This window comes from Macaca fascicularis, chromosome 4, assembly GCF_037993035.2.
Source record: "Macaca fascicularis isolate 582-1 chromosome 4, T2T-MFA8v1.1".
NCBI lineage: Eukaryota > Metazoa > Chordata > Mammalia > Primates > Cercopithecidae > Macaca > Macaca fascicularis.
Genome location: NC_088378.1, coordinates 139,196,785 through 139,440,577, shown reverse-complemented (window position 1 = coordinate 139,440,577; position 243,793 = coordinate 139,196,785). Strand labels below are relative to the sequence as shown.

Genomic DNA, 243,793 nt, shown 5'->3' with positions numbered 1-243,793 from the left:
TACAGGCGTGAGCCACCACGCCTGGCCACCTAACTCCTTCTTATACAGATTTTCAATAAGTCCACCTTTTTCAGGTTTAACCTCTTACCCTAGACTTTCTTAGTTTTTAGCTTTCCGTTTCTAGAGATTTAGGGCTCTGTCTCAACAGTGGTTTTCATTCTCTGGGTGCACAATAGGTTCCACTTTCATCAGCTTTGCTTTTCACCAATTTGCCAGAAAAGCATTACAGTCTATTGCTGTTCCCTGTTCCCCTTGTCTGGCTGATTATTTCTTTTTAGAGTCATTTTAGCAGTGTTTGGGGCGGGGGTTATACCTTTTATTCCTCGGGTATAACCACTCTTCTCCCAGAGCACAGTGAAAGGGAGGAGACCGAGGGCAGGGAGAGGGAGGGGGGTGTGATGGGGTGGGGAAGTCAGGAAGAAGAGGGGGAAGAGCTACTGGGGAGGTGGAAGATGGGGGAGGAAGAGGACGATGGGGTGGGGTGGTTCAGGGAGTGAATAGGCCGGGATGGGTGAGATGAGGCTGGGTTGTACGTGCTTGAGAAGTCGGGGAGTGCAGAGGGGCAGAAAGGTAGACGGTGCGTGCGGGAAGAGGGGATGAGGGGTCGGGGCGCGGGGCGGTCAGTGGGTTGAGGGGAGTGGGGAGGATTTAGGGTGAGAGAGGTGCCATCGTGCTGGGGAAGGCGGGACTAGGAGAGGTAGAAGAATGGGGAGAGAAATGGGAGGGAGAGAAGGAACCTGGGGCAGATCTGAGGGGAGAAGGCGCTCGAGGGGGAACGAGGAGGGTAGAAGGCGTGTGAGAGGGAAGTGTGAGAGGAGAAGGGGCGCGAGGGGGAACGACGAGGGGAGAAGTGGCGCGAGGGGGAACCGCGAGGAGAGAAGAGGTCCCGCCCCCCGGCCGCGCTGCCTTCGGTGTCGCCGCCTGGCGGTTACAAGGAGGCCGCCTCCCGGTTGCCGGCCTGGCGGTCCTACTCGCCACCGAAAGATTTCAAAAGGGAAATTAAATTCCTCCAGGGCTGAGTCACAAGGAAGAAAGCGATTTCCTCCGCCTCTTCCAAAGCGGTAGGTTTCCTTTCTCCACCCGCCTCTTAAATAACGTGGTATCTCGCAGTTTGGCTGAAACCTGAACTAAATGCAATGCTGTTTTGACTTTACTTTCTCCCAGAGCAACAGGTGTGATATAATCTGTTTTGAGGCCCTTCCTGTGCTCCTCCCTGGGCCAGAGTATGGAAAGCTCGTGGGTCTCTGTGTGTGCCGGAGCAGCTGCTCTGCTTGGGTCTGTGTGTCGGACCCAAGGCCTTAGTGGCATGGGCTCATGAGGGAATCTCCTGATCTACCAGTCGCAAAGATCCATGGGAGAAGCATGGTTTCCTGAGGTCGCACAATCACTCACTGCTTCCCTTGGCTGGAACTCTGTGTCGCTCCTGGGGGGCTATCGCCCCATCCTGCTTTTCTTTGTTCTCTGTGGGTCGAGTTGTTTTCCTGATCAGTCCCAATGCAAGTACTTGGATATTTCAGTTGAAGGTGCTATATTCACTTGCCTCTTTTATGCGAGAGCTGTGGACTACAGCTGTTTCTAATCAGCCATCTTGGCCTGGCAATCTACAGTAGTAAATCTTATCATTGGGTAGTGTGATTCTTCCTACTTTACTATTCTTTTTTAATATTGTTTTTTTTTTTTTTTTTTTTGAGACGGAGTCTCACGCTGTTGCCCAGGCTGGAGTGCAGTGGCGCGATCTCGGCTCACTGCAAGCTCCGCCTCCTGGGTTCACGCCATTCTCCTGCCTCAGCCTCCTGAGTAGCTGGGACTACAGGCGCCCGCCACCGCGCCCGGCTAATTTTTTTTTTGTATTTTTAGTAGAGACGGGGTTTCACTGTGGTCTCGATCTCCTGACCTTGTGATCCGCCCGCCTCGGCCTCCCAAAGTGCTGGGATTACAGGCGTGAGCCACCGCGCCCGGCCCTTTTTTTAATATTGTTTTAGCAATGTTTGTTCTTTTGACTTTCCATATAGATTTTAGGACCAGCTTGTCTATATCTACAAAAGGAAGCTTTTGATAGGAAATATGTTAAACCTATAGACCGATTTGAAGAGAATTGACATCTTTGTTGTCTTCCAGTTAACTGACACTGCATGTCTCTCCGTCTGTTTAGATCTATTTTTATTTTTTCATCAGCATTTTGTAGTTTTCAGCCTGCTGATTCTGTACATATTTTGTTAGATTTATACTTAAGTATTTAATTTTCTTTGGAGTGGTTGTAAATAGTATTGTGCTTCAATTTTGGCTTCCTATTTTTTATTGCTAGCATAGAGGAATACAATTGATTACTATTCTGTAATATTGCTAAAAATGTTTTTGAAGATTCCTTCGATTATTATCTCTGGATATAAGCTTCTGGGCTGATAGGTCTTATCTTTTAGCACTTGAAAAATGTTGTGCTACTTTCTTCCCGTTTTGTGTTTTTTGGTGAGAAATCCACTGTAATTCTAATTGTTGTTCTCCTATAAATAATGCTTTTTCTTTCTGAATGTTTTCAAGATTTTTTTAAGTTTTCAGAAATTTGATTATGATGTATCTGAGCATGGATTTCTTTGGGTTTATTATATTAGAAGTTGTTTTAGCTTTTTGAATTACACATTTATGTCTTTCATTAAGTTTGAGAAGTCTTCAATCATTATTTTGTTAAGAAGTTTTTTCAGACCAGCCTGGGCAACATGACAAAACACTGCCTCTATAAAAAAATAAAAAAAGTTAGCTGGATATGGTGGCATGTGTCAGTGGTCCCAGCTACTCGGGAGGCTAAGGCAGGAGGATCGCCTAAGCCTGTGAGTTTGAGGCTGCAGTGAGCTGTGATCATTCCACCACACTCCAGCCTGTGTAACAGAGTGAGAGCCTGTCTCTTTTTTTTTGTTTTTTTAGCATCCTATGCCCTCTCCTTCTGTAATTCCAGTCATAGGAATGTTAGAGACTTTGTTATTGTCCCACAGATATTTGTTGCTCTGTTCATTTTTTCTTTTCTTTCTTTCTTTCTTTTTTTTTTTTAAGTATACTTTAAGTTCTGGGTTACATGTGCTGAACGTGCAGTTTTGTTACATAGGTATACATGTGCCCTGGTGGTTATCAACCTGTCACCTATATTAGGTATTTCTCCTAATGTTATCCCTCCCCTAACCCCCCACCCTCTGACAGGCCCCATGTTCCCCTCCCTGTGTCCATGTGTTCTTAGTGTTCAACTCTCACTTATGAGCAAGAACATGCGGTGTTTGGTTTTCTGAACTTGTGATAGTTTGCTGAGAATGATGGTTTCTAGGTTTATCCATGTCCCTGCGAAGAACATGAACTCATCCTTTTTTATGGCTGCATAGTATTCCATGATATATATGTGCCACATTTTCTTAATCCAGTCTATCATTGATGGACATTTGGGTTGGTTCCAAGACTTTACTACTGTAAATAGTGCTGCAATAAACATATGTGTGCCTGTGTCTTTATCATTGCATGATTTATAATCCTTTGGGTATATGCCCAGTAATGGGATTCCTGGGCCAAATGGTATTTCCAGTTCTAGATCCTTGAGGAATCACCACACTGTCTTCCACAATGGTTGAACTAATTTACACTCCCACCGACAGTGTAAAAGCATTCCTATTTTTCCACAACTTCTCCAGCATCTGTTGTTTCCTGACTTTTTAATGATTGCCATTGTAACTGGTGTGAGATGGAATCTCACTGTGGTTTTGATTTGCATTTCTCTAATGACCAGTGATGATGAGCATTTTTTCATATGTCTGTTGGCTGCATAAATGTCTTCTTTTGAGAAGTATCTGTTCATATCCTTTGCCCACTTTTTGATGGGGTTGTTTTCTTCTTGTAAATTTGTTTAAGTTCTTTGTAGATTCTGGATATTAGCCCTTTGTCAGATGGATAGATTGCAAAAATTTTCTCCCATTCTGTAGGTTGCCTGTTAACTCTGATGATAGTTTCTTTTGCTGTGCAGAAGCTCTTTAATTAGATTCCGTTTGTCAATTTTGGCTTTTGTTGCCATTCCTTTTGGTGTTTTCGACATGAAGTCTTTGCCCATGCCTCTGTCCTGAATGGTCTTGCCCAGGTTTTCTTCTAGGAGTTTTATGGTCTGAAGTCTTATGTTTAAGTTTTTGATCCATTTTGAGTTGATTTTTTGTAAAAGGTGTAAGAAAGGGGTCCAGTTTCAGTTTTCTGCATGTGGCTAGCTAGTTTCCCCAACACCATTTACTAAATCTGGAATCTTTTCCCCATTGCTTCTGTGTGTCATGTTTGTCAAAGATCAGATGGTTGTAGCTGTGTGGTGTTATTTCTGATGCCTCTGTTCTGTTCCATTGGTCTATATATCTTTTTTGGTACCAGTACCATGCTGTTTTGGGTACTGTAGCCTTGTAGTATAGTTTGAAATCAGGTAGCATGATACCTCCAGCTTTGTTCTTCTTGCCCAGGATTGTCTTGGCTATGCAGGCTCTTTTTTGGTTCCATATGAAGTTTAAAGTAGTTTTTTTCTAATTCTGTGAAGAAAGTCAGTGGTAGCTTCATGGGAATAGCATTGTATGTATAAATTACTTTGGGCCCTATGGCCATTTTCATGATATTGATTCTTCCTATCCATGAGCATGGAATGTTTTTCTATTTGTTTGTGTCCTCTCTGATTTCCTTGAGCAGTGGTTTGTAGTTCTCCTTGAGCAGGTCCTTCACATCCCTTGTAAGTTGTATTCCTAGGTATTTTATTATCTTAGTAGCAATTGTGAATGGGAGTTCACTAATGATTTGGCTCTCTATTATTGGTGTATAGGAATGCTTGTGATTTTTGCACATTGATTTTGTATCCTGAGACTTTGCTGAAGTTGCTTACCAGCTTAAGGAGGTTTTGGGCTGAGATGATGGGGTTTTCTAAATATACAATCATGTCATCTGCAAACAGATAATTTGATTTTCTCTCTTCCTATTCGAATACTCTTTATTGCTTTCTCTTGCCTGATTGCCCTGGTCAGAACTTCCAATACTATGTTGAATAGGAGTGGTGATAGAGGGTGTCTTTGTCTTGTGCTGGTTTTCAAAGGGAATGCTTCCAGTTTTTTTGCCCATTCATTATGATACTGGCTGTGGTTTTGCCATAAATAGCTCTTATTGTTTTGAGATACATTCCATCAATACCTAGTTTATTGAGAGTTTTTAGGGGTGTTGAATTTTATCAAAGGCCTTTTCTGTATCTATTGAGATAATCATATGGTTTTTGTCATTGGTTCTGTTTATGGGATGGATTATGTTTATTAATTTGCATATGTTGATTCAGCCTTGCATCCCAAGGATGAAGCCAACTTGATCATGGTGGTTAAGCTTTTTTATGTGCTGCTGGATTCGGTTTGCCAGTATGTTATTGAGGATTTTCGCACTGATATTCATCAGAGATATTGGCCTGAAATTTTTTTGTGTGTGTCTCTGCCAGATTTTGGTATCAGGATGATGCTGGCCTCATAAAATGAGTTAGGGAGGAGTCCCTATTTTTCTATTGTTTGGAATAATTTTAGAAGGAATGGTACCAGCTCCTCTTTGTATCTCTGGTAGAATTCGGCTGTGAATCCGTCTGGTCCTGAACTTTTTTGGTTGGTAGGCTATTAATTCCTGCCTCAATTTCAGAAATTGTTATTGGTCTATTCAGGGATTCAACTTCTTCCTGGCTTAGACTTGGGAGGGTGTATGTGTCCACAAATTTATCCATTTCTTCAAGATTTTCTCTTTTATTTGTGTAAAGGTGTTTATAGTATTCTCTGATGGTGGTTTGTATTTCTGTGGGATCAGTGGTGATATCCCCTGTATTATTTTTTATTGCATCTATTTGATTCTTCTCTCTTTTCTTCTTTATTAGTCTGGCTAGTGGTCTATCTATTTTGTTGATTTTTTTCAAAAAACCAGCTCCTGGATTCATTGATTTTTTGAAGAGTTTTTTGTGTCTCTATCTCCTCCAGTTCTTCTCTTTAGTTATTTCATGTCTTCTGCTAGCTTTTGAATTTGTTTGCTGTTGCTTCTCTAGTTCTTTTAATTTCGATGTTAAGGTGTCAATTTTAGAACTTTCCTGCTTTCTCTTGTGGCCATTTAGTGCTATAAATTTCCCTCTAAACACTGCTTTAAATGTGTCCCAGAGATTCTGGTACGTTGTGTCTTGTTTCTCATTGACTTCAAAGAACATCTTTATTTCTGCCTTCATTTCATTATTTACCTAGTAGTCACAAGCAGGTTGTTCAGTTTCCATTTATTTGTGTGGTTTTGAGTGAGTTTGTTAATCCTGAATTCTAATTTGGTTGCACTATGTTCTGAGAGACTGTTTGTTATGATTTCCATTCTTTTGCATTTGCTGAGAAGTGTTTTACTTCCAATTATGTGATCAATTTTAGAATAAGTGCAATGAGGTGCTGAGAAGAATGTATATTCTGTTGATTTGGGGTGGAGAGTTCTGTAGATGTCTATTAGGTCCGCCTGTCCAGAGCTGAGTTCAAGTCCTGAATATCTTTGTTTATTTTCTGTCTCATTGATCTGTCTAACATTGACAGTGGGGTGTTGAAGTCTCCCACTATTATTGTTTGGGAGTCTAGGTCTCTAAGAACTTGCTTTATGAATCTGGGTGCTCCTGTATTGGGTGCATATATATTTAGGATAGTTAGCTCTTCCTGCTGCATTGTTCCCTGTACCATTCTGTAAAGCCCCTCTTTGTCTCTTTTGATCTTTATTGATTTAAAGTCTGTTTTATCAGAAATTAGGATTGCAACTCCTGCTTTTTTTTTTTTTTTTGCTTTCCATTTGCTTGGTAAATATTCCTCCATCCCTTTATTTTGAGCCTATATGTGTCTTTGCACATGAGATGGCTCTCCTGAATACAGCACACTGATGGGTCTTGATTCTTTATCCAATTTGCCAGTCTGTGTCTTTTAATTGGGGCATTTAGCCTGTTTACATTTAAGGTTAATATTGTTATGTGTGAATTTGATCTTGTCATTATGATGCTAGCTGGTTGTTTTGCCCATTAGTTAATGCAGTTTCTTCATAGTGTCAAGGTTCTTTACAATTTCATATGTTTTTGCAGTGGCTGGTACTAGTTGTTCCTTTCCAGATTTAGTGCTTCCCTCAGGAGCTCTTGTAAGGCAGGTCTGGTGGTGAAAAAATCCCTCAGCATTTGCTTGTCTGTAAAGGATTTTATTTCTTCTTCCCTTATGAAGCTTAGTGTGGCTGGATATGAAATTCTGGGTTTAAAATTCTTTTCTTTCAGAACGTTGAATATTGGCCCCCACTCTCCTCTGGCTTGTAGGGTTTCTGCAGAGATCCCTTGTTAGTCTGATGGGCTTCCCTTTGTGGGTAACTCGACCTTTCTCTCTGGCTGCCCTTAACATTTTCTCCTTCATTTCAACCTTGGTGAATCTGACAATTATGTGTCTTGGGGTTGCTCTTCTTGAGGATTATCTTTGTGGCATTCTCTGTATTTCCTGAATTTGAATGTTGGCCTGTGTTGCTAGGTTAGAGAAGTTTTCCTGGATAATATCCTGAAGAGTGTTTTCCAACTTGGTTCCATTCTCCCCATCACTGGTTTCAGGTACACCAATCAAACGTAGATTTGGTCTTTTCACATAGTCCCATAGTTCTTGGAGGCTTTGTTCGTTTCTTTTTATTCTTTTTTCTCTAATCTTGTCTTCTCTCTTTATTTCATTAAGTTGATCTTCAATAATTGATATCCTTTCTTCTGCTTCATCAATTTGGCTATTGATACTTGTGTATTCTTCATGAAGTTCTCGTGCTGTGTTTTTCAGCTCCATCAGGTCATTTGTGTTCTTCTCTACATTGGTTATTCTAGTTAACAATTTGACTAACCTTTTTTAAAGGTTTTTAGCTTCCTTGCATTGGGTTAGAACATGCTTCTTGAGCTTGGAGTTGTTTGTTATTACCCACCTTCTGAAGCCTACTTCTGTCAGTTTGTCAAACTCATTCTCTGTCCAGTTTTGTTCCCTTGCTGGCAAGGAGTTGTGATCCTTTGGAGGAGAGAGGCGTTCTGGTTTTTGGAATTTTCAGCCTTTTCGTACTAGTTTTTCCTCCATCTTTGTGGATTTATTTACCTTTGGTCTTTGATGTTGGTGACCTTCGGATGGGGTCTTTGAGTGGATGTGCTAATCATTTCTGTGTGTTTCTTTTCCTTCTAACAGGTTCCTTTGGTGCTAGTCTACTGGAGTTTGCTGGAGGTCCACTCCCAACCCTGTTTGCCTGGGTATCACCAGGGGAGGCTGCAGAGCAGCAAAGATTGCTGCCTGTTCTTTCCTCTGGAAGCTTGACCCAGCGGAGCACCTGCCAGATGCCAGCCAGAGCTCTCCTGTATCAGGTGTCTGTTAGTCCCTACTAGGAGATGTCTCCCAGTCAGTATACACAGGGGCCAGGGACCCATTTGAGGAGGCAGACTGATCCTTATCAGGGCTCGAATGCTGTGCTGAGAGGTCCACTGCTCTTTTCAGAGCTGCCAGGCAGGGACGTTTAAGTCTACTATAAGCCCCTGACTGGGGCTGCTGTGTTTTTTGCAGAGATGCCCTGTCCAGAGAGGAGCAATCTGGCAGTCTGGCCACAGAAGCCTTGCTGAGCTGCAGTGGGCTCTGCCCAGTTTGAACTGCCCAGCAGATTTATTTATACCGTGGCCATAAAACCGCCTACTCAAGCCTCAGCAATGGCAGACGCCTCTTCCACCACCAAGCTCAACCGTCCCAGGCAGATCTCAGATTGCTGCTGTGCTGGCAGCGAGAATTTCAAGTCAGTGGATCTTAGTTTCCTGGGCTCTGTGCGGGTGGGACCGGCCAAGCCAGACCACTTGGCTCCCTGGGTTCAGCCCCACTTTCCAAGGGAGTGAACAGTTCTGTCTCGCTGGCATTCCAGGCGCCACTGGGGTATGGAAAAATAAAGAAAAATTTCCTATAATGTAAATCTTAAACTATGAACTTTGGGTGATAATAACACATACTCATAGATGAAACTATGAACAAATATTAGGAGAAGAAACTCGAACTTTTAGAAAGAATAAATATTAGTAATTGACTAAAACTCAATAGGCTAATCAGGACATTAGACACTGAAGAGAAAATCAGTGAATTGGAAGGTAGACCTGAGGAAGATGTCTATACTGCATTGCAGAGAGACTTAAAAATACATAAAAACAAGGTTAACAGAAATAGAGACTAGAATGAGAAGATCCAAAATGCATTTGAATTCCAGAAAGAGAATATAGAAAGCATGGAGGAAAAGTAAAGTTCAAAGAAAGAATGCTTAAGAATTTTTCAAAATTAATGAAAGACATTACTCTAAAAATTTAAGATGCACACTCCTAAAGCAGGAATAATGAAAATGTACTGGACACGTAGTAGTGAAACTGTGCAACACCAAGACAAAACAAAATTCTCAATGTTACCAGACAGAAAAAGACAATATAACCTGCAAACTAGGTATTAAGCAGACTTCTTAAGAGCAAAAACAAAGGCCAAAAGGCAATGGATAACATCTTCAATTAGCTGAGAAAATACATTGAGTTCCTTATTCAGCAAAACTATTATTTTATAATGAAGATGAAGCTAATTTTTCTGGCAAAAATCCAAGCGTTTATTATTCACAGATCCTCGTTTAAAAATGAAACCACAGGTGGGGTGCGGTGGCTCATGCTAGTAATCTCAGCACTTTGGGAGGCCAAGGCAGGCAGATCACTTGAGGTCAGGAATTCGAGACCAGCCTGGCCAACATAGTGAAACGCTGTTTCTATTAAAAATACAAAAATTGGCCGGGTGCGGTGGCTCAAGCCTGTAATCCCAGCACTTTGGGAGGCCGAGACGGGCGGATCACGAGGTCAGGAGATCGAGACCATTCTGGCTAACACGATGAAACCCCGTCTCTAAAAAATACAAAAAAAAAAAAAGCTAGCCGGGTGAGGTGGCGGGTGCCTGTAGTCCCAGCTACTCGGGAGGCTGAGGCAGGAGAATGGCGTGAACCCGGGAGGCGGAGCTTGCAGTGAGCCCGGGCGACAGAGAGAGACTCCATCTCAAAACAACAACAACAACAAAAAAAACAAATAAAAATACAAAAATTAGCTGGGCGTGGTGGCACATATCTGTAGTCCCAGATACTTGGGAGGCTGAGGTGGGAGAATTGCTTGAACTCGGGAGGTGGAGGTTGCAGTAAGCCAAGATCGCACTACTGCACTCTTATCTTGGGTGACAGAATGAGACCCTGTCTCACACAAAAAAACTAAAAAACAAACCACAAAGCAAGGATTAAGATACAAAGAGAAATAGCAAGCAATATTGGTAAATACATGAATATATCTGAAAAACATAGATTGTAAAAATAATTTTATCACGACTAATTTTAGGGTGCATAAATGTAGCAGAATGAAAATATCAGACAACAATAGCAAAGACAGTGGCATAGTACTGTAAAAATTATGCACTATGGAAAGCACTAGGTGAGGTGTCATAAACAAAACTGAATAAATCAGTAATCGTCATAAATATAAATGGTTTAAACGTGCCACTTAAAAGACCTATACTCTAAGACAGGGAAAAAGGATCCAGTTATTTTCTATTCACAAGACATATTGGAATCTGAAAAGTAAAACAATAGGGAAAGATAAAGCAGAAGAAAATATTAACCAACAAAAGCTATTATTTAAAATAGAATTTAAATCAGAAATTATTATTTCAAATAAAGAATATCAGAGGTTCCTGGGAAATATGGCTGAATAGGAACAGCTCTGGTCTGCAGCTCCCAGGGAGACCAATGCAGAAGGCAGGTGATTTCTGCATTTCCAACTGAGGTACCGGATTCATCTCATTGGGACTGGTTAGAAAGTAGGTGCAGCTAGGCCGGGTGCAGTGGCTCAAGCCTGTAATCCCAGCACTTTGGGAGGCTGAGACGGGCAGATCATGAGGTCAGGAGATCGAGGCCATCCTGGCTAACACAGTGAAACCCCGTCTCTACTAAAAAATAAAAAAAACTAGCCAGGCGAGGTGGCGGGCGCCTGTAGTCCCAGCTACTCGGGAGGCTGAGGCAGGAGAATGGCGTAAACCCGGGAGGCGGAGCTTGCAGTGAGCTGAGATCCGACCACTGCACTCCAGCCTGGGCGACAGAGCGAGACTCCCTCTCAAAAAAAAAGAAAAAGAAAGTAGGTGCAGCTCATGGAGGGTAGGCAGAAGCAGGGTGGGGTGTTGCTTCACCTAGGAAGTGCAAGGGACCTGGGACCTCCCTTGCCTAGGCAAGGGAAGCTGTGAGGGACTGTGCTATCCGGACCAGGAACTATGCTATCTCGACCAGATACTATGCTTTTCCTGTGGTTTTTGCAACCTACAGACCAGGAGATTCCCTTGTGTGCCTACGCCACCAGGGCACTGGGTTTCAAGCACAAAACTGGGCAGCTGTTTGGGCAGACACCGAGCTAGCTGCAGGAGTTTTTGTTTGTTCATTTTGTTTTTTCATACTCCAGTGGCACCTGGAACCCCAGCAAGAACAATTCACTCTCCTGGAAAGGGGGCTGAAGCTAGGGAGCCAAGTGGTCTCTCTCAGCGGGTCCCACTCCCATGCACCCAGCAAGCTAATAACCACTGGCTTGAAATTCTCGCTGCCAGCACAGCAGTCTGAAGTTGACCTGGGACGATCCAGCTTGGTGGGGGGAGGGGCGCCCACCATTACTGAGGCTTGTGTAGGCAGTTTTCCCCTCACGGTGTTAAGGAAGCCACTGGGAAGTTCGGACTGTGTGGAATTCACTGTGGTGCGGCAAAGCAGCTGTGGCCAGACTGCCTCTCTAGATTCCTCCTCACTGGTCAGGGCATCTCTGAAAGAAAGGCAGCCCCAGTCAGGGGCTTGTAGATAAAACTCCCATCTTCCTGGGACAGAACACCTGGGGGAAGGGGCAACTGTGGGAGCAGCTTCAGCAGACTTAAATATTCCTGTCTGCCAGCTCTGAAGAGAGCAGCAGATCTCCTAGCACAGTTCTCAAGCTCTGCTAAGGGACAGACTGCCTCCTCAGGTGGGTCCTTAACTCCCATGCCACCTGACTTAGAGACACCTCCCAGCAGTGGTCAACAGACACCTCATACAGGAGAGCTTTGGCTGGCATTAGACTGGTGCCCTCTGGGATGAAGCTTCCAGAGGAAGGAGCAGGCAGCAATCTTTGCTGTTCTGCAGCCTCCACTAGTGATATCCTGGCAAATAGGGTGTGTAGTGGACCTCCAGCAAACTCCAGCAGATCTGCAGAAGAGGGGCCCAACTGTTAGAAGGAAAACCAACAAACAGAAAGCAATAACATTGGCTGGGCATGGTGGTTCACGCCTGTAATCCCAGAATTTTGGGAGGCTGAGGCGGGCAAATCACAAGGTCAGGAGTTTGAGACCAGCCTGGCTAATATGGTGAAACCCCGTTTCTACTAAAAATATGAAAAGTAGCTGGACATGGTGGTGTGCACCTGTAGTCCCAGCTACTTGGGAGGCTGAGGTGGGAAAATCACTTGAACCTGGAAGGTGGAGGTTGCAGTGAGCTGAGATCATGTGCCACTGCACTCCAGCCTGGGCAACAGAGCAAGACTGTCTCAAAAAAAAAAAAAAAAAAAAGAGAAAACAATAACATCAACATCAACAAAAAGGACGCCCACACAAAAACCGCATCCAAGGTCATCAACATCAAAGATCAAAGGTAGATAAATTTACAAAGATGAGGAAAAACCAACATAAAAATGCGGAAAATTCCAAAAACCAGAATGCCTCTGCTCCTCCAAATGATTGCAACTCCTCTCCAGCAAGGGCACAAAACTGGACAGAGAATGAGTTTGATGAATTGACAGAAGTAGACTTCAGAAAGTGGGTAATAGCAAACTGCTCTGAGCTAATGCAAGGAAACTAAGAACTTTTGATAAAAGGTTACAGGAACTGCTAACTAGAATAACCAGTTCAGAGAAGAATATAAATGACCTGATGGAGCTGAAAAACACAGCACAAGAACTTTGTGAAGCGTACACAAGTATCAATAGCAAGATCAATCAAGCAGAAGAAAGGGGATCAGAAATTGAAGATCAATTTAATGAAATAAAGTGTGAAGACAAGATTAGAGAAAAAAGAATGAAAAGGAATGAACAAAGCCTCCAAGAAGTATGGGACTATGTGAAAAGACCAAACCTACGAGTGATCGGTGTACCTAAAAGTGACAGGAAGAATGGAACCAAGTTGGAAAACAAGCTTCAGGATATTATCCAGGAGAACTTCCCCAGCCTAGCAAGACAGGCCAGCATTCAAATTCAGGAAATATAGAGAATACCACAAAGATATTCCCTGAGAAGTGCAACCCCAAGACACATAATCATCAGATTCTCCAAGGCTGAAATGAAGGAGAAAATGTTAAGGGCAACCAGAGAGAAAGGTCAGGTTACCTACACAGGGAAGCCCATCAGACTTAACAGTGGCTCTCTCTGCAGCAACCCTACAAGCCAGAAGAGAGTAGGGGCCAATACTTAATATTCTTAAAGAAAAGAATTTTCCACCCAGAATTTCATATCCAGCTACACTAAGCTTCATAAAGGAAGAAGAAATAAAATCCTTTACAGACAAGCAAATGCTGAGGGATTTTGTCACCACCAGACCTATCTTAAAAGAGCTCCTGAAGGAAGCACTATATATGGAAAGGAAAAACCAGTACCAGCCACTGCAAAAACACACCAAAATATAAAGACCAATGGCACTATGAAGAAACTGCATCAACTAATGTGCAAAATAACTAGCATCATGGGGACAGGATCAAATTCACAAATAACAATATATTATTATTATTATTTTTATTATACTTTAAGTTCTTGGGTACATGTGCACAACATGCAGGTTTGTTACATATGTATACATATGCCATGTTGGTGTGCTGCACCCATTAATTCATCATTTACTTTAGGTATTCCTCCTAAGGCTATCCCTCCTCCCTGCCCCCCCCACGACAGGCCCCAGTGTGTGATGTTCCCCACCCTGTGTCCAAGTGCACACATAACAATATTAACCTTAAATGTAAATGGGCTAAATGCCCCAATTAAAAGACACAGACTGGCAAATTGGATAAAGAGTCAAGACCCATCAGTGTGCTGTATTCAGGAGGCCCATCTCACTTGCAAAGACATGCATAGGCTCAAAATAAAGGGATGGAAGAATATTTACCAAGCAAATGGAAAGAAAAAAAATGCATGGGTTGCAATCCTAGTCTCTGATAAAACAGATTTTAAACCAACAAAGATCAAAAGAGACAAAGAAGGGCATCACATAATGGTAAAGGGATCAATGCAACAAGAAGAGCTAACTATCCTAAATACATGTGCATCCAATACAAGAGCACCCAGATTCATAAAGCAAATTCTTAGAGACCTATAAAGAGACTTAGACTCCACACAATAATAGTGGGAGATTTTAATACCCCACTGTCAATATTAGACAGATCAATGAGACAGAAAATTAACAATGATATTCAAGACTTGAACTCAGCTCTGGACCAAGCAGACCTAGCAGACATCTACAGAACTCTCCACCCCAAATCAGCAAAATATACATTCTCCTCAGCACCACATAGCACTTATTCTAAACTACGTAATTGGAAGTTAAACACTCCTCAGCAAATGCAAAAGAATGAAAATCATAACAAACAGTATCTCAGACCACAGTGCAATCAAATTAGAACTCAGGATTAAGAACTCCCTCAAAACCACACAGCTACATGGAAACTGAACAATCTGCTCCTGAATGACTACTGGGTAAATAATGAAATTAAGGCAGAAATAAGTTCTTTGAAACCAATCGGAACAAAGATCCAATGCACTAGAATCTCTGAGACACCACTAAAGCAGTGTTTAGAGGGAAACTTATAGCACTAAATGCCCACATCAGAAAATGGGAAAGATCTAAAATAGACACCCTATCATCACAATGAAAAGAACTAGAGAAGCAAGAGCAAACACATTCAAAAGCCAGCAGAAGATGAGGAATAACTAAGATCAGAGCAGAACTGAAAGAGATACAGACACAAAAATCTCTTCAAAAGATCAAGGAATACAGGAGCTGGATTTTTGAAAAGATTAATAGATAGACCTCTAGTCAGGCTAATGAAGAAAAGAGAGAAGAATCAAATAGACGCAATAAAAAATGATATAGGGGATATCACCACTGATCCCACAGAAATACAAAATAACTAAGATCAGAGCAGAACTGAAATAGATACAGACACAAAAAACCCTTCAAAAGATCAATGAATCCAGGAGCTGGATTTTTGAAAAGATTAATAGATAGACCTCTAGCCAGGCTAATGAAGAAAAGAGAGAAGAATCAAATAGATGCAATAAAAAATGATATAGGGGATATCACCACTGATCCCACAGAAATACAGACTACCATCAGAGAATACTATAAACACCTCTATGCAAATAAACTAGAAAATATAGAAGAAATGGATAAATTCCTGGACACATACACCCTCTCAAGACTAAATCAGGAAGTTGAGTCCCTGAATAGACCAGTAACAAGTTCTGAAATTGAGGCAGTAATTAATAGCCTACCACCCCCGCATCCCCCCCCCCAAAAAAAAGTCCAGGACCAGATGGATTCACAGCCGAATTCTACCAGAGGTACAAAGAGAAGCTGCTGCCATTCCTTCTGAAACTATTCCAAACAATAAAAAAAGAGGGACTCCTCCGTAACTCATTTTATGAGGCCAGCATCATCCTGATATCAAAACCTGGCAGAGACACAACAAAAAAGAAAATTTCAGGCCAATATCTCTGATGAAGATTGATGCAAAAATCCTCAGTAAAATACATGCAAACTGAATCCAGCAGCACATCAGAAAGCTTATCCACCATGATCAAGTCGACTTCATCCCTGGGATGCAAGGCTGGTTCAACATATGCAACTCAATAAACGTAATCCATCACATGAACAGAACCAATGGCAAAAACCACATTTATTATCTCAATAGATGCAGAAAAGGCCTTTGATACAATTTGATACCCCTTCATGCTAAAAACACTCAATAAACTAGGTATTGTTGAAACATATCTCAAACTAATAAGAGCTATTTATGACAAACCCACAGCCAATTTCATACTGACTGGGCAAAAGCTGGAAGCATTCCCTTTGAAAACTGGCACAAGTCAAGGATGCTCTCTCTCACCACTCCTGTTCAACATAGTATTGGAAATTCTGGCCAGGGCAGTCAGGCAAGAGAAAGCAATAAAGCATATTCAAATAGGAAGAGAGGAAGTCAAATTATCTCTGTTTGCAGATGACATGATTGTATATTTAGAAAACCCCATTGTCTCAGCCCAAAAACTTCTTAAGCTGATAGGCAACTTCAGCAAAGTCTCCGGATACAAAATCAATGTGCAAAAATCACAAGCATTCTATACACCAATAATAGACAAACAGAGAGCCAAATCATGAATGAACTCCCAGTTGCTACAAAGAGAATAAAATACCTAGAAATACAACTTATAAGGGACATGAAGGACCTGTTCAAGGAGAACTACACACCACTGTTCAAGGAAATAAGACAGGACACAAACAAATGGAAAAACATTCCATGCTTATGGATCGGAAGAATCAATATTGTGAAAATGGCCATACGGCCCAAAGTAATTTGTAGATTCAATGTTATTCCCATCAGGCTACCATTGACTTTCTTCACAGAATTAGAAAAAACTACTTCAGATTTCATATAGAACAGAAAAGGGCCCGTATAGCCGAGACAATCCAAAGCAAAAAGAACAAAGGTGGAGGCATCATGCTACCTGACTTCAAACTATACTACAAGGCTACAGTAACTAAAAGAGCATGGTACTGGTACCAAAAACTATATATAGACCAAGAGAACAGAACAGAGGCTTCAGAAATATCACCACACATCTACAACCATCTGATCTTTGACAAACCTGACAAAAACAAGCAATGGGGAAGGGATTTCCTATTTAATAAATGGTTTTGGGAAAACTGGCTAGCCATATGCAGAAAACTGAAACTAGACCCCTTCCTTACACCTTATACAAAAATTACCTCATTAAACAATTAAACAGAAAATCTAAAACCATCAAAACCCTAGAAAAAAACCTAGGCAATACCATTCAGGAAATAGGCATGGGCAAAAAAGACTTTATGACTAAAACACCAAAAGCAATGGCAACAAAAGCCAAAATTGATAAATGGGATCTAATTAAACTAAAGAACTTCTGCTCAGCGAAATAAGCTATCATCAGAGTGAACAGGCAACCTACAGAATGGGAGAAAATTTTTGCAATCTATCCATCTGACAAAGGTCTACTATCCAGAACCTACAAGGAACTTAAACAAATGTATAAGAAAACAAAACAACCTCATCAAAACGTGGGCGAAGGACATGAACAGACAGACACTTTCCAAAAGAAGACATTTATGTGGCCAAGAAACATATGAAAAAAGCTCATAATCACTGGTCATTAGAGAAATGCAAATCAAAACCACAGTGAGATTCCATCTCATGCCAGTTACAATGGCAGTCATTAAAAAGTCAGGAAACAACAGATGTGGAGAGGCTGTGGAGAAACAGGAACACTTTTACACTGTTGGTGGGAGTGTAAATTAGTTCAACCATTGTGGAAGACAGTGTGGTGATTCCTCAAGGATCTAGAACCAGCATTCCCATTACTGGGTATGTCCCCAAAAGGATTATAAATCATTTTACTATAAAGACACATGCACACGTATGTTTATTGCAGCACTATTTACAATAGAAAAGACTTGGAACCAGCCCAAATGCCCATCAATGATAGACTGGATAAAGAAAATGTGGCACATATATACCATGGAATACTATGCAGTCATAAAAAAGAATGAGTTCATGTTCTTTGCAGGGACATGGATGAAGCTGTAAACCATCATTCTTAGCAAACTAACACAGGAACAGAAAACTAAACACTGCATGTTCTTGCTCGTAAGAGTGAGTTGAACAATGACAACACCTGGACACAGGAAGGGAGATATCACACACCGGAGCCTGTCAAGAGGAGAGAGAGCATTAGGACAAATACCTAATGCATGTGGGGCTTAAAACCTACATGACAGATTGATAGGTGCAGCAAACCACCACAGCACATGAATACCTATGTAACAAACCTGCACGTTCTGCATATGTATCCCAGAACTTAAAGTATAATAATAAAAAAAGAAAGAATATCATTAAAATTGATAAAAAATTATTCTCCTGGAAAAATCTGGATTCTATATACACAGAACACATACTAAGAATGTGTAAATGTAAATTGTATAAAGCAAAATTGTATCTCTTTCCACAGTATACTAAAAAGTTCAAGAAATGGCCAGAAAACTATTAGTAATAATATGAGAGTCTGAAAATATAAAAAATGAATTACTTTTCTCTATACTTGTTAAAATTAATTTTAAAAATGTAAAAATCCCACTTACAATGACAACAAAACATTACAGGTACGTAGGAGTAAATATAACAAGAACTAATATGAAGAAATCTAAACTTTTGAGAAAGCACCAACTGTAAAGTCTTGTGAAAACACCAATATGAAGACCTAAACCAATGAAGACTCATACAACATTTCTGCATGGAGTGACTTCAGTAATAACAATAATGTCAAATAGCTCCAAATAGATAACTCATTTTCAGTCAGAATGCTATTTTTTTTTTGAGGGGAGTGAGGTAAAATTAAAGTTCATATGGCAGAACATATTCCAAAAGAGCCAAGAAAACAATGAAAAAAGAGTAGAATAAGACATGTTTAATAGATACTCAAACTTTTCATATACCCTGTATGATCAAAACAGTATGATATGACATTTTTATCCTAATTGCCTCACTTTACAAAACTGTAATATTACCAATATACTGTGTGTCTGCTTGTGTATTTTATTGTCTATATATGTGTTTATGTACTTTATACATAAGCTGATAAGCAACTTCGGCAAAGTCTCAGGTTACTGAACATCTGTGATTTATACCTGAAAAGAATAAATCACAATAAATCACTGGATTTCTTGATCCACCTGGAACTCGTTTTGGACCCTTGGAGGGCAATGTTACCCCTGTTGAGAATGCACAATTTAGTGGAAAAAGAATAGTTGATTCTACAAATATTGCTGATATAATTTGGTATCTGTCAGGAAGGAAAAAAAGTGAAACCTCTGTTCATAACAAAATGGATTAAATATTTAATTATAAAAAAGAAATAGAAAATAAAAATGGTAAAATAGAAAAAATTAAATGAATATAAATATGTGTACCACAGTAGTCAAGAAGACTATTTATTTATTCAACTTTCTTTAAGATTCAGCAAATACATGTGCAGGTTTGTTACCCGTGTATATTGTGTAATGCTGAGGTTTGGAATATGAATGATCCTGTCACCCAGGTAGTGAGCACAGTAGCCAATACGTAGATTTTCAGCCCTTGTCCTCCTCCCTTCTTCCCCTCTCTTCTTGTCTCCAGTATCTATTGTTTCCATCTTTATGTTCATGTGTACCCAATGTTTAGCTCCCACTTGTGAGAACATGCCATATTTGGTTTTGTTTCTGTGTTAATTAGCATAGGATAATGGCCTCCAGCTGCATCCGTGTGACTGTAAAGGACATTTCATTCTATTTAATGGCTGAGTAGTATTCCATGGTATATATGTACCACATTTCTTTATCTAGTCCACTACTGATGGGCACCTAAGTTGATTCCATGTCTTTGCTATAGTGAATAGCACTGCGATGGACATATGAATGCATGTGTCTTTTTGGTAGAATAATTTTTGAGTATACACGCATATGGTAATGGGATTCCTGGGCCAAATGGTAGTTCTACCTTTAGTTCTTTGAGAAATATCCAAACTGCTTTCCACAGTGGCTGGACTAACTTACATTCTCACTAATTGTGTATATGCATTCCAAAGAGACCCTTTAGAAAGCCCAGAAGTTACCGAGGATAAGGCAGACACATTTGACTAGATGAAATACATTTTTGTATAGTAAAATGTACCTTCATTTAATTTACTTCATTTCAGTTAACAAATCTTTGATGAGCATCTACTATGTGTGACGCACTTTTCTAAGCACTGGAGATTCTGCAGTGAACAGAGTTCCTTAGAGTTTACATTCGTGTGGGGGAGAAAGTCAGTAAACAAAAATAAATATATGATGTCAGGTGATAAATGCTAGGAATAAAGATACACCAGGGCAAAGAGATAGAGAATGGGTGGTACTGTTTTAGTTAGGGTAGTCAAATTTAAGCATATTTCTTAAAATAATCAAGTAGTGCATATGTTTGAGGGGGAGTGTTCAGGCTGATTCTGAAGCAAGAACATGCTTGGCAGGCATGAGGAGAAATGAGGAGGCCAGTGTGGCTGCAGCAATGGAAGGGAGATGGAGAGTGGGTGATGAGGCTAGAGGAGAAATCAGAAGCTAGATACTGTAAGGCCTTGAAGGCCATGATAAGAACTTTCATGAAGCTGGACGTGGTGACTCAGCCTAATCCCAGCACTTTGGGAGGCTGAGGCGGGAGGGTTGCTTGAGCCCAGGAGTTTGAGACCAGCCTGGGCAACATAAGACCTCATCTCTACCAAACCTAAAAAATAAAAATTAGTTGGGCATGGTGGCATGCATTTGTAGTCCCAACTACTCAGGAGGCCAAATGGAAGGATTGCTTGAACCCGGGAGGTTGAGGTTGCAGTGAGCTGTGATCTTGCCAGTGCACTCGAGCCTGGGCAACAGCTCGAGACCCTGTCTCAAACAAACAAACAAAAAACAATTTTCAACTTTTACACTGATGGGGGTTGGTCTTTGGAGAGTTTTGAGTAGAGAAGTCACCTCATCTGATTTACATTTTGAAAGCGCGTTTCTGTTGGGAGTGGGGAGTGAGATTGAGAAGCTCAGTTTGGAAGCAGGCACAGCGATGCAGGTGAGATATGACAATGGTTTGGACTTCTTGATGAAGGAAATGAGTAGTAGTCAGATTCAAGATATAATTTTAGGGTACAGGTTGATGAATTGGATGTAGAGAAAGAATGAGTAGATTGGGAAAACATATTTTCAGCACAAATGGCAGATAACAACTTAATATGCAAAATGCATAAAACTGAGTAAGACAAAGGGCAAACCACCAGTCTGAAAAGCAATTAAATCACAGGAGAGAAAATTCAAAATACCGTTAAACTTATGAAAAAATGTTCAGTCTCACTAGTAGTCAGGAAAATATAATTAAAGGAACAGTTAGATATCACTTTTCTCAATAGACAAAGATTAAAAATAGCTACCGCTTGCAGCACCAGTGCAAGTATGGGGAAGATAGGATTCTCATATATTCCTGTAGGAATGTGAATTATTACAAATTTTGGGAAAAGTAATTAGGTAATATCCATTAACATTAAAATACACATTTCTTTTGATCTGGCAGTTCTACTTCTGGAAATCTATCCTAGAGAGATAAATTCTGATCATATATAGAGATGTTTATTGCAGTATCATCTGGCAATGGCAGAATCATTTAGCCAAAGGCAAAAGGCTGGAAACAAGCTAAATGTCTATCTTTAAGGAAATGGTTGAATAAGCAGCAATTCATACACACTACTGGATGCTATGCTATTAAAATGTTAGATTGATGTGTTGTTGTCCATGATGTATTGTTAGTTGAAGAAAACAAGTTGCAGAATTATGTATATAGTTTGACCCCATTTTTAGAAAAAAATTCCTACATATACTCATATTTGCATACATTTTTATATAAACATGGATTAAGATGTGGAGAGATTTATAGAAAGTGAATACTGTGAGTTTTTAATTTTTGAAGAGAGAAACTTAATAAAGATTTAAACAGAAAATTTATTGAGACCTAGCTTACAATGTGTATAATCTGTGGTACGGCATCTCAAGTTTGACTTCCCCGTCTTGGCAAGTGCTCAAGCTTCTGGATGATGATAGATAAGAGTGTCTTTATTCCTGAAACACTAGGATTACAGGCTTGGATTTCTTCAAAACCACAATTGGAACTTCTCAAGTAGAGTGTAGGAACACTAGTTGTTTTTTTTTCTATTCCTGATTGTTTTTAAGGGGGAAAGTAAAGGAATCTCATCAAATATAAAACTGAATATTTTGATCAATTTTTCAGCTTATTCTTTTGTTCCTTTGGATCCTGTTTTTCCTTTTATATCTTGTCCCCTTTCCCAGCTCCCTGTATTCACTTCCTTGATATGTCAGTTATAACCTAGGGTGAGAGATATTTAGGGGAAAATGGGAAATTGCATTTTTTTATTTTTATTTTTTGAGATGGAGTCTCACTCTGTTGCCCAGGCTGGAGTGCAGTGGCACGATCTCAGCTCACTGTAACCTCTGCCTCCCGGGTTCAAGCAATTCTCCTGCCTCAGCCTCCTGAGCAGCAGGGACTACAGGTGTGCGCCACCACGCCTGGCTAATTTTTGTATTTTTAGTAGAGACAGGGTTTCTCCATGTTGGCCAGGCTGGTCTTGAACTCCTGACCTCATGATCCACCTGCTTTGGCCTCTCAAAGTGCTGGGATTACAGGCATGAGCCACCACGCCTGGTCAGGAAATTGCATTTTTAATGCAATACTAACTCAGGGAGTCTTTAATTGGGATAGGAGCTGCATTAACTGATTTTACAAAAATTGTTTGTTTCCTAATATTTTGTGTTTCTCATTCAGTTTCATTATCTCTAAACTCACCTTTCTGCTTTTCTTTCCTATGTTCTGCTCCTAAATGAAAAACGACTAATTGAATTGACTTCCATTCCATTCTTGTGAACAGGACATTTGACATTTGTATTAGTTTATTTGCAAAACAAAATTTATTATTGATTTCTTAAGGTAAGTTTCACATTCCTACTTTTATATTGCCACTATCTTAGAAGTACATATTTATGTATTTTCTTAAAATTTTCATCATTTTGTTAAACGGTGTCATTTTGATAGCTTGTCCTTTTTCCTTTCTTTTTTTGGGGTCCTTTAAGATTTCCACATCTGTATCTTTACAGGAGGGTTAACAATTGCTTTAAATTTGTCAGTTTTTCAGTGGCCTTTAGAAAATGGTCCACAAATTTTTTTTTTTTTGAGACGGAGTCTCGTTCTGTCACCCAGGCTGGAGTGCAGTGGCCGGATCTCGGCTCACTGCAAGCTCCGCCTCCCGAGTTTACACCATTCTCCTGCCTCAGCCTCCCGAGTAGTTGGGACTACAGGCGCCCGCCACTTTGCCCGGCTAGTTTTTTTTTGTATTTTTTAGTAGAGACGGGGTTTCACTGTGTTAGCCAGGATGGTCTCGATCTCCTGACCTCGTGATCCACCCGTCTCGGCCTCCCAAAGTGCTGGGATTACAGGCTTGAGCCACCGCGCCCGGCCACAAAATTTTTATAGTTGGAGTATTCTATTGTATGATTTACTTGCCTTCAAAGACCTAGTGGGAGCACAAATGTTTTGACCCTAAGTTAGAAGTTATGGAGAAGATACAGGAAGGTTTCTTTTTTTTTTTTTTTTTTTTTTTTTTTGAGACGGAGTCTTGCTCTGTCGCCCAGGCTAGAGTGCAGTGGCCGGATCTCAGCTCACTGCAAGCTCTGCCTCCCGGATTTACGCCATTCTCCTGCCTCAGCCTCCCGAGTAGCTGGGACTACAGGCGCCCGCCACCTCGCCCGGCTAATTTTTTGTATTTTTTAGTAGAGACGGGGTTTCACCGGGTTAGCCAGGATGGTCTCGATCTCCTGACCTCGTGATCCACCCGTCTCGGCCTCCCAAAGTGCTGGGATTACAGGCTTGAGCCACCGCGCCCAGCCAGGAAGGTTTCTATAGATCTATCTCTTCTGAATTCTTGCTTCAGTGGGACATACACACAGATATGGAGTCAGCTGAGCTGGGTTGCTGAAGCCTATCTATTGTTTTTTAGTAATTGCCTTGACAGGGTCCCTGCTTCTTACCAGAAATCTGAGAGAAGTCGCATTAGTCATACCCTTCTAAAACCTAGTAGTGGCGGGGCACAGTGGCTCACGCCTGTAATCCCAGCACTTTGGGAGGCTGAGGCGGTGGATCACCTGAGGTCAGGAGTTTGAGACCAGCCTGGCCAACATGGTGAAACCCCGTCTCTACTAAAAATACACAAATTAGCTGGACTTGGTGATGCACCCCTGTAATCCCAGGTACTCAGGAGGCTGAGGCACGAGAATCGCTTGAACGCAGGAGGAGGAAGTTGCAGTGAGCCAAGATCATGGCACTGCACTCCAGCCTGGGTAAAGAGTGAGGAAAAACAAACAAACAAACAAACAAACAAACAAAACAACCTACTAGTTAGCTGTCAGATGGACCACAGAGGCTGAAAAAAATGACATGAGTATGATGAAAATCTAATATTTTTAACTATGAAAATCTTTCTGGTCAAAAATTTTCACTGATAACAGCATAATGTGTGTAAAAGATATGCCAGCTAAGGCTGGTAAAATCTCTAAATGTGTATTTTCCGCAGATGACAAAAGCAATTTACAATATTAAAATCCATGTTCAATATCTGTCTTCCATCCTCTTCTCTCTCACTCCCTCTCTCTGGCAACTTGGTTTTGCTAAACCTATGCAGCTCATCAAAGACCTGAGGATTCTGTGACTTTTAAAATTAACATAGGCTTCCATACCTGGGGCAGGGCTGTGAGAACACAGTAGACAGCCATACAGTGGATTAGATTGTGCTAGAAATTGTGGAGATACTCTTTTAAGGTTGTGGTTGGGTAGCCTGAAATATTTATGAAACATTTTACACTTTGGGCAGAGACTAATGTCTGATTTCTCTCCTTTTTTCATCAAACATCTCTGAAGAATAGCATATCAGTATGGAAAGATTCCTTGGAAGACATTTAGTTAGTCCAAAGAATTCGATAACTAGAATTATAGACTCTCAGGAAGTCTATTTGGAAGGGACCATAAAGATAATTTATTCCAATTACTCAGCTGTTTCCTGAGTCTCCTCTGTGGCATTCTCACTGAATGAGCCTTAAACTCTTGCTTAAACTCTTTGGGCCTCTGCTTCTCCTTATTACAAAGATAAAATTTGTTACTTTGTACCTTCCATTCACTGATCTCATTTCTTTGGCGCTATACAAAATATTCTAATCCCTTATGAACTTTCACCTATTTGAACGTAATTCTCTTTGTTTCCTCATATTTGACTTCCCAGGGGAATTCTGCAACTTCCTGCTCACTTGAGTCTTTCTCTCCTGAAGGCATTTAGTTTATCCACATCCCATGATTGAGCTGAATGTAATATTCAGGGTGTGGGCTAACCAGCACAGAATTGAACAGTAAAAAGTAAAATTTCTAAAAATGAGTATTTTAAAATAGACTAAAATAAATTAACTCTTTTGGTTGTTTGAAAGGCACATCTCACAGCTACTTACTTGTATCTCTATATTCTTCCTGCTTACCTTCCTTCTCCTAGCTACCTTCTTTGGAAAGTACTCTTGAGAAGTTCATTAGTCATCTCCAAATACCAACTACAGTGTTCTTTCAGTCCTTATTTTCCTTGAAGTTTCAGCTATCCTTTAATCATTCATTTTTTCTCAAAACTCTAATCTTCCTTAATTATGGGAACATTCCACTATACAGGTTTTCCTTATGTCTTCCTATCCCTTAGTTAAATTTCTTCAATATGTTACATATAACAAACTCAGTCCTTGGACTTCTGCTTTTGTTAGTCCTGTACTTTCTGCTTTGAAGAACTCACTCTTATTGCTTGTATTCATCTAATTCCAGATATCTCTTGAATGACAAATGTTATTGCTTTTCCCCTTAAAACAACAATTTGTTATTCCCTCCCTGTCCCCCAAACTATTTCCTAGTTTGTTACCTAGTTTCAAAAGTTTTGAAACTATCTTTTTTTTTTTTTTTTTTTTTTTTTTTACTTTTCCTTACTCCTATGCAGGCATCATGAAGTAGTGATTCTTTGAATTTTCTTCTATTTATTCTCTTTCCATTACTTACTCCAAGTACTTCTTAATTAGATTTACTACCTATGATGTTTCTTTTTTTAATCTTATTTTTCACAATCACAAGAGTAACTATTTTTAAAATGATACAACCTTATTCATTTCACTCTGTGTCTCAAACTTTGTGGAAAGCTTCCAGCTGCCTGAAGAGGAAAATATAAATTCCTGGCTTGTTTTTCAAATCCATTTATATTCTCCTTTTCAAACTGCCGTAACAGCAAAATTGCCTACTGCACCTGGAGCATGGCATGACAGCCTTTAACCCTTTGCCTTTCTTTTACTTGTAATTCACTCAGCATATCAACATCTTATCCATCTGCTGTGACATATCATATACCACTACTCCCTTCCCCAGGAAGTTATCACCTCTACTTTCTCATCCCACGATGGATTATGCTGTCCATCTAAACTATTTTTTGTAACTTAGATTTTACTTAAAAAATTGCCATGTATACATATATCACTATATATATTGTAAGCTACTTGATTGCAGGAGCTCTGACTTGTGTTTTTCTGTACACCCCTTATTGCTAGACCAGCGCCTTGCAAACATTAGGCCTGCCATGAGGAGTTACTGTTTGATTGGTTGGAGAGGCTATCATAGACATACTTGTCAAAGGATATTACTATATATTTCTTTAATTAAAATGTTTTACTTCAGAAAGTATCCAGTCTTTCTTGACGGAATCATATACATATTAACTTATAAAACAAATATTTGGAAACTGAGGTTTGTGACTGAGAGATTAAAAAGGGTGACACTTCTGAAGAGCAGAATCTGGGATATGAAGATGAAAGGGATTTTATAATTATAATCTGTTTAGGCAATGGCTGGGATATGTTTTGTATCTGGAGGATGGGAATCATAATAATCACTTGTCTTAGGGGCCTTTAAAAAACATATCCTTACTCTTCCGCTTTTTTGTTGTACTTCTTTCCTTTACTTGCCTTCGCCCTTTTTGAGGCTTTTGGTTTTTCACCACTGATTTCTGATTCTCGCTTTCCTTTAACTTTGTCCTTTCCTTTGTCACCTTTTGTGTTTTTATCACCTTTTTCTTCTTTACCTGGATCTTTCTCTGCATCTCTCTCCTTTTCTTTATCATTATTTCCTTTATCCTCAGAACTCTCCTTCTTTTCTTGGGCTTCCTGTCCTTTTAGTATGCCTGACTCACGCTTCTTTAGTTGGGATTCTGGTGTTTCTGGTACGCTCGCTTCAGTGTTCTTTACTTGGGATTCTGGTCCTTTCAGTACACCTGCCTCACTCTTCTTTTCTTGGACCTCCTGTTCCTTTGGCACATCTGCCTCACTGTTCTCTCTTTGGCCTTCTTGTCCTTTTGGTACCTTCAACTCACTCTTCTCTACCTGGGCTTCCTGTCCTTTCAGTACAACTGACTCACTCTTCTTTACCTGGGCTTCTTGTCCCTTTGGGACACCCAACTCACTCTTCTTTACTTGGGATTCCTGTCCTCTTGGCACACGCATCTCATTCTTCTCTCCCTGCGCTCCCTGTCCTTTCAGTACAACCAACCCACTCTTCTCTACCTGGGCTTCCTGTCCTTTCAGTACAACCAACCCACTCTTCTCTACATGGGCTTCTTGTCCTTTTGGTACACTCGACTCACTCTTTACTTGAGATTCCTGTCTTCTTGGCACGCCCATCTCACTCTTCTCTACCTGGGCTTCTTGTCCTTTCAGTACAACCAACTCACTCTTCTCTACTTGGGCTTCCTGTCCTTTCAGTACAACCAACCCACCCTTAGTTACCTGGGCTTCTTGTCCTTTTGGTACACCTGACTCACTCTTCTTTACTTGGGACTCCTGTCCTCTTGGAACACCTGACAGACTCTTCTTTATTTGGGCTCCCTGTCCTTTTGGTACACTCATCTCACTGATTTTTAGTTGGGTTTCCTGTCTTTTTGGTATTCTAGCGTCACTGTCTATCTTGATCTCCATTCCTATCTTGTCTTTCTCTAAATCAGTGCCTTTTCCTTCTCTTTCTGGCTCCTTTATGTGTGTTGATTTCAAGGATTCAACAGAATTTGTAAATATGATGTCATTCTTTAGTGCTTCCTTGTTTTCTTCTCGGCTATTCTGAGACCTTGCAGTGCCTCCACTTTTTAGAATCTGGATTTTGGAACAAGATTTTTTTGCAGGTTCTTCATCCATGTAACCTGTTAATATAACTGAGCATACAACAAAAGGGCATGATTTAGATAGCAAGTATTTTCTCTTTATTTCTATTTTTTTCCCCCTTGATACTGGTTCCTTTTTTTGTCTTAAAACTGACAAACTGAAATTTTTCTGAATCTCAAGTTATCTAAAATGATGGCTCTCTATACATAAAATAATAAAAGTATCTATACAATTCTGGATTCTTTTCTTTTTTTTTTTTTTTTTTGAGACGGAGTCTTGCTCCGTTGTCCAGGCAGGAGTGCAGTGGTGCATCTGCGCTCACTGCAAGCTCCGCCTCCCGGGTTCACACCATTCTCCTGCCTCAGCCTCCTGAGTAGCTGGGACTACAGGCGCCCGCCACCAAGCCTGGCTAATTTTTTTTTTTCTATTTTTAGTAGAGACGGGGTTTCACCATGTTTGCCAGGATGGTCTCGATCTCCTGACCTCGTGATCTGCCCACCTCGACCTCCCAAAGTGCTGGGATTACAGGCGTGAGCCACTGTGCCCAGCCAAATTCTGGACTATTTTCAATAATTTGGAAGACTAATGAGAGAAAAGGAAATGTATTGTAAATGAACTGACATTTGTTCAGTGGATTATGGCTAATGAATGCTTAGTGGCTAACAGAGGATGTATTCTGAAAAGAAATAGAATTTATTTTAAGGAAAAATTGTGGGAGGAAGCAATAATTATATTTCTCAAGATAGAAAAAGGAAACTCAAATATGCTTTCCATATTGAATAAAAGCATATCTTATTATGCAGTACTAGCTGATAATTACTAAGTGCTTATCACACACCAAGTACTCACTGTTCTAAGCACTTTATGTATTAAATCATTTGATACTCACAACAACCAGGTAGGGTATTATTAACCTCATTTTACAGATGAAGAAACTGAGGCACAGAATGCTTAAAGGAATGTGAATAAGGTTATGTAATCAGTAGGTAGTGGAGCTGGGATTTGAACCTGAGTGGTCAGACTCCAGAGTTTGATTTTGATCATTACCATAGACTGCTTCTTGCAATATCTGCAAACTCTGCAAAAATTTCAGGTCCTTTGATCGTGTTCGGGTAAATTAGCTGTTATGTCTCAATTCCTGTGTGATTTAACAAACTTGAATTTATTAGCTTCTGCTAGGTATTTTTTATTTGCTTTTTTTTTTTTTTTTTAAGTAATATGGTTCCTTAAATTAGGTAAAAGAAATATCTGAGCCACCAAGGAGTTGTGTGAGTTCTTGCCATGGAGCAGAGGCATGTCTTGCTTTGAGGAAATCTAATATTTAATATTTAGTATGGTAGAAATAATACTTATTATAAAAGCTGAATCAGAAGACTTAGGCTGGGAGCGGTGGCTCACACCTGTAATCCCAGTACCTCGGAAGGCCGAAGTAGGTGGATCACTTGAGGTCAGGAGTTGGAGACCAGCCAGGCCAACATGGTGAAACCCTATCTCTACTAAAAATACAAAAATTAGCCAGGCATGGTGGCGCACACCTGTAACCCCAGCTACTCGGGAGGCTGAGGCAGGAGAATCACTTGAACCCGGAAGGCGCAGATTGCAGTGAGCTGGGATCGCACCACTGCACTCCAGTCTGGGTGACAGAGCGAGACTCCATCTCAAAAAAAAAAAAAAAAAAAAAAGAAAAGAAGAAGACCTAGGTTTACTATTTCTGCTATCTGGGTTTAATGGGTTTATTAAGGTAAATCGGTTAATCCTCAAAGACTCACTGTTTTTATATTTAGTTTGATCTGCTCACTTTGTAGAGTTTTAAAATATTATAGACAAATGTTAAAGGAACATAGCCTTTGGAGACAGACTGGTTCAAATCCTGCCTCCCACACCTGCCTAGCTGGGTGACCTTTGGCAAACTTTACTTTCTGTCTGTAAAATGGGGGCAATAGTAGTAGCTACCTCAAAGAGGTGTTATGAGATTAAATAATGTTATCTAAATAAAAGCACTCAGTGCAGTGCATGGGACATAATAAGCAGTCAATAAATATTGGCCGTTACTACTTCCCAATGAGATAGTACAGGAAAAAACTCTCTAATTCAATCAAGACAAGGCATTCTTACTTTCCAACAAATAATTTACATGAGTGGTTGATTGTATTACAGGAACATTTCTTTTTTTTCTTTCTTTTTTTGTTTTGAGACGGAGTTTCGCTCTTATTGCCCACACTGGAGTGCAATGGCGCGATCTTGGCTCACTGCAACCTCCGCCTCCCGAATTCAAGCGATTCTCCTGCCTCAGCCTCCCCAGTAGCTGGGATTACAGGCATGCGCCACCACACTCGGCTAATTTTGTATTTTTAGTAGAGATGGGGTTTCTCCATGTTGGTCAGGCTGGTCTTGAACTCCTGACCTCAGGTGATCCACCTGCCTTGGCCTCCCAAAGTGCTGGGATTACAGGCGTGAGCCACCACCCCTGGCCAATTACAGGAAAATTTTCTTGCTTAAAAATGAATTATGGGACTTTTTCGTTTTTTACATTTAGGGTTTGACATTTGAAAAATTGGCATACACATAACTTCAGAATTTTATCAATTATAAAAATGAGGCACACCTGTATTAGGTAAGAAACTATAAATCAAAAGGGTTGTTGTAGTTCAGTGTTTTATTATTTTCAGCTGTTGACATCTAAATAAAAATAACATTAGGAAAATTGCTGTAATGTTTTCTGAACCTTTTTGTATATTTCCCCCCTTACAGTCCTTCATTAAAATATGGTACTGACATTTTATTCTAGACAATCAATTTTCAATTTCCTAATGAAAATCAGTGGTAATATATTTCAAGCATTGCTAAATTGAGAAAAATAGTTCAGAATATTTTGATCTTCGACAGTGCTACCAGTGGACACTGTTTTGTTTTGTTTAGGGGTATGGTGGTGTGGAATGGTAAGATCATGCTTTTCCATGGAAGCTTCTAACCTTAAGAATTTCATGGAATGTAATCCTCACATAAGCTGATTTTTCTTAAGTTATGAATATTTTTAGTTTTACTATCTCTTGGGGGTGATTATTTGCTATTGTGTGTAATACTTCACGACTCATTTTAACCTAAATTTACCTTCTAAATTATATAGGTTTTGTAAACCAAAATTAAGTATTATAGGATTTCCTGAAGCACCCAGTGTTTATTCTAGCTGCACCTTTCCTAATTTCACAGAATTAAAAAAAAATTGTTCTTTCTCCCACTACACTGAAAAATATCTCTAGTTACTTCTAATAGAATCTTCATACCCTTATTTTAATATATTTGCTGTCATCTTTTAAATCTTGTATTTAATTAACATAGATTAGATTTACAGGATTTATTTTTGAGGAATCCAGCTATCCCATAAAGTGAGGTTCACTTTTATTTCAAGTTTGCATTGCAAAAGTAAGCCACAAATCATTATTCCACCACATTCTAAGTTCTTTTCTTCCTTCTCCCAGATTTCAAGATAGTTTATACATGTTTTCCTTCTCTTGGACCTCATAATCATCCTACACTTACAGTGTAAATCTTCATAATGTAAAGACTTGGAAGCCCTGGCTGCAAGTACATTTATTGCAGGCAGTAGCCCATACTACAAAATTTTAATACAATCCAAAGATTTAATCAAGACTTTGGGGATCATCATAATACATTCAAACTGATTAAAAAGTAATTATTACAATTTTTAAATTGGATTAATTTTTGTTAAAGCTAAAAAATATCATGAAATAGCTATCACATTAACAATTCTATCTAAATGATACTTAATGTAGAAAATAGAATGTGGGCTTTATTAGGAAACTAATCTTAGGTTCTTAATCCAGTGGTTAGCAGGGAGAGCACAATTGGATCTAGACCGTAAAAGATCTCTTCAGTATCAGAGGGATGAATCATTATAGTTCTCAGGCTATGAATTACATTTTAAAATATCATATACGTATTAGTTGAATGAGGAAGTGAGAAATAAGAGACTCAGTTTGCTGGGATGATGATGTTTGTTGGTTTAATCTGTCTTAAACCTTTCTTTGAACACTGAATTAAACCTTAACCTCTTTTTTCTAAAAATATCAATTGGGGCCAGATGCAGTGGCTCACACCTGTAATCCCAGCACTTTGGGAGGCTGAAATGGGAGGATCACTTGAGGCTGGGAGTTCGAGGCCAGCCTGGGCAACATAGTGAGACCCCCATCTCTATTTTTTAAAAGAAATAGAAAAAAAAATCAATTGGGAAGAATGTGTTTGAAAGATTATATCAATAAGAATGTATCTTTTACAAAAAATTTTTTAAAAAGATTAAATGGATTTTTCTCTGGCAACTTAAAAAATTAGTATTCATTAAAAATTTATTACCTCTGGGAAGAAACTTGGCCTGTGATCCCTTCTCAGAGCCCTTGTATTAGTCAGGGTTCTTCTGAGTCAAGTTGACATATAACATCAATCGTCAGAGCTCACGTTTTCCTTTTTTTTTTTTCTTTTTTTTGGTAAGAGAAACTCACAAGATCACAGTCCTATCACTTTTTCTATGTGAGGAGAGCATTTGAGGGATGTTGACACATTATGATTATTCTGAATGCCTACTGTTTCTTGTACCATGAGTCAAAAGAAATTAATTTCCCCGGCTGGGCACGGTGGCTTGCGCCTGTAATCCCAGCACTTTGGGAGGCCGAGGCGGGTGGATCACCTGAGGTCAGGAGTTCGAGACCAGCCTGCCCAACACAGTGAAGCCCTGTCTCTATTAAAAATACAAAATTAGCCAGGCATAGTGACACACGCCTGTAACCCCAGCTACTTGGGAGACTGAGGCAGTGGAATCACTTGAACCCATGAGGCAGAGGTTGCAGTGAGCCAAGATCGCACCATTGCACTCCAGCCTGGGTGACAAGAATGAAATTTGTAAAAAAAAAAAAAAAGAAATTAATTGCCCCTTTCAACTTCATCTCTCTGCCTTCCTCTCCCTCCAAACCCACTCTCTTTCTAGTGTGAACTGAGAAAGAAGAATGAGGCTTAAACATGATTAAATATAAGGACGTATTTTGTGTTCGTGTCAATGTTTGGAATGTTTGAAATCTTGAAACGTGTCTCACTAGGTTTAAGTCTTATTTGCTTCTTTTGATCATGTATTTACAGAATTTAAAGTTATTATTCTGCTTTGTTTTGTATGGTTTCCTTGCTTGAAGAGCTGAGCCATATATTAAATAATCCCAATAGAGAGAAATCTGAATCCAGAAAACAGTTAAAAAAGTCAAACACATTGATTTAAATGTGGTCTTCTATTTTTAAAAGGATCCTTTTGTGTACATTTAATTATCCAGCTTTTCTGTAGATGTATATTTGTATTTACAAACATTCCATCAAGTTTCATGACTAATCACAAAAAATGCATTTATGATTCAGTGTAGGAGGCAATGTGTTAGTATGGGAAGGGTGTGTATTTTGGAGATAGGACATCTTGGGTTTAAATCCTGACACCAATGTTTACCAAGTCTTTAACCTTGGGTAAATATCTGAGTTAGTTTCCTAATCTGTAAAATGGGGAATAATAATAGCTACCAGGCAGGGATATGGTAAGAATAAGAGATGCTACTTTTGTAAGTGCCTAGCACAGTGTACAATACATAGTCAATACTCAATACCTACTGTCTTTCAAAGGTAAAGTTATTTAGAAGGCAATAGAAAGTAGATGGGATTTTGTTTTTAACTAGTTTTTTTTCCCCTATTAATATGATTCAGAGGGACTTCACCTATAACTAAAAAAGAGTTCTAAATTCCCAGCAAAGAACTAATGGAATTCAGAAACCAATCTTCCTTTCATTATGTTTTGCTGAGAATCAGGGAGGAGATTCTTTTTCAGAGCCTAGAAGATGGCCAGAGATTGTGGCACCCTTTCATATGAACTTCATCTCTTCTACAGCAATCTCTTAAAAAGTAGTTCTTTAAAAACTTGGGGCCTGGCACAGTTGCTCACACCTGCAATCCCAGCACTTTGGGAGGCCGAGGCAGGAGGATCACTTGAGCCCAGGAGTTCAAGATCAACCTGGGCAACATAGAGAGATCCTGTCTCAAAAAGAAAGGGGGGGAGAAAAACCTTGGAAGTTTCTGGAAGATAGGAACATTCAAATTAGCCTTAGAAGCACAGGTCTCTATTTTGGGAGTAGAAACAGACAGGTCACAAAAGAATTATAATAAGCAATGTAAAATATCAGAGTTGAGAAGAGATATGGAACTTACCCACAGGAGTCAGTGCTAAAAACAAAACACAAAAGAAAGATCAGTGGGGATTTTCTAACTCAAGAAGAACCCACCTTCCAATAGTATCCTTCCTAGGTGAATTTAGAAACAGGACTTGGAGGGAACATAAAACTCTCTGTTTCATCCTCAGGAGTGTTGCTGGCCAATGCTCCACAACCCGCTCCACACAGAGGATTGTCTTTAGGATGCCATTTAGTTAATATAGGGATTTGAAATTTTGGGTAGGTAATATCAATTCTACTGAAATTCAAACTATTGCATTTCCTTCCTTTCTTTGTTCTTTCATAAGTCTTTCACATGTCTTCTGCAAAACAGTTTTTTGCTCACTGTTCTGGTCAGTTTGAAAAATGTGTATTGTTGGTCAATTACCAAAATCACCTCTCATCCTGACACATACTCTTTTTGTCAACCTTAGAGGATTTTCTTTTTTATTAAAAATTATTAGTTGCCAGATTATAGCACAGAGGAACTAGGCTCTGTTGTGATAGATTAGCTGGGAATATATGCTACCAAAAATCTTTGGTAGTAAATAAGTAGAATCAAACACAAGGCCATTATACTTTGTTACAAAAGGAAAATAGATAAGAAGAATTAAAACTGAAATATGAGGAAATCACTTATTGAAGAAATTTTGACTGCTCTAAGGTAGAACATTTGGGAAAAAGAATGTAAAGGTCCTAGGCATAGAAATAGGTAAGGCAAGGAAATGATCCAAACTTACTGATTTTTCCAGAACTGTCCACTGAAAGAGACAAAGGCAAACACATCAGTAGGTACTGGGCTTTCCTGTCTTCCCAGTCCCTAAGCTTCTGCATTGAGTGGGATCATCTGCGTCATTAACAACTAAATTTCATTTATTTAAATGTGAAGAAACTTCATTTCCCCTCCCCCTTCTCTTTGCCCAGTGTAGTTTACAAAGACCTTGTGATAAGCTACTTTAAATCACCTTTACTTATCATTGACCATTAGCAATTTTGTCTAGAATGTCAAGATTACAATTTATAAAATATAGGACATATAATGGTCTTGCTTAGAAGATGTGTGCTAACATTATTTTTTGACATTGTTTGATACGAGTTTTTTTAAAAATATATTTCTTTGAGACAGGGTCTCAGTCTTCCAGGCTACAGTGCAGTGGCACGAACATGGCTCACTGCAGCTTCCACTTCCGGGGCTCAAGCGATCCTCCAGTTTCAGCCTCCTGAGTAGCTGGGACTACAGGTGAATGCTACCACACCCAGCTAATTTTTAAATATTTTTTTTGTAGAGACAGAGTTTCACCATGTTGCCCAGGCTGGTCTGGAACCCTGCGCTCAAGTGATCCACCTGCCTTGGCTTCCCAAAGTACTGGGATTACATGTGTAAGCCACCATGCCTGGCCTGGTGTGAAATATTTAAGGTAAAGTTGTTACCAAGTACTGAAATATAGGTATATCTTTTTTGTTGATGTTATTTGATAAACCTACATAGAAAGCACAAAATAGGCTGGCACAGTGGCTCATGCCTGTAATCCCAGCACTTTGAAAGGCTGTGAGGCAAGCGGACGGCTTGAGCCTAGGAGTTCAAGACCAGCCTGGGCAACATAGTGAGACCCCCGTCTCTGCAAAAAAAATAGAAAATAATTAGCTGAGTGTGGTGGCATGTGCCTGTAGTCCCAGCTGCTCAGAAAGCTGAGGTGGGAGGATTGCTTAGGAAGTCAAGGCTGCAGTGGGCCATGATCACACCAGGGCACTCTAACCTGGGTGAGTGAAACTCTGTCTTTAAAAAAAAAAGCACAAAATAATAAGAAAGCATGACATTGTAAGAAGCATAATACCAGGATTGTTTACCAGAGATAAATATGTGGAGTTAGGGTATTTAAACCATAGAGTGGGAGTTGGCAAAATATAGCCCATGGAATAAATCTAGTATGTTGGCTATTTTTGCATGTCCTGTGAGGTAAGAATGGATTTTACATATTTAAATAGTTGAAATAATAATAATAATAATAATAATATTTTGTGGCACATGAAAATTGTATGAAACTCAGTGTCTAAAATAGTATTTTATTGGGACATATCCATTGCCATTCTTTTATATATTGTCTATGACTGTTTTTGTGCTACAACAGCAGAGTTGAGTAGTTGTGACAGAGACTTTATGGCTTATAAAATTTAAAATATTTGGCTGGGCATGGTGGCTTATGCCTGTAATCCCAGCACTTTAGGAGGCTAAGGCAGGAGGATTGTTTGAGGCCAGGACTTTGAGACCAGCCTAGGCAACACAGCAAGACTCAGTTTCTACAAAAAGTAAAAAAAAGTTAGCCAAGCATGGTGGTACACATCTGTAGTCCCCGCTACTCAGGAGGCTGAGGCAGGACAATTGCTTGAGCCCAGGAGAGGAGGTTGTAGTGAGCTATGATCACACTACTGCACTCCAGGGTAGGTGACAGAGCAAGACCCTGTCTCAAAACAAAACAAAGCCAAAAACAACAAACAAACCAAAAAACCACAAAAACCCAACAAACAAAAACAAACACAAAACATTAAAAATATTTATAGAAAAGATTTGCTCACCCCAGCCCTACAAGAAACTAATGTACTAAAAATACATTAGAAACTTACTAGTGTGAACTTGAGGTATTCCTGAAAATCAAAACAAGAAAATAGGTTAATGGTAACACTTTTGAACAGAAATACAGTTCTTTCCCACTCCCAATTTCCTAGTTCTTTTTTCTAGAGTACCATAACGACTTCTAGCAGAATACAATGAAATATGATGAGACAACAGATCCCTTAGTGTGTTAGAAGAACCTGACACTTTTTACCACCTTTATGACTCTCACTGTGGTCCAACTTATTGTTGTCTCTCTAATTGAGCTCTCTGCTTTCACCCTTGCCTCCCAGTCAATTCCTAGTAGAGCAGTTAGCGGGACCCTTTTAAAGTGTCAGCAAGACTCTGGCTTAAGATCCACCAATGGTTCCCCATCTTGATTTAACAAAAGTCAAAATCACAACACTGGCTTTCAAAGGTGGCCCTGGAAGATCTGTCCCTCCAAATCTCTCTTATAGCTTCTTTTATGTCACTTTTCATTCTGTTCCAGCTATATGGTTCTTGCTTTCTTGCTTTTCCTCAAATAGTCTGGAAATGTTCCTACCCTAGGGTGGTTTACTTGTTGTCTTCTCTGATTGAAATAGTCCCCCCTCAGATATTGCCTGGCTAATTCTCTCACCTATTTCATGTTCCATCTAGTAGTTCTAGCAATTGCTGAGAATGAGGCATTAAACTTTCCAACTGTAGTTGTGGGGTTTTCTGTTTCTCTTCAGTTCTAGTAGGTGTTTTTTTTTTTCCAGTGTGTTTCAAAGCACTGTTGTTTGGTGCATACATATATAGGGTTTCTATGTCTTCTTGATGCATTGATATTTTTATCATGATATAATGTCCCTCTTTCATCCCTGGTAAATTTCTTTGCATTCAGGTCCACTTTACCTGGTATTAATGTAGCCACTTCTGCCATTTTTCTTTGAAAAAATTAATGTTTCATGGCATTTATTTTTCATTTTTAAAAACTTTTATTGTTAAATTTGAAGTGACTTTCTTGTAGATAGGATATAGTTAGGTCATGTTTTTAATGTACTTTGGTAATCTTTAAAAAAAATTGGTGTATTTAGACCTACACAAAATAAATTCATGTGATTTGCCTGATTGTTATGAGAGGCAAGTCCCAATTCTTTCAAGGAAGGGAAGTCAAAAAAGGCTTAATCTCTGCAGCAGTAGTGGTCCAAGTTTAGATATAATAAACTTTATGGAGGAAAAGACGAAGATCAATCTTTCCTTTTTATCTTGAATTCTATTTTAGTGTTTTCTTTGTTTGCATTTTGCAGTCTGTCCCTTCTTCGGCTCCCATTTGCTACGTCTTCTCATTTTTATTATTTCTACCTTTTATCTTTTGGAGTTTTGTTTTGTGACCCCTGTGACTTCAGATTGTGATATAAACTTCTTAGTGTATTTTTCCCGTGGTCTTCCCAGCATATTTTGCCAGCATTATTTCTTCTTGCTTCTCTTTTGCAACTTAACTCTCTAACCAGAAGAACAACTTGTTTTTGGTCCTTTCTATGTGGTTTCTTGTTTCTGTGGGCCTTTTATTTATTTAAAAGACAGAAAGACAGAAAGAAAGGAAGAAGAAAGAACAAGCGAACGAACAAAAGAAAGAAAGAAAGACCCAAACTAAACCAAAATAGAAACCAAAAACAAAAAAGTGTCAGTACAAATAAAGGAATCGAGATGCTACCAGAGACCAGAGGAGACTGAGAAAGACAGTAGGAGCTTACCGGTTGCTATTGGACCATTTGCTAAAAATAAAATAAATTACTTTTAAAAAAATTATGTACTGAGTTCCTATTGAAAATCCACTTGGAACACCAGAAAATAGACCTTTGGGAAACATTAAATCTTCTAGGAATATGCTATCTCTTATTAAGTCAATTTTAACTCCACTTTAATAACTTAAATATCCAGGCCATTTTGAATGGCCCGTATGATGGGTTATGTGAGTGAAGGCCACTTTTTCCTAATGAAATAAAATATTTTTTTAAACATTCTTAATCTAGGTCACATTCTTTCAGGAGACTGGTTAATAGTTAAAGGTTACTAATTTACGTTATCTCTTCATCGTCTTTTTTTTAAAAAATATTTTATCTTCCTTTCAAATCTCTACCATTATACCAGCTCTCACTGTATTTTTTTTTTACAGTACAGAAAGTTTATTTGTAATTATGTTTTAAAATGTTTGTAATGATAATTTTTCTGTGCTTTTTCTTTCTGATAATCTCAAATTTAATCAGAATTTTAAAGCTGGCTTGGGAAATAACATATGTTAGAAGAAACCCTTCAGATATTTTAGGATACTGAAGAGCAGTAGAATTAAAAGAAAAGGAATTTATATGTTAGGCTTACATCTTGCTATGACTGAATGTTTATGTCCCCCTCAAATCTGTATATTGAAGCCCTAATCTCTAATGTGATGGCATTTGAGGTGGCGCCTTTGGGAGGTAATTAGGTTATGAAGGTAGCGTCCTCATGATTGGGAGTAGCGCCCTTATAAGAAGAGACATGAGAGAGGTTGTTTCTGACATGTGAGGACACAACAAGGCAACTGTCTGTAGGCCAGGAAAACCTCCCTCACCAGGAACAAAATCAGCTAGCACTTTGATCTTAGAATTCCCAGCCTCTAGACAGTGAGAAATAAATGTTTGTTGTTTATCAGTTTATTGTATTCTGTTATAGCAGCCTGAATGGACTAAGACACACCCTTTGCTAAAATACCAACAAAAAATAATGTGATTTTCTTTGGACATGGAGACAAAGGTTCTTACTAGCACATTTCCCAGAGGTATTAGAATAGGGCAGAGCAAGGATATTATAACGACAAACAAGAAATCCTAAGAGCTTACATTATCCGATCCTCTTCTATAGTCCTACATCTTTCATGGTGAATATCTTTAGAGTGCGAAAAATGTAGTTGAGTTTAGCACCTTTTCCTTTTCTTTTCAGTTTTATGAGAATTTAAAACTCTTCAAGAGTTAGTAATACTTATTTTAAGTTTTGCCTCTTTTACTTTTTTTCCTATTTCAGTCTTAGTCTCAAAATATCTGTTCTATTCTTCACGGTTCATTATATTCTTCTTCTAGATTTCCATTACTAAGTTTACTTATTCCTTGCCTTACTGTGGCAGGGCAGGTCTCACTAACACAGGCCTCCATAACAACAGTTTCAGCACTGACTTAGGGGTTAAGTTAAATATTAAAAGCTGATAGAGCCAGGCTGGAATGTAACAAGCCCACCAAGAGTTGGCCTAGGCCTTTCCTGGGCCTTGAAGCATGACAAGATTACGAAGGAATTCTTAGCAGGACCCGTTTAGGATTAAAACAAGTTTATTGGGGGGTCTGAAGAAAATCCCCAGGCCTCCACAAACAAGTTTATTGGGGGTCTGAAGGAACTCCATAAACCTCCATGATTTAGCAGGAGACAAGATAAGGGTAATCACCCCAGCACCTGGACCCATTTAGATTAAGTAAATTTACTGAAGCTCCAGAGGAAGGTCTTCAGGACTCACTTCTTAGTCATAGATTAGAAGAAGTTAATCACTTATGTCTTTAGACGAATGCACACTTACACGTAGACATATAGCTTAGAAGGTATATCAGCTCTGGAAAACTTTGTAATTTTGAGTTGGTCTGGCAAAAATTTCTAGGCCTTCTCTCTGTACCCAGTTACATAAATAAAAACTGTCTTCTTTCCCAGTTCATCTGCATCTCGTTATTGGGCCATGAAGAAAAGCAGCCTGATTCTCCTACCTCAGCCTCCCAAGTAGCTGGGATTACAGGTGTGTGCCATCCAGCTAATTTTTGTATTTTTAGTAGAGACGGGATTTTGCCATGTTGGCCAGGCTGGTCTCAAACTCCTGACCTCAGGTGATCTGCCTGCCTCGGCCTCCCAAAGTGCTGGGATTACAGGCATGAGCTACGGCGCCTCGCCAGGTCATATGTTTTTTTAAAGATCTGTATTGTCAATAAAAACTGGAGGCAAATTGGAACTGAGAAACATTTTTTTCTTTTTTAAGTTGCAGTGCTTGCAAGCTAGTCCTGTCTTCAGAAGAACTGGCTCACTTAATCAGAGACATAGCAGGAGTTTAAAGGGCATAATCTATAAAGTTAGTTTGCTGATTATTCTCATTGGTGGAAAAATAATTCTCCATCATGATTATATATTGGCAAGGGTCACAACACATTTGTATGACAGTGAAACAGCAAAATAACTAACATGAACTCTTTTTTTGTTTAAGGGACCTTTACCCATTCCTGCATGTAGGCTGGGACAATTTTAGAACACTGAGATAAAATGCAGAAACAGCAATCATGTAATTTTTGAAACTAACTGTGTGACTAAGGGGGAATTATGTAAACATTAATTATGTTTTGCTAAAGATTTATGGGAGCATTGTGACATGACCAAGGACAAAGACATTCCCAACCTCCTGTGACTCTTGCTGGCACTCAGATCTCCGTGTTCCTCAGTCATCTCTTGATTTTAACTCCTGCGCATAGTTTCCCCATATCCCGCCTCCCATAGAAACCCTCCAGCCAGCCTGAAAGACATTAGAAGGATGGTACTTTAGAATGCTGGTTCTCCATCTTCTCTGTTTGCTGACTTTCCAATTCAATCTGCTTTTCATCCCAACAACCCTTGTCTCTCATGTCTGGCTTTTCAGCCGCAAGTAGTCAGACCTGGGTTTGGTTACTTAGATTTATATGTATCAATATTGTAAAAATCAGCACTAAAATTGTTTCCATTAGGAAGCCAGCAATGTAAAGCATATTAACTTAAGCCTTTATTTTAGGTTCCAGTGCTAAATGGAGCTATTATTAAATTTAAGAACATATAAGGCTTGTTGTCTGTCCCTCCCTCCTCCTCTCCCTCCTTCTCTCTCTGCCTTCCTTCTGGTTTTCTTTCCTTCTTTTTTCACCTGCTGCCATCTTCAGTTTATCTCATGATACAAGGTTTTTCTGACTGTCATGAGTAGTGTCAAATGCTCAGGCAAAATGGATGATTTGGCTAGGCTAACAAAGTGTTCATTTTGTAGTATTTGCATTTTTTTAGTGCATTTTCTTATGATTTTGAGGAAATTTTGCTGTCTCCCTACATTTCTATTTTGTTCCTTGTATTGTTAGTGCTTTTTCTTTTCTTTATTTAATTTTGTTTCAAAAAATCAAAATTGTTTTGTTGATTATTTTTAAATACTTTTAATTTCATTAATTTTTGCCTAATAAAAGTAGGACTTTTTATTATTGTTCCCTACTTTTGAGATTTTTCTCAATCATCTTGAGCTCATGTTTAGTTCATCTATCTTTATTAATGAATAGTTTCTATTAAAACCATTTACCCTAATAATTTCTCTCTAAATGATATTTTGGCTATATCCTAAGTGCTTTAAGTAATGATTTTATATTCACTTATTTCTCTATATTTGGTAATTTCTCTCACAATTTTGTTTGTAACCTGTGGATTACTTGGATGTATGCTTTTTTGTTTCTAAATATATATATGTTAATATTTTTTGTTATTTATTTCTCTTTTGTTGCCTTGCGCTCAGAAAATGTGATTTCTGTTATGTTGAAGTGTACTTTGAAATTAGTTGAGGCTTGCTCTAGTTGAAGGAATTGGTGGTCAAGTTAATAACTTTTCCATCTGTGCTTGCTTGGTGGAATGTTCAGTGTATACTACTAGATAAAGCTTTCAAAAATATGTCAAAGCCTCTCTAGCCTTACTAATTTTTGTCTGTTTTATTTATTTATTTTATGAGAGAAATGTTATTGAAATATCTTTCTTTAGTTACAGGTATCTTTGTTATTTTGTCAGTTTTTGTTTTATGTATTTAGAAAGTTATGCTATAAGCTCACAGCTTTCACTTATATTTTATCTGATATTTGCACAATTATATCAAGTTTTGTTTTGTTGTTAATTGCCTTTTTTTTTTTTTGAGACAGAATTTCGCTCTTGTCACTCAGGCTAGAGTGCAATGGTGCAATCTCAGCTCACCGCAACCTCTGCCTCCTAGGTTCAAGTGACTCTTTGGCTTCAGCCTACCAAGTAGCTGGGATGACAGGCATGTGCCACCACGCCTGGCTAATTTTGTATTTTTAGTAGAGAGGGGTTTCACCATGTTGGCCAGGCTGGTCTTGAACTTCTGACCTCAAGTGATCTACCTGCATTGGTCTCCCAAAGTGCTGGAATTACAGGTGTGAGCCACTGCACCCGGCCAATTGCCTGGTATGTTTTAAAATTCCTTCATTAAATTTTTCTGTGTGTCACCTTATTTTAGGTATATTTCTTAATAGAGTTTAGCTATTTTTCTTATTTTTTTTTACAGGAAAATAAAAAAATTAAAAAAGTTTAACTCTTTTAATTACATCTGAGAGTTTCTAGCTTTTAATCTGTGAGTTTAATCTACTATTGTATAATATTGTGTTAAGTGACATATTTAGACTTTTTTGACCCTCATTTAAAAAAAATTTGCTTTTTATTTGCTTTCTCTTTTTCTTTTTTCTTGCTTTCTTGTGGATTAATATAGTGTTCTTTCTTATTTTTATTTTCCCTATGGGTTCAGAAGGTGTATGTCACATTTCTATTATATTAATAGTTGTCTTTTATTTTTGCCCTATTCAAATGTATATATTTAATAAGATGAAAAGTTAATCAGTACATCTGACCTTTTGTCAAATAATCTTAGTTCATAATCACTAGCCTTGTCTCTAAGGTTTTTTTTCCTAATGCTTTAGGTCTACTCATTTTAAAGCACACTAATATATTTCTCCTTCACTCTCTCCTTCTCCTTCTTTTCTTCCTGCATTTTTTTTTTTTTTTTCAGACAGAGTCTTGCTCCTAGACTGGAGTGCAGTGGCACGATCACGGCTCACTGCCGCTTTGACCTCCCAGGCTTGAGCAATCCTCCCACCTCAGCCTACTGAGTAGCTGGGACTACAGGCATGCACTCAGCTGATGTTTGTATTTTTTGTAGAGACAGGATTTCGCCATGGTGCCCAGCTTGGTCTCCAACTCCTGTGCTCAAGCAATCCACCTGCCTTGGCCTCCCAAAGTGCAGGGCTTGTAGGCGTGAGCCACTGTGCTCAGCCTCTTTCTGCTTCTTTTCCTTCTCCTTCTCTTCCTTCTCTTTTTCTTCTTTATAGTCAACATTTTAGATTTACTATCATGTTTTGTTGATTTGTTTTCTTACATATGTTTCTTGGTTCTAACTTCTTTTTGAGTTTTTATTCAAAAGTAAACTCCCTGAAGTATGTCCCTTTGGGGGACATACTTTCTTTGGGGACCTGTGTTTAATGAGTTTCTATGCTCTTGAATATATGAAAATGACTTCATTTCATTCTCACTCATAAATGATAATTTGGCTGACTATTATCATATAGGTTTATAGTAATTTTCCTTCAGTTTTCTGATGATATTGTTCTGTTGTATTATTTTTAAAAAATTTTAATTTTTAATTTGTATGGGTACATAGTAGGTGCAAGTAGGTACATGAAATATTTTGGTACACTCATACAATGTGTAATAATTTGTAGTAATCACATCAGGGTTAATTGAATATCGCCTTAAGCATTTATCATTTCTTTGTGTTACAAACATTGCAATTATATTCTTTTAGTTGTTTTAAAATGTACAATAAATTTCTTTTGACTATAGTCACCCTGTTGTGCTATCAAATATTAGATCTTATCCATTCTCTAACTATTTTTGTACCTATTAACCATTCTCAATTTTCCTCTTTCCTGACTACCCTCCCCAGGCTCTGGTAACTATCATTCTACTCTCTATCTCCATGAGTTCAGTGTTTTAATTTTTAGTTCCCACAGATGAGTATGGACATGTGAAGTTTGTCTTTCTATGCCTGGCTATTTCACTTAACATAATGACCTTCATTTCCATCCAGGTTGTTGCAAACGATAGGGTCTCATTCTTATTTGGATCTCATTCTTATTCTGTTATATTCTGGCACATATTATTACTAATGAGATGTCTAGTGTTAACATGATTTTTTGCAGGTGATCTGCTTCTCTGGTTGTCTTTATGATTTGCTTTTTAATGTCTGTTTGTCAGTTTATTACATTGAGTTTTGGCACGTGTGTGTGTGTGTGTGTGTGTGTGTGTGTGTGTATCTGTCTGTGTGTTTTACAGTTATCTAATTTCAGCTTTCAGTGGACCATTTTGATCTGAGGACTGATGTCTCTTGTCTTCTGGAATATTATTAATTATTATGTTTAAAAATATTACCTGACATTTATTCTTTTAATTCTCTCTTATCAAATTCCTATTACACTTGACTGTATTCTATTTACACCTCTTCTTTTTTCATATTTTTAATATCTTCTGTGTACTATTTTGAACTGAGATTTTCAATATCTTCCATGTACTATTTCGAACTGAGATTTCTTTAGTTCTGTTTTCCAGTTTACTTTTTAAAACTGTGATTAATAATATTTAAATATTATTTACATATAGTTATATTAGTATTTATATATTATCTAACAATTGTTTCAATTTTAATAGCTTTTTTATTTTCAAGATTTCAGCTTGGTTCTTTTTTAAATCTGCCTGTTCTTTCTTCAAGCTATCTCTCAAATACATATATATTTTATATATATATAATATATATACACATTTCTTTTTTTATCTTTTTAGAAAGGATAGTCTTTCTTTTATCCCCCAATAGGTAAGCCACAACCTATCAGAACTCCAGCCTTTCGTGGCCTTTTCATGCTATACTAGCTGCCATATGCCCTATCAGCTGCCTTACCGTTTAAAATTTTACTATCTCCTTCACCTCCTCCATTTAGGCATTTCTTCCCTCCTATGTTATCAAGGTTACTCAAGACATTCATTTTGCAAAATTCCTTATCAGTTCTTACTCCAAAAATTTATTGCTTAGCTGTTTTTGATACTGTTCATTCTTTCCATATTGAAATACTATCTTCTCTTGAGTGCCGTGAGACTCCCCCTCCTTTGCTGGTTCTCCTTCTATCTCCCTGCTCACAACTTCTCTATATGCTCAGTTAGATTTTTCTCTTATTCTAAACTTCTAAAACTGATTAATCCTTACCCCTTCATTTTCACATATACCTTTGGTTATCTAATTTAGTCCAATGGTCTTAAATGTTATCTATATGCTGATTACTGTCTAATTTATTTCCCACCCAATCTCTCCCTAAATCTTCAGACTCAAATGTTTAATTGCCTTTTAATATGGAGTATATGCTTGGATGGGGAACAGAATGTTTAGTGGGATTTTTCTTGTTACCCCCAAATTGACAAGTAGGATCACAAAGCTGAGGAAGAAGAGGCTATAACTTCCCATTCCCCTCCTCAGCAAACTGGGGTGAGACAAGCCCTCAGGAGGGATTGCAGCATTGCCAACTTCATAATTCAAAGAGAAAGGATTCCTGAGGCTGTGCACTGCAGAAGTGCTGCTCGCCGGCCTTGACAGATGATGGCCAAATTAGCTCTCCTATCTCAAGTGTCACCCTTTTTCCAAGCCAACGTAAGCAAACAACTGTAAAGGGTAGGAGATTTAAGAGTCTTTGGAGTTGTGAGTAGTTAACAAAGGAATGCTGTTGTAGGGGAGGAAGGAATTGTGCTTTCTTTTTCTGAAGGCAAATGGGAAGCACTTTGAGATTTGCTTACAGTGATTGGGGATATCTGTGAGAAAGGATGTGTGGCAACCCATCTCCTGGTGAAATAGTGGATTTGTTGATTTGTTTTGTGCCTATCTGAATAGAAGGAAAATAAAATTGGAGAGAGACAGTAGTGCAGAGTGTCCTTGTTCTGTGACAAGGATGCTTGAGCTTCCTGAGGGTTCACTGGGCAGTGCAAAATACATCCCGGCTTGAGTCTTCTTGCTAGTATGTCACTCAAGTGGGTGGCCTAAATGGTAAGGACATCTCTGCAGTACGGGCTATGAAGTATATTGCTGGGGAGGGAGCTGAGGGGCTCTGCAATAGGCAAGACTAGAGTCAGTACTCCCACATCAGGGACTATGCAGTGGAACCTCAGAGCTGGTTGAGTTCTTATAGGTTCCTCCAAAGAACTCAAATATGTATTCTGCAAGACATTTGGGTGTCTGCTCTAGATGACATCAAAGGACAGTCAGTCTCAGGTTCTCAGAGGAAAGAACCTACAACTAATAGAGGAAGGAGATTGCATGCCCCAAATCCATCCTCTCAGCCTCAACAGCGGTAATTATAAGAACAGTGGGAATTATAGCAACAAGGAGAGTGGGCAGGAAGGGGAAGAACGTTGTATTTCTCCTCCCTATTCTGAGTCAGTGTGCCTGAGACTGACCATTAGGAGAGGAAAGGGTTTTAAAGCGGGTGACTTGAGCATTTTAAATAATTTAGCATAACTAGAAAATTATGGGTTCTAAGACATCACTAAGTGACAGGAAGGAGATATATAGCAGAGAACATGCTTGAAGCCTGCTAAGGTATTAGTCCTAAATGTCCCAGGCATCTAGAACCTAACATATGCAAAACTGAACTCACAATAGCATGCTATAAATCTGCTCTTCTTCCACGCTACCGAAATCAATAAATAGTCTCATTCGTCAAGTTACTTAGACCCCAAATCTAGGAGTAACCCTTGGTGTCTTCTTTTTCCCTTAAAATCACATTCAGTTGAACAGCAGGCCCTGTTTCCTTTTCCCGCCAAATAAATAAAATCTGAAGACTTTCTTCCCACTTCCACTCTGGTCACTCTTCTCCTTGCCACACTCACCTTTAGTTTCAGGCCTCTTAACTGGTCTTCCTGCTTCCTCTCTTGAGCCCTCACTCTCACCCCAGTTAATCCTCCACAATAACAGAATGATCTTTTAACATTATAAAGTAGACCCTATCATTACCCTGTTCCAGCCCTTCAGTTGCTTCTCATGATACCTAGAATGAAATCTGCAATTTTGATTAAGGACTGCAGGGCCTGACATAATCTGGCTCTTGTCACTCTGGCCCTACCTCCTGCTGCCTCCTTCTTTCTAGCCTGGCTGGCTGTTTTGCATCCCCATAGCAGGCCTGTGCATGTTGTACTTGTTCCTTTTGCCTGAAGCACAGTCCCCCTTCTGTACCATCTTTCTTTAGTCTGTTACTCTTCTTATTTTTCTACATGAATTTGTCTGCCCGACATTTACTGTATGTTTACTTGCCGTTATTTGCCTGTTTTATCTCAACATATAAACTCCTTAAGTGCAAGGACTTTGTCTTGCTCATGGCCATATTTCCAGTGCTTAGGATAATGCCTGGCCTAGAATAGGCCAATACATATTTGTTGAATACATATATTTATTAAATGCATTAATATCTTTGAAGACTTTTTCTTTTTTTTCTTTTAGTGTTTGACTTGTTCAATGCTGTTAGGTTTCCTATTTTAGTCTTCTTCAGATTGCTCTAGTTCTATTTCTCTGGGTTGGAATTCTCCAATTTGTTGGGGGCTTGTGAGGTATCACTCACATGGTGCTGGATTTCCTCATAGATTTCATAACTTTTAGTGGTTACTTATTCCTTGGGGGCTAGCTTTCATGGATATTCTATGATATAAATATCCTGGATTGTGGATCTCTTCTTGTTGACTATCATCCTAACTTCCTGGGTACACTGTCACTGAACCAGATCTCAGTTGTATTGACTCGGAATATTATGCACACTGCATGGGTAGCACACCTCCAGCAGGGCTCTGCACCCTGGACAGATCTAACTCTGGACCTGTGTGGGTGGCTCTGTTTTCATTCTTGGGGTATTTTGACTTCTCTTCATGGGGAGGTAGTGTATTTTCTGCTCCTGGCTTTACTCCGAGTGGTGTAATTCCAGTTTTCTACATGTTGTGTCTTGAGGCTTTGTCCACCATCCTGGAGCAGGTGTTGAAACCCTCCCTTTGCTCCTGAGCTGCTACCTCTGTTTCCTCATCCCCTCGCCATTCCTCCCAAGAGCTTAACTTTAGCTTTCCTTTCTTTATATGTGTTCCTATATTCAATTTCTGCTCCTTGGAAATCACTCTTACCCTCCTTCTTTATGCGTAGGTGTGGTTGTGTATTTTTCATTTAAAACTATTTCTAGCCAAGACATAGCCAGCCCAAAATTAGGTGTTATAACCCATAGTTACTTTGGCATTCCTTTTTTCTTTCTCCCTACCCCTTGGGTCTTGGATTTTTACATTATTTCCCTGCCTATCCTCTTTGATGACTCCTCTGAAAAGGACACTATGCGTTTAATTTGGATTCTGGCTTGTAATTTCTAGCTGTGAGACCAATAATCCCTTCTCCTGAACTTTGGTGGGCCTTGGTCTCTGTTCCCAATTATAGGGCCCATGTGCAAACATAGATATCTGGAATTTCCAGCTTCATTCCTGGGTCTCAGCCACTGAGTATGTATTTTCATCGGTGCAGTGAGAATACTTAGCTGATCAGCCTGTTTGCTCAGGCTTCAGAAAGGTGTGTGGATGGGGATTTTGGAGAGACACTCACTAATAATTCTTTGCTGACAGTTCCAATTCTCTTCACTCAAATACCAATGCCTTTGTCCTAACATTATTGAAATTAGTAAAATGTTGTTGTTATGAAAACTATATCCAGAGTGTGTTTAGAAGGAACTGGAGGAGGATATATAAGCATGTTTGCAATCTGTTAGAATAACATAGATGTCTTTCATGTTTAAAAATTGGAAAATTTTACCTACTCTCTGGATTAAGTGAGATGCTTTGACAACTCTAGATGTGAATTCTTGCATGAAGAGGTTGGCTGGAGCAGGGCAGCAGCTACCTTCTTCAGACTATGCGTGTCCTCCCAGTTTTACACAGTTCCCAGGAGACGCACCTCATCTTGCTCATTTACTGACCTGCCTGGGCTCTTTTGGTATCTGTGTTTTTAACCTTGACAGGAACTTTGGGTTTTAATATTAATGTGATTTAATTTGAGGCTGAGGAATCTCAGCTGGTATTGAGTTTGCTTAAATCATTTGTAACTGAGATATGTGAACCAGATTTACATTTTGGAAGACTAGGACATAGTGTGAAAGACGGTTTCACGAATTCTGTATTAAATATTATCATTGTCAGTGCTTGATCTGGTTTAAATATTGAGTCACTGTTGGTATGTGTTACCTTGGAGGTTGAGTTTATAACTAAAATAATGGAGCTGGGCGTGGTGGCTCATACCTGTAAACCCAGCACTTTGGGATGCTGAGGTGGGCGGATTACTTGAGGTCAGGAGTTCGAGAACAGCCTGGCCAAATGAGGAAACTCTGTCTCTACTAAAAATACAATAATTAGCTGGGCATGGTGGCTTGCACCTGTATTGCCAGCCACTTGGGAGGCTCAGGCAGGAGAATCACCTGGACCCAGCAGGTGGAGGTTGCAGTGAGCCGAGATGGTACCACTGCACTCCAGCCTGGGTGACAGGTGAGACTCTGTCTCAAAACAAAACAAAACAAAACAACTAAAATAATGGGAAATATTACAGTTATGAATCAAAAAGGTTGTCTTGCAGTCCTAATCTGGAGGACTTTGGGTAATGTAGAAGCAAATGAATATGAGAAATATGAGTCTCAATCTTTTGGATATTTAGATGAGTCTCAATCTTTTAGATACTTAGAAGTAGAAACGTCTAAGATAAATCTCCACATATGACCAGCTGAAAAATAAAGAACTTACTTGCAGTTCTCCGCGAGATTACTAAAAAATAAGCAAAAAGAAATCCATTTAATTTTTCTTAAATGGAAAAACATAGTACTATCTAACATATTTTGTTGGAGTCTGTGAGGGGAGGACTTGTGTAGGCAAAGAAGGAAGCATTCCAAACCACCCTATAGATTAGTTTTAGATTAGTTTTACAATGCCAAACTAGATGTAAGATTAAGCAGTGATGATGTAACAAAGTCAAAGGTAGGGTTTCCTTAAAGGCCCTCTTCATTTACTGGACCTGACAGCTTTGGGTCTAGTCTTAGGTAAAGACTGCTGTATCTTTCTGTTTCCTTTGAATAGCATTATAATGTTTGAGAGAACACTGAAAGCCTCTCTCCATTTAAACTTCATTATGGATTTCATCTCTCAATAATTCCACCTACCTGTTATTTCATAATATTGTTCAGTTTACTATTGATGAATCATAGCTTAGTCCTCTTTTAATTAGTATTTAAGAAGATTCTCTGTAATATAGACCATATAGGGTAATAAGGAAGCAAGGGAAGAATGGGAACCGCAAATCACTTTGACGGAAGTGAAGTGAAGGGGACCAAAGAGAACCAAGTAGAAAAAGACATATAGTACTTACTTATAGGTGCTGCCAGCTGACCTAAAACAATGAGATATCAGTGAAGATTTGTTTGAAAGGAACAAATTTCCTTCTAGGGAGAGATATTTGTGTAGGGGAGAATCTTGGTAGTCACACAGCTCTGGGTGACAATGGCTAATTCTCTGTTAACAGCTCCAATTCTTTATGACCATGCATTCTTGGGTAAGTATTTGGGTCAGTTTCTTATCTCTTACAAAGCGGTTAGTGGAGTGATTCTAAGGATTAAATGGGGTAATGTAATTAAAGCACCTACATAATTCTATAGGAGGTGCAAAGTAAATATGTGTTTGAAATCACCTAAATGTAAGCTTCCTTCTCAGAGAGAAACTAGATAAGCAGAGGGCAGAAGAAACTGGGAGCTTTGAGTCAGGTAGCTGCACAGAGAGGCATATGAGCAGGGTAGGCTGGATGCCGTGGCTCACGCCTGTAATCCTAGCACTTTGGGAGGCCAAGGCAGGCGGATCACAAGGTCAGGAGATCGAGACCATCCTGGCGAAAATACTCTACTAAAAATACAAAAAAATTAGCCAGGCGTGGTGGCAGGCCCCTGTAGTCCCAGCTACTCGGGAGGCTGAGGCAGGAGAATGGCATGAACCCCAGGGGTGGAGCTTGCAAGTGAGTGAAGATCATGCCACTGCACTCCAGCCTGAGCAACAGGGGAGACTCCATCTCAAAAAAAAAAAAAAAAAAAAAAAAAGAAGTGAGCAGTATAGGGACAGGTCTCTAAGCTTTGTATAGAACAAGAACAACAACAGAAAACAGTAGAAAAAGAAACTGAACTTACGGCGGGGTGTTGGTGTTGAAGATGGACCAGCTGAAAAACAAAGAGGTATCTTAGGAACCATTTTTTCTTCCATGATATTTTCCTTTCTATGTAGAGAGTTTCTTCTTGGTAGGTCATTAAAACAATAGGGAAAACTTTCCCTTTGGTATTCATTTACTTTTAATATGAATCAGCAGAATGTGAACTTTCAAAAAATCACTAATAACTTCATGGAATTTTGATGACGGAAAGGTTAAAGTGTTAGAAAAGTATGCACCCCAACCACAGAAATCTTAACACTTACAGGGAAGGGAGAGATTTTAGGACCCTACAGTTGTGAAAATATGGACTTACTGATGGCAAGTGGAATGGATCCAGCTGGTGAATAAAAGAGAGAAAATTATCTTTTACTTTACTTGCTTGTTCAAATTGTTTTTCAATTTGTGATTTCCCTCATAATGCTGCATTTTAAACTACTGAGAAACTTTCCCCTCTGCTCTTTATTTTTTAATTAAATAGTAAAGTTTTGTTTTTTCCATATGATGTGAGTTGGCTCTGTGTCATCGCCCAAATCTCACCTTGAATCGTAATCCCCATAATCCCCACATGTCAGGGGCGGGACCAGGTAGAGGTAATTGAATCACCGGGGTGGTTTCCTTCATGCTGTTCCTGTGATAATGAGTGAGTCTCACGAAATCTGATGGTTTTGTAAGTGTCTGGCATTTCCCCTGCTTGCACTCATTCTCTCTCCTGCTGCCCTGTGAAGAGGTGCCTTTCACCATGATTGTAAATTTCCTGAGGTCTCCCCAGCCATGTGGAACTGTGAGTCAATTAAGCCTCTTTTCTTTATAAATTGCCCAGTCTCAGATATTTCTTCATAGCAGCCTAAGAATGGACTAATACACCATATAATTATTTAAAAATTGAGATAATGGTGGGTCACGTGAAAGCAAGACATCAAGGAAATAGCAACTTCAAGCCACTAAAATCCTTAAATGGTCAGGGAAATTTTCCTCAGATATCTTTGCAAAAATCATTATCAATTCTTACTCCAAAAATTTAATGCTTGGCTGTTTTTGATGCTGTTGTTCATTCTTTCCATATTGAAGTACATCTTCTCTTGAGTTCTCTGAGACCCTACCTTTACTTGTTCTCCTTTCTCCCTGTTCACCCCTTTTCTATATGCTTAGTTAGATTTTTCCCTTATTCTAAACTTCTAAAACGGATTAATCCTTACCCCTTCATTTTTACATACATCTTTAGTTATCTAATTTAGTCCAGTGTTCTTAAATATTATCTATATGCTGATTACTGTCTAATTTATTTCCCACCCAATCTCTCCCTGAATCTTCAGACTCAATTATTTAATTGCTTTTGAATACAGAGTATATGCTTGGATGGGGGGCAGAATGTCGAGTGGGACTTTTCTTGTTATTCCCAAATTGACAAGTAGGATCACAAAGCTGAGGAAAAGGAGGCTATAACTTCCCATTCCCCTCCTCAGCAAACTGGGGTGAGACAAGCCCTCAGGAGGGATTGCAGCATTGCCAACTCCATAATTCAAAGGGAAAGGATTCCTGAGGCTGTGCACTGCAGAGGTGCTGTTCGCAGGCCTTGACAGATGATGGCCAAATTAGCTCTCCTATCTCAAATGTCACCCTTTTTCCAAGCCAACGTAAGCAAACAACTGTAAAGGGTAAGAGATTTAAGAGTCTTTGGAGTTGTGAGTAGTTAACAAAGGAATGATGTTGTAGGGGACGAAGGAATTGTGCTTTCTTTTTCTGAAGGCAAATGGGAAGCACTTTGAGATTTGCTAACAGTGATTGGGGATATCTGTGAGAAAGGATGTGTGGCAACCCATCTCCTGGTTGAATAGTAGATTTGTTGATTTGTTTTGTGCCTATCTGAATAGATGTAAAATTGGAGAGAGACAGTAGTGCAGAGTGTCCTTGTTCTGTGGCAAGGATGCTTGAGCTTCCTGAGGGTTCAGTGGGCAGTGCAAAATACATCCAGGTCACAGGAGTGCTGGGAAGGGAAGAACTTGGTCTCTTTAAATAATACAGGAATTGGGGAAGTGCTGGGTAGAGAAAGGTGGCTCCCTGGCTGAGGTTCCACCTCCACGGACCTAGGTGAGGACAGGCACTCCCGCTCTCGCGCCCAAATGTTGCATTTCCCAAGACCACCCTAGCTCACCACACCCCCATCCTGGGCCTGTAAAAACCCAAGACCTTAGGGGGCACACACACAAGCAGCTGAATGTCATGAGAAACAGTTCCATGGAAGAAGACACAAGCCATTGGTCGTCAAGAGCATGCCAGCGAAAGAGCATACTAGTAGGCACCAGGACACTGGCAGGCCATCCACCAGCAGGATCATGGGGCATCTCTCCAGAGCGGTTGGAGGAGTCGGGTGACAGAGCAACTGGACTCTGGGGGTAAACCATCTCCCTTCTGGCTTCTCCATCTGCTGAGAGCTACTTCTACTCAATAAAATCTTGCATTCTCCAAGCCCATGTGTGATCTGATTCCTCCGGTACACCAAGGCAACCCTGGGATACAGAAATCCCTCTGTCCTTGTGATAAGGAAGGGAGCCTAATTGAGCTGGTTAACATAAGCCACCTTTAGATGGCAAAATTAAAAGAGCAAAACTAAAAGAGCACCCTGTAACACATGCACACTGGGGCTTCAGGAGATATAAAAGCTCCCCTCCCAGACACTGCCATGGGGTCGGAGCCCCACATCCTGCCCATCTGCATGCTCCCCTAGAGGTTTGAGCCGTGGGGCACTGAAGAAGAGAGCCACTCCCCATCACATGCACTGCAAGGGGGACAAAGGAACCTTTCCCATTTCACAGACTTGAGCCTTCTTGCTAGTATGTCACTCAGGTGGGTGACCTACTTGGTAAGGGCATCTTTGTAGTACAGGCTATGAAGTATATTGCTGGAGAGGGAGCTGAGGGGCTCTGGAATAGGCAAGACTAGAGTCAGTACCGCCATATCAGGGACTGTGCAGTGGAATCTCAGAACTTGGTCAAGTTTTTGTAGGTTCCTCCAAAGAACTCAAATATGTATCTCTGCAAGACATTTGGGTGTCTGCCTTAGATAACATCAAAGCACAGTCAGTCTCAGGTTCTCAGAGAAAAAAATCTGCAACTGACAGAGGAAGGAGATTGCATGCCCCAAATCCATTCTCTCAACCTCAACACAGTGGGAATTATAACAGGGAGAGCGGGCAGGAAGGGGAAGCACATTGCATTTCTCCTCCCTATTCTGAGTCAGTATGCCTGAGACTGGCCACTAGGAGAGGAGAGGGTTTTAAGAGGGGTTGGCCTGAGTGTTTTTAATAATTTATCATTACTAGAAAATTATGGTATGTTACCAGGCTACATTAAGCAAAACAGTATGACACTGGTAGGAAACAGACACATAGATCAATGCAACAGAATAGAGAGCCCAGAAATTAGGCCACATGACTACAACTATCTGATCTTTGGCAAAGCCGGAAAGAACAAGCAATGGGGAAAGGGCTTCTTATTCAACAAATGATGCTGGGGTAACTGGCCAGCCATATACAGAAGATTGAAGCTGGACTCCTTCTTTATACCACATATGAAAATTAACTCAAGATGGTTTAAAGATTTAAGTGTAAAATCCAAAGCTATACAAACCTAGGCAATATCATTCTGGACATAGGAATGAGCAAAGATTTCATAATGAAGACAACAAAAGCAATTGTAACAAAAGCAAAAATTGACAAATGGGATCTAATTGAACTAAAGAGCTTCTGCCCAGCAAAAGAAACTGTCAACAGAGTAAACAGGCAACCTACAGAATGGGAGAAAATTTTTGCAAACTATGCATCTGGCAAAGGTCTAATATCTAGCGCTTGTAAGGAACTTAAACAAATTTACAAGACAAAAACAACCCCATTAAAAAGTTGGCAAAAAAAGGGAATAGACACTTTTCAAAAGAAGACATACATGCAGCTAACAAACATATGCCGAAAAGCTCAACATCACTGATTATTAGAGAAATGCAAGTCAAAACACAATGAGATACCATCTCACACCAGGCAGAATGGCCATTATCAAAATGTCAGAAAATAGCAGATACTGGGAGGCTGTGGAGAAAAAGGAACAATTTTACATTGTTGGTGGCAACGTAAATTAGTTCAACCATTGTGGGAAACAGTGTGGCAATTCCTCAAAGACCCCAGAGCAGAACTACCATTCGACCCAGCAATGCCATTACGGGGTATATGCCCAAAGTAATAAAAATTGTCCTATCATAAAGAAACACATGTGTGTTTATTGCAGCACTATTCACAGTAACGACGACATGGAATCAACCTAAATGCTAGTTCAACCATTGCGGAAAACAATGTGGTGATTCCTCAAGGATCTAGAACTAGAAATACCATTTGACCCAGCCATCCCATTACTGGGGATATACCCAAAGGATTATAATTCATGCTGTTATAAAGACACATGCACACGTATGTTTATTGTGGCACTATTCACAATAGCAAAGACTTGGAATCAACCTAAATGTCCATCAGTGACAGACTGGATTAAGAAAATGTGGCACATATACACCACGGAATACTATGCAGCCATAAAAAAGGATGAGTTTGTGTCCTTTGTAGGGACATGGATGCAGCTGGAAACCATCATTCTCAGCAAATATTGCAAGAACAGAAAATCAAACACCGCATGTTCTCACTCATAGGTGGGAATTGAACAATGAGATCACTTGGGCACAGGAAGGGGAACATCACACACCAGGGCCTATTGCGGGGGGAGGGGGAGGGGATTGCATTAGGAGATATACCTAATATAAATGATGAGTTAATGAGTGCAGCACACCAACATAGCACATGTTTACATATGTAACAAACTTGCACGTTGTGCACATATACCCTAGAACTTAAAGTATAATAATAAAAAAAATGCCCATCAACGATAGACTGGATAAAGAAAATGTACATATACACAATATAATACCATGCAGCCATAAAAAAGAACAAGATCATGTCCTTTGCAGGAACATGGATGGAGCTGGAGGGTGTTATCCTTAGCAAACTAATGCGGGAAGAAAAAACCAAATACCACATGTTCTCACTTACAAATGGGAGATAAATGATGAGAACACATGGACACAGAAGGAAACAACAGGCACTGGGGCTTATTGAAGGCTGAAGGGTGAGAGGAGGGAGATGGTCAGGAAAAATAATTAATGCATTCTAGGCTTAATACCTGGATGATGAAATAATCTGTACAACAAACCCGCATGACACAAGTTTACCTATATAACAAAACTGCACATGTACCCCTGAACTTAAAACTTAAATAAAAATAAAGAAAGCAAGTTGATACTATTTATCATAATATTTCCTACAAGTAAATAAAGGAAAAGCTAAAAAAGGCCAACCAAAGATATAATGAAATATTATTTGGCCATAAAAAGAACTGAATTACTGCTGCATGTTACCATGGGGATGAACCTGTTAAACCTTACGCTAAATGGAAGAAGCCAGTCACAAAAGACCTCCTACTGTTTGATTCTATTTATATGAAATGTCCAGAACAGCTGAATCTATAGAGACAGAAAGAAGATTAGTTGTTGCCTGGGGCCATGGTGTGGAGAGGGTTTTGGGTTGGGGGACAGTGGGAAGTGATTGCTAAACAGAGTTTTTCTGGGGGGGTGATGAGAATGTTCTAAAATTGATTCTGGTGATGGTTGCACAACCCAGTGAATATACTAAAGAGCACTGAATTCCACACTTTAAATGAGTGAATTGTGTCATATGTGAATGTCATCTCAATAAAGCTGTTATTTACAAAGATAAAAAAGATAAAACTATGGGTTCTAAGACATCATTAAGGGACAGAGAGGAGATACTTGCCAGAAAACATGCTTGAAGCCCGCTAAGGTCAGACTAATTAATTCGTCCTAAATGTCCCAGGCATCTAGAACCTAACATATGCGAAGCTGAACTCACAATAGCACGCTATAAATCTGCTCTTCTTCCACGCTACTGAAATCAACAAATAGTCTCATTCGTCAAGTTACTTAGACCCCAAATCTAGGAGTAACCCTTGGTGTCTTCTTTTTCCCTTAAAATCACATTCAGTCGAACAGCAGGCCTGTTGGCTTTGCCCCCAAAATAAATAAAATCTGAAGACTTTCTTCCCACTTATACTCTGATCACTCTTCTCCTTACCACGCTCACCTTTAGTTTCAGGCCTCTTAACTGGTCTTCCTGCTTCCTCTCTTGAGCCCTCACTCTCACCCCAGTTAATCCTCCACAATAACAGAGTGATCTTTTTAAAATTATAAAGTAGACCCTATCATTACCCTGTTCCAGCCCTTCAGTTGCTTCTCATGATACCTAGAATGAAATCTGCAATTTTGATTAAGGACTGCAGGGCCCGACATAATCTGGCTCTTGTCACTGTGGCCCTACCTCCTGCTCTGCCTCCTTCTTTCTAGCCTGGCTGGCTGTTTTGCATCCCCATAGCAGGCCTGTACATGTTGTACTTGTTCCTTTTGCCTGAAGCACAGTCCCCCTTCTGTACCATCTTTCTTTAGTCTGTTACTCTTCTTATTTTTCTACATGAATTTATCTGCCTGACATTTACTGTATGTTTACTTGCCGTTATTTGCCTGTTTTATCTCAACATATAAACTCCTTAAGTGCAAGGACTTTGTCTTGCTCGTGGCTATATTTCCAGTGCTTAGGATAATGCCTGGCCTAGAATATAGGCCAACATATATTTGTTGAATACATATATTTTTTAAATGTATTAATATCTTTGAAGACTTTTTCTTTTTTTTCTTTTAGTGTTTGACTTGTTCAATACTGTTAGGTTTCCTATTTTAGTCTTCTTCAGATTGCTCTAGTTCTATTTCTCTGGGTTGGAATTCTCCAATTTGTTGGGGGCTTGTGAGGTATCACTCACATGGTGCTGGATTTCCTCATAGATTTCATAACTTTTAGTGGTTACTTATTCCTTGGGGGCTAGCTTTCATGGATATTCTATGATATAAATACCCTGGATTGTGGATCTCTTCTTTTTGGCTATCTTCCTGGGTACACTGTCACTGAACCAGATCTCAGTTGTATTGACTCGGAATATTATGCACACTGCATGGGTAGCACACCTCCAGCAGGGCTCTGCACCCTGGACAGATCTAACTCTGGACCTGTGTGGGTGGCTCTGTTTTCATGCTTGGGGCAGATGGGTGAAGATATTTTGGCTTCTCTGCATGGGGAGGCAGTATATTTTCTGCTACTGGCTTTACTCAGAGGGGCCTAATTTCAGTTTTCCGCATGTTGGATCTTGAGGCTTTTGCTGTCATTTGGGAGCAGATGTTGAAACCCTACCTTTGCTCCTGAGGCAAAGCTGCCACCTCTATTTTTTCATCCCCTCACCATTCCCATCAAGAGCTTAACTTTAGCTGCTTCTTACAATGTGTTCCTATATTCAATTTCTGCTCCTTGGAAATCATTCTTACCCACCTTTCTTATGCTTAAGCTTGGCTGTATATTTTTCATTTAAAGATATTGCCAGGTAACACTTTTTAAATGTTCATTTTAAATTCATGACTACCTGTTCAAGTCTGTTATTTAGGTAAACTTGTGTCGTGGGGGTTTGTTGTACAGATTATTTTGCTACCAACATGTTAAATCTAGTTATTTTTTCCTGATCCTCTCCCGCTCCCACCCTCCACCCTCTGACAGGCCCGTGTCTATTTTTCCCCTCTGTGTGTCCATGTGTTCTCATCATTTAGCTCCCATTTATAAATAAGAACATGCGGTATCTGGTTTTCTGTTCCTGCATTAGTTTGCTAAGGGTAATGGCCTCTAGCTCCATCCATATTCCGGCAAAGGACATGATCTCATTCTTTTTTTGGCTACATAGTATTCCATGGTGTATATGTATCACATTTTCTTTATTCAGTCTACCATTGATGGGCATTTAGGTTGATTCCATGTATTTGCTATTGTGAATAGTTCTGTGTTTAACATAACCATGCATGTGTCTTTATGATAGAATGGTTTATATTCCTTTGAGTCTATACCCAGTAATGGGATTGGCCAGCCAACACTTAGCTATCCAAAAAGCAGGTGGTATAATCCCTAGTTACTTTGGCATGCTTTTTTTCATCCTCTCTACTAGGATGATATATAGGATCCAAGACCCTATATATCTATTGGGTCTTGGATTTTTACATCTTTTTCCTGCCCATACTCTCTGATGACTTCTCTGAAAAGGACACTATGCATTCTATTTGGATTTTGGCTTGTAATTTCTAGCTGTGAGACCAATAATCCCTTCTCCTGACCTCAGGTTGGCCTTGGTCCCTGTACCCAATTATAGGGTCTATGCCCAAACATGGGCATATGGATTTTGCAGCCTCATCCCTGGGTCGGAGCCACTGTCTCTGTATTTTCATCTGTGCAGTGAGAATACTTAGCCAATCAGCCTCTTTGCTCAGACTTCAGAAAGATGTGTGGATGAGGACTTTGGAGAGACACTGGCTACTTCCGTGTGAATAGCTCCGATTCTCCTCTCTCAAATACCAATGCCTTTGTCCTAACATTATTGAAATGAGTAAAATGTTATTATGAAAACTATATCCAGAATGTGTTTAGATGGAACTAGAGGGGAGTATATAAGTATGTTTGCAATCTGTTAGAGTAACCCAGATGTCTGTCATGTTTAAAGCTTGGAAAATTTTACCTATTCTCTGGATTAAGTGAGATGCTTTGACAACTCTAGATGTGAATTCTTGCATGAAGAGGTTGGCTGGAGCAGGGCAACAGCTACCCTCTTCAGACTGTATGTGTCCTCCCAGTTTTACACAGTTCCCAGGAGATGCACCTCATCTCGCTCATTTACTGACCTGCCTGGGCTCTTTTGGCATCTGCGTGTTTAACCTTGACAGGAACTTTGGGTTTTAATATTAATGTGATATAATTTCAGGTTGAGGAATCTGAGTGATGTTGGGTTTGCTTAAATCATTTGTAACTGAGATATGAGAACCAGATTTGCATTTTGGAAAACTAAGACATAGTGTGAAAGGTGGTTTCATGAATTCTATATTAAATATCATCATTGTCAGTGCTTGATCTGGTTTAAATATTGAGTCACTGTTCATATGTGTTACCTTGGAAGCTGAGTTTATAATGGGAAATACTACAGTTACGAATCAAAAAGGCTGACTTGCAGTCCTAATCTTGAAGACTTTGGGTTATGTAGAAGCAAATGAATATGAGAAATATGAGGCATTTAGAAATAGAAACATCTAAGATAAGTCTCCACATATGACCAGCTGCGAGGTAAAGGTACCTACTTGCGGTTCTCTGCGAAATTACTGAAAAATAAGCAAACAAAAATCCACTTAATTTTTCTCAAATAGAAAACACATAGTATTATCTAATATATTTTGCTGGAGTCTGTGAGGGGAGGACTTGGGTGAGTAATGAAGGAGGTATTCCAAACCACCCTATAGATCATTTGGTTTTAGATTAGTTTTATAATGCAAAACTAGATGTAAGATTTAACAGTGATGATGTAATGATGAAATCAAAGGTAGAGTTTCCTTAAAGGCCCTCTTCATTTATTGGACCTGAATAGCTTTGGACATAGTGTTGGGAAAAGACCACTGGATCCTTGCACTATAATGTTTGAAAGAACACTGAAGGTTTCTCTCCATTTAGACATCATTTTGGATTTCATCTCTCTTTCTCTCTCCACCGCCCTGAAAATTCCTCCTACTTGTTATTTCATAGTATTGTTCAGTTTATTGTTGATGAATGCTAGCTTACTCCCGCTTTTAATTAGTGTTTTAAAAAAATTATAGGGCAAGCAGGGTAATAAGGAAGCAAGAGAAGAATGGGAAACTCAAATCACTTTGACAGAAGTGAAATGAAGGGGACCATAGAGAACCAAAGAAGAAAAAGAGATGTTATACTTACTTATGGGTGCCACGGGCGGACCTAAAAACCAAATTAGATATCAGTGAAGATTTCTTTGAAGGAAACAAGATTCCCTCTAGGGAGGTATATTTGTGTAGGGGAGAATCTTGGACACCGTTCTGGGTCCGAATTATGATTCTATGACTAAGTATTCTTGATTAAGTATTTGGCTCAGTTTCTTATCTCTTACAAAGGGGTTAGTGGAATTATTCTGAGGATTAAATGAGATAATGTAATTAAAGCACTTAAATAGTTCTAGAGGAGATACAAAGTAAATATATGTTTGAAACTATGTAAATATAACTTCCTTCTCAGGGGAGAAGCTGGATGAGCAGAAGGCAGAGGAAACTGGAAGCTTTGAGTCAGGCAGCTGCACACACAGTTAGAAATGAGCAGGGTAGAGACAGGTCTCTAAGCCTTGCAGGGAACAACAAGAACAACAACAGAAAACAGTAGAAAAAGAAATTGAACTTACCGCAGGGTGCTGAAGGTGGACCAACTGAAAAACAGAGAGGTATCTTAGCAACTGTTTTTTCTCCATGATATTTTCCTTTCTATGTAGAGAGTTTCTTCTTGCTAGGTCATTATAACAATAGGGAAAACTTTCCCTTTGGTATTCATTTACTTTTAATATGAATCAGCACACTGTGAACTTTCAGAAAATCATCAGTAACTTCATGGAATGTTGATGATGGGAAGGTAAATGGTTAAAGTAGTATGCACCCCAAACCCGGAAATCTCAGCCGTACCAGGGAAAGGAGAGATTCTAGAATCCTACAGTGCTGAAAACATGGACTTACTGATAGCGGGTGAAATGAATCCAGCTTGTGAATAGACCAGAGAAAATTATCTCCTTTTGCTTTCCCCTTTGCTCAAATTGTCTTTCAATTTGTTAAGTCCCTTGTAATATATCATTTTGACCTGCTGATAAACTTTCTCCCCTGCTCTTTATTTTTTAATAAAATAGTAAGTTTGATTTTTTCCATAGAGTTATTTAAAAGGTGAGAGAATGATGTGTCACGTGAAAGCAAAACATGGAGGAAATGCCCTATAATTTTTTAAAGTTGTTATTTAAAGTTTAGGCTTAAATCCTCTAAAGTCTCTAAAAGATGATACAAAATTTTCTTAGATGTTTTGGAATTCAAGTGTGGAAAAAGAGACCAGATTCAGCAGGAGGGTCAAATGAAAAAGGGTTATAGAAACTTCTTATCTACTCCTTTCTCTCCTACCATTTTTTCCCTTTTTAAGATCATATCTCTCTCTCTCTCTCTCTCTCTCTCTCTCTCTCTTTTTTATTATACTTTAAGTTCTAGGGTACATGTGCACAACGTGCAGGTTTGTTACATATGTATACATGTGCCATGTTGGTGTGCTGCACCCATTAACTCATCATTTACATTAGGTATATCTCCTAATGCTATCCCTCCCCTCTTCCACCTCCCCACAATAGGCCCCAGAGTGTGATGTTCCCCTTCCTGTGTCCAAGTGATCTCATTGTTCAGTTCCCACCTATGAGTGAGAACATGTGGTGTTTGGTAAGATAGTCTCTTGTTGATGGGCTTTGAAATTTTGTAAAATTTTTTCTCTGCTCTGACTTATCTCTTCCCTTTTTGCAGTGACTGATAACTGCTTGAAACCCTGCAGGGGATTGTAAATTGGTAGTCTTAAAACTTTCCAGTACATCATTAATAATCTAGAGAGGTTTTGATAATGAGACAGCAAGGGGCCAAGATGTATCTCAAGCCCTTTGTATCCCAATATGGTCAGATAAAGACGCTTGGGCTCCACTAGAGACCAACTGAGTCCTAAAGGGGAGAATTAAATGAACACATAGACTTACTGATTGTGTGAGGATGTGATCTGACTGAAAAACAAGCAAAGATATTTTTTGTTACCCCCTTCTTGTTTCTTTTCTTTTCCTACTCATTTCTTTTTCTATTGGCAAATTTACTAGTGATATACTTGCTTGAACTGTTTTTGTTTTTGTTTTTTAAATCAAAGGCACTAGAAATTTCCAGAAAACTAATTATCAGCTAGTTGAATTCTGGACAATGGGAAAACAAAAGGCTGAGAAAATAGAACTTCAAGTTCCATGTTGCATCTCAAGTTCCAATAGGCATCAGTGGACTTTGATAAGTGCACCACAGAGAAACAAATAACTGACTAATTGCCTGTATAGATGACTTATCTAGAAAGCAGAAACGGATCTATATCATTTTCCTCTCATTTTTTTTTCCTTCTGCATGGGAAATTCCTAATTAACATTCTTTAGAGTCATGTAGAAACATTTTTCTCTGTTTATTTTTTATGCAGGTCAGTGAATGTTCTAGAAACTTATTAATAATGTATTTATGCCTTTCTGCCCATGGACGCTATGGAAGAAGCATCGTTAAAGTCTCTCTTCTCCCGGCCGTCTTGTCTAAGTCAGAGTCTCCTAAAGAGCCGGAACAGCTGAGGAAGCTCTTCATTGGAGGATTGAGCTTTGAAACAACTGATGAGAGCCTGAGGAGCCATTTTGAGCAATGAGGAATACTCCTGGACTGTGTGGTCATGAGAGATCCAAACACCAATCGCTCCAGGGACTTTGGGTTTGTCACATATGCCACTGTGGAGGAGGTAGATGCAGCCATGAATGCAAGGCCATACAAGGTGGATGGAAGAGTTGTGGAACCAAAGAGAACTGTCACAAGAGAAGATTCTCAAAGACCAGGTGCCCACTTAACTGTGATAAAGATGTTTGTTGGTGGCATTAGACACTGAAGAGCATCAACTAAGAGATGATTTTGAACAGTTTGGAAAAATTGAAGTGATTGAAATCATGACTGACCGAGGTGGTGGCAAGAAAAGGGGCTTTGCCTTTGTAACCTTTGATGACTATGACTCCATGGATAAGACTGTCATTCAGAAATACCATACTATGAATAGCCACAACTGTGAAGTTAGAAAAGCCCTGTCAAAGCGAGAGATGGCTAGTGCTCCATCCAGCCAAAGAGGTCGAAGTGGTTCTGGAAACTTTGGTGGTGGTTGTGGAGGTGGTTTTGGTGGGAATGACAGCTTTGGTCATGGAGGAATCTTTAGTGGTCGTGGTGGATTTGATGGCAGCCATGGTGGTGGTGGATATGATGGCAGTGGGGTTGGATATAATGGATTTGGTAATGATAGAAGCAATTTTGGAGGTGGTGGAAACTACAATGATTTTGGCAATTACAACAATCAGCCTTCAAATTTTGGACCCGCAAAGGGAGGAAACTTTGGAGGCAGAAGCTCTGGCCCCTATGGTGGTGGATGCCAATGCTTTGCAAAACCATGAAGCCAAAGTGGTTATGGTGGTTCCAGTAGCAGCAGTAGCTATGGCAGTGGCAGAAGATTTTAATTAGGAAACAAAGCTTAGTAGGAGAGGAGAGCCAGAGAAGTGACAGGGAAGCTATAGGTTACAACAGATTTGTGAACTCAGCCAAGCACAATGGTGGCAGGGTCTAGCTGGTACAAAGAAGATATATTTTAGACAAATACTCGTGTGTGGGCAAAAAACTCAAGGACTGTATTTGTGATTAATTGTATAACAGGTTATTTTAGTTTCCGTTCTGTGGAAAGTGTAAAGCAATCCAACAAAGGGTTTTGATGTGGATTTTTTTTTTTTTGCACCCATGCTGTTGATTGCTAAATGCAATAGTCTGATTGTGATGCTGAAAAAAAAATAATGTATTTGTGTTTTGAGTAATGGAAAAATAAGGGACCAAGGAAATTGGAAGTTTATCATATCACAATGTGAATGCATACATTTTGGCTTAAGATATGTTAGACACTACTGGAGACAATTGAGTTTCAATCATGAAGGGAAATAGTCAAACTCACAAGAAGATCCAATAGCTGAAAAACAAAGAGATACATCAATGTGTACAGGCTGCTGAAAGAGGAGCTAGTTTTTGTACTACTTTCCTGAAAGGAAATATCAGAAATGGCAATGGAAGAAACATCCTTCTTAGGGCAGGGGCATAGAGCTCTGTGCTGGGGAATATACAATATACCTGCCATCATGCCTTGTGGGGATTCTGCCTTCTGCTTAGTATAGGAGGCTGTAGGAAAGGGAGATGATTTATCTCTTCCCTTTTTGCAGTGAGTGGTTACTGCTGGAAATCCTGCAGGGGACTGGTAATTTCTTTAAACTGTGCTGCCTTTACCTTTCTTCTCCCTATTTCTGCCATTCTGTGAAAGCTTTCATTTATTCATACAAATATCCTTCCCTTCCCTTGTTGACAAGTCACTATAAACTTAGGGTAGTTTCTGAAGTATATCTCTCTATTTTGGGTTGATCAGTGGGTTTGGTATTCTCCTTTATTCATTCCTTTTAGGGGTGGAGCAGCAGCTAAATAGTGGAATAAGCAAAAGAGATGAAGGAATATGAGTTTCTACACACACAAGACAGAAATGAACAGAGAGGAAAAGTATGCTAGGCCCTATAATAGGCATGGGACTTAACCAGTCATTACTGAAGTTTCAGCTGGTGGTAAGAAACAGAAAGAATACACAATGGAGAAATCAACATGTGTAGAACCAAGTGAATTCAGTTCTCCCTTGATAGGCTTAAACAGGGTAACTGCAGAGAGGATATGGGGGGGCGCTAAAATCTGACAGCTCAGTGCATGTCCAGTCTTACGTGCCTTATTTTGTGCTTTGTAGCCTCAGACCTGTTTCTGCTGGTCTGAGGCAGGAGATTAGTTATAAAGTGATAAAGTGAGGCTTTATTCTTCCTTCTCATTTCACTCAGCAACAATAAATGCTTGAAACACTTCTAGAGGTTCATAATGTCTTAAACTTGTACTTCTATATACTTTTGTCAGTCTCCTTTTCTTTTTCGTTTATTTTCTTTCTTTCTTTTTGAGGCAGAATCTTGCTCTGTTACCCAGGCTGGAGTGCAGTGGCATGGCCTTGGCTCATTACAACCTCTGCCTTCCGGGTTCAAGTGATTACAGGTGCCTGCCGCCAAGTCTGGCTAATTTTTGTAGTTTGTTTTTTTTTTTTGAGACAGAGTCTTGCTCTGTCACCCAGGCTGGAGTGCAGTGGCATGATCTCGGCTCACTGCAAGCTCTGCCTCCTGGGTTCATGCCATTTTCCTGCCTCAGGCTCCCGAGTAGCTAGGACTACAGGCACCCGCCACCACAACTGGCCAATTTTTTATTTTTATTTTTTGTATTTTTAGTAGAGATGGGGTTTCACCATGTTAGCCAGGATGGTCTCGATCTCCTGACCTCGTGATCTGCCCGCCTTGGCCTCCCAAACTGCTGGTATTACAGGCGTGAGCCACTGCGCCCGGCCTAAGTTTTATATTTTTAATAGAGACACAGTTTCATCATGTTGGCTAGGCTGGTCTTGTAAGTGATCTGGCCCATGGGGCCTCCCAAAGTGCTGGGATTACAGGCGTGAGCCACTGCGCCCAGCATCTTTTTTTTTTTTTTTGAGACGGAGTCTTACTCTGTTGCCCAGGCTGGAGTGCAGTGACACCATCTCGGCCTACTGTAACCTCCACCTCCTGAGTTCAAGCGATTCTCCTTCCTCAGCCTCCTGAGTAGCTGGGATTACAGGCGTGCGACACCACTCCTGGCCAATTTTTGTGTTTTTAGTAGAGATGAAATTTCATCATGTTGGCCAGGCTGGTCTTGAACTTCTGACCCCAAGTGATCCACCTTCCTCGGCCTCCCAAAGTGCTAGGATTACAGGAGTGAGTCACTGTGCCTGGCCAAATTTTTGTATTTTTAGTAGAGACAGGGTTTCACCACGTTGGTCAGGCGGGTCTCAAACTCCTGACTTCATGATACAGTTGCCTCAGGCTCCCAAAGTGCTGGGATTACAGGCATGAGCCACTGTGCCCGGCCCCGACCTCATTTTCTTTAGTCATTCTTTTTTACCTAACCTTTTAATTAATTAATTATATTTAAGAGGTACAACTACAGATTTCTTATGTGCATATATGGCAAAGTGGTGAAGTCTGGGCTTTTAGTGTACCCATTACCCAAATAGTGAATATTCTACCCAGTAATAACCTTTCAATTGACTTGAAAAGTTTTCTTCCTACTCTCTTTACTAGGGCTGTTGGGAACCACTAATTTTTGTTAAAGTCATTTAAATTTTAATCAATTCATTTTGCACTTTCTCCAAATCACTTATAACTTAGGGAAAAGCTAGGAAGGAATAAAATAGCAATATAATTTTCATTTATACACTATCATATTTTTAAAGTGTTTACACATAGGAGAGAGGGAGTCGGGCAGGGGAGAAAAGGGAAAGGGAATTCATGTGTCCATGTAGATTCTCTGGCACATGGTGGCTATTAGGGAACTTTGGACCACATATGACCCTTCCTTTAGCCCCAGTGAGATCCTCTGAGGTGGGCTGGCTTATGTTTATCCTCTGAGTAATAATTATGAGAACTTCCAAGGCTATAAGTCTTGGCAATATCTGTGGGTACTGAGGAAATCAGTCTTGATTCAGGGGAATAGTCAATAACAAATGGCTCTTATTCATGCACAAAAAGGATAGTTAGAACCAGAATTTAGGGCAGTAAATATCCAGTTTTAATGGTCATAGTATGATTGTGTGGGATGCTGCCTGCCCTCTACACATTTTGGGTTTGTTTTCCCAAGTGATCTTATAGGACTGTAAACTCCATGGCACCAGAGACCAACCAAATCTCTCTCTTCCTTATTCATGACTTTATCCTCAGTGCTCAGCTTAGTATCTGATACATGCTAGGAGATCAGCTAGATGAAGGAATGTTTGTTTGAATATATGTGACTTGCCTTCTGATAATCCTTCCTGCTTGACTTAAACTTTCTAATGCTATCCCTTTATTTCTAGACTCAGAATTTCCCATGTCCTGGGGTTGGTTTGATTCCCTATATTTTAACACCTGTTTCTCCCTAGTTCGTCACAATATGGACTTTCACTTTATTCTTTTCCATATGTGATGCTTCTGCCAGTTCCTGTAATTACAGCCCAATTACTGTCATTTCGTGTTCCACGAGGTGCTCTGTCCTTTCTTTTCCTCTCTGTCGTGTGTGTTTGCGCATGCGCGCACGTGTGGTGGGGCTGAAAGGTGTTTGGAGATAGAGAGCAGGATAGGACATGAGGAAAGAGAAAGGCCTTTGGAGAGAAGACTGGAGAACTCAGGTTAGACTAGACCCAGAATAGTATTTCCTGTAAAATTTTATTGTCTTTTCTCCCTTTTGTATTTATTCTTAAAATTTGATTTTCTTTTCTCATTTCCTCCTCATAGTCTCCATTATCTTTGAGTAGGCCCTTTAGAAACTACAAAGCACTTCAGAACTGGAAAGCTGCCCTTATTATTCTCTCTCTGCTACTTTAGAAAATTCTTCTGTATTGTTATAGAAGACATTATGACTATTTCTGGGGAAATTTTCTTACTCTTTTTCTTTGAAAAAAATAGCCCTGGAGAATTCTCAGTAGGTTGCAACCAGGAAGCATAAAAACATGCATAAAACAACTGCTCTTATGGCAGTAAGACACATCTAGGGCATTTCAGACAGGGAACAGGCCCTCTAGACACTGTAGAAGATCAAGGAACCTGGAGGGAGAAGGATAGATAAGGTACTTACCATTGGGTCCAGGATATTGTACTAAAAAATAGAAACAAACAAATTAAACACACATACACACACACATACACACACACACACACACACACACACTTATATTTTTTGAGACAGAGTCTTACTCTGTCGCCCAGGCTGGAGTGCGGTGGGGTGATCTTGGCTCACTACAACCTCCACCTTCTGGGTTCAAGTGATTCTCGTGCCTCAGCCTCCTGAGTAGCAGGGATGACGGGTGCCCGCCACCATGCCTGGCTATTTTTTGTATTTTTAGTAGAGATGGGGTTTCGCCATGTTGGCCAGGCTGGTCTTGAACTCTTGACCTCAGGTGATCCGCCCACCTTGGCCTCCCGAAGTGCGGGGATTACAGGTGTAAGCCACTGCGCCTGGCCCAAAAACACCTCTATTAGTGCTGTTTTCCCAAGGCAAGCAGTGAAAATGATTTTCTCAGGAATTACTAAATCTCATTATTCAGGATTAAATATTTTTCATTGCACTACTGCTGTACTGTAGCCTGTCCATAAGAACCAGATCTTCTTCTAGGAGATTATTAACCCTGTTTTAGTTAGCATAACCACTTCATTCTTGCTTTTCATTATAGGTGTTAGAGGTGAGATCCTTAATTGTATTCCTTTCCCGATATTCCCCCAGTCTTTTTTCCTCACATCACTCTGTTTCACTCTCAGCTATCTTTCTTTTATATTCTTGTTCATTTCTTATATTCTTTTCCAGATTCGATTACACCTTTGCCTTAGGAAGCTATTCTAATGATTATTGACAAGCCACTATAATCATTATTAGAACAATGCCTGTCTGTTATGAATTTTAAGGTAATGGAATTTCCATTTGCTAAAATATAATTGGTTGCCCAGAGAGATGTTAGTGTTAATCCAAACTGCACCATTTTGTAAGCCTCCAGCTATTTTGAAGACCTTGGTCAAAGTGAAACATTCCACGGGGGTTCAGGCTGTGAGAAACATTCTGCCTAACCACCTGACTACAAGGTGGACAAAGGGCCACCTAAAGAAACCTCCCTATCATATTCTGCTGGGAGAAAGTGCAAGGAACACCACATTCTGCAGGAACAAGGACCAGAACCCCCTTATCATGGGAACATCTTATCAATATCCTGCTGGGCAGCAAGCCATACTACCCAGACCCCTCCCACCCATACCTATAAGTATCCCCAGCCTGTAAGCAGCGGTGGACACTGGCATTAGGCTAGTTCCCCACTTCTGTAGGTCTTATGCTGGACATAAAGCCTGCATTTGCTGTAGAGCCACCACTCTCTCTGTGTCTTTCTTTAACCCTTGCCTTCCCTCCAAAACCTAACAGTTAGGATATGGGGAAATGAAAGTCTAAGACATATAATTTTTAGATTCTTTAACCCAGATACTTAAACAGTTGGAGCCAGTCTCCTTCAGACATAGTAAGAAACTAATAGAGATAAGTTGATATATACAGGCAGCTTACCAATAGGTCCTGGAGTTTGCACTAAAAAGAAGTTCAAATTGGCATATTAGTATGGTTATTTGACTGGGCAGTATATTTTTCACTAATTTTATCCTAGAAGTGAGGCTTTGAGAGGTAGAGCAGGCGAGAAGAAGTGATATCAGTTATGAGATCATTAGGGAGAATTAATCCAACTATGTTAACTATAGAAAAAAGGAAAAAGGATATTTAGCATTTACTGCAGTATTTCAGCCCAAGGTGAAGGTTTTTGTAGGATTCTTGCCAACCTAAGAGATACCAGGGAAAGGTGAAACTTTGTTATTAGGTATTAACATTACTGATAGGAGGGAAAGGTGAAACACTTTCTGTCAGTAGGAGTAGAAAATATTTCTTTCCCAAGGGACTGTTCTTTCACTAAAATCTTTATTTCTGATCAACTAATATGTTCCAGAGGTAGACATTAGAATAGGAGGTAAGAATCCAGTTTCCTCTTCGCACAGCTTCCAGCTTATTGGAGAGTGATAGAGCAGTGACTGCTGCTTTGATTAGCTTTAGAGTCTGTGAGCAAAGAGTCAACAAAACCTTCTGTTTTTTTTTTTTTTTTTTTTTTTTTTTGAGACAAGGTCTCACTCTGTCACCCAGGCTGGAGTGCAGTGGTGCAATTATAGCTCACTATAGTCTCCACCTCCTGGGCTCAAGTGATCTTCCCACCTCAGCCTCCTGAGTAGCTAGGACTACAGCTGCATGCCACTATGCCTGGCTAATTAAAAAGAATTTTTTTGTAGAGATGGGGTCTTGCTCTGTTGTTGCTCAGGCTGGTCTTGAACTCCTGGTCTCAGGTGATCCTCCTGCCTTAGCCTCCCAAAGTGCAGGGATTACAGGTGTGAGCCCATGCCTGGCCAAAACCTTCATTTTTTAATGAGAATTTGGCCTTCAGTTGGTTTTCTAGCTCTGATCACCTGATGACCTGATAAATATCGAAAGCCTGTTATATTTATTTATTTATTTTTTTGGGAGAGAGTCTCACTCTGTTGACTAGGCTGGAGTGCAGTGGCATGATCTTGGCTCCCTACAACCTCTACCCCCTGGGTTCAAGTGATTCTCCTACCTCAGCCTCCTGAGTAGCTGGGACTGTAGGCGCACGACACCACACCCAGCTAATTTTTGTGTATTTTTTAAGTAGAGATGGGATTTCACCATATTGGCCAGGCTGATCTTAAACTTCTGACCTTGTGATTTGCTGGTCTTGGCCTCCCAAAGTGCTGGGATTACCACGCCCGGCCAAAAGCCTGTTATGTTATTTAGCAACACTGCTTGCATAAGAATGATCCTTGATGTCAGACTGCATCTGAACTGGGAGAACTGTAAATATGTATTAAGAAGCTATAACTTTGGGCTTCCCTGAGTGCAGTGACCCATGTATTTGGTCATATTCCTTACGGGATCCCTGCAGGTCATGTGTATGGGGTTCTTATAGGAGATTTTAGTTCCTGGTAGACCTGTGGGGTTTCTAAGCCAGGTCAGCTCCCAACTCATCTAACAGAAGGCCAAGCAGAATAAGTCCTAGGTGGCTATGTGGACACCTGCATAGATCATGGCGAGTACTGCTCCCACAGCAGAGGGATAGCTGATAACGCCCTTGCTGGCAAGCTGTGCGTCCTGCCTTAGGTCCTACTGAGTAGACTGGTGCCAGATGAGAGCTATGGTAATCTTGTAAGTCTGCAAGGTTAGTTGAATCTGAAAAGACCATATCCTGCTAAAGACCCAGTGGGCATAGCAGCTAATAATCCTTCACTTCAGTATCACTCAGGATGAGAAACATTCAAGTTTTGATCAATAATCCCCGAACTTTTAACTCTGAATTTTTTTTTTTCTGTGTAAAACACCTAGAAGGTGGCGCTTCCAGATCTGGATACCCTTGGCTATGAGCAGTAGACCAGTTATACGTTTAGATATTATGCTAATAGTTGCTTTGTCTGTATCTACAAATATGTATCTTTGATTCTGAAGTAGAACTCTTAGGAAACCTGACCTCTTGACATAAGTTACTAAATCCTTGGATAGGTGATCACTTCAAAATGTATTTTGTTTCTTCGGTTTTTCTATATTTTCTTCTCATTTCCAGTTTCAATTTGTGACTTCTTGTACCTTTATTTTTATTCTCTTTCTCAACATATTCATTTCTCTTCTTTATTCTCTTATGTGCCAATTCACTTACTCTTTCTCCTTCCAATTTTCTTCCTACTTTTTTCTTTTTAAATTTTCTCCTATTTATCTCTCTCTAACCTGCATCTTCATTCTTTATCTGTTACTATTTGTGTTACTCATTCTCTCACTTTATCTCCTCTAGGCCTTTACTACCTTTTAATCTCAACATTAGAAGTTCATTTTGTTCACTGTTAATAACCTGTTATAACACCCAAAAATGGAAAGATAGTAGAAAGAATGAAGAGTTAGTAAAACTTTAGTCTTAATTTTATTAACTAACCCATCCTCTTATTTTTTTGAGAAATGACTCCTGGCCCTCAGTTTCCTCATTTCTAAATATGAGGATAATAACTGCCTTACCCACTGCCATGTGATGTTGTTTAGATGCCACAAAGTAATGTACACGAGTGTTAGAAAAACAGTAGTAAGACATTATAGGGATCACTCAAAGAATGTGACTAGGTTGCTAAAAGTTGCTGAAAATAGAGCCTAACTCTTCTGGAGAGAACTTTTCAGGGCAATTAGAAAGGAAAGAAAGGCCGGGCACGGTGGCTCAAGCCTGTAATCCCAACACTTTCGGAGGCCAAGGCGGGCGGATCACGAGGTCAGGAGATCGAGATCATCCTGGCTAACACAGTGAAACCCCATCTCTGCTAAAAATACAAAAAAATTAGCCGGGCTTGGTGACGGGCACCGGTAGTCCCAGCTACTCAGGAGGCTGAGACAGGAGAATGACCTGAACACGGGAGGCAGAGCTTGCAGTGAGCGGAGATCACGCCACTGCACTCCAGCCTGGGCCACAGAGCTAGTCTCTGTCCGCACCCCCCCTAAAAAAAAGAAAGAAAACTTAAAATTTGCATTATTTTACAAAGTGAAGATTATCTAATAATGGAAAAATCATTTGCATGGAAAGAAAATCAGGAAGTTTAGGTGCTGGGTTCTAAATCTTTATTAAATATTGGCTCTACAGAGCTAGATTATATGCTGAAGTGGAAACAGCTTAGGACCATCTCTAGCGGGATATTTTTCACTTTGCATTTCAGCTTCATAGTTAATATATTTTTATTGCAAAACCTGGATGAGTCCAACCTGAAGGAGCACTGGGTGAAATTATGAGGTAGCAGAAGGACTTGATCCTTGAGTCCTTGGGCATGAATAGTTGAATTAAAAATAGATTGATGTTCTAAGTAAAGTACCAAAAGGTATAATTGAGAATCAGATGACTTACCAATGGTTTTGTGAGACAGCTCTAAAGAAAAAAGAGAAAAGAAATCAGTAGCTATATATATATTTTATATATACTTTTTATTTATGTACTTTCATTTATATACTTTCCCCAGTAGGAATCTGAATCACTAATGTCAAGTTCAGCTGCAGCTGAGTAGTAGAAATGGTGACTTTCTTGCTATGGCAAGCTAGTACATATAAGGGCCTCCTCATCTAAAAATCCCTTGTGTGATGGTGAGGAGCCATTGAAAATCTGCAAGGGTTCATCCTCCACTTTGTAGTTTGTTTTTGTTGGTGAAGTGTACGTTTACAGAGCTAATCATGACTTACTGAAATGCTAGGTCGAAGAAAAATAAGAGGTTGAAGAAAATGTGAACTCCAAACCCTTGAAATCCCAACATGGAAACCAGGTGGCGATCCCTAAGATACTGCAGGAAAGTAAAATGCTCACTGTGGAGAATCAGACAGCAAACTTACTGATAGGTCCTGTAGCTCCAGCTGCGACAGAGAGAGAGAGAGGGAGAAAGAAAAAGATATCCGTATGCTTCACCACTGTGAAGGAAATTCCCATTGCCTAACACTCGCTCTAGGGAGTATCATAAATAGAAACGGGAAGATCAAGAGTTGCTTGTGTGGCGAGCCTCAGGCAGGCTCCCTGTTGCACAATATAAGGGACCTACAGGGATGGAGGCCTCCTCCTGCTTTCAGTGATGGTTGGAAATCTTCAGAGGGTTGGGAAAGACTCACTCCATATTAATCTGTTATGCCTCTATTTTTCTTACATTTTCTTGCCCCTTGTCCCCAGTTTCCTTAGAGACATGGTTTATTTGAAAGATGTACCTTCCGTTGCTGATGGATCATGACTATTACTAAGAGGGCTGTTTTGGTTTATATTTTTAAATGTTAGCCTGTGAGATTTCTTAACACTTCGTGGATGGCCTCTTTGCAAACTATGTAACAGGAATGCTAGGGGAATTGAGAAAGACAGTGTTAAGAAAGCATGTCACCCCTAAACCTCAGCATCACACAATATACCCATTAGCAAACCTGCATATGCACCACCTGAATCTAAAATAAAAGTTGAAATTGTTTAGAAAAATGCAGAGCAGATCAGGCCCCAAGACCTCGTAGGTCAGATATCAAAGGGACCACAGTGGAAAAACAAACTTGATACTTACGAATAGGGGCTGTGAATTGCACTGAAATACAAAAAGGAGGAAAGTGTGGTTTGACATTAACAGAATTTTCATGTTACCGGTATTGTTTCTAAATAAACTATGAAACAATTCAACCAGAGGAGAACAACTACTGTGGGACTGCAGATAATCTTAGCCTGGAAGCTGCATAACCTTCCTACCAGTTTAAATCATTCAACATCCATCTTAAATGAGAAATTTAGGTAACTAAAAAATAATAAATATAAATAATTAAAATAAAATACAATTTTAAACATGAATTATGTGGCTTTCCCTTATCCTAAATTCAGTAACAATTCAGGATATTGTGTCTGATGGCTTGGGCATCAGAAGGTGTCAGAAGATTTGAATACAATTAAGAAGTATGAGTGAGAAATCCTGTAGGGGTAGAAATGGTAACAGTTAGGATGTGGAGAGGACCCCATATCCCACAGAAGGCCAAAGAATGTTAGAGGAAACAGAAAAGGAACTCACTTATAGGTCTAATAGTTCCAGCTAAAATATGGAAAAAACAAAATAGAACTAATGAGAAAATACTGTTTGCATTAAAATTCTTTCTGGGAAAACATCACAAATGTAGACACCAGGAGCAAAATTTCCACTTCCGTGGAGGAACAAATAAAGTTTACAAATGCTTCCTTCTTCATCTTGGAGGACCCCGGTTACTGCTGGAATCTGCCAGCTGGAACTGTAGGGATGCACATTTGGTCAGGCAGCGTTCCTTCCCCTTTCCCGATGGGTGTCCTGCTTGTAGCTCAGTAGATTACACAGGCCATTGCCTGTCTTCCAGCTGGCTAATTTGAACTTGCTTAGCTAGAATCTATAGCCTCATCTTCTGAAGGAGAGAGTGGGAATTTCTGTCTCTGTAGTGATTTTGGCCCATATTCAACAGAGTAACTTGGCCTGCCATATAAGAGGGAATAGAAACTGCTAGGTTGACTTAAGACATTTATAGGTATGAGTAGTGGGCAAAGGAATTGAGACACTAGACCCACATACTTGTTAATAATGCAGTAACAGTCTTCTTATTTACGACCACATACACACACACACACACACACATGCACACACCCCACCACACCTCTCTACACCTCATGCACCTCGCAGGCTATAAGTGATCCTCTCACCTTGGCCTCCCAAAGTGCTGGGATTACGTGTATGAGCCACTGTGCTTGGCCTAATATGTGCTTTTATGATACCTACCCAGTATTTGCTCTCAAAGTTTGACTTGATTATTTTAATAATGTTTCATTTGTATAAATACTCCAAGAGGAGTAGACACAGGATGTGATATACCATGAGCTTTAATTCTCAAATCACTTTTTTTCTCTTTCCTTCAGAGTTAGTGCTGCGTCAGGGGCTCAAGCTCTGAACATCCTCAAAATTGAAGGATGGAAATGTGTTAGAAAGTGAATTAAACCCTGATGAGTTTCATCTTTCTTGTCTTTGACTTTAAGATCACTCTTGGTGTGGGAAATTGGCCAGGGCTGGAAAAGCTGGTTAAATTTGGACCAAGTGCATTCATCTTTTTATTTCCTCTCTCGGGGCAGAGAATTAAAATCCTGTAGAGCAATGGTTCTTAAACTTTGGTATGCACGCAAATCACCTGGGCATCTTATTAAAATGCAAAGTCTGACTTAGTAGGTCAGGGGTGGGCAACAGGCTCAGACTCTGCATCTCTAAAACTCCAAGGTGATGTTGATGCAGGTCCTTGGATTCACTTTAAGCATCAAGGTCATAAAGGGCGGCTAAAATCTCAGATCATATAAAAGTCATTGTTTCCATTTACCATTATTTTTTTCCTTTTTAAACCAATTTCCTCTCACTTATCCCTTATTTTCTATTCCCAACCAATGCTTCTTCCAGAGGTGTATGCTACAGTTTCATTTAAAATTCTATCTGGATACTTCTTTCAGATTTATTCTTTGTTCATAGCAGGGGATATACATCCCACACAAACATCAGTGACAGTCTGGGATCCTCGGTCAGTGAGCTGGGACTCACTGCATGTCACTGAAATTTTCTTGGTGGGTCTTAAGTGGAATGGCCACCATCAAGCCTCTTTCTTTGAGTGTTACTGAGTTTTCTCACAGGGGAATCTTTCTTCCTTTCACTTGACCATTTTTTGTTTTTCACTCTTTTCTCTTTGCTGTTGAATCTCAAGAGTTTGGAAAAGTTAAAGGTAATAGTACTTTCTTACAGAGGCACCACAGTTTATTAAGATAAGAATAGAGAATAAAGAAGGGGAAAAGAATGAACAATTTGTGAAAGAAACAAAAACACCTAGAAATATGAATGTCTTACATATTCTAACAGTTTAGTAGAGCAAAGCACATGAGAATTAAAGGGCAGAAAAGCAACTTACTAATGGCTCCTGCAGTTCTGGCTAAAATACAAACAAAAAAGGTGAGTTTAGAGACAGCATGACTCAAGGGTGTTTATCTCAGGGAGTTTCAGATCAAGCATTTACTACATATTTGATTTACATGGAAAGGCAGCAAGAAGGTAAGTAAGCATTTTCCTTTTTTCCTTAGGAGACTGTGAAAAATCATACTTCCTGCAGTTATTATTCTTAATTTTCATTATCTTCCTGATGTCAAATCCTTCTAAAGATTATAGATAATTTTCCCTGGCCCCAGAATCTTTTTCACAATTTCATTAATTAATCTAGTTTTTATTATAAGAATTTCCCCTTTGCTAAATGAAAAAATTAATCAGTCACTTATAGGATCTTGAAATCAGCCTCAAATTCCTCATACTGGTAAAAGAAAGAGAGAACAGTAAAATTGCAAGTTTTTCTCCTTTCCTCCACCTTTATGTGCCTTCTCACCACCCTCCCCATTCCTCTGGTAGCAGGCACATTGTAGAACATCCAAATCATTACACTTGGTATGCATGTATCAAAATATCACATATATCCCATAAATTTGTACAATTATTAGGAGTCAGTAAAAAAAGGACTGAGTTGTGTATATGGGAAACTTACAGAGAGGTTCTTCAATTGTTTTTAAACATTTTATACTACCTATAATAAAAATTGAAAAGTATATTATTAGATATGATTTAGATTAGACTTTAGACTAAATTAGATTTAGACTTTCAGAAGGCATGGAGATAGATAATCCCATTCCCTCCTCCTCCTCCCCAGGTGTGGTACAAACAGTCTTGAGGTTAAAGACCTGAGTCCCAGTTTTGCTATTCTTTAGCTCTGTGATTTTGGGCAAGTCACTAAATGTTTTGAACATTAATTTTCTCATCTCTAAAACAGAAGTGGTGTCCCCCATCTTACTTATATTGTGAAGTTGCAGTGAAAAATCAGGAGTAATAACAGAAAGGAAAGCTGAAAAGTTGTATTAGAAATGTTATGGAAAGAAATATTCAGTAACTATAAACGAATGAAATACTTTGGCAAAGTAGTAAGCTACTTTATTTTACTTTTTTTCTGCTTTATTTTTTCCTTTTATTTCTGACTGTCATTTGAAAAGTTCTGAGTCCTGACAGCAGAGCATTATAATGTGCACTTAATTGTGTTTTTATTTTTGATTTATTAATTTGTGTTATTTTAATCTTTAAAATAACCCTATCTTCTTGTGTACCTTAGTACCTTAATTATGTCATTTTAATCTCTCTTTTTTCTGTCTTGAGAAATAACCAATCATATTTTAAGATGTTGAAAATTTTGCAATTTTTTATCTTAAAATAATTGAATAATGTGTTTCCTTCTTTGTGTATAATTATTTTTCGCTTATTTGTTACATTGCTGTTTTGGGAGGGAAATGGTAGCTTTCCCCAGAAACAACAGGATCTACCCTCAGCATTTGGAAAGAGATGTCTGTTTTTCTATGTGGTATTTTAGGCCATTAATCACTGAACTGTCAGTTTCTTGAGAAGGTGAAGCCACTTCCACCACCAAATAAGGATAATTTTAAAAGGACAGTTTTCTATACTTAAGATTTTTAAGATTTAAGATATTAACCTATGTTAGGAGTGACAATTATACTTGAGTTATGCATATTTAATTTTGATCAATTAGTAATGACTATCTGGAGATGAGAAGAATTTTAGGATACGTGTGGGCTGAGCAGGTAAGAGAATCATGATCAATTATTGATGTCTGCCATAGGCAAAGGCATGAGCAGAAATGTAACACAGGTCATATATATTCCATTCCTGACCTAAAGTAATATGGAATAATGAGGAGAAAGGAATTTTTCTTTTCTTTTCTTTTCTCTTTTTTTTTTTTTGAGACAGTCTTTGTCACCCAGGTTGGAGTGCAGTGGCACAATCTCGGCTCACTGCAACCTTCGCCTCCTGAGTTCAAGGCATTCTTGTGCCTCAGCCTCCTGATTAGCTGGAATTACAGGCATGTGCCACCATGCCCAGCTAATTTTTGTATTTTTATTGGAGATGAGGTTTCGCCATGTTGACCAGGCTGGTCTGAAACTCCTGGCCTCAAGTGATCACCCCACCTCGGCCTCCCAAAGTGCTGGGATTACAGGCATGAGCCTCCGTACTGGGCCAAGAAGAGAAATTCTTGAACTGAGTATTTTGTGGTGTTTCCCAGCTGAAGACCAATAAGTGGGACAGTGAAAGGCATTTACTTGTTGCCTTACAGAGCAAAGAAGCAGATAAAAAAACTTAGGATGTACATATCCTGCCAAAATACTGAATATTATGTGTTTTGGATTAAGGACACGGTCTCTGTGGATATTCTTCCTAATGGGAACATCCAAGTTAGTTCGTTTAGAGAGTACCACATTTTCCATACCAGACAGGATTCCTCATTATCTTTGTGGGGATCACAAACTCACTTGCATTAAGGGGTCCAGCAGGTCTCATGATTGTGAATCTGCTAGAGTTATAAGGGATAGAGATGGTGAAAAGTCCATACCCTACTCAGAGGCATTCAAATTCAAAGTTTAATATCATGCCGTGCTGGCCAAACAAAACACATCTACAGGTGGCACTGGGCTACTGTTGGCTAATTTGGGAGCTGTATTTTCAGATAAGAAGAGATGATTTAAGTGAGCACCATCTATACTTCAGCAACAGTGCAGTTTGAGATCAGCATCATATGGGTTGTGGCCTGAGTCAGGATAGGGCAAGTGAATCCCTTTCTTTTCATTATTTTAAGGATAGGTATTGGTTGGGTCACATTTAATTAAAACCTGTGAGTAATAAACTTGTTCAGACTGTGAAGCATCTGGAAGTTTTGATGCCTTTTAGAAAAAAATAATGAAATATGATATATTTAATTCCATCTTTGAACAAGAAACAACTTTGCTAGTAGGAAATGTGACCCTAATATGCAACCACAAAAGTAAAAGTCAATATGAAAAATTTTGTAGGAAAAGCACATAGATCAGAAAAAAAATCTGTCCAGCCAGGGTTATCTGTTTTGGATTTTTTGCCGATTTCCTCACTTCTCTCTTCCTCATTCCTGTCACAATCTTCCCTTCATTTAGAAAATGTGTTCTTTTTTTTTTTTTTTTGGACAACCAATTGAAATCAGTCCAGAAGGTTTATTTAAATTTTACCTCTTTGGTTTTCCTCTCTTCTCCATTCATTTTTTTCAGCTTCCCTCACTTCTCTGTTCTTTTATTTTGAGATGGAGTCTCACTCTGTCACCCAGGCTGGAGTGCAGTGGTGCGATCCCAGCTCACTGCAACCTCCCCTTCCAGGGTTCAAGTGATTCTCCTGCCTCAGCCTCCCTAGTAGCTGGGATTATAGGCACATACCACCATGCCCAACTAATTTTGTATTTTTGGTAGAGACGAGGTTTTACCATGTTAGCCAGGCTGGTCTCGAACTCCTCACCTCAGGTGATCCACCCGCCTCAGCCTCCTAAAGTGTCATGATTACAGGCGTGAGCCACAGTACCCAGCCTCTTCTCTGTTCTTTTATTTGATTAATTTTCAACTAGTTGTTGAAATTAGTTATATAACTGACTTGACATTTTAATGAGAGATTAAATAACTTGCGTATGTTCAAACAAATAGTAAGTAGGGAACTGGGATACAACTCTAGTTAGCCTGGCTCTAGGGTCTGCATGCTGAACTTCTAGGCAATAGTCCTCTGTAAATTGAAAATAATTAACAAGCAAATTTATTTTAAAAGTGATTTTTAGTAGGTCTTATATTACTTTCAATTCATGGAGAAATAGTGTATAGTTCAGATTAGAAGTGAGCAATAACTTTTTTCTAAGCCCACAGTCAGAGTGTACAGCATAATTTCCTCCCTTGAAGGTAGGCTGCGATTAGAGAGGGACGTAGTTAGGATCTGTTTAAGATGGAAGAAAATCAAACCTGTTCTATACCTTAAAGAGAAGCAGTTAAAGGAAGGAAAATATTTAAAGGTGTAGAAGAGAGAAGCAATGACTTCTGAAGAAATAAGGGAGTGAGAGGTTGTGGTCAAAGGCAAGAATGAAGGAATTTGCTTAAGCAAGTGGGAGGTCTCATTGTCTTAGAGAGGGGGAAAGGTGATAAAGGTGGGCATGATCCAGTTAAGATGGCTAATGAAGGACAAGGTGGAGAATCATGAGTCTTAAGCCCTGTTACACTGACATAGCAGGAAACAGAAAATAGTTAAGACAGGGAGAAGTCCTCTGCCTTGTGTAGGAGCCCAGCAACATTAGATTTTGAAACAAAAAGGTAAACTTACTCTTGGATCCTTGAGTTGAAGCTAAAGAACAATAACAATTATTCAAGTCAGTCAAAAGTTTCAATAATCCATCAATTTTCCAAGAGTCTTCCTGGAAATAAGTCCTCCCTTAGGTTATTAGACTTTCCATTCCCCTGTAGGTAGGCTCATAAAGTGGTCACACTTGCAGGTGGTCCCATGTCTTTTCCCCCTTAGACACTATGCAGGGGTGAAAGTTACAGGGGAATATTCAGATTTACTATATTTCCAATATTCTGATTTCATTCACCACCTTTCTCCTGTCTTTTCCGTTTCTCCCTCCCTTTTTCTTTCATCTTTTCAGTTTGGAGAGTCTTCTTTCCCTAATGTGATAGCCTCAAGAACCAAAGAAAGGCAATATTACAAAGGTTCTAGTTTTATAAGAAAAGAACACCGAGATTGAGAAAGAGAAGGGCTGTGCCTAAGTATGCAAAAAATTAAAGGCAGTTTTAGCCTCCAGTTTTCTTCACTTTAAGTTCAGCACGTTTTCCTTCATATTCTTTACAATTTTCTCTTCTTTCTGGAACATTCCTTTAAAATTTTTTTTCTTTAACATACTGACCATCTTCCCTCCCCAACAGTTTTTTTCTGTTCTTTTTGTTCATCTCTAAAATGTTCCTCTTGTAAAATAACCTAAATTCTAGGGCAAGGCTTGTAGAAGGTTTAATGATATTAACTTTGATAGTAATTTGTACAAGCTACCATAGAATGAACCCTCACTATATTCAGTGGAGAAAGTCTGGATATTAGTCTTATTTGTCTTACATTGACTGTTAAATGACTATGCAAAGTTTGATAATTCTCACCATCTTTTGGAACTGCATTTAACTCATCTATGACAGGGTTTAATAATTTTTCTTCTGCTCAACTTTTATGATTCAATGAGGCTACATTCACAAACTAAAGCCCTGTGTTCTTGGGCCTTTGAGCCTTAGGGTACATTTTGGTAGGAGAAGCAAAAAAGGCTGACTTTCTAGAAATAAGGCCTGCCTAGAAAGAGGCAAATAAGGAGGACGAGGTCCCTAGACAAACAAGGGTTTATGGTACTGAAACCACCAAGAACTTGCTCAATTCCCTTGTAAACTGTGTTAAATACCCACATCTCTAAGAGCACATCAATTGCTTAAAAGCATCAGCGTTAATCCCCCTTTGAAAAGAAGATCAGAAAAAACATCCCTCACACTACCTTCCCCAGGGGGCATCAGATCCTCTATGCCAGCTGTAGTGTGATTTTTTTCATGGATTGTTTAGGCATCTTGTACTCTGGTGGTGTGGCCAAGGCCCAGAATGACATGTAGGACTGACGATGAGCAGAGAAGGTGATTCCCTTTTCCTTTTCTTCTCAGCCTTTGTAAAGGTTGAAACTCTTAAGAAAACTTGGAAGACCTTAGTCTTTTTTTTTTTTTTTTTCTGGGACAGGGTTTCACTCTGTTGCCCAGGTTGAAGTTCAGTGGTTCTGTCATAGCTCACTGTAACCTCTCACTACTGGGCTCAAGTGATCTTCCCATCTCAGCCTCCTGTGTAGCTAGGACTACAGGCATGCCACCATGCCCTACTAATTCTTTTAATTGTTTTGAAGAGACAGAGCCTCACTATGTTGTCCAGGCAGGTCTTGAGTTCCTGGCCTCCAGGATCCTCCTACTTCAGCCTCCCAAAATGCTGGGATTACAGGTGTAAGCCACCATGCTTCGCCCTTAGTTTTTTTTTTTTTTCTTTTTCCTCTACTTGTTTTGAGGAGGTGGAGGACCTTAGGCTTGATTAAACTTTCCTTAGTTTCCCTATGTACTTCCTTCTTATTATCTGCTTGCTCTCATTTCTCTTTCCTAAATTAGAAATAGAAAATAAACTGAAATATGATTCCTGGAGTTGGCACTGAGGAATAATAATAAAAATCCACATCAGTCTGAGTTAATTGGTTTACAAAGTATACAATTCTCACCGAAATCATTTTAGAAAGGGGACCCTTGATTAGGTCTCATTAAGTACAATGGCCCGTCAACTACTAGAATGCTTGGGTTTGAATCCTGGTTCCCCTACTTACTAGCTGTGTTACTCTGCCTGTTTTTTTTTATGCCTAAGTTTATTCATTTTAAAAATAGAATTTATAATAATATCTACTTCCTAGGATTATTATGAAGAAGTGTTTAGGACAGAGCCTGGAGCATAATTCTCAACACATATTATTATATCATCATTTCAGATTGCAGTCCTTATCTGTTTATACATGTATGGGTAATGGACCGCAGCCTCCTCTATCTTGGGCACTATGCTAGTTCTAGATTTTCAAAGAAATAATAGGATCAAGTCCTTTGAGGTCCTGGTTTGAGAGGCCCTTTCTCCAGTTACCACAGTCCAGTGAATTGCCTATGAGAATTATCTCTCAAGAGGGCCTCATCCATTCTTTAGGACCACATATCATCTTGAGCTTCAGGGATGAATAGCTTCCTGGTGGGCCTATGCATCTTTCAGCTAAATACTCTATGTAACTAATTACTCATCATCCTCTGAGATTAATCCCCAAATGGGTCACATCCTCATTTAATTTACTGACCATCTGAAGATAATCCTCATCTTAAGGATGCTTATTATCATAATGCTTTTTTAAATTCCTAATTGGACGTTCCTTCCACCTCTCCTTACTCTCTAAAACACACCATGCTGTCAGAAATTCATATCAGCAAATTTTCCTATATCTTGAACTTCTCCAAACGTTTTCTTCACCATCTTGCTTTAATATGCCTGACTGTCCTTTAAAATACTGTCAAGTATTTTAAATATTTGAGGTGTTTAAAATATTTTTAATTTAAAATATTTAAATTTTAATAGATTAAAATTTAAAGGCTGGGTGCAGTGTCTCATGCCTGTAACCCCAGCAATTTGGGAAGCCGGGGAGGGCAAATCACTTGAGGCCAGGAGTTCAAGACCAGCCTGGGCATGATGGCTAAACCCTGTCTCTACTAAAAATACAAAAATTAGCCAGACATGGTGGCGCACACCTGTAATCCCAGCTACTTGGGTGGCTGAGGCACAAGAATTGCTTGAACCCGGGAGGTGGAGTTGCAGGGAGGTGGAGTTGCAGGGAGGTGGAGTTGCAGGGAGCCGAGATTGCGCCCTGCACTCCAGTCTGGGCAACAGAGTGAGATTCTATCTCAAAAAAAACAAAAACAAAAACAAAAACAAAAACAAAACTGTATCTCAGATGTTGCTCAAAGGACACAAAGTTTCAGTTAGATAGGAGCAATACATTCAGGAGATCTTTTGTACAACATGGTGATTATAGTTAATAATGTGTTATACTTGACATTTGCTAAGAGTGTGGATTTTAAGAGTTCGCTCCACAAAAAGTATGTGAGGAAATGGATATGTTAACAGCTTGATTTAGTCATTCTACAGTGTATACATATATCAACACATTATGTTGTATACCATAAATATATACATTTTTGTCAATTAAAAATGATAACATTTTTAAAAAACCATGTCTCTTACAGCCCTCTTAGTGATTTTTTTTTTTTTTTTGAGACAGGATCTCACTCTGTCACCCAGGCTGGAGTGCAGTGGTGCAATCACAGCTCACTGTAGCCTTGACCTCTTTGGCTCAAGCGATCCTCCCACTTCAGCCTTCCAAGTAGCTGGGACCACAGGTGCACGCCACCATGCTGGCTAATTTTTTATTCATTGTAGAGAGAGGGTCTCACTCTGTTGTTGAGGCTGTGACGTCTGGTTTTTTGTTTGTTTGTTTGTTCGTTTAGAAAAAGTCCATACCCATATACATGCCTGAATGTAGGTAAATGTCATTTTTGCTCCCCATTGCTGTTTCCAAACAATATCTTCTCCAGTAGAAACCCCTGTTGTCTTTGAAGCAATATGAGACTTTACTCTGTACCTCTCTCCTTGTTGCTATCATAAATAAATATGATGGTCATTCTCTCCCATTTCATTCTCTACCAGAAGACAGGGTTGCCTTTTTACAGCATAAATGTGGCTTTATCCCTTCCCTGATGAAAACAATGGCTTATTGTGGTGCTCAGAAGTGTTCTCCATATTTTATTCTAAAAGACTTTTTGTGATCTGGCCTCTCCCTACCTTTCAGACTCCTCCACCATCATTCACAACTGGCTTTCAGCAATCTCTCATACAAGCTACTCTTCTTCCCCTTTCAGGAACTTGGTGTTCTTTCTGCCTGAGATACTCTTCCCTAAGATCCTCCTGTGGCTGCCACCTTTTCACCATTCAGTGTCAGTTCAAATATCTCCTCAGGGAAATTTCTTTCCATCTCCTAGCTAACGGCCCTCACTTCTTGGTCCTGCTGTATCATATTATCTTAATTTGTTTTCTCCGTAGAATGTACTATGATAGTCTAATAATCATGATAGGAATTAATCTAGAAAGGGAAATTATTGTATTTGTTTGCTTACGTGTTTATTTTCTGTCTTACCTCACTAGAATCTATGCTGTCTATGAAATACTTAGATTGTCATATTGACAATACTTATATTGTCTTAGGCATAGCAGCTGCAATGCTCGAAATTTCCCCTTTGGAGGGTTTTTATGGCAAGCCTGTCTCACATGGGTCCTCTTCAGATTTTGCTGGGTAAATTGAAGATTTGAGTTTATTGTTTAGCATGTTTCAACCCCCAAATATTTTACCCTTTCTGTAAGTTAGATGAAAACAAACCAATACTAGATAAAACATGTTTTAATCATAGAAGTAATAAAATATTGAGCTTAATAGCTTTCTAAGGGCACCTGTTAACAGTTATATATACACTAAAACAGCCTTATTCATGGGATAAGGTTATGGCACAGTATTGGATTAGCACACTAATTCTGATATTTTATATTAATTTACATTTTAAGATTTTCAAATTACATTTTAAAAATTGAAGTAATATATTTTTAACATATGCATAATTTTCTAAATTCCTTGGAACAAACATTTTGTTTCTAAAGAATACTTTGGATTGGAAGAGTAAATATATTTAATGATGTCCTGGGGGTAGCTGGACAAGCTCAGGACTTGGAGTCCAAAGCCCAGTGTTTACAACCTCAGTTTTACTCTTTTACTAGCTATATGCCTTTGGTCAAGTTAAATAATATCTTTAAAATTCATTTTTTCCTCATGTGTAATATCTGTAAATAGTCAAGGAACACGACCCACTTTAATTACAACCCTCTCCTTGTCCCCTACTCCCATTTCCTGGTCTCTTCACAAACCTCTTCTTCCCTCCTATTCCTAAGTTAATGAAGCTATTACTGTTTTGCTGAAACTATGATTGCCAGCTAAAACCATTTTAATCCTCTCTTTATTCTTTAATCAGTGGACTTCTCATTCTTTGAAGGTCTCATTAATTTTAGACAAAACGCTCAATGATGGGGAAGGAAAAGGAGGTGAGGGACAAGAGCTCAGCAGGGTTAGGGAATGTTCTTTAGTTCTGTGACACAGCAAAGAGACTTAGAATTTGGAAATATGAAAATTTCCCCCTTGCTCTCCTAAAAATAAATACAAACAAAAAATTCATATGGTTGTCTGGCTCAAAAACTATCCATTTCTTTCTTTCTTTTTTTTTTTTGCAGGAGACAGGGCAGGGATGAGTATCGGAACCAAGAATACCTGGGAGCACCAAACCCTTAGTGTCAGTTGCAGCTCAGGGAGATAGGGAATTAGCCATCTCTTCCATTGCTGCCAGCCTGACTTGGGGATGCCTCAGGGAAGGCTGCTCTTTCCGGCTAGCCATGCAAAGCTTTGAAATTCTGAGGACACAGCTAATATCATTTATCCCTCATTCTATATTATCTTCATCCTCACCTTATTTTTCTTACTAACTTCTTGCTCTCATCCTTCTTTATTTACTCTGTTTTTCCAACACTTCAGGTTTGGAAATTGCTCTCTTCATGTCATCATAATAAACCACTAGAAACTTGCATTTACTTTTGACTGATTATTGAGGTGTCTGGTTATGGAGAACAAAGAAATTGGATAAACGTGAAGTTCAAACTTCTGCTGTGCTTCAGTGAAGAAGTCTGGGAAGTTTAGGAAGATATCCTCTTGATTAAATGGGGCTAAATGTCAGCAGAATTGAAGACAAGTAAAGGAACTTACCAATACTTGATCGAGACAGTGCTAAAATAAAACACATCAAAACAAGAATGAGTTCTGTTTGTCCCAGGGAGAACTTAGATGCCATAGACACTATATTGCAGAAAAGTTGTGGGAAAGAGGATAGAAATGAGTCACAACTCATTTCCTGTTATCAATTGCAATGCAATGTGGTGAGCAGCTGGATATCTACATATGGACTGAAATACTTTTGTGGTAAGGTGGGACTACAAGATCTATGCAACCTATCTTTCAATTTTGGTGAGTAACAGAATAAAAATATTTTTGGAGATTGCTAGCTTCTCAATCTATGGACATTTTTCTGTCCCTATAAGTCTTCTTTCATTGGTGATTCTGCTGCTTTGCTCTTTCCTTCTCTACCTTTCTTTCACCTCTTCCTCTCTCCTTTAATTTTCTTTTTTTACCTTTGTTCGAAAATATTTTTTGTTACACCAAACAATTACCACCTAACTGCTTCAACAGGGATTTCCACTTTCCAAAATTCACTTGTGCCCTATGGAGATGAAGAATAGCAAGAGACCAAAATCAGGAAGTTTTTGAATAATATTAGAAGCTAAAGAGTCAAAGTAGTGAAAGTATTTAGAACCTCAGGGCCTACTGAAAGGGTGCTTGCTATAGAGGGGGATATTTCATCCTCTCCTTTAAGTGACTACTCTGAACACGGTAGTTTTTAAAGTTTATAAAGTAGAACTGAACTTGAAAACTAAAAAGAGAAGTAATATATTTAAGAAAAATATATCAAGAAGGAACTCATATTCTTGGTAATGAATGAGAAGTTTCACCACCCATGTGATATCTTATTGGAGGACTGAGTCTTAAACACCTGATCACCAGCAGAAATCAAGGCCACAGGCCTCATGCATTGTAAGAACCTGGGATTATCTTCCTGTTTAATGTGTTAGGTTACATGGGAAAAGGGAATTAATATTGCAGATGAAGTTAAAGTTGCTAATCAGCTCACCTTAAAGTAGGGTGATGATCTTGGTATATCTGAGTGGGCCCAATATAATCACAAAGATTTTTAAGAGTGCAAGCAGGAGACAGAAGAGAGAAAGATAGAAAGAGAAAGAGGTATTACGATGGAGGAAGGGCAGAATGATGTGATGTGAGGACTTGATTTATTTTTGTTCACTTTGAAGACAGAAGAAGGGAGCCATGAACCAAGGAATGTGGTCAGCCTCTAGAAGCTGAAAAAGCAAGGAAACAGATTTGTTCCTAGAACATCCAGAAAGAATACAGTCTAGCTGACAACCTGATTGTTGTCCAGTGAGACATATATGACAGATTTATAAACTATGGAATTGATAGATAATAAATTTGTGTTGTTTTAAGCCATTAAGTTTGTGGTAATTTGTTAGAGCAGCTGTAGAAAACTAATACAACATGGTTAGACTATTTCCCCAGAATTCCCTTGTAGTTAGGTGTGGCTATATGATTGAGTTCTAGTCAATCTAATGTTGTTAGAAGTGATATGAAAGTCATCCAGGCTTGTTTATAAAGGAAATCTAATATACCAGCAGAAGGTAGGAAAGAAGATTTAAAAATGAAAGAACAAAGCATAGTACTGTAAGTGGAAAACACAATATAAATTGGAGACATTGGCTGGGCGTGGTGGCTCACACCTGTAATCCCAGCACTTTGGGAGGCCAAGGCAGGGGGATCACAAGGTCAGGAGTTCGACACCAGCCTGGTCAATATGGTGAAACCCCGTCTCTACTAAAAATACAAAAATTAGCTGGGCATGGTGGTGGGCGCCTATAGTCCCAGGTACTCGGGGGACTGAGGCAGAAGAATTGCTTGAACCCGGGAGGTGGAGGTTGCAGTGAGCTGAGGTTGCGCCACTGTACACCAGCCTGGGTGACAGAGCGAGACCCCGTCTCAAAAAAAAAAAAAAAAAAAAAAAAAGAAACATTTAGATAAACATATAAAAATTCACAATATAAAATGAGTTACCTTCATCTATTAGGGAATGGAAAATTTTACATTGTTAATATGAACAAAGTCAAGCAATATGCCATTTAAAAAAGACACAAGACAAAAACAAACTCTTAAGATTCAAAATAAAAGGATGAAAAATATGTATAATAGGAAAATACTAATTAAAACAAAGTTGTTAGAACAATGTTTATATCAGACAGTGTAGAATTTAAGTCAAAAAATAGTCATGAGGATATGAGTGGATATGAGGACATGAGTTTCAGCAGCATTTAGAAGTTACTTAGATATTTATATTAGAAAATAAGAGCGTCTGCTTTGTCAGCATATATCCTAAAATTGGAATGATGCAGAGGTTAGTGTGGCCCATGTGTAAGGATGGCACGCAAATTTGTAAAGTATCCCATATAAAAATAAAATAAAAAAAGAAGATAAGAAAGTCTGGAAATTAATTAAGTTTCATATAGCAAGCTAGAAAAAGGAACAAAAATAAAGCAAAAGTAAAGAGAAGGAATTTTACCCATAGATATACATAGCCCAAGCTATGACAAGAAAATGGTTTTAAGAATTGGAAAAGGAAACTCAAGATTATCAGATTTTGCAGTTGACATGATGTTTTACATATAGAATTCAAGAGAATCTAAAAGTTATTAGAACTCTAAGAGCACAGCAGGGTGGCTAGATACAAAATCTACTCTCAGATATACAGCATATAACTTATATTCCAACAATAATTATTTGTAAAATCCACATAGAGAGATAGTATTCACATCAGAAACAAAAAACAAGTATTTGTATAAGAATTAATCCAACAAAAGATATGCAAAACCTTTCTGAAGAAAATTATATTACATTATTGAAGGGTATATGAGAAAATTTGAATAGTAGGCAACCATGTTAATGCATGGGAAGAACTGATTTTACAAATTAATCTACCGACTCAATGAAATTTCAGTGAAATCCTAATATGACTCTTATGGATCTTGAGAAATTATACAATTCTTGTGTAAGAGAAAAGGTCGAAGAATAGCCAACACATTTCTGAAAAAGAACAAAGATAATGTGCTATTTTTAAATAATAAATGTTTTACAGTTTTAGTAGTGAAAGCAATGTAGTATTGGTTCAGTAAAAGACAAAAGATCACTGGAACAGAAAGTAAAATTCATGGAAAAACCAAATATATAAGATGAAGATGGCATTACAAATCAGCAGAGAAAAAACACACCAGTCAATAAATCTAGCTGGAACAAGATGAGAAGAAATCCATCTAGTTGGTTTTCCAGATGAGCGGAAAATTAGATCTCACCTGTATTATTTCTGAAATCACTCACCAAAACCAAAAAACAATTAACAAAACCCCATTTGGATTAAAGGCCTATATGCAGAAAGGGAAATTTAAAAACTATTAAGAGAAAGTATTAGACAAAATCTTTGTGATACCGAGGTAAGGCCAAACAAACAAAAAAGGAGAAACTCTAAAAGAAAACAAGAGATTGACAAATTTTATTACAATAAATTGTGTGGTGTTGGGGGAGAGTGAGTGGAGGCCTTCTAAAAGTCAAGAGACACCATAAAAATTTAAAGCTAAGAGATAGAATTGGAGGAGATAATTGCAAATATTTAACATAACATATAAAAGTTGATCTTTCATAATAATAAAGAATTACTACAGATCAATAACTGATAGATAAATGAGTAAAGTAAATGAACAAGCAATTTATGTAGGGTGAAACCTAACTAGCTAGTAAGCCTATGAGAAGATACTCAATTTCAGGAGTGAGCAGGGAATGCAGATTTTAAAAATTGTACATGTATTCAAGTGCCAATAATAGAAAAATATGACAAAATCTGGGATTGTTACTAATGCAGAGACATTGGAAACTTTTATTTGTTTCTGTATGCCTCTATGTAACTACCAAGGAGCTTAATTCATTAATAGCTAGTAAAATTTAAACTATGCATAAATTACATAAATGCTCATCTACAATGTGATCACTAATCCTACTTCAGGGTATGTACCCTGGATAAACTCTTTTCCATCTACTTAAGGACTATCTTTGCAGCATTATTTGTGATAGCAGAAACTGGAAACATTGAGAATGCATCGGTAGGAGAAAATAATAGAAAAATATTGTATATTCATAGGGTGGAATATTGTTCAACAAAGTGTATCACCTGGATTTCAAAATTACATTTTGAGAGAAAAATGCAAACCACAATGATACTATCAGACAGATGCCATTTTTTGTAAAATTAAACATCTAAAAAATAATACTACATTTTGTTCAGTGATAGGTAGAGACTATAAATATATGTAAATAGACTTAAATATTTAAAGTATATTAATAAGCCTTTGGGAAGAAGGGAGTAGAATATGTCTATAATAAGTTGAGAAATATGACAAGAATATTATCAATTTGTCACATGTAAGGTGTGGATATACAAGTGTTAATTATTTTTATACTTAATTTTAAAATCTTTCTTAAAAGAGAAAAAATACAGAAACAATATGGCTTGCAAACCAGATGACAGTAGAATTGAAAGAAAACCACAAAGCACTTACCTAGAGAGTTGGTTGATGGTGCTAAAATACACACACAGAAAACATGAGGTGAATCATGAGAATTTGGATCCCTAATCTTTGCATATCAGCTTCAGTTGCTGTTACCCCCTTCTCAGGAGTTAAAGCCTAGGCCCTGGGAGTCATCACTGATCTGGTGATGGGTGCTGATGGCCACTCCCACCAGCTACTGCATATGCTTTCCATCTCTACAAATGGGTTTAATTTTTAGTAGGCAGATGCCATTCCTACTGCCCTAATTCCTCCCTCCCTTTTTTCCCTCTGTATTTTCTTCCCTCTGTCCCTTTTATCTTTATTACTTTCCTTTTCTCTTGCTCATCACTTCTTCTATTGTTTTCCTTTTCTCCCAGCCAGATCATTCTAAACCAGCACTAGAAAACTTTATCTATTGCTTAGTATTCACATGACTTGACATATGACAGGATTTCTCTTTCCTCCAAAGCGTTTACAATCTAGGGAAATGTTACTAATGGGAAGCACATTTTTGTTGAGAAACAAGATAATACTTACTGTAGTCTCCTTTGGATCCCTCTGAAAACACAAACGAAAGGAAGAAAAATCAATTTGGATATTCTATTCCTGTAGTTTTGGTATCACTACAGAGAATTACCCAATCAACACCCTCAAATACCCAGTTAGGCAGGAAACTGGAGACAAAATCTCCTCATGGCTGAATTTGTAAGTTTAATGACATAAAAAACCAGACAAAGATTAATTAAGGTAAATACAGGTAGTGAGAAGAAATAACAAACTATGCATGCAAACATTAAAACAAAGGAATATAGTTATAAGGTAAGTTGAGGTCAAATAAAAGAAGGAATGGTAAAATATTTACTCAGCTGATTGAGAATTCAAGTTCAACGACAATATGGCAAATTATAATGAATACAAATGTGTATATTGATTGCGATTGAATGTGCATCCTATGATCTAAGACTTATTTCTTAGTGATGTCATGGAAACAGACTTTCTAAGAAATCTGGAGACAAAGCAAATTACATGAAAAACTAGTCATCACTGTTGTTTTCATGAAAGTGTAAAAGCAAATAGTAATATTGATACTTTGTAGTTGATTTAAATTATGTTGAATCATAATATCATTTGATATTTTACTAAAGTATAGTTAAAGATCTACTTAGAAATGTAAAGACAATGATTTTTTTTTCAGCTTCTTTTCTGAAAATGAGTGCTCTTCTTCCATATTTGGTAGTCATTCTGGTGGGAATCAAGTACAAAACACATTCTCTGTTTTATAATAATGTTACTTGTTTCTCATGGTTCTATGGGGATTTTAAAAACGGTGTCTCATGCCTGTAATCCCAGCACTTTGGGAGGCCAAAGTGGGTGGATTACCTGAGGTCAGGAGTTCGAGACCAGCCTGGCCAACATGGTGAAATCCTGTCTCTACTAAAAATACAAAAATTTGCTGGGCATGGTGGTGCACTCCTGTAATCCCAGCTACTCGGGAGGCTGAGGCAGGAGAATTGCTTGAGCCTGGGAGACGGAGATTGCAGTGAACCGAGATCATGCTGCTGCACTCCAGCCTGGCCCACAGAGCAAGACTCTGTCTCAAAAAAAAAAAAAAAAAAAAAAAAAAAAGGAAAATACATCAAGATGTTAATAGAGTTGCCACAAAAATGAAAAATAACCATTGAGATGCTGAACACTTTAATATGCTGCACTTGAAATTTGTTATAAAAACTTTCATGTGCTGCACTCACATTTGCTAGAAAAATACTAAGAATAAATTTAATTTCAAAACAATTTTGGAATAACCATGGCAGCTTTTATACGTGATGTATTTAAGTTAAACTAAACTTTGAGTACTAAATTTCATGTGCCTAAACTAACATAATGACCTTACCTAATGTTAATATCTTCCTGCCAGCAGATCTCTGTAGTCTCAAGTTGACCAGTACATTTATATTCGTATGTTTAGAAATAATAGAGGGAAGACTAGTAGAGCTTGGCAACCTAGAAACTTAGGATGACTGAGATTTATAGGTTATGTTAGGGGGACTGAAAAGTCAGAGAAAGAGTCATTTGGGTTTATGAATTTTAAAGTGTGACTTATTAAAACAGCAATAAAATGTTTACTGATTCAAGTTTTTCCCTAAAAATGCAAGGGAGCCCAGATTAGAAAGATACTAAGATTGTAGGCTGTACACTAAAGATCTGTAAACAGGAAATTAAAAATTAAGATATTACTAAATTATATAAGAATAAACTCTCTGCCTAAAATTTGGAATTAGCCAATTCTAAATTCCTATCCAGGTTGTCACTTGCAAGTCCTGTGACCTTGGGCAAGTCATTACTGTTTTTTAAGCATAAGTTTCTCTTATGTAAGTTAGGGATAACAATAGTAAATCGCTTTCTTCATTTAAGAGTTACTTATTAAGGATCTCCCTGACTGTGGTGAGGAGAATAGACTATAAGAAGGCAAGAGGAGTATCAAGGAAACAAGGTAAGAGGCAAGAGATATTGGTGTTAGGGCAAGGATTGTCATGGTGGTGGAAAGTGGTTTGATTTGGAGTATAATTTGAAAGCATCGGAGATGGGATTTGATGGTGGATTGGATGAAGAGAGTAGGAAAGGAGTTAAATATAATTCCAAGGTAGATAGTCTGAGCAATTAAGTGAATACAGGTGCCAGCACCAGTGGATAGAAGGGATTAGGGCTTGGGTTTTAGACATGCTGAGAGTGAGATGCCTTTCATGTATCTTCAGGACATGTGTGCTATGATTATACAGGTTGGTTCACCACATAAAGGGCTAAGGGAATTGACATCCCCAGCAGTGTCTCTGGGGTGGGGCTGCATTCACCTGGAGGAAGGAACACCTTTTCCTAATATGCACCAAAGCAACCTGTAGGCTACTGGAGGCCTTGGACAGCCAGGGAGGGATTTTGGGGTAGTTCATCTTTGTGTGGTTGACAGGGTTGTTTCTAGATATTAAATATTAATAAAATGAAAAAAATGCCCACCAGAGTGACTAACACATAATAGGTGCTGAGTACATGTTAATTCTCCTCCCTTCCTATGGTGTATAGTTTTATTTATTTTTTTTTCTGTGTACCCTTAAATTCCTAACATTGAGGTAGCTTCTTGCACTGGTTAAATCTGGTGTTCTGGTGGACTGTTACTGAAGAGGTTTTTTCCCAAGAAATCTGAGATGTAAATGACAACAGTAGACAACAGCAGCACTTCTTTGTACCCTTGGAATTTTATTGCACACATCATACCTTAATGTGATGAACTTTTAAGAATTTATTCCTTGATTTCTTAACATGAATATTAAGAAAGGCACAATGAGTAGTTAGCATTTGTGAGATCTGGGATGGTGAATTTCTCTTGACTACTCAGATTATTTTTTCTTTTCTTTAGCTTTATTGAAGTGTAATTATAAAAATTATATATATTTAAGGTATACAATGTGTGATTCTAATATATGTATACATTGTGAAATGATTGCCACAATTGAGTTAATTAACATATCTACCCTTTCACATACTTACTTTTATTTTTCATTTTGTGATGAACATATGTAAAACCTACTCTCTTAGTAAATTTCAAGTATGCAATACATTATAGTCACCATGCTGTACATTGGGTCTACATAATGTATTCGTCATAAAACTGCAAGTTTGTACCCTCTGGCCAACTTCTGCCCATTTCTTCCATCCCGCAACCTCTGGTAGTCACCTTTCTGCTTTCTGAGTTCAACTTTTTAAGGTTCCATATATACATGAGATCATGTAGCATTTGTCTTTCTGTGCCTCGCTAATTATACTTAGCCTAAGGTCTTCCAGGTTCATCCATGTTGTCACAAATGGCAAGATTTCTTTTTTTTCCTAAGGCTGAATAATATTCCTGTGTGTGTGTGTGTGTGTGTGTGTCTGGTGTGTGTGTGTCTGTGTATACATTTTCTTTATCCATCCACTGATGGACACCTAGTTTATTCCTGTATCCTGGGTATTGTAAATAATGCTGCAGTGAATATGGGAATGCAAATATCTCTTCAAGATAATGATTTTTATTTCCTTTGAATATATGCCCAGAAGTGGCATTGCTGAATATATGGTAGTTCTATTTTTAATTTATTGGAGGAACCACAATACTCTTTTCCATAATGGCTGTATTAATTTATATTCCTCACAGCAGTATACAAGGGTTCCCTTTTCTCCATATCCTTGCCAACACTTGTTATCCCTTGACTTTTTGAATGCATCCTAACTGGTGTGAGGTGCATTTCCTTGATGATTAGTGATGTTGGGCACCTTTATATTTATTTATTAGTTGGCTGTATGTCTTCTCTGAGACCACTAGAGCTACCTCTCATTCTTATTGGAAGTCACTAAAGTTGTCCACAACAGGTCGACCAGCTACACTGGAACTATAAGGTTATGAGATTGTGGATGTGGAAATAATTACACACACACACACTCTACAAGTTTATAGATCCCAGAGAGTTGAGGAAAGAAAAGAGAAAGTAACTGAGTCACTTTGCTTGCTGTCAACCCTGTCAACCACACAAAAATGAACTACCCCAAAATCCCTCCCTGGCTGTCCAACGCCTCCAGTAGCCTACAGGTTGCTTTGGTGCATATTAGGAAAAGGTGTTCCTTCCTCCAGGTGAATGCAGCCCCACCCCAGAGACACTGCTGAGGATTTCAATTCCCTTAGCCCTTTGTGCAGTGAACCAACTTGTCTTTAGGTCCTTAGTCCATTTTAAAATCAGTTTGTTTGAGCCGTATTTTGAGTTGTATCTTGCTTTTGAGTCGTATGAGTTCCCTATATATTTTGGATATTGCTGTGGTTTGAATGTCCCCTCCAAAACTCATGTTGAAACTTAATCCTCAATGTGACAGCATTGAGAAGTGAGGCCTTAAAGAGGTGATTATATCATGAGGGTTCTACACACATAAAAGGATTAATCCACTAATGGATTAATGAGTTGTCACACAAGTGGAACTGGTGGCTTCATAAGAAGAGGAAAGACCTAATCATAGCGTGTTAGCCACCTTGCCATGTTATGCCCTGTACCACTTCAGGAATCTGCAGAGAGTCCCCACCAGCAAGAAGGCTCTCACCACATGAGCCCCCTCAGCCTTGGACTTTCCATCCTCCATAACTGTAAGAAATAATCATACATTTCTTTTCTTTGTAAATTACCCAGTTTCAGATATTGCTATAAGCAACTGAAACAGATTAAGACAAATATTAACCACTTATTCAGATATATGGTTTGCAAATATTTCCTCCCATTCTGTGAGTTGGCTTTCATTTTGTTGATTGTTTCCTTTGTTGTTCAGAAACAATTTTGTTTGATGAGATACCACTTATTTTTGCTTTTGTTACTGTGTTTTTGGTGTCATATAAAAAAACTTGCAAAGACCAATGTCATGGAGCTTTTCCCTGTTTCATTATAGGAGTTTTACGGTGTCAAGTCTTACGTTAAAGTCTTTAATCCATTTTGAATTGATCTTTGTGTATAGTATGTGGTAAGGACCAATTTCTTTCTTTTTTTGCATATGGATATCCAGTTTTCCCAATAACATTTATCCTTTCCCTACTGTGTATTCTTGGTAACTTTATTTTCTCTCTTATTAATTTTCTGTGTGGATGATCTATTCATTGTTGATAATGGGTTACTGAAGTCCACTACTATTATTACATTGCTGTCTATTTCTCCCTTCAGTTATGTTAATATTTGCTTTATATATTTAGGTGCTCTGACATGTGCATATGTACTTAAAATTTTTATATCCTCTTGATGAATTGGCCCCTTTATAATTATATAATGACCTTCTTGTCTCTTGTTATAATTTTTGACTAAAAGTCTATTTTGCCTGATATAAGTATAGCCACCCCTACCCGCTTTTGTTTTCCATTTGCATGGGGCATCTTTTTTTCATCCCTTTACTTTCATTCTGTGTGTATCCTTAGAGCTGGAGTGTGTCTGCTGGAGGCAGCATATATAGTTGCAGCTTGTTTTTAAATGCATTTAGCTACTCTATGTCTTTTCATTAGGAAATTTAATCCATTTACGTTCAAGTAATTATTGATAGTTAAGGACTTAATATAGCTATTTGCTTGGTTGTTTTCTGGCTGTTTTGTATATCCTTCCTTCCTTTCTTTCTTTGTGATTTGCTGATTTTCTGTCGTGGTATGCTTTAATATCTTTCTGTTTTGTGTATCTAGTATAGGTTTTTGGTTTGTGGTTACCATAGGCTTACATAAAACATGGTTTTCAACAGTCTATTTTAAGCTAATAATAACTTAAAATAGACTGCATACAAAAACTGTACATACTATTCTCCCTACTTTTTACATTTTTAGTGTCAAAATTTACATTTAAAATAATTGTACATCCATTAACAAATTATATATTTTTAATATTTTTGTCTTTTAACTTTTGTATCAGCATTAAAAGTGATTTATACACCATCATTACAGTATTAGAATATTCTGAATTGACTGTATATTTACCTTAGCAGTTAATTTTATACTTGGATATGTTTTCATTTTACTAATTTATTGGCCTTTCATTTCAGCTTGAAGAACATTCTCTAGCATTTCTTGTAAGGCAGATCTATGGGTGATAAAATCCCTCAGCTTTTGTTTGTCTGATAAAGACTATCTCTTTCTCATATCTGAAAAACAGCTTTACGGGTAAAGAGTTATTGGTTGGCAGTTTTTTTCTTTCAGCAAATTGAATATATCATCCCACTATGTACTGGCCTAGAAAATGTCTGTGTAGAAGTGCTAATATCCTTTTGATGTACCTTTAAATGTGATATGCTTTTTTCAAGATTCTCTCTTTAATTTGATTATTGACAATTTGACATAATGTCTTAGAGAAGACTTTTTTGGGTTAAATATGATTGGAGAGTTTTGAGTTTCATGTATTGAGATGTCTATATCTCTTTACAGATTTGGAAAGTTTCTAGCAATTATGCCTTAAATAAGCATTTATTCTATTTTATTTCTCTTTTCCTCTGAGACTCCAATAATGCAAAAGTTAGCTTCCTTGATGGTGTCCCATAAATCTTATACATATTTCTTCATTTCTTTGTGTTTCTTTTTTGTACTCTGACTGGATAATTTTAAATGATTGGTTTTTGACTTCTCTTATTCTTTCTTGTACTTGATCCATTATCTTGGAAGCTCTCTATTCTCTCTCTCTTTTTTTTTAAGTTTAGTCATTGCACTCTTCAGCTCCAAAATTTCCCCTGCTTGAAAGAATTGGGACTTGGCCGGGTGTGGTGGCTCACGCCTGTAATCCCAGCACTTTGGGGGGCCGAGGCGGGCGGATCACGAGGTCAGGAGATGGAGACCATCCTCGCTAACACGGTGAAACCCCGTCTCTACTAAAAATACAAAAGTTTTAGCCGGGCACGGTGGCGGACACCTGTAGTCCCAGCTACCCGGGAGGCTGAGGCAGGAGAATAGCGTGAACCCGGGAGGTGGAGCTTACAGTGAGCCAAGATCGCAGGCGACAGTGTGAGATTCCGTCTCAAACAAACAAAAACAGTTTATCATTAGTCTCAATTCAACTACTAACAGATTTGCTAGTTTCCCAGATATTCCCATTTTCTTTAGGTTCCATTTCAGAAAATAAACAGGGAATGCCATGGCACTTTGCTCCTCACTCTTGTTCATGATAGATGAATCATAGAGGTAAGAAGGATAGACCAAGAGTCCAAGTGTGGGGCATGGACAGCAAGCGAAGTAACTGAGTTACTTTCTCTTTTCTTTCCTCAACTCTCCGGGATCTATATGCTTGTAGTGTGTGTGTGTGTGTGTGTGTGTATGTGTGTGTGATTATTTCCACATCCACAATCTCATGACCTTATAGTTCTGGTGTAGCTGGTGGGCCTGGTGTGGACAACTTTAGTGGCTTCCAACAAGAATGAGAGGTAGCTCTAGTGGTTCTTGTTGAGTTCTGGAGATAGGACTAGTCAGAGAGAGAGAAAGAGGGAATGAGAGAGAGAGAGAAAGAGAGAGAGAGAGAAAGAGAGCCGAGGGAACATCTATAGGCAACCCTAGAGAGCGGATATTGAAAGAGAACATTGAGTGTTGGGACGTGAGGGTTAGGGATAGCCATCGTACATTGAAATTAGTGGTACTGGTGTGTTCCCTCAAAAAAGTAGACAGGACATTACTGTCTTCTCATAACTATCACATTTCAAAACCTGAATTTGATATCCAGCTCCTTCCTCAGCTAGGTGAACTTGAGTAAGTCTCAATCTTTTGAGCATAAATTTCATCTTCTTAAATGGTGATAAGCTTTTTATTTTACCTCTTACACTGAATGGCTTTCAAAGTGTATTTTCACATATACTATTCCATTTCATATTCATTTTATCCACATTTTAAACATCCAGGAAATTGTTTCAGAGAGGTTCCTTAACCTTTCTAATATGTTGGGGGTAAACAGAAGATAGAAATGAATTCTTCTGATGGTCTTAAGGAGAATTATTTACCTTTTCTGAGAAAAATGCTCAATTTTTCTTGAGAGAGAGAGAGAGACAGGAGTGATAAGCATTTGGATATTATAACAACAAAAGATATGCTGACTCAACAAATCATGCTCAAAGGGAGATGAATTGATTCACTCTCTAAAGAGTGTATTCCTTCATTAACGCTCTAGTAGTTCCTAATCTATTTACCTCTACCATCCTCATAGTCCAGAAGTCTAGCACCTAGAAAAAAAGGGAGAGCACATGATTTTGCTTCTTATTAATGAGGATTTAAGACTCTGAGAACTAATGTAAACATGAACTCCTAATGGAGAATAATGATGTGAATTAATTTACTTTGCTGGAACTAGGAATTGTGCATAAGTTGCAGGAACTGATGATGATAAGTGACTGTGCCAATCATCAGTTTTATAATATTAGCCAAGCTAAATGATAGTCAGAAGGAATTTCAAAGTTTCTTTTACCTCTTGATACTTCAGCAGCTAGTCTCCTATTTTTTGCCTTATACCAATCCTGTGCTATCTTTCTTAGCAACTTTGGCATCTCTCCAGACCTTTCCATGGAAAGTCTTCTTCACATCCTGAAGTTGGTACTCTCCTCAATCATAATTACCTTAACTGTGTTCACTCTCGTTATTCTAGGATACATTAGATTTTTCTGTCCAGCCACCTTACTAAGACCCTCTTCACGAATAGATTTAGGCTTTTTACTGAACCATCTGCTTCAGTGCCTGAGGAGTTTGCTATTTACATGGGTTAGTATCTCTATTGTTGCTCTCAGACCAGGAAACATCTGAAGAGGGCCTCAGAATAATGTGGGCCTACCCAGTATTAATTAATTCTCCCCAACTCCAGTTTGGCATTCAGTACTACTCAGAAACCTCGGGTAGATTTCTCCCAGTCACTTAGAAGCAGTTCAGTTCATGCAATGGTGCACTATGCAAGGTTCTGGAAACACAACTGTAAACAAGACAGATTTCATTCTTGACTTGTGAAAATTCTTTTTTTTTTTGAGACGGAGTCTTGCTCTGTCACCCAGGCTGGAGTGCAGTGGCCGGATCTCAGCTCACTGCAAGCTCCTCCTGTTGGATTCACGCCATTCTTCTGCCTCAGCCTCCCGAGTAGCTGGGACTACAGGCACCCGCCGCTTCGCCTGGCTAGTTTTTTGTATTTTTTAGTAGAGATGGGGTTTCACCGTGTTAGCCAGGATGATCTCGATCTCCTGACCTCGTGATCCGCCCGTCTTGGCCTCCCAAAGTGCTGGGATTACAGGCTTGAGCCACCGCGCCCAGCTGACTTGCGAAAATTCTATAAATACTTACTGTATTTCTTTTTCTTGTGAGTATAAGTACTTACTTTGTTCTGAACTGTATCTGCAGACATACATTTCTGTGGAAGAATTAGGCAAAATGTTTTTATTAGTTACTTGTGAGAAGTGTTCTTCCTCTGATCCAACTCTCGTTACTCTAAGCTGTGTTTCTTGTCTCCCAAGGTGGTCCTCCTGATATAATGCGTTATTGCTCTCACCCATTTTCCACATCTCCCATCAGCCCTGTTTTTATCTGTCTTTTCACAATACTTATGCTTTGAGGGCTCACAGGCATTGAGGGTGGGAAACAGGGAGGGAATATAGCTAATTAGAAAGTTGTGGGAGAGAAACAGAAACATCCAGGAAAGAGGGACCTTGTGGCATAGAAATAGGTCTTAGCTGTTATGAGCTCCATCTCTGTTTCATTGACAAGTACTACTCTGTGTTTGTCTCTTCTTATCATCTCCCCAAATTAAGTCACTAAAAGTCTCCAATTCTTATTATATAATACTAGATATTGGTGTTTACCAACTTACTGTCTTCTCACTTTTATTTATTTATTTATTTTTTAAACTCAGGTAATTTCCCTTGGAGCTCAGGTAATTTTCTTTTAAAAGTATTCTTATTACTTTTGCTAAACTCTGTGATTTTTTTTTTTTTTTTTTGAGACGGAGTCTTGCCCTGTCACCCAGGCTGGAGTGCAGTGGTGTGATCTCAGCTCACTGCAACCTCCGCCTCCTGGGTTCAAACAATTCTCCTGCCTCAGTCTCCCAAGCAGCTGGGATTACAGTTGCCTCCCACCACGCCCAGCTGATTTTTGTATTTTTAGTAGTGACGGGATACCACCATGTTGGTCAGGCTGGTCTCGAACTCCTGACCTTGTGATCCACCTGCCTCAGCCTCCCAAAGTGCTGGGATTACAGGCCTGAGCCACCATGCCCAGCCTATCTGTGATTTTTTGTTTGACATTATTGATAATGTAAACTTTGGGAGTTAAAAGTGCAGGGAGAATCACTAATAGGTCAGAGATTCTTTGACTCAAGTATTGAAACAGATTCCCAGAATATTGGCAAAGTCTCTAGCTGTTTGATAAGTAGAGATGAACTCAGACTGAATCCTGGCATCCCTTCCTCTGTGGTTTTCACAGGAAATCTTCGTTTTGACTCATTATTACTCACCACTTTGCTTATGTCGTGCCCATCTTGTTAACAAAATAGCCAGGATGGCAAGTCCCAGGAGAGTCAGGATGACAGCCAAAATTATTTCTGAAAACAAAAGCTCACCTGTAAACATGCTTATTTAGACCAGGAAATTACCAGAAACAACTTCTGATCACCTCTTACTATCCACCAGATAGACTTTTTTTTCTTTCCCCTTTCTGCTGCTTCAACTCCTTTATTCATTTATTTGCCTGGTATTGCTGTCCTCACATTCCTGCCCCTGCCGATTTTTAGCTCTTACATTGGTTCTTTGGTCATATACTAAGAACCTCAGATGCTGTGTACCCTTGGTGTAGAGTCAACAATCTGACAGATTTCCTCCTCAATTGAACCCTTTACTCCCCAGGCAGGAAGAATGTGAAAGGGAATCAGTGGTCTACGAAGCTATCCATTGCGGTATGGGGAAAATATTAGAACTTCTATTTTCTGTGTAATTTTAACTCGTACCTTTAAAGTTGCAAGATTTTCTGTATATATATATAGCTATATATGTGTATATATATAGAGCTATATATGTGTGTATATATATAGCTAGATATGTATATATGTGTATATATAGCTATATATACATATAGCTGTGAATTCATAACATTTATAAATATACTTGCATAGGAAATGTATATTCAAAACATTTTTATGAGTGAGTGATCAAAAAACTTTCAGCACCCTGACTAAAGGATGCTGACTCAAAATGGTTTTATTAATGAAAGCCACAGCAAAGGACAGAAATTTCTTATCACAGAAAAACCTTTCAGTCATCACTCGCCAACCTCCTCATGATAAGATGGATATTTGCGAGGTTTGTTGTTGTGGTTGGTAGGATAAAACATGCAGGGATTGCTTAACTTGTGTTTGTTTATGTGTCATTGATTTGCATTCAATTGCTGTAAGATAGAGTCTTTCAGTCGTAGGAAAGAAAAATCTTAGTATCATATGGTTATAAAGGGCAGTGGCTATGAAGGATCTGGGGGGAGAAAAAAAGAAGGGAGACAGAGAAAGAGAGAGAGAGAGAGAGAGAGAAAGGAAAGAAGAAAAAACCAACCATAAATCTCCCTGTGAAAGTAAAAACTCTGAAGAATATTGAACTCTGAAAGACTAAGAAAGTAGATTATACGCACATTAAGACTACTTCAAACAAACAATAGGTGAATCCATCTCAAGATGTAATAACACACCTCCAATCAGGGCAGATTAGGCATTTCTCTACTAAGTCTTCTAGGTATTTGGTCCTGTGAGAAAATTCTCCTGCCAAATCAACTTTTGGAGATTTTCTTCTAATGTACCACTAAAATGAACAGCAAGTAATCAATATGGCCTCTATTATGTGAACTTTTTTTTTCTAGTTTTAAATAACTCATCAGGGAGGGAAGGATAACTAGGTGGTGTACTCAGTACTACTGTATACTCCCTTTCTTCCTTTAGTGTCTGAAATGCCCCATCATAGGGCAGTTAGAAGATGGTCCCCCCTATTAATAGGGAAAATGAGAGGAAATCATTATTTCTGAGTTGAGGTAGATAAGAGAATGACCATACTACAAGAAGTGAGATAATGGGCTAAGGAATTTTCCTAGTGCTATGGAGGATGGTTATTTTCTTTGTTCAGTTTAAACTCTAGAAACCAAAAGAGAAACCAGCATGATCAGCCTACAGCTTAGTTAACTGTGGGTTGTTTCCCCCAGGCTTCCAGAGGAATCAATAAGACTGAAAGAAAAAATATTGAATTTGAAAAGGAAGCAGGCAAGGAAGATAAAGCAGTCGTGTTAAAGTCCCTGAGTCATAAGAGGAGACTCCTGAACCATTAGAGTCAAGAAAGCCTCAAAGAGGGAGTTAGTCCATACCCAAGACTGTCATTTTCCATGTATTGTCTTCAGCAGGTCTCGCATCATTTGGATTTCTTTGTCAGAGAGAGATCAAGATAAAACGAAAAACTCAAGTTCACTGTTTCTGAGCAATATGAACTTGAGTGTCAGGGAGGCCCTTGTAGGCAGAGATGCAGAGGATCACTGAGAAATTGTGTGGAGCAGATTGATCAGACCTAAGCAAATGATGGGAGTATGGCCTGTGAAGGTTCTGGAATCTGTGTCATAACAGAGACTTAGAACATCAGCGAGGCAGGAGAAAAGGCAGAGGAGGATCAAAAGGCTAGGAAGATTGAAGAATACTTTGGAGGACCTTGAACTTGTATAGAATACTGGAAGGGAACTCACTCTATGTGGGCTTTAGAATTATTTCTAGTTTTTCAGAGATTTTTAAGGCCAGAGATTCTATATTATTAATCTTTGTAACTTTTATTTTTTATTTTTTATTTTTTTTGAGACAGAGCTTCACTCTTGTTGCCCAGGCTGGGGTGCAGTGGTGCCGTCTCAGCTCACTGCAACCTCTGCCTCCCGAGTTTAATAGATTCTCCTGCCTCAGCCTCCCAAGTAGCTGGGATTACAGGCATGTGTCACCACGCCTGGCTAATTTTGTATTTTTAGTAGAGATAGGGTTTCTCCCTGTTGGTCAGGCCGGTGTCGAACTCCAGACCTCAGGTGATCCACCTGCCTCAGCCTCCCAAAGTGCTGGGATTACAGGTGTGAGCCACTCCCCCCGGCCTAATCTTTGTAACTCTTGAGGCAGAGAACCTTCCACAGAATAGTCACTTTATAAATGTTTGATAATTAAAAATGAGAAGAATGTCTATATTTAAAAACAGGCAGACCAGATAAAGAAAAAGTGGTACATATACACCATGAAATACTACACAACCATAAAAAAGAATGAGATCATGTCCTCTGCAGCAACATGGATGGAGCTGGAGACCACTATTCTAAGCAAACTAAAGCAGGAACAGAAGATCAAATACCATATGTTCTCACTTATAAGTGGGAGCTAAACAACAAGAACACATGGGCACTAAGAGGGGAACAGACACTGGGGCCCACTTGAGGATGGAGGCTAAGAGGAAGGAGAAAAAATATCTCTTAGGTACTATGCTTATTACCCAGGTGACTAAAGAATCTGTACACCAAACCCCCACAACACATAATTTACCCATATAACAAGCAATTACATGTACCCTTAGAACTAAAAGTTAAAAAAAGAGCCTTGAAACAAATGAAGGTGAACAAAAGAAGCCAAGTTGTTGGAGTTAGATAGCAAGAAGAAATCCAGTCCAGAGGTCTGTGGTGCTAGGAAGAGTGAGCCAGTAAATGGGATGTCATAAGCCACTGTGGAGAACAAGGAGAGTAATAAACACCTTATATTGAGTATCTATTGACTACAAAGTTCTATAGTGAGTACCTTATAAGCACAAACTTGTTTAATCCCTAATAAACTGTACAATGAAATTCTTTGAGATGGAGAGAGACACTAGAAGTTACCCAGCCAATAAATGGCAGAGTTTCTGACTCCAAAGCCCACACTATATTCACAAAGCCACATTTTGTTTCAGTCTTATGTGCATCCTGTGGTGGTGATTTCTAGGTTAAGAAGTCAGTCACTTGAAGAGGAAAGTGATGCCTTCTAGTTTTAGGTTGCTCCACTCAAAAATTTTGAGATTATTTTTCCATGAGTGTTTTATGCATACTTATGGAACACCATCAAACATACAAATATATGAATTATGGAAGTACCAGAAGAAGAGAAAGAGGAAGGGGCAGTAAGCTTAATCAATGGAATATTATCTGAAAATTTCCCAAATCTTGAGAGGGATATGGACATCCAGATTGAAGACGATCAAAGCACCCCAAGCAAGTTCAATTCAAAAAAGACATACTCCAAGATATACTATAATCAGATTGTCAAAGGTCAAACACAAAGAGAGAATTCTGAAAGAAACATCACATATAAGAGATCTCCAATACCAGAGTTCTCAACGAAAACCTTGCAAGTCAGGAGGGAGTGGGGTTACAGATTTAAAGTACTAAAAGAAAAAGAAATACCAACCATGAATACTATACTTGACAAAGCTATCTATGACAAATGAAGGAGAGATAAAGACATGTGAGGACAAAAGTTGAGGGATTTCATCGCCATGAGACCAGCTTTGCAAGAAATGCTAAAGGGAGTTCTTGGAGTTGAAACAAAAGGACAATAAGTAACAACATAAAAATAGAAAAAGTGAGGTAGAGGCGAGCGGATCATGAGGTCAGGAGATTGAGACCATCCTGGCTAACATGGTGAAACCCCGTCTCTACTAAAAATACAAAAAAATTAGCCAGGTCTATAGTCCCAGCTACTCGGGAGGCTGAGGCAGGAGAATGATGTGAACCCGGGAGGCAGAGCTTGCAGTGAGCCGAGATCTTACCAATGCACGCCATCCTGGGCGACAGAGTGAGACTACGTCTCAAAAAAAAAAAAAAAAAAAAAAAAAAATATATATATATATATAAAACCCAATGGTAAATGTACATATATAACCACATTCAGAATACTCTAATATTGTAAAGGTGGTGTATAATCACTCTTACAAAAGTTAAAAAAACAAATGTATTTAAAATAACTATGGGTATAGTAATTGGTTTGCAGATACATCGTATAAAGATATCAATATCATAAACTGTATATGTGTGTGAGAAGCAAAAATGTAGAGTCTTTGTACTGTATTGTAGTTAAGGCATTATAGCTTAAATTAGGGTATTATAACTGTAAAATAATTTTTGTAAGCCTCATGGTAACCACAAAGAAAAAATTTCCAGCAGATGCACAAAAGATAAAGAAAGAAATGAAAGCAAACCACTAACAAATACTACTAATAACAAAGGAAGACACACGATTATAAGAAAGGAACAAAAGAACTACAAAACAGTAAAAAACTTAACAATATGTCAATAAGTTCTTATATACAAATAATTACTTTAAGTATAAATAAATTTAATTCTCCAATTAAAAGACACAGAGTGGCTGAATGATTTTGAAAAAAAGAAAAAACAAGATCCAACAATATGTTGTCTACAGTAGACCCACTTGAGCCTTCAGGACACACATAGGCTTGAGAGTGAAGGAATGGAAAAAGATATTCCATGAAAAGTATAACTAAAAGAGAGCAAATGTGGCTATATTTATGTCAGAAAAAATAGATTTTTAAAAACTATAAAAAGAGAAAAAGAAGGTCATCATATAAGGATAAAGGGGTGAGCTAATAAAGAGCAAATATTAATTGTAAATATATATGTACCCAACATCAGAATACCTAAATATATAAAGTATATATTAATAAATCAAAAAAGTGAGATAGATTGCAATATGATAATATTGGTGGACTTCAATTCTCCATTCTCAACAATGTAGAGATCATCCAGACATAAAATAAGTAAGGAAACCCTCGATTTGACATACATTAGACCAAGTGAACCTTAGACATATACAGAGCATTTCATCCAATAGCTGCATTGTTCTCAAAGCACATGAAACATTCTCTATGATAAATAATATGTTAGGCCACAAAACAAGTCTTTAACAAATTTAAGAAGATTGAAATTATATCAAATATTTTTCTGAACATAATGGAATGAAACTGAAAATAACAGAAGGAATTTTGGAAAAATCACAAATATGTGAAAATTAAATAAGATGCTCTGAATAATGAATGGGTCAAAATGAAATTAAAAGAGAAATAAAAATCATTTTGAGCCAAATGAAAATGGAAACACTGCATACCAAAAATTATGGAATGCAGTAAAAGCAGCTCTAGGCCGGGCGCGGTGGCTCAAGCCTGTAATCCCAGCACTTTGGGAGGCCGAGACAGGTGGATCATGAGGTCAGGAGATCGAGACCATCCTGGCTAACACAGTGAAACCCCGTCTCTACTAAAAAATACAAAAAAAAACTAGCCGGGTGAGGTGGCGGGCGCCTGTAGTCCCAGCTACTCGGGAGGCTGAGGCAGGAGAATGGCGTGGAGCTTGCAGTGAGCTGAGATCCGGCCACTGCACTCCAGCCTGGGAGACAGAGCGAGACTACGTCTCAAAAAAAAAAAAAAAAAAAAAAAAGCAGCTCTAAAGGAGAAGTTTATAGCAGAAGCCACTTATATCCAAAAAAGAGAAAGATCTGAAATAAACAACCTAACATTACCCCTCAAGGAACTAGAAAAAGAAGAACAGGCCAGGCATGGTGACTTAAGCCTATAATCTCAGTACTTTGGGAGGCCGAGGCGGGCAGATCACGTGGTCAGCAGTTTGAGACCAGCCTGACCAACATGATGAAACCCCGTTTCTACTAAAAATAGAAAAATTGCCAGGCATGGTGATGTGCGCCTGTAATCCCAGCTACTTGGGAGGCTGAGGCAGAAGAATTGCTTGAACCTGGGAGGTGGAGGTTGCAGTGAGCCGACACAGTGCCACTGTACTACAGCCTGGGCGACAGAGTGTGACTGTGTCTCAAAAAAAAAAAAAAAAAAAAAAAGAGAAAAGAACAAACAGTCCAAAGTCATCCTCAGTTATGTTTATTCATAAATGTTTTATTATTTTGGTGGTAGTGTAAATGGAACATCTTCCTTACTTCACTTTTACATTCATTTTTCAATGCTAGTGTGTAGAAATATACCTAACTTTTGTGTCTTGATCTTATATTCTGCAACTTTGTTAAACTTATTAGCTTTAAGTGTGTGTGTGTGCATGTATGTCTGTGTGTGCGTGCGTGTGGGTGTGTGTTCTTTAGGATTTTCTATATTTAACATGATATCATCTGCAGATAAAAATAGTTGTACTTCCTAGATGGAGGTATTTTATTAATTTTGTTGCCTAATTTTTCTGAGAATAACCTCCAGTAAAATGTTGACTATAAGTGATGAGAATTAACACTTTTTTTTTTTTTTTTTGAGACGGAGTCTAGCTCTTGTCACCCAGGCTGGAGTGCAATGGCGAGATCTCGGCTCACTGCAACTTCTGCCTCCCAGGTTCAAGTGATTTTCTGGCCTCAGCCTCCCTAGTAGCTGGGATTACAGGTACACACTCGGCTAATTTTTCTATGTTTAGTGGAGACAGGGTTTCACATGTTGGCCAGGCTGGCCTAGAACACCTGACCTCGGGTGATCTTCCCGCCTCAGCCTCCCAAAGTGCCGAAATTATAGGCGTGAGCCACTGTGCTCGGCTGAGAATTAACATGTTTTTTGTTTCTGAACTTAGAAAGATTTAAGACTTTCAATATTAAATACAATATTAAATTCACAACTTGAGTATGCATTCTCCCATTCCTAGTGTGTTCATTGTTTTGCAAAACAGGAAAAAATGTTGGATTTTGTCAGATATTTCTCACATCAATTGAGATAATTGGTGTGTATTTTTCCTATATTTTATTTTATCTGTGTATTACATTAATTGATTTTTATATGTTGAACCAATGTTGCATTTCTGATAAATCCAACTTGGCCACTGTGTATAATCCTTTTAACATACTGTTGGATTTAGTTTGCTAGCATTTTGTTAAAGATTTTTGTATCTATATTCATAAGGGATATTACTTCGTAGTTCCTTTCTCAAGTTATCGTTCTCTGGCTTTGATATCAGAGTAGCACTAGCCTCATAGAATGAATTAGGAAGTGTTTCCTCCTTTTGAGTTTAGAGAGTATGGTGTTAATTTTTCTGTAATTGTTTGGTGGAATTCACCAGTGAACCATCTGGGTCAGAATTTTCTTTGTTGGAATTTTTTTTTGTTTTTGTTTTTGTTTTTTAAATTCACTAAAACAAGCTCTTTATTATAGATCTATTCAGATTTTCTATTTCTTCTTGAGTCCGTTTGGTGGTTTGTTTTTAGGAATTTGTCTATTTCATTGAGGTTGTCTAATTTTTCAGCATATAATTGTTCTTAGTATTTCTCATATTCCTTTTTATTTCTATCAAGTCTTTAGTAATGTCTCTTCTTTCTTTCCTGATTTTAGTATTTTGAGCCTTCTCTCTCATTTTAGCTAAATGTCATTCTTGCTGATATTTTCAGAAATCTAGCTTCTGGTTTAATTGATATCCTCTATTGCTTTTCTACTCTCAGTTTTATTAATTTTTACTCCAATCTATTTTTATCTTTATGCTTATTTTATGTTTGATCTTTTAATTCTCAGTATCTTAAGGTGTAAGGTATGGTACATTTTTTTCTTTTAAAATGTAGATGTTTACAGCTATAAATAGCCCTCTCAGCTCTGCTTTCACTGTATCCAATAAGTTTTCGTATTTTCTATTTTCATTTTATTTATCTCAAAGTATTTTATAATTTCCTTTGTGATTCCTTCTTTGACCCAGGGATTATTCAAGAGTGTGTTTTCTAATTTCCACATATATGTTATTATTATAAATTTCCTTCTGGTATTGATTTCTAATTCATTTTATTATGGTTGGAGAATATAATGTGTATGGTTTTAGTTTTTAGTGTATGGTTTTAGTAAGAATTATTCTGTGTCCTGACATATGACTCATTCTTCAAAGTGTTCCATGGGCACTTGTGAAGAATGTGCATTTTGCTGTTGTTGAGTGTTCTATAGATAATTGTTATGTCTAACTGGTTTATCCTGTTGTCTAAGTCTTCTATTTCTTTGTCAATATTATGTCTAGTTGTTCTATGCAATATAGACAGTAAGTATTGAAATCTCCAATTATTATTCTTGAACGATTTATTTCTCCATTCAAGTCTGTCAGTTTCTCCTTTATGTATCTTGGGGGGGATAAATAGAGAGATAAATCTTATATATTCTTGATAGATTGAAACTTTTTCACTATACAATGCCCTTCCTCATCTCTGCTAACATTTTTTGTCTTAAAGTATATTTTGTGTGATATTATTTTGTGTCTGTGAATCTAAAGTGAGTCTCATTGAAAATACGTAATTGGATCATGCTTTCTTTTAATTCTTTCTGCCAATTTCTGTCTTTTAATAGAGATTTTACTCTCTCTACATTTAATGTAATTACCGATAAACAAGAATTTACTCTGTCATTTTACTTTTTAAAATTCATCTTATTTTTCCCCTCAATTCTTTCACTTATGCCTTCATTGTGTAAAACTGATATTTCCTAGTGTGTGTGTGTGTGTGTGTGTGTGTGTGTGTTTTGGACAAAGTTTCATTCTTGTTGCCCAGGCTGGAGTGCAATGGCACAATCTCTGCTCACTGCAACCTCTGCCTCCCAGATTCAAGTGATTCTCCTGCCTCAACCTCCCGAGTAGCTGGGATTACAGGTGCCTGCCACCATGTCCAGCTAATTTTTTGTATTTTTTTTAGTAGAGACTGGGTTTCACTATGTTGGCCAGGCTGGCCTTGAATTCCTGACCTCAGGTGATCCACCCACCTCGGCCTCCCAAAGTGCTGGGATTACAAACATGAGCCACCATGCCTGGCCTAGTGTGCCATTTTGATTCTTTTCTGTTCATATTACTATATAATTTTTAGTTACATTCTTACTAATTTCACTGGGGATTACAATTAACATCTTAATATATAATCATATAGATTGGATTAATACCAATATAATCTCAATAATATATACAATTTTGCTCCTATGTATCCTCAGTCCTCCTTTATGTAGTTATTATGGCAAATTATATCTTCATGTATTATATGCCTATTAATGTATTTATTAGGTATATAATAACTCTGCTTTCTTAGATTTGTAATTATTACTTTATGTAGTTGCTTTTTAAATCAGATATGAAAAAACGAACCACAAACAAGAATACGTACATACTTTTTTTTTTTTTGAGACAGAGTCTCACTCTGTCACCCAGGCTGGAGTGCAGTGGCATGATCTCGGCTCACTGTAACCTACGCCTCTCGGGTTCAAGCAATTCTCCTGCCTCAATCTCCTGAATATCTGGGATTACAGGCATGAGCCACCATGCCCAGCTAATTTTTGTATTTTTAGTAGAGACAGGGTTTCACCATGTTGACCAGACTGGTCTAGAACTGCTGGCCTCATGTGATCCACCTGCCTCGGCCTCCCAAAGTACTGGGATTACAGGCGTGAGCCACCAGGCCCAGCTACATTCATACGTATGTCTTATATTTACTTATGTGATTACTTTTATCAGTGTTTTTTATTTCTTCATATGAATGTAAGTTACTGTTGCGTGTCCTTTCAGTTCAGCCTGAAAGAGACCCGGTTGTGTGTATTACAGGTCAAGTCTACTAGCATCTATCTCTCTTAGTCTTTGTTTATTTGGATATGTCTTAATTTGTCTTTCATTTTTGAAGGAATATTTTGATGGGTACAGAATTATTCGTTGATATCTCTTTTTGCTTTTAGCTTTTTAAATATGTCATTCGACTGCTTTGTGGCCTCCACAGTTCCTGATGATAAATAAGCTCTTAATTTTATTGAGGATCCCCTCCCCATGTTGAAACTCTTCTCTCTTGCTACTGTCAAGATTTTCTCTTTGTCTTTGAATTTTAGCAGTTTGATGATGATGTGTCTCAGTGTGGATCTCCTTTCTTTCCTACTTGGAATTCGTTCAGCATGTTGGATGTCTCATTAATATTTTTCATCAAGTTTTGAATGGTTTGACCATTACTTTTTCAAATATTCCTTCTGCTCCCTTCTCTTCTTTTTTTTCTTCTGTGAATCTCATTATGTTTATGTTGGGATGTTTGATGATGTCAGATTGGTCTCATATGCTCTGTTCATTGAAAGAAATTTGTTCGGCCGGGCACGGTGGCTCAAGCCTGTAATCCCAGCACTTTGGGAGGCTGAGACGGGCGGATCACGAGGTCAGGAGATCGAGACCATCCTGGCTAATACGGTGAAACCCCGTCTCTACTAAAAAAATACAAAAAACTAGCCAGGCGAGGGGCGGGCGCCTGTAGTCCCAGCTACTCGGGAGGCTGAGGCAGGAGAATGGCGGGAACCCGGGAGGTGGAGCTTGCAGTGAGCTGAGATCCGGCCACTGCACTCCAGCCCGGGCAACAGAACGAGACTCTGTCTCAAAAAGAAAAAAAAAAAAAAAAAAAAGAAATTTGTTCTTCTATTGTTCAGAATGGATAACTTCAGCTGCCCCATTTTCAAGTTCAAAGATTCTTTGTTCTGCCTGCAGAAATTTTCCTGCTGTTGAGCACCTCTAGTGTGTGTGTGTGTGTGTGTGTGTGTGTGTGTGTTTCATTTTGGCTGTTGTATTTTTAACCTGCAGAATTGCTGTTTATTTCTATAATTTCTCCTTCTGATATTCTCAAATTACTGAGACATCATTCTTATACTTTATTTTTTAGATATGTCTTATTCTACTAATTCCAATGTCTGGGCTTCTTCAGAAACAAGTTTCTTTTTATTATTTTCTGTGCATGGGTCATGATTTCTTTTTTCTTTACATGCCTCATTATTTTTTGTTGAAATCTAGACATTTTGAATATTATAATGTTGCAACTTAGAAACCAGATTTCCTCCCTCTACAGAGTTTGCTGTTGTTGCATTTGTTGTATTACTGCTTGTTTGTTTGTTTAAAGATTTTTCTGATCTAATTTTGTAAAGTCTCCATTCTTTCCTGAATATAACGTTTGATGTCTCTGCCCAGTTAGCTTAGTCATTAGCTAATGATTGAACAGAGACAATGCCTGGAACCAAAAAAGCAAATGCTATGCTAGTCAGTGTCAAGGACCTCTGTGTGTGTGTGTGTGTGTGTGTGAGAGTGTGTGTGTGTGTGTGTGTGTAGGAACACCTTCAACATTCAACCAGTCTCACTCTTGCTCCTCCAGCAAATGCCCAGTGAATTTGCACCCAGTAAGGTCCAGGTCACCTTCTCCCTGCAGGATTTAAAGCATATCAAGGGGGATCTTGGCAAGCTTTCAGATGACCCTTATAGATATATAGAGGTTTTCAGACTTTCACCCGTATATTTAAACTCTTCTGGAGAGATGTTATGCTACTTTTGAATCAGACCCTGATGGACACCGAAAAGCAGGCCGCTCTGCAAGCAGCAAAGAGGTTTGGGAATGAGCTTTGTATCACATACGGCATCAGGGAAGGGAGCGAACATTATCCTACTGGAAGAGAAGCAGTAAAAGTGAATGACCCTAAATGGGATCCCAGAGACAGGTGGAAGACTAGAAGAGGAGATGCATTCAGATGTGCATAACGGAAGGCTTTTGTAGGACTAAGACCAAGCCTTTCAATTATACTAAGTTTTCCATGACTGACCAGGGATTTGATGAAAATCCTTCTGCCTTCCTGGAGAGGCTGAGAGAGGTCTTGGTAAAGCATACCTGTCTATCTCCTGATTCAGTCAAGGGACAGCTAACCCTAAAGGATAAGTTTATTACTCAGGCAGCTCCTGACATCAGGAGGAAGTTGCAGAAACGGGCCCCGGGACTGGATAGTACATTAGAGGACCTTCTGAAAGTGGCCACCTCAGTCTTTTTTTTTTTTTTTTTTGAGACGGAGTCTCGCTCTGCCACCCAGGCTGGAGTGCAATGGCCGGATCTCAGCTCACTGCAAGCTCCGCCTCCCAGGTTCACGCCATTCTCCTGCCTCAGCCTCCCAAGTAGCTGGGACTACAGGCACCTGCCACCACGCCCGGCTAGTTTTTTGTATTTTTTAGTAGAGACGGGGTTTCACCGTGTTAGCCAGGATGGTCTCGATCTCCTGACCTCGTGATCCACCCGTCTCGGCCTCCCAAAGTGCTGGGATTACAGGCTTGAGCCACCGCGCCCGGCCGCCACCTCAGTCTTTTACAATACAGACAGGGAGGCCCAGGAAAGAGAGAGGAAATACAGGAAAGGCACAGCAGCTTTAATGGCCACCAGGCAAGCCCACAAACCCCAGAATTCCCAGGGTACACCTGTTAACTACTAAAGATATGGCCAGAACTGTTATCTCATTCTAAAGTTTATCCACTTCCATACAAGGTTTAATTTCTTTCACCAGGGTAAAACATCTCAGGGTACAATGTTGTTCTTAGTATATTTCACTTCTTATCTCTGTAATCTTTGGCACTAAATTCTTTCCTTGTATAATACACGTATTTATTATAGTATGTATAGTATGTATGTATGTATGTATGTATGTATGTATGTATGTATAGTATGTATAACTTGGGTATACATACCCAAGTAAGTATAATCCATGCATACTTAACCTTATGAAACTTGTTTCTTCTCTCACACCTAGAAGCCATCAACCTCCAAATGGTCAGGGAACCGGAGCCTTGGATGATGGCTCCCCTTTGCTAGGAACCCTTAGATAGACCTCTGGGAAGAATCTGACTGCTGTTTTCCCCAAAACAATGCCCCTATCAGCAGGAAGCAGCTAAGACCCATCATCGTCCACATTTGAAGAGCAGTTAGATGTACCTCTTCAGACAGGGGAGGTGATATGGAAGAGGGGCAGGGAAGTGCTGGTAAGGGAAGGGCATGGTCCCTGGCTAGGGCTCCACCCTTGGGCCTGTGCCCACGGACCTAGGTGAGGACAGACACTCCTGTCCCAAGACCAATCCTGGCCTGCCATGCCCCCATCCTGTGCCTATAAAAATCCTGAGACCCTAGCGGGCAGAGACACAAGCAGCTGGATGTCGAGAGGAACACATCAGTGGAAGAACACACAAGTGGCTGGATGTCAAGAGGGATACATTGGATGAAGATCATGCCAACAGGCACCAGCAGACGCTGGCACGCTGGCAGGCCATTGACCAGCGGAACAACATGGAGTTTGACCAGGGCAGTTGGAGGTGAACCCAGCTGCTGAGCAGCCTGACTCCAGGAGAAAACCACCTTCCCACTCCGTCTCCCTTCTGGCTCCCCCATCTGCTAAGAGTCACTTCCAGTCAATAAAACCTTGCACTCATTCTTCAAGCCCACATGTGATCTGATTTTTCTGGTACACCAAGGCAAGAACCTGGGATACAGAAAGCCCTCTGTCCTTGCAATAAGGCAGAGGGTCTAACTGAGCTGGTTAGCACTAGCTGCCTATACATGGCAAAACTAAAAGAGCCCACAGTAACACACGCCCACTGGGGCTTCAGGAACCATAAACATACACCCTAGATGCTGACATGAGGTCAGAGCCCCACAGCCTGCCCGTCTGTATGCTCTCCCTAGAGGTCTGAGCAGCAGGGCACTGAAGAAGTGAGCCACTCCCGCTGTTGCAAACCCTGTGAGGGGGACAAGGAGACCTTTCCCATTTCAATATCTTAGAAGGTGATAACCGCTGTGAAAAGTGAAAAAGCAAGTCAGTGAAAGAGAACTACTGGCAGCTGCAGAGGGATTTCAATTTAAATAGAGATTCTGGATATACCTCTGTGAGACGGTAATACCTGGGGGAAGTAGGGTGGATATCTAAGTGGATTTCTGGGTGAAGAGTTTTCCAGGCAGAGAAGACAACTACAGCAAAGACCATAAGGTAGGAATGTGCCTGGTGTTTTCAAGGAATATAAAGTGGCCAGTGTCACTGGTATGAATTGAGCCAGGAAAACAACAGTAGGAAAATAAGTTAGAAAGGTAATGGATCAGCCAGGCATGGTGGCTCATGCTTGTAATCCCAGCATTTTGGGAGGCCAAGGTGGGAGGACCCCTTGAGCCCAGGAATTCAAGACCAGCTGGGGAAAGATGGCAAGACCCCGTCTCTACAAAATAATAAAAAAATTAGCCAGGCATGGTGGCATGCACCTGTAGTCCCAGTTACTCAGAAGGCTGAGACAGGGGAGGACCCTTTGATCCCAGGAGGTTGAGGCTGCAGTGAGCTATGATTGTTCCACTGCACTCCAGCCTGGGCAACAGAGCAAGACCCCCCTCAAAAAAAATTGTAACATCTAGTGAGCTACTGACAGAACTTTGATTTTAACTTAAGTGAAATAAAGAGATAAGATGGGTCATTATGTAGTCAAATGACATGTTTTTACCTATGTCTGCATAAAGACATAAAACAATTTTGCTGCTGTGTTAAGAAAAGACAGTAGTAGGAGGAATAGAAGAAGCAAGGAGACTACTGTTAGAGTTATCCAAGCAATCCTTGACAGTGCCTTTGTCTAGTTTGTGAACTACTAAAGTGGTGAAATGTGTTTAAATTTGTGGCAGTATTTTCCCCACTGGGGATAAGGGAATGACTCCCAAAGAATGCCAATATTTAGGCATTAAGGAAAGCATAAATATAAGTATGGAATTTTATGCAGACCAGGGTTAAAGGGTCTAAGGGTACATCTGAGACAATGTCTGAAAACTAAAGAAGGGAAGAAAGGTGAACAGAAATAAAGTAAATGGGAGTAGTTGTCAGAAAAGAAAGGAATGTCTAATTATACAGCTGTTTATTGATTAACAGAGGGATTCTAAAGGGCAGTTATTTAGATAAGAACTTCTTAGATGAGAGTGCAACTTAGCTGAGTGTAGTAGATTCTAATCTTAGGCCCTTTGCCATAGACGTTTTCTTTCTCCAGTGATTTTTTAAAATCCGTATTTTGTATCTGCAAACATATTTTTCTTTCCCGCAGGTTCCAGAATCTGTCTCAGGCCTACATGGCTTAGATGTGATCTAACAAGAAAAGTCTGTCCCCTGTCTAGGTTACTCGGTTCAACCAACTGGCAAGTTTTAGCTCTGATTTTGTTTCCTAACTTCTAGAATAACAGGAATATAGGGTATCTTAGTGTTTCAATAACAAACTCTGACAAAAGGATACATATCAGAGGTGGGGACTCTCAACAAATATTGGACTAGAGCAAATAAAACTGTCATATGCAGGGGGCATTATTGTATATTTAGAAATTGTAAGAAATTCTACAGCTAAATTATTGCAATTAATAAGTTTACCAAAGTTATTAAATACAAGAATAATATCCAAGAACCAACATATTTTTATAAGACAGACACGAAGAGAACATACAATTTGAAAAGAAAATACAATTCACATTATCATCAAAATTACACACTACCTAGGAATAAATCTTTTTAAAAAGTTCAAAATATGTGGATTAAATGTAAAAAACTTTGTATTATAGATATCCAGATGTAGCTGTAGCTCTCTATAAATAAAGAGGCATGTATAGTTTTTAAAGTAAAAATAAATACATATTTTGTTTTATTTTATTTGCTTGCTGCAAAACTTCTGTGACATATTGGCTCCTTAAGCAATATTTGGAAACAAGGTAATACCTGTTGAGAAAACAAACATATTACATTTAGAGATTCCAAATAAGAGTATATACTTTACAAATTAACCACATACTTTGACATTTTCTTTAAAAACTACATTTATAAATTGTATGGTAACACCAATGTTGATCTATTCCCTGGGCCAATCTACTAAATTATCACGGTGTGGATAATAATCCTCCAGGGCAATGTCAAAGATGGTATTTAAATTTAAATAGAGGTATTTGATAGCTAGATGATAGACACACACATGTAATTTCTATTTGATTTTTGTGTTTTTATTTTTTCTATACCTAGAGTCAAAGAGTAAACTGAGCTAGGTGCAATCTGATTCTTCTTATTCTAAGTAAAATAGCCAGGCACAGAAAGACAAATACTGCGATCTCTCTTATACATGGAATCTAAAGAGTCAGACTCATAGGAGTGGAGAGTAGAGTGGTGGTTACAGGCCGGGGAAGCGGGGCGATGATGGGGAGGATGAGAAGATGTTGGTCAAAGCACACGAGTTTCGGTTACACAAGAGGAATATGTTTTTGAAATATATTGCTAATAATGTATATTTTACAAATTACGAAGAGAAAATTTCAGTCTATTCACCAAAACAAATTGATAAGCATATGAAGCTGTGATTATGTTAATCAGTTTAATTCAATCATTCACTATATAGCTTAATTTAATAATTCCACTATATATAATATATAGATTTATTTTTATATTTTTATGTTTGTATATAGTTATATGTATCTATGAATATGTAGTTATATATTGCTTATAAATAGTTCTATATGTCTTTTGTATGTATAGCATATGTCTTCATATATATGCTATGTATGAAGTATATGTATAAATAGTTTTGAGGTACATATATCTGTCAAAAGTTGACATTATGCCTCATAAATATATATAATTGTTATTTTGGGTCCCATCAGCTTCTACAAACTTCCACGTAAAAATCTTTTAAAAATAATTTCTGCAGATATGGATTTAACATTCAAAATGATTTCGTGCCCACATCTTCCTCTCCCACCTCATACTCATTGGTTGCTTGCATAATTAAGGAAGGGAAAAATAAAGTAGCAATTGGATAGCACTTGGGCTGATGAGGAAACCTGGGATTGACTGAAAATGGACAACTAGTGGAATTCACCAAACTTTTCTAATACCCTTGAAACAGACCTTCTGGATCCATATGTACATTACTCAATGGATTTAATGAATCTTCTCCCAGTCATGCCTCTAAACCGTATTTCAAGCATATTTCATAATTTTATTAACATATTTCTCACATTGATGTTCAACTACCACACACTGCTGACACATATTTCCAGTGGTGTTGTGAAAATGTGTGTTTGACCAGATGCGGTGTCTCACGCCTGTAATCCCAGCACTTTGGGAGACCAAGCAGATGGATCACTTTAGGTCAGGAGGTTGAGACCAGCATGGCCAACATGGTGAAATTTTGTCTTTACTGAAAATACAAAAAATTAGCCAGGTGTGGTGGTGCACACCTGTAATCCCAGCTATTTGAGAGGCAGAGGCAGGAGAATTGCTTGAATCTAGGAGGTGAAGGTTGCAGTGAGCCAAGATTGCACCACTGCACTTCAGCCTGGGCTACAGAGTGAGTGAGACTCCATCTCAAAAAACTAAAAAAACCCATTAAACATAGTCTGACATTTTGGCTCACTAAGATTCATAAATTTAAACAATTAATGTAGACAAATTACATTGTTGCTATCTTTGGTTTCTTTTAACTTTTCTTATTAATATTAAAGTCTTCAATTTTAACTGTGAATCCTTACTTCACCTGGGTAGTCCTCACAATAATTGAAAAAATAATTAACTCCATAAACCAACCAAGACATCTTCTACCAAAAAATATATACTTAACCATTTGTTTTTCTCTTAAATTGCCAAATATCCCATTACCATAATCTAGGTTTCAGGGGGAAAATTTATGATTTTCACAAATAAACAAAAATGCAAAAATTATAATCTTGGTATATGAAATGCAAGAGAAAAACAGGATGACCGTGCATGTGAGATATGGAACATAGACAACTTAATAGCATCTAAGTCTCTTCATATCACTGGAAGCAGTTGCCATAACCTATGGCATTGGCTGTCAGAAAAATGTAGAAGAACAATAAAATCCTTATAGTTACCAAAGTCAGCTTTCCACATATTAGGTACTCAACAACAGCAGTAATAAGAAACATTGATGTACATGTTAGAAATTTTCCTTTTGAAAGTGATAGGAAGCCTACTACATGCAAAGATGAAAATGAGTTTAATGTCTTCTGTGATAGAAAAAAATGTCAAAGCTGAGTAGCTTCCAGATGTGATGCAGTGTCAGCCCCAGGTTGTCTTCTCTTGATTCTGCTCTCCTTCAAATTGGCTTCAAATGGAAGTAGAGTTCATCTTTGGGGTGATCCACAGTGGAACCAGTCTCATATCTGAACAGATTTAAGCCCAGTGAAAGAGACTGTTTCCCATCCTTGTATCTCTCTCTTAAATCCAGAGATTCTCTTTGAATGGATAAACATAGGTAACACGCTTATTTCTGAAACAATTATTGTGGCTAAGAAGATTTGTTACATGAACTAGCTAGGCCTTAATCTCCTATTTCACCCATAGTCCAGGATCTGGAGCCTCACTCAAAATTCATGTGCTGTAAACAACAAGGTATGGTTCCTTCGAAAGACCTTTGAGATTCTCTTATAAGAAAAATTGAAAGAGGTTGCTGGGTATGCATATGCTACTTATGTTCATTTTAAGATACAGGAGTAAAAGAACATCAGTTATGGGGTGTTGCAAAGTTATTGCTCTGCTCTTCCTTACATTGACCATGGTGCATAAAATAAACCTTACTTCTTTGGTCAAAGCAGTGCTCTTCGAGCCCCATTGTTTCCTCTTCTTTCTTATGAGCTCTCATGGAGACTTTGCTCATCAAGGGGATCTGCTGCCTATCTTCTCTTTGACTATTTATGGGCAAATATTAACATATCCTGCAGTACTGTCCTTTCAAATGCCTGGTTTGAAAGTTGCTATGAATAGCATCAGACTATTCCAAAATCTTCCATTATTCCAGGAACATATACTTATTATTATTGTGTAGGTCTTATGCATACATAAAAAATTTGCTACTTATACAGGACATGCTTTACACCAATTGTTGCTTTAGTAAATAATGAAGTAGAATATATCAGAAGAGCAACATAAAAGTCCATCAAATAATTGAATATGCTGTAATTGAACCCTAACCCAATATTATTTTAATAAATGCTAATCCCTGTCATAAAACTTACTGTTTCCCAAATCATAAAATAAAATAATACAAATATGTAAAATAATAAATGAAATATAAAAGTGTATTCACTATGTCTTAGCTTATTGGAAATGTTTATAATAGTGTTTTTGGAAGCGGCTTAAATTCCTTTTGTATCATAACTCTCATGAAGATTTATGTATATTTATATTGTACTTGGTTCTATTTATGAAACTTGGCAGTTTGAGTTCAAGCCCCATAACAGTCCTGTTTAGGAAAATATTGTTTTTTTAAAAAGTATTTTAGTCAGCTTAGACTGATATGTCTGCTTCCTGCTGACAGGAGAAGTCATTTACCCCTGGAAAATCTGGAAGCAGATTTAGTACCCCTATATGTCGAATATTACAAAGAACCAATATATAGCTACTTTTATAGTATGTTTCAGGTATGTAATTTTATTTATGTAAGAATCACCATAGTGTACAGAACTACAGACTAGAGGAATAATTGATAGGTATTAATTTTGGTCTTCTTTGAATAGAACTTCTTGCTACACAGGAGAAAAACAAGAGATCATGTAAAAATGGAATGAATTAATAAATCAGAATAACCTGGGTTAGGTTTTCTCATTATAAATAATTTTTATTAATTTAAAAGAGAAATAGGTATCCAATGCAGAGGCTGGAAAGAAAATCCAGTCTTAATAGAGTCTTATGCAAAATGTAAAACATTCAACAATTAGGAAGACCTTGTACAGCTGCTCAGAAAGTGCCCTGCGTATCTCTGGGGAGATGAATTCTATAGACCAGGGATCATCAAGCTTTTTTCTGTAAATGGCTAAATAATAAATATTTTAAGCTTGTAGGACACACATAGGTTCTGTCATATATCATTCTTTTTTTCACAGCCCCTTAAAAATGTAAAAATTATACTTAGGTTGTAAACTTACAGAAATCAGCTGTGGACCAGATTGACTTGTGGGCCATTGTTTGCCCACTGCTACTATCAACTGTGACATATAGTCTGTAAATCTGCAGCATCATAACCCTCCAACATTAGTATCAATGCTTAGATAAAGAAGAACTTCACCCTAGTTATAATGGATAACACCCCAAAGTCGGAAAATAACAAATGTTGGCGATGATGTGAAGAAAGAGGAACTCTCATGCACTGTTGTCGGGAATGTAGATTAGTGCAGCCATTATTGAAAACAGTATGGAGGTTCCTCAGAAAACTAAAAACAGAACTACCATATGATCCAGCAATCTCACAACTGGGTATATATTTTAAAAAATCAGTATGTTGAAGAGATGTCTGCACTTCCATTTTTATGGCAACACTATTCACAATAACCAAGATATGGAAATTGACATAAGTTTCCATCCATGGATGAATAGATTTCAAAAAATGTGGTATATATACACAACGGAATAATATTCAGCCATTAAAAATTATACAATCCTGTCATTTCACATAGATTAATCTAGAGGACATTATGTTAAGTAAAATAAGCCAAGCACAGAAGGACAAATGCTGCATAATCCCACCAATACGTTAAATCTAAAAAAGTTGAACTCACGAAAGTAGGGACTACAAAATGATAACCAGAGCCTGGGGAGGATGAGGAAGAGAGAAGTTACAAGCAGGTTTTTAAAGCCAAAAAGGGGACAAGGAGTGAGCTGGTACAAAGAGGTGGGTCAACTGGTACAAAGTTACAGTTAGAGAGAAGGAATACGTTCTAGAATTCTATTGCAGAGTAGGATGACCTAGTTAACAATGATGTATTGTATGTTACAAAGTAGCTAGAAGAGAGGATTTTGAATGTTCTCATCACAAAGAAATTACAAAATTTTTAGGTGATGGATGTGCTAACTGCCTTGATTTGATCATTATATAATGTATACATGTATCGAAACATCACACTGCACCCCGAAAATGTACCATTATTATATGTCAACTGAAAACAAGATAAAACTTTAAAAAATGTCTAAAAATAAACAGAAATACAGGGAAAAATGTATAATAACGTCATCCACACTGAGATAGAAAATCAACACAAACTGTGGGGAGAAAATGCTTTTTCCTCTGCTCTCACCCCCAACAATCCACACAAAAGACTTCTGTGACCAAATGTGTGGGGTTATTTCCACATACAACAAACAAGCAATCAGCTGGGTGTCCTCCAATTTAACTCCAGTGGCGTTTACCTCAATCAGATCCCACAGGTTGAGAAGACAGTGTCACAAGAATGCCCCCCCCCCCGCCAACTTCCAGTGCCAATCACAAGCCTCAGGTTGTTTTACCTGTGCTTTTGACTGACCAAGTATAAACTGAGGTTCCTCCTCAGGTTTGATCATTTTGCTAGAGAGGCGCACAGAATCCAGGGAAACACTTATGTGTACTGGTTTATTATAAAGGATACTACAAAGGATCTCGATTAGGATATACACAGGACAAGGTATAGGGGAAGGGGTGCAGAGTTTATGTGCCCTCCCCCGTGTACCACCTTCCAGGAACCTCCATGTGTTCAGCTATCCAGAAACTCTCCAAACCCTGTCCTTTTAGGTTTATATGAAAGCTTCATTACACAGGCATGGCTGATTAGATAAATCACTGGCTATTGATTGTCAACTTAACCTTCCAGCCCTGTCTTAGTCTGTTTATATTGCTATAAAGGGATACCCAAAGCTTGTTAGCTTATAAAAAAAGAGGTTTATTTGGCTCACAGTTCTGCATACAAGAAGCATGGTGCCAGTATCTGCTTCTGGCGAGGGTCTCAGGAAGCTTCCATTCATGGTGGAGGGTAAAGGGGAGCAGGCATCCCATGGCAAGAGGAAGGAAGCAAGAGAGAGAGGAGGAGGAGCTGCCAGGTTCTTTTAAACAATCAATTCTTGAGAGAACTAAGAGTGAGAACGCACTCACTCCCATGAGAATGGCACCAAGGATCCATGCCCACAATCCAGATATCTCCCACCAGGCCCCACCTCCAATACTGGGATTCAGATTTTAAAATGAAACTTTGTGGGTCCAAACAAAGCATATCCAAACCCTAACAAGCCCTCTCCCCTCCTTGGAAGTTGAGGGTGGGGCTGAAAGTCCCACTCCTCTAATCCTTCCTTGGGCTTTCCAGCAATGAGTGGCCATCCAGAAGCTACATAGGGGCTACCAGCTACCAGTCAACTCATTAACATAGAAAAAGACATCACTTTGGAGTTTCTAAGGATTTTAGGAGTTTTATCCCAGGAAATGAGGCCAAAGATCAAATAGATATTCCACAATATCCTGCATACCTATGTCTGTTTGGGAGATGAAAACCCAAATTTTAATGAGGTTATTAGATATGTAAGTTTCAAAGGAAGACTTGTGTCAACTTGAAGAAGCCGAGGCACAAATATAATTTTATTTTGAGCCAAAATAAAATTATCTTGAGCCAAAATGAGGACAGCTACTTGGAAGACTCAGACCTAAGTAACCTTGAATATAAACTTCGGTCTTCGTTACAAGCTGGTTTTTAAAGGCAAAAAGGGGTAAGGAGTGGGCTGGGACAAAATTGTTAGGAATTCTCATTGGTTTACAGAAATAACATTGATTAGTGATTGGCTGCACATTGCTGAACTACCAGGTGTGAGTAATGGTGTCCATTGTATGGCATTGTTAGGTTAATTTATAGCTACTTTTCATAGCAGTCAGTCAAGTGTCCACACAACAAGCAGCTTCAGGAGATGGTTACTTAGCTCAAGGGGAAAATGGTACATGACTCTCTGGCCCTGATCATTTTTTGGTTACTCTGATAAAAAGTTTCTTTTTTTCCTCACTGGAATAAACTTATATGTGGGTGTTAAATTCAATATGCAGACCTAGGAAAGGCTTAACACTCCAAACATTGTAAGAGTGCTTGTATATAAGAGGCCTATATAAGATGCATACAGGTCTAGCTCCCCGCATTACTTGAAAATGACTATTACAGATACTCCTTTGCATAGGTAAAATATATTTCTTGAATCATAAAGGTGCAATAAGATAGATTGGAAAATATATTCGGCAACCTGGAGCTTCTTTGCCTCTTTTCCAACTAAAAAGACTGAGTTTACAAACTCAAAAGGTCCAGGGAACCTTTCCAGATCTCAGCAGCTGCTCTGTAGTCCTACATGGATAAGGGACAGGTATACCTATCACTGTAAAAGAACATTTCTGAATATATTCAACTTAAGATGAATATTCAACTTCAAGTTAAAGAATTCTTATATTGAATACATAAGTTGGATCACCTAGACTTCCACAGTTTTTATGAAGTCTCAACTGGTGACCATTGATATTTTTTACGTTTTTTAAAAAATGACAGTGCTTCAGCATTTGGTTGTGGAATTAACTTGAATTCTGATCCTCTTACTGAAGTATTTCTTGCCCGTCAATGATCCTCTCTTTGTGCTATTCCCTAAGGAGGAATTCTCTGTCTGCTTTCCAATTTCTTCCAAACAAGAGTCCCTTATTCTTCATTTTATACTTCTTTCCCTGTCATGGCCCCAGACAGACCTGTAAAGTCCCTTTCCATGAGACATTCCCTTCCCATGCACACCAGCTTCGGGCCTCCCTCCTCCCTGCTGCTGCTTCCTCATGCATGGTAACACCTGTTTTACTGGTAAGTTTAAACAGCGCATTTATTTTAAATTTATACATTCATATAAGATAGCCTCACATGACTCTAACAGTTGGTTCTTTCTTAGCATCTCTCAACAGGTTAAATAAAACACACTGGAAACACATTTTCATGTGCTTAGCTAATACTCTTAGGCTTATGTACTTGCAGTACACTCTGCAAACACCAGAGGGCAATCGCCTATAGAATCATATCAGCATTGCTGGGACTTACACATTCTATGTGGATATTCGCTTCAGACATTCCTCCATTTTCCTCCTTCACTCCTACAAAAGCATTTGTCCACTCTTCACTAGTTACACCAGTTACACTTTTGCTTCTATATTGTTATGGATATTAGTGTTGATATTCTTTCCTGAAAGGACAAAAGTCTTACTACCTTTTGCTCGTTGGTCATCTGTAAAATCTGAATACTGACAGAAAAGATATATGATTATATCAAAATTTCTTCTGAAGGAGAATTTTCCTAGTATTAGACCAAATGAGTTATCTGTTCTTATACTTTAGCAATTGCATAAAATCATGCCCCGTACTTCTTTAAAACACTTATCTATCTCATAGTATTTTCTCTTCGCACTCTGCGTGTAGTTTATCCAGGATGGTTTTTTCCCCTGAATCTTCTATACTCACACCATAGACAGTTGTCATTGGTGGACTCCCACCCTCTTTGAACACGCTGCCTACTTATTGTTATTTTTCCACATTACGAGCTCTCCTCTCCAAGCTGATTGCAAACAATGACAGGGCAGGAGTATCTTCACTAAAGAACTCTCACGATGCTGAGGAGTATTACTACTGCCTGAGTGTGTCACTGTCTAGCTTTCTGCTTACCAAATAGTTGGTATGCCATGTGATATCCTTTAATACAAATCTTTTCAGCTAAAACTTAACAGAAATAGATCCTTGAGTTTCCACTTTACAATTTTAATGGAGTCACAGCTTCTGTAACCTTGAATACTTTCTGAATCTCCTGCCATTTGTTACTTTGAAATTCTTATCACTATTTAACTAGACTGGATCCAGTCTCTTGGCTTAGGTCTTCATTCCTCTGGAGTATTATCTTCAATATTTTCCCAACAGATTATATAGTAGGTAAGATTTCTGAGACCATACATAACTAAAAATATTCTTTCTCCCAAAATATTATTTGTATTCTAGCTAAATATTAAACTCTTGATCACCTCAGAAATTAGAAGACATTGCTGTACTGGTTTCTATTATGTAAAAATGCTGATGGGAAATGGGATGCCTGTTTGATCCATGCTCTTCTATAGATGACTTTTTCATGGAGATGAATTTGGTGAGGATTTCTACCATGACCCTATTACTCTGACCATTCTGAGTCTTTTCAATCTGTAGATGTCTAACTTTCCTTATCTCTGGAAGATTCTCTTCTATTGGTTTTTGAATACTTCTTTATATATGTATATGTATATATATGTATATATATTCTTTTTATTGTCCCCATTTTTCAATCAAATCTTAATTTTTAAATAAATATGTAACAAATAAATATGTTAGTTGATTTTAAGAATTGAGGACTGCACTACATGTATGTCTATTTACATGTATTTTGAAGTCAGATTTTATTTTAGAATAGTTTTAGATTTATAGAAAAGTTGCAAAGATGGTACAGGAGTTCCCATGTACCCACGCCCTGTTTTGCCCATTGTTAACATTTTATATTTGTGTGGTTCAATAGTTACAATTAATGGACTAATTCTGCTGCATTGTGACTAACTAAAGCCTGTACTCTACTCAATTTTTCTTACTTTTACCTAATGTTCTTTCTTCATTTCGGGATCCCATCCAGAATGCCTCGTTATATTTAGTTGTCATGTCAGCCTAGGCTCCTCTCGTCTGTGACAGTTTCTCAGGCTTTCCTTGATTTTGATGACCTTGACAGTTTTGAGGAAGGTACTTTATAGCATGTTCTCATTTTGGGTTTTGTTGATTTTTTAAATGGCTAGACAGGAACAATTTGTTTGGGGGATAAAACCACAGATGTGTAGGACAATTCTCATCACAAAATACCAGGGATACCTATAATCAACATGACTTATGACGATGTTAACCTTGATCACCTGGCTGAGGAAATGTTTGTCAGGTTTCTTCACTGTAAAATGACTTCTTCCCCTACCCCTTCTCATACTGTACTTTTTGGTAGAAAATCACTATGTACAATCCACACTTAAGAAGTGGAAAGTTACATTCCACCTTTTTGAGAGGACGGTTTCTACATAAATTATTTGGAATTCTTCCTACACAGAAGATGTGTCTAATCTCTCTCAATTTATTAAATTATGTAATCATTTTTATTTCAGTGTAAATATCATTGATATTTATTTTATACTTGGGCTATAATTCTATAATAACTTTTATTTTTGCTTTAAATTTTCCAATGTGGTCCATTGGGAGGTCTTTCAGCTAACCTCTGTGCTTTTGTGACATATTCCTATCATTGTGTTTACTTTTATTATTGTTGTTTTCATTCTTGTTGTTGTGATTGTTTTGAGCATTTTCTTACTTTCTGGTATTACACGCTGCAGCCTAGAACCAGCCATTTCTCCAAGGAGCCCTGGTTCCTTTTTTTGGAGAATGGTGTTAAAAACCAAAATCTCGGCTCTAGATGTGTGAGTTGCTACTGGGATGTCATTTGCTCCAGGAGCTTTTGGCTGGCAGAGCAAGGAAATAAATGTATGTGTGTATATTAACTGATGAATATATACATATCTATAAATATTTATTTATGTAACCATAAGCTCAGTATGAGTTCATACTGTTTCCAAATCCAGTCTTGTAACACCCTGGTCATTCTAGCTTTTCTCTTTGCTTATCTGTAACCTATCTTATCTGTGTCTTGCTTGTCTATCACTCCCATCCATCACCATCCACCTACTTAATTGTTTAATTCCAGTATACATATATCATCCTTTCAGAGTTGTAGATTCATATCCTTGTGGGAAATAATTTATCCAACTAAGGTACAATGATCTGCAGTTCCTTTTGTCTTTATTCTTATAGACCGTCCTTATTTCCAAAGTTGTGTTATACAAATGAGCCAAAAATGTGTCTTATATATTGGCCCTTAGGCTGTTTATTTTTCCACAGCAGACTAAGACTTTTAGTTTAAAAGCCTACCAGTGTGGAACTAAAAATGTTACATATGGAATTGTTTTAAATATAACCCAAATGAACAGAATTTTAGCTATTTAAAGTTTGCCTGCTTTGCATACACCTTGAAACTGTACCTGACATGTGCTAGCCAGGATAAGATAAACTCTAGGACAAAAACAAAACAAACAAACGAAAACCCAAGTCACTGCTGTCCTTCAGAGTGCTCTGAGTCAGAACCTCCCCACTGTGCTATTGAGTGATATCACCTATAATGTGAGCTTCCTTTCATCTCCCGCTCTGTCCCTGAATTCTCATGTCTTCTTCTCCTTCTAGATGGTGTCTCTGTAGCCCCTGGACAGTTTCATGCTGTGAGAGACTTCCCACATGTACAAACTTGTCAAAATTTTGCCAAAATAAGGCTCATGTGGGCTACTGTCACCTCATTGACATAACTTTTTGCTGGATCAGCCACCAAATCCTTAAATTCACTTCCTACAAATTGGCACCATTTTCTCTTGTCAGTGAAGTTATTTTATGCATTCCTGATGCAGTTAGACTCTTTGGTGATAGTCTAGATTCCAGACAGGGATTCCCAAACTTTCTAAGTGAATTTTACATCTTGCATACATCAGGATTCACTTTTTTGTGCTTGTAGTGTAAATTAGATCACATTGTATAATAGTGTTGTTCTACACACACACACACACACACACACACACACAGAGTCATACATCACTTAATGATGGGGATATGTTCTGAGAAATGCATTAGGTGATTTCATCATTGTGGAAACATCATAGTGTGTACTTACACAAACCTAGATGGTATAGCCTACCAGACACCTAGGCTATATGGATAGCCTATTGCTCCTATGCTACAGACCTGTACGACATGTTACTGTATTGAACACTATGGGCAATTGTGACACAATGTTAAGTGTGTGTGTATTCTAAACATAGAAAAGGTACAGCAATAAATATGATTTTATATATATATATATTTTTATCTTTTATTTTATTATTTGATACAGAGTCTCACTCTGTCACCAGGGCTGGAGTGCAGTGGCACGATCTCGGCCCACTGCAACCTTCCCCTCCTGGGTTCAAGGATTCTCCTGCCTCAGCCTCCGAAGTAGCTGGGATTACAGCTCCCGACACTACGCCCAGCTAATTTTTTGTATTTTTAGTAGAGACGGGGTTTCACCATGTTGGCCAGGCTGGTCTCGAACTCCTGACCTCGTGATTTGCCTGCCTCAGCCTCCCAAAGTACTGGGATTACAGGTGTGAGCCACTGTGCCCATCCATAAAATACATATTTTAAATGTTATACTTGTATAGGGCACTAACCATGAATGGAGCTTGCAGGACTGGAAGTTGCTCTGGGTGAGTCAGTGAGCGAGTGGTGAGCAAATGTGAAGCCTAGGGCATTACTGTACACTACTGTAGACTTTGTAAGTACATATTCATGGAACCCAGAACCCAAGAGAAAAAAATTACCTACAACTCCAGCTACAAACAAGAGAGTGAAAAGCACAATGAGCTGTGCAGGTGCCCAGTTGCCTGGTGTTCCTGGGGTCACTGGAGTCTGACGTTGGGTCTTGCTTTTGATACCAATCTGTAAAAAGAAAAATGTTAGGCATATTAAATTCAACAGAGTTAGGCAGGGTATAATGACTCATGTCTGTAATTCCAGAATTTTGGGAGGCAGATGCAGGAGGATGACTTGAGGCTAGGAGTTCAATACTAGTTTGGGCAAAATAGGAAGACCCTCATCTCTAAAATAAATAAATAAATAAATAAATAAATAAATAAATAACCTGGGCATGCCAGTGCAACAATGTATCCTAGCTATTCAGGAGGCTGAGGTGGGGGATCACTTGAACCCAGGAGGTCAAGGGTGCAGTGAACCATGATTGGGCAACTGCATTCCAGCCTGGGCAACACAGCAAGACACTGTCTCTAAAAAAATAAAATAGGCCAGGTGTGGTGGCTCACACCTGTAATCCCAGCACTTTGGGAGGCTGAGGTGGTGGATCTCTTGAGGTCAGGAATTTGAGACCAGCCTGGCCAACATGGTGAAACCTTGTCTCTACTAAAATACAAAAGAAAAAAAAAATTAGCTGAGTGCAGTGGTGGGTGCCTGTAGTCCCAGCTACTCGGGAGGCTGGTGCAGGAGAATCACTTGAACCCGGGAGGCGGAGCTTGCAGTGAGATGTATCTTCATTCCCATAGCAGGTGGTCAAAAACAGGTCAGAGCCCCGGGGTGTGCTGATCAAAGACAGAACTGTGGGAGAGCCAGAGAGTGTGGAGGCGGCTGCAGCTCCCCCAGGACTTTGGGTGAAGGAGGATTTAAGCCGTCTCACCCAAGCTGAAGACAGAGCCAAATCCCAGAGGCCCTCTGAAAATGAGATTGCATTCCGAAAATCAGAATAGCACATTCACCTCCTACCAGCTATAATCCTCTCAAAAGTGAAACTCAGGGGACAAGTGGACTTTGGCTGGGTTCGGTTGTGAATTCTGCAGACTTGCAGACAAAATCATGACACCGGCAATTCTCACCTTCCCCAGAAAGCCAAGGCATTTATGGAGGCCTCATCTGCAACTCCCCAGTTAGGTCCTAACGCAGACCCCACTGACCCACAGCACCTCGTGCGGGTGCTGTCCACCCTTCCCTTGCCACACATCAAAGATTCCTGACTAGTGCCAAGTCTCCACCAGAGCATGGCACTCATAGGGCTGCAGTTGGAAGCAAAACGGAATATCAAATGTGCCATCCCTCATTCCACTGATGAGAAAACAGAGGCCCAGAGAAAGGAACTGCCCTCTCCAGGATCACAGCACCGGGCCAAGGTCCCTTGTGGGCTACTTTATTGCTCTTTTTACTCAGGTACTTTATCGCCCTTTGCTGAGTAATAAAAGGTTTAATTGCTCTCAGATATTTATCAAAGAAATGTAACAAGCTTCTCAGCATAGTATCTGGCATGAAGAGTATAATGATAGGCACATTTTGTGTGTGTTTTTGTTTCTGCCAGATTTTCCTTTACATTCCCCTTAAGTCTGTGTTCCTTGAGCTAGAGGGGGTCTCAGATATAGTCTCAGGATTTCAAGAGTTCTCCAGAACAATTTTTAATTTAATTGCAGATTTTCATGTCAATGTAATAATAAAAGCATATGCAGTATTATGATGTTACAAGGTTTGAGCCGATTTTTTCCTGAAGTTTCTTTCCCCTCCCGTTATGAGCAGCCCATAATTGGGTCCCCTGACTTATGGTTACTATTCTTAATGTAAGGGTTTCCCTCTCCATCCTTCAGTCTCGACAAAGACCCTCTCTTCACTGTAGAGGATGAGAGGTTTGGAGAGAAGAGAAACATAATTAAACATGGGTGAGGATAGGAGGGTCTCTTTACCCTGGTTCTCTCTCAATTAGAGTAGAGGGGAATGAACCCCACTTCACCTCTGGTTCCCAGAATGGTATTGATGCCCATAGACGTCCCTCTCAGAGTAGCAGCAAAGGAAAAGTTCCCCAAGGCAAGATGTGGCAGACTCTGGAAGGCTCCAATAGTGAGATGAAAGTTTGCTGCCTAAAATGCTGGCATGGAATGTTCCAGCAAGAGGAGAGTGGCATCAAGGACATAACCACTGTGGGAAGAACAGTGACGACCAGGAAACACGACAGGATAGTGACATATTATGGGAGTTGATGATGCAAATATGAGGAGAGACTTTTACACCAGCCCTGCACCACCTCCCACCTCAGAACTTAGAAATCACAGGGTGGGCGAAGGAGAGGCTGCTATTAAACTAATTGTGTGAAAGCCACCGAATTTATCTGGAAATTACCAGATGAACTCCTCTGTCAGAAGACATAATAGTGCTTGGCATGCAAATTAAAATCCGTAATAGGAAAACATAGAAATTTACTTTATACACCGGAATGTGTGAAAAGATGCCGCTCATTGCATGCATTCTGTAGTATCATCTCTATGGCACCAAATGCTGGAATTATTTGATTTTTTGTTTATGGTCAGTCACGTCAGCGCCAACTCACCGCGTCAAGAAGCTCTCTTTACACTCGTGTGCGTGTTTTCTCACAACTCATCTGCATACACTTTCTCGGAGGTCTGCCTGTGCTGAGATAAGAACTGTGTCCTAAATTATGCTACATGTTATGGGAGGCCATTTTGTGCCGGAAGATGTTGGTGTGCGGGAGAGAAGAAAAAGAGTCACAATCTCTGCCATTCTGACTACAGTCCACCTCCAGGAGAAGCGGGAAAACAAGGCACAAGCTGCTAGAACTGAGAAGAGGGAAAAACAAGCACACGGCGAGGGCAGGAGGAACAGGAGAGGGGAGTCATGGATCGGCCTGGCCACCAGAGGGCAGCAGAGACGGGCTCACTGTCGGCTTCATGGCTTCACTTACAGACCCTTCCTTCTTCAAATGCGGCGGTCCCCGGTGACCCACATTCATAACTCCCTCAGCCCCTAGACCACAAAAGAAGCCCTGAGTTTAGGCTGACTGATATTTTCATTCTAGCTTTGCTATACATTTGGGCAAGCTTTACTTTGGATAAGTCTGTTCTTTTCAGGGGTCTCAATTTTCTTAGTTTTTACACAGGGATGGTATGTGGATGACTCACATTAAAGTACCATTGTAAGGATAGTGTAAGAATATAATCATGATACAAAATTCCTATATAGCTATAAAGTGTCATTACTGGGAGTGGAAGGCCTTGGAAAGAAGGTGGATAGAAAAATAGAGGAGGTTAGAACTGAAGATAAGAAAACAAGATCAATCCAAGCAATGTTAGGAGTGTTGCTATGAATATGGAGAAGTTCAGGTGACGTCATCAGCTGTTTCTTGGGGACCTGGCTGAAAGATGTTTTGAGAGCTCTCAGATCAACTCACCGGAAAGATGATTACTTTGTGGAGTCTCCCAACAATGAGACTTATACAGGTATCGTTTCCTCAGGGAAAGGAAAGAAAAAGCAGCAGCTCTCATCTCCTGGAGGCACAGTGGCTTGTCCTCCACAGTCCCCTCGGTTTGCTGCCTGACTGGAGGAGAGAGAGCACCTGCAGAAGCCCTACGCCTCCTCCCCCAGATGTGAGTGAGGGCCTGGGATTCCCGAGGCCAGTGAGGGGAGGCTGGTGCTCACGGGATGGAGGCCTTTCCTCACAGCATGACCACGGTTCAATCTGCACATCTGGTCATTTTTCTTGATTGGCAAAAAAAGAAGGAAAGAAGGAAAGAAGAAAGGGAGGAAGGGAGGGAGTGGGGAGGGAGGAGGAAGGGAGGGAAAAGAAAGGAAAAGAAAAAAGAAGAAAGAAAAGAAAAGAGAAGAAGGGAGGAAGGGCAGGCAGTAGAACTTCTGAATAGTAAAATGCCCAAACATTTAGGGATGGAGGACTGAGGTATTCTTAGTTCTGGCTGACCTATAGTCTAAGTTGAGCTCTTTACATAAAGTTGAGCTCTTTACATAAAGTATATGACAGTATATGAGCTGTCATATACTTTACAAAAAGTGTCTGAAAAAACTTTTCCTCTAAAGCTTTTAATTTTAAAAAATTTAGGTCAGGTGCGATGGCTAATACCTGTAATCTCAGCACTTTGGGAGGCCGAGGCATGTGGATCACCTGAGGTCAGGAGTTTGAGACCAGTCTGGGCAACATGGTGAAACCCCGTTTTCACTAAAAATACAAAAATTAGCTGGGCATGGTGGTGCACGCCTGTAATCCCAGCTACTCCAGAGGCTCAGGTAGGAGAATCACTTGAACCTGGGAGGCAGAGGTTTCAGTGAGCTGAGATTGCGCCATTGCACTCCAGCCTGGGTGACAGATTGAGACTCTATCTCAAAAAATAAATAAAATAAAATTTTACTTTTAAATTTACTTTTATGAAAGAGTTACAGTAGTTTAAGACAATCACAATGATCATCTATTATTTTTTGAAAATGATGAAATTACCTAAAATTGATTTTACTGAAGGTGGGAGCCTGTAAGACTAAAGTTCCCAGGAAGAGATGTAAGCTTGGGTGAAGCCCACCTCAGTTGACTCCTAAACTAACGCAGATGCCCCCTTGGGGAACTGCGGGGAGAGGGTGTATAGAATGTGTTAATACCATCTCACTCCTCCCAGGACCCCAAAGAAGCTGCACTCACTGAGATATCCGGGCATGTCTCACACTGGAAATAGGGGACCCTTCCAAATATTGGGAGAAAGAAGGCTAAAGAAAAGCACACCGATCTACTAAGCCTCCTGCATTTGCAGCCATCAACCTGCCATTCATCCTGGGTTCTTTTACTTGGTCCTCTTGGTGCCTCTGACAGAATCTCCACCTCTGCGAAGTGCATTCCCATTGGGCTGTTGCAGTTCCTCACATGGCCAGTAGACGGCAGGTTTGTTCAAGAACCGCCTCCAAGATTTTACCACGGCACAGCGATTTCAGAGTGGCGGGAAGGACTGAGAGTCCCATTCAGAAACGTCTCAAATCTTAACTGTCGATCTCTTTCTTTCTAAAATTGTGTTTTTATATTTCGTGGTAAACGCAGTTCAAAGCCGCGGATGGGGGCAGGAATAGGAAAACTGCCGCTGCTGCTGCTGAATATGCGTCTCTCTCTTAAAGGCCCCAACAGAATTCTGCCCCTGAACCACCCTGGGAGAATGCAGGGGAGAGGGAGGAGGAGGAGGAGGAGAGAGAGAGCTAGAGAGGAAATGAGGGAGATGGGGAGAGAGGACTGACTGCTTCAATGTCTTAAATTCGTTGTGATCGCGTCGCAATACCAGGCACTCTTAAGGTAGCAAAGCAGAAAATATTATAAATTCAATTCTTAATGTCATTTGCACTTTTGAGAGTAGAGAACGTAGGCACTAATATAATAATTCAGTAACTATGAAGGAATCAAGACAGTCTTCAGGGAGGATGTGGTGCAAGGGATGGAACGTAAGGAATCGTTCATACTTCATGTAGGTTTAGCATTTATTGATTACAAGCTCAATAAGGGGTGGGTTACTCAGGAGTTTTCGGGAAGGTGGTGGGCAATTTCTGGACTAAGGGTTTCTCCCCTTTTTAGACCACATAGGGTAATTTTGGATGTTGCCATGGCATCTGTAAACTGTCATGGCGTGGGTGGGAGTGTCTTTTAGCACGCTAATACATTATAATTAGCGTATAATGAGCAGTGAGGACGACCAGAAGTCACTCTTGTGGCCATGCTGGTTTCGGTGGGTTTTGGCCCGTTTCTTAACTGCAACCTGTTTTATCAGCAAGGTCTTCATGACCTGTATCCTGTGCCGACCTCCTGTCTCATCCTGTGACTGAGAATGACTTAACCTCCTGGGAATGCAGCCCAGTAGCTCTCAGCCTTATTGTACCCAGCCCCTGTTCAAGATGGAGTTGCTCTGGTTCAAACACCTCTGACATTTGTGGACACATAGAAAAGGATAATTAATGAATTAGCAGAATGAAAGGAGAACTATACCTCAAAGGATAGCCTAGCCATTTAAATTGATATAAACTGGAATATGAAAATAATTGGGGACAATTTAGTTTCATGACCATATATAAAACATTTAACTAACTATGGTTGTATTTTAGCATAAAATTGGGCATGGGAAACTATTTTGAAAATATTCTTTATTTTTTAAATTGACCAGGCTTTTTATTCCAACCTGATATTATTTTTTTAAGACAGAGTTTTGCTCTTGTTGCTGGGGCTGGAGTGCAGTGGTGCGATCTTGGCTCACTGCAACCTCCGCCTCCTGGGTTCAAGTGTTTCTCCTGCCTCAGCCTCCCGAGTAGTTGGGATTACAGGCACCCGCCACCACGCCTGGCTAATTTTTTATTTTTAGTAGAGACAGGGTTTCACTATCTTGGCCAAGCTGGTCTCAAACTCCTGACCTTGTGATCCACCCGCCTCGGCCTCCCAAAGTGCTGGGATTACAGGCATGAGCCACCGCACCCAGCCTCACACTGATATTATTTTAAAAATTAGTTTAAACCAAGCAGATTTCACATAATTTCAGACTTCTTTTGGCAAAGAGTAAACATTGTAGCCTGGAAAGCTTGATTGCTTATATAAAAAACCCTAAGAGAGCTATTGAAAATGCCTAGAATGTGTGAATTTAACAATGGCAAAATACAAAAACAAATTGTAATTCTATACACCACAGCAGAATATCACATAAAAAATATAAAATCACTTCATTATGATACCAATAAAAACATAAAATACTTAGACAGAAATTGAACCAAAAGATGTGTGATGTGAAACTATACAATATTGATGAGAGAAACTGATAAAACTCTAAATCTATAAAGAGATAAAATATGTTTTGATTTGGGAAGAATTAATATTTTTGAAATACCAATTCTCAACACAATCTTGATCAATATTCCCACTGGGTATTTTTTAGCAATAGACAATTCTAATATTTATATGAAAACGCAAAGGATCTACAATAGCCAAAATGTATTTGAAAAAGAACAGAAGAAATATGCAAAGCTTGGTTTCAAGTCATGCTTCAAAGCTACAGGCAACATGTCAAGGCTAGAATGTAAGTTAGAGAAACTTTAACAAAGAATTGTGCTTAGTTATGGGAATGCATGAGAGCTTCTGGAATGAAGATGCATAGGAAACAAATGCAAGAGTTGAGTCCTAGGCCCTCAGTCATTTAGAGGTTGGGAAGATGGGGGACTTGGCAAGGCAGGCTGAAACCTGGCTGTTATTCTTGTGTGATCAGAATCCCAGGACAGTAAGGTTTAGTAACAAGTCAAGAAAATACATCAATGATGCAGTAGCTGTTAACTACATAAAATGCTTCTGATATGACGAATAAAATGACATCCTAGAGATGACCATTGGATTTGGCAACATTGAGCTAACACATGTCGATGACAAGGAGCTCAGTTAAAGATGTGAACTGTAGCCTGATCTGTGAAGAGTGAAAGAAGAATGGGGAGGAATGGAAATAACAGGTGCAGCCCAGTATTTTTAAGGGTTTCCTTCAGATTAGAAGTAAAAATTCATTAGCAAAGTTGGATTTAGGGAAAACGAAATGCGGTGGCGTGTTTATATACTGATTGGAATCACTCACTAGAGAGAGGAAATTTTTTTGGTAAACTGGGTAAAGATACTTGCAACATATTAAACCATGAAAAGGATTAGTACCCAGAACATAGAAAGGCCTCCTACAAATCAATTAGTGAAGGACTATATTTATCTGAGAAAAAAAATGGTAAAGGCAAGAAGAAACATTTTATAGCAACATGTATAAATGACATGTGAATATGTGAAAAAATTTCAAACTCTTCATTATAAGTCAGAGAAGTGTAAATAAACGCCACACTGAAAAAAGAATAAAAATATCAAAACCTAGTAAGGATGTGGGTCAATGTTTCTACCAACAGACCTCTGAAGGAAATATAAATTGTTAGAATCATTTTGGAAAACAAATCAACATAACATAGTAACGTTGAAAATATATATACATTATGATACTACATTACTACTCTTGAACATACATCAAGAAGAATTATTGCAAGTTCATGACTATATTCCTAATAGCAAAACATCAAAACAACTTAAGTATCCATTAACAACTGAATAACTTTATATATTTTCATATCAATTATAGTTTAATTCATAAACAGAAATAGCTTTTTTAGGGCTGGTAAAATGGCCTTCACCTAGATTTTCTCGTGCTTATTTGTGAATTGGCTCCCCTCTCGGTGTGCTGGTGCACTATCATTATGAGTTTTGTGCAACATTGAGTTCTTGCTTGGCAAGTTTTGTAGAATTTCTTTCCTGGGTTTTGTATGCTAGAAACATGGCTTCATTGGGCATTGGTAAATCAAATGGGGAGGAGGCAGTGAGGCAGGTACAAAGACCATAGTTATAAAACTGTTTAAAATTTTTTTATTTTTATTTATTTATTTATTTTTTGAGATGTAGTCTCACTCTGTTGCCCAGGCTGGAGTGCAGTGGTGCAATCTCGGCTCACTGCAAGCTCTGCCTCCTGGGTTCTTGCCATTCTCCTGCCTCAGCCTCCCGAGTAGCTGGGACTACAGGCGCCTGCCACACAACCAGCTAATTTTTTTGTATTTTTTTAGTAGAGACGGGATTTCACCGTGTTAGCCAGGATGATCTTGATCTCCTGACCTCGTGATCTGTCCGCCTCGGCCTCCCAAAGTGCTGGGATTACAGGTGTGAGACACCACGCCCGGCCCATATTTACAATACTTTAAACCAAAAAGTATCTGAGACAGGTCTCAATCAATTTAGAAGTTTATTTTGCTAGGGTTTGGGATGATGCCCAGAAGACGGGTCTGTGGCTTTCTCCAAAGATGATTTAGAAGGCTTCAATATTTAAAGGGGAAAAGCAGGCTGGAGGGGGAATGGGGAGGGTAACATCACATTGCTGAATCCACAAGATGCAAGAGAAAAGCAGCGGGTAGGGGAAGAGTCTATTGTGTATTTGTCTGGCACTCAGTAAATCGGTACTTTACATTAGATAAGGTGAACATAGGGTAGCTACCTGTAGGGATATTTAATCTTTTAAATGTAGCTATCTGCTTAGGAACAAAAGGAAAGGCAGCTTCTTGCATGACTCTGCTTTCAGCTTCATGTTTTTTCCTCTTGGCAGAGTGAATTGGAGTCCCAAGTTTTATTTTCCTTTCACAATATAAAAGTCAAGTGGACTGGTTTGTTTGGAATGGTTAGAACTGTGTCAGCACTGAGGCTGCTGGAAGGTCAATAGGGCCACGCTCCCACAGTAACCAGTCACTTCCTGACCACATTCTGTGCTGACCACGCTGTGTAAGCAGCACATAAGCCACCTTAGGGAGGTCACTATCTCCCAGAAGGCCTCAATAGTCCCACAGCCCTCACTCTTTGCCCAAATAATATCAGTTTATTTGAAGTAATTCTCTGTACGAGTGGTGTGTAGCTGACACCATCAGAAGGCAGAGAAACAGGAAGCATTTCACCAGGACGGGGCATGCCCACACAGGGAGACTATTATCTGTGACTGCAGTGATGGCCAGAGTTTTCTCTGGTTCAGGTAAATAAGGGTTGGAAAATAATCCTGAGTTTGTTTATTATGGAGAAATACCTAAATGAGCAGAGGATAACGGCCAGGAAATCCAGGAACGGTTGGTAAAGCTAGGCACCTCTCCATGGTGAGTTACGCTTTTTGCTCCAGTGTTCAGTTGTGGGAAAGAGAGTTTCTGGGGTGCCAGATGAGTTGGTCTCCCCTGTGTGAGACACCCAGGGGAGCCATGGGCGGCATCTGAGGAGAAAAGTCTCCTTATTGCCTTCATGTCTTCACGCCCCGAGAGCATAACGGCTCAGCAGCATGCCACAGTTGCTCAGGGAGGTAACACTCCCTTGAAGCAGCGGAGTATAATCAAACAACTTGGTTCCTCCTGAAACCTGCTCCCACCCGTTTCAGTCCCAATAAGTTAAAGATCTTAAGTAGTTTAGACACACACCTTTGCTCAAGGGAATTCACAGAAACCGCCACTGCTGTACATCTTACTGAATGACTCACGAGTTCTCCTTCGCAGATTAATCCTTTTCCTCATCCCTTTCTCCCACTCCCATCTGCCCTAAGAACAAAGAGCTTATAAACCAAGCTCTTGTAAACCAGCTTGTAAACGCGAGAGCTCTGGAGAGCTCTGGGCCATGAGCAAGCCTCGGACGCTCTGGTACCCTGGACCCACCTTTTAAACTCTTATTCTGTCTCTTTCTAACTCCTTTGTCTCTGCCGGACTCGGGGTACCTGCCAGGTGCTGTGGGGCTGGTTTCCCCAACATTCAGTCACATGATTGCTTTCCAGAACCAATTCCAGCTTCTACCTTCAGCTGCAGTTTCTGCTAACACAGCTACTATTTGCCACAAAACCTAAGCCTCAAGCGCTTTTCTCTAGGGCCTCTCTGCCCCCCGTCTTCCCTGATTGTTCCTTTTTAACAGCTGCACTGCACTGAATTGTGTGACCTTACTATATTTACTCAACAGTCACTGGTTAATGAACATGTGGACTATTTCTAGTCTTTTCGGATGAGCATAATTCTGCAATGAATAGCTCCGCATTTCCTTTGGGTAACCTTCACTGTGGCAGGACTGGGGAACAATGAAAATGCAATGGGAAGAGTGACGGCAGAGGTCTGGCAGGCAACTTTGTTCAGCAAAGTACTGCAGCTCCCTCCAGCCCTGGCATGCCACCTGTGCATTGTGACTGAAATGCCAGGGGTTAGGGGCTGTTGCTCACCACAGAGAAAACCAGTTACGAAGACAATAAAAATTGCCGGAAAAAAAGCCTTTTTATTTGGGTGATGTCAGCTGAGGAGAATGACGTGCAGGAAAACAGGAATTGGGGGGCACAAGGAAGCGATCATGGCAGATGAGGGGTCTGGCATCTCATCGTCTGGATGTGGTGAGCTGATGAGTTTTAGTTCCTTGTCTGAGGGTCAGTTTCCTGAGGAGGTAACTCAGACAAGACAAATGTAACTTTCAATTTTTAAGACCAAGGAGGGTCAATTTTTATGTTTATGCAACCCCCGCCAAACATTCATTCTATGGGACAATTAGGCAGATTTCAGGGTCAGAACCAATCTTAGAACCAATTCTTTCACTGATTTATGGCCCCTAACTTTCTGCATCTTTGTTGCTCCAATTTGCCACAGACGTTCACCTTGGCATCTGCTGAGCAGGTGGTAGTGCCACCTTCTTCCTCAGATTTTCAAGAGTCAGGGATGCCTTCAGAATTTGAATGCTGTCCAGGGAACGAGGCTCTCTTCTCAGGAACACCTGACAAGGTGCCAAACCTTTCACGAAAGTTTACAGCTAGCTCAGGGCAACAAGTACCAAGAGTATAAATAATCAGTGTTTCCTGCAATCTGCATATATTGAAAACATAAACTGTCCTTTCAGGTAGAACCTAAGCAACTCATAAAGAAAAATGATAAAATTTCTTGATTCCAAAAGCAGGACTGAGAGTTAAGTGGAGTGACTTTATGTAGAAAATAAATATATGAGCCTAAAGAATGGAAAGAGTACCTCAAGTATATTCAAATACCTGGTTTTAAATACTGATAGGCTTTTTTGTGTCTTTGTGTGATGAGGGTTGGAGCAAATCTAGAGGAATATAAATGTTAAATGTCACATGGAAATTAAGCTCATTGATCATTAGACTTAATCATGAACCTATGGGGGTGCTACTCCCCAAATTCCTGCCACTTTGGTGAATTGCAAAATGATGGTGATAGGAACTTGGTGTGGGCTATGGTCTTGCAGTAGAAAAAGCGAGGTAAGAGGAATCAAAGCAAGATGGAAAGTTGGTGAAGCCCTTAGCTGGGGGTGTGTAGAAGCAGACACTTCAGTGGGCCTTTCAGTAACACTGATGACCTAGACGGTGAGATGAGAGATCGCTTAAAATTGATAACAGAGCCAAGGTCATGCAGAGGGAGCACTGGGGGAAGAGGGGGTGGCGGTTCAGAGCAGGTGACATAGGCTCGGTTGTCTTCAGGTCTGCATGTCCTGGCCCTTGTAACCCCTCCCTAAAGGGCAACTAGGGACTTTCTCATGCCACCGGCCTCAGGTGTTACACATTTTCCTTTTCTAGTGCTTTCAGAGGGGCACATATCAGTTGGTTGAAACTGTCAGAGGATGACAGGATGAGGATTTACAGGCAGAACAAAAGTTAATTCCCTGTCCAGTCAGAGTCCCATCGTTTTAGCTGACAGGAGCATGGCAGGTCTCGGCCCTCAGGGCTGCTGGCTACAAGTTACTACATTTTAGACGCTGAGTGTGTAGCTCCCTCACCACATTGATTTCCTGAGAGGTTTCTGGAGCTGAGCATTGCCTGGTAAGTGTCTCCTGATGCCTCAGCCTTGAAACAAATACTGACAGGGAGAACCTTCTGCCAGGAGTGGAAGGGGATGAAGAACTGATGCAGACTGTTCGTTGGGGCAGTAAATGGATTTTGGAACAGCCCTAAAATAAACCAGGGATTTGTACTCTATAATGTGAGAATAACATTGTAGGTTCTGAGATCTGCTTCATCTCTTCTTCAATCAAAAAGCCTAAAACTTCTCTAAGATCAACTTTTCTTTTTATTTTCCACTTAGTTAAATTTTTCCATTTTTTAATACACACTACTGATTCTCTCTACAATGATTCCTCCAGCTGCAATGCACTTTGATTCTAAGGCAAGTTCAGGGCTGTTCTCTCTCCCTTTGGTCTAAGCCCTGCTTCTCACTCTGCCCTATGTGCTGTTTGGCCATTTCCATTCTCAGGTGGCCTGGATGAGGATGGGGAAGGTGAGCTTGGGAGATCTCCAGGTGTGAGCCTGATGTGACCTGATTCTGGTCCCACAGTTGTTCCAGTGGTGTCTGGCCTGTGGTTGGTGCCATCCCCACGCTGCTATGTGTGAGCTCCTGGGAGGACTCACTCCTGCTGGATCTGAGCCCTGCCTGTATTAAACTCTCCTTTAGGAGGAAAAAGGAAAGTCTCATCCTGTAGTGTTTTCCACATTATGTTTCTTCTAATACTTATTCACAGATAATTAAAGGGAGAGATGGAGGTTTTAGGGAAAGCAGACCATGGACTGGGGCTCTTTGCTTTTTTGTAGAGGCCTTTGTCCTCTAGACAGGAATATTCAATTTTTCTAGCAAGTTATTCCTAATTTAAGCTGGATGCTTCCCTCCCTGATACTGAGCTTAGAAACCATAGTTCAGTGATCTCAATCTTGAGATTGAGTTTGCTGGCTAGTTTCTACCTGTCACTTAGTGTAACACCAGCTTCTGAGATGCTCACCTGAACATGATCTTTAATGCAAAAAATTAAGCAAGAATAGAAAAGGATGTATAAAAGAAAGAAAGGAAGAATGGGAGGGAGGAAGGAAAAAAGGAAGGAAGGAAGGAAAAAAAAATGGGAGCGAGGGGACAGAGGGAGGAAAGAAGGAGTCAAAAGGAGGGAAAAAGGAACGGGGAATAAAATAATTCTCATGTTTAATGATTTCCAAAAAATTCTCATAATGGTCCTTATTTTTGTACACAATGCATAATTTTACCAATTCTTTCCATTCTTTGATGGGGACAGACTACCCCCACCCCTAAAGATAGTGTGAGGACCTCCACCAGTTACCTAGGAAAAGGCCTCCCCACAGTGTCATTTCATTTCACGGGTAGCTGGTGGAGGTCCCCATGCCATCTTTGAGGATGGCGTCCTTACAGGTGGTTCACGCTTTGCCCTTCTCAGCCCAAGTATCATTCTGTGCTGTGCCTCAGTCTTAGGTGGACCTTCAGTGGGTGTTTCTGCTCACATCATCTGATTCCTTGATTTCCTTCCCAGGAATTTCTGCCCTCTCGGGTGCCATCACAGTTACTCATTCACTTCAAAAAAATGGTCATTTTAGAGAAATTTATCTTTCCTACTGTTATATTCCTGAAGTAACAAGATGCTCATACCATTTTCCCCAACATTACAAATTTCAGCCCTTTGTGGATGAAGGAGGCATAAAAAGATGTATCTCCCACATCAGTACATGGGTTCTCAGTCTTTCTCACACTCCAGACTATGTCCACAACCATTTGATTACTGTATGTGAGAATTAATGAAGCCACTGTCATTCCTCCAGAGCTGCTTTATTTACTGTCATTTGTAACCAAAAGTTTTGGTTAGCATATTTCATTTTTCTGCTTGAGGTAGTCTCAGGAATAATTTTTCACGAGAGCTCTATCACAGAGCATGACCGCAAGGGACATGTAGGGTGACATGACATGTCACTAGATTCAAGTTATTCTTCTCCCCATATTTTGTAACAATGACAAATGTGGGTGCCCCTGGTAATCAGCATAAAGAGCCTGGGAGTTGGGAAGCAGCCAGACAGAAAGGCAGAGGTGTATCCCATCCATTGAAGATGCTATAAAAACCAATTTTTATAAAGCATAAACAAAGAAGAAAGTGTATAAAAACAGAAAAAAAGAGGCTCAGTGTCATCAAGATATATTTTTGTAGATCCATTTAAAGGGGAGAAGCTTTGGTAAAGGTTGGAAATCTCAATGCGTTTACCTGCCTGATGATGCCTGTATGGTACAGGCACCATATAGCTACAGCCCATGCCACAAGAACAAGATATATGGCATTATAAAGGAAGAACCCAATTATGCCCATCTTTAGAAGCAAAGAAAGCAGACCAATAGCTCCAATAGTGTACTTTCCTTGGTAATTTTCACTCTTCCTTGGACTGTCACATAGGTTGAAACTCTGATATGTGTCAAGGTTGTAAACCAAAAGGTATCTGAGACAGGTCTTAAGCAATTTAGAAGTTTATTTTCCCAAGATTAGGGACATGCTGGAAAGAAAAAAATCATCGAATGACACAGGCAATCTGGTCTGTGTCTTTCTCCAAAGATGATTTTGAAGGCCTCGATATTTAAAGGGGAAAAGTGGGCTGACAGGGAAAGAGAGAAGGTTTGGCAATCCACATGTTGCAAGGAAAAAGGGGCAGGTAGGGGAAGAGGCAGTTATGTATTCATCTTGCACTCAGTAAATCATCATTTTGCATATGACTAGGTGAACGTAGCATAGCTACCGGTGGGGATATTTTTAACCTTTTATCTGTAGCTATCTGCTTGGAAACCAAAAGAAAGGTAATTTCTTGCATGACTCAGCTTTCAGCTTAATTTTTTCCTTTTGGCATAATGAATTGGGGTGCCCAGTTTTTATTTTTCTTTCACAATTTATACAAAACACAACTGAACAGACATCCTCATGTCCCAGTGTATGTGGCATCTCTGGATTCTACACCTGCTTACCTGGACCTGTTTGATCTGATACAGGGAGCCTGGAAACTACTTAGGTAGATGGTGGAGAGGGAAACGTCCCAGCTAACCATGTGCAAGTAAAATACAACTTCACATCCATCATTATCCAGCCCCAAATCATCCAACATCTAGATATTTCCTTGGAGTAAGGGAACACGACCAAGTAGGAAAGAATCACATATACAGAAGATTTTCATTCCCAGTCAAAGACCAGAAGATGTAAAGGCAAAGAGAAAAGGTGCTTCCTATAATGCCAGCTCCAGCTTGATAAAAATATATGCTATTATGTGAGGGGGAAACCTGTTCAATACAGCTAGCTGCTTCAGCTTCCATGTGGTGTTTGATACCTGTGTTCCTTTTCATGTGGCTCAACTTCCATTAAGCACAAAAACCTCACAAAATGTTCAAAGGGCTAGAGGGGCAAATTTGGATTTCATGCCTCACAAATAAAGGAAGGGCCCCATAAGATAAAAATACACTTTCCATAGAAACCTTAGAAGTCTAATGTGTGGAATAAGGTGAAATAGAAACCGATCATCCTTCATAGGAACTGAATCCTGAGCTCTATCTAACTAATTCTAGTCTAGATTCGGGTGATTTGAGATATTAATGCCCTTAGCCTCGTTGCCTGACACAAGCTAAACTAAATAACCTCTAGAGACATATAATATTTCCTGGAGCCTCAAATTATCACTCATATTTTTCTTCTGCATGGTCTCAATTAAAAAAATAAGAAAACAGAAAATAATAAAAGCCAAGAAAAACATAACAGAAAATAAATATAGGACATTGACTTCTCTGTGGGATATCGCTAGATTAACTCAACACTCCTAGTACAATAGCTAGAAAAGTTAAAAATTTTAAACACAAAATTCATACTTTAAAGGAAAAGGAGGGCTGTGGAAGCAACGTGCACTAGATGAAATACAATTGCAGAGAACAGGTGATCCTTTTGAGCTGAGCTGACAATCACAGCTCTTCCCCTGCCACCCATGGGGCATTTGCCAACTCATTGTTCATACAGAAGAGGTGTCATGGGCTCAGGAGGGAATCTGCTGGAGAAAGGGGAACCAAGTAAGGGACACAGAGACTGAGTAAGAAATTAGATATTTGAGGTTCTCAAATTCTGAATTCATGGCCAGATTTCCCCACAAGATATTTCTTGAGCTTTGGTGCAGCACTGAGCTATGAGCCAGGCCCCAAACTCCAAAGGCAGAATGAGGCCTCCTCCATGTTGCTTGTGTTCAGGACACAGAGAACTGCCTTCAGCCTGGGTCTGTCGAGCACAAGGTGGGTCTCCCCCTTTTCACATGTGCCAGCTCCTGAGCTACCTGAGGAGGCGGCCAGGGAGCTGGGCCAGCAAGAACTGAAGTTCAGGGTTGAATCTCTCACTGACATTTGCAGGAACAGAGACCTACCTGAGTCTTAATTAAAGGCTCTGGAAGGAGAGCTATGGCCTCTGGTATTGGTGGAGTAGTTTGTATTGAAATAACCCTCTTGCTGGTAACAATGATAAATTCTGGATCACCTTCATTTTCCAGTTTATTTCATTGTATTATTGTGATAAGAACACATTACATGAAATATACCCTCTTTATAAGTTTTTAACTACAACACAGTATTGTTAACTATAGGCATAATGTTGTATAGTCTATCTCTAGAACTTATTCATCTTGCGTAACTAAAATGTTATATTTGTTGAACAGTGACTCCCCCATTTACCTTGCCCCCAGTCTCTGGCAACCACCAACCTACTCTCTGTTTCTATGAGACTGGCTACCTAGACATCTCATATAAGTGGGATTGAAGCAGCCTCATTTGTCTGGGGTGACCTGAGGTTCGTTGTTTCGTGGCCATGGAGATCGAGGATGCAGACACACAAAAAGTGAGGCTAAGAGTGGAAATTTAAAGAACGTCTTTATTCCTGTCTTCATTTTGTTATTTACCCGGTAGTCATTCAGGACCAGGTTGTTCAGTTTGCATGCAGTTGTGCAGTTTTGAGTGAGTTTCATAATCCTGAGTTCTAATTTGATTGCACTGTGGTCTGAGAAACTATTTGTTATGATTTCCATTCTTTTTCATTTGCTGAGGAGTGTTTTACTTCCAATTCTGTGGTCAATTTTAGAATAAGTGCAATGTGGTGCTGAGAAGAATGTATATTCTGTTGATTTGGGGTGGAGAGTTCTGTAGATGTCTATTAGGTCTGCTTGGTCCAAAGCTAAGTCAAGTCCTGGATATCCTTGTTAATTTTCTGTCTTGTTGATCTGTCTAATATTGACAGTGGAGTATTAAAGTCTCCCACTATTATTATGTAGGAGTCTAAATCTCTTTGTAGGTCTCTAAGAACTTGCTTTATGAATCTGGGTGCTCCTGTATTGGGTGCATGTATATTTAGGATAGTTAGCTCTTTTTGTCGAATTGATCCCTTTACCATTATGTAATGCCCTCCTTTGTCTCTTTTGATCTTTGCTGGTTTAAAGTCTGTTTTATCAGAGGTGTTTATAATATTCTCTGATGGTAGTTTGTATTTATGTGGGGTCGGTGGTGATATCCCCTTTATTGTATTTTATGGTATCTATTTGATTCTTCTCTCTTTTCTTCTTTATTAGTCTGGTCAGCAGTCTATCCATTGATCTTTTTTAAAAAAACCAGCTTCTGGATTCACTGATTTTTTTTTAAGGGTTTTTCGTGTCTCTATCTCCTTCAGTTCTTCTCTGATCTTAGTTATTTCTTACCTTCTGTTAGCTTTTGAATTTGTTTGCCCTTGCTTCTCTAGTTCTTTTAATTGTGATATTAGGGTGTTGATTTTAGATCTCTCCTGCTTTCTCTTGTGGGCATTTAGTGCTATAAATTTCCCTTTACACACTCCTTTAAATGTGTCCCAGAGATTCTGGTACCTTGTGTCTTTGTTCTCATTGCCTGAAAGGAATTTAATCCACAAGGAGGCCAAGTCAATGCTAGCTTTCAAGGCTTTTAAGTACAGATAATGGTCTTGCTCGAGGGCAATGTTGCAGGCTACGAATTAAAGCCCGTTGTGATCTGGCATGGTGAAAACCCCAGGACCTTCCTTTAAGAATATAAAAAGAGACCTGACACAGTGGCTCACGCTTGTAATCCCAGCACTTTAGGAGGCCGAGACGGGTGGATCATGAGGTCAGGAGATCGAGACCGTGTTGGCTAACACGGTGAAACCCTGTCTCTACTAAAAACACAAAAAATTAGCCGGGAGTGGTGGCGGGCACCTGTAGTCCCAGTTACTCGGGAGGCTGAGGCAGGAGAATGGCGTGAACCTGGGGTGGAGCTTGCAGTGAGCCAAGATCGTGCCACTGCAGTCCAGCCTGGACGACAGAGTGAGAATCCATCTAAAAAAAAAAAAAATATATATATATATATATATATATATATGTATATGTATATGTATATATATATGTGTATATATAGTATACCCTGCCGGTGCACTACAGGTGCAATAAAACATCATGGATGACCCATCTCCTCTTCCATGATTACATCCTAAATTTCTATGCCAGAGAAATAGAGAGGCATTGTTTGAAGAATACCATAACTTTCAAGATTTTGTTTATGGTTATTAGTTCTCCTGCACATCCTCCTGTTATTAATGATCTTTATCCCAATATTGAAGTGGTGTTTCTCCCTCCAAACACTACCTCTTTAATCCAACCAATGGATCAAGGAATTATAGCAGCTTTTAAGGTTTACTATCTGAGGAGGGCCTTTGCCCAGGTTATTACGGCAACTCAGGAAGACATTGAGAAGACACTGATGCAATTCTGGAAGAATAAGAACAGCTATGGCTACATCAAGAACGTTGCTTGGGAGGGATGATGTCACCAAGGAGTGTGTGAATGGCATCTGGAAGAAGACACTCAGGAGGTTTTTCTGTGAGTTCAAAGGGTTTGCCAGGGATGAGGAGATTGCAAAAATCTACAAGGCTTTGGTGGAGATGGCAAACAACTTTAAACTGAGTATAGATAAGGATGGCATTAGGAGCTCCTAGAGGTAGTTCCTTGGAATTGACTAATGAGGAGTTGTTGGAACTAAGACAGGAATGCATAGCTGAAGTAGTGGTGAGACAAAAAGGAAACTGAAGGAGAAGAAGAACCCCAAATAAAATTCACGCAGGGTTTAGCAGGAGCTTTTGCAGACCTCAACACACTCCTTAAAAAGTTTGAAAGCATGAACCCCAGCACAAAAAGGTTTTCATTAATAAAGAGGAATGTTCATGGTGAATTATCTGCTTATAAGCAAATCTATGATGAAAAAAAGAAACCAAACAAACCATCATGGACCTGTTTCTGAAGAGTGACACCTCCTCAAAAAGAGCCTTAAGCAGGTTCTTCAGGGGGAATTCGAGAATAAAGTATAGTTATCATAGGAGAGGGCATCTCCTTGTGTACTATGGCCCCTGAAGACATTTTGGTAAGACAAGATGTGGACGTGGAAAACAGTGATATTGATGATCCTGACCCCGAGTAGGCCTAAGCTAATGTGTGTGTTTCTTAGATTTTTTTTTAAGTTTAAAAAGTAAAAAATAAATAAATAAATAAATAGAAAAAAGCTCTTAGTATAAGGATATAAATAAAATATTTTTGGATAGTGTATTTGTGTTTTAAACTGTGCTATTACAAAACAGTCAAAAAGTTAAAAAATTAAGTTTATAAAGTTTAAAAAATTACAGTAAGCTAAGGTTAATTCATTACTGTAGAAAAAATTTTTTCATAAGTTTAGTGTAGTCTTAGTTACAGTATTTATAAAGTCTACAGTAGTGTACAGTAATGCCCTAGGCTCTCACATTCACTCACCACTCACTCACTGACTCGCCCAGGGCAACTTCCAGTCCTGCAAGCTCCATTCATGGTAAGTGTCCTAGACAGATGTACCACTTACAAATCTTTCATATGGTATTTTCACTACACCTTTTCTATGTTTAGATACACAAACAGTTAGCATTGTGTTACAATTACCAATAGCATTCAGTACAGTCACATGCTGTACAGGTTTGTCGCCTAGGGGTAATAGGCTGTACCAGGTAGCCTAAATGTGTAGTAGGCTATAGTATCTAGTTTGCGTCAGGACACTCTGTGATGTTCATACAAAGATGAAATCACCTCATGACATTTCTCAGAGCCTGTCCCTTTAGCTAAGTGATGCATGACTTAAGTTTTACCCCATTTCTAGAGCATGGTCCTCCACGACTTTCAGTGAAAAACCCAATAGTTTTCATCTTCTCAATCCTGAAGGGCTGAAGGAGATTTAAGCTGAACTTAAAGAAATTTTCAGCTTAGTTCATTAGTCTTTTACTCCATACATCTTCAACATTTAACAAGTGTTTTGAAAAGGACACCTACAAAGCGCTTGAGGTCATCAACTCTCAAATCTTGTCATTTCAGCACCACATCAAATGACACAACACTTGCTAATTTCTTAGTCCACTGGAGGAGCCTATTGTCAGAGGCCACACCTGGATTATTACCTCCACACAAGCACTCAGATCAGTAAGTGTCCTCAGGTGATAAGTGGTTGTTGCTACTTGGCATCAATTCACCAGTTCTTGTGAAACTTACGTCTGTTTTGTTTTAGGCCCCTTATCAATGGTAGGTCTTTGTTTCCTCAACACCACTGGACAGTGAAAGATTTTGCACTGCTTTTCAGAAGTTGACACTCTAGTTTTTTTGTTTTACCTTTTACCATAGCATCAGAAGTTAACCAATGTGTTTTGAGGAAACCAGAATGTTTGAGATGCCTCAGTTTTCTAGTTACATCAATCTGACCCCATAATTGCTACTGGTTTCTTTCTTACAACAGAAAACTAGGAAAATTGTAGCAGAAAATTTTCCTACAGCAGAAAACTGTAGCAGAAAAATGACATTAAAATGCAGCGCACACTTACAAACAGCAAATGCTACCAAAAGAAAACGTGATGTCCAAACATCAGCTTACATTTGCATAGTTCTTCTTTGGAATTTTAGTTCATCTAGTCCTGTTTACTTTCTTAGCTAAACAATTGTCCTACTGTGACCCTAATGCATCTTATACTGTGGTGGAAAAAAGAATACGATTTTAAATTGTGCTCACTGAAAAACTGGATATAGAAAGAGGCAATGACCAGACCATACATAAAAATAGGACTCGCTGGGCATGGTGGCTCAAGCCTGTAATCCCAGCACTTTGGGAGGCCAAGACGGATGGATCATGAGGTCAAGAGATCGAGACCTTCCTGGCCAACATGGTGAAACCCCCGTCTCTACTAAAACTACAAATTTAGCTGGGCATGGTGGCGTGCAGCTGTAGTCCCAGCTACTCGGGAGGCTGAGGCAGGAAAATCACTTGAGCCCAGGAGGCAGAGGTTGCAGTGAGCCGAGATTGCGCCACTGCACTCCAGCCTGTTGCTCTGAAAGACCTTTGACCCACAGCCTATAGCAATTTGCCCGGGGAACCAATACCCTTATCTACAATAAACAATCCAGCAAGATAGTCTGCTATAAGTCAGACGTGCAGGAAGTCAGATTGCTGTCTCTAGTGATGATCCAGGAAGCTAAATAATAACTTTTATAACAATTGTATAATATGGCCAGGACTTGATTAATAACTGACAGTTTCCCCAATATTTGTGCCTGCTTCCAACTTAGGACCAACCAGGGAAAGCTAAATCTGCACCCTAACCAATTACATAGGATATTCCACTTCTAGTTTTCCGTTAAATGTTCCCCAGGCCAGCAGCCTCCAGTCAGGTCCCTTTTTACCACTATAAAGTTTCCTACTTCTCTGCCTGCCTTGGAGTCTCTGCCAAAATGCAAATAATGGTGGCTGACTCCTTTGTTAAAGCCATTTGTGAATAATCTTTGCTCTTTTCATTTGGTTGATCTTCATGTATTTTCACATAACTAAGCTTTATATAAATTAAAACCCAAGAGGCTAACATTTAATTAATGGCATTAAGATCTTCTATATCTGATAATGTCATACATTATATTAGGTTTGATATTTCTATTGAATATAGATTTAGTAAATTACTGAAAAATGCTAAAAATTCATCAAATAGATATGTAAACACAAATAAGGAAAATGTAAACAGAGATACTAGAAAAGGGTAATATATTCAGGAATAAATATTCCAGATATTTTAAGTTGGAGATACTGTCTGTTGGTGCTAAATCAATTTTCCCCTGTTTTGTGCTTTTTTCCATATCACTTGGGGTTGAAGCCTGGACACCACTTCTTCTAGGGTCCCTTTCTTAGGAAGACACTCACTTGCAATTAGAAGAGAGTGGAAAATTGCTGTCATTCTGCTTCTGACAGCAAGTAGCAGCAGCTGCTAGGAGTGTGGGTCTGTTTAGTACTATTTAATGCCAGTAGTAGCTTCCTGTAGTTCCTGATCTTTGGAAGCAAAATTTTGCTTTTTCTGTCTGCTGGGACAATTTAGACTCACCAATTAACCTAACATGCACGTCTTTGGGATGTGGGACAAAACTAAAGTACACAAAGAAAACCCATGCGGACGTAGGGAGAACACACAAACTCCGCATGGACAGTGGCCCTGGCCAGGAATCTATTTATTTTCTCACCAATATTGTAACAAAACAACGTTGAACAAAGCAATGCTATCGGAGGACCCTCTGTATTTCTCATGGTCCTGGAGGCTGGGAAGTCAAAGATCAAGGTGTTGACAGGTTCGATTCCTGGTGAACTTAGAACTGAAGGCTTTCTGGCAGGGGTACCTTGTGGCTGTAGGCTGGGTGTAGGAATTCAGGCTCCTCACTAGGCCTCCATTTACAGAATCCTGACTGGGAGGCAGAGGGTCTCATCAGTGTTCCAACGTGGCCTCTACTGACCCCAGGAGAATAGGAGTGCCTCCTTACACCTGGGCAGTGGTGAAAGCCCCAGCTTTCTGCTTGGCCTCCTCTGACAGCACCCTGGCAAAGTGGGTGAGGAGTGCTTCCTTCCAACAGGGCAGGTGGAAGTCCAGGCTGTTCGCATGGGCTTCACTATGCCCACAATGTGGGCAACACCACAATGTGGAGGTGGCTGATTACTGATGGGCAGTGGCGAAAGTCCTAAATCCCCAGGTGGCTTCCTCTGACGTAAGCCTGATGGGTCTAGGAGGTATCTCATTATCACCAGGCAATGGGGTAAGACAAAGCTCCTCACTCAGTGTTTGCTGACTGAGGCGGGTTGGGAGCCACTGATTTTTCTGTATTTGACTGGAGTAGTGTGGTTACTATCAGTTATCTGCCTGGCAGGCTGCTCTTTCTCATTCCCTTGGATAGAGAAACATGCTTTCCTTAGGATATTTTTGTCTGTGACTACTGATGTTTCCTGTTTTCCAGTTTCTCCAGCACTCATTCCTGGATATATTAGGCAGAAAGAAAACCCATGGAACTCACCACTCCGCCATTCCCCAATCCCGTGGTCTGAGGCCAACCTGCTTCTCCTCTCTGTCATTCAAGGCTTCTTACGTCTGTCTATAGCTGTACTTAGTAGGAGGAATAGGAAGAATTGCACCTACACCATCTTGTCTTGGAACCAGAAATTTCTCAACATATTTTTGAAAATATATCTTTGGCATATATTAAAATATTGTACATCTATCCTTAGATCCTTAAATAAACATATCATCTATCCTTAGATGATATGTGTATTTAATGTAAGTTAATTTGCTTACAAAAATAAAAGACTAAAACTATCAATTATGTTAAAGCCATAAAAAATATGCAGATTTTTTCCCCAAAATATGGGAAATGTGTGTGTGTATCTCCTATGTATACACATATACCATGTGACATATACACATGTAAAAAAAAAGACATAAAATGAAAATTGTCCGTGTATCAATACCCGGGGGCAGGGAGTATTCTCAGGTTTAACTAAATACTCATATTCAAGTTTTTACCATAGGCCACACCTGGCCCTCAGATTCACTTAGAAGGATATTAGACAGAAGTTAAAGTATGCCAAAGTGCTGAATCAGGTTTTTTTCTTCAGTGGGAGAAGTTCTTGAAACAGTCTATAACTTATTCCAGGTGCTAGTTTCATCCTCTGCCCCCATCCCCCAAGTGACAGCTCAGGTACAAGGAGCTGAATTTACACCTGTGGAAGTTGTGTCCACCCCGGCTTAGAATCCCCATGCCCTCTAGGAGCTACTACTTCTTATAACAAACTGAAGGGCACAGCTTGCAGAGTCCCTGTAAAGGGCATGCTCAGTTATAAGGGTCATTGCATTCAGAGATACCCAAACTATGGGTCCCTGTCATTTGTTATGGTTCATCGAATATTCTTCCCGATAAAGATACAAAACGCCAACTAGAAGCCATTTGTGCCACAAGCAATGTTGTCTAAAGATCCAGCTGATGTTCTTCCTCCATCAGGTTTCCAGAAAACAACTAGAAAATCAGCGTAAGATTAAACATATCATGGAGAAGTAGAAAGGATGTTATAAGGCATTTTATCCACAAGATTCAAAATGAAATGGAGTTAATTTTGTCCGTTTAAAGAGATTATTTCAACCTTCAAATTATTTAAAAGTATATCCTATATTTCGTGTGCTTATTCAAAAATGGCATGGTAATACTTATAAAAAGACTAAATATTTTAAAATTACAAACCGTTTAAGTGACCTAATTAAATCAAGCACACTTGGAGTATGCACATATGAAAAAAATTAGTTGAAGCATCCTGACTTAAGAAATCCTTGATCTTTCCTAAGGTGTCTGAATACTCAATGTCAAAAACACTTATGAAGAATTAAACACTGTTGACCACAAGAGGGAAACCTAGTCCCACTTATACTACACCTTAGAAAATCAAGGGAAAAAGATGTGTCCTGAGAACCTTTGAAATAGTCAGATATAAACATAGTATACAAGAAAAAACCAACTGTCATCCCTAACCAAGGATATGTTTGTGGTTTGAGTGGTTTCAGTGTTTTGAGTGGACTGGTTCTTGGACTCCACATATTATTGGCTACAGAGCTAGAGACTTGATTTAGAAAACCACAGTTGCCACTTTCTAAGTAAGCCCTTGACCAAAAGATTAGATTTCTTTAAACCCAGTTTTCTCAGGTAAAATGGGAATACAACTATTATCTAATACATAGAAGTAAACTTTAGTGTCTTAATCATAATAGTAGTATTTTTAATCTGTAAAAAGAAACTGTACCCCAAAAGAGAATTTCAGTGAAAGCAGTAACAATCTTCTGGCATATTTCTCACCTTTCTTTCTACCTTAAAGGTTCAAAGTTCATAAGTAATCTCAGAAACCTAAAATAGTTTATTTTCTATCCTCACTGTTGGTTTTTAAAAAACATTTTGCAGCATGGACCACTGCTCGTGTACAGAGATGCTCTTCAACTTAACAATAGGGTTATGTCCCAATAAACCCATCATAACTTGAAAATATCTTAAGCTAAAAATGCATTTAATACGCCAATAAACCCACCATAAAGTTGAACAATCATAAGCCAAATTATCGTAAATCAGAGACCATCTGTATTAGCTTAAGTCTTGGGATGGTTTTTTTTTTTAGGTGCCATTTAGCCACTCATATTCTCTTCCATTTTATTGTGAGAACTAATTCCCCTCTTACATTCTGTGCTTGACCCATGCCATACTCAGGGTGAACAAGGGCTACCTTCTTCTCATGACTTCTATTTTTTTGTGAAAATTTCCTTCCTTCATTCACGGTATTTGGATTTGAAATCTTACCTACTTAAGTACTTTAAAAATCATTTTCCACTACCTTTCTTATCAGGAGGCTCTAGTGATTCATTCTTCACACTTCTAACTTCTCATCTTCACTCTCCTTGTCTTCTTCCTAACTTTGCTACAGTAAGTGTTTTACATGTTTAGAACTCAGCTCCTTTACTATGATTGCTGACCGTGTACATGAAATAAACCATCGTCTAGTTTTTTGTTTCTTACTCTCAATTATACTTTTTAGAAAAGAATTAAAAGTAGAAAAAGACTACTACACAGACATTCTTATGATATTCAGAAATGAGCAGAGATCATGCTTAATGAAAAAAGATTTCCAAATAATGCTGCTTATGTCCGGAGAAAAGGTGGCAGAAATGACTGTCATCTGGGGGCACTATGGTCTGGACGTGGCCAGTTCTCAGAACTCCAGTCCCTAAATTCCCTTCTAACTAAAGGAAAAGCCTCTTAAGGTTCTTATAGGAATCCTGCCACTTTCACCTGAAAGAATAATCTTCAGTAGTGTGGCACATGGCCAAGAGTACAAGTCTTTAGTCACTTGGAGATACACAGGCACTGTAATGCTGAATAATTGGACAGAACATGGAACTTACTGAGGCCTCAAATATCAACTTTCCTTTGGGAAAAAGAGCAGGATCCTTAAAAGTGGTTGAAAGTAACTCCGATTTATTCCTTAATAGAGTGATGCTTAATCTAACAAAAAGCATGTTATATGCATACTCTTTTCCATTATCTTGTAAGAAAACTGGACTAGGAAACACAGCTTAATTGGCCAGTTCTGCCTCCATTTCCTAAACTGTGTTATAAATATGTCTATGTGACCAGTAACAGACAATGACCATGATTTATACTTTTTCATATGTTTGTTGTTTTGTTTTTAATGTTTGTGGTCTTTCCTCAGTATCAGCTAAGAGGTCATTAACACAGATATCTATTTATGGACATGTGAGACTGCTCTTCACCTCTTTTTCAGAATTCATAAAGAAATGATGGGGAAAACACTTCAATGATAGAATGGATAAAGAAATGTGGCACATATACGCCATGGAATACTATGCAGCCATGAAAAAGAACAAGTTCATGTCCTTTGCAGGGACATGGATGAAGCTGGAAACCATCATTCTCAGCAAAATACCACAGGAACAGAAAACCAAACACTGAATTTTCTCACTCATAAGTGGGAGTTGAACAATGAGAATACATGGATACAGGGGCCTGTTGGGGGGTGGGGGGCAAGGGGAGGGAGAGCATTAAGACAAATTCCTAGTGCTTGAGGAGCTTAAAACCTAGATGACGGGTTGATGGGGGCAGCAAACCACCACGGTACATGTATACCTATGTAACAAACCTGCATGTTCTGCACATGTATCCCAGAAACTTAAAGTATAATAAAACAAATAAATAAATAAGGAATGATGGGAAAAATAGGTTTCTATTATTGTCTCTCTACTGATCAAAGGGCGGTCAGAGAATGTAGGATGAAGCAGATTTGTGATATCCTTGAATAGATCTGCTCTTTACTATGAATTCTATCATCTACTCCCAATGTATGTGGGAAAGGGACCAACTTACTTGCCTGGAATTTAGTGAAACTGTTTTCTAGGGGGACCAAGAGTTTCCTCTATTTCATATGAAGTTGGGTGGTTGAAGATGATGGAATTGGCTTCTGCTCCCATCAGAATCCTGAAGAGCGGGGTATATGGATTAGTTGGTATTGGATCTTGAAACAGTGATGCATTGGGAATGGTCACACTCCCGGAGTTTGTGGACACAAAGGATGTTTTAGTGTTCCCTACACACCAGACATGGGCCGTGAGAGAATCTGAGGAGCCTACCAAACCTTGCACAAGAGAAAAGCTTTACTTGGAACATCACCCAGGCTAAGAGAACACAAATATTTCGTTTTCAGTAAGACATTTCTGGTCTTTTTCTCTTCCTCCCCTTCCCTGAACCTGCCCTAGATGGGCTATGGCCTCAAAGTGCCAGTAGAGTGTTAGAAGGAAGGAGAACCACACTCATTCCTGACTGCAGCAGTTTACACAGAGATAGAAAAAGATTTATCTCAAATCAAGTTGGGACTTTCAATTATTATATAGTACCAAACAATCTAATTGCTGAAACTAAGATATACTTGCGCAATTTAAGGGAATTGTTGACTAGCATATTAATTAGAATCGAGCAAATCATTCATGAAGTGTGCTATAATTCCTACCCAAGCACAGGGGAGTAGCATCTCTAATGAAATTATCTAAAGGGGTAATAGCAGACACAATGAGTTTTTGTTTGATTTAAGGATTCCATTTAGTGCTTTTCCAACCTAGCAATTACATTTGTATGCTTCAGATGTTTTAAAAAATAAACAAAAGAAAGTACCTTAAAGAGTATGATCACATAGTATTTAAATAATTAATCAGTAAATTAAAAAAGTTATATGAATTAGATTGATTGAAATTGATACTTTCCCAGTTCTCCTCCTTTAACACACACACACACACACACACACACACACGTATGCATACAAACACATCTGAATTCTATAAAATCATTCTGACCTTGATGAGATTCCACAGTTTACTCATGAAACAGAACATCATGTTTAAATGAAGTTTCTGGACTGTGTTTTACATGGATGGTTGAGTAAAATCATTCCCTATTCCTGGAAGAATAGCTAAGAAAGGATTCACAGGTGAGAGGATGCATTTTTTTCAGAAGATGAGAAGATGAGAGCATCAGAATGTCCTATATCCTAATTCTGTGTGCTGGCTTTGGAGTGGCCAAGATGATAGAAATGGAAGGAACTCTGAAAACAAATTGCCAGAATTTCTAAGGAACAGGAGGTGCTGAGTGAGTGAATCAAGCCACGGACTGGCCATATGCGGGCAGCTATTAGAGGCAACCACCCTGAGGCTTCTTTGGTGATTGGTCAAGCTAATCTTTTCCTTCAGACTCTCCCAATGATAAGGCTTAGCTTGTGCCATTTAGAACAGACAAGAACACAGAGAATTATAGAACAATCTAACTATGGGTGCTCAAGTTATAGCAATGAAACTTGTAGTTGGCCGGCAGGAAAATATTCTGAGATGTGGATTTGAAATTTCTAAACATGTGCACGTACACACACACACACACACACCCCTACCTGCATTTTCTAATTTACAAAGACTACTCAAATAAAGCGGGGTAATTTCACACCCCAGGAGGTCTGTATGAAGATAATTCTGGTCTTTAAAGCATCAGGTTTCAGGTAAAGGTGAAGAAAGAATGAATCAAACTCAAACTGCCATCCTCCCAGGTTAAAGATGAGTCCAGTCATCATGGAGCCCCCTGTTAACACAGGACATTCTAGGAAGGCCCATTAACCCATTGCCCTAGCACCTCTGTTAATGTCCTAGTGCACTTGTTGATATCAACAGTTCACAGTTTTTATTCTGATAGGGATCTATTCCTGCAGACCAGCTTCTGCGACCTCTCAGGATGCGAAGTGACACAAGAAAAATTTCTTATGTAGTGAATTGAGAAGGAAGTACCTAGATCAATATTCCCTCAGCACTTCTGGCAGGAAGTCCTTAGTAGGGGAAAAACACTGTGAAGACCCTTAGTGCAGAAGGAAAAGGGGGTAGGGGGTGGTGGAAGGGAAGCTAAAAGAAGAGGCTGGAGGTTCTCAGAACTCAAACGACACAAACAAATGAAGTATTGAGGTCCCAGACTTGATCTGGGCCCAGTGTGAAAGCCCTAACCTATTTCTCCAGAAGAATGTGTCCTCTGGATTTAGACTTGGCACTGTGGGGAGAACCAGATTGATCTGTGGTGGATAGACACACAAACACAGACACACATATGTGCATTTAGTAATTTTTGTAAAATTTCCATTTGCTTCTCTGGTCCTGTCCATATCTTAAGGAATAGAAGTAAGAATATGACTTCTCCCAGGTTTTCTCTGCCCCAGGTTTCTGAATGTGGAATACATTTCTCCAGTGAAACTCAGTATTATGGGATTTGGGAGGGGGAAGTTAGGCCTCAGCCATCTCAGGGACAGGCTTCACAGACATGAGTTTTGGCAGCAGCCTTGTGTCCTAAAGACATTTACTCCTAGGGGTGCTAGAGGATCTGCAACATCAGCAGAGGCTTCCTAGGGGTTCCTGATCTTTTAAAGTTAGGGGTCTGCACTGACTTGTGCTCTTCCAGACCCCCTAACAGTTTTAAGGGCTAATTCCCTGTAGTATATTCAGTTCTGCTTAGACTGCTTACAGGGATTCCTGTTTCTTGACTGAATTCTCATGGCTACAGCGGCTCCTCCCCGTTTAATATCACCAAGAAGTTCTCATTCAGGTGCCTTTGGAAATTCCCTCAAACACACAGGAAATTAGAGTTTGAAAGAAAACGGAGAACCATGAGCACCGTCCAAATAGGAACTTCTCTCCTATCAAAGAGAAAGGGAACTGAAAGTCATTTCTCAAGTCTCCCAAATTTGGTAATCTCACAAGAAGAACCAATCAGTGTTTTAGGACTGAACAGTGTCATAAGTTGCTGAGCAACAACTTGGGTTGAAGGTGCTGTCATGATAGATGAAATGTCTTTGAGTTTACCATGTTTTTCTTAAGCACCATTTAAGAACGAGGCATATGGCAGCCAGCAAAGGGCAGACATAGAAAATTATACACGGTTTTGCCTCTAAAAGAGGAGATGACAAGCTTAAATCATAGGATCAGACTCTCAGCACAGACTGATACCGTAGGCTATCATCTGGTCCATTCTCCTGACTGTTTACCTTTCAGGAAAGGTATTCCTGAAAAATTGCAGGAGAGACCATACTGTGGGTCTCTTTCTAGTGATCTAGGAGTTAATGTCACAGTGTGTTCAGAGCCCTTTGATGTGATCAGATAATCAGTAAAGTATAGAATATTTGTGTTCATAACTTGTGAGAACGGCTGCATGGCAGGATAAGACCTCAGCACAACAGTGTGGAAAATCCACCCTAAGCAGATGTGTCATGACTGATGTTGAACTGTGGACTCACCGTCCGATAGGCTCCCTCACTGCCAGGTCACTCTTCATGGAAGTATTTGTATTCCAGTCCTTTCTATGGAAAGAACTTAACATTTTCCTTTTCATAACATTGTATTTTCGGAAACATGAGAGTCGAAGTCTCTTAATTTTCAGGACTGTCTATGTTGAACATCAAAATATATTCTTTAGAGCAGATCTTTAATAATCATATGACAAGAGAAAAACTTTCATAATCTTATGACATGAGGGAAGGAATATTAAAGTCCTTCTGTGGGTTATTATCTCTAATGTTCTCAATAGAATAGGCTTTGCCAGCCAGGTGTGGTGGCTCATGCCTGTAATCCCAGTACTTTGCGAGGCCAAGGCAGGCAAATCACAAGGTCAGGAGTTTGAGACCAGCCTGACCAACATGGTGAAACCCTGTCTCTACTAAAAATACAAAAATTAGCCAGGCTTGGTGGTTGGTGCCTGTAATCCCAGCTACTCAGGAGGCTGAGGCAGGAGAATCGTTTGAACCCAGGAGGTGGAAATTGCAATGAGCCGAGATCCGGCCACTGCACTCCAGCCTGGGCGACAGAGCGAGACTCCGTTTCAAAAAAAAAAAAAAAGAAAGAATAGGCTTTGCCCACTATACTCTCTCATATTCATTGACCTGAATCCTCAAATGAGGTGTGTCCATTAGTCAACTCCAATCTCGTCATATTTAAGGTGGCAGAGATGAGAAGAAGGTAGCTCCTTTATAGCCCACTATTTCCACTAACTACTTCTTGTGTTTCAAGTATAGCCTTCCATCCTTCTGCAGTGTTGAGACTGTTGAACCTAAGAGTTTATCCTCTGATTTTCTGTAAATGAGGCACAATGGCAGCCAACCCAAGCTCTTGGCCTGAGTTGGTCATCTTGAAGTCGATGACTCCAAGAAACATGAAAGAGGTTCTTTAGTGAAGCTATGTTCTCAGTACTGCCAAAATTCAGACATTCTCCATGGCCTGACAATTTACATTCTATTTGGGTAATTTATTGTCCCTTATGCCAACTCTCCAGCTGTCATGGCACAGACATATGATCTGTATTTAGCTCTCACTTTAAGTGTTTCCATTGATTCTATTCTCACTAATGTGCTTCAGGTATATCCCCATCTAGAACTCAGACTGGGATTAAAGAGTCTGTCCGTGATTGACCAACATTCTTAAATACTTGATCTGTTGTTGTTGTCCTGTTTGTTTGATGAAGAACTTTACTTCTTTATCCAATGAACTGAGTATCTTGCATCCTGGACCCTTTGCAAGAACCCTTCCCTTAGCAACAGATGCGTCATCTCAAAGTATTTTTCTGATTGGCCAATGCGTAATTGATTTGCATTTTAATAGTCAGACTCTATTACACCCCACATTCTCTTTTCTTTAATTCTTGTCTGTTCTGCCTCACCCCTGAGCTCTACTGACTTCCAACAGAGCACCCAAGAAGAAAATGGCCATAAGTGGAGTCCCCGTGCTAGGATTTTTCATCATAGCTGTGCTGATGAGCGCTCAGGAATCATGGGCTATCAAAGGTAGGTGCTGAGGGAATAAAATCTGGGACAATAGACTATGAAGCATTGGAGAAATGACCTATGGACATTTGGAAGATAATGTGTGGAGTGAAAGAAAAGTGTGACAGGTATTATGTAGTCTAGACAGAAAGTATAACAAATTGTGGTTTGGTGGAGTTCTTCCCTCAACACAAATTGAATTAAGTCAAATTTGGTTTAGAGGATCAAAACTGAGTTGTGTGTTGATGAATAGCACAGTCCTGCTACAAGCCAAACTGGGGTGGGGGAGGAAGAATATTTTCTGGCAAGCATTAACAAGTTATATTTCTGGGCCTTAATTATTCTTTCTGGAAAATTAGTAAAATTAAAAACTAAAAACCACACATAGTTTTTCTAGAATTAAGTGAAAAAAAAAAGAAAAGAAAAGAAAATAAAAGTTATTAGCCCTGTTCTTACCTGAATACATGATACAGTAGTTATTTTTTGGAGTGTAAATCCTGTCAGTATATATTGAGCACTTATATTGTGTTGAAGGTTACTGGAAGGAAAAGCCATCAAAAAACAACAATTTACTTCAGGAAAAGGGCAGGGAAGGCATGCTGATATGAGTTGCCCCATGGGACTGTGATAGCCATTCCCCTGCCTTCCCATCTCCATGGTACAGTAGATCTTATATCATGTTAACTTAGTAATATTTCCAAGATAGTAGAAAAATAAGTAAGGAAGTGGGGAATCTGATATTACTCTCTTTCATCTCCAGAGCAACATTTGTGCTATCGTAAAGACGTACTGTAGAAAAGTATTCTTCACCCAGAGTGACCCCCACAGAAGGTGTCAGGTAGACTTGAAATAAGCAAAGTAATAACCCAGCTCCCATACCCATAGTGGCAATTGTAGATTTCTATTGCCCAAAAAGAGCCATACATAGGGATTCTTACCTGGAAAGACAGAGTCTCTTCCCTTGGTTTGTAAAGAGGCAGCTAGTATATTTGTGTGTGTTTGCATAGATGCAAATGGTAAATAAATTCCAAGGTTTATCAATACACAGTCAAACATTAAAATCTCTCACTTTGGCCGGGCACGGTGGCTCACTCCTGTAATCCCAGCACTTTGGGAGGCCAAGGTGGGTGAATCAGGAGGTCAAGAGATCGAGACCATCCTGGCCAACATGGTGAAACCCTGTCTCTACTAAAATACAAAAAATTAGCTGGGTGTGGTGGCGCATGCCTGTAGTCCCAGTTACTCAGGAGGCTGAGACAGGAGGATCACTTGAACCTGGGAGGTGGAGGTTGCAGTGAGCTGAGATCACGCCACTGCACTCCAGCCTGGTGACAGAGCAAGACTCCGTCTCAAACAAACCAAATCAAACCAAAACAAAATATCTCACCTTATCTTTGAAGACTAAGGAGAGAAAATAATCTCCCACTGATTGACATACTCCACAGAGGCAGCATACTTTTCAAGTGTAGCTTTCTTTTTTCATGTTCATTATTCCCTTGGTGTTGGTTATTCTCAGTGTCAATCATAATAGAACATGTTCCATAATAACAGTCCCAATTTAAGGAGCATTAAGATAAAAGGTGGAATTGCCAAGGTCAATCCAAACGTGACCCTTCTCATAGAGGTAACCACCATGTGGGTTTGGATGCAGGGAAGCAGAGGCTCTACGACACTACAAGGTCTCGGTCTTAATTTTTGGAGTACTTCAGTCTCCAGTTATATTTTCCATAGATTTGGCCCTTAAATAAAAAGAAGCTTCTGACTCTAAAATGTAAACAGTACTTGTTACAGGCTTGTTGATATATTAAAAAATTACCTTATCTAATTTAATCTGAAAAACAAACCACTGACAGGATCAAAACCACAGCAGGACTACATAATAGGAAAATTACACATAAATAGGTAGAATAATCTGCTCAGGATAACTAGGTAAGTTGCTGAATAAGAATTCAAGATTTTATTTGATTCCAGAGTTTAAAACCCAACCTTTCAAACAGCGTTTTTCTCTTCTTAGAGTACAATGTTCTGAGAAAGAGATGCTCTGGAATTCTGGCCTAAGTGTATTTAACGCCTGGATAAAGAGAGTGGAGAACATTTCTCTTTAGGGGCTACTGCTGGATTTCTAAAAAGAAAATAATTTCTTAGCTAGTGGCATGAAGCCAGACAACAGCTTCACAAGACTCTGTGTTCTTTAGCCCTCATCTCCTTCAATCCACCCTCTTTATAACCAGTCCTTCTTGTTTCTCACCTCCCAGCTTTGTTCAACAGCATGTCCTTCACCCAGAACTTGCCTTGTCACTCATCCCTACTTGCCATCATTCTTTCATTCCTCTTGGCCCAATGTCTCTCCACCACTTCCTGCCTACATGTATGTGGGTTATTCATTTCCCTCTCCTGATTTTCCCCACCCAACTCTCTCCCTTTCTTGCCTTTCAGAAGAACACGTGATCATCCAGGCTGAGTTCTATCTGAACCCTGACCAATCAGGAGAGTTTATGTTTGACTTTGATGGTGATGAGATTTTCCACGTGGATATGGCAAAGAAGGAGACGGTCTGGCGGCTTGAAGAATTTGGACGATTTGCCAGCTTTGAGGCTCAAGGTGCACTGGCCAACATAGCTGTGGACAAAGCCAACCTGGAAATCATGACAAAGCGCTCCAACAATACTCCAATCACCAATGGTACCTCCCTCTCTGCTGCACTCCTGGACATGGGAATCCATAGTTTGAAAGTAGATGCTTCAGCTCTTTGTGTTAGATTATTGTAACTGATTTTCCCTCTAAGGGGCCTAACTTTGCCATCAACAAGCCCCAAATTCTCATAGTCAGAGGTCTGAGAACTTTATGGGTTTGTTCCTATCTTGATGTGCTCAAGTCTTGTCTCTGTCATCCATGGTCTCCTACGAAGTCATTGCCCTGAGTTCATGCTGGGGGAGCCAGAAGGGAAGTCCTTGGATATCTTATACCTCAATATTGGCTCAATTTCTTGGGGAGGAGGGGCGGTCAGAGATTATCTGGGGATGTGACATGGATTTCTCAGGGCACAATTTCAACTACTTTTTCAGCTTTAGGGTTTTTAGACAGGTTTATAACAGAATTCAGCATGGGAGGGAGAGGGGTGAGCCTAAGCAGTGATGGCTGATTTCTGTCATGTCTGTCATGTGTCCCCCAGTACCTCCAGAGGTAACTGTGCTCACAAACAGCCCTGTGGAACTGGGAGAGCCCAACGTCCTCATCTGTTTCATCGACAAGTTCTCTCCACCAGTGGTCAAAGTTACATGGCTTAAAAATGGAAAACCTGTCACCACAGGAGTGTCAGAGACAGTCTTCCTGCCCAGGGAAGACCACCTTTTCCGCAAGTTCCACTATCTCCCCTTCCTGCCCTCAACTGAAGACATTTATGACTGCAAGGTGGAGCACTGGGGCTTGGATGCGCCTCTTCTCAAGCACTGGGGTATGGACCATCACTCAATCTCCTTTATTTCAGTTTTCTCCTATGATGCTTGTGTGAAACTCGGTGTTCTAACTGTTTCATAATACCTGCTACAATTAATATAACTGTCTTCTACTACTACCCAGCTTCCTCCTCTTTTTAATCTGTAATTCTCTCAACACATCATTCTGTCTTCCTCTTCTTTAATCTATGAATAACTTTTCTCTTTATTAAGTACCCTACATTTGATTCTGAGTGTTACTTCTTCCCACACTCATTACCATGTACTCTGCCTTATTTCCCCCCAGAGTTTGATGCACCAAGCCCTCTCCCAGAGACTACAGAGAACGTGGTGTGTGCCCTAGGCCTGATTGTGGGTCTGGTGGGCATCATCGTTGGGACCGTCTTCATCATCAAGGGTGTGCGCAAAAGCAATGCTGCAGAACGCAGGGGGCCTCTGTGAGACATATGCAGGTGGGTTAGGTGTGGCCAGAGGAAGACATATATGGAGGTATCTGAGGGAGGAAAACAGGGTGGGGAAAGGAAATGTAATGCATTTAAGAGACAAGGTAGGAACAGATGTGGCTCTTGATTTCTCTTTGCTAGAACGAATCAGACACTGGTATCATCTGGTATCCCAAAGCTTCAGGATCTGTCATCCCTTTCCATAGATGGGCACTTCAGTCATGGCTCCGGTCTTAGAAATCATCTCCAGAACCTAAAACCATTGTTTCACATTAGAATACTGAGTCTAGGGATCTAGAAAAATAAGCCTCAAGATTTAGGCACATCCTAGCTTGTATTTCATGGGACAGGTCATCAGTTCAGAAGCATTTCCAGATCCTGTCTCCTTTGGGTTTAGGGTAGATCCATTGTATGAAATGGGAATCTCTTAGAGGCCAATGCCTGCTTTTGCTCCTTTAGTCTCAAATGTAGTATCAGAAACTCTAAAAAATGGTAAAGCATGGTTGCTTATTATGTTCAGAAGGAGAGTAGGGTGTACAGTTAATTCATGTTGGAAAGGTTAGATGAACATTAAAAGACTTTTGCAAAGTCAAAGGATTAAGAGAGAAGAGGAAGGAATCTGAAGCAAAGAACTCAGAACTCATCTTAAACTCCTTAGTAACTATGTGTGTCTTGCTATAGGTGATGGTGTTTCTTAGAGAGAAGATCACTGAAGAAACTTCTGCTTTAATGACTTTACAAAGCTGGCAATATTCCAGTACTTGACCTCAGTGAAGGCAGTGATCTTCAGCATTTTCCAGCCCTATAGCCACCCCAAGTGTGGTTATGCCTCCTTGATTGTTCCATACTCTAACATCTAGCTGGCTTCCCTGTCTATTGCCTTTTCTGCTATCTATTTCCCTCTATTTCCCACATTTTATTATCACCATGCAACGCCTCTGGAATAAAACATACTGGAGACTGTCTCGGGTATGGAACTTTCTGAACATCCCACGGGGGCATCTCTTGTGTACTTTTTGTTTAAGGTTTCCTCAAACTGTGATTTTTTCTGAACACAATAAAAGATTTTGATGATCTTGGGTGGAATTTTTGGTGTTTAAGCCAGTTCTTTGGGTGGCGGTGGGGAGTGGGGAGTCGGTGCTGGGAAATATATGTGATCTTTTCCTGGTAAAATATCTGAATGTTGAATTTATCTTATAAATTCTGGAATTCATCAGACATATTCATCAGTTCATTTGGGTTTGGTCTCATTTTGTGCATCTGCAGGCAGCCCCCTTGTTGTGGCCAATCCTTCAGGAAAACCTGAAGTAGGATTGGTTTGTTGGGTGAGCTCTACTGAGCAATGACCTAACTGTATCTTCAGTAGAGTGAATCTGAAACTCCAAGGTTTCAGAATGCATGGGATGGATGGAAGCAGATAGGGTTAGAGTGGGGAGAAGGAAGAGAGGAGGATCCACAAACATTACAGGATTTTACACATCAATGTTGTTCATTCCAGACTTAATGAGCAAAGAGATTGTACACTGAAGATTGGCCTTACCCATTCTGTTAGACATAGTTTCAGATGCCTATTTTATTACTGGGAGAGTAGTCTGACTGATTCTTGAAACCGTCTTATATTTGAAGATGTGTCTTTGAGTGAAAAAGCTGAGTGAAATTTGGGGTTGGGGAGAAAAATATGACATTAAGATGAGAGGAAGGAATATTTGAAACACAATGAACTATTGCTCATTTGTCTATAAAGCTATGACTTGATACTTATTTCTAAAATGGTTTCCAGAACCTGCCATAAACCATAAAGATAAACTATTCATGACAGTGTGGTAGACTGCAAATAAACGCTGTTGAAATGAGCCAGGCCTGGGTTTCATCTTGGCTGTATCATTTACTAGCTGTGTTTTCACTGGTATCTTACTTAGCCTCACATTACTCATGAAAATACTGGTGTTAATTTTTACTACATTAATTAATATCAGAATTAAAATGAAAACGCAAGTAAAGTAATTAGATACATGCTTAGTGATAATAAAATATTGCAAAAAATTATACGTTCTGTTGTTTTTCTCAAAATGTCTACAGCCTGGTGATAAAAATCTAAGATAAACTAAACAAAACAAGGGTAAACCAAAGCATCATGACCTTCTAAGATTTACTAATAAATAAGAAGTTTCTCGGCTGGGCCCAGTGGCTCACGCCTGTAATTCCAGCACTTTGGAAGGCTGAGGCAGGTGGATCACAAAGTCAGGAGATCAAGACCATCCTGGCCAACATGGTGAAACCCTGTCTCTACTAAAATACAAAAAATTAGCTGGGTGTGGTGGCGCATGCCTGTAGTCCCAGCTACTCAGGAGGCTGAGACAGGAGGATCACTTGAACCTGGGAGGTGGAGGTTGCAGTGAGCTGAGATCACGCCACTGCACTCCAGCCTGGTGACAGAGCAAGACTCCGTCTCAAACAAACCAAATCAAACCAAAACAAAATATCTCACCTTATCTTTGAAGACTAAGGAGAGAAAATAATCTCCCACTGATTGACATACTCCACAGAGGCAGCATACTTTTCAAGTGTAGCTTTCTTTTTTCATGTTCATTATTCCCTTGGTGTTGGTTATTCTCAGTGTCAATCATAATAGAACATGTTCCATAATAACAGTCCCAATTTAAGGAGCATTAAGATAAAAGGTGGAATTGCCAAGGTCAATCCAAACGTGACCCTTCTCATAGAGGTAACCACCATGTGGGTTTGGATGCAGGGAAGCAGAGGCTCTACGACACTACAAGGTCTCGGTCTTAATTTTTGGAGTACTTCAGTCTCCAGTTATATTTTCCATAGATTTGGCCCTTAAATAAAAAGAAGCTTCTGACTCTAAAATGTAAACAGTACTTGTTACAGGCTTGTTGATATATTAAAAAATTACCTTATCTAATTTAATCTGAAAAACAAACCACTGACAGGATCAAAACCACAGCAGGACTACATAATAGGAAAATTACACATAAATAGGTAGAATAATCTGCTCAGGATAACTAGGTAAGTTGCTGAATAAGAATTCAAGATTTTATTTGATTCCAGAGTTTAAAACCCAACCTTTCAAACAGCGTTTTTCTCTTCTTAGAGTACAATGTTCTGAGAAAGAGATGCTCTGGAATTCTGGCCTAAGTGTATTTAACGCCTGGATAAAGAGAGTGGAGAACATTTCTCTTTAGGGGCTACTGCTGGATTTCTAAAAAGAAAATAATTTCTTAGCTAGTGGCATGAAGCCAGACAACAGCTTCACAAGACTCTGTGTTCTTTAGCCCTCATCTCCTTCAATCCACCCTCTTTATAACCAGTCCTTCTTGTTTCTCACCTCCCAGCTTTGTTCAACAGCATGTCCTTCACCCAGAACTTGCCTTGTCACTCATCCCTACTTGCCATCATTCTTTCATTCCTCTTGGCCCAATGTCTCTCCACCACTTCCTGCCTACATGTATGTGGGTTATTCATTTCCCTCTCCTGATTTTCCCCACCCAACTCTCTCCCTTTCTTGCCTTTCAGAAGAACACGTGATCATCCAGGCTGAGTTCTATCTGAACCCTGACCAATCAGGAGAGTTTATGTTTGACTTTGATGGTGATGAGATTTTCCACGTGGATATGGCAAAGAAGGAGACGGTCTGGCGGCTTGAAGAATTTGGACGATTTGCCAGCTTTGAGGCTCAAGGTGCACTGGCCAACATAGCTGTGGACAAAGCCAACCTGGAAATCATGACAAAGTGCTCCAACAATACTCCAATCACCAATGGTACCTCCCTCTCTGCTGCACTCCTGGACATGGGAATCCATAGTTTGAAAGTAGATGCTTCAGCTCTTTGTGTTAGATTATTGTAACTGATTTTCCCTCTAAGGGGCCTAACTTTGCCATCAACAAGCCCCAAATTCTCATAGCCAGAGGTCTGAGAACTTTATGGGTTTGTTCCTATCTTGATGTGCTCAAGTCTTGTCTCTGTCATCCATGGTCTCCTACGAAGTCATTGCCCTGAGTTCATGCTGGGGGAGCCAGAAGGGAAGTCCTTGGATATCTTATACCGCAATATTGGCTCAATTTCTTGGGGAGGAGGGGCGGTCAGAGATTATCTGGGGATGTGACATAGATTTCTCAGGGCACAATTTCAACTACTTTTTCAGCTTTAGGGTTTTTAGACAGGTTTATAACACAATTCAGCATGGGAGGGAGAGGGGTGAGCCTAAGCAGTAATGGCTGATTTCTGTCATGTCTGTCATGTGTCCCCCAGTACCTCCAGAGGTAACTGTGCTCACAAACAGCCCTGTGGAACTGGGAGAGCCCAACGTCCTCATCTGTTTCATCGACAAGTTCTCTCCACCAGTGGTCAAAGTTACATGGCTTAAAAATGGAAAACCTGTCACCACAGGAGTGTCAGAGACAGTCTTCCTGCCCAGGGAAGACCACCTTTTCCGCAAGTTCCACTATCTCCCCTTCCTGCCCTCAACTGAGGACATTTATGACTGCAAGGTGGAGCACTGGGGCTTGGATGCACCTCTTCTCAAGCACTGGGGTATGGACCATCACTCAATCTCCTTTATTTCAAAGTTTCCTCCTATGATGCTTGTGTGAAACTCGGTGTTCTAACTGTTTCATAATACCTGCTACAATTAATATAACTGTCTTCTCCTACTACCCAGCTTCCTCCTCTTTTTAATCTGTAATTCTCTCAACACATCATTCTGTCTTCCTCTTCTTTAATCTATGAATAACTTTTCTCTTTATTAAGTACCCTACATTTGATTCTGAGTGTTACTTCTTCCCACACTCATTACCATGTACTCTGCCTTATTTCCCCCCAGAGTTTGATGCACCAAGCCCTCTCCCAGAGACTACAGAGAACGTGGTGTGTGCCCTGGGCCTGATTGTGGGTCTGGTGGGCATCATCGTTGGGACTGTCTTCATCATCAAGGGTGTGCGCAAAAGCAATGCTGCAGAACGCAGGGGGCCTCTGTGAGACATATGCAGGTGGGTTAGGTGTGGCCAGAGGAAGACATATATGGAGGTATCTGAGGGAGGAAAACAGGGTGGGGAAAGGAAATGTAATGCATTTAAGAGACAAGGCAGGAACAGATGTGGCTATTGATTTCTCTTTGCTAGAACCAATCAGACACTGGTATCATCTGTTATCCCAAAGCTTCAGGATCTGTCATCCCTTTCCATAGATGGGCACTTCAGTCATGACTCCGGTCTTAGAAATCATCTTCAGAACCTAAAACCATTGTTTCACATTAGAATACTGAGTCTAGGGATCTAGAAAAATAAGCCTCAAGATTTAGGCACATCCTAGCTTGTATTTCATGGGACAGGTCATCAGTTCAGAAGCATTTCCAGATCCTGGCTCCTTTGGGTTTAGGGTAGATCCATTGTATGAAATGGGAATCTCTTAGAGGCCAATGCCTGCTTTTGCTCCTTTAGTCTCAAATGTAGTATCAAAAACTCTAAAAAATGGTAAAGCGTGGTTTCTTATTATGTTCAGATGGAGAATAGGGTATACAGTTAATTCATGTTGGAAAGTTTAGATGACCATTAAAAGACTTTTGCAAAGTCAAAGGATTAAGAGAGAAGAGGAAGGAATCTGAAGAGCTCAGAACTCATCTTAAACTCCTTAGTAACTATGTGTGTCTTGCTATAGGTGATGGTGTTTCTTAGAGAGAAGATCATTGAAGAAACTTCTGCTTTAATGACTTCACAAAGCTGGCAATATTCCAGTCCTTGACCTCAGTGAAGGCAGTCATCTTAGCATTTTCCAGCCCTATAGCCACCCCAAGTGTGGTTATGCCTCCTCGATTGCTCCATACTCTAACATCTAGCTGGCTTCCCTGTCTATTGCCTTTTCCTCTATCTATTTTCCTCTATTTCCCACATTTTATTATTACCATGCAACGCCTCTGGAATAAAACATACTGGAGACTGTCTCAGCTATGGAACTTTCTGAACATCCCACGGGGGCATCTCTTGTGTACTTTTTGTTTAAGGTTTCCTCAAACTGTGATTTTTTCTGAACACAATAAAATATTTTGATGATCTTGGGTGGAATTTTTGGTGTTTAAGCCAGTTCTTTGGGTGGCGGTGGGGAGTGGGGAGTCGGTGCTGGGAAATATATTGGGAAATATATGTGATCCTTTCCTGGTAAAATATCTGAATGTTGAATTTATCTTATAAATTCTGAAATTCATCAGACATATTCATCAGTTCATTTGGGCTTAGTCTCATTTTGTGCATCTGCAGGCAACCCTCTTGTTGTGGCCTAGTCCTTCAGGAAAACCTGAAGTAGGATTGGTTTGTTGGGAGAGCTCTACTGAGCAATGACCTAACAGTATCTTCAGTAGAGTGAATCTGAAACTCCAAGGTTTCAGAATGCATGGGATGGAGGGAAGCAGATGGGGTTAGAGTGGGGAGAAGGAAGAGAGGAGGATCCACAAACATTACAGGATTTTACACATCAATGTTGTTCATTCCAGACTTAATGAGCAAAGAGATTGTACACTGAAGATTGGCCTTACCCATTCTGTTAGACATAGTTTCAGATGCCTATTTTATTACTGGGAGAGTAGTCTGACTGATTCTTGAAACCGTCTTATATTTGAAGATGTGTCTTTGAGTGAAAAAGCTGAGTGAAATTTGGGGTTGGGGAGAAAAATATGACATTAAGATGAGAGGAAAGAATATTTGAAACACAATGAACTATTGCTCATTTGTCTATAAAGCTATGACTTGATACTTATTTCCAAAATGGTTTCCAGAACCTGCCATAAACCATAAAGATAAACTATTTATGACAGTGTGGTAGACTGCAAATAAACGCTGTTGAAATGAGCTAGGCCTGGGTTTCATCTTGGCTGTATCATTTACTAGCTGTGTTTTCACTGGTATCTTACTTAGCCTCACATTACTCATGAAAATACTGGTGTTAATTTTTACTACATTAATTAATATCAGAATTAAAATGAAAACGCAAGTAAAGTAATTAGATACATGCTTAGTGATAATAAAATATTGCAAAAAATTATACGTTCTGTTGTTTTTCTCAAAATGTCTACAGCCTGGTGATAAAAATCTAAGATAAACTAAACAAAACAAGGGTAAACCAAAGCATCATGACCTTCTAAGATTTACTAATAAATAAGAAGTTTCTCGGCTGGGTCCAGTGGCTCATGCCTGTAATTCCAGCACTTTGGAAGGCTGAGGCAGGTGGATCACGAGGTCAGGAGATCAAGACCATCCTGGCCAACATGGTGAAACCCCATCTCTACTAAAAATACAAAAATTAGCCGGGCGTGGTGATAGGCGCCTGTAATCCCAGCTACTCAGGAGGTTGAGGCAGGAGAATCTCTTGAATCCGGGAGGCAGAGGTTGCAGTAAGCTGAGATCGCACCACTGCGCTCCTGCCCGGCAACAGACTGAGACTCCGTCTCAAAAAAAAAAAAAAAAGAAAAAAAAAAGAAGTTTCTCTACTGTTGGTTCAGAGAATGAAAGCAGAATCTTGAGACTATTGAAGGTAGAATAGGTACGAGTGTCTTTCTTACATGACTACAAACTTTATTATAAAATAAACAGCTTAACACAGAGAATACACTAAAACTTAGACAAGCACGGATTAAGAAAGCAAAAAGTAAACCCATATACTACCATGTAAGAAAACAATTTTTGGCCGGGCACGGTGTAATCACGCCTGTAATCCCAGCACTTTGGGAGGCCGAGGTGGGAGGATCACGAGATCAGGAGATTGAGACCATCCTGGCTAACACGGTGAAACTCTGTCTCTACTAAAAATACAGAAACTTAGCCAGGTGAGGTGGCAGGCGCCTGTAGTCCCAGCTACTCGGGAGGCTGAGGCAGGAGAATGGCGGGCACCTGGGAGGCGGAGCTTGCAGTGAGCTGAGATCCGGCCACTGCACTCCAGCCTGGGCGACAGAGCGAGACTCCGTCTCAAAAAAAAAAAAAAGAAACGACTAGAATATCTTCCAAAATGGCTGTATCATTTTGCATTCCTACGAGCAATGAACGAGAGTCCCTGTTGTTCTGTATCCTTGCCAACATTTGGTATTCTGGGGTTTGGGATTTCAGCAAGAAAGCCATTTTAATATTTTTTTTATTTTAAAATAATTGTAGATTATGGGAAATTGCAAAGACAGTACAGAGACATTCTGCATGCGCCTTCACCCAGTTTCTCCAAATGTTTATATTTTAAGTAACTATAGCACAGTAGGAAAACCAAGAAAATACTTTAATACAATGTGTGTATAGTTTTACGCATATGTATTATCACATTTGTAGATTCATGTCACCACCACCACAATCAAGCACAGAGCTATTCTGTATCACAGAGATCTTCGTCATGTTTCCCTTTCTAGCCAAATTCCCCAACACAATCACCTTAACAACTTAAAACCACTAATTTCTTCTCTTTTAATCTCCAGAATACTGTCATTTTGAAAATACTAGTTAAATGGAATCATGCAGTATGTGACTGGTGTTTTTCACTTAGCATAATACCCTTGAGATCCATCCAAGCTGCTGCATATATCGACAATCTGGTTTTTTAATTGCTAAGTAGTATTCCATGGTCTAAATGCAGCATAGTTTGCTTAACTCTTTGCCTATTGAAGGACACTTTTGCTGTTTCTAGTCTGGGGCCGTTACAAATAAAGCTGTTTTGAACATGTGTGTTTGGTTTTTCTATGAGCATGAGTTCATGAGTTTTCATTTCTCTGTTATAAATGTCTGGGATATAATTCATGGGTCATATGAAAATAAATGTTTAGTTTTTCAAGAAACTGCCAAACTTAGCCAAGTATGATGGCTTATACCTGTAATTCCAGCACTTTGGGAGGTCAAGGAGGAAGGATAAATTGAGGCCAGGAATTTGAGACCAGCTTGACAACACAGCAAGACCCCAGTGTCTACTTTTTTTTTTTTTTGAGACAGAGACTCTCTCTGTCGCCAGGCTGAAGTGCAGTGGCGTGATCTTGGCTCACTGCAACCTCTGCCTCCCAGGTTCAAGCAATTCTTCCGCCTCAGTCTCCCAAGTAGCTGGGACTACAGGTGCACACCACCACGCCCAGCTAATTTTGTAGTTTTAGTAGAGACAGGGTTTCACCATGTTGGCCAGGATGGTCTTGATCTCATGACCTTGTCATCCGCTTGCCTTGGCCTCCCAAAGTGCTGAGATTACAGGCATGAGCCACTGTGCCCAGCCAAATGTTTTGTTTTGTTTTGGTTTGGTTTCTGTTTTTTATCAGGTGGATGTGGTGGCATGCCCCTATAGTCACAGCTACTTGGGAGCCTAAGGTGAGAGGATTGCTTGAGCCCAGGAATTCGAGGCTGCAGTGAGCCACTGCACTTTAGCCTGTCTGACAGAGCGAGATCCTGTCTCTAAATGGAAGGAAGGGATGGAGGGAGGGAGGAAGGGAGGAAGAAGAAAAAAGAAGGGAGGGAGGGAGGAAGGAAGGGAGGGAGGAAAAAAGAAAGGAAAGAAGAAAAGAAGGAAAAAAGAAGAGAGGGAGGAAGGAAGAAAGGAAAGATGGAAGGAAGGAAGGAGAAATAAAAGGAAGAAAGAGAAAAAGGAAGAAAGAAAGAAGAAAGAAAGAAGAAAGAAAGAAAGAGAAAGGAAGGAAGGAAAGAAAGAAAGAAAGAAAAAGAAAGAAGGGAAGGAAGGTAGGAAGAAAGAAAGAAAGAAAGAAAAGAAAGAAAGAAAGAAAACTGATAAACTATTTTCTAATTGCTTTGTGGGAGTATGGTCGCTTTCATCATATTGATTTTTCCTTTTATTTTATTTTTTTTTTGAGATAGAGTCTGGCTCTGTCGCCCAGACTGGAGTGCGATGGCACGATTTTGGCTCACTGCAACCTCTGCCTCCTGGGTTCAGGTGATTATCCTGCCTCAACCTCCCTAGTAGCTGGGATTATAGGCGCACACCACCACGCCTGGATTTTTTTTTTGTATTTTTACTAGAGATGGGGTTTCACCATGTTGGCCAGGCTGGTCTTAAATTCCTGACCTCAGGTGATTCGCCTGCCTCAGCCTCCCGAAGTGCTGGGATTACAGGCATGAGCCACCGCGCCCAGCCGATATTGATTCTTCCTTTTCCATGAACATGATATTTTCTTTTTACCATTTATTTGTGTCATCCCTGATTTCTTTGAGCAATGGTTTGTAGTGTTCCTTGTAGAGATCTTTCTCCTCCCTGGTTAGTAGTATTCCTAAGTATTTTGTGTGTGTGCAGCAATTGTGAATGGGATTATGTTCCTGATTTGGCTCTCAGCTTGACTATTGTTGGTGTATAGGAATGTTAGTAATTTTTCCACATTAATTTTGTATGCCAAGACTTTGCTGAAGTTGTTCATTAGCTTAAAGAGCTTTTGGGTTGAGACTATGGGGTTTTCTTGATAAAGGATCATGCCATCTGCAAATAGGCATAGTTCAATTTCCTCTCTTCCTGTTTGGATGCGCTTTAATTATTTTTCTTGTGTGATTGCCCTGGCCAAGGCTTCCAATATTATGTTAGATAGGAGAAGTGAGAGAGGGTATCCTTGTCTTGTGCTGGTTTTCAAGGGGAATGCTTCCAGCTTTTTCTCATTTAGTACCGTATTAGCTGTGGGGTAGTCACAGAAGGCTTTTATTATTTTAAGTTATGTTCACTTAATACTCAGTTTATTAAGAGTTTGTAACACGAAGGGATATTGAGTTTTATCAAAAGTCATTCTTGTATCTGTTGAGCTAATCATGTGGCTTCTGTCTTTAGTACTGTTTATGTAATGTATCAAATTTATTGATTTGCATATGTTGAACTAATCTTGCATCGCTGGGATAAAGCACACTTGATCATTGTAGATTAGTTTTTTAATGTACTGCTAGATTCGGTTTGCCAGTACTTTGTGGAGGATTTTTGCATCAATCTTCATCAATAATATTTGCCTGAATTTTTCTGTTTTGTGTGTGTCTCTGCCAGGTTATGGTATCAGGATGATGCTGGCCTCATAGAATAAGTTAGAGAGGTATCCCTCTTCCTCAATTTTTTGGAATAATTATAACAGGAATGGTACCAGCTCTTCTTTGTACATCAGGCAGAATTCAGCTGTGAGTTATTCTATTCCTAGGGTTTTTTTTGGTTGGTAGTCTACTTATCACTGATTTAATTTCCGAGCTCGTTATTAGTCTGTTCAGGGATTCAATTTCTTCCTGATTCAGTCTTGGGAGGGTGTATATGTCCAGAAATGTATCAATTTCTTCTAGGTTTCCTAGTTTATGTGCATAGAGGTGTTGTTAATGTTCTGTGATGGTTTTTTGTGTTTCTGTGGGATCAGTGGTAATATCCCCATTGTCATTTCTGAGTGTGATTATTTGAATCTTCGGTCTTTTCTTCTTTATTAGTCTAACTAGAGGTCTATATTTTTTTATTAATTTTTTTCAAGAAACCAATTCCTGGATTCACTGATTGTTTGAGTGGTTTTTTTTTTTTTTTTTTTTTCTGTCTCAATCTCTTTTAGTTCAGCTCTGATTTTGGTTATTTCTTGCCTTCTGCTAGCCTTGAGATTGGTTTGTACCTGGTTGACTAGTTCTTTTAGTTGTGATGTTAGATTGTTAAATTAAGGTCTTTCTAACTTTTTCATGTGGGCATTTGATGCCATAAATTTCCCTCTTAACACCGCCTTAGCTGTGTCCCAGAGATTCTGGTATGTTGTATCATTGTTCTCATCAGTTTTAAAGAACTTCTCAATTTCTTTCTTAATTTCATTATTTATGCAAAAGTCATTCAGGAGCAGGCTGTTCAACTTCCATGTAATTGTATGGTTTTGAATGAATTTCTTAGTCTTAATTTCTAATTTGATTGCACTGTTGTCTGAAAGATTGTTATGATTTCAATTCTTGTGCATTTGCTGAGGAGTATTTTACTTCCAATTATGTGATCAATTTTAGAACATGTGCCACGTGGTGATGAGAAGAATGTATATTCTGTTGTTTTGGTGTGGATAATTCTACAGATGTCTATCAGGTCCACTTGATTTAGTGCTGAGTTCAAGTCTTGAATATCTTTGTTAGTTTTTTGTCTCGATAATCTGTCTAATATTATCAGTGGGTTGTTAATATCTCCAAGTATTATTGCATGGGAGTCTAAGTCTCTTTGAAGGTTCCTAAGAACTTACTTTATGAATCTGGGTGTTCCTGTGTTGGGTGCTGATATGGTTTGGCTGTGTTCCCATCCAAATCTCACCTTGAATTGTAGCTCCCACAATTCTCACATGCCACGGGAGGCACCCGGTGGGAGGTAATTGAATCATGGGGGTGGGTCTTTCCCATGCTATTCTCATGATAGTGAATAAGTCTCATGAAATCTGATAGTTTTATAAAGGGGAGTTTCCCTGTACAAGTTCTCTTATCTTGTCTGCCACCATGTGAGATGTGCCTTTCACCTTCCATCATGATTGTGAGGCCTCCCCAGCCATGTGGAACTGTCAGTCCTTTAAATCACTTTCTTTTGTAAATTGCCCAGTCTCAGGTATATCTTGGTCAGCAGCATGATAACAGACTAATACAGTAAATTGGTACTGGTAGAGTGGAGTGCTGTTGAAAAGATACCTGAAAATGTGGAAGTGACTTTGGAACTGGGTAACAGGCAGAGGTTGCAACAGTTTGGAGGGCTCAGAAGAAGATAGGAAAATGTGGGAAAGTTTGGAACTCCCTCGAGACTTGTTGAATGCCTTTGCCCAAAATGCTGATGGTGATGTGGATAATAAAGTCCAGGCTAAGGTGGTCTCAGATGGAAATGAGAAACTTGTTGGGAACTGGAGCAAAGGTGACTCATTATGTTTTAGCAAAGAGACTGGTGGCATTTTGCCCCTGTACTAGAGATTTGTGGAACTTTGAACTTGAGAGAGATGATTTAGGGTATCTGGCAGAAGATATTTCTAAGAAGCAAAGCATTCAAGAGGTTACTTGCGTGCCATTAAAGCCATTCAGTTTTATAAGGGAAGCAGAGCATATGTGTTTGGAAAATTTGCAGCCTGACAGTGCGATAGAAAAGAAAATCTAATTTTCTGAGGATAAATTCAAGCTGGCTGCAGAAATTTGCATGGGTAACAAGGAGCTGAATGTTAATCATCGAGACAATGGGGAAAATGTCTCCAAGGCATTTCAGAGGTCTTGATGGCAGCCCTGCCCATCACAGGTCTGTAGGCCTAGGAGGAAAAAAAATGGTTTCTTGGGCTGGGCCCAGTGTTCCCGTGCTGTATGTGGTCTTTGGACTTGGTGCCCTGTGTCTCAGCCACTCCAGCTGTGACTAAAAGGGACCAACATAGAGCTCAGGCCATGGCTTCAGAGGATGCAAGCCCCAAGCCTTGGCAGCTTCCATGTGGTGTTGACCCTGCAGGTACACAGAAGTCAAGAATTGAGGTTTGGGAACCTCCACCTAGATTTCAGAAGATGTATGGAAACACCTGGATGTCCAGGCAGAAGTTTGCTGCCTGGGAAGGGCACTCAAGGAGAAACTCTGCTAGGGCAGTGCAGAAGGGAAATATGGAGTGGGCACCCTCATACAGAGTTCCCACTGGGGCAGTGCCTAGTGGAGTTTTTGAGAAGAGGAACACCATCCTCCAGACTCCAGAATGATGGATACACTGACAGCTTACATCATGCACTGGAAAAGCTGAAAACACTGCATGCCAGCCCATGAAAGCAGCCAGGAGGAAGGCTATATCCTGCAAAGTCACAGAGGTGGAGCTGCCCAAGACCAGGGGAACTCACCTCTCATTTCATTGTGACCTGGATGTGCTATATGGAGTCAAAGGAGACCTTTTTTTGGAGTTTAATATTTGAGTGCTCTGCTGGATTTCAGAGTTGCATGGGGCCTTTAAGCCCCTTCAGTTTGGCCAATTTCTCCCATTTGGAATGGGTGTATTTATCCAATGCTTGTACCCTCATTGTGTCTAAGAAGTAACTAACTTGCTTTTGATTTTATAGGCTCATAGGCAGAAGGGACTTGACTTTGAGTTAATGTTGAAATAAGACTTTGGGGGACTCTTGGGAAGGCATGATTGGTTTTGAAATATGAGGACATGAGATTTGGGAGGGGCTGGGGTGGAACGAAATGGTTTGGCTGTGTCCCCACCCAAATTTCACCTTGAATTGTAGCTCCTATAGTGCCCATGTGTTGTGGGAGGGACCTAGTGGGAGGTAATTGAATCATGGGGTAGGTCTTTCCCGTGCTATTCTTGTGATAGTGAATAATCTCATGAGATTTGATGGTTTTATGAAGGGGAGTTTCCCTGCACAAATCCTCTTCTCTTGTCTGCTGCCATGTGAGATGTGCTTTTCACCTTCTGCCACCATGATTGTGAGGCCTCCCCAGCCACACGGAACTGCAAGTCCATTAAACCTCTTTCTCTTGTAAACTGCCCAGTCTCAAGTATGTCTTTATCAGCAGCATGATAATGGACTAATATACGTGAATATATATTTAGGATAGTTAAATCTTCTTGATGAATTGAACACTTGACCATTACGTAATGCCCCCTTTTTTTTTTGTTTTGAAATGGAGTCTCATTCTGACACCCAGTCTAGAGTATAGTGGTGCAATCTTGGCTCACTGCAACCTCCACCTCCTGAGTTCAAGTGATTCTCTTGTCTCAGTCTCCTGAGTAGCTGGGATTACAGGTACACACCACAGCACCCAGCTAATTTTTGTATTTTTGAGGGAGATGGAGTTTTACCATGTTCACCAGGCTGGTCTTGAACTCCTGACCTCAAGTGATCCACCCACGTCGACATTCTTTGTCTTTTTTATATTTGTTGGTTTGAAGTCTTTTTTTTGGTCTGAAAGTAGGATTGCAACCCCTGTCTTTTTTTCCATTTTCCATTTGCTTGGCTGATTTTTATCCATCCCTTTATTTACAGTCTATGGGTGTTGCATCATGTGAGATGGGTCTTTTGAAGACAGCATACCAATGGATCTTATATTTTTACCCAGCTTGTCACTCTGTGCCTTTTCACTGGGGACATTTAATCCATTTACATTCAAGGTTAGTATTGATATGAGTGAATTTGATCCTGTCATTCTGATGTTAGCTGGTTATTTTGCAGACTTGATTATGTGGTTGCTTTATAGTGTCACCGGTCTGTGTACTTCAGTGTGTTTTGTAGTGGTTGGTAACAGTCTTTCCTTTCCATAATCAGTGCTTCCTTCAGAAGCTCTAGTAAGGGAGGTCTGGTAGTAATAAATTCCCTTGGCATTTATGTGTCTGAAAAGGATCTTATTTCTCCTCTGCTTAGGAAGTTTAGTTGGCTAGGTATGAAATCCTGAGTTGAAATTTCTTTTTTCTTTTTTTTTTGAGATGGAGTCTCACTCTGTCAACCAGACTGGAGTGCAGTGGCACCATCTCAACTCACTGCAACCTCTGCCTTCCAGGTTCAAGAGATTCTCCTGCCTCAGCCTCCTGAGTAGCTGGGACTGCAGGCATGTACCACCACACCCAGCTAATTTTTCTATTTTTAGTAGAGATGGGGTTTCACCATATCGGCCAGGATGGTCTTGATCTCTTGACCTCATGATCTGCCCACTTTGGCCTCCCTAAGTGCTGGGATTACAGGCTTGAGCCACCACGCCCAGCCTGGAATTTCTTTTATTTAAAGATGCTGAATTGTGGCCCCCAATCTCTTCTGGCTTGTAGTGTTTCTGCTGAAAGGTCCACTGTTAGTCTGATGGGCCTCCCTTTGTAGGTGACCTGACCTTTCTCTCTAGCTGTCTTTAACATTTTTTTCTTTCATTTCAACTTTGAAGAATCTGATGACTATGTGTCTTGGGGATGATCTTGTAAAGTATCTTACTGGGGTTCTCAGTATTTCCTGAATTGAATGTTGGCCTCTCTAGCTAGGTCGGGGAACTTCTTATAGATGATATCCTGAAATATATTTCCCACATTAGTTGCATTCTTCCCATCTCTTTCTGGGACACCAATGAGTAGTAGATTCTGTCTCTACATAATCCCACATTTCTCGAAGGTTAGGCACATTTCTTTTCATTTTTTTCTCTATTCTTGTTTGATCATCTTATTTCAGAAAGCCAGTCTTCAACCTCTGAAGTTCTTTCCTCAGCTTGGTCTACTCTACTATTAATACTTCTTACTGCATTACGAAAATCTTGTAGTGTGCTTTTCAGCTCGATCAGGTCAGTTATGTACTTTTCTACACTGGCTATTTTGTCTGTCAGCCAAGTCTTGCCTAAGGCCTGCTGCAACCACTCCCTGGCTACTGCCTATATTCACTCAAGGCCCTGGGGCTCTACAATCAGCAGCTAGCAAAGCCAGCCAGTCCTCTGTCCTTTGTTCAAGATAGCAAGGTCTCCCATATGGCAGGGGTGTCTGGAAGTACCATCTGGGATTCAGGCACTACAGTCAAAAACCTTAGATCTCTACCTGGTATTCTATCATATCAGCAGTTCAGGACTATTCTTCCTATCTCTTCAGTGCCTCTTTCAGGGACACAAAGTTAAAACCAGGTGCTATGAGTGCTCATCTGACTTTTGGTTCTTATGAAAGTTTTTTGTTTTTTTTGTTTTTGTTTTTTTCCTGTGTAGGTAGTTGTTAACTTGATGTCCTTGCAGGGGACACAACCAGTGGAACTTTCTATTCTACCATTTTTCTCCCAATTTTGCTTCTTTTCTTCCCATGTGTCAAGACCACTCCACAAAGGTTGGATCCTGGCTTGTCTGAACCCATGTGATCCCATGTTTCTTCCAACGTGTGAGGGAGGGAGTAGGAAAAGTTTAATTGCTCCTTATAAAGAGACACAAGAAGAAATAGTTTGTTTCTTACCTTTGGAAGTTGTGAGAGAATACAAAACCTAAAGCTGCTGCAGGTGTCCTCCTACCATCTCAGGAAAGCTGACGTGCTGTAAAGAGATGAGCTATGAAGTTCGAGGATCGCTGGTGATGCTACTGGCCTGCTTCATTGAGCAACCCTGGAGATGCCCTGCCTTAGATCCATCTGCTATGTGAGATAATGAGTTAAAGAAAAAGCTAATTAGATTGGATTTTCTGTTACTAGCAGCAGAAAGCATTTTCATGGAAACGTTCATTCCATACATTTTAATTCCACCTTATAATTTCACACCACAAGTTTCCCATAAAGTGAGATAAATCTTATCTTCATCTCAGGGAATAAAGCAAGAGTAAAGTTGCAACTGTGGGATCAAACAGAACAGACATGACTAGCAGCATATTCAATTTCTATAGGATAAGCTGCTTTGCACAAGTAACATGTATTTAAAAATAAAATATGAATAAAATAAACTTTGAATTCGGTAGATATTAAAATAATAGCTGTCTCTGACACATGACACATTGTGTTCAAATGATTTCTATTTTGAAATAAGCTTTATCTACTTTTTGCTCTTCAGACAGAATACGATAACAGAGCCTTCCATCTTCTTAACCAGTTCACTTGTCTTCTGGGAAATCTATACAACTCCCTTATAATAGTATATTGCCGGACTCCATGCAATTAGAACTATGCACTGGTTTAAAATTATAGATACACAATGTTTTAGGGTAAAGATGTTTGATTTTGAATTTAGAGAGAAATTATGTTAAACCTGGATATCAAATTGGGGAGAATTGACTTTCTTTTTGAGAGAGTTTCGCTCTGTCACCCAGGCTGGAGTGCAATGGCACGATCTCAGCTCACTGCAATCTCTGCCTCCCAAGTTCAAGCAATTCTTCTACCTCAGCCTCCTGAGTAGCTGGGATTGCCCACCTCGGCCTCCCAAAGTGCTGGGATTACAGGCATGAGCCACTGTGCCTGGCCACATTTTTTTTTTTTAATATTGACAAGTCAAAATTACATAGTGTATTTGTGGTGTGCAGCATAATGTTTTGATGTATGCTTACAATGTAGAATGACTAAATCAAGCTATTTAATAGATCTGTGAACCCACAGAGTTACCATTTATAAGAGAAAACCATTATTGTATTGGGATGTAATCTTGCATTTTTCTTTTTATTCTATTTCTTGTCCTTGTAGTTATTGAAGCAGATAATTTTTCACTCCATGTTTATTCTAGAAAAATTTAATAACATTACATACAAGGTAATTTCAGATTTATGGGAGGCAGTAAGGCTGGGTACCAAGGGGACCAGGAAAGAATGCAGATGGGGTATTGCCATCAATACTGGGACTTCCAAGCCAAGGGCAGGGCTGAGAAAGCCACTGGGGAGGACATTTTCTGCAAGGTCATTGAAGCAGGAGCAGACCCGGTCCTGAGAAAGCTTTCCTTTCGTGGAAGAACAGGAGGCCAGGCAGGCAATCTTTTCATGCTTCCGAGCTAGGTTTAAAGGTTCTTTCTGAGTATCATCTTCAGTTCAGGGGCCTGCAGAATACAAAAGACAGTGTTGTTTTCAACACTCTTCTACCAAAAAGCTTCTTCTCCCTTCTTTTAGGACCTCATAAGAGAGCAAGAAGAAGAAACAAAAATACTTCTAAGTTTCCCTGAGCCACTGTTACTTTAGAGCACAGACCTTTTACTAAGTGGAGAGAAGAAGCTCTAGTATAAACTACATGAGTAGATTTATTTATACTTTGGATCCAAAGTGTTTCTCATTATTTTTGTCTCATGTCTTGTCATCTCTATCATCTTTCTAGGGAAGCCAAATCTGTCTCTAAAAGAGGATTAAAGGTCATTACCTGTTGGCTGAAGTCCAGAGTGTCCTGGAAAAAGAGGGAAAGATATATACTTAAAAGATATGGAAGGAAGTCTTTCCCCAAAAACAATGTTCCAAGCTCCAGATCTTCCTCCTGAAATCTCTCTAACACTACAACCCACACCGGCCAGGGCAGAGAAGAGAGCAGAAACTGAGACGGTGTGACCCATGAAGCTTTCATCTCACACACACACACGCACCCACACACACACATACACACACACACACACACACACACACAGAGTATAATTGCATTAGCCTTAGTGTCTCTTCCCTCATTTGCTCCAGAATTTCAAACCAAGATCCCCATGCTCATTAACCTTTCTCTTATCTCTGCAGGACACAAGCCCTCATGCTGTGACACAGTAACCATGGACTATTGATTTCTAGAGTTCCAAGAAATTTGAGGTCAACTGGGAAAGGAAAGGCTTAATACCAGGCCACTGACACACTGGGAACTAATCTCAGGAAAGCCATATTTCTTCCTTCAGAAAAGCCTATGGAGAGAGCCACCTACCAAGGCTCCTCACCTTTCTGATTCCTGAAGTAGATGAACAGCCCGGCCCCAAGGAAGAGCAGGCCCAGCACAAAGCCCCTGACTCCACTCAGCATCTTGCTCTGTGCAGGATCAGACTGAGGTTTTGAGAGAAGAAGCCAGATTTAGTGATTTTTAACCCTAATCCAACTTATCTAATCGAAACTCGGAGATTCAGAGTTTTGACAATGGGAGATGAAAGCTACCCTGGAGGAACCAAAATAACTGGCCAAAATACCTGGAATAACTGGTAAAAAGATTTAAAAATCACATTGAATAGCTAAAATGTTCAGGAATTGAACTCATTCTTGAGTTCAAATATCACAGCCCAACATAAGGCACAGCTTCAACATCTGCTCTAGAAAATCCCTGGGACTCAGTGAAGTTGAGTAGCTTGTTTTAGTGTATTTACTAAATGTTTCATTTTTGAAGCCAGGCTGTCTAGCTCAAATCCAGGCTCTGCCTCTTACTGATTGGTCCTGAAAGAGATTTTCAATTCTTCCATGCCTCAACTTTCTCACCTATAATGGAAGTTAATAATACTAATTTCCCAACTGGGGTTCTGTGAGGATTAATGTACCTAAAATACATAAATAAGAGGCAGAGCTGAGACTGGACTCTCCTCATGTCAGGAAGGCCCTATGTTTCTCCTCTTCTCAGATGGTAACAAACAACTCAGAGCAACAGTGCCAGAAGCACAATCCCAGCCCCAGAGGCAAAGTCTGGTGCCCAGGGCTAAGGCATGACCAGGACCTGTGACTTGAGGAGGTTCAAAACAGGAACAGCCTCTTTTCTATCTTCTAGGCATGGCTGCTTCTCCAAGGGGTACAGGTGTTCCTAGAAACTCTCCTAGGACTATCCCCAGTGACCTGTGTTGAAGATAGAAGAACATGGAGCAATTGAAAATATGATATGAGAGAGGAGAAACCTGATAGTCAAGGATAATCAATGTCCCCTTCCTGGTGGGTGAGAAATTTATGAGGTCTAGAAGCTTCTCACTCCATTCCACTGTGGGAGGACTCGTCACACTTGGGTGCTCCACTTGGCAGGTGTAAACCCCTCCACTCTGAAGAACTGTTTCCAGCATCACCAGGGTCTGGAAGGTCTAGTCTCCATTGTGGATCAGGCCTGTGGAGACCACTGCAGCCTTCTCTTCCTGGCTGTTCCAGAACCACCTGACTTTAATGCTGTCTGGATAGAAACCACTCACAGAGCAGACCAGGAGGTTGCGGTGCTGCAGGGGCTGGGTCTCTGCAGGATACACAGTCACCTCAGCATGGACTAAGAAAAAACACAAAGAATGTGTAAGGGAGACAGAGCAAGTCTTCTTGGTTGCCTTTCTCGCTGCCTCTCTCCACATCCAGGCTCAGGTCTCAGCCAGGCCTCCATCAAAGCAGGCCATGTGGTCTCACAGTGTCAAGAGCCTGGAATTTAATCTTTACAGGGCAGACCCATTAGATTTGAGTGATGAAGAAAATTGTGTTTGCTTTTTTCATAGTTTAAAACTGTTATTAATTATCAAAGTGTTTAGAAATCCTTAAAGCATATAGTGTGTTTACTAAATGTTTCATTTCTGGAGCCAGGCTGTCTAGCTCAAATCCAGGCTCTGCCTCTTACGGATTGGTCCTGAAAGAGATTTTCAATTCCTCCATGCCTCAGCTTTCTCACCTATCATGAAAGTTAATAATACTAATTTCCCTATTGGGGTTATGTGAGGATTCACATAAAAATACATAAGACGACGACTGAATGTAGCCCTCAAGTTTTGTTAGCTATTTTTTATCCTGTTTACCCTGAGAGAATAATATGATTCAGAGTGGTATGGATGGACTGGGGGACAGCTGTTGGGTAGATAGGGAGATGGAGCATGAAATTTTAACTGTGCTGGCTCCATGCACTCACACTTTAGAACACCACAGAAATGGTTCTGCCACTGGGAAGGAGGAACAGACAGAAGTGATTCTCTACCTCTATGGGTTGAGTCCCTAGAAAAATATGAGTCCTACAGGAGAGAGAAAGGAGTAAGAAAAATTCTCATATTTACCTTCAGCCAATCAATCTATCTCCTCTGTAAAACAAGAGTAACAATGTTAGAACTATAATTTTCTAACTGCCTCTCTTTCTAGACTGATATTTGAGGCCAGGGAAGGGTCTGGGACAGTGTGTTTAATGCCTGTGACAATTCCTGACACTAGCATCCCCTCAGTAAGTACAATTATTTTAAAAGAAAAAAGGAGAAACCTGAGACAACTTTTTTTATTCTTTTCTGAGACGGAGTTTTGCACTTGTCGCCCAGGCTGGAGTGTGGTGGCGCGATCTTGGCTCACTGCAACCTTAGCCTCCTGAGTTCAAGCAATTCTCCTGCCTCAGCCTCCTGAGTAGCTGGGACTACAGACTCCCACCACCATACCTGGTTAATTTTTATATTTTTACTAGAGACGGATTTTCACCATGTTGGCCGGGCTGGTCTCGAACTCCTGAGCTCAGGTGATCCGCCCACCTCTGCCTCCCAAAGCATTGGGATTACAGGCGTGAGCCACCGTGCCCGGCCCTGAGACAACATTTTTATAATACTACAAAATGATAGATGTAAGATGGGTTGTAAATCATTACCAAAAATTTTGCAATATATTTCATTAAATGAAAGTGTTCAAGTTCGTAACATGGAGAATAATTTTGAAAATAAAAATATAAACTACAATCTGGAGAAAATGCTGAATCAGGCCAGGTGCAGTGGCTCACGCCTGTAATCCCAGCACTTTGGGAGGCCAAGGCAGGCAAATCACGAGGTCAGGAGATCGAGACCATCCTGGCTAACACGATGAAACCCCATTTCTACTAAAAATGCAAAAAATTAGCCGGACATGGTGGTGGGTGCGTGTAGTCTCAGCTACTTGGGAGGCTGAGGCAGGAGAATGGTGTGAACCTGGGAGGCGGAGCTTGCAGTGAGCCAAGACTTCACCACTGCACTCCAGCCTGGGCGAGAGAGTGAGACTCTGTCTCAAAAAAAGAAAATGCTGAATCAAATACCACAAAAGTGTTAATCTTACTGTACAGATAACCCATAAAATCCCTGAAAAAAAAATACTAGGATCCCAGAGGTAAAAGAAAAGAGATACTTATCTTTCCTTTAAATATACAATAAATAATTCTGGGAACAATAATGGAAATCAAATATTAACTAAAAATTAAAAAGAGATGTAACTTTTCAACTATTTGGCCATATTGTAAAAAAAACTAATCAAGGCAAATGTGAGGTAAATTATATTACAACTGTATAAAGGAATAATATGTAGCTACTTAAATACTATTAGTTTTAAAATAAAAATTGTAACAGCCATGGTGGCACAGGCCTGTAATTCCAGTGCTTTGGGGAGTTGAAGGGGGAGGATTACTTGGGGCCAGGAGTTCGAGGCTGCAATGAACTATGATTGTACCATTGTACTCCAGCCTGGATGACAGAGCAGGACTCTGTCTCTAAAAATATATGCACAAGTTACATATGTGTGTGTATACACACACAGGCACAGCATATGTATGTATATGATATATACTATATACATAGTAACATGTATACTATACACATAGTAACATATATAGTAACATGTTACTATGTACATATGCTTTGTGTTTGTACATAGGTTCTGTTAACAGTATAACAAAAGTTTAATTCAAAAGCTAGTTTCACAATAATTTCAACTATGGAAATATATGTATATACTAAGAAAACAAAAACGTAGCAAGAACTTTAGACCTAAAAGAAGCCTCAGAAAGGTCAGAGGTGCTACAGAGGTCCCTTCACTTCCCCTAGAAATCAGTCTAATACTACTATAAACACCTTTGCACACAAACTAGAAAATCTAGAAGAAATAGATAAATTCCTGGACACATACACCTCTCAAGACTGAACCAGGAAGAAACTGAATTTCTAAACCGACAAATAATGAGTTCTGAAATTGAGTCAGTAATAAGAAACTACCAACCAAAAAAAGCTTGGGACCAGATGGATTCACAGCTGAATTCTACCAGATGTATAAAGAAGAGCTGTTAGTATTCCTATTAAAATTATTCCAAAAATATTGAGGAGAAGGGATGACTCCTCAACTCATTCTATGAGGCCAGCATCATCCTGATACTAAAACCTGTCAGAGACACAACAAAAAAAAGAAAACTTCAGGTCAATATTCTTGATGAACACAGATGCAAACATCCTTAACAAAATAATAACAAACCAAATACAGCAGCACATCAAAAGCTAATATACCACGATGAAGTAGACTTTATTCCTGGGATGCAAGGTTAGTTCAACATATACAAATCAACAAATGTGATTCATAACATAAAGCAGAATGAAAGACAAAAGCCACATGATCATGCAGAAAAGTCTTTTGATAAAATTCAACAGCACTTCATGTTAAAAATGCTAAGTTCACGCCTGTAATCCCAGCACTTTGGGAGGCTGAGGCAGGTGGATCACAAGGTCAGGAGATTGATACCATCCTGATCAACATGGTGAAACCTCATCTCTACTAAAAATGAAAACTTAGCCAGGCACGGTGGCACAAGCCTATAGTCGCAGCTACTCAGGAGGCTGATGCAGGAGAATCACTTGAACCCGGGAGGCGGAGGTTGCAGTGAGCCGAGATCGCACCACTGCATTCCAGCCTGATGACAGAGAGAGACTCCATCTCCAAAAAAAAAAAAAAAAACTAAACAAAACTCAGTAAACTAGGCACTGGAGGAACATACTTCAAATAAAAAAGCCATCAATGACAAACCCACAGCCAAAAACATAGTGAACGGGCAAAAGCTGGGAGCATTGCTCTTGAAAACCAGCACAAGACAAGGATGTCCTCTCTCACCACTGCTTTTTTTTTGGAGACGGAGTCTCGTTCTGTCACCAGGCTGGAGTGCAGTGGCGCAATCTCAGCTCACTGCAACCTCTGCTTCCCGGGTTCAAGTGATTCTCCTGCCTCAGCCTCCCAAGTAGCTGGGACTACAGGCACATGCCACCACACCTTGCTAATTTTTTTTTTTTAATTGTTAGTAGAGACTGGATTTCATCACATTAGCCAGGATGGTCTTGATAGCCTCACCTTGTGATCTGCCTGCCTCAGCCTCCTAAAGTGCTGGGATTACAGGCATAAGCCACTGTGTCTGGCCCTCTCTCACCACTCTTATTCAAGATAGTATTGGAAGTCCTGACCAGAGGAATCAGGCCAGAGAAAGAAATAAAGGGCATTCAAAGAGGAAGAGCGGAAGTCACACTATCCCTGTTTGCAGATGATATGATCCTGTGTCCAGAAAACCCCAAATCTCCAAATTTTGGCCCAAAAGTTCCTTTAGCTGATAAACAACTTCAGCAAAGTTTCAGGATAAAAAAAAAGAATCAACATATAAAAATCAGCAGCATTCCTATACACAAAGAATACCCAAGCCAAGACCCATATCAGGAACATAATCCGGCTCACAGTTTCCACACACACACATATTACCTAAGAATACAGCTAACTACGGAGGTGAAAGACCTCTACAAGGAGAACTATAAAACACTGCTCAGAGAAATCAGAGATGACACAAACAAATGGAAAAAATCATCATGCTCATGGATAGGAAGAAATAGTATCATTAAAATGGCCATACTGCTCAAAGTAATTTATAGATTCAATGCTATTCCCATTAAACTACCACTGACAGTCTTTACAGAACTAGAACAAACTACTTTAAAATTCATATGGAAGCCCTACAGAGCCTGAATAGCTAAGACAATCCTAAGCAAAAGAATAAAGTAGGAGGTACTATGTTACTTAACTTCAAACTGTACTACAAGGCCACAGTAACCAAAACAGCATGGTACTGGTACAAAAGCAGACACATAGACAAATGGAACAGAATAGAGAGTCCAGAAATAATGCTGCACACCTACAACCATCTGATCTTTGACAAAGATGACAAAAACAAGCAATGAAGAAAGGACTCCTCATTCAATAAATAGTGCTGTAGTGACTGACTAGCCATATGCAGAAGACTGAAGCTGGACCCCTACCTTACACCATATATAAAAATCAACTTAAAATGAATTAATGACTTAAATGTAAAACCTAAAATCATAAAAATCCTGGAAAGTAACCTAGAGTATACCATTCTGAACGTAGGACTTGGCAAAGATTTCATGGCAAAGACACAAAAAGCAACCACAACAAAAACAAAAATTGACAAATGGGACCTAATTTAAGAGCTTCTGTGCAGTAAAAGAAATTATCAACAGAATAAACAGACAACCTAGAGAATGGAGAAAATGTCAAGTCCTAATCTGGGAACAGGAGTCAGGCTGGTGGGACCAGAAGAAAGCAAAGAGGTAAAGCAAATAAGCTATAAGTCTGTCTTTCTTCATGGTCCAGGACACACAGCCCTCCTGTGCAAATAATTCAGTCTTCCTGTACTCAATTATCATCAGACATCTGTAAGCTAGCTCACTGCAACCTAGGCATTATTGCTACTGCACGTAGCACTCTGCAGCCTAAGAACCATCCTATAAAATCTCCTACAAGCTTCTCTTCTGCTGGCCTGCCTGTTGCCTCCTTGCAATGTATTTTTCTACTTTCTCTAGTAAATCTGCTTTTTTCTACCTACAACTGTCTTGGTAAATTCTTTTACTCTGGCACCACTGGCTCGATAGTTATTGCTTACCTGCGTCAGAAAATATTTGCAGACCATGCATCTGACAAAGGTCTAATATCCAGAATCTATAAGCAACTTAAACAAATTTACAAGAAACAAACAAACAAACAACCTCATTAAAATATGGGCATGAACAGACGTGAGCAGACACTTTTCAAAAGAAGACATACATGCAGCCAACAAACACAGGAAAAAATTCTCAACAGCACTAATTATTAGAGACATGCAAATCAAAATCAAAATGGTGTGAAATCAAAACATCTCACACCAGTGTGAATGGCTATTACTAAAAAGTCAAAAAATAACAGAGGCCGGTGAGGTTGCAGAGGAAAGAGAATGCTAGTAGGAATGTAAATTAGCTCAGCCATTGTGGAAAGCAATGTGGTGCAAAGAACTAAAAGAGAATTACCATTTGACTCAGCAATCCCATTACTGTGCATATACCTAAAGGGATACAAACCATTCTACCAGAAAGACATATGCACACATATGTTCATTGCAGCACTGTTCACAATAGCAAAGACACTGAAGCAACCTAGATGCCCATCAGCAGTCGACTAGTTAAAGGAAATGTGGTACAAATACACCATAGAATAGCATGGAGCCACAAAAAGAATGAGATCACGTCCTTTGCAGGAACATGGATGGAGCTGGAGGCCATTATCTTACGCAAACTAACATAGGGACAAAAGACCAAATACCTCATGCTCTCACTTATAAGTGGGAGCTAAACATTGAGAACACGTGGATACAAAGAAGGGAACAGTAGACACGGGGACCTACTTGAGGGTGAAGGATGGGAGGAGGGAGAGGATCAGGAAAAATACCTGGGAGGTACTATGCTTATTACCCTGGTGATGACATTATCTGTACATCAAACCCACCTGACATGCAGTTTACCCATAGAACAAACCTGCACACGTATCCCTAAAACTAAAATAAACATTTAAAATTAAAAAGAAAGAAATTAGTCTAATATTTTTTCTCAGTAAAATGCGTATGCAGACAAGTATCACACACTTTTATTTCAGAGATTTCGGGATCATAAAGGGTGTGTACCAAGGACAGTTTGTGACTAGCCTCCTTACATTATCCCTCACATTATCATTTCTCATCTCTCCTCCCCTAAACTTTCATGCCAACAGCAGACTAGGTAAATTTCCCTTTCCGGGAGATCAAGATCTCCCTCTCCAGGCCCCTGCATCACCACTCCCACCCTCCTCTCATCTCTGCACAGCGGGCTGGAAGGACAAGCTGAAGCTCCCTCCTGCGTCCCCTCCAAAAACACACACAGACAAATCCCCACTCTACACTCACCTACCTGAGCCCTCCTAATTCCTTCTTGCTCACAATCCTATACTCTCCCACAGGGTGCTTACTGCGCGCGCGCACACACACGCTCGCTCGCCCTCTCTCTCCCTCTCTCTCTCCCCTTCCTCTCTCTCCGTTCTCAGGAACCCTGCTCTCCCTCCCCCACGCGCCTTGCTCACCGCGCCTCTGCAGTGAGCAAAACCCCACAGTTGTGTCTGCAGTAGGTGTCCAACAGACCCCGCAAGTAGCCCAGGAGTTTCTTCTGGCTGTTTCCATTCCTGGACTCTCCTCCACTCCAGCTCCGCCACCGCCCGGAACTTTCCCACGTCGCTGTGGAAGCGCGCATACCCCTCGGGGTATGCGTGAGTCTCTGCACAAACCGCATCCGCTCCGTCCCGTTGGAGAAATAGCACTCATGTTTAATCTGCTCCAAGAAATGTGCTGCGGGGACAAGAAGAACCGATTACATGGGCGGCATCCTGGGAAAAGAGTGACGGCTATGCCCACAATCAGGGACGCCCTCGGCAGGGCGCGGGGCGATGGAACACCTTGACTGGCCCCCACCTGCCAACTCCGACCACCAGCATCCCAGGGGTTCACCTCCCATCTGCCTGAGGCGGAGGGAGGCTGCGAGGGCCGTGGAATACCGTTCGGGATTCGTTCCCCATTGCCGAGTTGAGCTGGACGCCTCTTTGCAAGGCTCTGGACCAGGATCATCTGCCTCATCACTGCCACTTGCACTTCCTCCTCCTGGGAGCCTCCACCCAAAAGACACTTCCTGCTCCCTCTTATCATGCCACACTCTACTCATTCCTTAAACAAGACCCACCTCCTCCATTCTGTAAATGCTTCCCTTAGTGCTCCTGGGAATCCAAACAGGGGGAAAGACAGACCTCTCCGCTCCGCTGGGGGAGCTATAAGAGTAGTGAAAGTGATGGCAAAAAACGAAATACACAGCACCTTATACAGGAATGAGAAATGTTAAGAGAAGTGTGGAGTTCTAGAACAAAGAATAGGATGATCTAAATCACTCTCAGAGAAGGACTCTGAGAGTGACAATTCACATGTGACCTTACAGGTTTAGTGGGTGTGAGCCAGGGGGCAGAGTGGAGCCTGTGTGTCTCCGGACAAAAAGGGAGGCACCTTTCAGGTAAGCATAAAACCACTTACAAAAGCTTGAAAGAATTGATGAACTTCTTCAAGAAACCAGAAGAAAGTTCACTAAAGCACAGCATGAGGGAAAGGAGGGGAAAAGATTAAACTGGGCCGGGCACAGTGGCTCACACCTGTAATCCCAGCACTTTGGGAGGCCGAGGCGGGCAGATCACAAGATCAGGAGTTCGAGACCAGCCTGGCCAATATGGTGAAACCGCGTCTCTACTAAAAATACAAAAATAAACCAGGCGTGGTGGCACGGGGGTGGTGGCGCGTGCCTGTAGTTCCAGCTACTCAGGAGGCTGAGGCAGAAGAATAACTTGAACCTGGGAGGTGGAGGTTGCAGTGAGCCGAGATTGTGCCATTGCACTCCAGTCTGGGTGACAGAGCGAGACTCTCTCTGAAAAGAAAAGAAAAAAGAAAAGGAGAAGAGAAGATAAAGAAGAGAAGAGAAGAGAAGGGAAGAGAAGGAAGAGAAGAGAAGAAAAGATTAAACTGGAGAAATCACAAGAAGGGAACAATTAAAATCTTTGTCATGTTAGAATTTTGATCTATACTAAATGTAAGGGAAACAGTTGAAGAGTACATGACCCCAACACAGAACCACAAACTTTTTTGGATTTTCCAAATCCAGAAAGCTCAGAAATTCACTCACTATTGTTTTTAATTTGTTGCCAAAACTCATTTGGCAAATCTGATCTGAAGAACTAAGGAGTCAAAAGTGTCACAGAGCTCTTACTGGTGACATGTGCATCTAGTTTCAATATATATAAACATGCAAACATACATATACCTGTGTAAATATACACATAATTCACAGATTTCAAATACCATGCATGTATGTTTTTGATTTTTTGTATTTATGTTTAAATGAACTGTGAAAAATCAAAACAGTTAAAGAAAAATCACCCTAGAAGAAAGCCTAGGCAACACCATTCGGGACACAGGCATGGGCAAAGACTTCATGACAAAACACCAAAAACAATGGCATCAAAAGCCAAAATTGACAAATGGGATCTAATTAAACTAAAGAGCTTTTGCACAGCAAAAGAAACTACCATCAGAGTGAACAGGCAACCTACAGAATGGGAGAAAATCTTTGCAATCTACCCATCTGACAAAGGGCTGATATCCAGAATCTACAAAGAACTTAAACAAATTTGCAAGAAAAAACACACACAACCTCATCAAAAAGTGGACAAAGGATATGAACAGACACTTCTCAAAAGAAGACATTTATGCAGCCAACAAACACATGAGAAAATGCTCATCATCACAGATCATCAGAGAAATGCAGATCAAAACCACAATGAGATATCCCACGCCAGTTAGAATGTTGATCATTAAAATGTCAGGAAACAGCAGATGCTGGAGAAGATGTGGAGAAATAGGAATGCTTTTACACTGTTGGTGGGAGTATAAATTAGTCCAACTATTGTGGAAGACAATGTGGCAATTCCTCAAGGATCGAGAAATACCATTTCACCCAGCGATCCCATTACTGGGTATATACCCAAAGGATTATAAATCATGCTACTATAAAGACACAAGCACATATATATTTATTGTGGCACTATTCACAATAGCAAAGACTTGGAACCAATTCAAATGTCCATCAGTGATAGACTGGATTAAGAAAATATGGCGCATATACACCATGGAATACTATGCAGCCATAAAAAAGGATGAATTCATGTCCTTTGCAGGGACATGGATGAAGCTGGAAACCATCATTCTCAGCAAACTATCACAAGGACGGAAAACCAAACACCACACATTCTCACTCATAGGCTGGAGTTGAACAACGAGAACACATGGAGACAGGGTGGGGAACATCACACACCGGGGTCTGTTGCAGGGTGGAGGCCTGGGGGAGGGATAGCATTAGGAGAAATACCTAATGTAAATGACGAGTTGATGAATGCAGCAAACCGACATGGCACATGTATACCTATGTAACAAACCTGCATGTTGTGCACATGTACCCTAGAACTTAAAGTAAAATAATAATAATCAAAAAAAGAAATAATGAGGGAAGAAAAGGTCCTCTGACTAGCAAATGACAGTCACAAAGCCCATGCACCCATACACTTGGATCTTTAGGAGAATGTAACCATTCACAGGCCTCCACCTAAAGACTTTTCTGAAAAATAACCATCAGAACACACTGATTACAAAAACAAAGAAATGTCAGTAAGTAAAAGGACGAGGCAGAGAAAATGAAAAGCAGAGAATCATAAAAACAATCCAAATTCACTTAGGATAAAGGCAAACAGCCTTACATTTATTACTATACCTTAAGGATATTATTGTGTTCCAAACTGACATTGATAATAATGATCCCGAATCATCAAGAAAAAGTGAGATTATGTTTATTTTGCTATTTTTTTTAAAAAGTGGAACTGTGTTATATTATGTGAAATGTATCCATTGAGAATATTTAAAATGTTGAAGATATGTGATGTTTATAAAACTTGTTATCTAGAAAAAAAAAGAAAAATCGTTGTGTTTAGTAAAAATGAGATGAGTAGAAGGTATTCTTTAAATAATTATTTTACTGTGTTTTTCAAGTTCTGAGTACATGTGCAGGATGTACGGGTTTGTTACATAGGTAAACGTGTGTCTTGGTGGTTTGCTGCACCTATCAACTCATCACCTAGGTATTAAGCCCAGCATGCATTAGCTCTTTTCCCTAATGCTCACCCCCGCTCTGCCCTCCCCTAACAGACCCCAGTAAGTGTTGTTCTCACTGTGTCCATGTGTTCTCATTGTTTAGTTCCCATTTATATGTGAGAACATGCGGTGTTTGGTTTCCTGTTCCTGCGTTAATTTGCTGAGGATAATGGCTTCCAGCTTCATCCATGTCCCTGAAAAGGACATGATCTCATTCCTCTTTATGGTTGCATAATATTCCATGGTGTATATGTACCACAATGAATAGAAGCATCTTATATTATCTATAGTATAAAAGGTAGAATTACTGCAGAAATCTGAGGCATTTTACTGAAAAATATTTGTGACAGTCATCACCATTCATGACTTATAATGACCAGTTGTTGAAAGTTAATAGAGATAGTAATTATCAAGGATATAATGAACCTTTTGAAATAAAGTGCATAATGTGCAAAAAGTAAAAATGAAGATCTTGAACCTGCATTGATTAAATGGATTCACCAAGAAAGCAGTGAATTTATGCAACTGTTTAGTTTTTTTTGGTAATGAAACAAGCAAAACTAAGCCATGAAGAGCCGAACTAAGAATCGTGTTTAAAAACTGTGAGTCTAGAATTTTTAGAAGAAACACAATGTAAACCAATGTTCTCAGCCTTAGCACCATTGACATTTTGGAATAGATAATATTTTCTTGATGAGAGGAGCTGTCTACTAGTGTCCCTGGCTTCTACTTGTTACATGTCAGAAGAAACTCCTGGTGTGACAACCACAAATGGCTCCAGACATTGCCAAATGTTCCCTAGGGAGTTGTGAGAGGGCAGGGAGGGACAGAGGGATGGTGAACTATCCCTGGGTGAGACCCACTAGTGTAAACCATCTGATAAATCTATGATTAAAAAGCTGCTATTAATTATGGAAAATTTGAGATGTACATTGAAAACTCTGCCAATATTCTATCTATTTAAAATCGTGGTCCTACATAAAACTTAGAATTTTTAGGAATCTGGTCCCAGTGCAGAGCTATTTTTCCAGTAAAATTAATTCATTCAGAACCAAGTTTTACTGATTTATTTGCCTTGCCAATCAGTCACCAAGTCATATTATTAATTTCTGTGTCACTGGTCCACTACTCACTGCCTCAGTTAATTCATTTTCTAACTTTCAGTCTCCTACTCCCAACAATACAAGCACGCATCAAATTACCAACCTTGGACAGATGCAGAATTCTCATTTCTGTAGTTAAGTCTTCTCTGAAGGGGAGTGATATAGTTTGGCGGTGTAACCACTCAAATCTTGTCTTGAATTGTAGCTCCCACAGTTCCCACGTGTTGTGGGAGGGACCTGGGGGATATAATCGAGTCGTGGGGGCAGGTCTTTCCCCATGCTGTTCTCATGGTAGTGAGTAAGTCTTACAAGATCTGGTTTTATAAGGGGAAAAACCCTTTTGCTTGACCGTCATTCTTCTCTTGTCTGCCATCGTGTGAGATGTGCCTTTCACCTTCCTCTGTGATGTGAGGCCTCCCCAGCCACGTGGAACTGTGAATCCATTAAAGCTCTTTTCCTTATAAATTATCCAGTCTTGAGTATATCTTTATCAGCAGCCTGAAAACGGAGTAATACAGGGAGGAACTAAGAAGATGGCATTCTCTTATAGATAGTTTACAAAAAATGAGCGAGTCCCCAGATTTTGAGTAGAGAGCTCCACAAGCTCCCTTCACCCTTTAGAAATGATAGCAGGGAGGAGAGCACTTTGGGTGAGATAAGGTCTATCTTATTATTCCTAAATTCTCTGAGCACCTTCTTCACAGATAAGAACATTCAAAAATAAAAATATATGAAGTTGCCGTCACTGTAGCTTGCATGATTAGCACTGCAGTCTACACTCATGTGTCCAGCTTAGATTGCCATATTTAGCAAATGAAAATAGAGAATGCCTAGTTAAATTTGGATTTCAAATAAATTATTGTTGTTTATCTAAAGTTCAGATTTAACTGGGTACTCTGTACTTTATTTGGCAACCTTAGCCCAACTTGCTACTAATGCTCAGAAGAAGTGAATTGAATACTTTGTGTTCTTTAACACATGCCTATGACAGCCTGTACATATGGAAGTTTTCAAATGATAAATGCAAAATGAATGAAAGTTTCTCCTTTACATTGGGACTCGCAGACCTTGCATTTCTTCCCTACCCTGAGACACTCCCAGTACATATGAACATAAGAGATTCTATCAACAATTCAGACTCAGTCTAGTCACTATTCACTAACGGTGGTTGTAAGCTCAGGCTCTAGAATCAGAAAATCTGAATTTAAACATGATCTCTTCTACTTGGATTAATTTTAACAACCATGAACCTTTAAAAATTATATAAAATGAATCCAACAATGATATATTCTTCATGGGATTATTGTTAAGGGTAAAAGTAAGTAGTGACTCTTCTTAGTGCTGATAACATAATAATCACTCTAATATATTACCATTTTATTTTTACAATCCCTATAAAGGAAAGCTTCATTATTTTTCTATTCTTTAACTTCTAAAGCAAATAATGTCTACATCATGATTTGGCAATGGTCCTTTATTAATTTATCACTAATTACCATTTTAAACACTTGAGGGCAGAAACATTGGTTTATATATAATAATTCATATGTCTGGCCTGGCGCGGTGGCTCAAGCCTGTAATCCCAGCACTTTGGGAGGCCGAGACGGGTGGATCACAAGGTCAGGAGATCGAGACCATCCTGGCTACCATGGTGAAACCCCGTCTCTACTAAAAAAATACAAAAAACTAGCCGGGCGAGGTGGCGGGCACCTGTAGTCCCAGCTACTCGGGAGGCTGAGGCAGGAGAATGGCGGGAACCTGGGAGGCAGAGCTTGCAGTGAGCTAGGATCCAGCCACTGCACTCCAGCCTGGGCGACAGAGCGAGACTCCGTCTTAAAAATAATAATAATAATAATAATAATTCATATGCCTAAACCTCACACAAAAGGAGAGTGCTGACATCAAAGAGAGGGACTTTCTATGTACTCAGATTTAAACTGCAATCTGATTTCTAGCACTGACTTTGTGACAGTGGGTAAGTTACTTATGCCCTTTGAATTTTAGATTCCAAAGATGTATATACTTTTAAATACCAAAGCTAAGATAGGATAGGTATTACATATCTATACCAAAATTTATAACCCTGGTAATTAGTCACTGCAAAATGTTACAATGCTCCACGCTGATACAGACCAGATTTGCTTTGTTTATCACTCCATTCTCATCACCTAGAGTAAGAACTAGTATATTCTAAGTCACTGATAAATATTGGCTGTATGAACGAATGACCTTTTGCATAACCAGTCACCACTTTACACAGGGGCCTTCTAGTGCTTCATTGCCAGCGACTGAGCATCTGTCTCTGGTTCCCAGGTCTTCCTGCTTCTCTCCAGCTTCTTTATTAATTTTCTTTAGTTCCTGCTGGCTGCTTGATCCCAGAGCATAGTCTTTCCCTGAGGCTCGCTACTTAAAAGAGTCAGACTTCATTCAGGCTTCACTTCTTCCACCCGTTCTTCAAATGGTCCAATCCACTTTCCATCCTGGATACTCCATTGACTACAAACATCAACTCCACCAAACCCAGCACTTGCTTCTCTGTCACGTTCTCACTTTACTCACCTGTTAGTGGTTCTCACCACAACTGGCCACTCCCTCACCTTGAAAAAATCATTTTTCTTTGATTCCCATGCATCACATTCTCTCTCTCTCTTTTTTTTTTTCTCCGGCATCTGTGGTGAATCTTCTCAGTCCCTTATGCTGTCCTGTGGCCCTCATATTTTTTCTACACAAAATCTATCTCCCTCTGCAACTTCTTCCACTTCCCTGGAATTTAACACAGACCCCAATATAAATACCTCCAGCCCTGGCTTCACCATGAACTCCTCTCTTATATTCAGTTGACTTCCTGATTGCTTCATGTGATTTCAAAAATCATCTCAATTTTAATAAACACAATTGTCATTTCTAATCACTCCCTTCAAATAATTTCCTCCCACATTCTTCCCTATTTCAATAAACAGCACCACCACCCACCCATTTATCAAGGAAAAATACTTAGAAATAAGTTTGCATTTAATCCATTAACAAGTCATGCAAAAACACATCCCAAGTCTATTCACTTTATCTTTGTCTCCGTCTTTGGCACAACTGCACTACATGAATCCACAACTCTGTCTTCCTTGGAGAATTCTGCTGTTCTCCACTTGTGAACCCCAACAATCCAATCCCCAGATAGTAGCTAGAATTATTTTTAAAATTGAATATTAATGGACTCTCCTTGTAGTCTCCCAGGAGCTTCCAACATGTTTAAATAAAATGTAATCCCTTACCATGGCCACCAAGGCCGAATATGATGCAGCTCCTGACTTTCTGTCCCTCTTCCTCATCTTCTGCCATTCCACCCTTGCTTTTCATCCTTCAGCCCCTCTGGCCTTCTTTTTGTCTCTTCAGCATAGCACACATCTTCCCATTCCTCGGCCTTTCCCCTTTTCTGTCTCTCTGGAACACTTGTCCCTCAGATCTTCACATGGCTGTCTTATTGTTCTTGTCTTAGCTAAATGTGGTGAAATCTTCTCAGTCTCTTATGCTGTCCTGTGGCCCTCATATTTTTTCTACACAAAATCTATCTCCCTTTGTGATAGATTCACTACTTGTGACTCCAATGTGAAGTGAAGTTGGGTGAATCCAAATCTCTCTGTCCTATCACCCTGATGCCTTTTTTTAAAAGGCAATATTGCTGTCTGACTTTTTCTTTTTTGTTAAATATTTACTGGGATATTGTCTGTCTCCTCTGGCATTGAGTTTCTATCTTATTCGAGTAGAATTCTCTGAGTCTAGAACAGAGCCCAGAATGTAACAGTTGCTCAGAAATATACCTGTGGTCTAAATGAAGAGACCAGGTTCCGGGAACTGATCATTCTGGGTATTCTAGGAAGCAGAAAAGGGCTCAAGCTGCTGCACCCTTTCATTCTAATGACATGCTGTGTCCCTTCTCCTCCCTGTGAGAAATCCAGGCATACTTCCTTTCTCTCCTCTTTCTAGTTGGAAGAAGGAATCACAGATAAGGAAACAGTGATTGTAAGAAAGAGAAAAACTTGCATTAAGAATGATCTCTTTTGATGGGTCTCATAGTGCCGAATGTCTGGGTAAGCTTTAGGGATTTTCAGAAATGATGATGACATAGTTAAGTAAAAAACAGAGAGGAACTTGAGGTAGAGGTAAGCAGACTTGAATAATTAAGGAAAGCAGAGAGCATGCTGAATCCAGCTCTAAAAATTGGGACATATCCCCAGTAGGACAATAAGTCCCCTTGACTTGCTCATTGGCTTTCAGCCCTATGGGATTTTAGCAACCTTTACAATCTGTCTGTAACCCCACTGAAGGTATATAGTTTGAACCATATGAAATTGCTGATATTTGATGATTTTGACTTATAAAAATAGAATTTTACATAATTTGTCCTACATTAGTTGAATCCCTTCTTATAAGCTCAAGTCAGAGAATGTAGGAGAAACTAACCTAGAAAGATTCATGCCAGGCATTAGTGGCATTTCAGAGGATACCTTAAGTTCTTTAAGGTACTGAACAATACTCCATAGATGCTCCTTATCTATAGGATCATTCCAAGTACTAAGGGTCTCTACTTCAGCTCCAATGCGTTTTTCCCAAGAGAAAGAGAGGGCACTAACCTCAACTTTTGTCAGAAATCTACGGTACAAAGATAAAGGGTTTACAAACATTGGAGTTAAGGGAGAAAAAAGAAGATAACAGGGCGGCTTCTTGGTGCATCTTCACACTAACCTCACAGATCCTGTTGAGGACATGACACAAGATTCTCTAGGAAAGACCTTCAAATTCCTTTTGACTCTCCGTGAGATTTTGTTTGTTTTTTTAAATATTTTTTTTTATTTTGACGGAGTCTCATTCTGTTGCCAGGCTGCAGTGCAGTGGCACGATCTTGGCTCACTGCAACCTCCGCCTCCCGGGGTCAAGTGATTCTCCTGCCTCAGCCTCCTGAGTAGCTGGGACTACAGGCACGTGCCACTACGCCCAGCTAATTATTGCATTTTTAGTGGAGACGGGGTTTCACCATGTTGGCCAGGCTGGTCTCAATCTCTTGACCTTGTGATCTGCACAGAAAAGGCCTCGGCCTCCCAAAGTGCTGGGATTACAGGCATGAGCCACCGCGCCCAGTTGAGAATTTTTTTTTTTTTAATGGCAAAACTCAACATAATAAAGGGAAGTGCTGTATGGGGGAATTCATTTCAGTGTTTTTATTTATAAATCCTCTGAAGATCCCAAGAAAATGTGATGCAAAGCTGGAGGGGTTTTGTTGTAGGAGATTTGAGAAGGAATGGTCCATATGGAGGCCCCTTATGCAGATCTTATGCAGAGGGCAAGTAGCCAGCCTTCTTTTGTTATGGAAATAATTGGGAATTCATATGATAAAGACGAGTGGTCCTTGAAGAAAATGTCACAGTTTTTTAAGATGCATAGCCTGGGCACAGTGACAAAGTTAACTCCCTTTCTCCCCTACCCTATTGTAGCTCAGCACCCACAGTGTGCACTAACCTTGCATATCCCCAGCCAAAGCCAGGTGAGGGCTCAGCACCATCAGTGTCACTGTCAGAGCTGCCATGCAGGAGCCTCCAGGGAGCCTCAGACACACCGTGCTGGAGAACAGGACAGGACCAGGTGCCACAGGAGCAGGCAAGTCTCACTCAGAGAGAACTATGACTTACGTTCCTCCACCCACATTCCAAATCATAGGAATCAAGTTACGCATTTCTTTGCTCCTGGATTGGGTAATCTTAATGTTGAAGAACTAATCAGCCTCAGAGGTGAATAGGCGGTCTGAGATGAGATGCAGTATGAGGTCTTTTTATTTATTTATTTATTGATTGAGACAGGGTTTCGCTCTATCACTCAGGCTGGAGTACAGTGACATGATCAGGGCTCATTGCAGCCTTTACCTCCCAGGCTTAAGTGATCCATACACTTCAGCCTCTCCAGTACCTGGGACTATAAGCGTGCGCAACAACACCCTGCTAATTGAAGATCCTCTTCTGAAACAAAATTTCCTTCATGAAAGGATTGCTTTAATTTAGACTTTAAAGTTTGATCCAGTTGCATGTGAAACACTTTAATTTGGCTCCTATTGTGAGCTTGCTTTGTGCTGGTCAGTCTGTGTTCACAAGTTTGAGGCTTGTAGAAGCATTTATCTCTCCCTTGAAGATGGAGCTGTTTGGACAAGTGTGTGTGAGTGTGGGACTAAAGTGGATGGAGGGAACATGATTGCATATCAAGTGATTTTTAATCTGGCCTTTATTACACCATCACTTAGTGTTGTAGGTTTGGGAAAATTATTTAACTTCTCACAGTTGAAATGAAAGCACTGTGATCTTTCAGGTCTTTGAATACTGGAAAATGCTATGATTCTGTGGATGCCTCAAGGAGCAGAAGTCGCTGGAATCTCATAATATTACAGTTATAGCTGTTGATTGGAGAGTAAAATCTGTACCACTTTACAGGTAAGGATATTTCTGATAACCTAAAAAAAATTGAAAGTTAGCCAATAATTAAATCCGAGTAAAAAGATGTTCAAATTGTGCCTCCTGAGGCTGTTACCAAGTTTAGTTGGCACCTCCAGAACGCACACAGGCAAGAAGTTTGCAGGGGCCACCTATGAGCAATGGAGGGTCTTGAAGATGCCTTTGTGTAGCACTTATCCTAACAATGTGATAAGGTCAACTGTCCAGTCAAAGTATGCAGAGGACCTGAGAGATCAATAGAGGACTTGAAGTCAACCTTTGACACAGCCTGGGCAACAAGAGCAAGGTTCTGCCTCCAAAAAAAAAAAGACGAAAATTTGCAGAGTGACCTTTGAGCATTTTACTTTGTACTCACAATTCTACTAAGTGCTTTATATCTTGTTGTAGTTTTGATTTGCATTTCTCTAATGATCAGTGATGCTGAGCTTTTTTTCATATGATTATCGACTGCAGTTTGTCTTATTTTGAAAAGTGTCTGTTCATGTCCTTTGCCCACTTTTAAATGTTTTCTTTCTTGTAAATTTGTTTAAGCTCCTTATAGATACTGAATATAAAACCTTTGTCAGATACATAGTTTGCAAAAATTTTCTCCCATTCTTTAGGTTGTCTGTTTACTCTGTTGGTAGTTTCTTTTGCTGTGCAGAAGCTCTTTAGTTTAATTAGATCCCGTTTGTCAATGTTTGCATTTCTTGCAATTGCTTTTGGCATCTTTGTCATGAAATCTTGGCCTGTGCCTATGTCCTAAATGGTATTGCCTTGGTTGTCTTCCAGAGTTTTATAGTTTTGGATTTTACATTTAAGTCTTTAAACCATCTTGAGTTTATTTTTGCATATGGTGTAAGGAAGGGATCCAGTTTCAATTATTTTGCATATGGGTAGCCAGTTATCCCAGCACCATTTATTGAATAGGGAATCCTTTCCCCTTTGCTTGTTTTGATCACGTTTGTTGAAGATCAGATAGTTGCAGGTGTGCAGTCTTATTTCTGAGTTATCTATTCTGTTCCATTTGTCTGTGTGTCTGTTCTTGTACCAGTACCATGCTGTTCTGGTTACTGTAGTCTTGTAGTATAGTTTGAAGTCAGATAATGTGATGCCTCCAGCTTTGTTCTTTTTACATAGGATTGCCTTGGCTATTCAGGCTCTTTTCTGGTTCCATATGCATTTTAAAATAGTTTTTTTCTAGTTCTGTGAAGAATATCAATGGTAGTTTAATGGGAATAGCATTGAATCTGTAAATTGCTTTGGACAGTATAGCCATTTTAATGATATTGATTCTTCCTATCCATGAGCTTGGAACCTTTTTCCATTTGTTTGTGTCATCTCTAGTTTCTTTGTATCAGTTTTGTAGTTCTCCTTGTAGAGATCTTTCACCTCTCCAGTTAGCTGTATTCCTAGGTATTTTATTCTTTTTGTGGCAATTGTGAATGGGAAGTCATTTGTGATTTGGCTGTTGGTTTGACTGCTATTGTTGTGTAGGAATGCTAGCGAGTTTTGCACATTGATTTTGTATCCTGAGACTTTGCTGAAGTTGTTTATCAGCTTAAAAAGCTTTTGGGCTGTGACTATGAGGTTTTCTAGATATTGAATGATGTTCTCTGCAAACAAGGATAGTTTGACTTCCTTTCTTTCCACTTGAATGCACTTTATTTCTTTCTTTTGCCCAACTGCCCTGGTCAGAACTTCCAATACTACGTTAAACAGGAGTGGTGAGAGAGGCCATTCTTGTCTTGTGGCAGTTTTCGACGAGAATTCTTCCAGCTTTTGCCCATTTAGTATGAAGTGGTTATGGGTTCGTCATACATGGCTCTTAACATTTTGAGGTATGCCCCTTCAATACCTTTTTGAGTTTTTTACATGAATGGATGTTGAACTTTATTAACCCTTTTCTCCATTTATTGAGATAATCATGTGGTTTTTGCCTTTCATTCTATTTATGTGATGAATCACATTTATGGATTTATGCATGTTAAACCAACCTTGCATCCCCAGGGATAAAGCTTCGTTCTTCGTGGTGGATAAGTTTTTGATGTGCTTCTGTATTCAGTTTGCCAGTATTTTGTTGAGGATTCTGCATCAATATTCATCAATGATATCGGCCTGAAGTTTTCTTTCTTTCTTTCTTTCTTTCTTTCTTTCTTTCTTTCTTTCTTTCTTTCTTTCTTTCTTTCTTTAACTTAAAGTTCTGGTGTACATGTGCAGAAGGTGCAGGTATATATGTGCCATGGTGGTTTGCTGCACCCATCAACCCGTCATCTACATTAGATATTTCTCCTAATGCTATCCCTCCCCTAACTCCTACCCCCTGACAGGCCCTGGTGTGTGATAGTCTCCTTCCTGTGTCCATGTGTTCTCATTGTTCAACTCCCACTTATGAGTGAGAACATGTGGTATTTGGTTTTCTGTTCTTGTGTTAGTTTGCTGAGAATGATGGTTTCCAGTTTCATCCATGTCCTTCCAAAGGACATGAACTCATCCTTTTTTTAAATGACTGCATGGTATTCCATGGTGTAAATGTGCCACATTTTCTTTATCCAGTATATCATTGATGAGCATTTGGGTTGATTCCCAGTCTTTGCTATTATGAACGGTGCCACAATAAACATACATGTGCATGTGTCTTTATAGCAGAATGATTTATAATCCTTTGGGTATGGCCGGGCATGGTGGCTATGCCTGTAATCCCAGCACCTTGGGAAGCCAACGGAGGCAGATCACGAGGTCAGGAGATTGAGATTATCCTGGCTAACATGGTGAAAGCCCGTCTCTACTAAAAATACAAAAAATTAGCTGGCCTTGGTGGCAGGCGCCTGTAGTACCAGCTACTTGGGAGGCTGAGGCAGGAGAATGGCGTGAACCAGGGAGGCAGAGCTTGCAGTGAGCCGAGAGCGCACCACTGCACTGCAGGCTGGGCAACAGAGTGAGACTCCATCTCAAAAAAAAAAAAAGAAAAAAAACCCAATCCTTTTGGTATATACCCAGTAATGGGTTGCTGGGTCAAACAGTGTTTCCAGTTCTAGATCTTTGAGGAATCACCACACTATCTTCCACAATGATTGAACTAATTTACACCCACCAACAGTGTAAAAGCATTCCTATTTCTCCACATCCTCTCCAGCAGCTATTGTTTCCTGACTTTTTAGTGATCATCATTCCAACTGGCATGAGATGGTATCTCATTGTGGTTTTGATTTGCATTTCTCTAATGAGCAGTGAAGATGAGCATTTTTTCATATGTTTGTTGACTGCATAAATGTCTTCTTATGAGAAGTGTCTGTTCATATCCTTCTCCCAGTTTTTGACGGGGTTGTTTTTCCGTGTACATTTGTTTAAGCTCTTTGTAGATCCTGGATATTAGCCCTTTGTCAGATGGATAGATTGCAAAATTTTTCTTCCATTCTGCAGGCTGCCTGTTCACTCTGACGATAGTTTCTTTTGCTGTGCAGAAGCTCTTTAGTTTAATTAGATCCCACTTGTCTATTTTGGCTTTTGATGCCATTGCTTTTGGTGGTTTAGTCATGAAGTCTTTGCCCATACCTATGTCCTGAATATTATTGCCTAGGTTTTCTTCTAGGGTTTTTATGGTTTTAGGTCTTATGTTTAAGTCGTTAATCCATCTTGAGTTAACTTTTCTATAAGGTATAAAGAAGGGATCCAGTTTCAGCATTCTGCATATTACTAGCCCATTTTCCCAACACCATTTATTAAATAAGGAATGCTTTCCCCATTGCTTGTTTTTTTCAAGTTTGTTAAAGATCAGATTGTTGTACATGTGTGGTGTTATTTCTGAGGTCTCACTTCTGTCCCATTGGTGTATATATCTGTTTTGGTACCAGTACCATGTTGTTTTTGTTACTGCAGCCTTGTAGTATAGTTTGAAGTCAGGTAACATGATGCCTCCAGCTTTGTCCTTTTTGCTTAGGATTGTCTTGGCTATGTGGGCTCTTTATTGCTTCCATATGAAGTTTCAAGTAGTGTTTTCCAGTTCTGTGAAGAAAGTCAATGGTAGCTTGATGGGGATAGCATTGAGTCTATAAATTACTTTGGGCAGTATGGCCGTTTTCATGATATTGATTCTTCCTATCCATGAGCATAGAATGTTTTTCCATTTGTTTTTGTCCTCTCTTATTTTGTTGAGAAGAGGTTTGTAGTTCTCCTTGAAGAGGTCCTTCATACCCTTTGTAAGTTGTATTCCCAGGTATCTTATTCTCTTAGTATCAGTTGTGAATGGGAGTTTGCTCATGATTTAGCTCTCTGTTTGTCTGTTATTGGTGTATAGGAATGCTTTTGATTTTTGCACACTGATTTTTTTTTTTTCTGAGATGGAGTCTTGCTCTGTTGCCCAGGCTGGAGTGCAGTGGTGTGATCTTGGCTCACTGCAAGCTCTGCCTTCCAGGTTCACGCCATTCTCCTGCCTCAGCCTCCTGAGTAGCTGGGACTACAGGCGCCCACCATCACTCCCAGCTATTTTTTTTTTTTTTTTTGTAGTTTTAGTAGAGACGGAGTTTCACTATGTTAGCCAGGATGGTCTCAATCTCCTTACCTCGTGATCCACCCACCTCGGCCTCGCAAAGTGCTGGGATTACAGGCTTGAGCCACTGCGCCCAGCCTTGCACATTGATTTTGTATCCTGAGACTTTGCTGAAGTTGTTTTATCAGCTTAAGAAGATTTTGGGTGGAGATGATGGGGTTTTCTAAATATACAATCACATCACCTGCAAACAGAGACAATTTGATTTCCTCTTTTCCTAATTGAATACCCTTTATTTGTTTCTCTTGCTTGATTGCTCTGGCCACAACTTCCTGTACTATGTTGAAGGAGTAGTGAGAGACGGTAGTCTTATCTTGTGCTGGTTTTCAAAGGCAATGCTTCCAGTTTTTGCCCACTCAGTATGACATTGGCGGTGGGTTTGTCATAAATAGCTCTTATTATTTTAAGATACATTCCATCAGTTCCTAGTTTATTGAGAGTTTTTAGCATGAAATGCTGTTGAATTTTGTTAAAGGTAGATAAATCCATGCAGATGGGGAGAAACTAGTTCAAAAAGCTGCAAATTTCAAAAACCAGAATGTTTTTCCTCCTCCAAAGGAATATAACTCCCGGCCAGCAAGGGAACAAAACTGGATGGAGAATGAGTTTGACAAATTGACAGAAGCAGGCTTCAGAAGGTGTGTAGTAACAAACTCCTCTGAGCTAAAGGAGCATGTTCTAACCCAATGCAAGAAAGCTAAGAACCTTGAAAAAACGTTGGAGAATTGTTAACTAGAATAACCAGTTTAGAGAATAACATAAATGACCTGATGGGGCTGAAAAACACAGCACAAGAATGTGGTGTAACATACGCAAGCATCAATAGCTGAATTGATCAAGCGGAAGAAAGGATATCAGAGATTGAAGATCAACTTAATGAAATAAAGAGAGAAGACAAGATTAGAGAATAAAGAGTGAAAAGAAAGAAACAAAGCCTCCAAGAAATATGGGACTATGTGAAAAGACCAAATATACATTTGACTGGTGTACCTGAAAGGGATGGGGAGAATGGAACAAGTTGGAAAACACTCTTCAGGATATTATCCAGGAGAACTTCCCCAACCTAGAAAGACAGGACAACACTCAAATTCAGGAAATATATAGAACACCACAAAGATATTCCTCGAGAAGAGCAACCGTAAGACACATAATCATCAGATTCACCAAGGTTGAAATGAAGGAAAAAATATTAAATGCAGCCAGAGAGAAAGGTTGGGTTACCCACAAAGGGAAGCCCATCAGCCTAACAGCACATCTCTCTGCAGAAACCCTACAAGCCAGAAGAGAGTGGAGGCCAATACTCAACATTCTTACATAAAAGAATTTTCAATCCAGAATTTCATATTCAACCAAACTAAGCTTCATAAGCAAAGGAGAAATAAAATCCTTTACAAACAAGTAAATGCTGAGAGATTTTGTCACTACCAGGCCTCCCTTCCAAGAGGTCCTGAAGGAAGCACTGAACATGGAAAGGAATAACTAGTACCAGCCACTATAAAAACATTCCAAATTGTAAAGACCATTGATGCTATGAAGAAATTGCATCAACTAAGGGGCAAAATAATTAGCTAGCATCATAAATACAGGATCAGATTCAGACAAGACGATATTAACCTTAAATGTAAATGGGCTAAATGCCCCAATTAAAAGACACAGATCAGCAAATTGGATAAAGAATCAAGATGCATCAGTGTACTGTATTCAGGAGACCCATCTCATGTGCAAAGACACACATAGGCTCAAAATAAAGGGATGGAGGAATATTTACCAAGTCAATGGAAAGCAAAAAAGAACAGGGGTTGCAATCCTAGTCTCTGATAAAAGAGGTTTTAAACCAACAAAGATCAAAAGAGACAAAGAAGGGCATTACATAATGGTAAAGGGATCAATGCAACAAGAAGAGCTAACTATCCTAAATATATATGCACCCAATACAGGAGCACCCAGATTCATAAAGCAAGTTCTTAGAGACCTACAAAGAGACTTAGACTCCCACACAATAATAATGGGAGACTTTAACACCCCACTGTCAATATTAGACTGATCAATGAGACAGAAAATTAAAAAGGATAGCCAGGACTTGAACTCCGCTCTCGTCCAAGCAGACCTAATAGACATCTACAAAACTCTCCACCCCAAATCAACAGAACATACATTTTTCTCAGCACCACATCACATCCGTTCTAAAGTTGACCACATAATTGGAAGTAAAACACTCCTTAGCAAATGCAAAAGAATGGAAATCATAACAAACAGTCTCTCAGACCACAGTGCAATCAAATTAGAACTCAGGATTAAGAAACTCACTCAAAATCTCACAACTACATGGAAACTGAACAACCTGTTCCTGAATGACTACTGGGTAAATAACAAAATAAAGGAAAAAATTAAGATGTTCTTTGAAACCAATGAAAACAAAGACATCAACATACCGTAATCTCGGGGACACATTTAAAGCAGTGTGTAGAGGGAAATTTATAGCACTAAATGCTCATAAGAGAAAGCAGGAAAGATCTAAAATTAACACCCTAACATCACAATTAAAAGGACTAGAGAAGCAAGAGCAAACAAATTAAAAAGCTAGCTGAAGACAAGAAATAACAAAGGTCAGAGCAGAACTGAAGGAGATAGAGACATGAAAAACCTTTCAAAAAATCAATGAATCCAGGGGATGGTTTTTTGAAAAGGTCAACAGAATAAATAGACTGCTAGCCAGACTAATAAAGAAGAAAAGAGAGAAGAATCAAATACATGTAATAATAAATGATAAATGGGATATCATCACTGATCCCACAGAAATACAAACTACTATCAGAGAATACTATAAACACCTCTATGCAAATAAACTAGAAAATCTAGAAGAAATGACTAAATTCCTGGACATATACACTCTCCCAAGACTAAACCAGGAGGAAGTTGAATTCCTGAATAGACCAATAACAACTTCTGAAATTGAGGCAGTAATTAATAGCCTACCAACCAAAAAAAGTCTAGGACCAGATGGATTAACAGCTGAATTCTACCGCAGGTACAAAGAGGAGTTGGTACTATTCCTTGTGAAACTATTCCAAACAACAGAAAAACAGAGAATCCTCTCTAACTCATTTTATGAGGCCAGCATCATCCTGATACCAAAAACTGGCAGAGACACACACAAAAAGAAAATTTCAGGCCAATATCCCTGGTGAACATCGATGCGAAAATCCTCAATAAGATACTAGCAAACTGAATCCAGCAGCACATCCAAAACCTTATCCCCCATGATCAAGCTGGCTTCATCCCTGGGATGCAAGGCTGGTTCAACATATGCAAATCAACAAATGTAATCCATCACATAAACAGAAGCATTGACAAAAACCATTAGATTATCTCAATAGATGCAGAAGTTCTTTTGGTGTGTTTGTCTCTAACAGGTTTTGGTATCAGGATGATGCTGGCCTCATAGAATGAGTTAGGGAGTAGTTCCTCCTTTTCAATTTTTTTTTTTTTTTTTTTTTTTGAGACGGAGTCTGTCGCCCAGGCTGGAGTGCAGTGGCGCAGTCTCTGCTCACTGCAAGCTCCGCCTCCCGGGTTCACGCCATTCTCCTGCCTCAGCCTCCTGAGTAGCTGGGACTACAGGCACCCACCACCGCGCCTGGCTAATTTTTTGTATTTTTAGTAGAGACGGGGTTTCACCGTGGTCTTGATCTCCTGCCCTTGTGATCTGCCCGCCTCGGCCTCCCAAAGTCCTGGGATTACAGGCATGAGCCACCATGCCTGGCCCCTCCTTTTCAATTTTTTTAAACAATTTCAGCAGGAATTATATTAGGTCTTCTTTGTATATCTGGTACAAAGAATTCAACTGTGAATTCATCATGGGATTTTTTTGGTTGGTAGGCTATTTATTACTGCCTGAATTTCAGAAATTGTTATTGGTCTGTTCAGGGATTCAATTTCTTCATGGTTCAGTCTTGAGAGAGTGTGTATGTCCAGGAATTTGCCCATTTCTTTTAAATTTTCTAATTTATGTGCATACAGGTGCTTATGATATTTTTCTGATGGTTATTTGTATTTCTGGGGGGATCAGTGATAATATCCCCTTTATAATTTTTGATTGTCTTTATTTGAATTTTTTCTCTTTTCTTATTAGTCTAGCTAGTGGTCTATTTTATTGATTTTTTCATAAAACCAGCTCCTAGATTTGTTGACCTTTTAAATGCTTTTTCCTCTCTTTAGGTCCTTCACTTCAGCTCTGATTTTGGTTATTTCATTTTTATTATTATTATACTTTAAGGTCTAGGGTACATGTGCAGAACGTGCAGGTTTGTTACATAGGTATACATGTGCCGTGGTGGTTTGCTGCACCCGTCAACCCACTATCTACATTAGGTATTACTCCTAATGCTATCTCTCCCCTAGGCCCCCACTCCTCGACAGGCCCCAGTGTGTGATGTTCTCTTCCCTGTATCCATGTGTTCTCACTGTTCAACTCCCAGTTATGAGTGAGAACATGAGGTGTTTGGTTTTCTGTTCTTGTGTTAGTTTGTTGAGAAGGATGGTTTCCAGCTTCGTGCATATGCCTCCAAAGGACATGAACTCATCCTTTTTCATGGCTGCATAGTATTCCATGGTGTATATGTGCTGCATTTTCTTGATCCAGTCTATCATTGATGGGCATTTGGGTTGGTTCCAAGTCTTTGCTATTGTGAGCAGTGCCACAATAAACATACATGTGCATGTGTCTTTATAATAGAATGATTTATAATCCTTTGTGTATATACCCAGTAATGAGATTGCTGGGTCAAATGGTATTTCTAGTTCTAGATCCTTGAGGAATCACCACACTGTCTTCCACAATGGTTGAACTAATTTACACCACACCAACAGTGTAAAAGCGTTCCTATTTCTCCACATCCTCTCCAGCGTCTATTGTTTCCTGTCTTTTTAAAAATTTTATTATTATTTTTTTGAGACAGAGTCTCGCTGTTATCCAGGCTGGAGTGCAGTGGCGCAACCCTGGCTCACTGCAGGCTTCGCCTCCCAGGTTCATGCCATTCTCCTGCCTCAGCCTCCCGAGTAGCTGGGACTACAGGTACCTGCCACCATGCCCGGCTTTTTTTATTTTTGTATTTTTGGTAGACAGGATTTCACCATGTTAGCCAGGATGGTCTCCATCTCCTGACCTCATGATCCACCCACCTCGGCCTCCCAAAGTGCTGGGATTACAGGCATGAGCCACTGTGCCTGCCCTGTTTCCTGACTTTTTAGTGATTCCCATTCTAACTGGCGTGAAATGGTATCTCATTATGGTTTTGATTTGCATTTCTAATGACCAGTGATGATGAGCATTTTTTCATGTTTATTGGCTGCATAAATGTCTTCTTTTGAGAAGTGTCTGTTTATATCCTTTTCCCCCTTTTTGATGGGGTTGTATGTTTTTTCCTCGTAAATTTGTTTAAGTTCTTTGTAGATCCTGGATATTAGCCCTTTGTCAGATGGATAGATTGGAAAAATTTTCTCCCATTCTGTAGGCTGCCTGTTCACTCTGATGATAGTTTCTTTTGCTGTGCAGAAGTTCTTTAGTTTAATTAGATCCCATTTGTCTATTTTGGCTTTTGATGCCATTGCTTTTGGTAGTTTAGCATGAAGTCTTTGCTCCTGAATATTATTGCCTAGGTTTTCTTCTAGGGTTTTTATGGTTTTAGGTCTTATGGTTAAGTCTTTAATCCATCTTGAGTTAAATTTTCTATAAGGTGTAAAGAAGGGATCCAGTTTCAGCTTTCTGCATATGGCTAGCCCGTTTTCCCAACACCATTTATTAAACAAGGAACCCTTTCCCTGTTGCTTGTTTTTTTCAGGTTCGTCAAAGATCAGATTGTTGTAGATGTGTGGTGTCATTTCTGAGGCCTCTGTTCTGTTCCATTGGTCTGTATATCTGTTTTGGTACCAGCAACATACTGTTTTTGTTACTGTAGCCTTGTAATATAGTGTGAAGTCAGGTAGTGTGATGCCTCCAGCTTTGTTTTTCTTGTTTAGGATTGTCTGGGCTATGTGGGCTCTTTTTTGGTTTCACATGAAAGTTAAAGTAGTTTTGGGCCAGGTGCAGTGGCTCACGCCTGTAATCTCAGCACTTTGGGAGGACGACGTGAGTAGATTACTTGAGATCAGGAGTTCAAGATCAGCCTGAACAACATGGTTAAATCTCATCTCTAAACAATACAAATATTAGCCAGGCATGGTGGCGGGTGCCTAGAATCCCAGCTACTCGGGAGGCTGAGGTAGGAGAATGGCGTAAACCTGGGAGGCAGAGGTTGCAGTGAGCTGAGATCATGCCACTGCACTCTAGCCTGAACGACAGACAAGACTTCGTCAAAAAAAAAAAAAAAAAGAAAGAAAGAAAGAAAGAAATTTAAAGTAGTTTTTTCCAATTTTGTGAAGAAAGTCAATAGTAGCTTGATGAGGATGGCATTGAATCTGTAAATTACTTTGGGCAGTATGGCCATTTTCACAATATTGATTCTTCCTATCCATGAGCATGGAATGTTCTTCTACTTGTTTGTGTCCTCTCTTATTTCCTTGAGCAGTGGTTTGTAGTTCTCCTTGAAGAGGTCCTTCACATTCCTTGTAAGTTTTATTCCTGGGTATTTTATTTTCTTTGTAGCAACTGTGAATGGGAGTTCACTCATGATTTGGTTGTCTGTTTGTCTGCTATTGGTGTATAGGAATGCTTGTGATTTTTGCACATTGATTTTGTATCCTGAGACTTTGCTGAAGTTGTTTTATCAGCTTGAGGAGATTTTGGGATGAGAGAATGGGGTTTTCTAAATACACAATCATGTCATCTGCAAACAGAGACAATTGAACACTCTTTAGTTCTTTCTCTTGCCTGATTGCCCTGGCCAGAACTTCCAGTACTAGGTTGGATAGGAGTGGTGAGAGAGGGCATCCTTGTCTTGTGTTGGTTTTCAAATGGAAGGCTGTCAGTTTTTGCCCATTCAGTATGATATTGTCTGTGGGCCCTTCATAAATAGCTCTTATTATTTTGAGATGTGTTCCATCAATACCTAGTTGATTGAGAGTTTTTAGCATAAAGAGTTGTTGAATTTTGTCGAATGCCTTTTCTGCATCAGTTGAGATAGTCTTGTGGTTTTTGTCATTGCTTCTGTTTATGTGATGGTTTACATTTATTGATTCGTGTATGTTGAACCAGCGTTGCATGCCAGGGATGAAGCCAACTGGATCATGGTGGATAAGCTTTTTGATGTGCTGCTCGATTCAGTTTGCCAGTATTTTACTGACGATTTTCACATTGATGTTCCTCAGGGATATTGGCCTGAAATTTTCTTTTTTTGTTGTGTCTCTGCCAGGTTTTGGTATCAGGATGATGCTGGCCTCATTCTTTGTACCTGCGGTAGAATTCAGCTGCGAATCCATCTTGTCCTGCACTTCTTTTGGTTGGTAGGCTATTAATTACTACCTCAATTTCAGAAGTTGTTATTGGTCTATTCAGGGATTCAACTTCCTCCTGGTTTAGTCTTGGGAGAGTGTATATGTCCAGAAATTTATCCCTTTCTTCTAGATTTTCTAGTTGATTTGCATAGAAGTGTTTATAGTATTCTCTGATGGTAGCTTGTATTTCTGTGAGATAGGTGGTGATATCCACTTTAGCATTTTTTATTACGTCTATTTGCTTCTTCTCTCTTTTCTTCTTTATTATCCTGACTAGTAGTCTATCTATTTTGTTGATCTTTTCAAAAAACCAGCTCCTGGATTCATTGATTTTTTTTCAAGGGTATTCATGTCTCTATCTCCTTCAGTTCTGCTCTGATCTTAGTTATTTCTTGTCTTCTGCTAGCTTTTTAATTTGTTTGCTCTTGTTTCTCTAGTTCTTTTAATTGTGATGTTAGGGTGTTGATTTTAGATCTTTCCTGCTTTCTCTTATGGGCATTTAGTGCTATAAATTTCCCTCTACTTTAAAGCTAGAATTGTTTTATAAAATTGAACATGAATTGACTCTCCTTGTAACCATCCAGTAGTGTCTCACATCTATTTAAATAAAAGTCAGGCTGGGTGTAGAGGCTAATGACTGTAATCCCAGCACTTTGGGAAGCCAAGACAGGTAGATTACCTGAGGTCAGGAGTTCCAGACCAGCCTGGTCAACATGGTAAAACCCTGTCTCTACTAAAAATACTAAAAAATTGGCCTGGCATGGTGGTGGGTGCCTGTAATCTCAGCTAGTTGGGAGGCTGAGACAGGAAAATCATGTGAGCCCAGGAGGCAGAAGTTGCAGCGAGCCAAGGCCGTGCCATTGCACTCCAACCTGCGCAACAGGAATGAAACTCCATCTCAAAAAATAAATAATAAAATTTAAAAATGAAAATAAATAAAATAAAATTCAAATTTCTTACCATGGACATCAGAGCCTAATATAATGAAGCTCTTGACTTCCTCTCTGCTTCCTACCTCATCTTCTGCCTCTCTATTTCCTTAAATGTTATACATCAGTCCCTCTAACCTTCTTTCTCTCTCTGCACATAATTTCCCATACCAGGGCTTCCCACCATCCCCCCTACCCCCCACAATGGCCACATTCTGTCTCCCTGGAACTTTTGTCCCTTAGATCTTCACATGGCTCTCTACTTATTTTATTGTCTCAGCTGAATGTCACTTTCTCAGGCAGAGCTTTCTAAACACATGAACTAAAGTTGGGTGAATCCATTTCTCTCTTTCCACAAACCTGATGTCTTTTCTTCAGTGCACTATGATTCTCTGACATTTTCTTCTTTGTTAAATGCTTATTAGGTTAGTGTCTGTCTCCTCTGTTGCTGTGTAACTTCCATGACAGTAGGGACCCTCTCCATCTTAATCAAACAGAATGATCTGAACTTAGAATGGAGCCCAGTATACAATAGCTGCTGAGAAAAATAAGTGTGGTTTACATGAATAAGCCAGGGTATGGGAACTGATCACTGTGTAGATCCTGAAAAGCAAGAAGGGGCTCAAACTCCAGCACTCTTTCATTTTGATGTCACACTAGACCACTTCTCCTCCCGGTGTGAAATACAGGCAAACTTCTTCTTTCTCCTCCTTCTAGTTGGAAGAATTCACAGATAAATATTAACAGTGATTTAAGAAATAGGACATTTTAAAATTAAGATTCATCTTTTTTTTGCCTGGGTGCAGTGGCTCACACCTATAACCTTAGCATGTTGGGAGGTCAAAGCAGGAGGATTGCTTGAGTCCAGCAGTTTAAGACCAGCCTGGGCAACATAGCAAAGTCTCATCTCTAGCAAAATTACAAAAATTAACTGGGCGTGGTTTCCTGCCTGTAGTCTCCACTACTCTGGAGGCTGAGGAGGGAGGCTTGCTTGAGCCTGGGGGGCAGAGGTTGCAGTGAGCCTAGATGATAACACTGAACTACAGCGTTGGTGACAGAGCCAGGCCTTGTCTCAAAAAAAAGAAAAAAAAAGAAAAAAATCTCTTTCAATGGATCTCATAGTGCTCTGGGTCTGTGCAAGCTTTAAGGATTTCAGGAAATGATGACAACATAACTGGGGAAAAATAGAGAGAAACTGGGGGAAGAGGTAAGCAGACATGGCTAATTAAGAAAAGCTGAGAGCATGATGGGTGAACCTATGAAATTTAGGACAAGACCCCAGTAAGATAATGAGTTTCCATGACTTGCTCATTGACTTTCAGTTCCATGAGATGTGGACAATGTCCACATTGTCTCGGTAACCCCACACAGAGTTTATAGTTTGAACATTATTAAATTTCTGATATTTTACTGTTTTTGACTTACAAAATAGAATTTCATATAATTTATCCTATGTTAGTTGAATCTCTTCTTGTTACGTCTAGTTAGAGCATGTAGGAGATGTAGGAGAAATTTCTATAGAAAGGTTAAGAGAGATTCATAAGAAACACTATCCTGGTCCAGGTTTTCAGAGGATGCCTTAAGTTCTTTAGGCACCAAAGAACACCCCAGAGATGCTCTTTATCTGTAGGGTGACTCCACGTACTAAAGATTTCAGCTTCAGTTCCAGGGATTTTTCCCCATAAGAAAGAAAGAGCACTAAGTATAACTTCTGTTAGAGAAGCTACATACATTACAGGGATACAGGCTTTATAAACATTGGAGTTCAGAAAGAAAAGAAAGGAGATAATGGGGAGGCCACTGGTACATCCTCACGTATGAGGAAGAGGGGCCAACACCACAGTTCCTGTGGAGGACATAACCCAGGATTGTCTAGAAGAGACCCTTTGAATTCCCTTGACTCCCACAAAATTTTCAGAAAAAAACTCCTTTTGTCTGACATAGGTCATCATAATAAAGGGAAGTGCTGTATGGGGAAATTATTTTAGCATCCTTATTTCCAGATCCTCTAAAGACCCTGAGGACATGGGATGCAAAGGTTTTGTTGGTGGAGATTTGAGGAGAAATGATCTGTACAAAGGCCCCTTACACAGTCTCATGGAGAAGGCAAGTAGCCAAGCTCCTTTTGCGGAGGAAATAATTTGTGATCCACATGATAAAGATGGGCAATCCCTGTTGAAAATGTCACAGATTCTTAAGGGACATGGCCTGGGCACAGTGACAAATTTAGCTCCCTACTTTACCCACCTTATAGTAGCTCAGCACCCACAATGTGCACTTAGGTCAGGTGTCCCCAGCCAAAGTCAGGCAAGGGCTCAGCACCATCAGTGTCACTGTCAGAGGTGCCATGCAGGAGCCTCCAGGGAGCCTCAGACACACCGTGCTGGAGAACAGGACAGGGCCAGGTGCCAGGGTGGCAGGCAAGTCTCACATTCATGGAGAACTATGACCTCCCTCTACTCACATCCCAAACATAGGGAGGAAGTTACTAATTTCTTTGCTCCTGACTTGGGTAATCTCATGTTGGAGAACCAGTCAGCATCTGAGTTCAATAGCATCATCAGTTGCTGTTCAGAGATGCAGTATGAAGGTCCTCTTCTGAAACAACTTCCTTCTTTAAATGATTGCTTTAATTTACTACTTGGAAAGTTTGACCCAGTTGCATGTAAAACACTTTAAATGTGTCCTTATTGTGACCCAGCTCTGTGCTGGTCAGTGATGTGTTCACAGGTTTGAGCCTTGTAAGAGCATTCATTTCCCACTTGACAACAGAAGTATTTGCAGCAGTGACTATGTTTAGGAGTAAATGAGATGGAGGGAACATGGTTGAAAATCAGGACACCTTTAATCTGCTCTTTATTGCACCATATCTTAATGCTGTCGATTTGGGAAAATTACTTCATGTCTCACCATGTGATATTTCAGGTATTTCAAACTGGAAAATGCTGTGATTCTGTGGATGCCTCAAGTAGCAACAGCCCCGGATGTCTGACGATATGGCAGAATGACAGCTGTTGACTGGAGAGTGTAATCTGTACCTCTTCCCAGGTAGGGATGTCTTTAATCAGTTAAAGGAAATGGAAAGTTTGTTAATAATATAATCTGAGTAAAAAGGTTTTTTTTTCAAGTGTGTCTCCTGATGCTGCCCCCAAGTTTAGTGGCACCTCCAGAACACACACAGGCAAAGGGTTTGCAGGGGCCACCTATGTGCAATGGAGGGTCTGAAGGTGCCTTTGTATAGCACTTACCCTAACAATGTGATAAGGTCAACTGTCCAATCAGAGTATTCAGGGGGCTGAGAGATTGATCAGGGACTCAAAGTCAGCTCTCGACAGAACAACTCTGTATCAAAATAATTAATATTTGATGTGAAGAGTGTTCAATCCCTCATTCCTGGTTCCCATTAGGATTTCCTCATTTGATTGAGGTTATAGCCCTTTACTGTTATGCTTCTTTTGTTTTATCATGAGGGAAGATATAAGAAGACTGTGCTAACTAATACGTTACAGAATGTTCAGGAAAGAGAACCCTAGGGAAAAACTATGAATTACATCAGTTGACATAATCATATAATTTTAAACATGTAATTCTACATTTAGATAATTGTTATGCTTTATATTTATATAAATGTGACATGTAAGATTCAGAATGGACTTCAAAGTACAACTATACGTATGAAGCTCTGCATTAATCCACACTGTGCCACAGTTCTGATAGGCACTCCTTCCTTACGTGCCTTAGTGTTTCCAGAAGCAGGATTCTCACCACACTGCAATAAAAACGAGCATTTTTTTTTTTTAATTATACTTTAAGTTCTAGGGTACATGTGCATAACGTGCAGGTTTGTTACATATGTATACTTGTGCCATGTTGCTGTGCTGCACCCATCAACTCGTCAGCACCCATCAACTCGTCATTTACATCAGGTATAACTCCCAATGCAATCCCTTCCCCCGGCCCCCTCCCCATGATAGGCCCCGGTGTGTGATGTTCCCCTTCCCAAGTCCAAGTGATCTCATTGTTCAGTTCCCACCTATGAGTGAGAACATGCAGTGTTTGGTTTTCTGTTCTTGTGATAGTTTGCTAAGAATGATGGTTTCCAGCTGCATCCATGTCCCTACAAAGGACACAAACTCATCCTTTTTTATGGCTGCATAGTATTCCATGGTGTATATGTGCCACATTTTCTTAATCCAGTCTGTCACTGATGGACATTTGGGTTGATTCCAAGTCTTTGCTATTGTGAATAGTGCCGCAATAAACATACGTGTGCATGTGTCTTTATAGCAGCATGATTTATAATCCTTTGGGTATATACCCAGTAATGGGATAGCTGGGTCATATGGTACATCTAGTTCTAGATCCTTGAGGAATCGCCGTACTGTTTTCCATAATGGTTGAACTAGTTTACAATCCCACCAACAGTGTAAAAGTGTTCCTATTTCTCCACATCCTCTCCAGCACCTGTTGTTTCCTGACTTTTTAATGATTGCCATTCTAACTGGTGTGAGATGGTATCTCATTGTGGTTTTGATTTGCATTTCTCTGATGGCCAGTGATGATGAGCATTTTTTCATGTGTCTGTTGGCTGTATGAATGTCCTCTTTTGAGAAATGTCTGTTCATATCCTTTGCCCACTTTTTGATGGGGTCGTTTGTTTTTTTCTTGTAAATTTGTTTGAGTTCTTTGTAGGTTCTGGATATTAGCCCTTTGTCAGATGAGTAGATTGCAAAAATTTTCTCCCATTCTGTAGGTTGCCTGTTCACTCTGATGGTAGTTTCTTTTGCTGTGCAGAAGCTCTTTAGTTTAATGAGATCCCATTTGTCAATTTTGACTTTTGCTGCCGTTGCTTTTGGTGTTTTAGACATGAAGTCTTTGCCCATGCCTATGTCCTGAATGGTACTACCTAGGTTTTCCTCTAGGGAAAAACGAGCATTTTACTTTGTACTCAGAATTGTACTAAAAGCTTTCTATACTTCATATTCATATTTAATTCTCACAAGAGCTCAGTAAAATAAACACCCTTTTCATGCTTAGAGGTGGAGACACTACAACGATGGAGATAACACAACTTTTGCAAAGATACACTAGTAAATGATACACTATAGAGTGAACCAAATTATACACCCCTCAGACTCAGCTACTAGATCACACTCCTTCAGAAAGAAGGAGAAAGGAAAAAGAAAAAGAAAAAAAGAAACAAATTGTGAAAAAAAAAAAAGAAACTAGTGATGGTAGTAATCTAGGAAAGCCAGCTAAGGTTCACCTTAGTATTTTAGGATGAAAGGGTGGTTGGCCGGGCGCGGTGGCTCAAGCCTGTAATCCCAGCACTTTGGGAGGCCGAGACGGGCGGATCACGAGGTCAGGAGATGGAGGATGAAAGGGTGGTGATGCTGGCAGTGGTGAGCTGTCCAGAGTGGCGGGCTGCAGAGGGAAGTTGCAAGCCGTGGCGGCAGGAGCCACTGCGGGAGCAATGACTGTGGTGGGACCCTTGTGCCCCATGTCCCCTGTGCCTCACGTCACTGAGGCAGCGGACTGCACTGCCCCGACCCCTGAGCAGCCGGAGAGACCGCCCCCAGGCCCAGAGCCTTCACCACTCCTGCGTTGCTGCTCTCACCCCGCAGTTGTGGGGAGGGCATGGAGCTGGGGCCACCCTTCTGTGGCCCGGGGTGGGACGTGGCCGTGGCCTCACTTTGAGGACCCGGCCAGAGGCAAGGCCACTGTCCCACCCTGCCGAGGGTGCCCAGTTCCCGCGCCTCAGGAAGAGGCTCTGCCTGAGGCCGCCCAGGGTTTTGTCCCCGTGGGTGGCCACCGAGCCTGACGCTCCTGACATCCAGGCCCGGGCTGTGATCTGTTCCCCAAGGTGCCTCCCCCGCCCCATCCAGGAGAGGGAACCCCGGGCACCCTGAGTGCTAGGAGAATAACTTGCAGAAACATCACCCTTGCCCCACATGCAGGCCTGGGCCCAGCGAGGGGAGCTGCCCACCCCAGGCTGCCAGAAGGTGTGACAGGCGCTACCTGCAGGCTCCAAGGAGTGGGTTGGAAGCCCCGCCCTCCGGGCCCTCCCCGCAGGCAGCAGGATCCAGGCCTCTCTACACTCCACACCCTCAAGGTTGAGAAGGTCCCCCTGTCCGTGCAGGCTTGGGGGTGTCTGCTCCCACTTTCTGGCCTCTCCCTTGGCCTCACCCGGGTCCTGGGTGCCCACTCGGATCTCAGAGTGGAGTTGGGGCAAAACCCCAGTGCTGTCACAGACTGGCTGGGTGTGTGCACGCTCAGGGCAGTGTTGACATACCAGCCTTTTGCCACCTCAGTCACAGGGAAGCCAAGGGGAGATGGGCATGTAATACTCGCAGTGAGTTTCTTATAGGGAACATGTCGAAGAGTCATTATATTTCACTCTGACATTTGTCTTTTTACACCCTTTACATGTAATGCAATTGTTAATATGTGAGCTCTCATGATGCCATCTGCTTTCTGTTTTCTCTTTTGTTTCCTTTGTTTTTTTCTTCTCTGGTTTCTTTTCCTATTTTCCAATGTGTTCCTTAAGCAATTTTTAGAATTCCAATTTTATATCAACCTTTTTTTGGTGTATCTCATTGTATAGTTTTTGTGATTTATCTATTAACATAACTTCTCATTTTACCAATTTGACTAAAGTGTACTGACATTTTACCAATTTGACTAAAGTGTAGAAACTTTCCCTCCTTTATATCCCTTTCCACTTCTGCATGTGTAATGTATATTTTTTATTTTCTCTACTTGCATCAAAAACCACATCTGTCAATGTTGTAATTTTTGCCTCAACCATCAAATTAATTTACAACACTGAAGAAGTCTGTTGTATCTAACCATATTTCTACTCATTTATTGTTTACTTTTTTTCCGATTGTCCAAGATTTCTTCCATTATCGTTTCTATGAAATGCTAGCATGAAATTCTCTTGATTTTCCTTCCTCTAAGTATGTCATAGCCAGGCATGGTGGCCCATGCCTGTAATCCCAGCACTTTGGAAGGCCATGACCTCAGGGATTTGAGACCAGCCTGGGCAACATGACAAAACCCTGTCTCTGCCAAAAATACAAAAACTTCACCAGGCATGGTGGTGTGTGTCTGTAATCCCAGCTACTCAGGAGGCTGAGCTGTGAGGATCACATGAGCCTGGGAGGCAGAGGCTGCAGTGAGCCCTGGTCGCCATGCCACTGCCCTCCAGCCCGGGTGACAGAGCAAGACTCTATCTAAAACACAAAAACAAAAACAAAACAAAACAAAACAAAAAGAAGAAAAGAAAAAAAAAAGAATCTCATGATAGAACATTTTATAATACTATTTTTACTGGATATACATTCTAGATAAACTTTCCTTTCAGTCATTAAAATATCTTGTGGCACTTCTGTCTGGTCTACATGATTTCTAATGAGCAATCCACTGTCATTTAATTTATTTTCTCCTGTGCATGAGATGTCATTTCTCTTTTGTTGCTTTCGAGATTTTTTTGGCATAAATTTCTTTGCATTTATCTTCATTTGGGTTTGCACAGATTCTTGAATTTTTACATTTAAGTTTTTGTACAGATTTGGAAAACAGTCAATCTTCCTTCAAACACTGTTTGGGCATCACCCATTTGTCATCTCCCTATAAGATTCCAGTGACACAAATTTCATACCTTTTGTTATAGTTTTACAGATTTATCAGCATGAAACAATACTAAATATTATGAACAACTTTAGAAAAACAAATGGGCATGTAATGAATAAATTATTCAAAATGTACAATGTACTGAAGTTGACAAATAGCATAAAATAGGAAGAGTTCCACATCTCATAGAGAAAGTAAGTCCATTCTATGAAGCTTTCCCAAGACAAAACCCCAGGTTCATCCAGCTTCGGTAACTATTTGGATATATTTAAGGAACAAACAATAACTTTATACAAACTTCAAACATATTTGAAAAAAGGAAAAGCACTTGCAGTTACGTTTGATGAGATCTGTGTAAACTTTATTTCAATACCTGAAGGGAACTCTGCAACAAATAGGAATTATGAGACCAATAACTCTTATAAGCCAAGTTCTTAAGAAAACGTTAGCCAAGTGAACTCAGTGATATAAAAGACGGCTACTACCTCATGACCAAGTGGAGTTTATTCCTGAAATGCAAGGTTGTATGAGCATTCGAGACTAAATTAGTGTGATTCACTACATGAACTGAAGGAAGGAGAACATACATGCAACCACCTTGAAAGAGTCATGAAAGATTATTTGACAGTATTCAGCACATGACCTTAATTTTTAAAAAACCTGTTTTCAAACTTGTATTAAAAAGATATTTCTTCAATCTGAGAAATGACAGCTACCCAATAGCACACATTAGTCTCAGTAGTGAAATATTTAAAACTGTCTCCTCCATATCTGGAGGAGTTAGGCAATGATAATGACAAGAAAAATATATCAAAGAGATAATAATTGCATCCAGGTAAAATGGTCATTATTTACTCTTGACATAATCAGGTACTTAGAAAATAAAAACAATAGACAAGCTCATAGATTTAATAAGTACATTTAAATCATGTTGCTGATTACAAAGTCACTATACATTAAACCAATTATGTTATTGATATAGTTTGGATGTTTGTCCCCTCCAGATCATGTTAAAATGTAACCTCCATTGTTGGAGGCGAGGCCTACTGAGAGGTATTTTGGTCGGGGGCAGATCCCTCATCAATGGCTTGGTGCCATCCTAGCTGTAATGAGTGAATTCTGAGTCAGTTCACATGAGATCTGGTTGTTTAAAGGAGTGCGACTCTTCCCCACTTTCTCCGTGCTCCTGCTCTCACCATGGGATACCCGGGCCCCTCTTCCCTTCCCGCATGATTGTTAGCTTCCTGAGGCCCTCACCAGAAGCAGTTGCCAGCACCACACCTCCTATGCAGCCTGCAGAACCATGAACCAGTTACACCTCTTTTCTTTATGAATTCCCAGCCTCAGGTATTTCTTTCTGGCAATTTAAGAATAGACTAACATAATTAGCTCTATCATAAACAAATAGAAAACAAAACCAAGAGAAGAATGTTATCGATTTCCTCATCTCTTTGCTTTTTTCTTCTACTTTTTTCAACTTAAATTTGCTTTTCTTATTATTAAGTTAAAAGTTTACACTTTTGATTTTTACATATTTATCCTTTTATAATACAGGCATTTAAAACTAAACATTTTTTTCTAAGGACTGCCTTGGTTGCATCTCGAAAATTTTTAAAATCCATTTTTGTATTGTTTTATTTAAAGTTATTTTCTATTTCCTTCTGATTACCTCTTTGGCAAGCCATACATTATTTAGAAATGTATTATTTTACTTCCAAAAATTTGGGCAGTTTTCTCAATCTTGCTAATTTGTAATTTGATAAGATTGTGTTCAGAGAATATACTCTGTATGATTTTATTCTTGTAAAAGTAATTGAGACTAGTTTTATAGTCATAGTATTTGTTCTATTTCATGGATTATCTTTGTGCAATGTAAATAAATAAATATTCTGTAGTTATCAGATGTAGTCAATTTATGTCAATTATAAATGCCAACTAAGTCAAGATGGTTGAAAGTATTGTTCCTATCTTGATTTCCTTCCAGATCTTTATTTGCACAAAACTACAGAGATGTTTGTTGTCTTCTATCTACCTCCCTAGTCCCCACACCACCCGAATAAAGTCAGAAAAAGTTCCGGAAGAAGAAACAGCTGGCAGGGTAAAGTAGATATATATTATTCAGGGGGTCTCCATAGGTTGCAATGCATCACACAAGCCCACGGGGCTGTTTACAACTCAGCTGGTTTGTCCTCACTCCCTCACAATCTCCCTCTCCCAGCCAGGCTCAATATTCCACCCATGTTAAGATTCAGCAGATGGACCAAAGAATGAGTGGACACTTGTCCCTGCTCACCTAAGTGGGATTCGTTCATCTCTGGAATTTGGAATTTTTATACTTTTTGATCTATGGTTCATTAAAATTATAAAAATAAGATTATTTTCCAGTTTATCCATTTAGTTTAGTCTATACACCTTTTTGCTCTTATAGTAACAGTGACAATTGTTGTAATTTTCCAGCTCCTACTGGCATTATGGTTTATGATTTTTTTCCAATCCATGTTGATAGTTCTACATAATTTACTTAAAACCCTGAATATTATTCCTTTCTACAGCTATACCACAGTTTACCTTTCTTCTGTCTAAATGTAGAGAATGTTTCTTTTCTCCCCATTACATTTTGTATGTGTCATCATGGACATATGAGGAAGAATTTATGGAGACTGTAACAACCTAGAGCGGAAATACTGTATTATCCAGACTACTCACAGGGTTACACCAGTCTATGCTCACAGTGCCTCACACAGCACCAAATGTCATCCTGCAGTGTGCTGTCACTTCACATACTGCATAGATTTTAGGATGTACAAAATTTTTATAATCAAGGCAAATTAATCGATTTTTCTTTTTGAATTTGGAAATTTTTTTTTATTCCAAACCATGGCTCAACAAACAACCAATTTTATGTCTCTCTGGGCTCACGTAGGATTGTTCTTTAAGATGGATGGTTAGAATGGGATTTTTGTTGTTTCCATCAGCATGTAACAATTGTATTTTGAGTTTTAATAGATACTACTACACTGCTATAACTCAAAATCCTAATAATATGAGAGAGCCTATTCCCTTAGAATCTTCTAATCCTTGATTTTAAAACAAACTCTTGTACTTGCCAATTTTGGAGTGGGAGAAATAGTTTATTACATTGCTGTTGGAATTTGGATTTTTCTGTTCATTGGTGAGTTTGAGCAAATATTTACGTTTATCAACTATTAGAGCGTTCTCTTCTATAGTGAGTCTATATCCTTTGCCCAAGTATCTATGGCATTTCCATGAATTCATTTATTGATTAGTTAATAATTTTTCATAAGAAAGTTAGCCCATTGCTTGCCTGATGTGATCAGAATTTTTCCTGAGCATTATATACTTCTTTTAATTTTGTTATTTTCTTCATGCAAAGAAATCAGTAATTTTCTTCAAATATTTTTTCATTTGTGTCTTCTGGATTTTGTCTTGCTTACAAAGTCCTATTTTTTAAAAAAGAATTATTTTAACAGGTTTGCTAAAGCATAATTTACATACTACAAAATTCACTTATTGTATATGTAAAATTTAATGATTTGAGTAAATTAATAGATTTGTGCAATTATCACAACTATCCAATTTTAGAACATTTCTGTCATGTGCCAAGTTTCTCTATTTATAGCTAAGTCCCACTGAGACCCCAAACCCTAGGCACCGAATGATCTGCTTTTTGTGTCTATCAGTTTACCTTTTCTAGATATTTCAAGTAAATGAAATCATACAACATGTAATCTTTTGTGTACAATTTCCTTCACTTAGTTAACATTATTGAAGTTCACCAGTTTTGTAGTATGTGTCATCATTTTGTTTTTCTTTTCATTTCTTTTTGTCTTTTTTCATTTGTGTGAATTTATAAGGTCCAAGTGTAGTTTTGTTACCTGCATAGATTGCATACTGGTGAAGTCAGTGTTCTACAGTATCCATCACCCCAATCACATGCATTGTACCCATTAAGTAATCTCTCATCATTGGGAGTGCAGGGGTTGAAACTTGCCTTGTGAAAACTACCCTCATGTTCATGGTATCTCCCCTGCCAGATAAGTCTATTTTTGTCCCCTTTTATTGTTGAATGATATTACCTTGCCTGGATGTAGTAGAATTTTGTTTATCCATTTACTAGCTGAAGGATATTTGGATTGTTTTCAGTTTTGGCCTACTATGGCTAAGGCTGTTCTGAACCCTGGAACACATATCTTTGTGAGAACATATGTTTTCATGTCTCTTAGGCAGATTCCAGGGAATGAGATTGCTGGGTCATAGGGCAAACATATGTTAAACTTTTTAAGAAATTGCTAAATTACGAGGTATTTGTAGAATCATACACTCCCACCAGCAACACATAAGGGTTTAGAAAGTCTATTTGTCTTCAAACATAATTACAATAATGATGGTAGTATTAGAAATAACATCTGTCTTGGTAATTTTATATTTTGTCTTTATGTTTCAAGTTTTATTTATCCAGGATCTATTTAGTGAAAGAAATGACTTTGGAATACAACTTACCAAAAACTGAAACTAAATCTCAACTCTTTCTGTTTCTAATTCTAGACTCTGTTTTACTAGCATATTTAATAAAAAAAAAATCAGTAACAAATGCATTTTTAAAAGTAAATGTATAGTATGTTTTAGCGCCTTATAGAGCTAGTCATTTCTTATTTACTTTTTTTCAATAATTTCCCTGGAAAATATATTTATCTCATAAAATAGCATGTCAGCATACTTAATTGAGTTCTAAAAACAATCCTGTTTTCTTGCTTTTTTGTTTTATTGTAATTAATGGCTGATATTTAATACTCTCTCTGTGTGTTTGTGTGTATATATGTATATGTGTGTGTGTATGTGTGTGTATATATATGTTTATATATATAGACCCAAAACCCCTGAATTGAGGGTCCCTATCAGGAATCTATAGGCCTTTGTGTGGAAGTTAACTCAAATACTTACAACCTGATAGCACCACAATCTATCATTTCCCTACACTGCAATCAACCACTGCTACTACATCACCATTTCTTTATTTTAAAAAATATATGATTTTGCTCCTTTTCTTCCCATGTGCATCAGACCCACTCTGCAAAGGTTGAATCCTGGCTTGTCTGAGCCCGTGTGATCCCACGGTCATTCCAATGTGTGAGGAAGTGGGTACTGGGAACATCGTGGAAACATTGTAGTTGATCCTTATAAAGGCACACAGGAGAAAGGAGTAACCTTTTCTTGCCTTTGGAAGTTGTCGTGAAAGAATAAGGAACCTACAGCTGCTGCATAGGTCACCCTCCTATCTCAGGAAAGCTGACATACTGTCTGTGATAGAGAGATGAGCTGTGAAATTCCAGGATCGCTGGTGATGCCACTGGCCTGCTGAGTTGAGCAATCCTGGAGACGCCCAGCCTTGGATCTATCGGCTGTGTGAGATCATGGGTTAAAGAAAAATAAACCCGCTAGATGTAATTTCCTGCTATTAGCAGCAGAACGCATCTTCACTGAAATATTCATTACACACATTTTGGTTCTACCTTGTAATTCCACACCACAAGACTCATATAAAATGAGAAAATCATTTCCTCAACTTAGGAAATGAGGCATATTTGTTGCCACTCTGTGATCAAACAGAATAGACATAATTATCAGCTTAATATATTTCTATATATTAATTTCTATATATATTCTTAATATATTTCTTACAGGATTTATATGTACTTGTACTGCTATGCATGTACAAGTAACATATAACTAAAAAGATATCTATAAAAACAACTTTTAATTTGATTAGAAATAAAATAAGTCATCCCTGACAGTGGAGAAATTATGCTCAAATGATTATTACTTTGAAATAGACCTCTGAAATACGTACTTTCAGATTTGACATTTCATACCGACTCTCAGATAGAACATAATGGAGAATCCTCCGTCTTCTAAATTTGTCTTTCTCTGAAATCTGTACAAGTCCTTTGATGACACCATATTATTGAAGTCTCTGGAGTGAAACACTGTACACTAATTTATAGTTATAAATACAACATATTGTAGACAGAGTGAAGAAAGTTCTGATTGCCTTGCTGGCTTTTTTCTCACCTCATGTTTGCCAGTTTGTTTCATTGTTACAGTCTGGTCTCAGTTTTTATGCATCGCTTTTTTAAATGTTAGGATTACTTTTTTAATTGACAAATAAAAATTGTATAGTATATTTATGTTGTACAGTATGAAGTTTTGATACATGCGTATGGTGTGGAATGTCTAAATCAAGCTATTTAACATATGCATTACCTCACATACTCATGATATACACACGAAAATCATTATTCTATTGGGAAATCATCCTCCCTTTTGCTTTTCATTTTTTGTCTTTGGAGCCAAATGGACCAGATGATATTTAATTCCATCTCTGAGAAACATTTAATAATGTTATGTGTTTGTGGTACAGGGTGAGTACAGATGCACGGGAGGCCATAGGGTTTAGGTAAAGGGGAGCACAAAAGTTGAAGATGAGGCGCTGCTATCATTGCGGGGACTTCCGACCAAGGGCAGGAGCTGAGGAAGCCACAAGGGAGGACATTTTCTGCAGTTACTGAACCAGTAGCAACCAGGTCCTGAGAAAGCCCTCTCTCGTGGCAGAATAACAGCCAGGTAAGAAAGATTTTCATCCTGCAAAGCTGGGGCAGAAGGTTTTTCCTTGAATGTGGTCACCTGCACTTCAGCTCAGGAGTCCTGCAAAAGACAGAGGAGAGTGTTGTTTTCAACCTGGCTCTACTAACAGTTTCTTTTCCCCTCCTTCAAGGACTCAGATGAGGGCACTGCAGGAAGAAGAAAAACAAGTTCCTGAGTCTCCCACAGCCAACCTTCCTGCAGATCATAGGCCTTTTCTAAGTGGAGAGGAGGAGTTTTGGTGTAAATTGCCTGATCAGAAATTTGGATCCAAAGTCTTTCCTGTTATTTCTGTCTCATGCCTTATCACCTCTACCATCATTCTAGTGTGTCCGGAGTTTGTTCCTTCTGGTGGGTTTGTGGTCTCACTGACTTCAAGAATGAAGCCACGGACCTTCGTGGTGAGTGTTACAGCTCTTTAAAGGTGGCACCGACCCAAAGAGTGAGCAGCAGCAAGATTTATTGTGAAGAGCGAAAGAACAAAGCTTCCACAGCATGGAAGGGCACCTGAGGGGGTTGCTGGGGTCCCCTCAGCATTTATTCCCTTATTTGTCCCTGCCCATGTCCTGCTGATTGGTCCGTTTTAAAGAATGCTGCTTGGTCCATTTTACAGAGTGTGGATTGGTCCATTTTACAGAGTGCGGATTGGTCCATTTTACAGAGTGTGGATTGGTCCATATTACAAATAGCTAGCTACCCACAGAGCACTAATTGGTGTGTTTTTACACAGCGCTGATTGGTGCATTTTACAAACCTCTTGTAAGACAGAAAGGTTCTCCAAGTCCCCTCCCAACCCAGAAGTCCAGCTGGCTTCACCTCTCACTAGGGAAACCATATCTGTTTCTAAAAGAGGATTAAAAAGTATTACCTGTTGGCTGAAGTCCAGAGTGTCCTGGGAAAAAGTAGGAAAAGATATACACTTAAACATATTGAGGCAAGTCTGCCCTCCAACACAATGCCCCAGCGCTAGGTCTCCCACTTGAGATTTCTCTAACACCACAACCCACACCAACCAGGGCAGAGAGGAGCAGAAACAGACCATGTGACCCATGAAGCGTGACGTGTCTGTCACAGGATCCAGTGTAATTGCATTAGCCTTAGTGGTTCTTCTGTAATTTGCTCCAGGATCTCAAACCACAGGACCCCTGCTTGTTAACCTTCCTCTTGTCTCTGCAGGCCACAAGCTCTTATGTTCTGACATAGTAACCATGCACTGATGATTTCTGGATTAGCAGGACATTGGAGCCGTTTGGGGAAAGAAAAGCTTTGTTCAGGGCCACTCATATACTGAGAACTAACCTCAGCAAAGCCATAGTTCCTCCTCCAGAAAAGCCTATGGAGAGAGAGCCAGCTACCAAAGGCTCCTCACCTTTCTGATTCCTGAAGTAGATGAACAGCCCGGCCCCAAGGAAGAGCAGGCCCAGCACAAAGCCCCCGACTCCACTCAGCATCTTGCTCTGTGCAGATTCAGACCGTGCTCCTGAGAGAGGAAGCCAGGTTTAGTGATGTGTATTCCAAACTGAACCTCTTTAATTGAGACCCTAAGATTGAGAGCTTTGAAAATGGGGAAGAAGGCTGCCCCACAAGAACTAAAATAACCAGCCATTTCTGGAGAAAAGTAGGATTTCATTCACACTGAACAGTTACAGGGTTCAGACATCAAACTCATTCAAATATTACAGCCTTGATGTAAGGCATGAGTTCAACATCTGATCCACAGAAAGCCTGAGACTCCATGAGGCTAAGTAGTTTGTCTAGAGTGACAGAGCTAATAAAAGACAGAGCTGAGATCAGACTTCCCTTATGTCAGGTAGGGCCCTACACTTCTCCTCTTCCCAGATCACCACAAATAACTCAGAGCAACAGCACCAGAAACTCAGTCTCAAACCCAGAGACAGGGCCTGGAGCCTGGGGAGAGCGGGTGACCCTGACCTGTGACATCACGGGGAGGTTCAAAAGAGGGACAGCCTCTCCTGCCTGGCAGGCTAGACTGCTTCTCCAGGAGGTACAGGTGTTTCTAGAAACTATTACAGGGCTACCCCCAGTGACCTATGCTAAAGGCGATGAGAACATGGAGCAAATGAAAATAGGATGTGGGAGAGGAGAAACCTGACACTCAGGGATTAGTACAGTCCCCTTCTTGGTGGGTGAGAAATGTATGAAGTCAGAAAGCTGCTCACTCCATTGCACTGTGAGAGGGCTGGTCACGCTTGGGTGCTCCACTTGGCAGGTGTAAACCTCTCCACTCCGAGGAACTGTTTCCAGCATCACCAGGGTCTGGAAGGTCCAGTCTCCATTCTGGATCAGGCCTGTGGACACCACCCCAGCCTTCTCTTCCTGGCCGTTCCGGAACCACCTGACTTCAATGCTGCCTGGATAGAAACCGTTCACAGAGCAGACCAGGAGGGTGTGGTGCTGCAGGGGCTGGGTCTTTTCAGGATACACAGTCACCTTAGGTTGGACTAGGAGAAGAAAACATAGTGGGAATGAGTCAGGAAGACAGAGTGTCTCCTTGTTTGGCTATTTTTCTACTTCTCTGTAAACCCAGGCTCTGGCCTTGACCAGGCCTCCAGCACAGCTGGCCAAGTGGCCTTAGAGTGTCAGCCTGGAATTTAATCTTGATAGTGAGGACCCATTAGATTTGAGAGATGTTGTAAAAAATTATATTTGTTTCTTCATAGCTTGAAATTGGCATGCATTGTCAAACTGTTTACAAATCTTTGAAAGTAAAGAGTATAGTAATTAAAAATGATATCTGAGCCAGGTTGCCTGGTTCAAATCCAAGGGCTGCCTTTTACTGGTTGATCCTGAAAGAGTTTTTCGATTCTTCTGTGTCTCAACTTTGTCACCTACAATGAAGGACAATTATACTAATTTACCTCTTCGGTTATATGAGGATTAATGCATGTAAAATGTATAAAACAATGACTGAGGATAGCCTTCAATTTATGAGGTCAGAAGCTTCTCCCTCCATTCCCCTGTGAGAGGACTCATCACACTTGGGTGCTCCACTTGGCACCTATTTATCATCCTTGTACACCGTGACAGAAAAATATGATTTAAAGCAATGTGGATAGTTAAAGGGACAGAGTTGGGTACATGAGGAAACCGAGTATGAAGATTTAGGAATACTACTGCCATGCACGCACACCTTAGAACACCACGGAAATGGTTCTGCCCCTGGGAAGGAGGGACAGACAGAAATGATTCTCCAAATGTTTACGTTCCTAGAAAAGCATGAGTCCTGAAGCAGAGAGAAGGATTAAGGAATGTCATATTAGTTTTGAAAGTTCTTATATTTACATTTAGCTGATCAATGCATCTCCTGTGCAACACGAGCATAATTATTATTAGGCCTATCACTGTGAAATGATTTTTCTTTCCAGAATGACATTTGGATCAAGGCAGGGTCTGGGACTTGTTACTTGGGTGCTTATGCCCAGGAAAATCCCTGACACTAGCATACTCTCAATAAATGCAATAATTTTTTTTAAGTAAGGAGAAACCTAGAGACAGTACCACAAAATGGTAGTTTAAGATGGATTGTAAATCATTAATCAAAATTTTGCAATATATTTTATTAAATAAAAATGTTCAAATTCTTAACATGGAAAAGAATTTTCAAAATCAGCATACCACAAACTGGAGCAAATGCTGAATCAAATATCAATAAAGTGTTAATAATCTTACAGTACAAAGAACCCACAAAGTCACTGAGAAAAATACTAAGCCCTCGAGATATTAGACAGTGGATCGTTGTCCATTACCTGCCTAATATGATAGGGAATTCTTAGGGCAGTAATTATAACTGGCCAATAAATAGGTCAAAGAAATTCAAAGGAATTACAAATAAAAAATATAAATTAAAAATTAACCAGAAAAATACATTTTCAACTTTTGGAGAATGTCATAATAAAGGTCAACAAAGGGGAAAGTGAGTTGAGTTGTGTCACAACTATTACATATGAAAGAATAATATGTAACTACTAGAAAACTATTAGCATTATAACAAAATAGTAACTGTGTTAAAACTTTAATTCAAGAAGTTAGTTTCACAGTCATTTCTACTGTGTAAACCTGTACACACTGAAAAAAAAAAAAAAAAAACTAGCAAGAAATTTAGACCTAAAGAAACTTCAAGGTGCCTCAGAGGTCTCCTCAATTCCGCTAGAAATTAATCTAATGCTTTTGCAAATGAACACCACACACTTTTATGTCAGAGATTACATGAAGGGTGTGTGCCAGGGACAGTCTAGAACTGGCCTCCTCATATTATCCCAAACCTTCCAGACCCCTCAGCTCTCCTCCCCTAAACCTTCACCCCAACCACATACACCTTACATTTCCCTTCCCTGCATCTCTAAGGACCCAGGACAATCAAGGTCTCCTCTCTCTCCAGTCCCCTGCACCCACCTCCCATGTCACCTCCCCACAGAGACCTCCAAGGATAAGAAGCAGCCCGCTCCTGCTTCGCCTCCCACAACAGCCACACAGACAAATCCACACTCTACACACACCTGTGTCCTCAGAACTCCTTGGTCAGGATAGAGAAGATTCTAAATGCTCACAGATGGCGCGCTCTCTCTGTCTCTGTCTCTGTCTCTCTCTCTCTCTCTCTCTCTCTCACACACACACACACACACGCACACACACACACACACACACACAGATTCCCAGCTCACAGGGACCCAGGCCCCGCCCCCGCCATGCTCACCTCGCCGCTGCACTGTGAAGCTCTCCACAACCCCGTAGTTGTGTCTGCAGTAGTTGTCCACCTGGGCCCGCCTCCGCTCCAGGAGGTCCTTCTGGCTGTTCCAGTACTCGGCGTCAGGCCGCCCCAGCTCCGACACCGCCCGGTACTCCCCCACGTCGCTGTCGAAGCGCGCGTTCTCCTCTTGGTTATAGATGTATCTGATCAGGTACCGCACCCGCTCCGTCCCGTTGAAGAAGTGACACTCAGCCTTACCCTGCCACAAGAAACGTGCTGTGGGGACACGAAGGATCCGGTCACACGGGCGGCCTCCTGAGAAGACACTGCCAGCGACGCCGCCATCCGGGGCTCCTGGGCGGGTGCGGGCACTGGGAACCTTAACCCGCCCCACCCGCACCGCCCACCAGCAGCCCAGGGGCTCATCCTCCGTCTTCCTGAGGCGAACGGGGACCTGGGGAACCATGCGGGGAAACCCTTTCTGATCTCCAGGCTTTGGGGATCCCCTCCCTGCCTCCAGTCAACCTTAACCTCATCCTCACTTCTACTCGCTCTTCAAATGGTCCAATCCAGTTTCCTCCCTGTGTACTCGATTGACTGCAAATATCAACTCCACCAAACCCAGCGCTTGCTTCTCTGTCACGTTCTCACTCCCCCTCCTCTTAGTGGTACTCACCACAATTGGCCTCTCCCTTCTCCTTGAAAAAAAAAAATCTGTTTTCCTTGACCTACACGCATTATGTTCTCTTGTTTTTTCTCCAACATCCCTGGGCTCTTTCTCAGCCCCCTCTGCTGGCCTGTGCCCTCTTCTTTTTTCTCCGCACAATCCATCTCCCTATGTATCATCTTCCACTCCCTGGAATTTAACACACTGCACGTATTGATGCCGCCAACATAAATATCTGAAACCCTAGCCTCACCATGACTCTCTTAAATGCCACCGACCTTCTGATTTTTCTACATGAATGTCAATAAATCATCTGAAATTTAAACAACACTTTTATTTCCACCCATCCACTTCAAGTCATTTCCTCCCATAGTTTTTCCTGTGTCAATAAACACCACCACCACCCACTTATTTGTCAAAACGAAATCCTTAGGAATAAGTTTGATTGTTCCACCTCCTTTACAGTAATTCATTAACAAGCTAAGCAAAAATAGATGCTGAGTCTGTCCACTTTATCCTTTTCACTGTCTTTATCACTAATGCACTCCATGAAGCCACAAGCTTGTTTTCCCTGGAGAATTCCCTGCTGTGCTGGTAAATAGTCTTCCTGACCACTTGTGAACCCCAACAATCCAATCCCCACAGAGTAGCTAGAATTAATTTTAATAATTGAATATAGGCAGGGCACAGTGGCTCATGCCTGTAATCCCAGCACTTTGGGAGGTTGAGGTCGGTGGATCATCTGAGGTCAGGAGATCGAGACCATCCTGGCTAACATGGTGAAACCCCATCCCTACTAAAAATACAAAAAATTAGCCATGTGTGGTGGCATGCGCCTGTGGTCCCAGCTACTCGGTAGGCTGAGGCAGGAGAATTGCTTGAACCCGGGAGGTGGAGGTTGCAGTGAGCCGAGATTGTACCACTGCAATCTAGCCTGGGCAACAGAGCAAGACTCCATCACAAAAAAAAAAAAAAAAAAAAAAAAAAAGTTGAATATAAATTGACTCTCCTTGTAACCATACAGTAACTTCTCATATCTATTTAAATAAAATTCAGTCCGGGCATGGTGCCTCATGCCTGTAATCCCAGCACTTTGGGAGGTCAAGGCAGACAGATTATCTGAGGTCAGGAGGTCAAGACCAACCTGGTCAACGTGGTGATACCTCATCTCTACTAAAAATGCAAAAAAATTAGCCAGTATGGTGGTGGGTGCCTGTAATCCCAGCTACTTGGGAAGCTGAAGCAGGAGAATCACTTGAACCCAAGAAGCAGAGGTTACAGTGAGCCGAGATTGCGCCACTGCACTCCAGCCTGGACAACAGGAATGAAACTTCGTCTCAAAAAAATACAACTAAATTAAATTTAAAAATAAATAAAAATAAAATAAAATTCAAATTTTTTACCATGGACATCACAGCCTAACATGATGAGGCTCCTGACTTCCTCTCGGTGTCCTACCTCATCTTCTGTCTCTCCATTTCCTTGCTTTCTATACGTCAGCACCTCTAACCTTCTTTCTCTCCCTCCACATAATTTCCCACACCAGGGTTTTCCCCCGATTTGGTCTCCCTGGAACTTTCATCCGTTAGATCTTCACAACTGTCTACTTATTTTGTTGTCACAGCTGAATATCACTTTCTCAGGTAGAGCTCCCTAAACATATGGACTAAAGTAGGTGAATCCGTTTCTCTCTTTTCACGAACCTGATGTCTTTTCTTCAGTGCACGATGTCTCTGTAACATTTTCTTCTTTGTTAAATGCTTATTGGGTTAGTGTCTGTCTCCTCTATGCTTGTGTAACTTCCATGAGAGTAGAGACCCTCTCTATCTTAATCAAACAGAATGATTTGAACCTAGAATGGAGCCCAGGCCACAGCAGCTGCTGAGAAAAAGAAGCGTGGTTTACATGAATAAAGCAGGGTATGGGAACTGATCACTGCGGGGATCCTGGAAAGCAAGAGGGGGCTTAAGCTCCAGCACTCTTTCATTTTGATGTCACACTAGACCCCTTCTCCCGGTGAGAAATACAGACAAACTTCTTCTTTCTCCTCCTTCTAGTTGGAAGAAGAATTCACAGATAAAGAAACAGTGATTTAAGAAAAAGGAAATCTTTTTATTAAGAGTCATCTCTTTAGGCCTGGGCACAGTGGCTTACATCTTTAATCCTGGCACATTGGGAGGACATAACCCAGGGTTGTCTAGGAGAGACACTTTGAATTCCCTTGATTCCCACAAAATTTTCAGTAAAAACCTCCTTTTGTCTGACATAAGTCAACATAATAAAGGGAAGTGCTGTATGGGGAATTTATTTTAGCATCCTTATTTCTAAATCCTCTAAAGACCCTGAGGACATGTGATGCAAAGGTTTTATTGGTATAGATTTGAAAAAGAAACAACCTGTACGGAGGCCCCTTACACAAGTCTCATGGAGAGGGCAAGTAGCCAAGCTCCTTTTGTGGTGGAAATAATTTGGGATCCAATGACAAAGATGGGCAATCTCTGAAAAATGTCACAATTTTTTAAGGGACATGGCCTGGGCACAATGTTAACAAAACGCCCTATTTTCCCCACCCCATAGTAGCTCAGCACCCACAATGTGCACTTACCTCGGGTGTCCCCAGCCAAAGCCAGTGGGGAGCTCAGCACCATCAGTGTCATTGTCAGCGCTGCCATGCAGGAGCCTCCAGGGAGCCTCAGACACACCATGCTGGAGAACAGGACAGGACCAGGGGCCAGGGTAGCAGGCAAGTCTCACTCAGGGAGAACTATGACCCCCCTCCACCCACATTCCAAATTATAGGGAGGAACTTACTGATTTCCTTGCTCCTGGATTGGGTAATCTCGTGTTGGAGAACCAATCAGCATCTGAGTTCAATAGCATCATTAGTCTCTGGTCAGAGATTCAGCATGAAGGTCCTCTTCTGAAACAATTTTCTTCTTTAAACGATTGTTTTAATTTAGTACTTGAAAGGTTTGATCCAGTTACATGTAAAATACTTTAATTGGGTCCCTATTGTTAGCAATCTCTGTGCTGGTCAATGATGTGTTCACAAGTTTGAGCCTTGTAAGAGCATTCATTTCCCACTTGAAAGAGAATTGTTTGCAGAACGGAGTGTGTGAGTGTGTTTAGGAGTAAACGAGATGGAGGGAACGTGGTTGCCAATGTGCAGACCTTTAATCTGGTCCTTATTGCACCATATCTTAATGTTGTAGATTTGGGAAAATTACTTCATATCTCACAGTTGAAATGAAGGCACCATGATCTTTCAGGTCTTTCAATACTGGAAAATACTGTGATTCTCTGGACACCTCAAGAAGCAGCAGCCCCAGGTATCTGATGATATGACAGAATGACAACTGTTGACTAGAGAGTGCAATCTGCACCTCTTTACAGGTAGGGATG

At 39.8% G+C, this 243,793-nt stretch overlaps 5 protein-coding genes, 1 long non-coding RNA gene and 2 pseudogenes across 11 annotated transcripts; 5 read left to right on the top strand and 3 right to left on the bottom strand.

Moving 5' to 3' along the window:
• Positions 1–926: 926 nt before the first annotated feature.
• LOC135970654 (uncharacterized) lies at positions 927–160,143 on the top strand. Its single transcript, XR_010586452.1, has 2 exons — positions 927–1,061; positions 159,692–160,143. It is a non-coding gene; the product is annotated as an uncharacterized lncRNA (long non-coding RNA).
• Positions 26,686–90,128, bottom strand: TSBP1 (testis expressed basic protein 1). The gene is made up of 15 exons (XM_045390638.2): positions 88,558–90,128; positions 78,763–78,801; positions 78,142–78,162; positions 75,759–75,779; positions 75,058–75,078; positions 74,582–74,602; positions 71,167–71,187; positions 69,700–69,720; positions 62,562–62,585; positions 62,087–62,107; positions 61,462–61,482; positions 37,064–37,084; positions 35,182–35,202; positions 34,440–34,454; positions 26,686–28,240 (listed from the first exon to the last, which is right to left on the bottom strand). Exons 1-15 carry the CDS (start codon positions 88,697–88,699, stop codon positions 26,964–26,966), a joined length of 1,707 nt encoding a protein of 568 aa, XP_045246573.2. The 5' UTR covers positions 88,700–90,128; the 3' UTR covers positions 26,686–26,963.
• Positions 64,097–66,731, top strand: LOC135970653 (heterogeneous nuclear ribonucleoprotein A1-like; annotated as a pseudogene).
• On the top strand, positions 90,824–90,923 carry LOC123573198 (U6 spliceosomal RNA; annotated as a pseudogene).
• Positions 160,144–165,131: 4,988 nt separating the features above from the next.
• Positions 165,132–170,237, top strand: LOC102144039 (mamu class II histocompatibility antigen, DR alpha chain). Its single transcript, NM_001283349.2, is given in 5 exon segments — positions 165,132–165,274; positions 167,690–167,935; positions 168,426–168,707; positions 168,995–169,160; positions 169,833–170,237. Coding segments are annotated over 4 exon segments (765 nt in total). The 5' UTR covers positions 165,132–165,192; the 3' UTR covers positions 169,150–169,160; positions 169,833–170,237.
• Positions 170,238–172,603: 2,366 nt separating this feature from the next.
• Positions 172,604–175,232, top strand: LOC123572909 (mamu class II histocompatibility antigen, DR alpha chain). Its single transcript, XM_045390639.2, has 4 exons — positions 172,604–172,934; positions 173,425–173,706; positions 173,996–174,161; positions 174,829–175,232. The coding sequence occupies exons 1-3, from the start codon at positions 172,619–172,621 to the stop codon at positions 174,148–174,150; spliced, it is 753 nt and encodes a 250-aa protein (XP_045246574.2). The 5' UTR covers positions 172,604–172,618; the 3' UTR covers positions 174,151–174,161; positions 174,829–175,232.
• Positions 175,233–187,165: 11,933 nt separating this feature from the next.
• Positions 187,166–197,303, bottom strand: LOC102142740 (HLA class II histocompatibility antigen, DRB1 beta chain-like). 5 transcript variants are annotated; one of them, XR_012433953.1, is made up of 5 exons: positions 196,594–197,224; positions 189,351–189,703; positions 188,418–188,520; positions 187,871–187,894; positions 187,166–187,556 (listed from the first exon to the last, which is right to left on the bottom strand). XR_012433953.1 is itself a non-coding variant. In XM_074038395.1 (5 exons), exons 2-5 carry the CDS (start codon positions 189,507–189,509, stop codon positions 187,549–187,551), a joined length of 294 nt encoding a protein of 97 aa, XP_073894496.1. In that variant the 5' UTR covers positions 189,510–189,703; positions 196,594–197,133; the 3' UTR covers positions 187,227–187,548. The 5 variants fall into 5 exon arrangements, 4 of the variants coding, with proteins under 4 accessions (XP_065400269.1, XP_065400271.1, XP_065400270.1 ...); XM_074038395.1 differs by having other exon boundaries at positions 187,227–187,556; positions 196,594–197,133; XM_065544197.2 differs by lacking the exons at positions 188,418–188,520; positions 189,351–189,703 and having other exon boundaries at positions 196,594–196,855; positions 197,062–197,303.
• A 37,454-nt stretch (positions 197,304–234,757) lies between these two features.
• LOC102144414 (HLA class II histocompatibility antigen, DR beta 5 chain) lies at positions 234,758–243,159 on the bottom strand. Of its 2 annotated transcripts, XM_065544195.2 has the most exons (6): positions 242,997–243,159; positions 239,731–240,000; positions 237,197–237,478; positions 236,386–236,496; positions 235,885–235,908; positions 234,758–235,079 (listed from the first exon to the last, which is right to left on the bottom strand). In XM_065544195.2, exons 1-6 carry the CDS (start codon positions 243,094–243,096, stop codon positions 235,066–235,068), a joined length of 801 nt encoding a protein of 266 aa, XP_065400267.1. In that variant the 5' UTR covers positions 243,097–243,159; the 3' UTR covers positions 234,758–235,065. The 2 variants fall into 2 exon arrangements, with proteins under 2 accessions (XP_065400267.1, XP_045246576.2); XM_045390641.3 differs by lacking the exon at positions 235,885–235,908.
• Between the last annotated feature and the right edge of the window lie 634 nt (positions 243,160–243,793).

What these genes read in the sequence shown, in the direction of transcription:
- TSBP1 (XM_045390638.2), bottom strand. Translation starts at nt 88,699, where the DNA reads ATGAGTTGTGACTCATTTCTATCCTCTTTCCCACAACTTTTCTGCAAT. An exon ending in GCAATTCACAGCCCCTATTC is followed by an intron (nt 75,079 to 75,758) that starts GTAAGTATCAAG and finishes TCTCTGTCGCAG; the next exon opens with CTGGAGCTACAGGACCTATC. An exon ending in TCCGCCCGTGGCACCCATAA is followed by an intron (nt 61,483 to 62,086) that starts GTAAGTATAACA and finishes CTTATTTTTCAG; the next exon opens with TAATTTCGCAGAGAACCGCA.
- LOC123572909 (XM_045390639.2), top strand. Translation starts at nt 172,619, where the DNA reads ATGTATGTGGGTTATTCATTTCCCTCTCCTGATTTTCCCCACCCAACT. An exon ending in CAATACTCCAATCACCAATG is followed by an intron (nt 172,935 to 173,424) that starts GTACCTCCCTCT and finishes TGTGTCCCCCAG; the next exon opens with TACCTCCAGAGGTAACTGTG. An exon ending in ACCTCTTCTCAAGCACTGGG is followed by an intron (nt 173,707 to 173,995) that starts GTATGGACCATC and finishes ATTTCCCCCCAG; the next exon opens with AGTTTGATGCACCAAGCCCT.
- LOC102142740 (XM_065544197.2), bottom strand. Translation starts at nt 197,209, where the DNA reads ATGATAAGAGGGAGCAGGAAGTGTCTTTTGGGTGGAGGCTCCCAGGAG. An exon ending in TGGGGAACGAATCCCGAACG is followed by an intron (nt 196,856 to 197,061) that starts GTATTCCACGGC and finishes TTGTCCCCGCAG; the next exon opens with CACATTTCTTGGAGCAGATT. An exon ending in TTGCTCACTGCAGAGGCGCG is followed by an intron (nt 187,895 to 196,593) that starts GTGAGCAAGGCG and finishes CTCTTTTTCCAG; the next exon opens with GACACTCTGGACTTCAGCCA.
- LOC102144414 (XM_065544195.2), bottom strand. Translation starts at nt 243,096, where the DNA reads ATGGTGTGTCTGAGGCTCCCTGGAGGCTCCTGCATGGCAGCGCTGACA. An exon ending in TTTGGCTGGGGACACCCGAG is followed by an intron (nt 240,001 to 242,996) that starts GTAAGTGCACAT and finishes GTGTCCCCACAG; the next exon opens with CACGTTTCTTGTGGCAGGGT. An exon ending in CCCTCTCACAGTGCAATGGA is followed by an intron (nt 236,497 to 237,196) that starts GTGAGCAGCTTT and finishes TTCCTCTCTCAG; the next exon opens with GAGCACGGTCTGAATCTGCA.